General features: G+C 40.0%; 1 protein-coding gene across 3 annotated transcripts; it reads left to right on the forward strand.

Moving 5' to 3' along the window:
- The first annotated feature begins 77,995 nt into the window (after positions 1–77,995).
- On the forward strand, positions 77,996–227,162 carry EML4 (EMAP like 4). Of its 3 annotated transcripts, XR_014227270.1 has the most exons (25): positions 139,904–140,018; positions 156,983–157,165; positions 167,819–167,948; positions 172,937–173,110; positions 175,246–175,374; positions 178,437–178,462; positions 178,902–178,934; positions 190,887–191,010; positions 195,839–195,988; positions 197,443–197,512; positions 198,810–198,920; positions 201,371–201,466; positions 203,669–203,803; positions 204,028–204,163; positions 205,970–206,121; positions 207,654–207,779; positions 207,899–208,030; positions 208,615–208,682; positions 212,572–212,660; positions 213,838–213,935; positions 217,964–218,051; positions 219,312–219,410; positions 220,943–221,081; positions 223,728–223,858; positions 224,335–224,344. XR_014227270.1 is itself a non-coding variant. In XM_082301222.1 (24 exons), the coding sequence occupies exons 1-24, from the start codon at positions 78,278–78,280 to the stop codon at positions 224,797–224,799; spliced, it is 2,970 nt and encodes a 989-aa protein (XP_082157348.1). In that variant the 5' UTR covers positions 77,996–78,277; the 3' UTR covers positions 224,800–227,162. The 3 variants fall into 3 exon arrangements, 2 of the variants coding, with proteins under 2 accessions (XP_082157348.1, XP_082157347.1); XM_082301222.1 differs by lacking the exons at positions 139,904–140,018; positions 220,943–221,081 and adding an exon at positions 77,996–78,302 and having other exon boundaries at positions 224,335–227,162; XM_082301221.1 differs by lacking the exon at positions 220,943–221,081 and having other exon boundaries at positions 224,335–227,162.
- Positions 227,163–288,358: the final 61,196 nt, after the last annotated feature.

The following is a 288,358-nucleotide window of genomic DNA, read 5'->3' on the forward strand; positions in this document are numbered from 1 at the left end:
TTGCTCATGGCACTGTGATTACTGTGGAGGGGGCACCGCACTACTCAATTCACACACACTTATCTCAGAGCATTCACTGACTGCTCCTCAGATCACACAGACCAAACTCCCTCAATGATATTGCTGCCTCCATAAAAGACATCTGCTAGGAGGGCAATGGAAGGTATGAACCAGGCCAGGGTTCTTCTGTGCCAAGAACACCTGCAGATGCCAAAAGCATCTTGGGTTGTTCTAATAAACCAGGACCTAAATGATTGCACAAGATAATTTTCTAATTATACCGAATTTTTATTGCAGATAGAAATTACTTCCACTGAACAGAAAGAACAATGTACACATGGATATTGAACTGCAATTGAGCCCAATCTTGCTTCTCTAAATAAATCATGATTTTCCTATTAATTAGTCAGTGTAGGCTTTTGAGTAACAAGTCCCTACATGCATTTGCCATTCTAAATTTGCTGCACTTCATTAAAAATATTGAAGAAGAATAGTTCTCTTTTTCCCTCCCAATTTTCCCTCCAATTGCTGTCAATCCTTACAGATCCTTGGCAGTTGGCTCCTATCCATACAAGTACCAAGTACAGTTAAGCTAACTGAAACATTGCTTTCAAATGAGAGAACAGAGGAAATCATAGAAAAACCTATTTTGACTTTTCTGTGTTTCAAAGAGCTTTGGCTTAGTTTGAAAGAGACATAAATTCTTGGTTTATATCAAAAGTAACAATGTTTTAATCTGTTTTTCTCCCAAGCATGTAGCCAAACAAATACTACTAGTGCCACCAGGATCCCCATGACTGTTCCTTGAACTGAGGCATATTTGGTACAATCCTACAGGAGCGGGATCTCATGACTTTTTTACCCCAAGATCTTCCTATGGCTTTATTGCTATAGATAGCAATGAGAAAAGTTAACCTGATCCAAGGATGGGTTTTGTGCATGTCCTTCTGAAAGCTGCCATTGCTGAAGTAAGCCAAGGCCAGTCCTGGTGAAGAGAAGATCACTTTGGGCTGCACCAGCATGTCCAGACCTCCAACTGCCCACCATTCCCTCATTTCCTCTCTGCCTCCAAGTACCCAGGGGCGCTGCTGCTTCCCATCCTTGCGCTCAGCCTGGTGTGCTGCTTCTTGCTGTGTCTCTGCAACTCCTGCATTTTGGGGCTGCTGCAAAAGTCCAAGGGGACTTAAAGCCTGATATCAGTAAAATTTTGCTGCCTGTCTGATGGGCACTTTGCCACATATCATCAAAACATTTCCATCTGTCAGATATCCAGATGTCATTGGTTCTAGGAGAGCATTGGTGTGACTGTCCTCAGGCAGGCAGGTGAAAAGTGTCTAATCAACATTACCCTGCTTCCTTGCTGGCCTAGCAGCAGCCAGAGAAGACTGCAGAAATTACTTGCTGTGTGGTCCTGTGCACTTTGACGAAAATTTGGGTATTGCCTTTTGCTATGTGGAAAAACTGGAACATTCAACCTTATTAATCATTCTGTAAAATAAACTTCTAGTGCCAGAAGGTCTTATGGTGGACAGCAAAGAATTCATATTGAATAAAATTGAGATATTTCTAAGAATGGAAACACAGTTTCAAACAGGACAAAAAGTGTTTGGACAGGATGAGAGCTAGCATGATATTTTTTTACTCACTCTAGCAAATAATTCAGTGCAAACCACTGAGAGAACACTTTAAATGCATCTGCAACTTTTATTCCACTGTAACTAATTGCCACATCAGGAGACAGAATTTCTTGGTGCAGGATATCATTGTGATAGGAAAATGAACTCTGTTTTTCACTACTAATCAGTGTAGGATATTTTGGGCCGTATTTCAATTATTCATTCTCCCTGGACGGTACCATTATGGTTAATCTTTTCACCCAATTTCTCTTTTTTCCTTGAATTCTCCTGTACTGTAAAACAAGAGTTATCCACCAGATTTTGATACTGGTTGTTTATAAGATTGGATTAATTGTGGAAGAACAAATTTTTTATTTAAAATGCCAACATTTGAAGAAGGCCCTGGAGATAAATGAGCTGCTGCTATTCCTCTGGAGCAATATGGACCTTTCCTTTCTCAGTCATTTTCTTCCTGTTTTCAGTAAGGGTGCAACTTGGGCATTGCTTAGCACCACCTTATTGCAGCAGACCCCTGAGGAAGAGGACTGTTATGGCATGTAGCTGAAAGGATGTGCTTGCTGGATCCTGGTGGATGGACGCTCGGACATCTGCAGGCTGGAAAATGCCTTGGTCTTCAGCAAGCTGCTCTGATGTTACCTGAACTGCAAAAGGAGAGATCCTGCCTTGCTCTCATCTGTCAGAACAAGTTTGTACACAATCAGAGATGGGAATTTGACTGTAACATTTCAGAAATCCCTTACAGTGGTTGATCTTTCATTTTCTCACCTAGCGCAATAATTATTCCAGTCCTACTGCAAATGTTAACTCTTAAAAAATGACCATTTTACTTCAGCAAATTCTTTGTATAGACAGCTTATTGTAATAATACTTGTACTATTCTTCTAAATTGACTATGGCCACACACCCTGAACAAAACATTGTGGTACTGTTTTCATAAGCTCTCCTTTTCACAGCCAAAAACATTGGCCTTGGTTTGCACTCATAGTTACGTAGGGCAGAGTGAAGAAAAACCCTGCCAGGGATCTGCCTGTATTAGCTCCAAATTTATTTTTATGCCTTGTAAAGCTAAGGATCATTTGAAGACTATCTCTAAACTCTCAGGAGAGAGGAAAGTGCCTGGCAGCCTGCAAATACAGCCTTAGTAAAATGATGGGAGGTTTTTTTTTAATTCTTTGTAAACACATGCACATTGTGCTCAGTTTGCAAACATGCAGCTGCATACTCTCTGTTTTTTTTTTGAACAGTGGTATTGGAATAAATCTAAGCAAAATTTTCTGTGTGGGCTAAAGGTTCTCACAGAATCTGCTTTAAACCACACAATACAATTCTAGTGTGTCTGGAAGAATGATAGAGCCTTGATGGCTGCAACTGTGAGAATAGGAAAAAATTAATTCAAGACCATCCTGATGATAGCAAGGATAAAACTTTGTAACAATAACAATAAGCCCCACTGGATAAAGTGTAACTGGCTGTAACCTCAGCCCATGTCACATTACTATGGCCAGAAAATAAAGATAATTTTGTTCCCAGTTCTTCTGTGTGTCATAACATTATGAAAGACACATAGCCTTACTTTGAAAGCACAGCACCCCTAAAAACTGAGCAAAAGTCAAGTCTTTTACAGCAGGGTATTTACCACTCACATCAGAATTGTTTCTGCCTTCCAGTAGAAAGCTCTGGGGCAGAGATGTCCTCACCAGGCAATCACAAAACAATTGCTTCAGGGACTAAATACTTGTATTAAATAAAATTTCTTGTCCTACAGCAATCTCGTTGTTCATAAACCACATGTTCTGCCAACATAATTGGAGCTAACACAAAAGCCACCTCTGTGCCTCAGGAGACACTTTGGACAAAGTGCCGCATGTGTCCTGTGCCCAGTTTTGTCAATTGAAGAATGGACGAGACTCATGCCTTGAAAATCTCAATGCTGAAGAAGACACTTTCTCTGGACAAACTGTTTTTCTGAACAAACAAGCTTTTTCTATTAGATTTTCACCACCCTGCCCTTTTACTGCCACAGTAGGTCCTAGGTCAGAGGCAGTAATGCCACCAGAAACAAGCTCTCCTGGAGAACATCTGGAGAGATTTATTTCCTTCCCACTCTCTGCAGGGTTACATCACATTAACTGCATCAGAAAACTAAGCTTCTTTAAAAACCTGCACCAACTGCATGCACAATGGCCTTCCTAAGCTGCGTTATGTCTCTCCTGTAGGAATATTACTATATTGCTATAGAAGGAAGTCTCCAAACCCTGCATCTGTCATTTTGCTATAAGTAGGACACATGGATACCCCCAGTTAAGACAACTTCCTCTAATCCTAATCGGACAGATATCTCGGATTTGTGAGTGCCAACATTCCTACTTCATTCATGTCCTCTTATCAGTTCATGTCATTGTCGGTACTTGAGAAGCTCTAAAGAGCAGATTCAGAGTTGACTCTTATTAACCTACTCTTGTACACCTTCTTCCTCTCTCTGAACTGCCAAAATGGAGATCTGGAAAGTGAATTGTTATTTCTGTGCCTTTAAAAACAAAGCACACACAGGAAACAATTTCTGGGGAATTGGTAATAGGCAAAAAGTATCTGAAAGAATGCACTGGAGCCCCTCCTGTTTTAAATTTTTCCAGATACTCGCCAGGTGTCCTTACCCATACATCACTGAGAGGAATAAAGCTGAACCCTGCATACTAGATAGCAAATCACTTGCAGATATCTTTTATTTCATGCAGTGCTTCAACATCCACCTGGACATTCCTCCCCGGAATATATCTGAGTGCTGTTCACTTAAAGTCCACACCAGGTCCTCACCCTTTTGTCTTTCATCACTTTGTCTTTTCTTTAAGAAAACTTAATGAAAATTTTGAAGGATTTTCCAGATGTGCATTTTCATTTCTCTCTCTCCCCCCTCCTCCAGAAGTTATTTCTTCTGTCTTCAGAGAAGATTCAAATTGGAAGAAATGGGCCGAAAAAAATTCTGTCAACATCTTCAGAAGGGGGATTTACCTCACTAGCATTGGAAATGGCATGAGGATAAAGCAGAACAGAACAATGCTGTACAGAAGCCAAGGCTTCCTTGCTCTTCTGCCTTTTGTCAGCACCTACACTGGGAGCACAGCAGTTCCAGGAAGAGAAATGGGGCATTTGCAGGGAGTGTTTCAACACCTCGTAGTGGTCTCTGCTTTTAAAGTTTGTTTCTTTACTTGTTCCAATCTCTCCAATAGCAGATGATTGTACATAGGCATCAAACCAACTTCACCAGAGTTCACCCATCACCACCAGGTCACTGCTTATCTTTGTCCCTTGCCTTGAATTTGGCTGCTTGCTGCAAATACTGTTCCACATGGCTGTGTTGGAGCGTTGCTGAAACCTCCTTAATGTCTGTTTGATTTCATATCTCTCACACTCACAAAAACTGTTGCCTTGCCTATTTTATCTCCAGGTTTGAAATAGCTGATCCACCACTTGCTGTTCAGTAACTTCTGCAAGTGTCCTAGAGCAGAATGCATGCAGCCAAAACAAAAGTGGAGGCTGCAATTCTTTCACGGCTTTCATGAAAATCTTTCACGGCTGCAGTTTCACCTTTTGCCAAAACTTGGGTGGCAAGCTGTGAAAAGGGGCTTTTCTTCCTAAGAAGAGAATACAGATTCAGACAGCCTAGAAAGCAACTGCCTTCAATGAATTCAGGTTAATTGGGGAAAAGTGGAACATAATTGCTGATGAACAGCTAAGGACGAAACCAGAGAAGAACTGAGTTAAAGAGCACTTTTTAATGACTTGAGCATAAAGACAAAATACCATGAAAAATCAGGAATTTGCTGTGTTTTTCACAGATAGGCCACACACCTATGAAACACATGAATTTCTGTTTTGGCCATCATTATGATGCAACTCTCAGGCTTTTCAGACGGGTTCTTTCACCTGTATAATCATTTCCAGGTAATTACAGGGTAAAGTGTGGGTGCTCTACGATGTATTCTAAGAAATACATGACAATTGCTTTGGCTTCATTTGCAAAACAAAAAAGAGTGCAAAAATCTCTGTTCACTGAAGTTAAAATCCAGAAAACTATTGATTTCTTCATGCACAAAGAACCATTGTGTGCTTTTACTCCAAATGACTTATTTTAGGTAAAATGGGAGCATATGAGAAAGAAAAATATCAGAGGCCCCAAGAGAGAGTTTGTTTTGCACATTTCTTTTGGAACAGGCTATCTCAGCTCTTTCCACAGCACACCAAACAAGCAGACTCCATATTTCATTAAAAGGCTCAGTGTAGACAAAGCAAAAGATGAGCAATGATGAACAAAGCCCCACTGTGTAAGGTATATCATACACACTGAAAGAGATAAAGAGACATTGCCCCAGAGAGGTCACAGTCACCAAAGATGTATAGCTACAGAAGTCTTCTTGCAGCATAAGGCATCAGATGCTTTTCCAGCAAAAATAAGCATTTTTTCTCTAAAAACATCCTGTCCACCCAGATATGGTGTTAAAAAAAAAAAAGTAAAAAGGAATGTAATCCGGATCTTGTGGAAAAAAATTGTGTATGGTGTTCATCAGGCAAAAGAAAAATTCCATTACAGCAGAGTTCTGGTATCTGTACATCATCTCTGGCATGTTATCCTCTTCCTTCTTCATGTTGATTCCGTAGTAATGCCCTTATTCTGTCATTCTGTGAGATACGTTATTTTTTTTAAAGCTTTGAACAATATGTTGTATGAAATTTTCTTATGGCTGTACTGAATAGACCATGAAATATCTAAGTATTCTCTTTTCAAATCAAGTGTTTGCATACTTGATTTACCAATCATGATAGATAGAGAGATAGATAGAGAGATGATAGATAGATAGATAGATAGATAGATAGATAGATAGATGTAGAAACATGATCTTTATAGATGTAGAAACATGATCTTTATAGATATCACTAAAAAAGCAATGTTAAAACACTAACTTCAAAGTGGAGAAATGAAAAGCTAAGGCTTGGAGAGATCATTTAATCTGTGTTTTTCATTATTATTTTATTCTCTAATGCTCTGGGACTGTAGGGACATTTTTCAAGGGACTCCTCAGTACAGAAGCAGTAATTCAAAATGTCACCATAGAAGAACCCTGCAAAAGTCACATTTTATTCTCTGGATTAGAATTCAAAGGAAATACCTAATATCTGTAGATTTCAGAGGCATTGGCTAAGGCCTGAGCTCTCTCAAGCAAGGTAAAACAGCTTGCTTAAAAAAAAGTATTTGGCATGACTTTGGACTTTATAAAAATATACATCCAATATTTAATGCAAGAATTCCGCATTAATTCACCTTCAGATAATGGAAAATTTTCTAAGAAGTCCAAGGTATCTGAAAATGAGTTCTATGTACAACATGGCCTTAACAGTTCCAAAATGGCCTATATTTCCATAGAGCTTTACATCCTGGAAGAGTCCAAAATAATTTTAGAAATTATGAGACATTCTTGACTCTGTGTCCTGACGACCACTCTGCCAGTGTTATTGAGCATTTAATTTAGCCTCTCTAAAGGAACCCCAGGTGAAACCTGCCCATTTGTGGGGTGACACACATAGGAGAACTCCTCAAGACAACACAAAAATATCTCATCTTGTTGACAACTAGGAGGAATACAATACTCAGAATACAATAGCCCATATGGAAATTTGGATGCTGCAATGGAATTTCTTCTTTAAATTAAATTAAATTAAATTGATCTAAATGGATAAAACCTGGAGGTGTCGGTACTGCTTTTGCTGAGTGTGCAGGCTGGAAGTCTAATTTGATACTGCTGAGGTAGCTTTTAGGTCCCTCTCCAACATTTCAAAGCCTTGGTAGAGTAGTTTATTCAAGTCAGCTAAAAAACAACACCCAAAGAAGCTGTCAATCAGAACAAATAGTTCAAACTGCGGTACAGCCAGCTGCAAATGCTGGGTGTAGAGCTTCCATGTGGGACCATTAACTAAGAAGTTTACAGTATTTTCCTAAAGTCAGAAAAAAAGATATTTACTTTGATTTTCTGAAAACATTTCTTGGAGAAGTTGCTGTTTTGAGCATAGTTTTGAGATGACTAGACCATGGAAATTACTTTGAATGACAGCAGTACTGCATCCACCAGTATCATGGTGAAAAAGCAGTCAACAATTGCACTGGTCACGAGACAGTTCACTCTGGAAACCAACCAAAGCACAACCTGAATCTGATTAAATTTTAAAATGTAGAACATCAATTTGAAATTTTGCACAACAGCAGATGTGATTACCCTTAGATGACTTTTGACAGCAGAACCTGATGGAAAGCCTGTTCTCCCATATTCTCAAACAGGAATACTTGGGGGGGGGGGGGGGGGAAAGGTCAAAACATGTTCTCAGCTGGGGGTTTGGTGTTCCAATTTAAGAATTTTCCAAAGTAGTATTACCAATGCTAGCGCCAGCCATTCTGAATCACAGCCTCAAGCCTAAGGCTGTGTTAGGTTCCGGCAAAAAAAAGTCCTGGAAACTGCTTCTCTTTAACATCGAGTAGACACAGTACCATGAAGGCCAGACCTCCCTCCCCCTCATAACCCTCTTTTCCATGTCTTTCTGACCCTATTCATTCGAGAATTTATGTGTTTAACCATCTGATGAATCATAGCTTTTGTCCACTATCAGATCCAGAGGTTACTTGGATCCTGCCTACAACTAATGACTAAAAGGGTATTTTCTAAAACTGAAGAGGGCCTCATGTGGCAGAGTCACAGTCTGGAGCATTAGCAGGTACTGGAGTACAAGGGCTATCTTTTGCTCTGTAAAAGGTTCTGGCTCATGCATATGCACACCAGTACTATAGATATTATTTTGTTGCTTTCCCTTTCTTTGGGAAACTCCTTTCACTTTACAGCCATGCAAGCTGCAACAAAGCTCTGCTCACATAATTATCCAGCTGCATCCCACTATGACAGTAATCCAAAAATCTAAGACCTCAAAACTTCAAGAGCCCTCGCCAGATTTTCCCTCGCCCTTCCTGGGTTAGCACGGCAGCCAGTTAAAACCACATTGAAATTACCTTTTAAACATGCCCTTAGGCAAAGAGCTACAGCAAAGGTTTGGCAAAGCTCACCCTGTTCTTAATGCTCTAATGCCATATTATTACTACTCACTGAAAAGCTTAATGCATTTAAACTCAGCCCTCGTGCCAAAACACACTGACGCTATTTAAGTGTTTGCCATATAATTTGAACTGATTGCATATTTATTGTTGCAGCAGTCTCAGACCGTAAAGCCTCCTGGTTTCCTCAGAAGCACTTATCCCTCTCATGCTTTGATAGTCTCTCCCTACACAACTGTTATTCACAGCAGACTTCAGGGAATTCTTTATTTAATAGAGAATATTTATATTTCTTCTGCCTTCCATCACTGAAGTTTTAAATTTAGGGTTCAAAGATTTTCTGCTAAAAAAAGTATCAACGATACACTGCAGCAAAAGATCTCAGATTCTCCTGTCTCAACACACTTCACCCCTGGCATGCCCTGAGAAGCAAAAGTGCCTGTACAACTGCATTTTGGATGTGTCTATACATGCACTGTGAAAAGATGATCACCTTTCCTTGTGGAAGCTGTTAAAACCAGTGTGAGCTGCACAAATACGTTGTAGGGATACTTCTTTAATTGCTGATGCCATTTTAAATTTGAAAGATAGATACTGAGAAATTGGGTAACTGACAGTGGCCAGCCATTCTTTAAAAAAAGAAATCCACAACCCAGACATCTGAAATAGAAGGGTGCATACTCAAGATAAGAGCATACAACAGAAGTCTTTGTATCTGTGTGAATAATTTTTTTTTTACCGTATCACTTAAATTCCTCCTTGCCCTCATTTTGATACATGCTTTTTACTTCTGAGGCAAATTCACAGTTGGTAGCAGGGTGCATTCACAGAAAGATACACTTCTTGCAGCCATTATAATACATTAAATGCTGAAAAATACCAGCTACACCCTCAAATTACACTTGGGTAATTTGTCCAGGGACAATAGGTCCCACCAAACCACTCAGTAGCATCTTGCCAGTTGACCCAGTCTCACAAAAGTGCTCCTCTCTTCTCCCTTAGTTTTTCCTTTTACTTTCTGATAACCCTGCATATACTCCACAGCATCCAAGAATTGCTAACTACTGGATGTCTTTTCCCCATCTACTTTTAGCAAATGCTTCCTTTCACTAAACTACTCTATGAGCTCATCTACTTGAAATACCCCAAAGTAACCTGACTTGAAATAACATCGAAACACACGAGTGCCTCTTATCATGGAGATGAAAATAACTCTACTACGGCACAGACAGACCTGTTCAATACTAGCTCTTCTCTGCCTGCTCAGAAAAGCCCCCTTTGGCAGCATGTTGAGGGAGAGAGACACAGGCTGCAGTCAGCGAGAACAGAGCAGGTCTCAAGTGCCCCCAGTGAGTTCCTGCAGAGGTAACTGGCAGCAGGGAGAAGTGTGCTTTGCTACACTACAGCTCTCCAGCTGGCCTCTGTGCAGGGAGACCAAAAGAAGCATTTGACCCTCTGTGTATTTAACAGGATCTGTGCCAGGAAAAGACAAAAAGAACCCACACACAGTCCGCAAATTTATCAAGTAAGTATCTTTCAAGAAGTTAGAAACAGTGAGTTTTTCTTGGGTGACAACTGCGCCTATGTTGCAAATCATCTGTTCCACAACTAAAGATGGTACAGAATTTGCATTTCCTTTTATTTTTCCTTTCAGGCTTGTAGTTCTGTACCCTGCAAATGGCCAGTTCACAAGCAGCTGCAAAGTCACCAAATCAGGCTTTGCTAACCGAGATTATTTTCCTATAATATTATCCATCAATTAGCCCATGATGTCCCCTGTGCAAAAGTGAGATTATGAAAGAGTTAAGCACCAAGGCCTTTAATTTCTCTGAATATCCCACTGACAGCAAAGCAAAATACATCTGCAGGCTAAATGGGAGGTACTTTTATACTTAAGAGGATAGTGCTACTGAGGAGGCACGAAAAGAAACAAGACAGAAACCAAAACATACTGAATCATACTGGTCAATTAAAGATGACAGCACTGTCACCTAAATGGACGGCAGCAGGAATCCACGAAACTCTCAGCTTTCACCACATCCAAACAGGCGTAGTTCACAATGAAGGCTTCTGTAGGGATCTGCAGTGAATCTGGAGCCACCCACGTATCAAGTATTTTGTTTGTTTTAAACTGACACACTCTTTTACTGGACTGATAAATGAACGGGAGACGGAAGTGAAAGGGAATAAATAAATCTCACATGTAGAAATAAATACATTTTTCGTCTTCATAACATCAGTAAAAGACTTCTTGCCAGCTCCAAAAAGTAGGATGGCAACTGTGAGTCAATTATCATCTGAGGCTCATGGAGATGACTTTCATTGGAAAAACAAATCAACTTTGTCACAAAGTCTTTTTCAGCTTGATTTCTTAGCACTATACTGGCCAATAGAAATTCACTTGTGGCATCAATGCTCAAAAGTCAGAGGCCAAGAGCTACAAGAACAGCCAAGAGATAGTACTTCTTTAACATTTGGAAGTAAGGAAGTACACATTTTCTTAAATGGCTTTTATCAAACAGAACTGTGAAGAGGGACTTGTGCCCCTCTTTCCACCCAAACACCCCACTCTGCTGAATGCCTCTAGCATTGTATATAGCTTTGTAATCTGCTTCTTCAGATGCTGGGAATCTCAGCATCTCCACTGCCTGGAAGAGATTTTTACTAACTCCTTAGTAAGCCAGCTTTGAGCATAGTGGAAAGATGTCATCCAAACAACAGCACTTTGTGGATGAATCCTTACACATGGGAACAGAGCCCATCTCCCTGGATCTTACAGCAGGAGCTGCTGCTGTCTGGCCTGGCTAACTCAGCCTGGGTAAATGTTTTGCTGTGAGCTCAAGAAATTCAGTATTTTCCTTAAAAGAGAGAAAAATTACATTGAACAAGTATGTTAATACATTTGATTTTAAATGGTTCTGGGCAAGGTCTGAAGAAAAGACTCTGGAATTGGTCCATTTTCAAGATATTGTGATGATGACCTTATGATCACACTGTTTACTAGTCCATTTTCTGCACTCAGTGTGATTTATAAATTCCTCCCTTAGTGATTACCAATTCAGATCCTATTTTTTAAGTTTCTTTTTCCTTTGACAGATTTTTCATGAAAAGCAAGTCATACCAACCTTTCCCTGTTTAAATTTTCATTCCTATTTCTTTACCTCAAGACCACTCCATACAGTGTTTTGAGTTTCAGTGAATCATAAGAAAAGGAAGGATGGGGTCTGCCATCTGGAAATGATTGTGAAAACCTATTGTACTGAATAAATATGCTTCTTTTTTCCCTGCTAATTCTAACACAAAGCAGTGATATTGAAACAGATGCCAGACTAAACAGTGGAGAAAACAATGCAAACATGAACTTTGCCACCAGAAACTTAAGAATTCAGCTTGGTCATAAAGGAAAGCACAGGCTGGAGTGCATGAATATTCTGAAGTGCGTGAAATGGTCTGCTAGGGAAAGTAAAGAGAAGTTTAGGTAGGGGTTGGGGGGGGCGGGTTGGAGGGAGGTTTGCTAACATCAGCAAAATTTGATATCATTGAGAACTAGCCGGACTGAAGCTGCTGAATTGTGAAATCACTGCAGAAAGGTTTAGTTTGTCAAAAAGCTCTAGGAAAACATGCATCTGTAGCACAGAGGAAGTCAGAAGGAAATCAGCTACAAAGAATGTCTGCTCTATTTCCTCTGACACAAAGGTATTTCTATCTCCAGAAAAGGCGTAACAATCACAGCTTTCCTTGGGCCCCAGCTCCCGCAGCCAGCTCTTTTTTGGGTTTTGTAATGTATTTGTTGTTGTTGTTGGGATTTGAGTGATCTGGCGCTACTATCAGTCTCCTTTTACAAGTATTTATTTTTTGTTCAAAATATCACTGATTCTACATTTAGCTGGGAATATGGCATGGATTGCTTGACCTTACTGAAGAATTCTTTTGTGTCCTGCAAATTCAAATAACATTTTGCATATATTTATCTGGCTCATTTATTCTTGATTCAATCAAAACCAAGTTACCAAAACTATCAACAGCCTTTTAAAGCTGATGACACAGCAGCCCAAAGCACAGAGCAGGGGTCACAGGGTTCAGTACAAGGAGGTGCCCACCTTGAAGACTTTATAGTCATTGTATGCAGGTGGGAGTGCATGGAGAGGGTGGGGAGAGAAAAGCTAAAGATCTGCTCTGGGTACAATCAGTTCACCAGGTAAGCAGTTAAAAGCACAAGACTTTAAAATACTCCTTCCATTTGACATCTGATTTTTGTTCACACTAAGTAAACCTTCACCTTGCTGTTTCTCTTACAGGTACAGAGGTGATCTTACTGGTACAGAGGTGTAGGCACAGCTGGCAGGCAGAAGGCTGGATCTGCACTTCTGATTTTCCCTTCAGCCTCCTTCTCCATCCCCAGACTCCTGCCACTGCCCTTACCCACCTCAGCCCGGTTATGCCATGGGACTTGATGCTGCCCTAATGGTGTGGTGAGCCCTAGTAAAATAAGTTTACCATTATTTGTTAATTGGGTCTGTGCTTCTAGCTGTGGCACAGCTCATTTGTAATGCTGGCATACTTCCATCACACCACCTTTGTCACCTTAGTGACAAAGCAGGGCAAAAAGAGCAAGACCAAGCAACAGGCTCCTGTCCTGTTCCATATCTGATCCTCAGTGTCACGATGCAATCACTGTAAGCAGCAAACACAAGATCCTTTCCTACCCATCTCTACGTGGCTGCTACACAGCAGCCCTCTATAATCTCTTCTGCCTGCGCCCACATATACAAGATCTTTAGATTTTTTTCCATGATTTTCACATAATGAGAAGCTGGACTTGCAAATCTATTTATTATACTTATTTTTATGGAGAGACTGAGGAGATAGTGATGGGTAGGCATAGAGTACTATCACTCAGCTGACATAAGAGCAATCTACAAATCATATGTATTAGGGTATAGGCTATCTGGATATTCAAATATTGATGTTAATCACATGCACATTACCTACATCAGGTGGTTGCTGACCTTATAAATTACAAAAGTTATGCCTCAGCTTATTTATCGTCTGAAATCCCCAGGATGTGATGTTATTCAATTTGGTCTTCTGTGTTTCACTGAAATGTCAGAATGAGAGAATTGTCTGAAATGGTATAAAAATTATCAATTATGAAAGCATACAAAGGCTATGAAAGTACAACTTTTCTGTTGTGCTTCACTGATTTTTTCAGTGCAGAAGGGAGCATTTAAAGTTTGGAAATACTTATGGAAAGAGATAACTCTGTTAAGTAGACAATAAACAGCTCAGGAAATTGGTTGGCTGGGAGTGGCCACACACTGAAGTTGCACAAGCTGTATCCCAGAGTGTCTTTGTTAGCCATGGCCAAATGTGGCCTCAAGTCACCGGTCCAAACTGCCTGGAGGTCCGAGTGCTTGGCAGGGCACGGTTCAGAGTCAAGCTCATCCCCATGTGGGGTTTGATTTTTCCTGCCTGAGAAAACACAGTTGATTTGCCTGCGGCCAAGCCGAAACATGAGCCAATAACAGGAAGTGAGGATGGTGGGAGAGCCTGGACTCAAGCCATGAACCAATATGCAATTAGGCACAAATAGCATCACATCAGAAAGCACTGCTGAAACCAACAAGTCAGCTCTGGCTGGAACCACCAGCCAGTGAGGTGTTATCAGGCAGTTATCTAGGCAGGTATTTAACTGGAATCACATTATCATCTGATTTTTATGCTGCACAAGGGAGGGGGTTGATTCCTCTTCTTTTGCAAATCTGTGGGTATGACTAAGACTCAGAAATGAGCAGATTTTCAAACGTTTTGCCCTTAACATATAGACCCAAACCAGCAGGAACAGCTTGGAGACAAATCACTCAATCTAGTCAGTCAAATATCCCAAGTGCTGCTTTCATTGATCTGATCATAGAGAGTTCAATGGGAATTTTCAATAGCAGAGTGGTTGAAAAAAACGTTTTGAAATTGCTAATCAGCCTCTTAAGATTTTCAGCAAAGTCCTGCAACAAGTCAACTGCCCAAAATTTTGCATACATGCCTTTCTATTCCTGATGGCTTGTGGATGTCAGTTCTGCTATTGGCATCCAGGTGCCTGAATGGCCCCCTGTCTGGTTAATGTCTTGGAGCTATGGAATATCTGGAGCTTCTGCCTCAAAGGAATAAGCAAACTTTCAAACAAGACCAAGCTAAGCACATGACCTTGAATAAGAAGGATGAATAGGCTTGAACAGACATCTAAGGCTCAGCCAAGTAAGTGCCACAGCTGAATGGGAAACAGGTTGGTGAGGAGAAAGAGAAAGAACAACATACACTGAACAATGTGTGAAACAAGAGGAATGCACATGGGTCAGCAAGGAGGGCAAAAGCACCAGATACAGAAGGAAATCAAATCAGCACAAGAGATGGCTAACATGTTCCCAGAGCACCACTGACAAGACAAGACCTAACCCCAGAAAGGGCAGGGCAAATCTGGAGGAAAAGGTTGTTCAGCAGGAGTGGGATAAAACAAGCAAATTAAAACTTTAAAGCTTATACAGCAAACTGTAGGCTTGTACTCCTATGAACTTTAAGACAAACCTTATACCTGAATGCTGCTGGCACTTGAATATCATCCCACAAAGCCAAACAGAGCAGCTCCGCTAGATCAGACAGCAATGGAAATCTCCTGACTCCGAGACCACAGTTTGCTGGTTCTGTTTAGTCCTAAAAAATGCTTGATGACCATATCAAACATCTGCATTGAGCTATTTCAGGCACTGAATTGTAGTCCAAAGTCTATGGTCCCTTAGGAACAACTCTTTGTCTGCAAGCCTCTCGATCAGACACCTGCAGGGCTCTCTGACACAGCAGTCCAATCCTAGGCAGGAAGCTTTTATCCTACATATTTGCTTTTAAACATGCAAGATTTATAATTCAAGGCCAAAAAACTACTACCAGCTTAGTCGTAGACAATGCTACTACAAAGTGCAACATCTGGTAAACAAATTCCAGCTTCTTAATTGTAGTTGATAACTCTAGTGGCACCACACATTCCTCTCTGTGTACTCACTGCTCAGCAGGGTAATTTCAAAAGCATGTTGATAAATTGGAGAGGCTGCAAATGTGATTTGAGTGCTGGAGAAAGCACAATACAGTGAGAGTTGGCAAGTTCAATCTGTGCATGTTATCAAAAAAGTGAAAGATGAGCTGATTGTCACATAAAAACTTTCAGAAAAGACAAAAACAGGGATTCAAGGTCTCTTCACTTTAAAGACAGAATGACTGAGACCTGTATGCAGCCACAGGAGCCAGACAAAAAATCAAATTATATTGCAGGAGTGCATTTTAATTGTGAGTGATAAACTACTGTGGCAAAACTTCAAAGGATGTGGTAAGTGCCCTAACTCTTGCTGCTTGTCACATCAAGGGTAGCTGCTTTTCTAGGGAAGATGATTTCAGTAAGCAAATTAGAAGCTCAGTGCAGATCTGAGCCAAACTCTGTAGCCTTTGCTATGTAAAAAATGAGGCAAGATTGTCTGATGGTCGCTTTTGGCCTCAAAAATCCGTCTGCGGATTCATGAACCCCTTTGCTCAGTTCTGTGCACAGACAGGCGGAGAACTCCAGCACCGCAGCCGCTCCGCCCCGCGGCTCTCCCCCTGCGCGCAGGGCGGTGTCCGCGCCCCAGCTCTGCCCGCGGCCCTTCCCGCGCACGGCTCTGTGAGGACACACGGCACCAGGCCCTTGCTCTCGAGGGGGCTCACTGGGGGAAATATGTGGTAAATACACACGTAAACACCCCCAAACTGACATCGAATACACGGCCACGGGGCCCAGGGCGAAAACCGTGGGCAGGTGGCTGTGAGCTCGGGTCCCCGGCCCTTCCCTGCGCACTCAGAGCTCACTTTGCCCCTGAGCTCCCTCACGGCAGCGGCGTGCGCAGAGCGCGGCCGCCAGGGGGCAGCGCCGCGCCGCGCGCGCCGGGCCCGCACCCCTTCAGGCACCGGCGCAGCGGAGGCGCCGAAAGCCGGGACTTTTCACCCAAAGCAGAAGCGGCGCGGGGCACCGGGGCATAAGAACGCAAGGAGGTCGCTCCGGTCAAGCCCCTCCCGTGGCATTTGGAAGGGATGCCATGAAGCTGATGGAGCTGATGGAGCAATTTGTCGTTGCCCTGTCTTTGTGCGCAGAGGAGAGGAAAGTCTCCCACGAGGGGAGCAGCTTTGACGCACGCCCGGATTTATGTTCGCAGGGAATATCCGTGGGGAAACAGAAGTTGTAAATGTCTAATTCTTCGGCTTAGTAACTGGTATGTTTTAGGAATTTACTATCCTTGTAAACTTGGAGGATTTGGAGCTTTCATAAAACAACTGTGAGGTGAGGCAGACCTGCTGTCTGTGTCACGCCGAATTTATGTGCTAAGCGTCATTTCTGATCCCATAAATGCCAGCTGCAAAGTGCTTGCAGAACGTGCTACACAACAGCGGTTTTTCTCTGTTCACTCTGAACCCAGAAAATATGCTGTTTTATTATAAAATGAAATTTGGCCTTTATGTTTAGCACATGCTGATAATTACGGCAGAAATACTATGGCAATGGAAGTTTGCAGCAGAAATAGCCATCATCTTCCAAAGCACTCAGCGGATTTCCAGAATTTGTACTTGATATATGGCAACACTTCAAGACACAGTGGCATGACACAGTAGGGGTGGAAATATCCTAATTGCTCAGAAGATGAATTTTGGTGTATGTCTTTTGCTTTCCCCCCATGCTGTGATTTTTGTATTTATTAAGAACAAACTACCAGGAAATTAATTTTAAATTTAAAATTACTGTGCACTCAATTCCTATTACAGCAAAGCCCAAACATTAGGACTTCTCACTGTTCCCAGTTAGCTAGAATGAGGTCTCTTTGCCATTGACACTTTTCTTGAGCAGTCATAGCCACACCTTCCTCTCTAAATCCCGCCTGGCTCTTTTTCCTTCACTGATAAAAAGCAGCAGGAGAATTGACTCAATTCTTTTATCTTAAGGTCCCTTACTTTCTTCAAATGCATCTTTTTCACAAAATATGGACCCGGATCTTGAGGGGCTAAGGATCAAGAAGAGGTTTTGCTTCTTACTTCATTTTGTTGTATTATATCACTAAAGTTTAGTATCTTTTCTTGTAAGTTTATAATCATCAAAATAGTTCCTTTTAATGAAAAGTTATGTTCCCTGTGCTTGAAAGGGAAATAACAACAAATAATTACTTTTAGAAGGTGAATCAATTCAACAGGAAAGAGCTATACTTTAACATCATGTGTAATTTGTTTTTAAGATTTGTTGGTTATTATTTCCTGTGACTGCAGTTTATCTGGAATGAAGGGCTACATGCAATCGTTCCTAAATGAGAATCTTCATTAGTTTTTCTGGTATTGTTTGTAGGTCTAATGTCACAAATGAGCAAATCAAAAAACCCACTCATTTCAAACGATCTGAAGGGTCCTTCAGACTCCATCTATTGCTGCTACCTACTCACTGCCCCTTTGATACTGAAACAGTTAAAAATATCTGCAATTTCTTGACTGGGCCAAATTGCTCCTTGGTGCAATTCCATGGAGTATATAAGAGATGAATTTAGCACCATTTCGTCAGCATTATAAAAGCTGTATTCAGTCATTAGCCAGCTGATAAATTATTCAGGAGATTTTCTTCCATGTGGCTCATTAAGGATAAAGAAAATCCTTTTCCAATCAGTCATTGTCTCATTTTTATTTTTGGTACTAGTTTAAGCAAACGCGGCACATTAGCAAGTGATTGATGACATTGGCAGGCAGTGGCCAATAGACCACGGCTCCTCTGTGTCCGTAAGTAGGTGCAGCTGGAGCCCATCCCACATCCCACTCTGAACACAAGCAGCTTGGGGCTGGCAGCAGCCTGGTGTGTGCTCCTGCTCCCAGAAAAGTTTCATCCCGCATCAGCCACGGGGTAGCCCCATGGTGCCCAGCTGCAAGTGCCTCTGGCTGCTCGCTCCGCACTGGCATCCTCTGTGGAGCTGCCAAAGTGCTGATTAATGCTGCTCCTGATGGGGAGCTCTGGTGAGCACACAGGTCTGCAGCAGCAAATCCTCACGTGCCGAAAGAGAGAACTTTCTGTCACTACTGACAGAGGCCAAGGCTAAAGCTGTGCAATGAAAACAAAAATGAAGCTTTTTTTTCTGTTACGCACTTTGGGAAGTGGACACGGAGCGCAGCACACCTGGTTTTGTTAATGGTGAGGAGCGTGTGTCATTGCCACAAACAGGTGGCTTTGAGTTCAGGTGCCAAAGCCCCACAGTGCTGATTCTCCTGCTTCTCAAACCCTTCAAATACCCATATTCTCTCAGCATCATCTTCTGGCTGCAGTGTCCAACACAAGGCCACGAGGCCTGCTCATTGAAACATCCAAATGCTTTGCAGCTTTCACAGCTGGATGATTAGGCCCATTTCCTTGCTATTCACGTTCTAATAATAGTCAGTGAACACAGAGAGAGAAGTAGTGTGTTTTCCCCATTCCTCCCTCTCCATCCAGCCATCAGCTCTTGAATGACTGCAACAACCAGCTGAATAGTGGGACATCTCAGCTAAAATCGCTCACCCAGCAGCTCTTTAAGAGCAGGACATCGAACTTCAGTCTCACCTCTCATTCTTGTCATCAAGTCTGTGGTGAACCGGTGTTAGATTATTTGCTGAAATTTTTGTTTGTTTGAGGTTTTTGTTTGTTTGGTTTGTTTGTAGGTAGAAGTTTTAAGATACAAACCAGAGAATGGGGAGGGATTGAGGTCTCCCAGCTGAATGTCCTGGATATGGGGCTATGGGCTCATTGCCCTTCAATATAAATAGTTAATTGTGCTGAGGATCTACCATCAGACACTACCATGAACATCTGAGATATGTAAGCAGCCAAGAGGGACTGAATTTTTCATCATAGCCCTAGAACAATGGAATTAAGGTGATTAAAGGTATTTTTCAATTTAATGTTTAAAAAATCCCCAGACAAACAGAACCATACTTAACTGTAGACACAGAGTTTTATTTGAATCATTTAAAAGCAGGTCTGCCATTAATTTTAATGGTGAATTTGTAAAATAAAATAATACAATTTATCTTTTTCTTAGTTCTATTGCTTCATGGTGTCTAAAAAGGAATGGAAAGTTTTCCATCTGCCTAGCAGGAATGTTGAGAAACTGATCCGCAGAAAATGGAAAAAAATTAAAACTATTTCCCAGTTCAGAAGTGCAGCAACTTGTAGGTGAAACATTCACATCCACCTGATATTTCAGAATTGTTATAAAATGCGGGGAGGAATTACAGAAGTTTCTAGCAGGCATAGAGGGAATTATGAACTATACTAAAATTGTCTCTATAAAATGGCACTAGTTTTATCCCTACTTGAATTGTGTAATTCTTTTCATATGGTCACACCACGACATAAATGGCTGGCCCATTCTCTCTTCTAGGGAAAGAACAAGCAAACCCATCAGTCAGGATATGTCTGTCATACCAGTTTGGGCTCATTGAACAAGGGCCCAAAAGATAATGCCCAGCTCTGCAGCACAACACTCACTGCTCTGTCATGAGGGTGAAATTAATTCACATTAGGAGATAGAGTTGCACACTCATAAAGCCAATAACCATGCCAAATTTTGATGCCTTATACAAAAAGTCAGTATCAGTTTTCACTCCCCTTCACTTCTGCCTCACTTAAAAAATTTCCCACTCAGATCTGTTATTTCCAATCCAATCCAACACAAATTCTTTGCAATATAAGCACAGAGCTCAGTCCTCTTGAAAACCAGATGATATTTAAATTAGCTTCATCTATTTGCTTATTTAAAGCAGCATGACAGCAGGGATAGCTGAGCTCCACCTTGATGGTATAATAAACTTGAACTCAGTGTTATTTGCAGGGGATTGATTTATGCTGTTGACAGATTCTAGGCTTCAACAATGAATGTATTAGATGGGATGTAAATGCAAATGGCCACATGGTTTCCTGAAGACATGAGTGCTCCTCATGGTCTTATACTAATCACTTCCACATTTAGCTCTTATTTTTCTCTCTATAAGCTCCCTGTTTTTCCCAGGATAGTTATGACCATCCACGCTGAACTCATTTATTCACCAAATCAAAGGTTTTTGAGTAATAGCCATTGATTCTAAAATGACCAAACACACAAACCAAAAACCCCCAAAAAACAACAACAAAAAAAGAATTTCACTTTCAGAAGTATTCCTTGAAGGTACCTTTTAATATGTGTTAGACCACAACCCTGGCTAAATGAAAACTGACATAGGGTAAAAACCAGTATAAGAAATGTCAACCCACATTTCCTATGTTGATACAGATGAATTTATACTTTTTCACCATCTCCAAAAACTTCAATCAGAAACACACATCTGTGATGACAGCCTCAATTTTTGCCAAAAGGTAGTGTTGGTTTTTACTGGTTTTAGCAGCCTTTGTCTTGCTCCCGTTCTTGAGAACAATGGGGCAGCCTCTAGTGTGAGCTCTCAGACTGACTTTCAGCATGCAGGTATTTTGCTGGTGGCTTGCAATGAGACAAAAAGTCCCCGAGATGCTGTTACCTTTCCCTAGAATTTTTGCCTTGCTCAAATCAAAACATAAATTTTGAGCTATAGAAAACCTGCTAAAAGAAGTGGGGAAAGGAGAAACCCTGAGGGCTTAGCACTATAACTGCCCATTGAAAAATGACTCAGTTCTTATCAGGATAATGCAGCTATGGCTGTGCTGCCAGCATGGTAGGAAACACTCTGCACCTTGAGCTCCTGAGCAGAGCCTACACAGCCCTGTCCCAGTGCAGTGCCACCACAGCTCCTTCCCCAAGCCCATCTGCTGCGTTCAGGCGTTGGCATGCTTGGCCTTTTGAGGAAGGAAATGACCTTGCCTCAAAGGGAGCATGGTCACAGCCAAAACCGCAGCTGCAGTCTTGCAGAGGAACTACCAAAACCTCCACTGATGTTACCTTTTCTCTTCCTGATTCTTGCACTAAAGGAAAGAGAAGCCACACAAATTTAGAGGGATATCTTGACTGGCAATGAAGTAATTCTTTGAGTTCAAGCCTCTGACACAGATCACAATGACCTAAATAATATTATAAACACAAAGGACTTGACTTTGTATGAAACCGGTGTATTGCTTTGTGAGGGAAAAGAAGTAATGGAAGGACAGACAGCTGACAGGCAGAGCTGTCCATCCAACTCTAGCCTGGCAGGCAAGAAGTAGACACACCTGGCAGCTGATACCAGCCAGCAAGAGGGGTCCACAGTTTCCAGCATAAACTTATTTCCTTGGTTGTTTGTATAGTGGCAGCCTAACAGTTTGACCCATCCTCTTCGCTGGTACTCTGAAGGAAGCAAATGCAAGTGAAAGACTTCTCCCAGTTTCTCTGTGGAATCAATAGTCAAATCAGTATTACAAACTCATGGTTTTCAGGCTCTGCTGAGTAGCATTTTGTCAAAGTATAAACATCCTGGGCTCTGTTTGCCCTTGATCTTGAAACTGGTGGCCTTATTTTCATTTTTAAAGAAATTTACTGCCAGAATTCCAAAAAATGGAGCCTTAAGCTAAAACCAAAAAGGTCACAATGTTCACAGTACCCTTGATAACACTGAGAGCGCTGCATATCTTGTAATAGCCTTGCAGTCTCTGCTGAGTTATTGTGTAAAGACTCACTGAAGATTTGGTTTAGCAACACCCAGATTACAAAAAGCCAACCTTTCAAAGCAAAACAGGAAGCCAGATCTCTGTGCCAGCTACCTGACTCATGGCAATGGAACCATTGGTAAAGTGCTGTTCAACACCCAGTCAGTAAAGACCTTCTCACAAAAAAAAAAAAGAATCAATGATCCAAAAGGTCACTGCTACTTTTTTTATTCTTTTTGCATTGTATCTTGTTTTTATTATTTGGGACAGATTTACTTTCTAAGACTTTTATATGCTATGGGGAAGTCTATTAAATCATTACACTGCACTTCCTTGTTCTTATGTTTAACCTTTTATAAACTTGAAATCTCATGATGTTCTTAAAGCAGGCTTTACCTCTCCATTTTAGAGAAAGGGAAAGAAATCAGGTCACTACATTCAAGGCCAGGAGTTGATGTCTGAGTCATGATTAGGACCGTGGACTTCAGCCTGTCATTCAGCCCTAGTCAGGGATGGTCTGTGGTGGATGGGTCCATCGTGGCAGAGCAGCATTTTGAGCTTCAGCTTGAGGTTGCAGGGAAAGTGCAAAGTTCTCTACACAATTTGCAGAAGGGTTTTAGAAAACCAACAGTTAAAGTAAAGTCAAAGTTATAGCCAAAACAGAAAATAAAATTGCAGTTTCATTATTCTCAGCTGTTTCCAAAAAACATTAACCTGGTGCTGGTGTATAGCACAAGTTTAATCACCTTAATAATGCCCAAAGAATTCGCAGCTTGGCCAGCTTTAGAATTTAAGGGACTGTTGTTTGTGCAAACTCTGCTCAGAATTGTTTTGCTGTCAAAAGTTGGAAAACATCCCACAGAACAAAAGCTCAGACACTGTGTTCATTTGCCCAGAGCACAGTCTTGGATACTCTTTGGGTGACCCATCTTTTTGAAGCAGCATATGCATCATTCTGCCTGGAAAGCAAAGCAGAGTTGCAGAGGGCTCAGAGCTGGACGGTATCAGAAGGGCAAGAAGTCAGTATCTGAACAATTGAATCACACTCACTGTACTGGGGTGATTAGGTTGAAATAGCCAGTGGTGCTGCTCAGACAAGAGAGATGAATAAAATACTTAGCTCTAGATTTCTTTTAGCTCTAGCATTGCCTACTGCAACAACCTGATCAACACTCAAAACTGTGCCTTCAGCTATTGTCACTGCTCCAAAGTATCTCAAAGTAGTGAATGCTTTGTATTGAGACATTTTGCATAGTCTAATAACTGTTTGGCTAGAAAAGAGATAAACCTCCATTTCTAGCATACTGCATTCAGCTTAAATCGCATTCCTCTGCACTCTCTTTCTCTGCATTGTAGCATAATAGTGGAAAAGGCTGTAAAGCACCTCTCTCTATTTCAACTTCTCACCATCCTTGCTGCAAATTTCCATGTAGACAGCCTGGATGCCAGAACACTTAACTACTGTGCTTTAAAAAATATCATATAAGCTCATGGAAGAAGCTGCATATGCTCTTGAAGAAAGAAATGAGTTGAATGCCCATGCCTACAGGACAATAACTTTCTAAAGTTTTTAGGTTTGTATTTAGCAATATCACCCAGCTTCAGCAGTTAATTACTTTGCTTGGTATTGCTGTGACTTAGTAAATGTTCTTTAGTGTTTTGACCACAGGGTAGAAATCTGAAAACAGGTACCCTGGGAGAGACCAAGATTCCTGTCCTTAACTGTAGGTGGCATTCTTCATCTGTTCATCTGAGTTATTGCTGAAGGAATTTCAATATTGCTGAGACAAATTAATTATTTTCATGTTCCCTTGATTAATGTTATCAGTCTTCTCCTATGTTTAATTAAATAGTACTTTTAATTGGAAGGAATGCAAGTTCATAAAATCTAAAGTTGCATAACTGTGTTACTTGGAAAGATTAAAACAACTTTCGGCTGTTCTTGCCCTAGAAGCTGAGGAAATGACATGTCTTTGAGTGATCTGGAGTGTTTCCAGATAAATTCTTCCACCGTGTGCTATGAAGAAGAAAAAGCTGCAAGGCCTGAAGGTCTGGAGACCATTCGCAATTACCTTGCAGCAATAGTGAGTAAATCAACCACATTTTGAATTTTCAGTGTTATCTCTAGAGAAATCTCAAATAATTTCCTCTTGTAGGTGGATTTTGGCTTGCCCAAAATTTCTCATGTGTACTTGGTTATCTGAGACAACTCAGCACTCTTCTAGCAGCTTTAGAAAGGTTACAAGGGAAAAAAAAGAAATTTTTTTTTCTCAAATTTAGCAAAAAATGTAGCAAGATTAAAAAAGAGAACTAATCATGTTTGGCTAGAACCAGACTGAACTACAAGGAAGCAAGTTATCTATCAGTATCCCATGCAGCTCTGAGTACATTTTACTCTCTAAGCTTTTCTAGCCCTGATCCTTCTTCTGATGTAATTCCATCAGTGGTGTCAGATTATGTACATCATTCATGATGCAGGCAAACATCCACAGAGGAGTAGACTTAAGGACACAGGGTTCATATGCTCTTGTGACCTGGGAGAGTAGACAGCTTCTAATCCTGGGAATAAATCTTCCAAATAGAAATGCAATTCAATTAAATTATTCATTTCCCTTCTCAGCTTAATCAAAGATTAAGCTACGAAAAATACGTACTTGTGCCAGATAACTGAAAACAGATGGCTGAAATTTGTTTAGTTCACCAGAGAAATTGGTAGGTCAAAGACATCAAGTCCCTTATATAGTAGGACTTATTTTATAAAAAAGAACTTAGTTTGGGGGTAACTCTCTTGATATTTACATTTTTATTTCTATTATGACAGTGAGGTGCAGTCAAAATTGTTAAATGATTTGTTATCCATATGGATGAGAGGATTACAGGAAACATTTCACAGGGCTGTATTAATTTTCTCACTTTTTTTTTTCTGTGTGAATAGTGTTACCAAAATATTGATTTCAGCCTTCTTTATGACCGAGTCAAAACCAAGTATTTTAGTCTTATCAAAGGGGAAGTATTCAGATAAAGCCTAAATAAAATATTCTGGAAAGTTTTTTTTTTTTTTTTTAATAGCAGTTTGGGGCCCAATGCAAACAAAACTAAACACTGAATTCAGCTACAGAACTAATATTAGTTTTGATCAGTTCTAAATATTGTCACTTTCTATTTCTACAGCACTTTCCAGCAACAAACTTGAAAGAATATTAATTCTTTGTATCTTACAGAAGTTCCTCTGGATGGTAGTGCTGTTGAATTTCTTTCGTAGAAGAATTAGTGACTGAAAGATAAAAATGATTTAGCAAAGCCCTTTTTAGGAGTTGTGCCTAGATTTCACTTTGCCTTGTATGGTTTTTCTGAAGACAGTGAAGGGAGACAGAGTAAGCTGTACTTATCTCTTTCCTCTGTCTCCATTTTCACAGTTTGGGTCAATGTGCCTTCACTGATAAGGGACAGTGAAGAAGCTGTGATGAGTCTTGTTTCTCCCATTCACAATGTTGCTGGGTCCAGCCTTTAGCTGATAGGAGCAGAAATACTGATCAGTCACCATGAGAAAACTGGGAAAATCCTGTATTATTCCTGAATAAAACACTTAGATACACATTTTTCTTCATAACTGAAAAGGTACTAGTGTTCTTGTTTATGGTTTATTGTTATTAGACATGCACAGAATGGTGTACTAGAATTTAGGAAAAGGGCATTAATTAATTGGTTTTTGTGTTGGTTCATTTGCTAAGTAACTGTATAAAATCTTAAGATATCGGGGTCCAGCCTCGAGGGATGTCACAAAAAGAACCGCATCCACTGGCACCAGGTGAAGGGCTGGACTGCAGCCTGTGGGAACTTCTGTGCGAGTGCAGTGTGAGTGTAATGATTAATGAAGGCAGGCTTAGATTTGCTGCTGATTATCACAAAATGGCAAAATATTTCACAGAGTTCACTCATATCACCAGGATTTTAGAACATTTAGCTCTGATTGGTGGATAGAAATTACATTACTAAAGTTGGTTCTGTACACTGGAGAATCCATTACAGTGCAAAATCCTGACAATGTTCAAAGCTCCAAACTGAAACATGGTCCCTAAAGAAGTCAAACGTAAAATAGAATTGTGTAGCCCAATCTGTCTAAGCTCATGGATGATTTAAATCTCAGTCTTTCTTACCTGGGTCTTGTAAAGGTTCATCAAAAGAAGTTCTTGAGTTAGGGGCTTTTCTTTGTCAAATTATACCAATGTAAATGAGGTCTTTGGCAACCTGGCTGATAAAACTGAACAGCCATATTCTGTGAGGAAACAGACCAAGGTTATATAAAGTCATCCTCTTGTATGTTTTACAGTTCCCTGTATGTTCTCAGATCTGGAAAATATGCTTCACAGTGACAGTTTAAGTAGAATACTGTAAGCTGAAGCATGCAACAGGTTTCTAAGTTTCATTTCAGGCAGAGAAAAAAAACAAACAGTTTTGGTTTTTGTAAACATGAGCCATTTTGGTATTAGCTCAATCCTACAACTCAGTCTGTTTCAGACAGCTGTGGCTTTGCACAGATCTCTAGAGTCAAGCAGCGTGTCAGTGACTCCCTCAGCAGCACACCACCATGCAGAGACAGCACATTTAAAATATGCATTCATAAAGTCACATTCTATAGTGCACTATTTTTATCACTTCAGTGAGGATACACCTGATGTGGTGCTCGAAATGATGTTATATACATTACAATTCTACAGCAAAGCTGAGGTTAGCATCATTGCAACCATGTTGGCTGCCTGGGATCATAAGCATAAGTATCTTTAATTAATAGACAGCTTTGCAGCTATCTGGAGTCTTCTTTGATGTATTTAAAACTGCACCAGTGTCTTTCCTGTGAACTGCTACAAGGGCAAACATGAACAAGACCAAGGCAAAATCCATCCTTACTGGGTACAGTTAAATCCCACCTCAGTTATATCCCTTGGCTGTGGTGATAGATTCCCCAGTCTACGCAAATGGTTGTAAAACCTCTCCATTTTGCACTCAGTAAAATGAAGAAGAGATGGTCATGGATCCTCTATAACAGCCCAGGAACTGAGCCAACACATCAGGGCAGCACAGAACCTCATGCTCTGCGCCATCACATGTGATCCTTACAGGTAACTGTGGGAATTAGTTCACAAATCCCTTTTCTCAGGTTTAGTAAAGGGATTTGGCTAAAGTAAAGATCACCATATAATCTGGAGACAAACATTCTGAGGAGTAATGGTCATCACATTGTGGATTCAATAATGCAAAGTTTCAGGTGACCCCCTTTGACCACATCTTTGCAAATCCATTCAGTGATTTTTCCACATCAGATCCATTCAGTGTTTTTAAAGAGTGCCTTGGAAAAGGAAGTTCATGATTCTTTTTGTATCATGTGAACTCTCTGTAGGCATATTTTCTAATACTGTAAGAACAGATAGTGCATTTTCCCACTCGCCTAGAAACTGAGTTAATGCAGAATGACTAATGTATCTGTTTGGACTGTCAAAATACTCATTGTAAACTTGATGCATAATTTAGCCTAAGTACATCACAGCAAAGGATACAGTCCAAGGAACAGTTTCTTTGCCCTTGATTAATAAAGGCTTGGAAATCAGGCTTAAGAGCATTCTGTGCTCCTTCAAGGTCAAGAAAAAGATGCAATACTTAGAAGTATTTCATTCTGAGGCATTAATCAGTACTTTAGTTCACCCCACATTGCTCAATAATTTACTTAAAAAATTTCCATGTGGCTTCATCTACCCTTCCGCTTTCTGTACAATGTTTTTTTTCCGTATCAGGGTGGACAGTGCAGACCCCAAGGCTGCCCAGGAAGACTTTGTGCCACAGTCAGTAGTAGTTTGACAGAGTGCTTGGAACAAAGTGTGCACTTCAGTCTTCTATAAAGTTTCTGCTTCATGGGAAATACTGTGCAGACCCCTGACTAGAGCAACCCCCCAAATTTATTTGCCTTTTATGTATGATTTCTTGAGTATGGAATTTGCCACCAGATAATGTGAGCTGACTTTATAAGTGTATATAAAACGTAGGGGAAGGTCAGGTTTTTCAGGAACTACAGGGTCAGGTTTTTAGGAGCTGTGCAGCATCAGCAAACATTTTCCTTACAGCCTTCTTCCCAGCAATTTATTTCCAAAATGAACTGCAGTGATTGTGCCAGTACTAAAACAATCATTCCCCTGACTCAGCAGTGTTAATAAACTTTCTGACACACAAAGAACAGGGGATGTTCAGACAACACCAGGTCTTTTTCTGTCGTAACACTGATGAATAACAGTAAAGAGAAAGAAAATATTTGTGAAGAAAGATTACCAAACCAATGAGCATCACATGGGACCAACCCAACCGATGTGGGAGAAAAAAGCTGGATCAAGAACAGTATGTATGGCTCATGGGGGCCCAGTGCTGTACCCAACAGCCCTGGCTGGAAGGTGAACGCCCACTTGGCACCCTTGAAAACTTATCCCTATGACACAGCTCAGTGCTGAACAGGACACTTGCAAAATTCAGACTTTTATACCTTCCTAATGCTGTTTAAGGTTTTTAGCCATTTTACAGAAAAACAGTGATAACATGGTTCAACAAGGTCTCCTGTATGTTTTTTTGTATAGCATCTTATATAAACTTTATTAGTAAGTCTGAAGAACTTGGCTATAAATAATTTAAAATTGTTTCTTCAAACAACAACACAGTGAAAGTGTATTTTCTCTCCTGTTGAAAAAAAAATAAGTCTTTAAATGGCTTCTATAATATGCAGCACTGAATGTCTTGATTAATGAAACCCCAAGGGTTATAGAATAGAGCACGTATCAGAGGAAAAATTCGAATGCTCAGAAGCCTATTATTTTGTAATAATTACTATGGAATTACAAGCGTTCATTGCAGCCTGTTCATCAGGAGCATTTCTATTTTATCATCACTGAAATACTCTAATATCTGCTAGTCAGCTGAGAGTTGTGAGATTGCTACAGGAAGGAAACTGTACTTTTAAAGGGTGGAAGGTGCTCATTGATCTATCTCAGAAGCCAGTCGGAACATATCAGGATAATATTGCTGTTTGGAAAGGAAGAAGCTTGGACCCCAATGAAAAACATGAATGTCAGCTTCAGGTTTGTCAACATGGCATCATAAAATCAAGTATTTCAAGTACTCTCAATGACCTGTGTATTTCAGGTGCCTTCTGTTCATCAATAAAAGGATAAAAAAGCTAAAAATAGAGGAATTGTTTTCACTGCATTTATGAATTTGAAATACCAACTGACAACAGCTCCAGCATCTTTTTACTGCTCCTTCAGGATTTATCAATCAGCTTAAAAAGAAATGATAGCCCCAGTTTTGTGGTTAGAAAAACAAAGAGCTCTAACTAAGAAATAGTAAGAGAAAAGAAATGTCAATAAATACATTAATTTCACATTGTAATGCTTCACTCTTATTTTCAAAATTCCTCTATACAATTCCATAGTTATCTAATTATATACAATTAAACAAAAAATAAACTAGAGGCAGATAATCATTATGTGAACAAAAAATAGAGCCTATTTTGTGAAAAAAATTACAAGGATTGACAACAGCAAAATACTATGACCAAGGTAAGAAGAGCAAAGTAAAATGCTCAAAAGTAAATAAAGCTTTAGTGGAAGTATGCAGTGGAAAAGAATATGGGAAAGAAAAGTTCAGGAAAAATGCAGTAAAGGGATATGGATAAAACAAATGGGAAAGAAAAAATAAACAAGGAGAATGCTGTTTTAAAATAACAGAGCTTGAAATATCATATTCCCCCTTCATTGAAAACAAATCTAATGTCTACTTCTTTTATGTGCAGAAGGGTAAACACTGGCTGAAGCACGCTGGCTTCCAAAAGCATTGCCAACATAAATACTGCCAGGAAACACAAGCTGTCCCTTGCATTTGCCCTGCAGTTAATTCTGTTGTTCTGACTTCCACAGGCACAAAACTTTGTGCAGGTTGTTGGTTAATGCTACACCTGAACAACGGGCATTAACCCAAACGCTGCTGGGGCAGGCTCGGGGTGTGTGCAGGGCTGCTCAGCAAAGAGAGGAGTACATGAGCTGTGGGGTGCTCCGTGGCTGTTTGTGGGACCCACAGGCTCCCTCTTGTCTGCTTGTTAAGCTGTTCTAATAGGGTATCTTTCAAACTTGGCATTTCACCTCAGAAAGGCAGAAATCCTACAACTGCATCATATTTTACACCAGTGTCTCCACAGCTAAGGAGAATCTTATAGCTGCACACTCAAGAGCTGGAAACTGCTCTCAAATCTTCATTAGCTGCCTGCCTTGTTTCCCCAGAATTCATCTATCCACACATGGCTAAAAAAGAATTGTCTGTAACCAAGCTTCCCTACTCATAAGTATGTGATAAAATATTAGAGTATGAGAACCACTGGAAAATTTGAGGACTTTAAGCAGATCTTTCTCAGGTCAGTTAGAAGTGACAGGGTTGCCAGATGTGGTAGACTACATGGAAAACCTGCCAGCATCTGCTGGCATAGGATCACAGAATTGTTAAGGTTGGAAAAGACCTTTAAGACCATTGGGTCCAGCCCTTAACCCAGCACTGCCAAGTCCATCACTAAACCATGTCCCTAAGTGCCACATCTACATGTCATTTCAATACCTCCAGGGATGGTTACTCATCGTCTCCCTTGGGCACCCTGTTCCAATGCCTCACTGGCCTTTTGGTGAAGAATTTTTTCCTACTATCCAATATAAACTTCCCTTAGTGCAACTTGAGTCTGTTTCCTCTTGTCTTGTTGCTTGTCACTCGGGAGAAGAGACCATGTCAACCTTTCTGAAGGCTTTTCTGGCTGTATCAATACTCTTTTGTTTGGTGACTTCAGTTCCTTGCTAAGGGAGGAGGCAGGGTGCTGAACAAACAGTTCTTATGGTTCAGAGATTCTGCATAGGGTCCACAATATATGCCTGGCATTTCATATTCCTGTTCTTCTGAGGCTGGAATTATTTGTTACTGACATCAGTTTATTCGCCCTCACCTTGATGTATGAGTGGGATCATGGCTCTGTAGGCAAAGAAGGTCCAGACTGAGATGGTCCTCCAGCAAACCTTCCTGAGGCTGGGATGTGCTCAGTGCCAACAATCTGTCCAGCAGCACCCATGAGCCAGTCTATGGTTATGAATACTATTGGGACAAAATTAAGCAAATACAAGGTTGTTTTAAGTTTAGAATATTGCTGAGCCTGGATAAAAGCCACATTAATTTTCCTTATCCGAAGAATTGCTATGGGTCCTTTATACCCCTAAACCACTCAGAATTATAGTTATTTGGGGAGAAAAATATAAAATGCTTTTATGTCATATCTCCATTCATTTAAAGAAAACTTTACATGTCATGGCTTTGCCTTGAATATTCTTTCTTTGATGTAGGAACGAAAGGTACATCATACTTGAAATCTTTTCATGGATGAATGTAACACAATACTGAGTCTGTCACGAACAAATATTTCTCCCCTTCTTTCTTGCCTCACCAATTAATTTTGCATGAAATGACAACATTTGCCTTATTAAATTTTCTGTGCTTGTGGCACAACTAAAAGTGTGAGTGACTTTTACAACTGAAAGTGTGAGCTAAAAATAAACAAATCTTGATTTGGTTGCTGTCTCCTATATATTTGAAAAGGTAATGCATGAAGGTAGTCACTGAACCAAAAATATGCAATGATCCATGGATCACTCAAAACTATTTTTCCCATAGTTTAGAATCTGGAAATTAGTCCAAACTAGGAAACACTTAGATACAGCACGTACACAGGTAGCAAGCAGAACTCTGTAATGACCTGTTAAGGTTCACATACTGCTCAGTATTTTCCTACTCAAGAAGCAATGTTCAGCCATCTCAGCTCTTGAAATAAGGCAGCAAATTTCTGTTGACAACTATGAATGCACTTCCAACTCAGATTTCCCCGACGTCCAAGTCTTGACTCCACAAAACTGATTTCCTTTGTCACCAGTAAGTCAAGTCATTATTTGATATGCATGCATTATTTGGTATGTTAAATGTATAAAAGCAAAATGCAAAACGTGCAATAAAGTAGCATAAATGTATCGATAAAAACCCAGAAAACCTATTTCAGGAGAGGAGTGGCCAGCCTTTTACTAAGCAAAAATATTGACAGTGTTTCCCAGAGTGGTAGAATCACTTTATTGCTTTTCCCATATCCTAGCTTGAGAATGAACAACAGGCAAAAAGGATGACATTTTTAAAACTATCCAATGCTAATGTTTTGAACATACCAAGCTTTCTGAATGTTCAAATTAAAATACATGCATGCATTACATACATATATGTTTTAAGTGTAAAAATAGAGTACACAATTAATGTATGACACACTCTGCAACCTCTGGGCAATTTTAGAAGGGAAATCAAGATCTCTGATGTTTTTCCCTTTATTCTAAAATATACGGACAAGATTTCATGAGATTTTGTTCTGTTTACTTGTTTATTATTGTTTTCTTTTATTACTTTTGTTTTTGTCAAATTTGTCATTTCATTTGTTAATAGGTAAGCATTCTACGTTTCTTTCCTTTTTTTTTAAAGCTAGGCAAGATCATCATAAAAATAGGACTTAGTGGAAAAGAAATACAGGCTGGTTTAAGTCAGAAACTCAAGAAAGTTAAGAGTAATGGTCTCCAGGTAGCAAATTCAAAATCTTTCTACCTGCCCTCTGTGAAAAGTTACTTGCTGCTTCTTTCTGCTTTCCAAACAGCCTGAAAATAGGAACTTACAACAGTGAAAATGCAGAGTAAATACTCCTGAGAGTGCTTGACAAAAAAAACCCCAAGCTGTGTCTCAAATGGAAAGCTTAAAAAGATACTATCTAATGGCAGAGATTTTGCAAAAAAAAAGTTTGCTCTTATAAGCCAATGATTCAGTAGCATTTTTGAGATCAGGAAATCCTTTCTCTACAATGGATACTTTGTCATGCCAAAAGACGGATCTAAAATTGCATTGTGACTCATTCATAAGGCATTCAAACATTTTTATTTTCTTCAAATGTCTGCTGTTTGAATCATCCAAATCTCCATTAAAAAAAAAAAAAAAGGCAGCAAGCAAGCACTCTCTGCTTTCAGATGGGATGTTTTGAGGAGAGGCTACGCCTTTCTCCAGCCAGTGTGGCCACGTGTGGCACCCAAAGTTTGGTAACAGCACTCAGTGGTGTTTGCAGTATCCCAGGGGCTAAGGGGCTGCTCACCAACTTGTCTCTACAGATTTTTACCTCTAATAGAGCTTTTCAAAGAACAAAAGTGCTTTGGCTGTGGTAAGGTATGTGTACATCATTATGTCTTTGTACGAGCTATGTACCGTTGAAATTAATCTGTTTAGACAAGTTCCTCATCTGATTCACAGCTTAAGTAACATACCCTGAAAAAATTTTCATGGGGTTTTATTAATTTCCTGTTTTGCTTTTATTCAAGTATTGTTGATGTAAAATTTTTGAGATTATCACAGGAACAGCAAAGATCTTAATCACTGACATTCATGAAACTCCACAAATTGCTCTCAAAAGAGATTTTATTCTCTGGTGTGCTATGTATTCATGAAAACACCAATAATGATGTCACAGGGGGTTGGAAGAATAAGTGCACAGATATTTTAAGTCAATGTTCACTTGTGAAATGTGAGTGGTAATCTGTGAGAATTTTTGTTTTAATTCCTGAGAAAACCTATCATGGTTGTTTTGTTCCTCCTTTTGGTTGTCTGCTGCACTGTTCACTGCTGAGCAGTTTTCACTTGCAAGAAGTAGAAAATGGAGCCATACATGGAGAAAGTTCATTTTGTTATCTTCTACGTTTTTTTTTTTCTATGTGGGAGTGATAGGTTTTGATCATAAATTTAAGAATTACTGGATAAAATTAATTTTAAATTTATATGAGAAGTACTACACAGTGTAGACGATCAAAAATCTTGTTTTTTTCAATCAAGTGCAAACCATGCTATGCCATTTGTTGATCAAGAGCAAGAGCATCACATCACCTGGAACAACTACTCAGCTCATGCATTTTAAACCAAATCAGTATTGAAATGGTTGGTAGAGTTACTAATGGCCCATAGTTAACCAGTGATCACTAATTCAGAATCAATATCCTGTTAATACAACAGATATACCCCCAGTATCAGGAATTTATGAGAAGTTAATAAACACCTGACTGTTTCTAAACACATTTATAGCACAGTTGTGGTTATTGCTGTTTCCATCCCAAGGTCTCACCACCAGATATAAATCTTCATGCTTCTTAGACCATCTACCTCCCCCAAAATTTATCGTAACTATTAAAAACAAAGAACTGAGAAATATCAAGGTTCTTGCTTACCAGCCAAGCAAACTAAGTTCTTACAATTTATCCACTTAGGTGTCATTGAAATGAAACAAAACACCTCACATTTAAGACACTGATCTTACAGACTCCTACAAGCCCCTATAGGACTGCCTAACTTTACCACAAGGAGCAGTTCTATTTTTGGCACAGACACACAGAGAAGAATGAGAATAAAGCAAACTTATGCATGTTTGCTAGATTGGTACTCCATGTCTTAAAAGCTGGTATACTGAAAGCAAGGTGTTCAGTAGTTTATTTAAACATATTGATTACCTTGACTACATTTTAATGACGGTTCAATTTTTAGTCTTTTCATTGCAACAGTGATTCAGCAGCTGCTTGCTCTAAGGCTTGCAAACTATTTAAAAGTATCTAGAATTACACCATGAGGTTTTATTTTTATTTTTCAAAAAATAGCATGAATATTTGATTAGTCAGTTTACAAATTTTAAGTAATATACACACAAAGTTTAATTTGTAATGAGGGAATCTAAGAAAAACCCAGCTGCTTGCACAGCTTGGGAGCCAGTATATTCAAACTCTTCAGAGGCACAAAAAGGCATACTTGAGATTCCAAGGCTCGGCTTTACAAGATTTCCAAGCACTCAACCTTAAAAAGCCTTAGGAATAGAAAGTACAGGCTCTCCACATCCTCAATACCTGCTTCTGGCTCTTGCAAAGCAGACACTCAAATGCTGTGAAGATTGGCATGCACAATTGTTGGTTAACTGAAGAGATATGCCATGGCCCCTATACCATGCACCTGTCTGCATTTTCACAAATATATCTGTCTGCAGCACAGTTTTGGAGGTGTTAAATATGTAATTTAATATTTTCCAATCTAAAATTAGAAATAATTTTTTTTCAAATTTCTGTCAACTATAATGGGCCTTAAAAATTTTAATTTCTACACAGCAGTTCTACTGAATTCACCATCACCTAGAATTTTACAGAAAAACACCATATCTTCTTCTACATCAGGCTATTAATCCAGCAGAATTACCTTTTCAGATTTAGAGATATATGTGCAATATACTATTTCCAATCTTAGTTCACCTCTGTTTGGAGCTGGAACAAATCCATGTAAGAATTGCCAACTGGAAAAATACTGGTAGGGCAACAGATTTGCTGAGGGCTGGATTACACCATGCAACCATAAAAACCCCAGGAGCATGTTTCAGCCACTCTTTCTGGAATAATTTGTCCTTGTCTACTGTGGCAAGTCATATTAAATATAGAGATAGTTCAGTGGCAGCCTTTACTGGCACTAACCAGCAGCAGCAAGTGACATTTTAAGGTAGATCATGATTGTGGGCAAAATCCTGATCTCAGTCTCTCTCTGGAATGCCATTGACTCCAGTAGACAGGGGTTGAAAGATGATTAGAACTGAACAGCCTTTTTTGGGAAAATAATTACATTTCAGGATATTAAATGGCAACATAGATTGACACTTTTGACAGGCAGCATTTTAACTTTCAAGAAAGTTACAGCCAGTGAAAATCACTACTACCTGCCACTAATTTGCAGAGAGAACTGGCCATTACACAGTATTATGTATTCAGCTACCATTAGATTAAGTGGCTCTTTTCCTTGTGGGGCTTTTGCAGTCCATACTGTTATGAAAACTCATGCAATAGTGGATTGAAGCTTGACTCATTGAATTGAACCGTAAAACACAAACTTCCCTGGAACAGAATATTCATGAATGCACCAATCCATCTTAGACAGCTTATGAATAGTTGTCATGGCACAATAAAATTGCTTTGAATTAAAACCAATTAACTTCCAAACACCACTCCAGCCGAAACTAACCATGAAGTCCACACAATAGTAGAGCCAACAAGCAGAACCTACTGGGAAGGAGCTTAGGCTATCACAGTGAGCCATGCCACATATTTTCCTCTCTATAAGCCTTGTGGATCCACGAAAAAGAAACAAAATATGATTAATTCCCCTTTGCAGTCCACCAGTCTTTAGGTACTGGATTGTCTGTCTGTGCCTGTTGGCTGCTAGCACAAGCTGGAACAGAAGTCCCGATTATCTCAGCTGTAACAAAAGAAAAAGAACAATCCCACTTGAGGAAGGAAAGCTACAGTCTGTGCTATCTCTGCTCATCCTCCCCTCGCCCTCCCAGCGTAGTCAAGAAAAGTTCAGTACGAACAGATTATGCAATGCAGAGGAATAATTTTGCATTTGAAGTAATATGTATTATGAATATTCCCACAAATAGATTAAGACTAACAAAGAGCCCATGAGTATTACTGCTAAAATGCTCCTCCAAAGGGGGGCACATGGCATTCTGCTGTTCTGAAATGAGTTATACAGAGTAGAAAGACCCCATGGTATTGACCAAGAGGCTAAGTAAGAACCTCACCCTTTCAGCTCTTTGTGCTGTAGGAAATATTTAGTGCAACATATTTACATTTATTCTGCTGCTAACAAGAGTGATCTCTCTCCTGGAAGAGGGTGCTGTCAGTTTCCTTGGCCAAAAGACACACAGCAGGAATTTCCTTCAAGTACTGCAGATGGCACACTGACCTCCACGGACCTACCAATCCTCCCAGTTATAGTGTTACCCCAAACAGGCTTCTCTGGGAATGACAGGGGGTGAGTGTCTTCCCAGACGCAGCACAAAGCATGCCTTCTGAGCTCTGATACCAGCACAGTCAACTGGCAAGAGGAGTCTTGGTCTAGAGGGAGTAAGAAGACAACCAGAGAACAATGAAAAATTGCATGCAATTACTCATAAATCTGTATTTAGTCATTTATGGAATGAGATGATAACAGAAAAGTTACCTTTTACTGTACTCTGATCATGCATTTTGACCAGACTTTTATTTAAGAAGTCCTGTTAGGCCACTGCAGAAGTAGACACGGCATGAAGAGCAGCTCTGGCTCCTACCATCCCCCATGCACTCTGCCTGTGTAATTCAGCGGTGTTAGGAAGATCCGAAGGCTGCTGACACCTTTGTACCTGCACACACACAATAACCCGGAGTGTTTTCCTTTAAGGAAAGCAAAAAATACTCAGGTGAACACACTCAAGCCAGGAGAGCGAAAGTGAAATATTTCAAGCCTCAGTTACTTTCCTGGTGACCACTGCTTCTTCTTGGGGACTTTGGGTCATCCCAAACCAACACGGTTTCAAATGGAGTCATCTCATTCTCAGATGAAAGGCAACAGGTTAATAAGGCACATATGAAGAGCAGTGAATTCTTCAGAAACAGCCCTACTTAGAACAAAACCATGTTTTTTTACTCATTCTTTCTTTGCACCTTACTGTGAGTGCTAAAACCCTCTGTACTCTGGACATCAATAATAGCAAAGCAAACATGCCATGCAATCTTACTCTACAGCTCTGTTTCCTTCATGAATCTCAAAGCACTGTAGAAAGGAAGGGAAATACTGCTACTCCTATTTAAAGTGGATGGTTCCTATTTCACAGATGTAGTTACCACACCACAGTTTCCCCTCAGACAGCAGAAATGCTTCCTCGGTGCAGCTCTAACTATAAAGAGAATCAGCCCAGTGATGCATTTGGACCAAGACATGCAAGGGAGATGAATACATGGCTTGAGGCATTTTGTTCCAAAGTCTGTATCTCTAGAGGACATGTGAAGATTAGAGAAGATCTTTCTCACAGACACACAAGTGCAAACACCTGTATGTTCTTTGGGCTTTATTGTATATAATGACTTTTTTCCATTCTGTTTAACCAGCACATCTTCCCTACAACTGGAAATGGTTAGAAAACAGCAGGAAAGTGGGGTTGGGAGGGAAGCAGGGGAAAAAGAGAATATTTACCTGCTGCTTGAAATATTTTCCAGATTTGAGGTTTCAAGGTGGGGGGAGAAAGAGGAGGGGCCTGTTCCTCTAAAAACCATGTGAATTCAAAAGTCAAAATCTTTACATTTCTAAATGCCAAAATTCAGTGGCATTAAGTCAAAACAGATGTTTTATTTCAGTTTTGCATTTTTTAAATTGACATAAGTTTGAATATTGTCATGCCATAACAAGAATTTCTGTTTAAAAAGTGCTATAAAGAACTTAGTTTTCCTTTTTCTGGAGTTTTTTTGAAGGAGGTGTCCCCAGGGAGGTCCTAGTAGGAAAAAAGAAGGGGCTTTCTGATCTCCTCTACTTCCAAGCCTGACTTTAATCTGTAACAAAACCAGCTCATCTCATAATCTTTATTATTCTGTACTCAGACCTAAGAAGGTGTTAGAATATTCCCCATTGGAAACTATATGATGATAAAATGTGTTATGGGCACTGCAGACAGAATCTTTTATCACTTATAATTTATGGAGAAACTATAGGATATACTAGGATAAAGTAGTATATAAAAGTGAAGAAGAGGAGAGTACATTTTTCATTTTGCAATATAGAAATATGCATTTCTTACAAATTTATAGGTCTGGGTTGACTTTATTTTTATTAATTTTCCTGATACAGTTGTCATAATGTTTAATAAACTTTTTATGATCAATACTTGACATTTGGCATCTTAGCTGCAATTTTTTTGAAGATGGTATTATACTCACTTGAAAGAATATTAGAGCAGACCATGCAAACATACATATGCAAAGGTACATGCCTCTGTGTTTTCATTTTCAATCAATTTTAATACAGCATGCTGTAATACAAAGGGTGGAAAAGAATTCTAAAAGCAGATTTTCTTAACTGTTTGCTATATTGAAAAAGCTGCTTTGTGAATGATATAATTGCCATATTTGCACGAAAATGCAAAATCTTTTTTAAATTTTGAAACTAAGCATCTGGCTTCTGCAATCCAATTCCTTTGAAAGGACTCCTGCACCACCACAGTGATCACAGTGATATTTATGCAAATATGCCCTATGAGATGAGCCTGAAAGACTGGGGAGCAGTTAAAGGGATTTTTTTGTACAATGGATAAGAATAATCTGAGAGGAAGAAAAATGCAGTTTCAAACCACAGAGTTAATGGTGTGGATCCTGTGAAGAGAGAGGGAGCAGGGAGGGAGAGAAGGGAAAATGTGTCTCAAGATTCAAGCTAAGAAATACTAGAATTGCTTTGTGAAAGGCAGAAATAGCTCTTGTGTCTATTTTTGTCTTTTGCAAAGTCTAAATAGCTCAGAAGAGCTCAGGGTCAGATTTTTTAAAACACAAAGGATGTAGGTAAGACAATTTGGGTGCAGAGAGGAGAAGTGTGTTATCTGTCATCCAACTCCCTTTGTGAATCATGAGGTGAGCAACCCATTTTAACTTTAAAAATCAACCCTCACCTCCATGTGCAGAATAATATGAGTGAGTAGCATTTCCTCATTAGCATGCTTTTCCATAACCCTTCAAGCAGTGATCATGTTCAAGAGCCATTTGTCAGAGAGCAGAGTGCAGTAGGGGCACCACAGTACAGCAGGATGTCACTTCTTTTGACTATTAAATCTGCACCCTCAGCTGTTCCTTTATAGTACAGTGCAAGAAAATACCTCCATTATGTTGGGTTCCTGCATAGCTGGGCTGAGCCTGTGATTTCATGGTAAGAGGAAAGCCTGCAGTTCTCTGAAAGAGTAATTTTTGCTCCCTGTGTCTGGACCTCAGCCCCATGCTGTCTGCAGTGCTGGGGAAACATCATTTTCACCCACGAATTACCAAGAATCAGACCAGCTTCTGGTGGGGTTCATTTACCCATGACAGCATTTCCTGGGGGTGACAAGGTGGCTCTGGGAGTGGCTGATCTGTAACACCCCTCTCCTCTAAGGAGCCAGCGCTTGCTCTTTGGTCCCGGATAAGCAGGGATGTGTCACCCATGGCGGGGAGGGGGACATAGGGTGTGTGTTCCAGGTCAGCTCCAGCCCAGGCTGTCAGTGTGGAGACTCACCACAGAACAACAATGTGTTTACAATTAAACGTTTTAGCATCACTGTCCCTGTGGTGACTCTTGATTCAGCTTGCCGTCTGTGGGGCAAATAGATCCTATTTTATGTTGGGAGCATACGTTGATGTGGGCAAGGTGGCTTTTGGTCTGAGACAAAGCAAAGCACTTCTGTGCTTGGAAAAAGGTCAAAGCACAACAGCAGCTCTGGCCCAAAAAGCTCTCTTCTCCTGTTTCTATTGGGATATTTTCTGTTCTCATGCAATTTTCAGAGTAATCAAAACCAAATGATTCCAAGCAGCAGCTAAATGAAGTTAAGGAAGAGGTTAATATAAACTATGTGAAAAGACACACACTTGAAAGAATTTTCAGTGTAAGCAGACGAGAAGGTTGAGACTGTGAGACAAAGGAGAGCACATACCTCATTCAACAGGGAGCTGGTAGGAGTGGTACAGCTTTGTGAAGTGAAACTGGAATGTCACTCATTTCCCTAGTTATAAACCCATGTGTCACAGTCCCCTATGCCACTCTTGAGTGGCTCAGGAGTGAGTCTTCAGTTCACAGTTCAGTTTGCAATTTTTCAACTTGGTTTTTACTGTTTGGGTCAAACTTCCCCCTCCTTAAGTGTGTGTCAAGATAGGTATTTCTGATTCATTAAACACAGCATGTTCATATGTGCACTGTGTGCTTCAGGGCTGAAGCCTTATTTCAGTGTTTACTAATATTTACAGAACACTATTTACCCGTCTCTTGACAATCACAAAATTGTTGTTACCCAGAATGTTCCTTTTTCCCTCAGAGTCATCATTCTGAGTTCTTTTGTTTCTTTCTTCCTGGCTTGTTTTCATTCCCTATACTTTCCAAACCCATCCTATTTCCTCTCAGGTGATTTACAAAAAAAGTCAGTGACCTTCCACTGTTCAACTCTTATATAAACTGTCTTGACAGAATTGTGGGCTTTAAGGAAGGGGGTAGGTGGAGGAGTCTGGCTTCTTGGCTGAGGGTGCAGCTTCCCCAGAGCTTCAGTTTGGGCTGTACATTGTTTGCAGAGCTAAATGACATCCTTACACACCATTAGCTGCCCAAATATTAAGCTGGCTGTATCACTAAATTCTTGTCAATCCCTTTGTTTTGACTAATGTAAAATTTAGCCTGTATTTTACTGTAACTGGGTGATTGAAATATTTCTTGCATCATTTCATCATTTCTCAGAGCCAAACAAGTGTGAGCAATGACTAATGGCACATTCGTTGTGGGTCATGGATACCTGGTGATCTGCATGGGTGCACGTATTTCCCAACATCCACTATATTCAGAAAACATTGTGCAGAATGGGGACTTTGTAATACAAATTTTAAAAAACTCTTCTCTGAGGTTTTTAATCATGTTTGCTTGCAGTGTGTTTTCAATAATCATGTCTATTATTCCTGTGCTAGTCCGGAGCTGTGTCTTGGCATCTGCTCACAGACATTGTGTAAATATATATATATAAAAATCAGATTTTAAAGCTGCTCAGGACTGGACTAACTGTTGTTTCCTGGCATTATCTTAGCAAGCAAATTTATTGGCACAGATAGTCATTAATTAAAACAAGTCAGAAGTGGCTCTAATAGAAGTCCATTTTAAATTGGTGCAATGCAAAATCTCAGTAGAAGCCCAGTTCCCTGAGGTACAGACATCTGATCAAGGAATGTGCTGGAACACTTGCATCCAGTAAACACAAGCTCAGCTTCACATGTTTGTATGACATTGAATAATTGCAGAGAATTGACATTTTGTAGTGCCACTCCCCATGCTAAAATTCCCTGTGCTCCTGCTACAACACTCTCCCTAGTGGGCTTTCCATCAGCCAACAGAAGAAAACCTCTCCCCCAAAACATCCCACAAGGAGAAGGGATGCTTCTGACTCTGTTGCTGGGGTTGTCCAGAGAGGAACTGATGGATTGTAGCCCCAACAAAGCAGCTTCTTCACATCCCTGCAGGGCGAGCAGTCTCAGCCACAGTCTGCTCCACATCTGGTTGTCTGCTCCATCTTTTGGCACTGAATCTGCATGGATATTTGCAGCCTGTTGAGGGTGTGATGAACATGTCAAAATGATGGTCAAGCATGTCAGTTTTAATTTCATGTAGCATTGCCAAAGTATGTTTTTATTTAAAGTAAGGCTATTTTGAAACCCTCTTTCATTCTTCGGTGATGTCTCACAGATTATTGAAACTCATTTTGGTAAGGCTGAAGTGGCCTTGAGAGCTTAACCTCCATTTTTCATGGGCTGCTCAGGGAATTTGCCACTCTTCCCCAAGCTGAACTCTACAACAGGCAGATAGAATGGCTTTCAATGTTAAGCTTTGCACATGCAAAAAAAAAAATTCCAGCAATGTTCACATTTTGCAATGTTTATATGTAACTGCAGAACAGGCTTTCTCCCTCTTGGAAGGGGCTGGATCTGAACAGCATAAGAGCTGTGCCACAAAAGGGGAGTGTGCTTCAAGTGAAGACAGTAAACACCAAGGAAGGAAATATGTACAAATGAGGACACCCAGGAAAGTTAATTCTTATTTTTCTTTAAAGTGGATTGGTTAAATTAAATTAAAATCTCACATAGATGCTTTTTCTTTTTCAAACGGATTAAGTACTGGCAGCCACAGAGGTGTGTTTAACAGTATTCACAGGGCAGTTTATTTCAATTAAATTAATTAATTTCAGAATTCACTCTTTAATTAAATTCAAGCTCACTTTTAAAATATATGATTTGTTGACAAGCCCTAAATGAATAGCCCTCCTAACAAGGTTGTGTTTTTGCTAACTTGAAAATGGGAAAAATAATTCTAGAACACTGGTGTTGCTTAAGGGGAAGGAGCATTATAAGGAGCTGGTACAAGAGAGTGCCTGGCTTTGTTTTAAATTGCAAACCTTTCTATGACTTTTCCTTTAATTTTTCAATTCCTGCCCCAGGTTTCTCCAGAAGGGTTCAAGATGCAATTTAATGATAAGAATGTCTCATGGTTTGGTGAACAATCATTCCATTTTGGTAGATCTGTAATGACTTGAAACTTATCAAAAACAAGATCAAGCACATTCTCTTAGAGAAATGTGTTTCAAATGGAGCCTGGTCTTCCAAGGTTCCATTTCAGGTACCAAGAGTGGGCAGAAAGCATAACATCCATTTTTACACAAAGAAATGCCTGTACTTTTGGTTCAGTGAACTGAAAATTCAGTGAGATCCAAGGTCTGTTGGACAACTGGATGACTACAGCTTCTAGGAAAAAGAAAAATAAACTGATAAGCCAGAGTGATTAATTACTAGTTCATTTATGGTGCAGTTGCTTATGGTTTGAACCCACAACCTGTGCAATTTCCACAATGCATGAATACATTGGTGCGTAGCAACCTTCTAAACTTGCTAAAAGGCAGATGTTGAACAGAAATCTTCACTTTCTTGAATTGCTGTTTATTATCTGAGAAACTTTGGGCAGCTACAATATGATTCCCCAAGGGGTTATTAGACATTATCTTGATGCCATGCAGCACTTTAGCACCAAGCTTAAGAGCTCTACTGCACCTTTAAGCCAGAGGGCTCTCCAGCACCTTGGTTATGACATCCCATGCGAAACCTGCTGGGTAAGGAACAGGAAAGTAAAGTAATTCCAGTACTCTAAGAGTTAAAAGCACAGCTGCAGCATTCCAGTAACAACATCCCGGAAACACCAGCTCCCATAAGAACACATTGACCACAGAAGTCTGTCAAGCTTAAACACAGCAAATTGATTACTGCTACTTTTTTAAAAAGCCCTGTCTAGTGACAACACATTTATGAAGCTGATTTGTAGCTGCAGTTATGATGAATATCGACTGGATTTCCCTCTGCAAGGAGAGGAGGATAGCAGCAGACACTGTCCTCCAAAGGTCTTGTTCAGCCCTTTCTTTGGAGCCCTCAGCAAGAGGGAAGGTAGGCATCAGCAGCCATCACCTTCCACAGTGATCCCAGCTTTGTTTCACGATCACCCCCACACCATTCAGCCAGTTTTCCAGCTGGTTTACCAACCTAGCAGCACTGTAACTGTGTCACATTCAACACCCAAGCATGAGCTAAGACACTGAATCAGGTGGAATGGCCCTGACAGCCAAAGTTTACATGACACCTGATCCAGGCTAATAACGAAACATAAATGGGTAGATCAGAGTCCAACTTACTTCTAAGGAACAGACCACCAAACCCCACCATCTCAGACAATGCTGTAGCACTTGCAGCCTAATGAGAAATTCCTTTTTATCCTCCAGGACTATTACTTGGGTTGGTTGTCCTCAGCAGGAGATGACTTGTGTGCCAGTGCAGGGATGTGCAGGAGAGAACTTGACCTGCCTCAGTAGGTATCTGTGAGATGGGAAACTGCCTCTTTCTGGGTGGTATTGATTTCAGTATCTCAACTTACTGATTCTTCCATGGCACCTTGACGAAAATCAGATATATCCAGATTCTGTCTGGCATTAAGTACTTCAAAAACACATACATATGCCAAGATCAGCCTGAGAAAAACTGTGTGTGATCCGAAGAATACATGTATTTTTCCTACTTTTGAGATAGCTTATCTCTATGCTTATCTCTTATTTTCAATAATTACAGCATCCAAGGCCATGATGTTAACAGAGCACAGAACGTGGTATTTAGAGAGCAGCAATTATGCAGCAGTTGAGACAAGGTCTATAAGCAGAAGAAATACATTTTATTAGTCTTGCTGCTGCTACAGGAAGAAACAAATTCTGACCTCGTGTGCACTGAACATCTTCTAAACATCTTCTGTTTACCTTTGCTTCTCTACAAACCATGCCGTTCTTACATCTTACGTAATAGGGGAAGATTAAACAAACAACAGGTAAAAATGAGAGGACAAAGTTGGTTCCATCAAAAATAAAACATATATATATATATGTTATATATATACACCATTTTTTCAAATGTTAAGATGTTAAGTAAGAACCTGGATTCAAGCATGGTCTGTTTACTCCACCTTAGGCCTTAACATCTGAAATATGGCCCAGTCCATATTTCTGACTTATCACTTTGATTTTTGTCAAAACCAAGTAGCCCAGAAGCTGCTTGCCAGCCCTACTATTTGTGCCAGAAATGGAGAAAGCACATCCTTTTCTGCTAGTTCTAATTGTTGCCCAACACATCCTATGCTACTGTTTAAATCTTGGTAAAGATCTATTTTCCAAAGCATTATAACTGTAGAAATTCAGAATTGCCATCACAAATGTGAAATATTTAGATTCTTGATTTTGAGTAATCTGTAAGCCTACATGATTTCTCAAATTATTTTTCTGAAGTACATGCAAGCAGAGATGTAAAAGGAAAGAAACTATTTCAAGATACCAATACTCACTGGTGACGGACTCTGACATTGTTTCTTTCAACTTTGGCCAAAACCTTTGCTTCTGCTAATACTAAGGAAACTTAAAGGATGCAGCAAAATAATAGAAGGAAATTCTTGCCTGGCAATTGTTTAAAACCCAGTTCAGCCATAACCTGTGGTAGGTGAAGAAGGCACAGCCTTACTCTTGAAAGGGCAGCTGAAGGCACTAAATACAAATACAATGATCACTGAACTGTAATTTACAGCTTGATCTGAAACTTTCCACAAGCAAAACCACAGTGGGTGAATCAGAGTTTCCACTGGGCTACCAGCATTGCCACTCCTGTTCAGGCAGGGGAACGTTTAAACCTGGCAGGGGGCCAGGGCCTCGCCCCTCGCTGGCACTGGGGACACTGACATGGAAAAGGTGCCCACCAGCATGGCTGGTGACCCAATTCCTGGTCCCTCTGCCCAGAGGTGGGCAGGCTTTGGGCCACCACTGAATGAAAGATGGAGTCATCAGCAATGCCTGCAGACTTTCTGGAGATAAGATTGAGGGCTGACTCAGGGGGAAACGTGCCACCTACTTGTTCTTGCAGCACCTGGGATTTTCCCTGAAAACTCCCATTCAAAAATTCACACAGAGCTTCACCAATTTACGGGTAAGGAATCAAGCACGACAAGCATCACCACACAGAATGAGAAATGGGATCTGCTTACTGGACTTTCGGTCTTTGATTTAGACTTCAGTTTTTACTCAGCTAAGCTACTGTAATGTCAAAGAAAATTTTGCCTGGTGCTTCTCTGAAGTATTTTGCAAACCAAACTGTGATTTTTCACTGAAATAATCTTAGTCTGAGGTTTATGGGGTCATCCTGCTAATGGCCATTGCCACAAATAGAGCCTCTGTGATATGTATCCATTGGCCTCAGTACACTTCCGAGATTTGTAGTTGTCTAGATTCAGCTTCCTTCCATACATACTGTAGAAGCTCTACATCACTAAATAGCCATTAGTGATGAATAGTGAAAGTGTTCTAAAAACTTTTTTATTAATGATGCCATTCTTTTACATCTTTGTCTGCAGAGGCAAATTACTGTTTCTTTTTTTGTGCCTGATTCTGCTTTTGTTTATACTAGTGTTAATTTTTAACAGCTGTATTTACTTTATCTATTTTTTAATCTATTTACTTTGTTTATCTATTTTTGTTTATCTACTTACTTTGTTTATGTATTAGTATTTTATTGCTTACAGCGGAAACTGGAAGCCTTTTTTTGACAGCTGGTGAGCCAAATTTTACTTTGTTACATGACTATGCACCAAAAATGAACCCTTGCATTAGTTCATTGCATTTTCCAGATTCTCTTTTACAATTCTCTTTCACTTTTTTCATTAGTAATTCCAAAGTCTTATTTCCTTTTGCATGAGATAACAAATCTTATTTTGATCAACTTGAAAGAGCCTTTCCTTGAGAAGAGAAAGTGTCAGAGCCCTTGTGCACACTTGCAAGCTAGCAAAACATAGCTGCACTGTGGCACTATGCTTTCTGAAGCTGAGTGAAAGAGCTGAGTGTGGCTCCAAATATTTTCTGGATGCTTTTGGGGCTGTTTCATTACAAATTCAAATTTTATATTGCAGAAGATTGAAACAAATAGATATCTGGGTAAAAGGTTTTGCATGTGTTGCCTGGCCTGGCTTTCTGACAAGATACCAACAGTTTTTTCCACAAACAGACACAAACAATCAGAGTAGAACTCTGTGCAAGCCTCTGCTGTGAAGAAGGTGAGTGCTCTGGATTTAGATTTAATCATATTCTGGTGCATGCTCACCCATGTAGCAATTTGTCTTTTTGCATTAGGAATGAAATACACAGGTTGTCAGTTTAAAACATGCATTTTCCCTTCTGCTTCTGTTACTCTTTCACTGGCAGGCTGAGAAGTCCATATTCTGAAATGAATTCTAAGAGTTAGGGTATGTTTTCTTTTGGCAGATCAGATTTTAAGGCTTTTCTCCTAAACATGTGAGATCTGAGGTTAGCTAAGCCTCATTCCCTTAAAAATGGGGCTGCAAAGGGGGCATAAGAAAGACAGAAGTGGTTTTCTAGAAGAAAGGGGTCAAGTACCCAGAAAGGGCATGGTATCTATTGAAAAGAGTTTTCATGCTATCACATATTCAGAGCCTATTTTTAGTTGCAAAAATGATCAGCAGTGACACGGCTTTTGTTGTCAGAGGCAAAATGTCTTTCACCTTCCTTTTACTTGCAGGTATTTCTGACTGTCTTCTGCCAAACCCAAGAGAAGTCAAGTGGTCAGAAAGATCACTTGCTGCTGACGTAGGGTTTGGCAGTGCCAAGATCTTTGGTATTCTCAGCAAGTTTCATGGCTACCACTCTTCTGGAAGGGATGAGAGCTCTGAAGGACAGGACAGCTTGGGGAACTGGCGTCATTTATCTTTCCACCAGCTTCTGAGGGGATGTGCTCCATCCTCAGCCTACTCACTGACCCTTCACTGGACATGAAAAGGCTGAAGTTTTGTGAAGCTGAATTTGGAGAAACATCACAGACACAGAGGAGATGAGGTGGAGGACAAGGCCACCCTCTGAGTAATTCATTGACTCAGTCTCCTGATAACACCCAGCATCTCCATTATGCAATGCAGTCTCTCACCCTGTAATTCTTCACTCCTGTTCTTTTGTGCTGTGTCGCATCAGTGCTACATGCTCCTGCAGTTTGGAGTTGCCTCCCCCCACAGCCTATTGAATGGCTCCAGCCTGTTGAACAACTTAGAAAAACTAACACCATTTCTAGCTGCACAGAAAGCTGCTAAATTAATTCTTCGAACATCTGCCAGAGCATGGGGTTACTTCCCATTTTTGTCAGCATTCAGCCTTCTGGTCATATTCTCAGCTGCTCAGTCTCCAGCCTTCTCCCTCAAGCCTGCTTTTCATTTCCTGTCACTCAAATCCAGTCTCTCCAGCCCCCTTTCTGAGAAGGAAAAAGAGAAAAAAAACCTATGAGAATATCCTTTCACAAATTTACAAAGAATAAACTTATCTACCAAGTGTCAGGCACCAAAACTACTCACATCTAAGACATGCTTTTACTTGCACACTGAGCAGCAATGTATAATATCTCAGAAAAATTCTGAAAGAAGGGAACTTTTTGCAACATCTGCATTTCCAGCTGTATACTCATTCTTTCTTTTGTTCCCTGCATAGAAATTTGTATACAAAAATAATTTTTATATATTTTTATTAAAATAATTTATAAATATATAAATTTATCTATATAAAATAGTGTGATTCTTCTTTGATCTACAACCATATCCATACTTAAGCAGACAAAAAAAATATTCCTAATAGCCACAGGGAAATGAAAAAAAGGATTGCCAATTAAACAGCACCAGTGTTGATGAAAATAGATTCCAGTGACCTGATGTTCACATTGTCTGCACCACTTGACCAAAAATATTTTCTTGGGGCTGAAATGCAACCTGGCAACTGAAGCAAAAAAAAGCAAATGGCAACTGAAAAGGTAGCAAGGCATTAGTCAGTGTTGAGTTTCCCTCACAAACCCATGAGCCTATGCAACCTACTACTAAAAGCAAGAGAGAAGTCTCCTGTGGCAACAAGGTGCTCTTAGTAACAGACACCCAAATAATGCCACAATACTCATTGCAAAAGTGTCTCTCAATAGCAGGTGGTTATCACTGTGGTTTTGAGGAAGGCAAGGCTTCTAGGGGAAGACAAATCATTTTATTAGACTAGTTGGTGTACTTGGAAGAAGTGAACAAGCTTTGAAGAACACAAAGGCACAATCTGAAACCATTTTCATCCTGTTCTTACCCAAGCCACTCCTCACTCCTCAGGACAGGCTCCCAGCTGGGCTATTGCCGCACAAGTGTCCCCAGCCATGGGCTGCTGGGACTGTGGCCTTGCTGTAGCAGTGAGCAACCTGGAGGCTGCAGCAGGAGTGGAGAACCCATGGAGACAGGAGATGGGCGATGCTGGCATGAAAAGGGGGTTCCCTGGCTCAGGAGCCCACAGGCAAGCCACATCCTGTGGCTTTCCCCTGCTGTTACCTTCAGGACTTTCTCTAGGGCTCCTGAGGGACAGTTGTGCATAGTGGTCCAGCACAGTGGGGAGTTTCCTGTGTGCCTCCCACTCGCAGCCCTTCAAAGCAGAGGCAGAGAGAGCATCACCCTCCTCCTAACTCCCAGGGAAACCCACCCCTGAGCCTCTCCTAGCCCTAAGAGGCTGTCCCCTCCTCAGCAGGCCATAATTCTCACCAGGTTCAATTCCTTCAGGGCCCTGTAGGCAGAACTTCAAGTCCCCATCACATATCTGAAGTGGGGAATTTTTCTGTTCAGCTGCAGGAGAATCCAACATCGCAGGAAAAAAACCCAGGTGGGCTGTGCTGGCTCGAGCCGTGTCAGAGCTGTGGTGAGGAAAAGTGCTTCCTTAAGGATAAAACCCCCACTGCTTCTAGCAGTGGAAGAGCTCCTGTCACTGCAGCATTGCACACGCCTTGTTTTTCAGGAGAGGAGAGGAGTGGAGGATGTGTGTGCGGATGGCTGTGGGTGACAGACAGCCTGGGGCAGGTGCCACAGTGCCAGTGCCTCATTCCCAGCCTGGCTCCCAGGGAGGGACGCAGCTCCCAGGGAACAAAGCTGCTGCTTTCCCAGTGTGCTGGGGAAGAGGCCACTCTGGTGAGCTTTCACACCACTGTCTGTGGGAGATTTTCTCATAGGGGAGCTGGCAGCTGCTTCCAGCAGCCCATGCACCACTCTGCCTATGCCTTTGACAATCCTTACCTTCTCTTAAACACCTCCTTGGCTGAAATGCCAGGCTCGTGTTGCAACTACTTCCCAAAGCCTTTCAGGTGCTCTTTTCCTGCGTGCTGAATCTGCCCAAGTGAAGCCTGTCCCAGCTTGCACACATCCTTCTCACTGTGCTTCCCAATCCTGTAAGGTCTGACCTTACAGATAAGTTACATAATGCATAATGTTATCAGAAACTCATGCAGTTTGTAATTTTCCCAACATCACAGATCTTGGCACACAGCAAGGTTTTGGCTTTCTGTATTATTAAGTATAGTTGTAGCCCTTATGGAAGTAGGATGATTGAAGAAGAAATGCTGTCAGTCTGGAAAATAAAGGGGAACCTAAACCATAATACATAGTTATTATTATTAAAAAATACACAGTGTCAGATGGTCTCAAGATTTCTAAAGGCTTGGGGTTGGCAATAAAAAAAAAAAACAACTTGCCTCTCATTCCTTGAGTCTGGAGAGACATGTATCTGCACTGCCAAAGCACAGCAATAGAGACTTCATTCTCATCCTGTTATCATCCATCATCACTCTGCCAGGCACAGACACACACAATTTCAAGCAGTCTGGGCCACATCCTTATTTAGAAAATAGTCTCAGCTTCCTTGTACTTTTGCTCAGTGCCTGCCTATGCCATGCAGCACATTAACATAACAGCTGACAGAATTAATCAGCAGTAATAAAAGCACTTGCATGACTTGACCCGTATAATCATTTTGAGGACATCTCTCTCTTGCCTGTTCTTTCACTCACCCTCTGTGTTTATGTCTAGTTCACTTATTCTTACCAGTCATTTGCAGATCAATTTTAACTTGGGTGATTACTGAGCTGCACAGCAGAAGTTACTTTTGGCAGTGACTATGCAAAACAGGTCAAAGATATCTGCAAAGCTGGTTTTAGGCAGCCTTTTTTTTTGTTTTTCTTTCTCTTAATGAAGACCTGTATTGCAAAAATGACACCAAAAAATGTCCTCTCCCCCAAAAAATCCAATTAAGTTTAAAAAGAAATACTAAGAGGCAAAGCAAAAAACAACCCCACCCAAACTTCAAAACAAAACAAACAATAAAAAAACCAAAGAAGGGAAGGAAAAACTACTTGGAAATGAGCACAAGATTTATTATGCATGATGGGAGATATCTCTCTTGTGTCCTGGTGTGTTATGTTGTTAATGAAGTATATTTAATACAATCAAAGGATACAAAAGGGAAATGTTCAGACTAGGGCAATGAAATTTTTTACAGATCTGTGGGCCTTCCTTATGAAAAGAAATGAAAATGCCTGATTTTATTTCATGTGCAATGAAGTAAAGCATGAGGACATGAGTAATTCTGTACAGGACCATTCAGCAAGAAGGAAGGCAACAATTACCATTTCAATAACGCAGGTAGAAAGATGGCTTTCTGCCTGGACTGGTGGTAGAGACAAGGCAAGTCAAGCCCCAGGAAATTCCTTCTCCTGAAGCTACACATATGCATGTTTTACCCTGGGAATACTGGTTTGTGTTACTTCCTGAGGGCTTACCGCAGGAGACTTGTATTAGTGGGAGCATCTGAGGAGAGGTACTGCATGGCATCTCAGCTGACAAGCTGTGAGAGCAGACCTCCAGCACTGGTCTGGCCCTTCCTGCTCCCCCGGGTGCAGGTGACATCCAGGATGTGCTGGGAGAATCTGATATTGTAACTGACATGGAAAAGGATTCCTTTCTGCCCCTACCTTCTCATGCACATGGTGTGACTATCTAACCTATCTCAAGAAAGTTAAAGTACAGGCAGATGCAATTCCCTGTGCTACTTTTAAATTTGGAAGCATGCAAACACACATGCAAGCAAGGCATGGTCCAGGAGACCTGGGCTGCTGCCAGGGTAACGCTGCCTCTTTGAGGGGTTCCTCGATTAGGCAATTACATAACTGCTCCCCTGAAATAGCCTAATGATTATAAGATACATTCTACACCTGAGTCAGAAATGTATTTCCCTTCCTTCTCTCCACATTGTTGTGTTGATAGATGCCACTTGCACAATTTGTGCCTATAAAAGTATTGCAGGTGAAGATGAAGAGCCCTAGCTTATTGAATTCACTTCCTATTTTTTTGCCTGTATACTATCCATTTCCAGATGCCAGTTTTTCCAACAGTGTTTTATTGATCAATTTGCTCAGTACATCTCCTATTTGATACTTGGTGCCATGCCTGTGGAGTTGCCCAGATAGAGTTGTGTGGGGCAGTGCAGAGTTTCTGTCTGCTGGCTCTAGCATATGATCAAGCTTCAAAAGAAGATGAACATTGTTAGGTCAGGTTCTAGAAACAAGCTCAGTCCTTCAAAAAGTGTGCATCTAAACACTGGTAAATCTTCACTGCTAGAATGTTGCAAAGAGGAAATCTAAAACCAGAATTTCTTGTGTTTTTTCTTTTTTGAGTGCAAATAATGGGAAAGGATTTTTGGTACAGATAAACAAATTTGGAATGGATGGGGAACAGTTCGGTTTACTTTTGATTTTTCCTGTGTACCATCTCCTGGCAGACAACACTCATCTGAGACTAAAGCTATTGATCCTAATTAGATTTGTTAGAAATATCAGCTTTTTGGATAGGCACTCTGGTGTCTCATTTAATGGTTGAACCAAACAATTAACCAATTGAACAATTTCTGCAGGTATTTTAATTTGCTTTAAATTTCCCTAATGGCTTCTACAGGCAGTTGCACAGTGGACAGCAACAGCGCTTTTGGCCTGTCATATTTTCTTTCCCGCAGCCAGTTCTGTTGGTTCTGCTGAGTCTGCTGAGCCTGGATCCACTGGAAAGCTCCAGCTATCTAACAGAGAAACTGATGGGGTCTTGAACAAACATATTCGGAGAGCATCACTTGCTTCAGTTCAATGTGAAAAGAGCTGGGAGGCTCAATCATTTACATCTAGTACATGGAAGAGGATAAGCCAACTTTTCATAGGGTGGAAGGCAGAAAATAGCCAGCAAGCCATGATCATGAAAGGGAAAAGAATTGACTAAAATTCCACATAGCTGGAAGCCTCCAGTAGCATCAGTAGCACAGAGTATGTAGAAAGAAGCCTTGACATTTTAAAAACAACAAGTGCAAGAAAAAAGAAAGTTTCTTATAAAAATATGCATTAAAAATTCATCATTGTAAAAGCTTGAAAAGAGGAGCAAAAAACATTAGGGCCAGCAGAGATAAGAACAGTGAGAAGAGATCTTTAATAGACTAGGACTAAAACAACTAAGTCAGTGCATATGTTGGAACAAATTGTCAACTTTGAGAGAATGGCCAAGTTTTTGACACTAATGAACAGGGAGAATGTCTGATATTGGTGGGAAAGTTGGACAATTTCTGTTAAAGAATTTTACAAGAACTGTCTGAGAACTTTTCTGAACTCCCTCCTTGAGTCACTTTTGGTTCTGGGTTTTTGTTTTTCTTCAACAGCTGTTGGAATATAGGGGAAAACCTGGGAGGAAAGATGAAAATCTTTTAGGATTGTGCCAATATTTAAAACAGGTAGATAAGGTGAAAGTTATTACATGGGGGCTTGTCTCTTAATCTTAAAGAACATTTCCATATATCTCTCATCAGTCTTAAGAGAGTGTATCTGTATTGCACAGGGCAGCTCTTGGCTGAGATAGTATCTTAGTTTCAGGAACAATATAGCTGTATCAGTGCAGCCTCTGCCCTATTTTAATTAGCCTAGGCATACCACTGTGCTGATGCAGCTGAACTGTTCCCAGTTCTGGAGCTGGTTCAGTTGGAGTTGTGTCAGGTATTGTAGCATATTTTGGTATTGCACCATAAAGACAGAAAGGATAGAATCCATATGTCTGGCCATGCAGTATAGTGCTCACGGAAGGGGTCATACTTGCACCAGTGAAGAAAACTTCCAGTTAGAACAACAGGCAACAACACAATAGAAGTCTCACTATCCTTCCAGCAGGGTAATTTGTAATTGTCTTCAGCAATCGTGCACTTGCAATGTTACAAACAATGATATATGAACATTCATGTGAAATATGGTTCAGATGCTGCCACTATATAATATATTACTTTGCACAAGATTTCTTAGTGCAGATGAAGTCAGCAAGACAGTGCCAGCCTCAATGATTTATGCACACAGAACAAAAAGGGAAAAAAAAAAGTTGAGAGAAAACTCTTGATTAGAAAGGGAAAGAAAAATAAGGAAGACATAAAAAATCACCACATAATCTGGAGCATGGTCTGTTGAAGAATAGAGATCTCTCATCTGTGTATCATTTTGTTTTTCTTTTCTGTAGCTGAGTCTCTGCTGGGTCTCTTGGAGTCTTATGTTATTTCTTCCACAGTAACTGCCATGGAAGCTATTATCCTAATTGAACAGATAACTCGTGCAACCCACAGACTAATACTTGGACTTGGCTTTCCCCACTGCCAACTTTTCTTTTTCCCCCAGGAAATTTTCTTCCTTGTTTAGTGCCACACTCATCTTTCTCTTTTCCTCCCTGCTGTGAAAGTACGTTTCTTTTCTGCTCTCTCTAAAGCTCCTCTTGCCTGAGAAGATCTGGGGTCCTGCAGAAACATCCACAGGCTGCTCATAAAGGGGAAAACAGCATCTGCAGGTTCTGCTGGCTGCCTGGGGCAGTACCCTCCCAATTTATCCCAGCAAAGCCCTGCTAGCTGAGAAGCATTGCTGGTTATTCCTGTAGGAGTGGATATATGGCTGTCTACTCCTCAAAGGCCCCACTCCCTGCTCCAGTGTACCCTTGTGATGCCCGGTAGATCAGCTCACTGTGTTGTGGCTCAGGCTCTGGCATCACTGGTGCAGCTATGTCTGTGTTGTGCTCAGGTGTCTGCTGGCACAGGGGAACCCCCTGGCTCTGCATGTGCATGGTCCCTTCATTTCAAAGAGCATCAGTGCCCTGACTGAATTTATTAAATTACTTTTGTCACTAAAATGACAAGCAGATAAAATTCATGGGAGCACAGACTAGAGGTAAACCCACCTGGGCACAACAACTGATCCTCCCTCCAAAATAGAACAGAGATTACATACTCCCATCATCTCCTCAACATTCAAGAACTTTCACCGCTAGTTACAAAATGTACCTTCAACATCCCTGAATGTGCACATAAAATGTTAAGAACAAAGCAGTGGGAAGAAAGAACAAGAAAGAAAAAACACTGTCTGTATCTATGGCTCCTGCAACGAAAGGGGAAGAGGGAGGTAAAGGAGTAAAGGAAGCCCAAGACTATTTCAGGGTGGCAGTAAGGCTTTCTTTCCCAAGCTAACACCCAATCTGCTTTACCACAAGATTAAGGAAGAAAGAAATACAATCTGCATGATTAGTTCCAGAATTTGCAGAGAGATGCTTAGCTCTGCTCTCATAGAAATGCTTTTGTGTGTTTGCCTACGCTTTTTTAAGTCTTTGGCAACCTCCCATCACTACAATATATTCACTGCACACATACGTGTCATATTAGTAACTTATATTGTCCTTTACCTTCCCTCATCATGTCAGCAGTATCAGCTTCTGGAACTAATTTGATGTCCTCTTTCTCCATTCTTATTGTAATAAACCAATCCTTTTCAGATATTTTTGTTGTATTTTGGGTGTAATATTTCTAACTCTGACCATTTGAAAGTTCGGTGTTTTGTTGGTTTGGGTTTGGTTGTTTTTTTTTTTCTTAAATTCTGGTTTCTAGAGTTCTGTAAGTTTCATTTGAAAATTAATTTGCCCCGGGCTTACAGAGAAAAGTGGAAGCAAAAGTGAAAACTTCCAACAATCCAAAGCAAATGGAAAGAATTGCACAGCTGGTATTTTTCTATCTTGTGATTTTTAGACCTGCCTAATGATTTTTGGGCTTTTGAATACATAGGGCTGCTGCCTGAGCTTCAGTCCCTGTTGTGCTGAGGGGACATGCTCTTCACATGCTGAAATTCTGGCACTTCCTAGGGAAGAAATCTTCTCCAAACATAACTCTGCCTGTAGTTCAGGATGCTGCCCATGTAAAGAAAGGAACAAATGCTGGGCAACAGAAGATCCTGCTGAAGGAAGAGAAGTGTTCTCTTTCCCCCCAATAATTGCAGATGGATTTTTGTTTATCAATTTTCTGCCTGGTTTTTTGCTCCCTCAACCATTACCTCCCTGCCTTTGCACTGCAAAAAGCTTACACAGAGCAGACATGAGTTTTCACTTATTAGACAGGGATAGGCCATTTCTGCAATTTAGATTTTAACCTCACTGGGTCAAAATAGAACTTACTCCTGATTTAAATCTTTACAAAGTAGGAACGAATTGAGTTTATCACAGCCTATGTTTCTCCTGAGTTTTTTTTTGACGTGTAAGGTCTTGTTACAGCTCTGTAGGCAGAGCCCAGGGTCTGTCAGCACAAACTGCTGGTTTATCTGTGCTGTGGACACCCCTGCACTGCCAAGTCTCAGCTCTAAGCCAGTTCCCAATACACGCACTGCACTATGCAGCCCAGGACAAATGCACAGTTGAAGTAATATAACTTTTCCTGCATTCTCTGCACGTATTGTGTATCTCTGTTTCATACAGCTCTGGTAGAAGTTATTCCAAAAACAAAGGTGCTAAAAATATCAAGACTTCAGGACTGAAATAGCATCCACACACAACAGCTTTTTTTTCCCACAAGGTATATGTCCTTCTTATCAAGAAATGTTAATAAGACTTTGTACACACCCACATTACAAACAAAATGGTATCACGATTCTTTTCTATAACATATTTTTTAACAGCATGTACACAGATATTTGGCTAATAACCATTGGAAGACATGGCACAACACTACCCCAGTTCTCATATTTAGAATCAAAAAGAGTCTTTCTTCCTTTCTTCTTTACTTTCATAAATTAGATATACAATGTGCCCCTTTTGGAAAGTGCACACCACATTTCCAACATTTAGTCATAATGAAAACCAGAAGGCCATAGTCTGGCTGCTCTGGAGCATGTGTGCACTGCAGAGAGGAGGAATAAGGTCCATTTCCTCTGTTTGTGTGTCTCTTGTGAATGAAATGATGTCTCTGAAAAATGGTGGGGTCAAAAGGCTGCAGGGTCCATGTCCTGAGACTCAGCCCTGCGAGTCTGGGACTGTGCAGGGTCTCTGCTCATGCTTCAGTTCTGATGGACATCAGGGCTGGGGGGAAGAAAAAACAGGGAAAACCCCCCACTTTTGTATGAGCAAAATCAGATTCTAAAAGCTCTGGGTTGGAGAAGTAGGATGTGTCTCTCTCATCTCACATGTATGTTGGTGTCAGGATCATCAGGAGCACATTTTGGCACCAGAGCCAAGTGCTCCAGACACAATGGGCATGATGGAGACAGTGTTGGCAGAGATCTGGGACAGCCTCACCACAGCTGAGCAGTGAGTGGGCTGCCAGGGAAGTTCAGGGGAGCCCCTGGCACTGTAGGATCTCAGGCAGAGGGAAGTGGCAGCACCATGGGCTCCCCACCAACCTCCCATCTTCCCAGGTGCCTGGGGACCCCTGATGCCAGCACACTTCTATGGGCAGCTATGGGAATGCAGATCTCCTGCCTGCAGCACAACTCACCCATGAAACAGCAAGGGAGTTGCTGTTATGGTCCACAGAAAATTGGAAAGGAATATAGCACACTCTTAGCTAATATACTTAAAAGTCTGCTGAAGGCATTGGAGACAGCCAAATACTTTTCTCCTTCTGTAAATACATATGATTTCCCTCTGTCTGTGCATGACACTGCTGGACAAGAACAGCCATACACTGTACCAAGATGTACTTTCCAAACAGTAATCAAATTTGCCTCCTTTATATTCACATGCTTTTTGGATCTTCTTTCTGAAAAAAATCCATCTGAAAAGTTCCTTTTCGAGACTGCTCGTCTTGAAAGAAAAATGTTGTAGAAATTCATAAAAGGACGATGTGGGGGTTTGTAACTGAAGATTTGCAGAGAATACGGGGTAGGCTGAGACAAAAGTGTCCCAGGCAGGGATTGCTGGGCCAGGAGCCAGGTGCCAGGCTGGCATTACTAAAGAGAGACCAGGAACTGGTGCTCGGGTGTCCCTCTTTCACTCGGGGTCTGCCTGTGCAGAAATCCACCTCCTGCACCTGCAGTGAACAGACAGCATGACTGTGTGGAAAAGGGAGAGTGGGAGAGTGGCTGAGCCATAAATAAACTCTGCTGCCTCTCAGGGAGACCAACAGCCCTTTTAGACTACAAGTAACACCACTAAAGAACATGACTGACAAGGGAAGAATCTCATGGTGAGGGAAGGATTTGTTGCCTCCTCTGTGTAACAAATGGAAAACTCTAAGGAGCAGAGCACTAAACTACATATGCATCTGCTTGGAGACATGGAAAGGTAATGTGTAGTTGACAAGCAGAGCACAGGAAAAAGAAAACCCTCTGTTGTGCTAAACACATTACACAGCTCTCCAAGGGCTCGCAGGAGGGAACACTGAAAACTCCAAAGGATGCCAGCATGAAGTGAGCAGGACTGGAGTTTATTTTTTAGGAAGTTCCTCAAATTCAAACATTAGACTTTACAAAATAATAAAGGTACCATTAAAAGACCACTAAAAGAAAGAAATAATTCCAATAATTTTATCCATTTAATCAGAAAACACAAATTGATGGTGTGACTGCTTCATCCAGATCTAAACTCCAAATTGCATTGTTTAAATAATAACTGTGGTTACTCTGCTAGCATAGAAATAGTTCTTGCAAAATATTTTCTTCACAGATAAATAGAACAATCCATACATTCACAGTCTATGAGGGAAATGAGAATTACATTGGGAGTACAAATAAACACATAGCTTTGGTTTGGCACTATGCACTGCTGAAATACACTCGGGTTTGTGTGCACCAGAGGTGGATCCAGATTCCGGTAATTTTTAATGCTACTTGAAGCTAACTGGCAAGGCAGATCTGATGGTGTTGTTCCCATCTATTTGCCCATTTGGAGCAGGCACAAGGGATCTATTGTTCAGCCACACTTCCTGCAGTGGATTAGGAATAAAGCTCAGGTTGCTGTCTGGGTGGTGGTTGCAGGGAATCCATGGACATGATTAAGGCATTACAATGCAAAAGAGGAAAAGAGATTTTAATCTACCCATTATCTCCCCAGCTTTTTCTGCCAGGTAACATTTTTTTCTGCCAGGTAACATTTTTTGTATGCCAGGTAGCATTATCTGTTTCTCTCTTTATAACTCTATAGCACCATTTTAATAACAGATAGACCTGCCTTAATGTGAAACTAAGGATATATTTAGGAGGCCTTGGAAGTCATTATACTTAAAAAGAAAACTTTGGGAATAGGAGCTTTAGGAAAATATTAAATAGTTAAGATATGGCCAAGCAAATAGTTGTTATTATATTTAGGCAGAAGACTTTGTAATGAAAAATGTTTATGGAGATTTCATACTTGTAGCTTGGCTACAAAGGGAAGATATGGACTGTAATGAATTTATAGAGCACCAATTATCCAGCACTAGGTCTCTGCCCAGACACCCCTAATGCATAATGGATGTGACATACCTTATTTCACTTTTTAAAGTAAAAGTGGTAGCTTTCCTGTGAATACATAAATCCAGGACTTTGCCCTCCATGACAGAGTGATGGGCGGGGGGGAGGGAAGAGACAGTTTGGAGTTATGGCACCCTTGTCCTAGATGAAAGCAAGTGGTCACAGCAGGTCCTGAGAAGGGTTCAGTATGATGCAGTGAAGAGAAAGGACTGGGTAATGTGAACTGGTGGGAACACAGAGCTTTAAGATATGAAAGGGGGTAATTTTTCCAGAGAGTAGTAAAACTTCAAAACTCCTTAATTCAGTGCAGAATTAACCCAGCAATAGTTTTCAGCAATCATACGTGTCTTCTTCATGCAAATCCTATTGTAATTCAACCCTATTCCAAATAAAAGTTGTCCCACTAAAACCAAACTCTATGTCATTTAAAAATACATCTTATAGTTCTTGGTGAGGAATAAATTCCTCTTTTTAAAGAAGATAGGAAAATCTGACTTGACAGCCATCACAGAAAGAAGAGTGTTCTTCCTCCCAAAATATTAACACTCAAAGGACTGCAGGGATTACTGTGAATATTAATATAAACAAACAGGCACTGGAAATTTATAACCTGGAAGGAAGGAAGGAAGGAAAGAAGAAAGGATAAGAATTTTTAAAGTTCCATGTTATCATTTTAAACCTATACTACTTATCCTACCAACTACAGGTAGAACTGTAATGATAAATAGAAGTTTGGAAGTTTGAAGAGAATGAAGGAATGTACTCTACCAAGTAGTAATTTATTCAAACAATGAAAGGACATAGGCTGAGTCACAATGGTTTTTCAGTAGAGGTAAACACCTAGAGAAATAAATTAAACTAACACAGATTAGGAGGTGGATGTTAAAATCTTTCTTTGATATTTTTTCTCATGTTCAAAACAATCAGTGCCTGAAATGTGAAACTTCGTCTTTACTAAGACTCAGATTCAGATCATCTTGACAATTGATGGCCATCTCAGCATTGTCTTGGCAGACTGAATAAAAGAAAAAAGAATCTCTTTTAGACAATAAAAGGGAAATATTAGTCATTTCGTACAAAAGGATATAATTATTTAAATTTAATTAAATTCCATTTCTTTGCAATCATCGGCATTAACACTTACATAAAATTGAAGTTTTGTTATTAACGTCAAAGAAATAAGGATTTCATCCTTAATTATATTTTTCAAGTGCAATTTTAGGGCCTAATGCAGAACCTTCTGAAGATAAGAACAAAAGACTCTAGTTGATGTCAGCAGATTTAGTGGGAGTAGGTGGTAATTTAACAATGCATAAAGGAGCTACTGAAAATACGCAAGAATATTTTCCAAATCTTCTAGAATGTCTACTTCAAATTCTGTATAGTATATTGGTTATTGAGACTTATATCAGTAAGCGTGAGTGAAATGGAAGGAGTTTTTTAAAGTTCAAGACTTCTGCTTCTGGAGTAAGTGAAGTTTTGCCTCCCATTTTTATTGGAAGCAGTCCTAGGTCTTTTATAAAGCAGCAAAGCAGAGAAAATCATGAAGTATTTCATGTAGTATTTCATATTCCATATCATGTATTCCATATTTGGAATTCCATGTCAGTATTTAATATTTCATATCATGAAGTATTTCATATTCCAAGCCATATGGAACTGTATTGCTAAGGCAAGTTTTTTTCATGAAAACTATTCATGTGTGCTAGACAAAGTCCTTGCTTCTTTTTTATGTAGTTTATTGCAGAATATGCTTATTTCAAACAATTACTGATAAACAATATTAAGCCACATTCCATTAAATGCTCACCTGACAGTTTTAATTGGTTCAAGAGAGGCTGGAAAAGCACACTCATGGGTGGAGGGTGTGGTACCAGACATTGGTGTCCTTGTTTTTCTTCCTCTTACCATGCAAATTTGTCCTTCTTTTCAAAGAGGTGATGAAGAGCCACATGTGTTTATTCCAAATAAGATCCAAACTCAAGGGCTACACTCCTGCAGCCAGCCAGATTACTCCTGGAGTCCTTTCTCACACCAGATGTCCCCGACTTCCCTGGGAGTCCCTGAGGCAAGGCCATGGATGGTGTCCATATCAATCATGGCCAATTCTTCCTCATAAGGCAATGTTGGTATGGTGCAACTGATAAATAACAGGTGGTCAGTGCAAAGGAATGTAGGCACATAACAAAGGCTGTATAGGGTTAAAACATTGGGATTTTGCCTGCAGCTGTCCACAATAAATATGCATAAGTTCATTTTTTGCTTAGTTATGGATTCATCCACCTGTTTTCCTAAGAGTGCCAGACATTTTGAACTCTAATTATTACCAGGTCCTATCCAAAGTCCATTTCAGTTAACACAAAGGAAGTTGTCAGTGATCTCAGGGAGCGGGGAGCAGGGATCAAGCCATATGGAAGAGTTTCACTACCATATTTATATTACAGATTCTCATTTGTGATCTTACCTTTGGTCTTTCTGCAAAGGACTTAAAAATTCTGTGCTGTTCTTATTTCCAGTTAGTTTTTTAAAATACACCTGTGCTCCTGTTAAATTATTCCAACAGATATTGTTGCAGGACCACAAAGTCAGTGGAGGGTTCAGAGCTGTGGCACCAGTGAGCAGAGACGGATGGATGTTGCTTTGCTGATTGCTCCCATCTCAATTCAGCCTCCAAACTTTCCCAGGTCAGCTTTCACACTCTCTCCAGATCTGATTCAGCTGCAGAACCACATTGCCCATTAAGCAGATGAAGTGTTACTGCCACAGAAATGAGCACACTTCCTTCTCCAGACCACCTCTCTGCTCCCCAGTAACACTCCTGATGCTTCTTGCTTCCTACCTGTTCTCTTTGACTATGATCTTACCAGTTTATTCCTGATATTTATCTCTGTTGCCTTGGTTCCCAGGTGAGGCCATAGGGTATCCTGCAGGCATAGTTCATCAGTAAATCCACAGGTGGAATCACAGCCTTCAGAATGATAACCTTATCAGGAAAATACCTGTAATCTGTGAATGCTCCAGAAAACTTCACATTGTGATTTAACAAACTGAAAAAAACCCCCAAAAAACCAGTGACAGCAAAGGAGTACCTAAATTCTCATGGGCATAACTGAACAGCTCTGTAAATAATCAGATATACAAGCTATCAAGCTATCAAGCATTACCAGTTTCCAGTGAGTTTTGGGATCCATTTTATAAATATAGAATTGCATCAAATAATATACTACTATTTAATAATATATTAATTACGTAAGCCATTATATTGTGCAACCTGGCCTTCTCTGTGCTCCGTTTTCTCTCTTAGTGAAACAATCAGTGAAGGAATTTCTTGAACATGGCTACTCTGAATCATTATGCCTTATTTTATAACAAAACCTCTAGTTAATTAACATCAGACTTATCTCTTTATTACTGTTTATTACATTGAAGATGTTGGCTAGTCCTGAAGCTGAGGCAGTAGAAATGTGGTTTGCATGTTCACTGACACCTCTCTGCACAATTATTTTCTGGTGTGGGTCACTTGGGAGGTAGATGTATGTCAGCCAGGTTTTGGGAGGTTCATGGACATGATTAGCTGACCCTGTCCCAGGAGGCTAGTGCACACAAAACAAAAAGAAATCAGTCTTCCAGTCTTGGCAAGTAAATAGAGGAAGAGCTGGCCTAGACTTCTCTCTTTAATACATCTTTAGTTGTTAATTAAATTTCTTCATTACTACTTTATACTCACATTAGCAGACTAAGCTAAAATATCATGAGTAGTTTTCTTCAATTTTTTAATTTACATTAGTTGTTTGTTAGACCTATAGGTGACCTGTCAGTAACAGTCAATGGCTTGGAAATGGAAAAAAAAAACCCCAAACCAATCAGGAAGATTATTTCCACAAATCAGTTTGCTTTTTAAAGGCTGGAACACAAAATTTGAAATATCTGCTCTTAAAAACACACTGGTGAGCCAAGATGTATTTCCTTGCTGCTGATCACTTTTCATACAGCACTGTCATGGTTATTTGAAGAAGAGATGGAAGACCCCCATTGGATCTGGATGGGGGAAGTCAGGCTGCTTGCTCAGGGTGCCCCAGGAGAGGCTGAGGAGGGCTGAGCTCTTGGTGGTCCAGGTTGGTGTTCACTTAACTGATCCCTGCTCTCTCTTTCTAAGCAGTCTGCAACCAAATCTTAGATCAGATCTATTGTCTTGATAGATGTATTTTTTTTTAAATAGAAAGTACACTAATTTCAGCATAAAAACACCAGGTGGCAATTTCAGCTTCTGAAAGTTGCTGCACTTCTGTGGATGTCTAATTATTTACTCACTTTTTTTTGAGACATCAGCATTTTAGAAAAGACTATATACCCTAGTTAGAGATTTTTATTGGAATATGTTGTATTAAAAGGCCGTGTATGTAATAGAGTATTAAATATTAAAACACAAGGCTCAATGCATTTTATATACAATAATATAATTATTCTTGCTATAAACTATTAATACAGTAAAATTGTTTACTAAATTATAAGTATTTTCCAAAGTCCTGAAAATAAGACATCTGATTACAAAAGAGTTCCATGTTCCATATTACAAAAGCAATATCCATATCCCCAGGTGTAAAGAAAGCTCAAAAACCTAAGCTGAATGCAAACTGAACAGACCAAAAGAGAATAAAAATACACACTGTTAAAGGCTGCTGCAAGCTGATTTCATTCTGTGAGTAGAAGCCTGGTAATAGTCGATGAGCACCTGATTAAAAATAAGAATTGCTAGCAAGCAAAAACTGAAATAAATCTTTGCACAAGTATGGATGCTGTTACTGAACCCTGGGCCCAAATGCCTCTCAGCTTTTTCTGGTATGGCTGAGAAATTTTAAGAGCCACATTTTCCTTTTAAACCAATACTCAAAAATAAAAATACAATAGGACGTCAGAAAAGAATCTCCTGGGAGTTGAATAATACTTTTCATTGGAGTTTGCTGCAACAAGTCAGACTGTACTTGCTACTGCTGAGAATTAAAAAGGTAATTAACAAAAACCAGGCAGAGATGCTTAACTGGATGAACTGGATTGCATCTGTACAGCTCATATGCAATCCAAAAAGACTGCCAAGACAAGATGAAGACAGACTTAAGACTTTGCTTTGTATTTTCCTTGGATATACAAATACAGGCACACAAGATTAAAGCTACATTTTTAATAAAGTCCTATAGCTATAATAACTGAGGCAAAATTGCACTCGACTTTAGGAGCCTGGCCCCCATCATAAACTTTATGGATGAGAAGTTAGTAATTGACTTGGCTCTGTATTGAAGACAAAGCCTTATTTCTCAGAAGCATCAGCATAAGCTGTAAAGGGACTTGTAGTTTATGGGAAAAACATGCATTGTAGAAGCATACTGATTTTACCGTAAGTGATCTGCTTCAGGAAGAAAGTTCTGCAAAGAAATATCCCCTGAACTCAATAAAAATATGAAGCATTTTTTCCTAGTAAGCCTGAAATTTTTTTTGTTGGGATTATCCCATGCAATAAATTTGGAAATAATCACCCTTAAAAATTAACTTGTCTTACTAAGCATCACTAATAATTGATTTTAAAATCTAACACATATATATGCAAATAGAGGTTAACTTAGCAAGCAAATTCTGAATTTTGTGGCAAATGATTTTCCTTACAGATGAGCATCCGGAATAATTTCAGTGTGAGTGGGTATCAATGAAAAAGCCTTCAAGGGTACTAAGCAAGAATTTATCCTTGTTTTTCATATTTCAGAAGTAATAATCTTAAGAACCTGGAACAGAATAAACTATATAGTACTAATGCTAGCAAAACTCGTTCTGTTTTATCTAGTTAATGGTAGCAACATTGCTGCGAATGTGGGTGCCAGTATTTTAATGATACATATCTTAGACATGTATCAATAAATTATATTTACATTATAAAGTTTACAGTTTGAGAATTATTTTAATAGTATCTTCAAAGAGCTTTAAATAATTTGAATAAAATGGAGTAAATCTAGTTTATCTGAAAATCTTGACTGTTTTAATACTGTTGTGTGTTTCTGTGTGTCCTGAAATATTATGAAAATATTTTAATATTCAGAATATAAATCATTAAGTATAATTTTTCTAGCAGATGAATTCATTGTTAAGTGGTGTTGATACTTCGTTGTTTTGCATCTGGTGTTGTCATTTAGAGATGTGCAGAGTCAGTGCAAAACATTACAAAATTAGAATCAGGTTTTTCCAAATCCCTTTATGAAGATGCTCAAAATGTAAGGCAGGAAACTGGAAAGTCACTCCCAGTGTCTTGTGGATCTCCCCTGGATACTGGGCTGGATTCTAATTTTATTCAAGTAAATTCTTCAGATCTGATCCTTTTTATTGTTAATTCACAGTCAAGTCACAGTCAAGAAGGAGATATAAGGACCTGAACTCAAGAGTTCAGCCATGTACAATGTGGTTTCTTTGAAGAAAAGTTAACCAGTGGTAAACAGGGGCAGACTCTCAATTATTCACCGTGAGGTTTTTTTTAGGCATTTGCTGGAATTCTTTCACGAAGAGTCTGCTCTGTGTGCTTTGCTGGACAGAATATGCAAAAAAAATACTAAATGCAGCTGGTTCTAATCCTCTGATAATTCAATCTACATGCATCCCTAGCTTTAACATGAACCAAGCCATCTGTAAAATGTTAGTTACATTAAAAGACGCAAATCTAGTTTTTGACCAGATCCAAGCCAATCAATATGTCTTTCTTTCTTTGATCTTTCTATTTTCTGGAATAATGGCAAGAAACCAAACCAAAGTCACCACAAAATCAATCCAAGCCTTAATACACTCTTAAAACTACTAGAAACAGTGTTTGATGAGGGGCTTCACTGCTGGTAGAGTTTCTCTCTTTGAGACATGCATTCCAGTGGTGATTCAAATTTTTCTGCTGAAATGAGAGGATAAACTGTACTTGCAATCATATAGCAAGCAGTAGGAATCCTAAAAAGGTATAAAAGGCATATATGGCTCTCCTTGGCTTATTTCAGATGAAATCCAGACCAAATTTATTTAAATAACCAGTAAAGACAATACAGGAACTAAATGCAGGAAGAATGCTGAGAAAAACTAAACCACAGCCAATTCCAAGTACACCGAAAGAATTTTATTCGTATTGTATATTCACATTACATTCAATAAGCACATTCATGTGCTTATTCCATACTCTCGCACTCCAGCTATAATGTGGTTCCAGTAACATTTACAGACAGCAGTTTGTGTTTTAAAAGCCCAAGGTTGTTTTATTAAAAGGTAATGAATTTGCATGAGAAATGCCATTCTTTTTGTCAAAGTCCCTTTATGCATCACGTAGTTTTCCTCTGTTTGTGAAACACATATTATCGAGCAGGGTTTTCACTACCCCACATTTATATAAGTGAGAGATAGCTGAGTAGGAATGAGCATAAAGAACTGCTGCTGGAGTAGGGCAGTGTTTTGATTTTTCTTGGTGCAATTGTCCATGCAAGGGAGGGATGAGCAGAGTATGAAACTGGTGTCTGCCCACCAACTCCTCTCTGGACCTTGAGGAAAGAGAGTAACACTCAAAATGCCCTCAAGTTATTTTTTGGCTACATACAAAGATTATTCAAATGCAGCTCTTCACTTTCTGCTGAAAGCAGCATATTTTCAGCAGAATTCCTCCTATGTACATAAACCCATAAGACACAGAAATCAAGAAAAAGATTACTAACTTGGTTCCATGTCTGTTAAAGAGAGGCTGCTCTATTCCTCTAGTTGTCAGGCATAATTAATAAGTTTTCCTCCATGGTTGTAGGGTTTTTTTTTCCTCCCTGTTCCTACAGTCCTGTATTTTTCTTGCCATCTTATTAATGCTTATTAGCTTTACAATACAGTTTCTGCAGTCCTCAAAGTCAATCACTTTTTTACTGACATGGAACCAGCTAGAATAATTTAAAAGCTCTTCCAAACACCTGCTATTACAATCAAACCTCTACTGCTTCACTTACCTGAAACCCTTATAGTCTGTGTAGTGGTATTTTCATGTGAACTATTAACTAAGGTCTACTAGTGCCAGATGCTTTTTGCCTTTTCCACTTATCTGGTACCTTCACAGTCTCCTCTTAAACCAGAGGACTGGATGCTCCTCCCCTTCTTCCATGCTGGTAGAAGATTTGGGCAGACTCTGTTGTTTAATCCACTCTACTGGTGTGGTGTGCCATGGAAATGCTTTTTTTCTTTTTTCCAGTTTTATGGTCAGTGCAGGTAACTGGTACTCCCTGCTCTGAAGGATACTGGGAGGCTGACATAGGTAGGGAGGGACATGACAAAAAGGACATTCAGTTCTGATTTCCTGGGCTTCAGAACATTACCTGAAGTACAAAATACACTAGCAATCATACTGAAATTAGAAAAATATGAGAGATGAGTCAATTCCACCTTTCCTATGCTGCCACCTGTCCTCTCCCAGCAAGATTCTGGTTTGACAGACTTTGTAGAAAGAACACTTAAAGGAGATTTTGATCTTCATAAATTGTAACAGCTGGAACAGCTCACAATGGTTTTCCACACGAAAAAAATGCTGGCGAGATGTATAATCCTTAGATTTGGCAGAGGAAAATGGTATGTATAGCCAATATAATTTGTCTGGTGCATCTTTTATTCAAAACCAAAATGTCATTTGGTGTCATGCCTACTTCAACCAAAGCAGGCAGAGATACAGAATGAGAGAGGAAACCTTTAAAAGCCTTACACAGAAACGGAGAGCAGTGGAACTTTGAAGTCACTATGAAGCCATTAGAAATTTTTCTGTTTTAATTTGAAACAAAGAACCTCCAGAATATCACTGTCAGTTGTGAAGTGGGACTGGAACAGACAGTCAACATGGCAGAGCCATCTGAGCCAAATAACCTCTTATATCTCACTGTAAAAATGAAGATTTTGAAAGGATTAGCAGAGTACAGAGGAAAATAAACCATTTAGAAACATTTAGAAATGTCCCCTGAAGAGGACTGAGTGTTCTGTTCTGAAATATGGTGAAGGAGTGTACAGCACATGAAACACCATTCATAATCTTACAGAAATGGTTAACTTGAGACATTTCTGTCAAATTTGACTCTGTGCTGTTCCTGTTTTCCTCAGCTATGAAGTCCTAAAGGAAACTTGCCCTTCATAGTTCAAGCTTTATTTCCTTAAAACATATTATACCTCTGAAAATGTGGAGCTGCAGAACCCAATGCCAATGCCCTGAACTACCTGTGGAAATCTTACCTGCCCTGGTTGCTGTTCAAAGGATGAATTTATGAGCACCTGGATATTAAATGAAACTTTTGTCTTCAATGCCTGTCTCACAACACTAGTTTTTGAATGGCATTTTTCTTCCTCTCTTGAGAAGTATTGCCGTTGCCTGTGACACCATTTATGCATCACATGATGCTCAGGAAGCTATTTTCTCATACCTTGTCTTCAGTCTGCACATTCCCTGTATGCAGAGTACAACCTGGGAGTTGTGGCTCTGACACATTAAGGATTTTGTCAGAGCAGCATGTTTTTGAAGGACAAATGTCCTTATTCACCAATATTATATGTAAAACAAAATAAAAATACCAAGTTGCTCTGGGCACTCACCTTTGCCTCCAGCACAATTTCCCAAGCATTACAAACCACGTAAAAGGACAAAGGATACTTCAGTGCCACTCCAGAGAGACCTGAACCAAGAAACACCTTTCCAGGATGAAGATCACAGATTTGAAGATCATATGCCTGAAAGAAGGTAGAATTTTTGACTTTCTTATGTTTTCAGGACCAACTTGAAGAGATGTTAGCCAGTAAATGATTCAAAGCCTACCCACCCAAGTGAGGAAGGCAAACCCCGGATTTGGATGCACAGTCAGTGTTGCTGCCATCTGCTGTTTTCACGTGGAAACATGAAAAATTTCAAATCAGTTTTTCCCCCTACCACATTTTTTCAATTTTTAAATGCAGTCATATAAGCAAGATTAGAGGGAAAGCTTTCTTTTTTTGCAATTATTTATTTAAGAATGCTAATTTACTAATTGACCTGAGAAATTTTCCTTTAATTTACTTCTGCTGCCTATTTCAGGTCTCGGTTTGGGGTTTTTTGGATGGGGTTTTTTTTACATTAATTCCCATTTGAGCTAAAGGAAAAGGTTGTCCACTTCTGCAGAAAAGCAAAGAAAGCAGATTAATAGGGGAAATAATGTATTCATTTGGGTGTATTATATACTTTCTATGAGTAAATTTTAATTGGATGACTTGCATAAATGGAATGTAAATTTGTCTAGAGCACAGCATGGGTTTGGTGCTTTAAAAGCCAAAGTTCAACTCCTGATGTCATTAATTAGGAACTATAATTAGTAAATGTAGGGTAGGTAAAGGAAATTGAAACAAATGGGCTTCATTAACTATTCTTCAGGCACAGGTAAATATGAGTTCATTCACTGCAACTGTGCACTGCATGCCTGAGACAGCCTAATTGGGAATAAAGTAATAATCTACTGCCTTTGACTACAGAATATCTAACTCCCCTGGTTACATTTGTTAGGGATCCATGGCTAGGAATCACGGTGCAAGGCAGGTTTGAAGTTTCCCCTTTGAGCTTTTACAATTTTGGCCCACAGAAAGATCAAATATCACTGCCCCTGTTTCACTATGAGCCTGACGTTGGAGGTCTTCTCAAAGCAGGAGATAGTAAGCTGTATCATTTTGATGACCATTAAGAAACCATTAAATTAGAATTGCATTTTCTTGATTAATTGTGATGATAATCTTATTAATTCACAAAGACACAATCAGTTGCCTCATCAGACTTTGCAAGTGATACATCATTTCTGTATGACCCATCTGAATGGTGTGTGTCCCTGAGCTGGGCAGAAGCTCCTTCCTAGAGTTACATCTTCTCCTGGGGCAGTAAAGTAAATGTCTGATACTGCAGATATGGAAGATATCAATGTCTGAAAGCTCAGTTGTACATTGTTGGTATCCAGAGAGCAGCCTTGCCCTTAATCAAAGTTATCTACAGATAGATATTATTGCAAAACTATTATATTTTAATGGCAATAGGTTTTTTCCACTTTATTTCAGTTTAGCCCATGCTGACCTGTTTTTGGTCTTCATTCTCCAGCCCATATCTTACACTAACACTTATCTTGTTGGTGCTCTCAGCCTGGAGAACAGAAGATGATCACTGTGCTGCTCACTGAATTAGGGTGCTAACATTATCCTTTCTAAAGGAAAACGTCCCACACCTGCTCTGGTGGCTAATAACCAGGCAATAGGATGGTTGTCACAGCTTAAAAAGGTAGAAATGGAAATAGGAAAGAATCCCGAACTCCCAGAGGTGACAAGGCCAAACATAAGAGATAAATCTGTTGCTGAGTACAGCAGAGCTGAAAGACAATAAAAGATTCCTTAAACTGGGCAGAACAACAGGACAAAAGAAAAACAAAATCTCCTAAACCACATCTGTTCATTTTTTATTATGGGGTGGGCTGCAGTCTGCCAGCCTGTTTTAAAATCAACACTTCACAGCAAGAAACTACACAGTAATGTATCACTTCTCTGCAGGCACTTCCTTCCCCTGACAAATGGTTCAGGCACAGTAATCGCTTAACCAGAACTGCACCGAGGGGCGACCAGCACTGAGAGAGAAGGATCTATAGGAAATAAATCTGTATTTATTTACAGACACATACACAGGCACACAGCTTATTGTGCAGAGCAGCTTCTTATTGTGGAAAATGAGCTGTATAAAATGCAAAGCTACGGGAGATGTTTTAACACTCAGGGGAAAAAAAAATAAATTCCACATTTATTCTGTCCCCAAGGGGGATGTCCATAAACTTCTCTGCCGAAAATCAGCTCCTCTTCCAGCAGTTTTAAGACTTACTAGTTAGCACTCCTTGTTAACATCACTAACCTGCTAGCCTTACATTTTCCTAATTTTTCTAAGAAAGGAGAACAGAAAAGGGATTGTTCCAGAGATCATCATAGTGCTCCTGAGTACAAGCTGAAGCACATTTTTTCCTGAGGCAGAGAATAAACTGCACCCTAATGTAAATGGCTGATACAAAGCCAATACACCAATTTATGCCTCAGCTAAATCCTTAACTTAGCACTTATGTAAGACATTAGACTTTTATAGCACTTGGACCAAGGTAGGAATTCATGAGGAGCTCACTAATTTGAGAAAACAGCTTGTGTGCTTTTCAGTATGACAAACCAGACCACTTATCCAATTAGAGAGAGATGAAGGAAGATAAATTCTATTTTTCCAGCTTTCTGAAATGTTTTTCAGATTTCCTCATTTAATACAAGCTTGATACGAAGCTGCAGAATAAAATTTTTAAGCTGCTCTCTAGTAAAATGCTAAGCCTTTCCCCTCATGAGAAAAAAGGTATTGTGCATGCAGGGTTTTAACTATCTCTGCTCAAATTCTGCCAATTTTTAAATGCTTAGGAATCACACTGAATCTGCTCATTCCCCACCAGGGCTGGTGAATGAATTAGCACTAGAGCTCTGCTATTTTTCTCTTACTCAGTAGTCACATTTGTAGGAGATTACTATTTTTTTAACACATTACTGTAATGATGGGAAATTTAGCATAAGCTAAGAGAGATTTGTAGGTTCTACACCTGAACCAAAATGTGCATTTAATGAGGACCCCAGGAAATGATACGGTCCTTGCCAAAGTGTCATTAATGGCTTGGAACTGAAATTTTGGGATAATCAGCACAAAGAAGCAACCTGTAAGCTGGATTTTTCAGGATATGGATGCTTAGCATATCCTCGAAATGAAGCCATCTCTATTAAGTTTCCATGATGGAGACCCTCACAAATCATAAGTATCTTTAAAAAATTTTTGGCTTTTTGGACTGACAGTAAATTGTATTTGTGCTATTAAATGAAGACATCTCTGAACATTTGGGAACAACTTTGCAAACTGTGATGAAAATCTATTTGCAATAAACTGAGAAACTAGATAGGCAGAAGTGAAACAAAGATCAGCTCTACATAGCTGCAAAAGTCAACCTCTACGAGTTTTTATGTTAATCAGCAATGAAGTAGTAGCACTATAGAGATAAGACTATGATCCATCCTCCTACTACTACAAAAAGTCTACCTAAATAGAACTTAGCCACTGGAAAGCTTTTGGCAAACTGATATTTTTGTTTTGGAAGACAATTTCTGTTCTTACTTTTTAAGACAATGGGAGAAGACCAGGGGATGCTTAGGCATGCTTTAACATTAGACCTCTAGGAACAGTTTATAAAAACTGAGTGAAGCACGTACACAGCAATATCAAGACTGGCTTCTAAAATGCATTCTATAGGAGCAGCTTGGTGTCTTTAACAAATGAATGAGGATAGACACAGCAGATGAATTAACTAACATTTAAAAAATCCTAGGTCGTATTTTTGTTAAACACATAATTAGAAGCTTTAATGGAAGTTCTCGGTTCTCAAGTCCCTGACAAGTCTCTTAGTGCCTTCCAGCCCATTCAGTGTTACAGGTGCTGATTCATGCCCCTGGGTGATTTAGAGGGACTGAATCTTTGGCTGCTTATTGGGGGAGGCAAAATCCCAGCCCAGAAAGAAAAACAGCAGAGATTCTGTGTTGGAGGTAAGAGAAGTAACCTCTATAAATCATGAAGGAGTAATTTAATTTTCCTCTAGGTCAGGCATCAAATCTTTTCCCTTACGTCAGTGACTCTTGGGTACCTGAGACTCACTTGAGAGAATTAAAAATATCCAATACCTTATGGCAAGCCAAAAAAATTGTTCTCAACGTTGATATTCAAAACAAGGCATCATAAAGAACCCCACCTATCTGCAAAGGACAACATCTCAAATGAGCATGGGGAGAAATCCTACACCGATTACACCATCAGCTGTGGGGCACAGCTGGTTACAAATAGCATCACCTCTTCTCCTTTTCCCAGGTCTGCAGGTACAACAGGAGAGAGGCAGGATCAGACTTCTGGGGCTGGATCAGACTTCAGGCTTTCTGACTGCTCATTACCATCTGGGCTCTTGCTACTCACCCTGAAGAGGTGCACCAGAAAAGCTGCAGGAAGAAGAAGATGAGTCCTGTGGGAAGTACATTTCTCTTTCTAACCAGTAAGATGAAGTGGCTCAGGTTCAGACTCCCAACTTCATGTACAAGAATCTCAGCAATTTCATTTTCAGTTGTTCATAATTTTTATGTTTGCTCAGTGGAAAAATGCTTAAATGTAATTTACATTCAAGCCACCAAAAGGTTATAAACAATTCCCAGGCTGAAGGCTGCCAAACCATGTCAATTCAAAAAACCACCAAGACAAACACAGGTATTCTTTCAAGAAGTACTTTTCAAAAACCAGCAATCCAAGGAAAATGTGCCAGAGAAATGAAACAATGGGGAAAAAACAGCCTATTTCCTTCAAGGGCTGTGTAAATATATCTGGAATGTGTGTAGCCTCCACTGTGTACTTCAGGGTGACCTTCTCCTGGGGTTTGCATTTTCCATAACTTCCCTCTGGTAAGAGGGAGACTCTGTGTGTACATCCAGGTGCCCAGCTAGGGTCTGTCAGCCGTGCCTGCTGCAGTCAGCACCACCAAACTGATTTAGTGCAGCTGAGGCACTGGCTCCTTGCTCACCAGCTATTCTGAGAAGCAGAGCTCAGGCTCTGCCTGCCCCAGCACTGGTGCAGCTGCCTCCTGAGCCAGTGGGAGTCACAATGGATCAGGCTGCCAATGCAGGGAAAGGGAAAGCTGCAGGAAAGAATTTAGATCTCCCAAACTGTGAATCTGTCAAACTGATGTAAAATTCCTGCCTTGTGGTATCACATTTATCTTCCTCTATTTGCTATCTATATGTGCAATAAAGGACTGGATTTTTAGCTGATTTGAAAGTTGAGATGGGATATTCCAAGTTTACTCCAATCTTGAATAGCGTTATCTTTCCTTAGCATCAAAACATAAATTAGACAGAGACAATCACTGAGCTTGTTTAACTTCGTAACAACTCTGGGTCATGTTTTTGAATCACTGTCAACAAAGAAACATTATTTAAACCCCTTAAAGCACTATACAATTCGTCCCTCCTCCAAGTCAAACATTAGTACCATACTGGAGGTAAGAAATCACCCTTTCTGAGGGTTTGCACCTGGAACAGTCATACTGTTAATCAATTTACAGCTATGTTAAATAATTTGCCAGTACCTGTCTGAAACCTACATAAATAAGAGTATTTTTTCTGTAATTATAAGTTCTTCTGCTCATCAGCTAAGTAAAATTGTTTAAGATTATATACACGTGGCCATATATGTATTTACTAGAGATTTTTCTTCTGCTGAAGTTCTGATTGTGTCTTATCTATACTGCTATTACATCTATTGTGTACACCACAAAGCCAACCAATAAATAAATTAATGCTTCAGTCAAAACCCTACCTAAATTTACATAGCATGCAGAACTTGGCTTAGACTGAAGACTTAAACATAAGAATTTAAAAGCTGGACCTTGTCCAAGTTTTTAAGTTCTGCATAATGTTTGCTCTTCAGACGTTCCTATAACAAGTCACATTGAGATAAACTTCCTTTTCAAATTCCTCAGTTTTGTTCAGTTCCTTAACTCTGCAGTGATATAGCTTTACTTTTAAAATACTGGAACCAAATCTTGGGCGTTCAACAGTACTCCATATTCATGTTCAACATAAGATTATGGCGAACTGGTTTTCTTTGCAGCTCTTTAACCTTTTTGTATACTTCTGTGCAAGCTCTGCACAACACAGCTAATCAAAGGTATTAATTCAGGCTCCTAACCAATTTCAGTAGGGATTAAACATCTAGATAAGGATCTATGATGCCATCTTCAGTTCTGAACCTCCATTTCCAGTCTATAAAATAGAGGCAACACTTAAAAACTGAAGGATGTTTGCAATACCTCAGTTACAGGTGTATCTCAAGGGTGGTTTTGAAGAGCTGAAGGCAGCAGCTGGGCTTGCTTTGTTCGGCTGGGGATTTTTGTTTAACAAAACAGCATACCTGATGCACACAAGTCCCACGTGAAGAATTTACATAAGGCTCTGCCTCCAGGGAAGGGACTTTTTTTTCTGAAGAAAATTGTGCACAGGTTCTGAATTCTCAGGGCACTTTTCCTTTCCTAGCTTGAGAGATTTCTCCGTGTACTCCCAATGCTCTGAGCATCTTGGAAACCTGCCCTGAGGCAGGCAATAAATAGGGGGTGGGGAGAGAGGACTGGAGCTGTAGTGCCTGGTTCTTCTTGCTTTTGTTTGTAAAATGAAGCATTTTAAAGGGAATTTTGACTGGACTATACTGACTGCAGGAGCCATTTCTCATAGCTAAAAGACCACGAAAGTAGCCTACATACAGCTGTTCTACAATATACTCTGTGTGCAGGTAGGTACTCTAACACCTGTTAGGAATTATGTCCAGAACTTAGAAGCTAATGGTGGCTCATTTATAGCAGATCGATTGCAGGGCATCTTTTTTGACAAGACTACAGGATGCATGATGCTGGATTATTAATGCAGTTTTGCAGGCAGCTGCACTCAAATTCATTGCTGTGGCAGCTGTTCAGTAAAATTTGCTGGAAAATCCAGTGGAGATTAGGTTTTGATGAAAAATTTCAAGGCGCTTTTCTCTAATGTGGGCGAGCATAAACCTCCTGGGTTTATTTAATATTGTAGATCAGCAAGATAACGATGCTTTTGCCTAAGCGGATGGAAGGTGCTGGGAAATGTGGGCTGCTCCCAGCAGGTCTGTGCTGCTCTCCAGCTCCGCCGTCTCCCCAGTCCTGTTCAACAACATCCACAGCCTGTCATTAGAGGGCCCAGCTGCAAATGCCAGGGACGTGCTCGTGAGGCAATTACCCACGTCTGTGTGTAACTGCAGCACTAGCCTTGAGTGCATTACAGGGAAATACTTACAGCAAAACAGGATGTTGCGATTGGTACGGAGCTTTTCCTGACCAAGGAGAAAGTGCGTCATGCAACTTGATGATGTTTAACACACGAAATCGCCTTGGCTGGGCGATTAGATAGTATGCAGCATGGCTGACTTGAATTTCTGGTCCTGCTTTTCTCCCCTCAGCATCAAGCACATGGCGGGAAGTTAGAGGAGACGGTCAGGAACCCGGCTGGCTGGAAGCGCCGGGAGTGGCTTATGCCCGGCTGCAAGAAATGCGAGGGTACAGAAGTGACAGTTCCTCTGGCTTAACTTCAGTGAGGAAAAACTTCCCCGAACTAGTATGAGCGAGCATTTTGAGATTCAGCTAAGAAAATCTGTTTTGGTTGCTGGGGTGAATACTTTTAAGTCGCCCAATTAACTCTCCCACAGCCCGCCCGATAGCACAAGCTTTCGAAGGTGATCCGAGGTGCTGCTCCTGGCCAGCCCACGCCGGAGAAGGCACGCTGGCCCCGGCACTGCCGCTGCCCCGGCCGCGCCCCGCAGCGCGTTCCGTCCCCTCCGCGCTCCCCGCAGCCCCGCGCCCGCCGCGCCCGGGGGCAGCGGCCGCAGCTCTCGCGGGAGCCACGGCCCGAGGCGCTGGGCGCTGCCCGCCCGCCGGCGGGAGCTGCGCGGCCGGCCCGCCCGCAGGGGAAGCGGCGGCTGCCAGGGCGGGCGGAGTCGGAAGCACGACAGCACGGGGCGCTGGGGCGGCGCTGGCGGCGGGGGCGGGAGCAGCTCGGCACTCGCTGCCGTGCTGGGGTCGCGGCGCAGGGACGGAGCCGGGCAGCGCCGGCCCCGCAGCAGCACCAGAAGCAGCAGCAGCGGCAGGAGGAGGAGGAGGAGCAGTCGCCGGAGCCGCCTCCCGCTGCCGAGCGCGGGGAGCCGCTGGAGCCGCTGCCCCGGGCGGCTTGCGAGCGCCGGGCTGCGGCGCCGCCGCTGCCTGCCGCCGCTGCGCGGGTGAATGAACCTGTCCCGGCCGACCACGACGGCGGCTTCGCCTCGGGCTCCGGCACCAGCCTCCCCCCGTACAAGATGGACGGTTTCGCCGGGAGTTTGGGTGAGTGGCGGCGGGACGGGACGGGGCGAGGTGCGGGCAGCCCGTGGTGCGGCGGGGCCCGGGGCGCGCACCTGCGGCCGGCGGGGATGCCGGACCCGCGGGCTGCGACTGCCCGGGGCCGGCCGGGCCGGTGCGTGCGAATACCGCCCGCGGCGGGAGGGGAAGGGATGCCAGCGCGAAATCTGGTCAGCTTCAAACCATCTGTTGCGAGAGCTCCGGCTGCACTTGCCTTCTTTGTTCTTCTCTCTCCGTGGGTTTGCGCTTCCCCCAGCTAGTTGCTTGGCTTTGGGCTGATGGCTCGGCTTAGGTTGTTACGGTTTTTTTTAAATGTTATTTTGTTTTATGTCTCTCCCTTTTGCTCCGGGGCGGGAGGGACGCCGTCGGTCCGGGCGCAGCGGGCCCGGTGTCGCAGCGAGAGCCCCGGAGCGCCCCGGGAGCCGCGGGCAGCTCTACCCTGTCCCGGCTCGGGGCGGCTCCAAGGGGATCGCAGCACCCCTGGAAACTTGGGGGCGCTGGCGGCATCCGTGGGAATGTTAACGGGGCAGTCGGCGCCTTCCCGGTGTCCGAGCATCCGTCCGTGCGCCCGAGGAGCCCTCCTGCCTGCCTGGGCGGCAGGTTCCTCTGCCGGGAGCCGTGGCGTGATCGAAAATATTTACTGCTTGCTCATGTAATGTTGCCAGAAAACTGATAGGCTGCGCTCCCTTCAGTTTTGTGAAGGCTGCGGCAAATTCTCATCAGTTTCTTGAAGCAAAAATACTTCACCAGCCCAGTTTTTTACTTGTTTGGGGGACAGATTGCATGTAATACTAAGTTGTCCTGATTACAAGTGTGAACTGAAAATGTATCCAAATGTAAGAGTTGTAAACCATGTAAGTTTCTAGTTCTGCACATTATAAGACCATTGGCTTTGCAGTGCTGCCTACCTGCTGCTCTCATCGTATTTGGTGCCGCTGCATCTGTTGCAGGCATTTCGTGATCAAACTCACTCCATCTTTTGTAGAATAATAAATCTGTGCCTTTTAAAAATAAGATTAATAATTTTTACATCGCTCCCATAAAATCTGTAGTAACAGTGTATAGTTCTCAATTTTCTGGAAAAATTGACTCATTTAAATACTTCTGAGTGTGATCCTAACCTTTCAAGTTTTTGAAATGTCAACTCCAGCATTTTGGGCATCTGTCCAAACCAAACTGGTACACCATAATTAACAGTATGCTTTGGTAGTTTGGCTTTTTGCCAGATATACTGTCCTTGCTCAAGTAACTGCCATGGCCATTTTAGATCTGGCGATCAGAAAGCGACACATGGAGGAATTGCACGGGTTCTGTTCCCTGTTTTCCGAGGGAAGATTGTGCCTGTGGGTGACATATGCAAATGTGGCATGGTTAATATTTATGAACCTCTTAACTCAGCAGAGGAACGAATCACCATATCAAAGCACACAGATACTGCTTTTAACTCATGCAGTATTGGCCCTGTGAGGTCGATATTTAGAAATAACTGTTTTCTGTTGGAAGTAGGAAAAACTCAATTATGAAATAATAAAGCTTTTCTTTCTCGCGTAGAGTTTGCTCGCTGCGCAGTGGCACGGGACCATCAGGTGGCCCAGCACCTTGTGCTGGAGCCGTGATGGGCTCACTGGGGCATCCTATGTGTCTTATTAAGGGGGGCTCCATCTGGACCTTTAATTTGTTTCACTGTTTGTTCAGGAAGGCACTGTGATTTTATTAGAATTTAATGAGGATTAAGCTCAGCTCAACCTTTTAAAGTGCGTATTATGATAGTCACTGCTATTTGGTCTTTGATTTTGCTTTTGTGGCAAGCCCTGGTGCTCAGAGGTTTTCTGGACTTGGGCTGAGGAGAGGGCATTCCCAGAATCTCTAGCTTTGAAGTGTGGAACTTTACGTGACTTTTTTGTTTCCAGGTTTGAATCATGCTGCTTAGTCCTCTTCTGTATTTATAATCACTTGTTGGCTGTTCTAGCTGCTAATGAGCACATAGTGTTCACAAAGATGTGTGAATTGTTCTGAGACTTTTTTTTTTTTAAACATCTCTAATTAAAATCTAATGGCTTGAATTTAATTAGCTGTCTGCTAAATGTCTTTTAGGAAGGCCATAAATTAATGTAATTTAGAATGAAATGTAAAAATTAATTAAAATTATTGTTGGCAAAACTGTGCTATCTATGTATGTGCATGCTCAACCAGTCAAGCAAGCTTATTAGAGAGCGAGTTGTCCTTTTAATGCCTCTTGTCATTATCTGGAAGGCGAAATGTTATTACAGATTGTGCCCTCTAGCACGGGCAGAAATACCTTCTTGCATGTCTCTTGCGGTTGAAAATACTTTACGCAGCTGTTTTCTTTTGGCTTCCACATTGAAATTTTTATGAGAATAAACAGATGAAAGAAAGCATTTTATATGTAATTTAGAATATTGTTTTGGTTGTTGGCTTAGTAAGTGCTTATGTAGCACTCTACTTAAGAGTATACAATTACTGTATACAGTAAAAAAAATCTATATGTTATGAGTTAACTTGCACAGTTAAAATAGGTATTGATTATTTTGATAAAGCACTGAGTTACTTCCCGTTTGCTGTGACTTCAATACCTTTAGAATATCCCAGTGGTAATTGAATCCCATTTATTGTCTCAAGTAGGACAGTCGTATCTTACATTTGGCATTTCCAACATGACGGTTGTCAGAGGGCTCAATGGATTCTGGCCATCTGCTTTTCCCGATGCATCCCTCGAAGTCAAAGAATGTGCTTCTGAATGGGAACAAGAAGTCTGTGAACTTGGACTGGGTGCCTGGGCTCTTGCCTTGTGCCCTGGCTGAGACAGGAGCACAGCATGGGCGTCTGGCTCTGACGCTGCCAAGTTCCCTTGCCTCTCAGGGTCCTCATCAAAACAGCCTGAAGATATGCATCAGGGCAGAGAAAGCACTGCTGATTCTGCCAAAAGAGTCAAGCAGAGAGTTCTAGCAAAAGGAAAAAAAAAGGCAAAGAAACAAAAAAGCCCATGTGGGAAATAGTGCAGCTAAGTCTGTCAGGAAACATTATCCTGCCTCGTCCCTCGCTCCTGTCTGTTCTGCACTGCTGCCCTGTGTCTCTTCCACTCTCACACCGGTGCCTGCGGGCCCGGGGTGAGCTGGTTCAGACATGCTCATCAGAGAGCCGGCTGCAGGACTGCAGAAGACTGACAGTTTTGCCAACAGTAATTTTGATTTTTAGGTATCATCACGGATTATATTACTTTACTGCCTTGCTGCTTGCCCCTGCTGTTTTGGTGGGTTTCTGCCTAAATTTGTTAGCGAGTAGGAGAGGCATGACAGGTGGTGGGAGGGAAGCAGTGGGAGCAGGGGGTAGGTGGAACCAGGTGGCGCTGTGCGTAGCTGTCAGCTCTTCGGGTGACTCTGCTGTGTCGTGTCTAAGCTGGGGGATCTGCTAGGTTTAGACTTAGGAAGAGCCAGCCCTGACAGGCTGCCTGGGGCTGGTCAGGTGTGCTCTTGGTGGATAGTTTTCCATTGCTTTTAGCATCTGCATCGTTCTCCCTTCTGAGAAAGCTTCTGCTAGTTGAGCTCTGTAACAATAACTCATGGTAAACAAAGATATGGAAACATTAGTCAGATTATATTTTAAAAATTGCTACAGCCTTTTCCAAGTTTGTCACCAGTGTATGATAACAACATGGAGGAAAGCATTTCAAAAGGACTCTCTGTTATTGAGGTCTGTGGCAGAATAGTAACTCATAAAAAAATGGAGAAGTCTCAACTTCTCATTTCAAACTGTGGTTTCTGTGCAGCTGTGCAGGATGCCCTGAAGGTTAGAAGGAGTCTTTACTGAAGGATTCTCTATGGTTGAAGATATTTTCACAGAGGAGTTAAAATCACTCTTGTCTTGAAGTCTCAGGCAAGCAGAATAATTTAGGATTTTTTTTAAAAGATTGTTTGAGCCGTTGCATTTTGTTTTCAGAGAAATAGAAAGTAAAGGAGAGCTGGGATTACGAAGTGGAGACCAATGCTTTGCTCTGCTGATGTTGTTACTGGATGAAGAACTGGAGACATAATAAAAGAAGTTATTTTTTTATCATTTTGTGTAGTATCTACATTTTGTTCTGTCACTGTGTATGTATTGCTATTAACTGTGGTTTATATGCTAACTGCTTACCGGAGGGGTGACGTGGAGGTAAGTTCTTACCATTTTCCCCCACTTCTTGCCTTTATTGTGCAGAAGCTGTCTGTGTCAGGTAGGTTCTGAGGCAGCGTTATGAATGTGTGCTGCTTCTCAGCCCTTGAAGAGCCAGCAGTGTTTGTTGAACCTGTGGCTGTGCTAAAACCTAGTAAGGCTTCTCCAAAGCTCCTGGTGCGTGGGGGCAGAGCTGCTACAGGGCTCAGGCAGAGAGGATCTTGTGGTCACTGGTGCTGTGAGCCTGGAAAGCGTGTGTGCATCATGATTCATCTCTGGCTGGGCTTACTACCGAGAAAAATGAGTGTGTGGGGTATTTGTCATTTATTTGGGCTAGAATATTAGGTTTTATCGTTGCCCGTCTAGACTGCAGAAGTGGCCGTGGTGCTGCAATGCAATTGCTCATAGCAACAGCGAGCTCAGCCTAATTCACAGGGCTCTGCTCGTGGGATTGCTCTGTGCTATTGTCACTGTGCTGGTCTTCTTAAAAATAAAAACTTTGGCAGGACATCATTCTCCCCTGCCTGAAAAGGATGGCCTTGGCTGGTGCCAGGGGAGAGTAAACTCCAGCAGCAAGGAGGGAACAGGCTGTTTGCTTTAGAAACTTGGTGGTGGCGGCTCACCTTTTGCTGAAGAGATCTTTAGTTCATGTGCAGTGAGAAGGAACCCTTTGCTCTCTAGCCAGCTGAAAAGCAAAGGATTTTGTATTTAAAAAAACAGTCCTATTTTTTGCACAGAGCAATTGGCGATATTTGCCTTCCTTGTTAGTAACACTCACTTTTACAAACAGCAACAAAAAAGAAACAGTATCTCAAACACAGTAGTCTATTAGAACTCCTCTCCTAGAACTTCTCTTTCATTTTGAAAGGCTTTTCGTGCTTGGGATCCTAACAATAATTTCTGGCCTTACAATGTGTTTTTCTTACTCTCCAACTGAATACTTCTGATATGGCAGTAGAGTTATCTGACAGGATTGTCTCTTGCCTGAAGAACCTACTCTGAAAGGATTTTTCCTTCTATGCTTTATATCATAAAGTATGTAAGAGGGAAAAATTGGTCAAGAACAGTGTTCCTAGAAATTCTCTGAAGCAGCATTTTGTTTTGTAAGCAGCGTTGTTATTAATCATATTGTTAGTAAGTACAGGGTGATCTGCATGTCACTCCTTGCTCTTCAGAGTTGCTTCCCTTCCTGGTGTGGTTTGTATAAATTACTGAGGTTTATTTTTCCCTTCCCTCTTTAGGTTCTTGCTAAACCTAATCCTTAATGAATGTGATTGTAAGGCCAAGAATGTTGTTGCTGTTTTACCCACACATAATGTAATGGGAAGGGTGTTAGAGGATAATTAATTTTATAGCACATGGCATGTATGATGACAGTGCAATACTCAACACCAGCAGAGTGACTGCTCTTGCTGGTGTTGAATGTTTCTAGTAGGGACGTTCTTCTGTTTAGGGGATTAAAATCACATCATAAACAACTTTTCATAAGCTTCACTGACTTCCTTTTCAAGGAATCTTCCTGCAGATACTTAGGAGCTCAGGTGGAAGGACTGCTCACCTCGCTTTTCCTCTCTGTAAACAAGTGAGCATCAGCAGTTTAAAGAGGAATTACTTGCCTCTTTTTCTACATCTGTTTGTTTAAATTGATGCAGAATTCTAGTTTTCTGGACTTTTCTTTCATTGAATGCTGAAGGATGGATAACTGGACACCACATGGTGATGTGCAGTTTTTTCTGAGAGTTTGAGTGCTCTTTAGGCAGTACACATGTGAGCATTCAGATTGCAAAAGCTTGTGTCCATGGAGCAGCTTGGAGTCTGAGCTGATTGTTCAAAGAAAGTAGATGGGTGGTGCTCATGGAAGGGTGGGATGTGGAAAGCAGCACCATAATCATTTAAAGACTGAGTTTATTGCTAAATCTTGGAACATACAAAAATTTTTTTCTCTTCTCATTTTGCCTTTTGCTTTTCTTCCTCCTTCCTGCTCCCCTTCTTATTTTTATTTAACTTTTTTTTTTTTTGCTCTATGATATAAGCATTCACACTACAAACCATCAGTGAGTGCTACAATATTCTTAAGCTTTCTGCCCTAAGACTTTTTACTGGGTTGAATAAACTAGGGTTTTCTTAATTAGTTTTTTGATTGTTTTGCCTCTCAGTGGGTTGCCTCTTTTGCTCATCCTTAGCAGTTTCAGCCTAACTTGTTTACTAAATATAGCTTTGTCTTGTTGTTTAACTGCTGGTTTCTCAACCTCGTTCCTGACTCTAATGGCTGCACTGCTCTACTCTGCATGACAGTGCTGTTCATTGGGAAGGACAACTGTCTTTTAGCAATTGCATGGAGAATCCAGTTTCTTTCTTTGGTTGGTGGTGTACACTGGCTTTCTGCCCCATCTGGTGATGTGGATTGCATGCTTTTGTAGCTTTTTAAGGAAGATATTTTTGAGTGCAAATCTCTCTGATTGTAGAAGTAGGCTTACTTTTTGTATTTAAATACCTCTTCTTAACTTTCTGGAACTTCTTGTTCTTGTGAGTGACTCTTATGCATAATAGAAATGCAGAGTGAGGGGCCAAGAGAGGGAGCAACAGCTAGGCACTGTAAATGGGTATGATATCTGTTGGATATGATATATTTTGTACAATTACATGGAATTTCCAATGTTGCATTAAATTGAAGAAAAATACTCACTGCTGTCTGTCACCTGGTTCTCTCGTTTCACTGAAGCTCTACTTGTAGCTGTAAATGCAGTGCTTCAGCCTGGAGTTGGTTCCCATTTCTCTGGCCAGTTTCTCTGGACTTAGAAAATACAGCAGGGGAAGGCTGAAACCAAGACTGGTTTATGTTTGATTGTATTTTGGATTTGTGTAAACAGTTTTAATGCATCAAGCTAAATTGGCAGGCTTTCATAATCCTCTGGGAAAACTGGGAGTTTGAAACCCAGCGGATAAATGAAAAAAAAATGGTTCTAAGCCCCAGATTTGGCTCCCTAAAGGGATGCTGTAAATTAGTTAGATCTAGAAATATGATTTAGTTAAAGTAAATGAAAATAGGTTTTCGTGGGAGCCTTATAATTTTAAAGACAAAGACTTGGATTTCTTTATTCTGAGTTGAGACACAAAAGCGAGAAAATGGCTGTTGACAAGAAATTTATGTTTGCTGTCCAAACAAAGAGGTAATGATTTCACCACTTTTTATAGTTTTTAATGAAATGATGACATAAGGGTACTAGAAATTGTTTTAAAATGCTTAAATTCAGTCAGTGCCTGAGGTAAGCAAGCCTGCACATGCATAACTAGTTTAACAGTCCCAAACATACATAAGATGAATGGTAGAACTTTTTGTTTCCTTACAGTTTACTATATTTTTTTTTTCTCTTTTGAGAACAAAAGAAAAATGTTGCTTTTACATCAGAGTTCTGATGAGCTTTGTGCTCATCACTGTAGAAAAGAACAGCAGTAGGGTGGGCTTGAGTTTGCTTCCTTCCCCCTTATTCTTGGTCACAAGCAGACCATGCCATTTTCTTAAGGCGTTTCCTGCTGTGTGCATTGTATGGATCTTTCCTTCATTAGAACTCAAGATTTGCATTGGCAAGCTCTGTTAAAACATGGCAGAGTAGAGCTCAGTTTTACAAGTTCAGTTTTTGAGGAAGGATGCCACCTCCCCAGAGTAACTTTTTTTGTGTGTTTATTACATATTTTACCGCAGCTCTGGCTTCTATAACCAATAGGCAGACTTTGGAGTGGCTTTGAAGTGTAGATGTAATCTGTCAGGTAGGGCACAACTGACCGAATTCCTTCCCAGGAGCAGTAGGTGTTGGAGACCTGGTCACGTGGAATGGAAGGAGAAGGGTCGCTGTGAAAGGTTGTCTCGCACATCTCTGGTTTGGTGGAGCTGTGGTGAACTCACTCTTGGAGCGGGAGCAGTTCTGAGGTGATTGCTGCACACATCCATCTGGGCTTCTCTGGGAGCAGAGTCCACTTCAGATGTGTGAAAGTGCATTGCAGCTGGTACAGTTTGGGAGTTGTTTGGATGCAATTTGATTGAATGGAATTTCAGAAGAGCATTTCTAAAAATGTGCTTTTCGCTATTTCCAAAGAGAGGTGTGGAAAAGAGGAACCTCCAGCAGTAGGAACCATAAATTAAACTCTTTCAGCTGAAAGATTCAGAGACATGGCAATACTTGTGCCTGCATAGTATCACTTAGCTTCTTTAAACACGAGCTCTAACAAGGAGGTAATTACAACTTTGTTTAACTATGAAATTCTGCATTGAGCTGCTCTCTCCTCCTCTCCCAGCATGTGCTGTGCAAATGCCATCAGAGAGACCTGGCAGGAAATCAGTGGTTTCTGTGGCTGTGATGCTTGCTTTCTGAATTCTACATGTATCCATTAAAGCCATGAGGCAAGAGGGACAATAACAGGCAGTACAAACTCTGTTTTTTTTAAAAATAATTTTATTTTCTTTTTTATATTCTTTCATAGGATGAGCATGAAGCAGCACTGAGTCCATTTGCATGTCTATTTTCTAAGTGTTTAATGATGGCATTTTTCCGTGAAAATTATATGACATGTTTAAGAAAAACATGTTGGCAGTGCTGATCTCCAGATCTGGGTTTTTTTGTGTATTTTCTATAATATGTGACTGTAGTATTTTCTGAAAGATGCTTGGAGGGATGAAGTGTTGGTTATAAACAAAGAGTTGGGTGATTTGAAATATTTTCAAAGGAGCTTTAAAAATATAAATTGCTTCTCTTCCTCTTATACATAGAGAAAAATGGGTATCAGATTCTTGGAAAACACTTCTTTTTTTTTTTTTTTTTTTTCCCCCTGAACACTTTATTGGGCTTGCTAGTTGTTAATTAGAAGTGATATTCCAGTATGGCACTACTCCTGTGTTGTTTGCTAGAGTAACTAATCTGAATTAGGAAGAAACAATTGGCTGGCCCCCAAGTGCTGTAGAACTTTGGGTGGTGCATTTCCAAAGTCCACCCAGCATATTAGTCAGTAATGGTATTACGAACTGATATACATTTTTGATTCAACTGGAAAATTGTCAAAGTGTGGAGATAATTCCTGTGTGAAATTAACATCACGCCGCAAGCTTTTCCATGCTAGCTGGTTTAGGTGCAAAGAAAACAGATAGAAGCTGGCAATCTTCAAATTTGTAAACTCTGAAGTTTAGAACCACCCCAGCCAAGAACTGAAAAACAATCCTACTTTATTCATGATGTGGACAAATATAGAGTAGAAGTTATTGTTTAATCACAGAATGGTTTGGCTTGGAAGGGACCTTAAAGATCATCTAGTTCTAACCCCCTGCCCTGAGCAGGGACACCTTCCATTTGACCAGGTGGCTCAAAGGCTCACCAGATGACAAATTTAATTCTGAAATAGGCTTCCATTTTTCATTTTTAGATGCCAAACCTTTCGATGTTAATAGTTGTTATTTATTTAAATTTTGGAGGAATTCAAGCTGTGGGCATCAGAATGGTGGTTGTTACCAATCTCTGATCTTAGTGTACTGCAGAATGGGTTTTTATGGGTAAAATATTTTGGTGTGCATTAGCAAATACAGAAAACATTTGTTTGGAGGAAACTGATTTTGCTTTTTCATTGGCATTATTTGTCAGTGAGCTGGTGTGGTATTGTGTGGGACTCTAACCTGGCATCCTGCTTACTGAACTGGAGATGGGAGACCAGTTTTTCGTTATATCAAGTTGTCTGAGTTTTGAAGAGATTTTTGATCATTCATTTTGTGTGTGTGTGCCAAGCTTGTGGCTCTGCTACAGGAATATTTGTATGTGCGTATAGTGTTCTGATGGTAGAGGAATATGAGGTTGGGAGAGCATTTAATTTGACTTTTAGTAGTCAAATGTTGGTGTGGTCATCCACCTCAGGAATGAAGAGTGTAAGCTGTTTACTACTGGGTTAAGGTATTTGAAGCATTGTCAGAGTGGAGATTTTACCTTGTTTCCTTCTCTGCCTATCAGGTCAGTTATTGCCTAGCTAAATAATACAGGTTTGCTTGTAGAGGTTCTTGCTAATATGCTTTTAATTATTTGCATTTACTTAATTATTATTTGCAGTAGACATTTCAATTTCCTGCTCCTATAGCTACAGCAGCTTGACCAGCCAAAGGGCTCTAACTTGGCTGCCGCTTTTTTGGCAACATTTGCTGTTTGTTTTCTACAGACCACAAAGGGATTTTTTTTCAAAGCTATAGATAAAGTGACAGGGAATTGCAGGAAAGTGAAAGAGAATTGACAAGAAAACTTGCATAGAGTATCTGCAGCTTGAGTTGTATTTGTCAGTTTGTGCAGATTTGTGTTTTGATAAGATCACTTACATCTGCCTTTCAGCCTTTAATTGAAGTTAATTTAAAACAGATAAAATTTTGAATAGTCCTTATTTGAGTTTCCAGAACTAATTGGGAAATTTCCAGACTCTGGTGTCCGTGTCTATGTGTATGTGTGTGTGTGTATATATATATATATATATATATACATATATATATATATATATATGTATATATATAGTCGTACACCCACTGACATTCCCCCACCCGCTTCCCCAGTTTTATTTAAAGGAATCAAAGTCTGGCCTTTTTCAGTCCATAACTGAACATGTCAGAGAATGCCATTACAGCTTGTACTAGAACTGGTGGTATATTACATTTTCAGCAGCATCTGCAACAGGTCTTTTTGACTTCTTCAAACACTGCACAAAATCATTACATGGTGCTCCTGTAATCTTAAAGTGTAGATGCATTCTTCAGTTGAAACGTTGTTATTATAGAATCACAGAATTGTTAAGGTTGGAAAAGAAAGCCCTCTAGGATCATTGAGTCCAGCTGTTAACTCACCACTAAACGGTGTCCCCAGGTGCCATTTGTAGGTGGTTTTTTGAATACTTCCAGGGATGTTGACTCCACCACTTCCCTGGGCAGTTGAGTCCAATGCCTGACAGCTTTTGCAGTGAAGAAACGTTTCCCAATATCAAATCCAAACCTGTCCTGATGCAATTTCCTCTGTTGTATCGCTTGTTTCCCTGGAGACTGACCCCCACCTTACATACAACATATCTGTTATGTAATACAGCCCTATCTGGACTTACTTTTGGATGTGTGATTAATGCACATTTTAGTTTCCTGTCAGTATTGCTGGATCTTGACTATCTTAGGCATTGCAGTATGTATTTTGGCTTTAAAAAACTTTAAGCTACCTTTGAAGTAGCTTTTTTTTGGTCTATTGCCATATTGCTATTTACAGAGTCTTTTGCATACAGCGTGTGAGTTAAAACTCAAAATACCTTCAAAGTCAAACTAATTAGCAGGCAGAAGAAGATAGAAATCTTTACTAGAAAGAAGTGACTTGCCTAAGATGAACAAGAAGCTGCATTTTGGCAAACAGCTCTTCTACTGTCATGTGATCTTTGGGTATGTATTTTTGGAAGAGGAATGGGTAGGGTTGATGTCATCTAAGAGTTGCCTATTGACTCTTAACTCAAGTTTTCTTCATCAGCATAATTACTCTGGGATGTTACAAACCCTTGAGTCGCAGTACTGGCTTAACAGCCTCAGGTACTGGCTCCTGCCTTTGATCTGCGTCTTTCTTTGCTGCCAAATAGGGGTGCAGGAACAACCATTTCATAATGATTCTCATCTGCCTCATCAGCCTTAATGTGTGTGTGTTAACATCCCCCCTTCTGTGTTGTGCACAGTTCATGTTGTATCCTACGTTCTCCTCCAAGATCCATGAAGAACAGCTGCTTGGTGGCCTTGAGCCTCGTGCTGCCCGTGGGCACTGTCACGCTGGGGAGCAGAGCTGGATCCCCACTGGGATTTGGGGTAACCCCTCTGGATCAAGACCCTGGAGATGGGAACCACCTCTGCTTCTCTTTGCTAATTCCGCTGGAGATATGATCCTAAGTGATGTGTAGGGAAGCTGGGTGGTGTGACAGCAGAGACTTCCATGTGGTTGCACAGAATAGGGCTAATGTTAATAATTACGTATCACGTATAGTTATGACTTTCTGTGAACAAGCAGCTTTGTAGCAGGGAAGGGAAAGGAAAATGTCTGCTCCTGGAAGAAAGGCCTCTAATTGGAGACTGCAGGAGCCACCCTGGGGAACTCCCTGTGAGATTTCACAGGGATGCTGACGAGCTGCAGCTGCTGGAGGGGTGCTCTGCAGAGCAAATGGTGTTTCTTTCTGTTGTGGTAGACTACTGTGACATGTGCTCCTCACTATGAATACCTAGATTGTCCAACATGATGTAATTTTGTAGTATTTACCATTGCCTCTCCAGTTTCTCTGTGGGTGACTTCTTGTGATTATTTGGGTTTTTTAAAAACTTCTACTCTATGTGTGATATTATTTTCTGTTTTTCACTTTAAGTTTTTTCTGGAAAACTCTTGAGGTGGTGTACAACATACCTGCCATGTTCACCGTGCTTGTCATGGGCTACTTTATGTCATGTCACCCTTTTTCTAATCTGTGCTCTCCTCAGATGCTGACTTCTAGTGCTTTCAGCATTATAGAAACAATTTTCTCTCTTGGAAACAGGTGTTAGAATAGGTTTTAGTAATTTACCTTTAGTGCTACGTGAACCATTCACATTCTCAAAATGGAAAACTCAATCACACTGATGTTCTGCTAACTTGCTGTGTTGCTGGGCCGCTTCCAGGGGTCTTGGAGCAGGAGGGTGCTGCTGTTGTTGCACTATACTGGCTGTTCAGTCCAACCAGGATCTGCTCAGTTCTAACAAGAATTATCCTTCTTATTTAATAAGATAATGGCTGCCATATGGTCTTCTTCATTACCATCTTCTCTTTGTCTAGTTTTTCCTGTGTGCTTATGTACTAAAAGCATCAGGGGGACCATCTTCTATGCTAGTAAAACACTGAAAGTAGGTAAGTTTCTACTTCTTTTTAGGGATAGTTTATTTACTCCTAGTTTTATGAATTAAGAAAATGTTTTGTTGATATTTGTAAGATAGACTCCTAGAGTTCCTGAAGACTCATACATGTATGGGGTTGTTTTGGTATTTGTATTTTTGTGGTTATTTTTCTTTTGTTTGCAGAATGGTTAATGCATTTTAAGATAACCTACCGTGGGAATAGGAAGCAACTTGTTTTTGCAAAATAGAGCTACACTTTTTTAACATATAGCAAATAATCATAAAGGCATTTATATTAGAGTTTTTTATACTCTGAGATACATTCTACTTATTTGTTAATCGTTATGGTTTGATTGTTTTGTTTGACGTAACTCATTTTTCCAAGGACTTTTATTGCAGCAATTACACACGTACAACATGGAACTTAGAAGGAAGTGCAGCATCAGATCACTGGAGATTCTCTGCTGTTTTTACAGCTAATTTTTATGTTTTGTGGTGTTAAAGTTAATGATTTCTTGCTGTGCACACTGTTTCACATGCATAGTGTATATTGTATCTGCTTTATTACTGGGAGTATTATTTTGAACTCACATGCGTCAATGTAATAAGTAGGAAACTTTGGTTTTGTAATTGAACACACAGTTGTATTTAGGTGCTTTCTAGTGCTGCCTCTTATTGATCTAGCAAGTGACTTGTAGCAGTCATATAGAGCAGTTATAATTACCGAGAGGTATTGCAGCTCTTCTGTTACACACTGTGATCTTTTTATTGCTGTGTGTGGTGTTCTGCTCTCATTTTTCATTTCACTTTTCTACTCCCTTTTCTGCATGTTGAGCAGTTCAGCTACTTTCTGCCTACCATAAAAACCCCTCAGTTTTAGTTTTGAGGCATTAATTTGTAGTCCTTTAGTAGGTCAGTGTTCCTGTTTGTATAAAAACATTTCTGAAAGGGTCAGTAAGAGCAAACCAGATGGATTCAAGCTTGGGTGGTGTTTTCACTGCATTCCCTGCTTGGAGGAAGGACAATGCACTGCTGCCTTGGGGAGAGTGCTTTGCTCTGTGCATGTAAGCTTATCTGCATGGTACCTTGCTGTGCTGGGGGAAGAGCTGGACCCGTCTCATGGCTCGAACCATGTGGTGCATGATGCTGTGTTGGAGGACTGGAGAGGGCTGCTGAGAGACAGCTCTGGCAGTAGAGGACAGCAGGCTCCTGAGTGTGACTCTTCTGTCTTGGGAAGCAAAGAATTTTTTATTTAATTTTTTTTTTTTTAGTCTGTTTTTATAACCCTTCTTCAGGTGAATACTGAGTACTGACTATATTTGAGGGCAGGAGGGTGAGAAAAACAAAAGGTGAGCACTTGAAGCCCAAACGATTTCTTGTTTAGGATTAGCTGGGTGCCCATTAGCATTATAATGGGTATGTTTCTGCAGGAAATCAGCTGATTCCTGATCTGAGGTGCCAGGCTAGATGGTTTATCTCATGGTAACCACTTTCTCCAATGTCCAGGGGTGACAGCAGAAACTCTATTCTTTCAGTCATGGTGGAGAAGCCCTTTGAGGAGTTTTGAGTTGCTGAGCGCTGTAGGCTCAGCTTTGCCCTCCCCGAGGAGCCCAGGGGCAGGAGGCTGCGCCAGTGTCACGGCTGCCTTTGATTTTGATGGGTCACTGTTAGTGGCTCTGTGGGAGGTTACTGGGGGAATCCGTTTGTCACCGTGTCTCTGGAGGATGGAAGAGGTGGGGAAGTGAGTGGGCAGATCGTGGTCTGAAAACTTGGTTTGGAAACTAAAGATAGCACTGTGCCTCTGCCCCTTTGAAGAGCTCTTGAATTGAGGGCAATGAAATTAAAGAAGGTGCCTGGCTGGTGTGTGCAGCCCAGTATGGCCAGCCTGTGGTCCAGTTCCCCTTTGCAAAGACCTGTCTGTCTCTGTTGTGGAGCTCCTGTCTGCCAGCATTGTGGGTGGAGGTGGTTCACTGCCCACCCCAGAGGTGGAAATATCTCCTTGATGCGTGGCTGCAGGACAGATGCTATGAGGGGGGAAAAACAACTTGGTGTGGTGGTAGAGCAGTTGGGGAGACAGTTGGATGCCGTTGAACATCCCAGTACTTTACAAATCCCAGCAGCTTTCTTCTCCCTCTGCTGATTTTCCTCCAATTCTTCCTGTCCTTCTCCTGCCATCCTCAGAAAGGGTGTATGAAAAGACAGAATGGATTTTCCTTTTCAAAGCCTTCTGAGAAACCCTAATGTTACACATCCACCTATGTCATTGTGTCTTCTCAAAAATCAAACATAAACAAACATAGTACTGTTTATTAACCAAACTAACCCCAAACTTGAAACTGGCTAATGATATAATTATCCCATTTAATTATCATTATTTGTCTTGCTGTCCTTAAGGCAGTTATGCATATGTTCCAGATGAGAAAATGTGATTTAATTTCATTTTACTGTTGCTATACGCTAAATGAAAAAATAAGCCAACCTAATTCCCTTAGAATATATATTTTATGGAAATATCTGAAATTAAGAAGTCAATAATTTTAACTTAATACTTCTTTTATAAGACCTGATTTTGAGCTTCATATTCTAAAGCTAGTGTGTTGTGGAGCAGCTAATCATAGGAAAGGCAAATAAGTATCAGATTACAACACTTTTCTACATTAAAAATATGACCATATGTGCCTCTGAATAATTCCAGATGGAAGGCTGCTGGTTTGTAATTTGTTGGTTTATATTACATTTCTTCAGAATTCTTTGCTTCTTTTTTTTCTTTTGTTGTTGTTGAGAACGTAGGTTGTGAATCCAGAGATATATTACAAGCAGAAAAAAATAAAGAGTGCAAAATAGTAGTTTATGTCAGCAGAGTTTTAGGTTGGACATTATGAAAAATTTCGTCACAGAAAGGATTGTAAAGCATTGGAGTAGTCTGGCCAGGGAAGTGCTGGAGTCACCATCCCTGGAAGTGTTTGACAAAACAATATGGCACTTGTGGACATGGTTTAGTGGTGAACGTGGCGGAGGGTTGATGGTCATACTTGGTGATCTTAAAGGTCATTTCCAACCCTAATGACTCTATTCCACTTGCTAGGTGTGTAAATCCCGTTCCCCAACATTTTGATTGCGTACCTGAGCTAACAGGGATATCAGGTTTGGATTGGTCATACAGGCTTTTTCAGACACTCTTATGTAGTCCCTAAGTGATCACATTTTAGAGTACAATTCTTGTTTAATATGTATTTTAAGAAGCATATTCAGATGCTTATTGAGAGAGTTCCCAGAATGAATGTGAAGCCTTTCAAATAAAAAGGGAAAAGCTTGAGAAAGTTACAGACCTCCAAAAACATGCAAACAATATTATAATGGAAGTGGTTTTGCAACCTTGCCTCTGTTTGCCAGCAATAGTGCAGCATGCAACTCCTTTTGAAAGAAACATACTCTTGAGAGCTTGTCAGCTTACTCTCTTTCATGAGTCCCCTTTTAAAACAGCCTTGTTTTACGAAAAGAACCTTAGAAATAAACATTACCTTGGTTCATGTTGTCAAAGGCAGTGGTCAAATATTTTGTCTCAGTAATCGCAACTGCACTTTCATGGTAAAATGAGAAAAATGTAACTCTAGGTTATAGTTAATGAAGTTGTAATTGTTCCTGTATGGGAGGTCACCTGGGACTCCCTTGCTTCAGGAGTGGGTTGTAGTAATCCTCTTACCCTCTTGCCCTGGGCAACTTGAGCATTCTTGATCCCCACGTAGAATGCCCGAATCGTGTTTCTGGTCCTTATTTGTCCTTGCTTGCTTACTCTTTATGATAGAGCACTAGGATGTCCCAAGTTCATTCAGGATGATCATTTCAGTTCTTACTATTTGTGTCTATTTATAGTGTTTTCCTTGGATCTTTTTATATACTAATTTCTCACACAGTTTTATAACTTTTTATAAAGGTATTTTATAAGTCTCTGTTGTAGGAAATAATAACTGTGTACTATGTGTACCCATGTCAATAGATTAATTATGATTAATTTAACTCAAAACATTATGTGGGGTCCATGTGCAATGTGTTAATAACACAGATGATGAGCTTGGCATAAAAAGTGCCTGTTCCAAGTTGTTTTCTCATCTACATCCTCCCTTGTTTTATTTCTGCTGCCACAATCAAATTCCAGGGCTTTGAGAAAGGCTATGTACTGTATTTGCTTCATGTCAGAGGAAGGTGTGGGATTTAGTTTTGGCCATGACAATTACAAAGAATATATGTGAAACTTACTTCTGTGTCTGGAAACTTTATCCTTCTTTTGCTATTAGTTGGGGCTAAATATTGATGAAATTACTGATTAGTCAGGAGTCACGTGAAATACAAAATGCTTCAGGGCCTCGTGGTTTTAAGCCTTTAGAAGCTTGCCCCAATGCCTTTCAATGGGCCATATAATTAAAGAGGTTCTTCATGTGCTTTGCTGAGGTATTAACTGTTTGTGTCAGCAAAATGGGGGTTTTCTTTTTGTAATGAGGGAAAAGTGATATGTCCTTTTTACAATGAGTGTAAATGTAATTTTTAAAAAAATCAGATCAGTTTCAACGATGTTACAAGTATGTGCAACTCAAGAGAAATCATCTTGGTTTCTCAAGAAGCATCATCTTTGCTGAAAAGTGCAACCCAAGTAAAATAGTTTCTGGAGTACAGGACCTACTGTACAGTGCTATTTCTGAAATACTGCTAGGAAAGAGGCCAGGATTAGAAGGGGAGCAAAATTTAGCAGGATGGAGGACTGGGATTGCTAATGGTAAGCTTTTTCTCATGCTTGTGACTATACCATTTTTATGCAGGAGTCTTTTAAAGAGGGATATTGTGATATTTCTCCTAGGCTCAAGTACTTCTGTGGTCATCTTTATCTGTGGTTTAGGCTTTTTTTGGTTCAAATTTTATATTTTAAAGGGTTTTACCACTTTTCTATGAAACCTTTACCCTGGTCCTTTAGCATTTTAGATGAAAACAGTCCTTTGCAGCTAGAAATTCCCATTAACTGGCTTGTTTCTCACACAGAGTAAGTTTAAACATATTCACAAGCCTTTGTGTATAAGGAGGAGGGTATTTCCTTGCAATTGGTTTGAGCAAACAGGGGAATGAATGAGCTTGTGCAATATCAGGCTTGTTTGCTCAGTTGCTGTTATAACAATCCCCTCAGAAATGCTGCTTTATAAATGGCACCCTACCTGCTGTTAATTATTTTTAACTCTGGAATGAATTTTATTTGGTGAGCGTTTAACCTGGAAAACTTGCCTAGACATGTGAGGCTCATTAGTGGGCATGGTGTGGTGTTCTTTGCTTGCTTTTTTTTAGTTTTACATAGCTGATGTAGCAGCAGTGAGGCACCATCTGGCATTTTTTAAGGTTTGTGATCATTCCTCTGCATCAGGGTTGCAGGAGGACACTGTCACCACACCCACCAACAGTTCCCTCCTCTCTGGGGACTCCTTTTCCTGGTATTTCCTACGGTGCCTGTGAGATTCAGCCATTCAGAAGCATTTGTTTCACTTGTTCTACGAGGTGATCAGTTTTTGCTTGGGAGTCAGAGGCCCATGAGGAAAAACCACTGCAAGCTGGCAAAGCCTGCCCACCTGTGCCCTTGCAAGGGATGGAAGGCTTGGGGGTGTGTGTGTGAGATCTTGGAGTTAATTACTACAGAAACCGTGTTTTGGAGCAGAAATGTGTAGATCACTCAGTTATGTCAGCAGCAATTTTCTGTGTAGAGCACGAGGAACATGGTGTGGGGTGGGAGCATAATTGTCTTAAAACATGGCTGAATTGGTTGTGTTCAGTCTTTCAGCAGGAATTGCCTTTGAGTAGAAATCAGTCATGAATAGCACAGGTCCATATGGAAGTCGTTTGCTGCAAGTATGAAGATTTAAGATTTGAAAAAATAGGGTTATCCCCCAGCATATCCTTTCACACAGGCTAATGTTGTTTTCTCAGGTGAAATGTGGGCTAGCAGACGACAGGAGACAGCATTATGTCTCGAAGTAAACACATAAACCTTTAATTAAAACAGAAGATGTGGGGAGGACAGGATGCCTTAGGAGCAGAGGTGATTGCAATAACCAAAATGTGTTGAAAGATAAGGTGATGCATTGCACACAAATCTAGAGTATTGTTGAATGTTAAAACTCTGTGATACAGTTAATTTCTTCATAGAGAAGTTCCTCCGCATTACTCAAAAAACATGCTATGGCTTTTGGCGTGGATATGTTTATAAATGGATACTTTTTGGTCTGAAAGGCACCTTTTGATCACTTTGCTGTTTCTGTGTGGGTATGTTTGAAGTTTTTAGTGTGAGATGAGTGAAGAAGAAAATGGTAGGCACGTTCTTGGTTCTGCAAATGTTGCTGGTCCCTAGTAAAACTGCTAACGAGGAGTTGTAACTGTTTAAGAATTACCTGTACAGGTGTTCTCTGGCTAAAATGTGTAAATATAAATGTTTCAGGCTTATGTTTCTGTGACTGGATAGATAATGGCTTCTCCAGCTCTTTTTGGTGGTCTAATCTGCTTGCCTTAGTTGTCCAAATAAGCACATCTAAAGCGACATGGAGACAACTGGGGGTCAAAAAAGTGCAATTGTACAATTAAGTTTTCTTGATATTTTTAGTAGACGTGTTTAAACCTCTTACTTGTGTAACCTTCCTAGTTTAATGAAAAATGGTACCAATATTAGATGCAACTGCATACTTTCTTCAAATGTCTGAGTGGTTATTCAGTTTTTCTCTATTTTATAAATGAATTAACCAGATGTACCAGTTTGAATCCTGTATTTCTGATGCTACACTATCTTGAGTCATGAAGTCTCATTTGGTCAGGCTGCATTTTTGTAAATGACACTTGACAAGCCAGCAGACAGGAATTTAGAAACTTAGTGTTGTCATCTTTAGTAACTGATCACATTCTGCCACACATGCCCTCACAAAGGGTTTTTTGGTATGGGGTTTTTGTTTCCTCCCCTTACATCTGTTCATACAGGGCTCACTCTTTGCTTGTTGGCTGATTGGCAGACCCACGTTAGTTGAGTTATTTTTGTGTTGTATTTCTTTGCCATCAGGGAGCTAACAAAAGCTGTTGGAGTGGATGTGTATTTGCACCTAGTGTAGCTATTGGTGTAGGTGGCTTTGCTTTGCAGCAGTGTGATGCATACTCTGAGTGGTAATTTGCAGCTTGGCAGGTGAGGAGTTCAGCATTTAGCATCTTTGCCATGTTTTTGCCAGCATTCCTGCAGTACCTATTCAACACTTTTGAATGTACTCTGTTCATCAGAATTCTTCTGGAGACTTAATGTTTGGGCCAGCAGAGCAGGGAATCTTCTACTGAAATAATTTTCCCCTTCTGTTCCATTATCTTTATGATTTTTTTTTTCTTCTTTTCACAAGTTTGCTTGTAGAAATTGCACTCAGTTCAAGAACTATTTGTACAGCTCATGCAGAAACTCTTTCAATACAGGCTATGTTTTCCAAATGTTCAGAATGCTCTTAGTAATGGTTGAGTGTCTGCAAGGCGTCTCAGCCTCTCCTCTTTAATTACATATTAATGCATAAATTCTCCAGTATTTTAACTTCCAAAGTTATTTTCACCCAAGTCCATTCACCTCAGTCTCCTTGATTTGCTTGGGGGCTGGTTTGTAAATGCCCACAACTTTAAGCAATATGGAGTGAGGTGTAGTGCTGGATGAGCCTGTTTTCTTTTGTCTCCCTTTGTTCTTCCCCACAGGCCATCAGTGAAAACTAAATTCTTCAAAATAGTAGTTTTCAAATGAAAATAGACTTCTCAGTGAGTAGATGAGAGATGTTTTTGTGACTACAGGAAGAAGGAAGATCAATGTGTGTGTAAGAGACAGCTTTTTAATGGCTTTTATCTTGCTGTTGGATTCTACTTTTCACCAGTGTAGGGTCTTCTTGTTCCGCCTAAATTATGGCCAGGTTCCAGCCTTCATAATAAATTTCAGTTAGATTTCTAAAGCGATCTTAAACTTTAGACACACAGTATCTTAATTATTTTTATTAGCAAAAAGTAATTTTTACTTCTGTATTCTATGTGTGTAGAGTGGACTGGTTTCATATTCTTCAGAGAGATGGTAAATTCTGTCAGCTTCTGGCTTAAACTCTCAGATATTGAAACAAGTAATCCCTTACCCTGTTCTTAACAGACTCTGTCGGGAGGACTGTCCATCCGCGTAAATCAAAGTTATCACATCAGATTCTACTTGAGTTTTTTCAAGATATGCAACCAAAGCACAGCAGGCCAGATCCCCTCTTCTCGATGGGGTTCTTATCAGCTGGGATTAATATCAGCTGAATTTCTGGCCCAGCATGTCCAGTGGTGTCAATTCCCAAACACAGCCATACTGGCTCTGCGAGGCGCCAGTGCCACATTTATATTGAAGGGGAGCTTGTTGTATCAGCTGTGTTACAGAAAATCTGTTTTCCCTGGGCTGTTTGTTACAGACTGTTCATTGTGCCTTTGGCTGGCTATCAGATGCTTCTGTTTAAACAAACAAATTTCTTCTCCTAGTTTTCCTCAAGATGTCCTGCAGAGAAGTACCTCTGACTGAGACAAAATGAGTGATACATATGTATTTAATAAGTGACATCAGAATTTGTTCAAACACATCAATAAAGCAGTCATTGAATTGTGACTTCAGAGTAGGTTCTAGTGGCAGTAAAACAGCAACTGGAATCTCTAAAAATTTCCATTTGCAATACACTTACCTTTTGTCCCAGATGCTTTTTCCCCTTCAAGCCAGATCAGTGCTACCAGCATTTGTGTTACCTGTGGTGTTGCTCAAAGGTGAGCCACAGGAAGGGATGATCTGCCATATTTAAGGTAGAAGTCCTTATGTACAGATATGTCAAAGCAACTGTGTTTGCTTTTCTGGATTTTTTTTTTCCTCTTTTTCCCCCCTTTCCCATGAGTTTTGACACAGCGTTTTGGAGCATCTGCTGACAAGGGTATGTCAAAAGAGTGTAGAGTAGTATCTTCTATTCTTGCGTTTTGGCTGGCAGTGTGTTTCGGCTTGCTGGTTTATTACATTTGTAATCCTATACCATGCATACTGTCCTAGAATAGATCATAGAATTACTGAAAAATGTAGGTTGGAACCACTGGAGGTCATCTGGTCCAACACCCTCCAGCTCCAGCAGTGATGGCTTCAAAGACACTGTTACTCTGGGTCTTGCTCCAGTTGAGTATTGAATATCTAGAAGAAACTAAAGGTTACAGCTTTACCTAGCTACAAAGAAAAGAAACCGGATTGAGGGTGTTTAAAAGCTGAAACAGGTGGCTGAGTTGGAGTTTCCTTTGTTGCCCCTTCCTTTTACACCTCTGAAGAGAGTTTGATGCACTTTTTTCCTGTAGTCCCTGCTCCCCAGTGTAGTGAAGAATTATATGGGATCCTGCTTTGACTTTTCTCACAGCCTCTGGTCTTGCATGATGTGCTGCAGCTTCCTTACCATTGACTCTCCAGCTGGGCAATCTGTACTGGGAGATACCAAACTGGACATGTGCCTAGCTGCCACCCAGATGGGAATAATCATTTCTGCCGGCGTGTTGGCTACAATCCTGCTCAGACAGCCCAGTGTGTGGGTGGCCCTGGCTGCTGCAAGGGTCCCCTGCTGACCCCTCCCAGTTCATTTACATGGATCTTCAGCTTCTTTGTGCTGGTGCCAGCCTGCACTCCTGTGGGCTTGCGTCTGCATTGGGATTTTCCTGCTCTGTTGCATCTGTGTTTGTTTTTGCTGAATATTGTGAGACTTCTGTCAAACCAGTGTTTTAGTTTGTCCTGATGCTGAGGAGCAGCAGCCGTACGCCCCAACATTTCAGTCCTCCCCAAGGTTGATGTCATGGATTCATAGAATTGTTTAGGTAGGATAAGACCTCTAAGGTTGAGTCCAACCGTAGATCCAGCACTGCTGGGTCCACTCCTAGACCATGTCCCTTAGTGACACGTCTACATGGCATTTAAATACCTCCAGGGGTGGTGACTCAACCCAGAAGTTATTTATGCAGTGTGTGACCTGAATTTTTCCCTTAAACTGCCTTGGGAGTGGGGTATTGATTTCTCCTAAATAGGATGAGGGTGTGTCCATCCCCTTGACCAGATGAAGCAGTATTGACCTGGGTACTGACCCATGAGGGGCACCACTGGGGATCAGCTGCCAGTAGGACCATTACACCACAACCACTCCATTTGGAGCCTGATGACCCAGCCAGTGTTTCATCCTATGTCTAAAAATAATCACACATCTTCTCTCACCCAATCCTTACATTTGAGCAATGCAGATTTAATAAACAGATTAGTGGAAAGCTTTACAGTGGAATGGAAATTGTTAATATTGTAGACTTCTAAAAATGCATTACTGCATTTAAGAAGGAATTGGGAGTTTGTGGAAAGCCAACAGTCCAGCAGAGGAATCTTTTTGTGTTCAATCAGTATAGATTTGTGAAAGTGGTACATTCAAAGTGATTTGAACTGAAAAGAAACTAAAGGGAGAATTGCAATTGGTTTTCTCAGTACTAATTTACATTGTTTAAGCTTTATTGCACTGGCTTTTTGTGGAGGCCCTGTATAGGAAAAGCAGTTGAGGAAGAGAGGTTTAAGGAGAATGCATGACAGTAAAACCACAAAGTGTCAGGAGAGTTCAGGATATTGGAACTGTTTTTAGATAATTTTTGCTTTTAAAGTCACTGAAGTTTTAAAATTGTTAAATGTACGACTTTTTTCTTTTTCTCTTTTTTGTTTTCTTTACACTTTGTGAGACTCTCTTCTCGACGTGATGGCAGATTATTGTTTGTTATTCAGAATTTGTTTTGTAAACTGTTCTTCCTCTGAAAACGAGCTTGTGTTTGGCTTGGATAAGCCCAAGGTCTATAAGCACAACTGTCCTGAAACACTTGGGCTCATCCGAGCTGTGAGATCCGGCTCTGGGCAGGGTTTGCTGGAGACAGGGGCAGTGGTCCTGTTTTACAGGGCAGTGAGACAATTTGAGTGAGTGTTGGGGAGTCACAGCTGAACACCATGGAGCTGTGAACTTGCTAGGGGGAAAACGGGCATGGGAGAGCGTGTTTCCAGCTCGGGAACAAGGGATGGCTGAGCTTCGGGGAGGATTTCCCGCTGTGTAAGTGTGAGGAATGGAATTGCAAATAGGGGAGAATGCTGTGTGGGCAGAAGCAGGGCTTCCAGTTTTGCACAGCAGCTTAAGGCAGAAATACTTCAGTCCAACACTCCCGTCTTAAGGGAGGATTAGTATCATAGTCCTGTGTTGTGGTGATTGCACAGATTTTTTTACCTCTTTTCCTGCTCTTCCTCCCCAACACCTCCCTCTCCACCCCCTTCCCCTCCTTGTCAAGCTCACCCAGTGCCCACCACAATCTGCTGCATTGACAGATGGGTGTTCAAACAGGTATACTGTATTTAAAATATATACCCATAGCTCTGCATTAACCAGGTGAACCTTACATTGTGCCTTAGTGCATTAATTTTGCTAATCTCACTCCATTATTACTTATGTGTTCTTTCCTTTTCTTGTTTGTTTTGAACTTGAGAAGGTTTGCACAACCAAAGGTGCGTTTGCTTGCCCTTTAATTAAGCCAAACAGCTTTGATTTTCAAAAAATACATGAGTATGTTGACTTTGCTAGTGGACAAGTGTTTGGTAGATGACTTAAATTCCACACAATCAATGGAAAGAAAAGTATCTTCTGTGAGGCACCTTGATGAATGAACATACATTTTCAGTATGCCATAAATGTAATGGTCAGAACATCACCTGCAAAGGAAAATTTGATGGCAGAGATCAGAACTAGTGTGCTGGAAATGAGCAAAAAATTGTTCTTGAAAATCTGCATGTGATTGTTTTTTTCCTGAGTGTTGCTACAATGTTTTTGAAGGTTATAAAGAGCTGTGGAACACTTTTTTCCAAATAGACTCTTTTTTTTTGTTTGTTTTTTTTTTGTTTGTTTGTTTTTTTTTTTTTTTTTTGTTTGTTTGTTTTTTTTTTTTTTTTTTTTTTTTTTTTTTTTTTTTTTTGTTTTGTGTAAGGAAAATAAAAACCTAAGAATTATTGGAATGAATGTGGAAAAAATTCCAGATATGAATTTATACAGCTGTGCATGGTACTAGAGACATTGACTTGTCAAATGTAAAAAAATATAAATGCAAGTGGAGGTGCATTGACCTTTTATTCTTAAACACTCAAGTTTGCTGGAAGCACAGAAAATAATGATCAGTTGCTTAAGGTGCTGGATGTATAGGTGCTGGATCAATTGTTTAAGGTGCTGGATTGATGCCAGCAGGAGCACTTACCATAAAAAGAACACCTTCAGTTCTGAGTAGAAGCCTGTTCACCATACCTTGAGGAGCAGTGATGCTTCTGAAAATAATCTGCTGTCAAATACAGGGAAAAAGTGACAGCTGTCAACTTGCAATCTAGTTTAACCTAAAGGAAGATGTTTATCTTTTTAAAACTTTTTCCATCGTTGACAGTGGAAAGTGGGTGGGTTTTGCGCTTTTTTGTTGTTTGGTTTTATTCTTTGTTTTGTTTCTTTTTGGGTTTTGGTGCTTTTGGGAGGGGCTTTTTTTTCCCCCCCACTTTCTGTACATATTGCCTGAAACTCACCTTGCAACAGTTGAATATGGAATTGAGCAGCAAGGTGTATCTGCTGGAAGGAGCTGCAAGTTCACCTTAAACTGTTGTTTCAGTGAGAGAGGACTTTGGTGTTGGGGAAAATTGGGGCAGGGTTTTGAGAGGGAAAAGCTTGCATGGAGTTGGGAATTTCCCTTATGATGCCCCAGGGACAAATCATGTGTTCTGTTTTCACTGTACATAATCATTGGAAATCTTGGTATTTGTGGTGACCTAGTAAAGATCAAGTGCAATCTTCTGAGTTTCTGACACAAGTCAGTAACTTCAGGTTGGAGGAAACCACTAACCTTTAGGTAGTTCTGAAGTTCATCTGTGCCCCTGGGTACAACCTTAGATTTGCAGTTACAAAAGTGTTTCAAACATGTTAGTCTGTCAGTCTGAGTGAAATTTAAAAATCAAATAATCTTTGAGAATATAATTGCTATTATAATAATTGTTAGTCATCTGGTCATTACTGTGCAGCTGCATCAGTTTGAGGAACACTCATATTGAGCTTTTGGTTAATTTGTCTTTTGTGCTGTTAGAAATAAGCACAAAAAGCTTGTGATAAAAATTTGATCCTGGTCTATGGGTTTGTTAGATGGAGTTGGTGGGGTTGGGTAGAGACAAAGCAATTCAGCTTCAGTCCCTGAGATTCATCCAACTGGCATTGCAGTCACTGTGCATTTACCACAGAGCAAAAGAGAAACACAGAAATTCCCACTACTTTCCTCAGTGTTTTTAAGTGCTAACTGAAGTTTGAACGTTTGTGTGACTACATATAAATAAAGTTCAGACTGCAAGTAATACTTTGTAGCATCAGAACTGAAGAGCTGGAAATCTTCCCGTGCTATGCTGGCATTTTTTCCACCATTGTCTCTTGCTCTACTCCATCCCTCTGCTCCTCTGGCTTGGCTGCTGAATCTTTTTGTTTCCCCAGGTGCAGGCAGGTACTTAAAACAAGCTCCTGGCAGGGACTAGCAGCTTCTTCCTCTTTGTTGGCGAGATTTGGTGAGATCATGTGGGCACTTGCTCCACGAGCTGGGAAATTGCGTTGCAGTCTGTTCCAGTTAGGTTTTTGTGAGTAATTGCAAGCTTCCCTTACCTGTATTGTCTTAAGGGTTTCTATTGTTAATTGATTTGGTTGCATGAAGCTGTGATAAGCCTTACCATTTTTACTTCCAGTTAAATATTTATAAAATGTGAATTTCACTGTATGTGGCTTGAAAGTCGGATGGAGAGCCTCTGAGTGTATTTGTTTAATTGTCTGTAGCCAAGTACAATTAGCATGTACTGTACGGGCAGTGTAATTACCCTGTCTAGTGAGCATGCAGAATTCTTCCTTACTAGAAGATTATTTTAATGTTCCCTTGGTGTAGCGTGGGGCAGCAGTTGGATCCCCATGCTAAAAATAAGAAAGGAAGATGTTCATTTTGTGTGTTGCATCAGCTTTCAGCAAGCTTAAAATAATGCATTGTGCAAGAACATGTCCTTCAGCTGATTCCCTAAAGACTATTGACGAGTTTAACTTCTTTGAGCCACACACACCCCCCCCTCTGCCATGTATGGACACACAAATAATATCATTCAGTTTATAAAATAACACATCTACTTTTATGCACTGGTCTAAATTCAGGGGGAATTTGGATTGTTTGTGTGGAGGAGAAGAGGTAGCGTTAGCTTTAACTAAAATATAGTACTTTGAGTTTGATTGATTCAGCACAAGTGCTGGTCTAATTAAATATGTGCTTTCTGGAAAGGTTATTTATGTGTTCATCTACTTTCTTGGGTTTCTTTGTTTCACAGGGAGGGGAATTGGAGAATGAATGTGTCATGTGAATTTTTTTTTTTAATGGGTGTGCATTGATTCCTTTTTTTTTTTGTGTATTTGGATTTTTTTACAAGTGAAGTTGTATATAGATGTTTTGGAGTTTTGGAAAGTCAAAGCTTATTTTATTGCTTACTTTGGACATGATGCAGTCTTATTACCTGTTTACTGGGCAGGACAAAAAAAAAAAGTTAAGAAATTTGGTACAGAGTAAGGGAAAGATCACTGTGTGACTTAAGTTTGCTGTTGAGGGAGGAGAGACCTTGTAAAAAAGGTGTTACTGTAACTTGTCCAAGTTGAATGGGTTGTTGCACTTGTTGATGTTTGAATCAATGCTGAGATACAGCTTCTAATATTTTTTATATTGGCAGTGGAGCAAAATGAGCCCATTTTGTGAAAGGACTCACTGAGATACTTTTTGTTTTAACTTACTCTAACAGGACTAATCTGAAATCATAAGTCTCTTTAATTCTGTATACTAGAGACAATCTCTTGGAAAATCAGCAATAAATGCATCCCAAATACCAATTATACATTATTGCTTGTACTTGCTCATAAGTTGACTAAGGGACTGTAGTATGTAGTATCTTTCACAACTTCCACAGAGGTGCTTAAAAATAACTGTGCATTCCTTTTTTCTCTTCTGCTTTAGTTGTAGAATAATATTTTTTGTTCTCTGCTTTGGTGAATTTTGTGTGTTGCCTTAATATAATTAATACTTAAAAAGGAGCATGAATGGGGTTTCCAGTAGGCTAAGTAGCTATTGACCTAAGTGTTTAACGCTTAGCTTGGAGATGTGAGATGAAAGTATAACGTCCATAAATGAACTGTCAGCTTCAGTGTTTGAGACTTGTATTTATTTTCTGTTCTGTTTCTCACTGCGGGTTTTTTTTAGGTGTAAATTAAAAGAAGAGAAAGCAATCAAAATGCCGTTCATGTCTGTTAAGATAGTCATATGCACACACAAGTTTGCTTGTGCTGTTTCATGCACGTATTTCCTTTGAGGCATTCATCCCCTTGGTTGGATCTTGCTTAGGGTGGAACATCCCTGCTCGTTCCTGTGCTTCTCTCATTTCTTCTAAAACAGGTGGCAACTGGCCAAAACTCTAAACCTTATCTGTCAAGTCCCTGTGTCCTTTTGTCTGTCCAGTACTTACTGCTGTGATCTTCATCTGGCATTTCTTGGGATGACAGAAGTGGATTTAGAAATGTGTACAAATATCTGAACTCTGACTTGAGTGACCCAGCTGTTGGAAATACACTGCAAACACAACTTGCAGAGTAGGATTGCTTTAAAAAGCATCAGTAGACAGCAGTGGTAGGCTGTATTGTATGTTACTTTGTTGGGAAGGTACTGAACTGTGGAATATGTGTGCTTGAATAAACAGGACTACATTTAACTCGGATAAAAAAAAGAAACAGCTGAATGAAATGTTTTAGAGTATGATTCTAATACTACAGAAGAAGCACAGTTGCAGTTTTACTCAGGTGGTTTATTCCTGTCTTGGAATCAGGGAGTAGGTAGCCATGAAACAGGTGGTCTTCACCCTCTGAAATGTTAAACAGAAACTAACTCTGAATAAGATTTTTTTTTGGTGTTTTTTTGTTTGTTTGGTATCGGGGTTTTTGTTTGTTTGTTTTAAGGAAGATGTGTGTATGCTTTCAAAACTTGAATAGAGAGCTGACATTTCTGTCTGAGCATTTGTAAAAGTCTGGCACATCTACCAAAGTGAATTGAGACAAAGAATTGAGGGTATTTCATGATAATTATTTTCATTACTTGAATCAAAATTTCAATATAAGTGTAGTCCACAGAACAGATTCAAAAGTGCATAATAGATTTTTGTCTCTAAATAATTAAAGGTGTCTGGATACTGCCATGTACAGGAGCCTGAAATTACCATTCGTACTCTGTTAAACTGTATTAAAACCAAATTCATTTATAAATGTGCAGAGTATAAATGATGCATCTAATTGGCTTTTGATGTTCTCATGAACTTTACTGGTCTACAGTTAATCAAATGTTGATTCATATTTATTTAATTTTTTTTGTTGTGGTTTGAATTTTACATCAAATTATATTACAAGGGGTTTAATCATGAGCCCATTGCTCTTTACCTCAATTTTTTAATGTATAGTGCAGGGTCTTTGAAAAGTAAATAACCTTAATCTACAAAATGAATGTTCCCAGCCTTAACTAGTTACTGAAACATAGAGTATCAGAGGTATAATTAGAGTTGTGTATCTTAGAGTTTGGAGTGAGTTTTTTTGTTTTTGTTGGGTTTTATTTGGGTTTTTTGTTTGTTTCTGTTTATGGTTAATGGAACATTTTCTCATACTTAATTCTGATTAGCCATAGAATTTTAGAACTCTTAATTTGGTATGACACTTTTCCTTTTTTCTGTTCTGCTACTCTGTGTTCCTTACCACACTGAGTATGAAGGAGCAGTATTTTTTTGCCTGTATAAGAACTGTTTTATATAATCCTGTGTTAAAAGTTATTTAGGGAATTTCAGCAGTATGTACTCATCTAGAAAGATGAGCTGAACTGCACAACCTGCTTTAACAGGTTCCTGCAGTTTTGAATGCCTGCCTTTCGTATGCAGTAAGTACAGAGGCAGCTGATTGGGGTTGGCCAGGTTCTGCAACATCAGTTGTAATTATCTAAACTTAGACATGCCAGCTGTGATGAGAAAAAAATTAGGAAGGTCTTCCTCTTCTATCTTCTGTCCATTATTTAAAATCAGATTATCTCTGAGTCAAAAATATTTCTAAAATCTTTGTGTTAGAGGAAATTAAGACATGTTGTTTGTTTTTAATATGTGAGAAGTTTTTCTAGATATTTTCCTAAATATGAGATAAAAGAGTACTGCTAAAGTGATCACCCTGAGCTGACAACTCAGCCCTGCACTGCCCAAACAAGCCCAGTGGATGTGTGGAGGAAGGAGCTTAATTCCTGTCTGCCTACCCCTTCAGATAGAAGTGTGCCATCAACAGTTTGACTTGGGAAGCAAAGAACCTTGAATAATTAAATTTAGGTCATAAAAGTTTAAGTAACATCCGGTCTCAGAAAGGATACATATGTCTGGAGGGGGTAAAAAAAAAAAGACAAAAGGGAAGCAGGAAGAGAGAGCAGTACATCAAGGCTGAGTCAACAGATGCCCTTCGGAAAAGGGGAATTCAACCCTAACGAAACCAATACAGAAAGCCATAAAGTACATCAGGCAAATGTATGGGAAGGAAATCAGAAGGGTGAGAAGTCTATGAAGCAGATGGTCTGCTTTGCAATGTGTTACTGTACCAAAATAGGAAGTGAAATAGTTCCTTCTCCAATAGATAGTTAAAGGAAAAAGTTATGTGGGGCTGTCTAATTCTGTGGAGATGTTTTGTTCTGTTTGTTTGATGGTGTGGTGGTTTTTTTGTCAATGAGAGGGAATCACTGTCATACTTTAGGCTGTTGAATGAAACGATACTCAAGCTTGTACATTGAAACACAGCCAAATGTTGTGACCAATTTGGATATGCCAAAGAATTCTGGTAGAAGTCAGGGATGATGAGATTGTTTTGTTCCAAACGTCCATTTTGCTGTCAGTGTGAGCAACATGGTGAAAGAACAAAAAGAATAAGAAAAGTTAGTTATTTGGTTAAAGCTAGGCAAGTTTATGAGAAAATATAGAGTAACCTGATGAAGCAGTGTGAGTGACCAATGAGGAGACAAGGACAGCATGTTGGACTAATAGGATTTACAGAGGCTTAATTACTGTCTTAACTTGTGGAGCAAGGGGGCAGGACAAACATGAGTTTACAGATAAAAGAGGACCTTGATGTAGATTCTAAATCCTGAATTGGGCAGCCAAATTTTAAGTACATGGAAGAAAACTGAATGCTTTATCTTAGTGCTTGTCTCCAAGGTATCAAAAAAAAAAAAAAAAAAAAAAGGGGTGGGGAAAATGTATGAGACAATGGAAAGGTAGAGCATCTCCTGTGAACAATGAACACTCAGAGAAACTAAATCCAAGGAAGAGGAAATCCTCCCACCCACTTTTTTTTCCTTATCCTTGTTCTCACAGAATCAGTGTTTACATTGAACAAGGCCACTTTCAGAGGCCACTGAAGCTGAGAACTCTTCTGAGAATTCAGACGATTTAGACATTTGTATGAGTGGCAAGTAGGAGGTGTTACAGTAAACAACATTTTGCTTTTAGAAAAGTGTGGAATTATCATGGGTTTGGGCGTTGGCCAATTTCAGAGGTGTGGTTTTTAGTTTTTGTTGTTCTTGCCTCTCAGCCCCCTCCAGAATAAAGTATGTCTGAATGTGTTACCAACAAAAATGAGGAAGAAAATTCATTCCCCTTTTCTGATACATGGTGTAGGATAGATTCACCAGTAGTCTCACCAGTTTAATGGTTTTCTGAGGTACAGCCCTACCACATGGACAACTTGTGACCTCAGTGTGGGTCAGGGGTGATGGGACGAACATTCGTTTACTTCCTTTTAAAGAAGCAGACAATAAAAACAACCAACCTTGCCCCTGCAACACACAGACAAACAACGCCCAAATCAAATGCTTTGACTCGTATCTTGTTTGACTTGTGCTTGGGAAAATCATTAGGGACTGTTTGTCTTTTGAATGTATGAGTATATCTCTCTAACGTATAAGAAGCTGCTCTGAGGCTGTAGCATCAATGGAGATGATGTGGGCTGTTATCTCTGTGAAAATAAACAGAATTAAAAAGGGACTGCTCTGGCTGGAAACTGAACTGCCTTAGCTGTTCAAGTGCTTCCAAGAACTGGTATCTGTTGGAGCCACTATGCCTTCATCTGCCCAATTCTGCCTGCTTTGCAGCCACTGCTGTCACCAGGGAAAAAACTTGCCAGGAGTTGAGATGTGCCCCATAGCACATGAATTTCCATCTCAAATATGCAAATAAAAATCTGGGGGCTGAGCACAGTGTGGTGTACGAGAGTCAGTCCTGAAGTTGTCAAATACAACTGTTGGCTTTTTTCTTCTCTTACTAAAGAGAAATGTAAGTTAGTTAAAATCAGGTTGAGCATGTTGTATTTCCTTGTCGCTCCTTGAGATTTCCATCTAATCTAGGGCAGATGGTGGCTGGTGGTTGTGTCTCCCTCCTGTGGCACAGGGAGTTCTGTAATTCATACCTATGAAATAAACCTTTTTTTTAATATTTGATGGCCAGGTTAAATCCTATTAGTAAACATCAAATGCTCTGAGATACTTTTTCAGATGGGCTTTAAACTTTATAATGCACTTAACAAGTATTCTTCTCTCGTTCACTGTGTGTTACTGAGCACATCTGCAAAGCAGTTTACATGCCTATTGCATTTATAGTGGATTAGTGATGTTTTTTTTTACCTAGAGGGGTATGTGTAAATCCTTGATGTGTGAATTGCTTCTGCAGATGTGTTCAAGTAGAAACCCCACACTTCAAAGTCTGTATGTAAAGTACTTGGGGCAAGATGAGGCCCTGTGCCAAAGTGTTATCTCAATACATGTTTCTGAGGCTTGCGAAAGGAAGGGGCTTTAACTTGGACTTTTCTGCCTGGGGGAAGAAACCTGTCTTTTATTACTGTTTGCACTGAATTACGGGAGTTAATCATTGTTCACGTGTGTGCGTGCATTGAGAGACAGTGTGTTCACTGAAGGCAGTAAATCTAACAGGTCAAGTTGTTTTCTTCTGCTTGGTACTCTGTGAGATATTCAGTAATGATTTGCCCGTGTTAGGTGCTTTGAAAGCATTTTTAAATATAGCAATCACGGGTGAACAGTGTCTTAAGAAAATGCTCCTGTAATGTTTGGGTAGTGGTGCATTGTCTGAAACACAGTAAAGCTGATGTATGGGTGTACATTCTGAAATATAGTTACATCTATCAAAGCATTAGACGTGACAGCTCATGCATTGGTCCAAGGCAAAAAGCCCCCAGGAATCACATAATTTTCTTCATTTTCACTAGGTATTCAGTTGACAATATTCAGTTTGTTGTAACTGAAGGATGCCAAGGCAGGTGAGTTAAAAGAAACTGCTGTTTTTAACCATTATGTTGTTAATACGTTAATAACCATTTTGTTAATATTATGCCCATAGTAGGAGTTTCCACACACCTAGTGACCTTCAGTGTGAGAACATGCTGTTTTCTGTCTCGTCCAGTGTCTTTTATCTAACCTCAGGCATCAGCAGCCTACTTCAAGAAGGGTGTAAGACCTCCCTGCCAAACCAAAGTGGGATGATCTTCCTCCTCATTCTTAATGAAGTTGTTTTAACATCCTTAAGAAGGGTGCTTTTTATCTCTTCTAAAGCTCTTGTGTTTCCTTTCTTTATGCTCTCTGTGCCATGTCTGTTTTTAAAACTGGCTTTTCTTTGTGGTTTTTTTCTTTAGGCCTATTTTTGTCAATGGTAATCTGAATGCATTTATTGCCCTTCTGAAAAGAATTAAGTGACATTTTTAGGAACGGTTGAAACCTTTGAAATTACATTTTTTAGAAGTAAATGTTTTTATTAACATAAATACAGCAGTACTTGTAATTAAAGTGCTCTCGTGCTTTTAATTGTACTGATGTAGCTTACATAGCCTTACACTAACAAATACAAAAATGCTTCTTTTGCAGTAGAGTTCTGAAGAAAAATAAGTCCCTGTTTAATATTTTTCTCTTAAAATGGTTTTGAAGGCAACATTTTCTTCTACCAAAGTCATTAAAACAAGATACATTTAATTTTGTTTTATTTTGCCAGAGTAATAAAAAGTAATTTTGGTTGTAATGAATGTTAAAAATTAGGTGTAATAGAGAAAAATATGAGCCTATGAAATATTAATTGCCTTTTTTAAGGGTATTTTTGTTCATGTTTATGCATGGTCAGTTGGAAGGAAGTAAGCACTTTGTCTCCTGCTAAGTGTGGAAGGCTTTAAATATGTATTGCTTGGTGTTAACTTTTTTAAAGCATTACTTATGACTGACACATCCTGGTGTAGTTTACTCTTCCCGCTAGTGACCTTGAAAGCACGTCTCTGCAATAATTGCTTATTGCTGGAACAAAAGATAGTTCTGTCTATGATTTGTTTGAATTCAGGAAGCTGTGTTTGCCAAAGTAAAATCTTGGTGACGCAACTATGTCAGGTTTCAGCAGCCACACCTCTGCTGAGCAGTTTCAAGTTCTCAGTTTTAACCTTTGTTCATAGCCATATTCCTTTTCCAGCAAAACGTCTGAGGTGGTTTGCTTTCTTCTTTTGCACTGAAGCTGTGCTAAGGAAATGCCAAGTTAGAAGGAAAAGCAGCAGCAAGTACTGTTGAGGTTTCCAGTCCTTTTGTGCTCAGGCGACTGGATAGTAGAAGAATAAATGGATTCTCTTCCTGATCACTGTGGTAAGGTTGATGCACAATATTCTCAGGTGTTGCATGGTATAGATGGTGTGGGTTTTGGAGAATAGGATTTCATAATGAGCTGTGCTTGATACCTGAAGAAGAATGCAGAGCGCCATCACTGGGCTCCAGTTGCCTTCCGCTGTGTGGGGATAGAAGATCCAATTAAATAGCTACATCTTCCCTGCTGTAATGCAGTTTTCAGCCTGGCTCTGAGGTATTGCATTAATATCTGTCTTTGATATTCGTGTTTAATGCAAGAATACATTTCTAATGAGCCAAGCTGCTGAAAGTGCTCCCTCTAGGACTGTGTGAATATAGTTTTCACTGCTTTATGATGAGGATTTGCCTTTCTGTAATTATGGATTTGTAAGAATCCCTTCAAAATTAATAGGTTTTGGATAGCAATTACAGTTCTGAAGTGTATATTGCTGTTAATATGCTGAGTTGCTGAGTTGGTCCCTGTGCTGTACTGGCTGCGTACACTGACCTCTTCTCAGGACCGAGTCTCTGGCGAGTGTAACTTCTCACCATTAGCAAACTGCAAGCGAGCATTTAATTACAAATTAGCTGTTTTAACTGCTTTGGGGAAAAAAAAACCCAACAGAGTTTTGAAATTAAATCCTGAAGGATCAGCATTTCAAAAGCAGATCTGTCCATTTCTTCCTGGAGCCATCCATATTCATGTGCATGCATACACATGTGGCTTTTAATTATCTAGTACCAAAGTTTTGTACTGAGATTTCTGAAATTTGACTCTTGGATGCAAATTGCAATTCTTGTCAAGCTCCAAAGTGCTTTAGGCATCATGTTTGAATGTTTGCTGAGTGTAGAGGGCTGAAATCAAGAGTCATGGTCTTGGAGAGCATTCAGAGCTTTGTTAATACTTCTCTTCAGCCAGATACGATGCCAGGGTCAAATCTTTGTTTACAGCAGAAGTAAATGAAGCAGTCATTTTACAAATGACTTGTGAAGAAATGATAGTAGTAGCGTGTGGAGCCTCTCTAGTCTGTTTGTTGCTGCGTTCAGCCGTGCCTCATCTTCGTCCTGCCTGATTTACTGCCAAATTATGGGACAACTCCCAAAGACCCTCACTAAAGCAGTTTGTAATCTCCTACCATGCTGAGTACAATGCCACATTCATCATCACAGCCCACTGTTTATGAGTTAAAATGGGCATGCAAAACTCATCAATTACAAAAACAGACTTTCTTTTCCCCCTCAACTTGCTAATACTCTGTTGTGTTTCTTGCTCTTCTGTGCCTGCTTTCTGACAGGACTTCCAGAGCTAATCAGCACCACTCCTTTCCTAAGTCTTGGAGGTGCTGGTGAAGGATTTAGGCATATTCTGTACCTTGAGAGACTAAACTGTACTTTCCACTAGGCACAAACAAGGAAAATGAACTTGCAAGCCCAGGTTTTTTTCATGGGCAGTGCTGTCCAACCAATTTGGTGGTCACCAAATACCAAAACTTTTTTTTTTAAATTAAAAATTTTAATATGGTTACTAAAGTATTTAGTGTGGTTTTTCATTAGGGAAAAAAAAATTCATTTCCTCATTGAATGGATTTTCAGCCATTGATATATGCAGACTTGCCTGCAGCTATACAAATAGTCATCTGCTGTGTTCAGTGTGGTCAGAGCTTGCATCTGGCTAGGAGACTGAGTATGTGCAGATAGAATAGCTTCAGCTTTACTTGAAGTAAAGTTGTGATAGATACAAGATGCCTGAGAGATCCAGATGCTCAAGAGTAGTTTCTCCTAAATGATAAACAAAAGAAGACTGTGCGTGCCTCAGAAGAAGTTGGGGAATGTAATTCCATCAAGAATCAGGATAGTTGTTCAAGTGCTTGACACTTATTGAAAGTTTCCTAGAAAAAAGTTTTTTTCTTGTCTCTGTAATATGCAGGCCTCAAATTGAAATGAATTTTAAAAAGCTTGCTGGAACAGGCAGTAAGAAGAGGAGGTATACAGCAGCTGTTATAGATGAAAAAGCTCTTTTAGCTTCCAGGATTGACTAACTGTTGCCTTCCCCTTGGGCCACAAAGTAAGTGGTGAATGCTAAAGTAATGTGAAAATGGGATGGTAAAAGACTTGGAGAAAACATGAAATAATCTAATTTAAGAATGTTTTAATTGAGCTTTGGTTTTCTGGCTGCATTTAGATATAAGTGATACCCATTCACTTGGTATGTGATAACCTCTGTGAAAGGGCTGGGGTATGCAGTGGGTTTTTTTGCTTTGTTAGGAAATATGTAAAATTAAGAGTGTTGATAATTGAGTACTTGAAGTTATTCTGTGCAGAGATGAACCTTTTACTTGACGACAGATTTACGTGATATTCACAGCTCATAAATCATTCTTGCATTGCCTCCCTGCTAGACTATTGGCAGTAGAATGCATTTCTCAAAATATGCCTGTTTTCAATTAGCTCAAGGAAAATTCTCTAGTTACCGAAAGAACATCCATCTCTATTACCTGTCCCAGGAATTAACACCCAAATACATTTGCATGAAGATTACCAAAGCTTACTGTGTGTAAGCAGTGATTAAGGCTGATTTTTAAATAGGAGAGGATAGGAAGATTTAACCCAACTGCCTTTGAAATGTTTCTAATCCTGAAATTCAGAGTTGTGATTGGTTGTGGAACAGCTCCTCAGAAATGGAGAAGTGCAGCACACAGCATATTGGGCTTGGAAGGGAGGAGGATTTGAGAGAGCCAGTGTGGTGTGAGCTAGAGCTGGTCGGGCTCTGTTTCAGGGAGTAATGGGAAGGCAGATGCTGCTTCACTCACCCAACTTGCTCTGCTTCACAGAACCCTGCAAAACACAGTTTGTTCTGTGCTCTCACGGTATTTCTTGCAGGGTGAGTTCCACCTCTCCTGCATCGATTTTGTTCTCTTAACTGAAGAAAAGGCAAGGGACACTGCCAACTTTCACAAAAAGCTTATTTTCTTCCCAGGAGGATTGAAATAGTTTTAGTCTGTGACTTTCTGTATTGAAAACCAGATTTGTGTGAACTGGCATACTTGGAATGAACAATGTCTCATTATTGTGGTTGATCCAAAATCCCTTTTTGAAGGCAGAATGGGTGATCTTGATTTGTGTGAGGTTGCCAAAGTAAATGTCACTTGAAGTCATTGGCTTGCACTTCGCTGGAACAATATACCTGGCTTTTAAATAAAGCTTTTCTTCACTGCCTGATCGTGGGTGAAGAGCTAATTTATTCTGTTTTGCTGCTAGTGAACGGGATTTCTAAGGTATGAGTTAATTAGAACAACTATTTTCTGTTTTTCCTGGGAAAGAAGCGTTTACTTCAGCACGTACATTTCAATGTGTGAAATGGCAAAGAGACAATGTTTCTAGGAGCATCTTGTCAGCTCCTCTGGTGGGGAGGGCAGGTTGCTTGAGAGCACACGTGTGTATACATTTGGAGGAGTCTGTGTGAGCGTGTCTGCTGCTTCTACAGGGTGAACATTTCCCTGAATCAGTATTGTTCCACGTGTCTAGATCAAAATGATGCTGGTGTGTGTTTGGGCTGCTAGGGCAATGTTAAGCATCTAATAATTTAAGTAGTCACCTTTTCATCGTGGTCAAGAGGATTGGGTCGTTTTACAAAGTGTGTACAAGGAGAAAAAGGTACTCTGTGGCATTGGGACTGTGACACATTGTTCTGCTACTTGTGATGCATTGGGGCTTGGTGCTTGGGCACACAAAAGACAATGCTAAGGAAGTGCTTTATGCATGCTCTATACTGGGAATTCTTGACATTTTTGTTAATAGCATGTAAGTCTGTGTTTATGAAACCTGAAAAAACACTTTAGAGATCTTCACAGTTTGTGGCTGCGTCAGTACAAAACTGGGCTTTTGTTAAAGACCTAGTGCACAGTTCTGAAGTGGCTGTAGTGTGTCATGTCTGGAAGTGCTCAACAGGAGGATCTATTCTGATCAATATACCTGCTCAAGGGATCTTTGTCTGCTGGTATTACATGTGTCAAGATGCAAAATATTCTTTCGTAAAATTTAAAAAAAAACTTGACTGTGGGTTGAATTTAGTATTTGGAGGAACAGCATCTTTTTATCATATTTTTTTACCTGCAAGGTGAGGATGGGAGAGAGGGAGGAAAGCCTTGGCTGTGGTAAGCTGACCTGTGTAGGTTGTGAGTCAAGGGGTAGCAAGTACAATTTTGTCCCCTGTTTTTAAATTTTTTTGTTTAATTTATCTGTGGTCTCAGGCTTTTGAAGAATCAAGCAGACCAATGCCCAGTTTTTATGAATTCATGTGCTAGATTCCTTTCTCTTTCCTGTAGGGCTTCTGGAAAATGTCATTTCTCCTTTACTTGCATAATAAATAAAAAAAAAAGGATAATTTATTACTTTACTATAGGTTCTGTGCTTTAATAAGAATAGTATGCTTCCCTTTTACAAATGTTTTTACCCTCTTGACTGTTGCATCCCATGACGTAACTTTTCATTTGAAAATCTTGAACTTCCAAAAACCCACAAGTTGAGGCAGGAATAGGAAGAGAGTATTTTAAAGTGAGACATTGTTTGGTTCTTTATAATAATACATATGAAATATGTATAATACACATATAAAATGTGTATATATTATATATATGTAGATGTATATAAGTGTATATATTTATTTTAAAAGATAAATATTTATTTACACGATTGTTTTGCCAGCTTACTTCAGTAACAATTAAGAATGCTTTTTACTGGTGTTAAACCATTTTTGTAAAATTTGAAGAGAAGGAGCGTGAGGTTTGCCTCTAGCTTTGAGGAAGCCATGGTAGGGAGCAGAGGTGCTGTGTCTGAGCAGTGCACAAGGAAGAAGGGAACACCACCATCAAACACAAACACATGGTGCCATTTGGTTCACCAGGTTGTTGTAGTGCCAGTGGTCAAATCTGCTTCAATTTCAGTAATAGTGTTAGAGTTGAGGCTAAAAACTGAGATCCTGCTCTTTCTGGAGTTTTACCCTTGATTTCTCGGGAGGAGAATCGGGGAACTCCTGAAATAGTTGTTATGTCTCAATGTTTTGTTGCTGTCAGAAGTATTTTCGAGAAGAATTTCTTTTGAGGGTTTGCTGTGTTATCACCACAGCCCTAAATGAAAGTTGCTTAGGATGAGTGTTATTCTGAAATTCTACACAGGGTCATGAGAGATAGGCAAAGCTAGCATAATGCTTTGGGTTGCTTTTCAGGCACAGGTGATGCTCTTGAAAAAGCTCCTTTTTCTATGCCTTCCAGGGAATGATTTTTGAATTTAAACATCCTGTCTCTTCAGGTTGTTTGGATAGAGCTTGCACAAGCACGAGGAGGAGTGAATTGATGCTTTATGCATGAGGAAGCATTCTGTTTAGCATAGTCAGACTAGTATGTGCCAAATACAGAAAAGCAGGAAACTGCTCTCAATTCTTGAGGGCTTATGTATTTAAGAACAGGGGGAGGTGAGTAAAAGGAAAGAAAAAAATCTTGATTTTTTTTTTTCCTCCCCCCAGTCCTGAGTGATAGAATCTCTGTTGTGTACATAATTTGTGAAAAGGAAATAATCCTAGTGGACTATTGGGTCATTGATTTATGGGCCTGGCTCCAAGAAACCTTGAAGAGAATAATTTAGTTAAAACGATGACACTAATCATACTGAGAGGGAGGTGCTCAGCAGCTTCACTAATAGGATGTTGACTCTTTTGTCAATACTGTCTCCCAAGTCCACTGACTGGGGGCTTCCTGGTGTTACTTGACTTTCCCAGGTGGCCCATGAGAGCTCTGACTGACCTTTCTTTTTGTCTGGTTGGGCTGTATTTGCCGGGAGCCAAGGACCTGTGCATCTCCCAGGGCTCAGGCTGGAAGGCAGAGGATCCTCTGTGAGGTTTCTGGACTTGAGGTGGTGCTTTCTGCAACTTAATTTCCTTAACTCTGCCAAATCCATCAGTTGAAGGATGCTTTGTTACGTTTGTGGAAGAAATGGTGGGAACCCTGGCTTAGAGTGAGTTTGTATGTCACTGATACTTTAACAGTGGTGGTAATAAACCCCATGTTTAGCCCCTTGATTTCAAACAAAATTTATATATCAGTTTTCTGTGAAAATTTTCAGAGTATCAACTGATTTTTTCTTCCTTTCCTACAGCTATGTGAAACCAACAGCTTTGTTCAGGATAAGTTTTTTTGGGGGACAGGGGGGCTGGGGCTTGTGTAATTGCCTACATGTAATCCTCAAACAAAATTACCTTATCGTAGGATATTTTCAAAGCTGGTTTATAGCAGACAGAACATGTTAACATGCTCTCCAAAACAGCCACATGCTCCTTTGAAGAAAGAAAAGAAAGTAAAGGACAAAGTTGGTGTTAGCAGGACCAACTGCTTTCTTATAAGGCAGAGAAAGCTGGTTAGAGAAAAATATTAAATACTCTAAAGAGTTTTGATTAGGTTGTATGTTGTCCTTATTTATGCTTTTCCTAATAAAAAATCAGCAAAGTAGCACCACTGCTGTGCAAGTAAAGTTCTGTGAAACATTTATAGTGCTTCTACTAAAAGGCAAGAAAAAAAAAAAACTAATTCCTGCAGACAGAATATCTTGATGTATTTTTTAAGCTGTGTGTCCTACACAACTACTTTTCTTTGTGTCTTTGCTTAGAAACGTGACAGAGGTAGATGACCTCCAAACAGCAACACTTGAAATAAACTGAAATGTAAGAAGATGTGAACTCTAGGACTGTAGTTTCAGGTTCTTATATGCACACCGTATCTTTTCTTATATACCAGTCTTGCCAGAGCTGTTCAGAGAAGTTTAGACCTCATCATTCATACATAGTAAAGAATAAGAAATTTTTTTTTTACAGTTAAAATAGGCTTTATATAACTTTTGCCCTTTCACTTAGCTTTTTTTTTTTTAATTGACTGTGAACTCACTGTTTAGCGGGGATAAAAATCATAATCAGTTGTTCAAATCGAGAGCGCTTTCCTCCTTTCATAGCTCATCTTGCTGCTTTACATTTGGGAGTAGGCTGCTGCTTCTTAAATGGGGTGTGTTAGCCAGCTGGAGAAGGTAACTTTTTTCAAAGGTAGTTGCTCCAAAACATTATAGGTTATGGCAAGCTGATCTTGTGTTTAAAAAAAAAAGAAAGGCAAAGAGAGGCTGCAGAAGGGGGGTTGGGGGAAAGATGGATGGTTTGCCAGAATAATGTCGTGCTTTCAAGTAACGGGAGAGACTTGAGGTATGATACATGCACAGGAATATGTAAATTTGCTGAAAACAAATTATTTTGGGCATGCATATGATTTCTGTTGAAGTATCATGAAGATACCCTATTTAGATTTTAATGCCTTCCTTACCCAGAATATTAAAGCAAGTAACAGCATATGTGCATATCCTAACAATTTAATGATTAAAAATGAATTTTAAATGGTACTGTATTTTGTATTACAGCCAATGCAGGCAGTCCTGTTTGCTGGATGCCTTGCAAACTTGGGAAGAGAACAAAAGGCATCATGAGGCATTTCTAATCAAAGGAATCCAAAAGATGTGTACATTTTGTTGGTATTCCAGGAGACAGTTAAACAAGCTGAAGGATGTTGCCAGTAAAATGGGATTGAAGTTCACTTTCCAACATTAGAGTGTGTATCTGTGAGCTCTTAGATTGTGTGAGCCTGTTCTGCAGTGGGATAAGCTGGAGGGAATTTCAGTTTAATTTTGGAAATTTATTTGAGTTTGAAAGCAAAACCTAAATAAACATTTCCGTTTTCTTTTAACACTGAGATTTTTAGCAGTGGGGAACTTCTTGTCAAAATGCTTAGTGCATACCTTGTAATGGAAATTGTGGGAGAATGTGAATAGAACAGAAATAGACTCAGCGTTTATCTGATAGTTCAACAAAAAGTAAATATTGAGATTTGTTTCTTCTCTTGTAATGGACTATTATAGTACAGCTGACTTGGGAATGGAGGGCTGAAGAGGACTATTTCCCCAAACAATCGTGTAAAAAAGAAAAATTTAAATCTAGATGGGCCTGTTGCTCCCATTCCCCGAGTGTTCTAACACATTTAAAGCCTTTATGAAATGACAAAGCGTGAATAAAGCATAGCTTGCCCTAGGGAGGCAGCAGAGAAGGTCAGAGACATTTTTCCTACATCTCTATTACAGGAGGGAATGTACTAAATGTAAATGCCAGGCTGAGTGGGGGAACACACCATACCTAAGCTACAGAAGTCCCACCCAGGAAAAATTCACTCAAACTGTAGTGAATATATAAATGAGGTGCTGTGCAGACCCTGCTGAAGTTTGTCTTCAAGTCTGTTGAAGTACAGCTTCCCAGTCCAGATGGAGTAATACCTCAAGCTTTGGGGCAGTGGGAGCCCTTCCAGCAGCCGGTGCTTCCCCCCACGCCCAGAACAAGCCTTCCTTTTCCTACGAGGTCCATCCTGCCTTACATAAACATACCTACAGAGCTCTGTTGCTTTCAGCACTTAATTGCTAAGCTGGAGAATCCCAAGTGCTTTAGCTTCCCTTATAAAACCGGGGTTTTTTTCTGTGCTCTGTCTTCTGAGTTGTCTTCTCTGCATCAGTTGCAGTTAAATTGGTTTTAGGAAAGGCAGGTGGTTTGGTTTTGCTTTGCTTTTGACTTGGTAGCCACAACTATGTCTATAAAACTACAACTAGTGGTTTGCCAACACCTTGTATAACTGGTCATTCTGGTTTTCTGGTGAAAACACCCATTTATTATGAGTGTGTAGAACTACTGCAAAGCATCAGTCTCAAACAGCAGTTGATGCTCTGATGGCTCCCTTCTCCCCTTCACTTCCTCTTACTGGGTCATAGCAGAAGTTACTATTCAGAGTTGCCTTTCACTTTGTATGTTTAAATTTCATTGCACTACTGTTGCCCCAGGTAGCCCAAAAGACTGTCCAGCTTCTGAGAGATCCCTTTGGGAACAGCTAATTCTCCAAACTTTGGTCTCACAGAATTTGTTATTATGTACCTGCTTTTTTCATATGGTCACTATGTGTGTAACTTATGTATAACCCTGATGTCACAAAACCTAAGGAACACACATCTTCTCTTCATTTGGGTTTCTTATCTGTCTGTTGCCTGTCTTTAAGCCAGTGCTTTGTTCATCTTTAAGATGTTTTATGTCTATATCATAAATACTACTGTTTATCACATCAGTTCTTTTTTAATTCTGGATTAAGCTCACTGGTGTAAGTTCTTTGGTTCCTTTTTTGAGGAACAAATTAGTCAGGTAGAATCAAATCTGCCTTGTCTTCATTTCACTGCTCAATTACATTACTCTGATTTCTTTTGTTCAGATCTTGTATTATCAAGGTCATGGTTTTGCACTTGTAGCACCAAGTTTGCTCTTCCTTCTCTCCCAGACTACTTCCTTTCCCCCTCGCTCTTGTAGTGATTTTTGGCATATCTGTCACTGTTGCAAGTGCTAGTTATTTCAGTGGAATGGAGATTATCCAGATCCCCTTATTTCTTTATTCATAAATGGTCTAATTTTGTTTCCACACTGTATGTGGCAATAACCATTACCCTATCCTCATTTTCAGTGTGTCATTTGGTCATCTTTATTGAAACAGAAGGCAAAATATTTTTTTTGGTGTCTGTTCCTGCTTGTTTTTTTCCTAAATAATCTCTTACACCTCGGTGTGTAGTAGCTGTGTTTCTCCCCCTTCTTTGAAGCTGCAGTGTGCGATGCCCCAGTATTTCTTCTGCATGTTTCAGCTCAAGCAGGCTCCCAGTTGGTTTTACTCTTCTGTTGGTGCCTTGTAACCTCCAAAGCATGCTTTTCGTTCTTGAATGTTTTTTCACTTATTGAAAAAAATTGTTCCGTGTTTATTTTTAGCGTCACAGGTCAGGTTTTTATTCATCCAGGTAGTCTGGGTTTCTCAACAGATTTGTTCCTTAGCTTGGAAAAGAAACTGAATATCCTCTGCCAGACTGTTTGATGATGTCTCTTGGAAGTGTTCAGGAATGGTCAGGATTGGGTTGTGATTGCATGAGCTGCTGGTCATCTCTGCTGTCCAACAGCATGAACTGGCTGCGACAGCATCCCTATTGACCTGTGACTGACCATGACCATTGACCAAAGGAATCCTTCAGCTCTTATGTCCGTGTCATTGCCATCATTCGTGTTTGTTTGGGTTTTTTAAAAAATGAAATATGTTAGTTTCTCAGTTCACCCTTCCCTTTGACATTTTATGAGAGAGAATCTGTGGACCACAGTTGTGAATCTCTATAGGATCCCAGTTGCTCTCCAAAGTGATAATTGACAGAAGTCTGTTATGTTTCAGTATTTCTCTTCCTTTCTTTCTTTCTCCTCCCTCATCCACTACCCTACCTGGCAATTTTGGCCTCTGTGTGTAAGTATTGGCTGCCTCTCAAAGGTTATGTTTCTCTTAACCTACTTCTTGTGTTTCATAATGTGGCAAAGACTTGTTTTCTTGTGAGACTAATGCTTTTTATTTCAAGTCTCTTAATTGTCAGCTGTGGCAGGACAGTCTGGTGCTAGCATGTGGAAAACAATGCATCATGCAAGAGAAATGTGTGGCCAGATTATTTGTGTGTGTGTGTGTTTATGAAAAACAACCTTTTCTGCAGGAGACTGTTACTTCAGGACTGAAGACTGCGTGGGAGAGCTGAAATTGCTGGAAACATGTTTATAGGGGAAATTCTGGCAGGTTTTTAACTGCCATATGAGAAATGTGACCGTCTAAAAGCAAGAAGTTGTACGAGTCTTTTTCCAGATGTGATCCCTTTACCTTTAATTGCAGTTTTAGGATTTGAGAAGGTTTAGGAATGGAAAGACTGATATAAAATGTCTGATGACACCAGTTATTGACTCTGGTTGTTTTCTAATTCTGTGTGCACAGTAATGCATCTGCTTGAAGGTGCTTGTGCTGTATAGGCAAGTGTTCATGGTTCCTCACTGTAAGAGTGGGATGACAGACATTAATGGTGATGTGAAACTGTGTAAGCTTTGCATGGTTCCTCCCTCCAAAAGAGGGATGATAAATGTTAACGGTGATGGGAAACCGTGTAAGCTTTGAATAGTTAAATTTTAATTGTATGTCTGGATCTGCTATAGATACTGTACTGTTGAGAGTGCTCCCTTCAATTAATTGCCCAGACCATCTTCCATGCTTGGTGGGTTTTTGTGGCTTTGTTCTGTGTGTTTGTTTTCTTTTTCCCCTTTTCTCATGCTTTTTCCCCCATTTTCCCCCCTTTTTGTTTTTTTTCCTCTCTAATTTTTGTTTGGGTTTTTTTTGTTTAGCTTTTCTTAAGCTCCAGAAGGGGAAGACATCACCAGGTCTGCTGGTTATGGGTCTGTAGATGGGGGTGTGCAAAGGGTTGGGGGATTTTTCTGCTTGATTTTTTTTTTTTTTTTTTTTTTTAATTCTTCCGAGTTAATGGTGAGGAGAGATGGGCAGAGGGAAAGCATTAGCAAGTAGTGATGCCTGGCAAGGGTTGATTACATTTGAAATAACTAGTTGGGATTTATGTTGTTTAGTTTTCAATGAGAAGGAAGAGGAAGTGGGACGCATCCTGTCTAGCAAATTCTTTTAATGCTCCACGATTTATGTTTGCAGCCCATGCAATGAGACTCTTCATATTATTTTGTATGTGAAAAATGTTCAGAAAAATGTTCAGTCAGCTGTTGAGACTTCTTCCTCATACTGTCAGTAGACTTAAGTATTCAAGTAGCCCCAGACATGTTGTTGCTGCTGCTCCCTTAAGAGGTGGGCATGTATTTAATGTCAATGTAATATCCCTATGCCAGAGAAAGGATCTCAAAAGTTTTGAACCCAAAACCAACTCGTTAATAAATATCATTTTGTTGTCTCACCTGACACAGTAATTCCTTTCCTTTATGGTCACTGAATAGTGAGGCACCCTCTGCCTTGGTGCTGCTTTGTCCTCTATGACCCTCAGTGAGCTGCTCTGAGGGGCCAGGTCAGTGCTTGGCTCTGTGGGTCACAGGTGCAGCTTTGCACACAGACAATCAATCTTCAAAGCCACTTTTTGGTCCTGTGTGCAGTTGGGATCTTGTTTGCTCCTATCACCAAGGAAGCTGCTTAACCCCACCAGCAGGCTGGTTGTAAGACGAGTTCATGTTGAGATCCTGGGAGTATTGTGATCAGCTCTTGTTTTGTCAAGAAAGGGAGCCTTTAGCCCTTCTTTGGAGAAATGCAAATCTTGTTGGGTTCTAATATTTACCACTTGACAAAATAAGGGTTCGTTTCCTGATCTTTCAACTCTGTTTTTGGACTAAGGAAGAGAGAGAAAAGCAAGAAATAATGATTTGAAATAAATTTCTAATCTTTGCTGTTCCAGGGGTAGGTTTCATTTTTGTCAAGGTGCTTTTGGAGAGTGAAATGAAGAATACATTTTAAATCTATTTCTTTCTGTCCTTTTGATGTGCAGATGGGACTGGAACTCTGTGTGTTGCAAAAAATCCTGGACTAAGGTTATTTGTTTCTAGGCAGAAATACTAAGAGAAAATTACTAGATTAAAAAATTAGGAAATATCATTTCATAATACATCTAAGCACCTCTTTTAGCATAGTAAGTGCCTCAAAACAGTCCCTGACATCAACAATTCATGCTTTAAATAGGCAAGAGAAGCAAAAACAGGATAAAAGGAAATATTTAAAGGAAATAAAGGTATTTTGTTGGCCATCTGTTCCCCCTTTTTGCTAACATCAGTTTTATTTCCTGCTTGGTCCTTAGTGTCAAACATCTAATATTACACCTTCTGTATTCCCAAACCTGTGGAATTAGCACCTTTGTGCATGATGTCAAAGAGGAGCAAACCATTTTAGTGTCATTATTTAAAGGCAATCCCTGGAGGAATTTGGAAACAAACCCTTTGTGCAAACGCCGCTGGGAATTTGTGGCTGCTTCTTCCATGGTTCCCCCAGGAGATTGTCCTTGCTTTGGAGGCACCATGGGGCTGGTGTGTCATGTCTGGCACAGAGCTGGAAGCAGCTCTTGTCTTGTTCTGGCTGGAAAATCAATGCAGCCAAAGGTTCCTTAGGAAGGGCCTTGTTCAGTGCGAGCTTTGGGAAATAAAATACTGACTGAAGTAAGGAAATCCATCCCATCACTGGGAGGGTTTGCAGGGTGGTCTGTGTTCATGTGGCTTGTGTTTTGGTTTTTGCTTTGTGTGTCTGAATCCTGTTGTGTACCTCTGATTTGTTCAGCGTGGCTAATAAATTACTACTTTGCTGGATTTTCCAGTGGATTGGAAATATGACTCTTACTATGGAAAAAACGTGAGTTTGTTTTCATTGATATGCTTTACTGCTTTGTTTTCATAATCTACAATGGAATTATAAAACTGTAATGGGCACAGAATTTCAGCTTACATCTAGAAGAATGAATAGAAGCAAAAAATACACAGTCTTGTCTGGCTTAAACTGGAACTTTAGGAATTTCACGTTGCTAATTCCGACGTGTGGATTTGCCGTCATTGTGCAGCCCCTCCTAGATGTGCTGGGAATAATCCAGCAATGTCAGCAATGCCTAGAGCAAGGTATGTGGTTACTTTTTTATGAACCTAAAATTGTGTATATCTGTGGGGAGGTTGGAAAGGCAAGCTCATAATTCTTTTTTATCACTTACGTGTTTTGAAGTGACTTTGGTACCGCACCTGCCCATATCTGTCACTGTGGGTTATTCTTCAGAGTGGCACGTGCTTCAGTCCTTTCTGATACAGCCACTTGCAGTTCAGATAGGTTAAGCAGAAGAGAGTTTTAAAGGCTTTCTGCTTAATGCTCCAGTGCAATTAAATCCTGGCTTTGTTTGTAGAAGATAGGATCAGCCTGCACTGGAGCAATCGATATGGCCCATAAAAATAAGAGGCTCATGTTAATTTTTGTCATGAATGCTCAAGTAAGCCAAAGTGAAGTGAACATTAGCAAGAGATGCATATCCAGGAAGTGAACTCTGCAATCCTCCTGGTAGAGGAGGCTTTGTACAGCTCCAGATGTGTTGGTGGGATTTTTTTGGTTTGTTTTCTTTTTTTTTTTTTAACATCATCAGCTATACTGCTAATGGATGTGATTTCATTGGGAGTAGTTTGAGTTTGGTTTTCTTCAAGGCTATACCTTATGAAGCTGGGAAGTATAAGGAAGAGAATTTCTGTGTTTAACAAAACTGGAAATTTAGCAGCCCTCAAAGTTACAAAAGGAAAAAGCATGAAAATCAGCCGTATGTGAGCTACAGTGGGTGGGGAGGAAGTAATCCTGAATTAACTGACACAAGGTCAAAAAAATTGCCCTTCTCCCAGTAAGTCGAGTTCTGAGGCTGGCCTCAGAATATAGTTTAAACAAAGATAGTTAATTTAACCTGATGCTGTGTCGGTCCTGTCCTGTTCGAACTGCATCTCTGTGAACAGATCCTGCTGCCTAGTGGCTCTGCCCAGCAGACAACCTCACTCACCTATGGGAGGCTTCACTCTCCTCCAGCTACCTCAAATATTGAAAAATACTTTTGCAGTTGTAGAATAAACTCCCATCACCACCTCTCAATAGGAGGCTGATATTCCTCCCCTACCCCTTCTCTTTTACCATCAGACCATTTCAAAAGCAAATCCAGAGTACTGGATGTATCAGTGATTTATGTGGCTGTGTTCAGTTCAGGTGAACCTCAAGCACTGATTCTCCTGCACCACTCCCATGCTTTGGGAAGGCAGCAGAAGGCTTTGAGTCAGTTAATGCTCTTTGTAGGATGCTGCCTGTCTTGGCTGTGCTGCTCGAGGCTAAATCGCAAAGGAACAGTAAGCAATGGAACATTTGAAAAAAAATAAAATTTAAAAATGGAATGCCTTGCTTAGGGAGTGAGTTTATATTATTCCATAGCATGAGGGGTGGTATCTACAACAGTACTAGGGCAGCAACCTATGGGGGAAGAGATGACTTTGTTATTACCTACAAAGATACTTATTTCTAAAGCTACAATTACACTGTCTTTTTCTGTTTAAGCTAAAACACAAATGGCAAATCAGTGTCGTTGTCTTCCTAAGGAAAATGTCTGTTAGTAAGTAGTGTTTCAAATTTTAATAATGGACCACTTCTCAGGTTTGCAATCTCCTGTACTGTACTCTAGAGCAGATTTTTTTGTCTGTATTTCCATTAAGTCAGCATACTACTGCTTGTGTCATCCTTATTAAACGTTTTTTCCCTAGCAAAACTGTATGGGAAATCAAAGTACTTGAATAATTTGCAAAAGCAAATTTTTTAACTGACAGAGTAACAGTATTAATAGCCATTCTTTTTACAGAAGTAACTCTGATACTCAGTCACTGGGAACATGATGTCTTATATGAAGCACTAACAGTATATTTAATATTTAATATAGCCTAAGTTGTCCAAATGCCATTAGGGTGTATTTTTGATAAAATGTTGTTTTTCAAAAGACTTTTGTATCTATGAGGATACCTTGCTGTAATAACTTGTTGCAATTTGCCATGTTACGTTAAATGGTATCAGAGCATAGGGTACGATAGTCTGGAGGTGAGTCCTGGTCCCCATTTCAGTCAGCTGGAGCTTCTCCCAGGTTTTTAGCCTGTCCATTACCTCACTTGTGAGGTGGTCTGTGTTCCCCTTCCTCCCCATGTGCAGCTGTCAGCCACCCTGCTAAATTGTGCAGCAGGATCTAAAGCTTTCTTACCAAATCAAATCTTCCAGCAGTGAATCCAGTTTAAACTGCTAATTTGCTAATGATCGAAACCAAACTCCTGACTTTTTGTTTGTGCCAAGTACGTGCTCTTTCCACTCTTAATCCTTTCAGTGGAGAGTAGTACCTTGCGAGCAGTTATCTGCAAGTGCTTGCTGGCCTGGTTTCAGGAATGGCCGGCTCCATTCCCGCAGCCGCTGCCTGACTCCATCCTGTCTGCAGGGGAGTGGACCTGTGCTGGAAAGCCACTCTGCTGTCCACACCTGCATCAAGGTGCTCCACACCACATATGTGTGCATGGGGTACAGACAGCCCAAGGTGTGGCTCTGAGTCGTGTTCTTGCAGGCTGGAGGGCTTCACGGAAATTAACAGCTATTTGTCATTTAAAAATTATTGTGACTATAGATGAACACAATTTTTATGTAAAAAAAAAAAAAAGATGTTTTTTTAAAAGTCGACCAAATGCTCATTGTATGTTGTTTACATGTGATGCCCTTGCTCGTGGTCTCAGATGTAGCATAATTCCAGACCATTTTGTATGGCTCTTGAGATAAGTGATTAAGATTAGATTACAACCTCACTTAACTGTTTGCTAGTATGTTCCTTCCAATGTATATCCTGCCTAAGAATAGCAATTGGTTTATAAATAAGAAAAGGAAGGAGACAATGCAAATAAGCCTTATTCTCTCATGTCCTTTTTTAATGCCATAGATCTGATTTCATCAGTGAAAACAGTAAGATGCTTCCTCCAAATGGTTGTTTAATTTAATTATCCTCTTTCCACTTCTCCCCGCGTTCCTCCAATGCACATATCCTCTATGGGCTTTGAGGATGCTGCAATAACAAACTTGATTTCATCTGATTGCAAGTATGCTTGAAAACCTGTAATTTGCCTTAATGTAAGATAGTGCTGACCTCTTGGGTAGCAATGAAGCAGATAAAATCAGTTGCCTGATTACCCATCAAATGAATTGCTCATTAAATCCACCAATTCTCCTGTGGTGAGACAACACGAGTGATTTGAATTCTGTCAAGAGCATAGCAAAGGAAAATACTGAGGTATAAATCTTCTGTTAATAAAATCATGAAAGATAAGAAGTATAAACATTTGCAGTCCTCAACTGCTCTCTCTTAACTTTGTTTTAAAGGACCTGGGAGGAGCTGCCTCCTTGTGAGCCACCTTGCAGGGTGACAGATTTTCAACAAGGTGGTCTTGAGAGTTAGTTTTGCAATACAAGTGTGTCTATGTAAATTTGTTCATATCTGAGCTGTGTAAGTGTAGGAAAGCTGCACAAGTGACTTGCAACAATTCATTCATTCCTGATTGCTGTAGTAAAATTTTGCACTTTATTTTCATATGGGGTGGCAGAATATTGAGCAGTTTGACAGAATAGTGAAAAACTGTATTTCTGCTGGGGATGAACATGCTTGATGTTGCTTCAAATCTGTTACATTGCCAGTGGGATGCATCCTCAAATGGTGCTTGAAGAAACATGCAACATTTAGTGAAAACTTCAGAAACAGGGACTGGAATTGTCTTGGTATTTAAGCCAGTTTTGTCATTGCTATCTAATACCATTGCTTTTGTTCAATATAATTTGGTAGTGCATGCTTTCCTGTAGAAGCATTCATTAATGTTGGAAAAAAATCCTCAAAAACAACCCAACAAACCAACACATATTCATGCTGTAAGTACAACCCATGGAGAAATAAAATAAAATGTCCAGCATTGTGGATTTGTTACTTTCAAGTAGATTTTCCTGTGGGCTGTGTTAATATAGTAAGTTACTAGCAGTTGAGGGAAATAGCTGAGTCTTCCTGTTTATATAGATAACAAGCAAAACATTGCTACTAAATAAAACTTACATTGAAATTGTAACATTGTCTGGTGCTCAGTGTCCTATTGGCTTCTGTGGTGATTACAGATTACAGATAAATAAATCACTGTTACTGTTTGTCATCTTGTCTTGTTTTGACTAAAACTTCTTGAACATGCTATAACTTCTTTTGGCCTGAGGACAGAAAAAGGAAGAGTGTGGGTTTTGTGGAGAGCTTTTATATTGGACTGAGTATTTCAATGGTCAAATGTAACCTCTGGTGTGTATGACTTAAATATTTCTGTTAACTAATTTAGATCACTTCACTAAGGTTTGGACATCTTTTCTATCTCAAGACTGTCTTGAGATCGAATGTCACTTACTTAAAAAATTTTGAATCCTAGACAACATCATAGACTGTAAATGTATTGGTGCTTTATTATTATCCATAATTTAAAATCTGTGTAACCATGTGCATTTAAGAGTTCTGTAATTCTCTGTTTGGCTTTGTGGAGTGCTTTAAACATGGTACAAGCTGATGTGAGAGAAAGTGTTTGCAGTCCATGTCATAACTAATATGTATTTCAGATGGAAGTTGTGTGTTCAGAACCTAATGTTTAGAAAGAAACACACACACAATCCCCAAAACTTGGATTACAAGGAGCTTTGTGTAAAGGTGTTCGTCAGGTTTCTGTCTAAAAATCTTGTGGTGGAATTGTGCTCATTACTCCCCTATGAGAAAAGGCTAAGTGGTTTGGGATTGTTCAGCATAGAAATGAGAAATTTTTTGGGCGCCCTAATTGTGGCCTTCCAGTACCTGAAGGGGAGCCTAGAAGAACGATGGAGAGGGACTTTTTACAAGAACATGCAGTGACAGGACAAGGGGGGAATGGATTCAGATTGAGAGTAGATTTAGATTCCATATTAGGAAGAAATTTTTCACTCTGAGGGTGGTGAGGCACTGGCACAGGTTTCCCAGAAAAGTTATGGATGCCCCATCCCTGGAAGTGTTCAAGGCCAGGTTGGATGGAGCTCTGAGCAGCCTGGTCTAGTGGAAGGTGTCCCTGCCCATGGCAGGGGGTTGGAACTAAATGAACTTTAAAATCCCTTCCAACCCAGGCCATTCTGTGATTCATTGTGTAAACCTGCATGTTAGTAGTGAGTTTGACAAAACCTGCTAGCTTCATACCCTTGTGTATTAAAAAAAAAAAAAACAAAAACAAATGCTTCTGTAGTCTGTATTAAAAAAAAAAAGAAAAAAAAAGCGGGGCATGAAAATAGTTTTTATTATTTTACTTTGTATGCAAATATGTACAGTTCATTCTTTATCCTAAGACGCTGGGAGGTTAGAGCAGTCTAAGTCTGTTGTGTCTTTTGCTAGCAAAGAAGTTGCTTTTAGTTGTAGCCCTATCACCCCAGGTGTTATATTCACTTAGCTCATGGACTTTATCCTTCTCAAGGAACAAATGGGTAAACAGTTCATTTGAGGCTTGATTAAATTCCTTTAAAACTTGTGATTTCAGTGTGTTCTAGATTGTTCCCTTATTATTCAGCTCTTATTACTTGAAGATAACTAGGCAGATCTGGAGTACAGGAGTTTCTTGTGGTGAAGTAAGGACATAGTGAGCTTGATCACATGTTGCCATAACCATCCCTACCTCTAGGGCTGGTGGTTCCACAGTGTATGGACATGCCTCTTAGGTAATGTGATACCATCAAATTCCTGCTGCTTCTGACCTTTAGTCAGACTCTGAGTCTTTGGTAAATTGTATTCTTGAAAAATACAACTGCATTTCTTAAAGCCACCAAGAACCTTCTCTATTTTTCATGTGTGATGTTTTTCCCCTGTGGAATGGTGTGTCCTTGTCTTCACACAGCTGTTTAGTCTGTCAGTTTAGTCAGTCAGAACTGCACATCACAGTTCCCTGCCTCTCTTTCTCCCTCTGTCACATTAGCCTGTTTGTTCCTTGCTTTGACCTTTAGCTGTCATAACAGGATTGGTGATCCAGAGGAAGAATTTATTTTTTCTGACCTATAGAATGTTTATTTTCTGGCAACACCAACACAGCTCTCTAGTCAAAAGTTGACTTTGGTCTCAACTCTTGTGAAAGAGCTACCAGTCAAAATGGTGCTTGTTTCTTACTGTCCTTTGGTTATTCTTCAGAGAGGCAGGCTGGCAAAGGTATCAGTTGTGCCAGATTTTTCGTAATACTCCTATTCCTGCAGGAAGAAATAATGTTAATGTCTAAATGTTAATGTCCATAATGTTACTCAGACTTTCAAATAAGCATGACTTCTAGTCTGGCAGATTTTTTTTACCTTAGGTGAAAGGTCTCTTTTGACTTCTGTGTGTGAATCAAAGTGATTGCTTCTAAAGACAGTTTTTTATCAAGCAATTTGTGGAAATAGCATTTTCTTCCTGTTTTATATTCACCAAGTTTTAGGGTATTGAGAACACTATCGTAAATCAAGGGAAGTAAACAAGAATTTCCATATTTGTCTTTTTAAAAAACACAAATGTATATCTTGGGTGTTTTTTCCAATAGCATAGGTCCTAAACCCTGCCTGAGGATTTCACAATAGTTCAATCTTATATTTGTAAATAAACCATGATGTTAATTATTGTGACCCATTTTCCTTAAGAGTACAAAAATCTGCTGTCAACTAAATTTAAAGGAATGACATGGATATAAAACTGTTTCTACAGATTCCCTTTAAACCACTTTGTTTAGTAGTCTGTGCCATCAGAAGGGTAATTAATTTATGGACTGTACAGCTGCTATATATAATATGTCAAAGCTGTGTGGCTGTATATGATCTTTTTATAAGGCCAGACTCTGAAGTGGAGTAATAGCATAAGGTCTGACACCTACATGGCATTTGCGTGTGCTAGGTAATATTTAAATGAGAGATGCTGTGTTTCTGCTGTGTGGTCACAAATGCAGATAATCACCCCACCCCTTGGGTGGAAGGTTTGGGTTATGCTGGCACATGCAGAAGTCTGGAAGCCAAAAGGTGTTCCTGTCAGCCTAGATGAAGCCAGACCGGCATCGGTGAAGTTTGTTCTTCATCTACGTGCCTTGCCATATGTCTGAGCCACCCTTTGGGATGGGGCAGGGTGATGGCAGTGCAGTCATGCATCCCTCCAGTGCACAGCTGGGCTGGTCACCCACTGTGCCAGCCCTCTGTGCATCCACAAGTCTTGTGCTGGATGTCCTCAACAAGAGCTGGTTTTGCGGGAGGGATTGTGCTTTTTGGTGGGGTTTTTTTTGGTAAAAAAACCTCCTCAGCATCTCCAAGTGCATAGTAAAAGAGGAAGTTGTCTCTGTCATAAATAGTGTGCTCTTTCAAATTCTCTTGGGTTTTTTACTCTTAGTTTATTTTTTACTACTTTTAAAAGTATAAAAGCGCTCACCATTGCAGCAATACATTAATGGAAACAGCCAACATCTGGAGATGTTTTGACATGCAAGAATGACATTTAATAATTTTCTGAAAGAATACATAACTCTTAAGCAGTGTCATGTTTCTAGAAGTAGGTATTTTATTTTGAAAGTGCTTTATTAGAAAACAGTTGGTAGATGGTCTCTGCACTGCTGTTTCCCCACTGCTGCATGGCAAAAGCAATATTTTTCTTTCTGTTGGCATGAGCTAAATAATTAGACAGCACCTTAGCCAGTCTATAACCATAGATTTGTTATGACTAAGACCACCAGTTAATTGTTACTATTAATAATCAAACTTTTGTTGATCACTTTCAGAGAACGGAAATGTGTCGTATTGAACAACTTTGTACAATTTACCTGTACTTTTAAAAATACCACTTATGCAAATCTTGTGTGTTTGGAGCTCAGTTCTTGACCAGAGATGAAACTGTGATTATCTCCATAAAGATACAGACTGTATCTAACAAGGATGCTACTGTTCAGACTCTTCCTTTCCTCACGGACGGGACGCAGTTTCATGGGCTGCCACCTAGGTTATGTGGTCTGGACTGTGGTTTTGAACATATGCCCAACATGAAACTTTCAGGAGAAAAACCTTTTTGTGTCTGTGTTTTAGATTTAGTGCTTTTTCATCTTGTCTACTGGATAGGCAGGAAGGCAGCTGCAAGTAGTCTGCTGTGCAAGTGCTCCAGGCAGGCAGCGGAAGGCATGCTACAGCTGTGGTTTGATGTTATGCTCAGTGAAATACCAGCCTTACCCACTGCCACCCTGCCTACACTCCACATTAGCCTGCTGGCACCTCTGTTGTGTTGGTGCAGCTGCTGCAGCAGAAAACCCACCTGACAAAAATAGGCATTCCTGTGGTTATTCTTAAAATATGCATTTGCGTTTGGAGGGCTTTGTATTGTTTGCAGGCTTTCTTTTTCAAATTAGGCAGTGTGTTTTTGGAAAACAAATAAAATAAATTTTCCCATTCAGATGACTTTCCTAGGCTGGTTGACCTAGGTTTAGTATAGCTGAGTTCAAACCTGGGTATGGTTTAGTTGTGGGGGACAGCCTCGGGACAGTTTTTAGGATCCAGTGTATGTCTCTTGTTTCTCATGTTTTCTGCATGGTGTCTCCATTTGAGGAGAATGCCATAGGATGAAGGAGCTCAGTTTAGGGTCTAGGAGGAGGGTGATAAGGGAAGGGCCTCAGGCACTGCCGTGTGCTCTCTGCTGCATCCTGCCCTGGCACTGCTTGGCTGGGGACTTCACTCTCTTCTGTATCAGTTCTTATTTTTCTCAGTTTTCTGGCAATGAAATGTGACTTACAAGTGTAGCTGTTTCACAATCTCCCTAAGTCACCCACAAGCTGAGCTGCTGTTGACAGATGCGATTCCCACCACTCTTTCCAGAGGGTGCTGCCACCTCCCTGCTGCTGCAGCATGGCTCATTGTGCCATACACCATATGACTGGCCTGGTGAGTTGCCCTGTTTTGATGTTGGTGAGTTAAGTTTCATGCTGTTCAGTCTCCTGGTGTGCTTCCTTGTGCAGCCCCATGAGCTGTGTTGGCAGGAGCAGAGTGAGAATGGGAAGGATGCAGGAGAAGGGCAGGGATGCTTATTTTAGCAGTAGTGCTGCCGTATGTCAACTCTGAGTGACCTTAATCCTAGTCAAAGGTCCTGCCTTTCATCACTCTTGGAAATAATACTTCAGAGAATGGGACTTTATTAGGGTTTATTATGGTGCCCAGCAGCTGGAGTGAAGAGGAGCAAGCAGAGGCTGCCACATCCCGCAGGTGTTAGTGGGAGCCCTGGATCCTGCTGGACTTGTCCTTCACAGCTCACTAACCTCTGTACACCTCTCAAGTCCTGCTGGAAACAGGCTTGATGCAATGAGCATCCTTAACCAAAATGTGTCTTTTAAAACTCTTGTTTCATTGCTTTGTCTCTGCTGATGAGATGGTTTTGGTCTGTTGTGCTTGCTAGGTCATGGCAGATATAAAATGGGTTTAAAAACAAACTGAAAGAAATTTTTCTCCCCTAAAGAAAAAGTAATAAAAGGCTTTAGGTCTTTAGGAATTGGGTAGTTATTAAAGAAATTACTTGTATTCTCTCTTTTCTATGGGGTAAAGCTAATGAGTGCAGCTGCTGAAGGGTGATACTGTTTGGCAGTGAGGTTAATAGCCAAGTGAAACACTGCTCCAGTTTCTTTTCAGAAAGAAGAAGGCAAAGTAATTGAAGGATCATTTGCTGGTGGAAACATGATTGATTTCATATATATGAGGAAACAAAATTAACTAGTGCTGCCCTCTTGCAGTTCAACAGCACGACAGGCGTTATACTGGTGTCAGTACAGTTACCTCTTTGTGATGTTTAGGTACAGTTACAGATTTCATGAAGAAAAGGTAGATAGGGAGAGCTTCCAGTAATCTTCTGGATGGGATATAACACTGTGATTGCCTCATGCAGCAGCTCTTGCATCTGAAATCTCCTAAATCTGAAAGAAATTAAGAAACCCTAGTTCTGTGAAAACCAGTTTCCAAATTTCAGGTATTTTCTTAGGAGCAGTGTCACTTGCCAAGGAAGCTCAATAAATAATCTTCCTTTTTTTTTTTTTTTTTTTTTTTTTTTTTTTTTTTTTTTTTTAAAGTATTAAAGATGTCCTGGGGACAAGTATCTGTTCTGCAGCTGGGGACATGGTGGCTTTGGTTAAACTGAATTTCCAAACTGAATTTCCTCAGTTAGCTGTGGGTGACTGGAAGGCAATTTTTCCTGTATGGGACATGGGGACCTGCTTCATCCTCCTCTTCACATGGAAGTGGTGACTCCAAAGAGTTCATGCCCTTCCTATGGCTCTCTTGAACCATTTGTTCCCACCTCTGAAGAAAAGGCACATTGGAGTGGTTTTTGACTCAGGAAAATCTGAAGTATTTCTAAAATCATTCTTTTTGTACAGTCATAATCTGATGCTGCTGCAGTCTTTGAGACATTCACTGTTCTGAACACCAGATGTGTGGTGTCCCTAAATATCTGTGTTGGGGATAAACAAGCAGTGAATGCATCTGTAATTGTACAGTGTGCAGAGCTCCATTCCTGATCTTTAACAGGCTTTATTTCGTTAGATTGAAGAGTGTTTGTTAGGTTTTTTTATGGTGTAGCAATGTACTTTGCACTGCAAATAACCTGAGAGTTTTTTCCTAAGCAAAGACTTGCATTGTGTATGCTTTTTATTTTGGTCTGTACCATACTTTAAGTATTTTTTCATTATTTGTGCCTATATAAAATACTTAAAAAGCGCACCTCCCCATCACCCACCATTCATGTTAAGTAACAGCAGGGAAAGAGGGAGCTGAGATGGTGTTTAAGCTTGAAAAGTGTAGAGGTAGGCAGCTATTGAAGATAGGTTGCTTAGAAGGACAGGTATGATAGAAGGGCCAGAGATAGAAGAGTGAAAAATCCTAACAAGGAGGTAAGGTTTTCATGAGAGATTTAAAGGCAACTCGAGGAATTTTGATCAAGTCTTCAGCTGATCAGGGAACAGGAGATGGGTGGGTTGAGAGGGCCTCTGCTGTTTTCAGGGTGCGCCGTATACACTGGGCCTTCTGAAATCTTGTTTCAAAAGTTAAGAGTTCAGAGAATCATTCTGATGGTGCTCTAACATTTTCTTTGGTTCCTTCTGCCTCATCCTGTATGCTTTTGATTGAGCAGGCACTAAGCTCTGTTTAAGATGCCCAGAAATAGCAGAGTTTCACACTCATTTTACAGTAGGAGATACTTTTTTAATAGGATGTGCTTTACTTACTTTAAAATTGATATATTCGAAAAGAAATGTATTGGTGTGAACTACATTGTGTGCTTCTTGCCAGTTGTATGTAATCTGTCATTGTTCAGAGCACTAATGGTCGCTTAAGATTGTAAATTAAGCCTCTTTCTGCTCTTGGCACTGATTTAACCAGCACATACAATGTCTGTTTGGCCTCATGGGGCATTTTTGCCCATCATTTCTTCCAAGGCTTCACAGTTGTATTGGGAAGAACGTCCAGTTTGAAAGGATACCAAAGTGTGTGTGTTAAATTATTCTGTCTGCCCAACCCACCCAAGATAAGACTCAGTGTTTCATCTTGCAATTAAGATTGTTTAATGACGTGATGCAACATAGGGGTTGGGATAAGTTGGGAACATGGGTTCTTGGTCAATCCCAGTGCCACAGCTGTGTGTTGAGGCACATGGCTTCATTAGGGCCCTTAACTGTGTTGCCCTTGCCTTTTACACTTTATCATCTTCCACCAGTCAGTTTCCTAGTCCTTTCCCCTTTTATTAATCACAGTAGTTGTCTGGCTGACTTCATACTGCAGAGCTGTGTTCAGCTGACTGCCATCTCTTTTTTTAGATCACTGCAGAGGTCGATTCCTCCAGTCAATCAGGAGCTGCTGGAAAAGAAATATCCTACTGTAGTTATGTAGATTGTTAATCCTGGGGGAAATACACAAAACTAGTTGTGTGCTGTCTTAATTATATGTATTCTTATGGACCTCTTAACCTTCTCATCAACCATTTCTAATGGTGGAAAAAAAGTGCTGCCCTCCTTGTTTTTTGAATGGAGATACAGACTTCCCCTCCTCCCCCCACCCCCTTTTTATTTTTTTACTATCCTGCTGGAAATCTAAACTTTAATCCAGAGTTATTTAATATGCTTGCAAATCTTGAAAATAATAAACTATTTCAAGTATGATAGAAGAGTCAAAATACATGCAGTACATACTCACAAATAGTTTTGTTTTGACATTTATCTTGCTGCAGTCATTCTGCCAATTGGCTTCAGGCACAGCTACCAAAAGAATGAACACATGTTGCATTCATTAGTTCTCATCTGGCTGTGCTTCGTCTTGCAAGACAGACAAAATCATGATCACATTAAATAGATTGTAATGCATTTGTAATACGAGTTCCCTTCTGCTGAGCAGAATGATAGCTTTGCAAAGCTGCTGCTTTTAAGCCATGATATTTTGCTTAGTTTTCATATAATGGATATGAGTATATTGCCAGTGATGTCATTGCTTTTTCGTCTCGAAACGATGTCATGTGAAAAATATTCCAATATAATACTGAGCAAACTGCTGCCCCCTTCTTCCCCCCCCCCGTGTGAACTCCCCGTGTCACTGCTCCTGTCACTCCTCATGTCGCGCTGTGACTGACGATAGATCTGTGCCGTTCCTGACAGACAGACAGACATGCTTTGAAACGATAATGGTTTATGTGCATCACCGAAGGTATTGCCGTAGGTCATTTGTGGCGGTTCTTTACGCCCAAAGCGCGGTCAGATGGATCGCTGTGGGCCGTGTACAGCCCATGCACCCTTGTGTCCCGGCCGTGAGCACCGTGCGGCGCGGTGGCACCGGGGCGGGGGTGTCGCTTCCCGCTTGCTGCCGTTCCCTATGGGGAGGATGCAGCACCGTGCCCGTGTGCGAGCAGCTGCCGCTTTCCCGTTCGGGAGCAGCCCCGCTTCCCTCCCGAGCAGGCCTCGGGGGACCGCGGCCCTGGCCGGTGCCGCAGCGAGCGCGTGGCCGCCGCCTGCGGGCGGCCCCTCCCCGGCCCCTGGCCCGCCCCCGGCCTCCCGCGCTCGCTCCGGGGCACGGGCACGGGCGGCGGGGCCGACCGCAGCCAGCAGGGCTCGGTGGCCCGGGACCGTGTGCTGGGCGCCCGCCGGCCGGGCCGGGGCGCAGGAGCTCTCGCTGGGGAGCGGCGGGAGGGCGGCGGGGCCGGCTCGGAGCCGCCGGCGGCCGCGGGGATGGAGGAAGGCTTGTCCTGCCTGGCCGCAGCCTGCGACCCCTCGGCGCTCGCCACTTTCTGCACGGGTAAAGTACCGCGCTGCCCCGCGCCGGGAGGGCTCGCTCGGAGTGACCCCGGCGCTCTCCGCTCCGCGTTTCCCATGCCCGCAGGGGAGAAGGGCAAGCCTGTCAGTGCCGGGGTAGACTCTGCCCTGCGAGGTGTGAGGGTGGCTCCGCGCCCCCGTCAGCAGCCCGCAAGGTGTTCCTGCCCACGGGCTGAGGGGCTCGCTGCCGTGCGGCATCCGTACCGCGACAAAATTAACAAAAAAGGGATAACTAAATAATATCGGCACGTGTGTGGATAGCGGCGATAATGATGAAGTTAATGCTCGCTGGACAGAAGGCGCGGAGCAGCGTGGGTCCCGGCGGCCCGGGGCTGGGACAGGGAAGAGTTGCGTGCAAGGGACCTTTCGCAGCCCGCGTGGAGGGGCGGCTCTTGCGTGTCCAGCCTTTCCTTTGGACCTCTCGGTTTGACGCTCTCCAAAGGAAAAGTCGGAGGAAGCCCCGGTGGGACTCGTGGGGCCTCAGGCAGGCGGCAGTAAAGGCTCGTTCAGCGTGGGGAGGTCAGAACTGCGCCTGCTGCAGCTTTCTCTGTCTGGGGAACCTGTATTTGCCCTTCAGAACTAAGGATTTTTTTTCCCTTCTCCCTTTATTTTTACCAGTTTCATAGTAAAAATGAAACATTTCAATGAATATTTCCTTTCTTTAAACAGCTGCTGTCAAAACAGTCTCTCTTGAGTGCAAATCAGGTAATAAATTGCAGCATTCTGACTGTGGCTATCAAAAGTATATGGTCTTAAAAAGACCGACCAGCCAAATAACCCTAACCAAGAAATCTTATCAGCGATAAAGCGTGTTCCCCTTGTACACGGTGTGGAAGTGTTTTACTGCGAATGAAACAGACGTCACCGAGCACCCGTTCTTTGTTAGCTGATTCATGCCGTGCAGTTCGGATACAAATGTAGCATCTCGCATGTCAAACCTTCCAATTGTGGCCGAAAATACGATGGTCCACAGGAAAGGTTGCTAAAGAAAAAAAGAGCCAAGTGCTTAACGCTTAGATTTCTAAGGCATTTAGTGGAAGAAAGGAATGACCTTGCTATAGTGTACTTTGTTAAAGTGAGCGATGTGCACTGTACTTTATCTGCTTCAGAATTCTAAGCATTTGGTTTAGAATTCAAGATGTTGCAACCCTCAAGAAAGAGGGGAGGGTAAATTGAAAATGTTAACACTGTAAGTGCTGTGTATGATTTTTTTGCAGGCTTGCAAGGATTTTTACTGTAGGAAAAGAAAAGCTAATGTTTAGCTGTTTGTCATCAGAACAAAATTCAAAAGAACAGCATTTTTTATGGCTATAGCTTGGAGCTTTGTTACCAGTATGAAGAGGTGTATGTGACCAACATTTCCACTGACTTTAATGACTTTTTACAAGAGTTTCTGTGATTGTTTGTAAAAAATGTAGCAGTGTCTCAAACTTCAGCTTGAGGCATATCTTGAAGTTCTGAAGTGAGTGTGACTTAATGGACTTACCTTTGTATAGAAGTCCAACAAAATAAGATGCAAGAAATGCATTCTTTTCTCGGTGCATATGTTCTATTTTAATTTTTTTCAGCATCTTAGGAAATTATTTTGACTAAAATCTTGATAAAAGACTGAACATTTTGCTGGATAAGAGTTAGCATTTTTAATTAAAAGAAAATGTGGCTTTGGATATTCTTAGCAGTGTGGTGTGTTTTGTTGATTTAAAACTTGATTCCTACTTGTACAGCTAAACCTAATATGCCTTTATATCAAGTTTTCCAATGACTGTGTGTTCACTTGTGTGTAAAGTTAGAGTGATAAGAAGCTGGTATGATGGAGAATCAACAAGTGCTTTGTTCCTGTGAAATTTCTAACTTCAGCCTTGAGGGCTTTTAGCAACTTTGCACTGGTAACAAGTATGGAAAAGCCTGAGATTTAATTGTAGAAAGTTTTTTTTTTCTTCTTCTTTTTGTTGGGTCATGCATGCTCATTCTTGCTTTATTTAAAAGAGCTTAAGGCTTTGTACTAAAGTATTTCAGGTGAGGGTTTTGGGTATAGCTTAATTTAAAAAAAAAAATTATCCTATAGTGATATACTTTTCTATAGGAACTTTTCTACCTTTAATTGTGATTTGTCTTGTGCACAGGTGTCATTGTACATACCTCTAATTGCCCATTTCTTGCCAAAGCTAAAAATTAGTTTCTAATTCAGCAGTAAAGAACTAGCATTTCCTTTTAACTTATGGGGTACAAGTGCTGATAGGCAGCTTAATCAAATTTTTAAAAAAGCTTGTCTGCTGTCAATAGGAAAGAATTATTTTTTTTCTACTTTTTCTAATTAGCCTTTTATAATTAAGCTAAGGTAAAGGCATGTCCCTTAGGAAGAGCATAGCTATCATACTGGATATGGGCTAGAATTTATCTCAAACAATACAGATCAGGATAGAAATTTTGAGTTTGACCAAGGGAAATATTTACCTGCAAACAAATCTTCAGTTGGCATGCTTCTAGACTAAATATTTGCCTCCAGTGATACTTGACACTGAAATTGGTATTTATAAAAGGGGAGAAAAACAAACAGAAATACCAAAACCCGGTATTTTTAGGCTTGATTGCTTTCAGACGCTTGATTTGTATGCACTTGTCTTTAGTGTTACGACTAATAGAGAGTTTCCGTAGGGTTTTTTCACAGTGGGGGTTTGCCAGTTGCTGGGACATTGATGGTGAAGGTGGGGCTGTGGCCGTGGCTCTGCATAGTTTCTCTGGGGGTGACACTGAGACTGCCTTGGGCTTGGTGCCTCTGGCAAGGGGCTGTCACTGTGCTTGGAGGTCACCTCGACTGGCAGTGGCTTTGCCACCTGCCTCGCTGGCAGGCAGTGACAGTGACTGGCACAGACTGCTGCCTTGCTTCCCTGCACAGGTGCTGGTGCAAAAGTACTTAATTTGAACTGGTATCTGTCAAAAGGGACTGTGCTGTAAGTATTTGGGCGTTACAAGAGCCTTTTTCTTTCTAGTGCATTCAGTGCTATGTGTATACCACATAAAATTGCAAATACTGTGAAGGTCAGCAGGGATTTTCATCTCACACTATTTAGAAGGTTCCTACCTTGACTCAGTGGAAGTCTCCTTTCTTTAACTTCATAGTTACCTTTTAAAGCTGTGGTATCATTTTTGGGTAACGTTTTTTCTGTTTTGCCAGTTCAGGTCTCTGACTGGCTCCTAACAGTTCTAGGAGCATGTATTAGTCATCAGAAGGGGGCTGAGGAGGTAACAGTGACTTGTGCAGGGTAATGGTTAGTGTTTTTTAGCAGCTGCAGAAAGTAATTGCAAGTTGAAGCAACTGCAAGCCACACTTGAAGTTGCTGAAGTATCAAAATTGGTGAAATGTCAGAGGTGGAGTTGACGCAGCAAACTTGTCATTAAAGGTCAGACAGAAAGGTTCAGACTGCACACACTTTCTCAGCACCGAGTCTTTGCTCTCAAATTTTGAGTAATGCCCCAATTCAGAAAGTATCTTTATGAACCCGACATCACACCCCTGCTTCACAGAGAGAAGTAAATTCAGCAGGAAATAGGTAGCATTGGAAACTTCCCTCTTGCAGCTTGCACAGCTAAAAGGCTTCTTCAACCTGCTCTTTCTGCAGAGGGTCAGAGCAGCTTTGAGAGCAGAACTTGCAAAGAAATACAGAAAAAGTGCTGGACATGCAGATGCTGCCCTGTGAGCAGGGAAGAATGAATAACCAGACATGACTGACATTAGTCACAGTTCTTTATTGTGTGATGAGAAGATGCCCTTATACATCATAAAAACAGGATTTAGATGACACGTCTTCTTGCATTGCTCTTCTCTTCTAGCACCTTTTCTGTTCTTTGTATGTTCTAAAAATGCATGAATTTGTTGGGGTTTGCCCTTATTTGCCTGTGAAACTCTTCAGAAGTATTTAAAACAATGGTAATACCCACAGTCTAATTTCTGATACCTACGAAATGCATCAAAGGGAGCGTTCACTTCCACAATGACCTGGTTTGAGTTGACCCTTCAGGTTTTTGGATGATTTTACTTATTTGGTAAATAAATGGCACAATGTCTTGAACATTAAGGTAGTTTTTGAGGTTGCTTTTCTTAGATGATAGAGGCGAAAAAATCAGAGCTGCAAATGTCACCCTGAGTGGCTTGCACTGATGGTGTGCAGTGCCTGTACTGGGGTTACACTGTGTGGCTGGTGGCAGAGTGGCCCTGAGGGCTGTTGGGCAGGGGGTTAGCAGGAGCTGGTAAGGGCAGAGCTGTGCTCCTGGCCCTGCTGTGGCAGGGTCCCTTGTCCTCTCCACTTTTCTGGAAGGTTTTCCCCAGCTCTCCCAGGTGTACAGGTTGCGTGCCATGGAGCGCTCTGGCATGAGAACTTTATCCCATGCAACTTGCAGGCTGCAAGAATGGTCACACCTAGTTAGAGCGTGGGCTTGCACAGGAGTTGCAGAGAGCTAAGTGAAGGCGGAAACTTGGAGCATGTTGACACAGTGGGTTAGTAAATGTGGATTAGTAGGTTAAACAAGCTGGCATTCAGTCTTGAGTAAGAGCAGTGTGCTTGAGTAGTTACTGCATGGAAGCTGTGATGCTGTTAACTCTCTCTTGGGCTTGCTCCCTGCTGGTTTATATGACCATACCCTAGGTTGCAGCCCAAAAAATACATTTTGATAAAAATAAAAGTCTTCAAATAAGATTATTGGAAAGGTTAGAAGATGCTGAAAAGTTACAAAATAATTTTTTTCCTGTTGATGTATTGTGTTGTGGTGGTAGGAATATTTTTCATGCATGAAGGATCCTGTTATTTTGGCTGGCAGTATTATGTGGAAATAGTATACTCCTGGATGGTTCTTTTATATGTATAAATAGCTGAATTAGCATAGCCAATGCTTAGTAAGTGTATGTGGAATTAATCGGTTCTAAAACATAAGCATTAGTGGTATAAACTAGATAATCCAGTGGTTTAAGATAATAGCTGCTTTCAGAGTAACTATTATCTTTTTGGCTTTAGATTGTTCCCCCCACAGTTATCAAACAAATAGAAATCTCCAGGATTTAAAAAAGAGAATAAAACTGAATTGCAAACACTAAAGACCTACAATATGTAGCTTTTTCCAGTATACTTTTCACTTTTGGAATGGGAGTGTATTAGGAAAAAAATCTGTAAACTTTATTTCTGTGGGTTCGGGCAGGCCTAACCTTGCATTGCTATTCCTGATCTGTTATGAGAAGCTGAAAGTGTTACCCAGTGATAGCCAGAGAAGAGCTTGGAGGTCTGCAGGGGACTGACACCTGATGTAGCAGTGGTGGGTTGAATGGCAATTCAGAGGCTTTCTGGCTGCATTGGTGCTCGTGTACTTTTGCAGCAAAATGGTCCTGCTTTTTTTTGAAATTGTGTACTTTAGCAAATAAAAATTTCTCTTTCTGAGGAAGCTTTGATTGTTATCAGTTCTTGATTCATTAATGCCTTAATTTTGAGGAAGAAGGAAGTAAATTGGAAAAAATGCAACTTATTTGTAGTTTGTGATACTGCTGTTACTTAGTCCCAACCATATTCAAGTCTTGTTTTCCTATCAAGTATTTGTAGCACTCGTAGTATCTGTAACACTGGACATATCCGTTATCAGTCACGTCTCCCTTGCTATGTTTTTACCTAAAAACTGTTGCTTTGTAGGAAATAGTGGGAAAAGAAAGCTGAATATTTTTTATGCTTCAGAGACCCCATCTATAGAAAGATCAGATAAATAATCAGGTTATCATACAAAATGTGATTATATTTAAGCAACTTTGATGGGCATATCGCTTTTGAGTGGATGAAATTTGGCAAACATTCCACACAGAAGTGTGTTTTCCTATGGGATCCTTTGAGAAAAAAGGAAAAAGTATCCCTACGAAAAGGCATTTTCCCCATGTAAGCAAATTCCGTGCACACATTCATGTGATTTATCAATAGCGATTGTGATAGTTCAATTTTGTGTAGGACTTCTACATAAAATACAGTCAAGGTGAAATACTAGAGGATCTTAGCCTGCCTGTGTCAACCAAAGTGTTTTGTTCAGTGACTGATTTTTCTCTGGGAAGTTGTAGCATCATGTAACGCTGTTTCCGAGTGTTTGTGTTTGCTTTGCTTCAATTCTGAAACCTGCTTTGTTGTTTGGCCTAAATAAAGGTGAGACCTAATTCCTCCCTTTTCTGGGGAGTTTTCCATTTCAGGTGTAATAGTGCCAGGATTAGCAACTGAAATTATGGTTGAAACTGGTTCCATTTTTATGTATTCATTTCTGTGGAAGCAGCCTAACTGCAGCTTTATGAAATACGTGTGCAGTCACACATACAGATGTCTGCCATGCTGTTCAAGAGTTCTTCTTTTTCATGAATTAAATCCATTTCATTTCACAATTACATTTGTTTTTAGAGCATTTGTGGAAACTTGTTGATAGTGTCCTTGCTAAGGAGAGTGCAACAACACTTGATCGATCTGCAGTCTGAATTGTTTAAAATATTATAACAAACGTTAATATTAAATATTTCTACAGCTCTTGAGAAGCAGTGTGTTGCAGGACAGTCAGTCTCTCCTGTCAGGCAGCAGCAGCCACAGCAGCAGGAAAGGTGTGAGTGGTGCTTTCCACCCACACCTTGTTTACAGCTGTTACTTTACTGAGGCTGTTTAACTGCTAACATAACAAAACGAAAAGAGCTTAACTAAAGAACCAGTCAGTTTAGTTGTATTTATACTCAGTCTCTGTTCTTGAGAGTGGCTGTTGACTTTCAGCAACAGAGATACTTCTTATTGCTCTCTGGCCCGTGTTTTCTATGACACACAGTGTGCCCATATTCCATTTATTTCTCAACAGTTCCTCCTGTGTAGTAACCAAATTGGAGATTGTGACTAATGTGTGATGAGTAGTTGCAGATACCACCTTCCAGGTTGGCTGTGTGGGAGCCATATGCTTTATCCTTGAAATCAAGCAGATAGCTTAACTGTGTCTATAGTATGATTGGTATGGAGAGAGGTTAGTTTTTTTTCAATATGCAAAAATACCCCAATCAACCAAAACTGCTGTGGCTTTGGTTCCACCCGGAGTAAACATGAGCTGTTGTAGAGGTGTTCTTATAATACCAAAACTGCAAGCAGTTGGAGAAGCTGTGGAAGCATCTTGGTGGAAGTAAACAAAAGCAGGAATTTAACTGCTGCTGTTGTAAGTGTTGAGTTGGAGTGAGCTTGTGATTAGAGAGCTTTAAGTCTCGCATTCCCGAGAAGCAGCGGACTTTTAAAAATACCAAACCTTTTGTCTGTTCTTGCTTATGAGACAGAGGGCAGATTGAAGGACTGCGAGATGGTGTCCCCTGCAGCAGCAAGGGTAACATTTGTAGGGCAGAGCTGGGATAAGGGGTGCCTTCTGCAGGAGATGCTGCCCAGTGGGGCGGATGGAGCCTGATGGGCTTGCAAGCACAACTGGCTGCTCCAGCCCCACTGCGGCAGAGCTGTGGGTGGATTGTCATGAGAGAAAAACTAACACTGGAATGAAGGCTTGTCTGTTAGAGGTTATTTTTTACGAGGGAGAGAGTGTATTGTTATCCTTAGGTTTTGGATAAGAAGATGTGAAGAAGGACAAGAACTCTTCAAGGTCACTTTAGCTTGTCAGAGAGGAAGTTGAAAGTTGGCATTTACTGAATGAGCTCGGTATGGAGAGGTAATAAAGCAGCGGCCACATAGGGCTGTGAGTAAGTGGAAGGAATTCCTATACCTGAAATACGAGAAAACTAAGATAAGGCAGTGAGTTGGTAAGTCTATTTCAAAACATGTTTCCCTTTATCTGAAATCACTGTGTCCTGTGACTTGGTGTGATAAGAGCCGTGAAATACATGCTGTGTACGCCAGCGCTGGTGCCTCCCCCTGCTCTGGTGTAAGTATGTTTCTGCTGAGCACAAAAATGCTCAGATCCTGCTTTTTCCAGCTGAGCTGAAGGGAAGGCTTTCCCTGCAGGGTAGATGGGTGTTCCGGGAGAAGGAGGTCTGTATTTCTTTGGGAAAGGAAAATACTATAGGCCAGGATTCTGTTTTTCTTGTTGGAGTTTGGCATAGTGGCATTTGCGATAGATCGGCTTAGAATAGTACAGAATGAGATCAAAGAAACTTGGTTTGTTCAGTGGTATTTTTGATGTTACTAATTAGATATTTATGAGTCCTGGGGGGAAGAAATGTGCAGCACAATGAAGCAGCCAGTACAAAAAATTTCAGAAATGTTCCAACACTTATTTACAGAGATAATGTCTAACTTGATTGTTAGATAACAGAAACTAGAGATTATTCATTTGTGTGCCAGGATTTGAGGTGAGTAGAATTTTGTGAGTAAACATTGCATGGTATAAAATAAAATGTATCCATAAAAGAAGAGGGTATTTTGCTTTGCCTGATGTTATCTCACTTAATGATTTCAGTGCTTTTCTGTTTTGCTGCTGAAGTGATGCTCTAGAATTGATGAGAATATAGCAATCTTAAGAGTAGAAACTTCCTTCCTCTGGGGCAAAAACGTACTTGTTAAAAGCACACCACAAACAAAAACCCAGTTAAGTTAGTTGTCCAAATAAGCAATAAATATTTAAGGTATTGGAAGCTTTCCATAAGTTGAAAGTATGTTGGTACTACTGAATTGAAATGCTTTGCAGCAGAGAAGATGCACTGCTCGTGATGGGGAATGTTGGATTTTCCCTGTATTGTTGTAATATAAAGATTGAATGTTTTGCAAACGTGGATTTTATTCACGTGCTACTAGGAAAGTATGTATTTTGGAAATAGAGCTTGGATAATCAGAGCTAACCTATATGAATTGGGGCTTAAATTCTGAAAAAAAAATTCTCTAAATTTATGGACACTACTTTGAACGTGAGTTAGCACCATCACTCTGGCAAGAGCAGTTAAAAAATAAGTGGTCCTGGGTGAAGGGAGGGGAGAATGCAGAGAGAGGTGGAGAATCTGAGATGACTGTGAGTGCTCTTTCCCCACCCGCCTCCCCCTTCTCCCCTCCTTCCTCTCCTCCCCTTTCCATTTACAAGCCTCCACACCAACTTCCTTGCCTCCCACATAACTGCTGGTACCTGTCTGTGCAAATGAGTTTGCAGAATACTCCAGGAAAACCAGTGTTTCAGATAGTCCCATGTTTCTCCATGAACTCTGTGCATTCACTGGACTTTGGGATGTTTTGGATAGCAGTACTTTTGTGTGAGCCTGACTGTGGTTATCATCATTCGTTGTGTTGAGCAGATCAGTGACAATTAATGCTGCTGTCTTTTTGTAGATTTGTGCATTGAAGACTGAAGGTTAAAAAAAAGTGTTTTAAGTGGGAAGTCAGACTGAACTTAAAAGTCAGAATTGGGGTTGTCCTTCAAGACTGTATTGAATTTTGTGGATCATATAAGTGTTAAGATGCAGCTCTTAATTACTTGGTGGTAGTCTCCTCCAAGTTAGAACTCTGAAAAGGTGATTCTTCCTATAAAGCAGTTGGTTGGTATTTTGAGTTACCTTTATTTTCTTTGTATACCTTTCTGTTATTTTTATGAGAAGGCTGTTAATCTTACTTCTCAAGAAAATGCATGCATTTAAACACTGACCTTGCTGCAGCGCTTAGAGTAGTTCATTGGAAGCCCACAAGTGTTAATTAACCTTTATGCAGTGTGGGATGATGAATTTCATTTCATTTAACAGATGAGGAGTGAAGTTAAAAAGAGATTAAGGTCAAAAGCATCTGCTAATTACCTAATTTTCTAATTAAGTAGTTGCCTAATTTGAAACTAGGAAGGCTTGATTGTCAAAGTGCATAGGAAGGGCTGCCCTGTACACGTCAAAAGCCCGATTTTTTCTGGTGGTACCTGTGAGAGCTGAGCTCTTTTCCGCACTGATGTCTGGTGTTTTGGGTTAGGCACAGCATGCAGGCTCCTTCTCCGTGAGGCTTTGGGAGTGCGGGAGAGGTGCTTTCCTGCTCTGGGTGTCCTCCTGTGGCCACCCTGGAGCCCCAGGCAGTGCCTTCGTCCTGAAGAGCTAAAGCCTGTTGAGTTTCTCCATAGTGTGGCTTGGGTGCCCTCTGCTTTTGGTGCAGGGAGGTGAGTGGTGGCTGAGCCCTCGGTGAAGAGGAAAACCTCAGGGATGCAGTGCCTCTTCAGCATAGGAAAAGTTGTTTCCTTAAAAAATTTTAGCTAGATCAATTTGGGCATTAGGGAGAACAGGGGATTAATCTACATCATTTCATGCTTGCTTAATTTGTTACTTTTAAATTAGCATTTTAGCATGGAAAGGTTGTAACGCTTCTAGCACAACATGAAATATTTCCAGCAGAGGAATACTAATCTATGTGTGCTGAAGTGTTAATGCATGTGTAACTTACAGTAGAGCAGTTTATTGCAGCTGTCTCTGGTTGCTGTGTGAATTTCCAAGCCTCTGTGTTAGAAAAGGTGCTCCCTGCCCCTCTCCTTACTGTGACATGAAAATGGAGTGGCACCAGGTATTGGTAAGAGCTTTGGATGGCTGGGATTGCTGCTGAGCCAGGTGAGGATCACTTAGCCCTTAGCCACTGTGAATTCTGTCTGTGGAGTGTAGAGGTTGCTAATTTGTATCAGAAACAATATTTTGGAAGGGGAAGGGCTTGTGTTGCTGGTTGAAGGCCAAGCGTTGAAGAGCAGCATCAGGAACAATATCAGGAGCATCAAGAGCCAAGCAACGTTAGGAGGCGAAAAGTGCTTAAAAACCACAAGGCTTTTTAACCAGTGAGTGGGGAAAAACCCGTGAATGGTCTTACTCTTGAGATGCATCTCAGTGGAGGTGGAGCTGATAGGAAGTATGCAGTTGGGGAAGGATATGAGAGACAGTGCCTGCATAATTATCTGCTTCCTCGAGTAATCATATGGATACCAGTGTCAAATATGACAAGTGTCTGTAAGTGTTTGTTCTGTTTTTGCAGTCTGCCTATCAAAGCTGGTATCAGCAAGTATGAAATACAAAATCTTTGTGCCCAATGAGTTACACAGTTACTGGAAACTTAGGCAAGCAGAACACTCATGCTGGTCAAATACAGCATGGGCAGAGCTGTGCCCTGTGAATCTCATGATGATGTATTTCTAGATTATCTGCATTAAAACTGAGTGTTGACAGCAGCAGATACACAAGCTTATTATAAAAATATTTTTATTTTCTGTAATTTGTGGTTATTATTTGGTTTTTTTTGTCACGATGTTTTTGTGTCGTCTTTTAATCTTTCCTTTGCTTTTTCATGTCGGGAAAAAATTATATGAAAGCCTATGTGCACAAATCTGTTTAGCATATACAAATAGAGCTACTAATTATTAGGCATGAAGTGGTAAATCATCTTACATGTCAGAACAATCCTTTTGTTTGATTAGGGAAAAGAAAGAAAAACTAGCAAAAGAAGCCAAAGGGTAATTGAGAGAGTTAAAGGCTGAAGTCTTGCAGGAAGGGAGAACTTGGGGAGAACTTCCCACTCCACTTCCATGCCATTAGCTCTAGATTCTAGGGGCAAATTAGAACTTGATACTTAAATATCATTTGTGCTGGGGGGAGCTCTTTGAATCCTCTCTGTTGATGTTGCGTGCTTTAATTCCCATTCTTGTGTTCTTTCCATGACTCACATACTTTACAAAACTGGGGTAATTTGTGCCTGTGCTGTCATTCAGAGGACATACTGTGAGCAAAAGTACAGAATCTTAATTCTACTTTTTTTGTTGTTGTTGAAAATTACAAATTACAGATATGGAACACAGTTCTTGATCTTTGCACCTTTTATAAGCTACTCCTAAGACAGGTGATCTGCAGAAAAGTGCAGTGAGTTTTCTTTCTCATAACGTGGTAGGAAAAATAAATTTGTCAGGTATGTCTCTCTGGAAATACAAGCCTCATCCAGAGTCAATTTTTTCAGTGGTCTTTAGAACAAAAATTGGAAGTTGTACAGATACATACTTTCCTTCACACATGAGCAGATCATGGTCCTGATGAGAACAAGTTCTTTGGGGACAGTTATCTCCTGAACTTGTCAGCCAGGTCTTTATACCAGTCCCAGTAATTTCTGTTGCTTTTCTCTAATAAAAGACTCTTACCACTCTGGGGAAAATACAGAAAATGCAGTGGGTGCCTTAACAGCCAGGGGTTTAAAATTACCTGTGGGTTATGTGGCTTTATTGGATAAAACATAGGATTTTCTACCCTGTGGTTTAAATTTCCATGTGCTGGAGTTTGTAAAATTTGTTTTTCTGAAATGCTGCTTATGTCTAAAATTAATTCCTTACTTAGGTTTAGTCAAAGCCGGGAGGAGTTGACTCAGAGGAGTAGTAATGGATGCTCTGGATTTGTTGAGGGGACCCAGAATAGACGGTTCAGTAGTAAGATATATTTTTTTTCAAATGTAGCCCGTTCAAATTTCTCCTACGCAGCAAATGATGAAGGGTGATGCTTTTCAAATACTGTTACCCTCACATGGCTGCTAAAGGACATGTGAGGAGAGGAGTGATACGTGGCTTGGGAGGTTTGTTAAGTACCATCACTATGTCTTGTATAACCCTGTTGGAGTTCCTGGCCCAAGTCTAAGGGGCAGTTTGAATTGCTGCCTTGTTTGATCTGCTAGGAATGGGTTTGATGTCTGTGGCTCTGAGGAGTCCCACACAGAGTAACGTGTCTGTTCAATGCTGTACATTGACTATGAGAAATGAACCCTCATTATTAGGGTCATCCTTGTGTCACATGAGTACTGAATACAAGCATCCCATGTATATCTCTTCTTACTCCAAATGCAAGGGAAGAGTTATTGTTTTCCTGGCTAAAATTAAAAATCAAACTAATGAACTATGATAAATAACAGAACATCTTATTTTGAAAGTTATAGTGCTGTATGGTTAGACCTAGCATGTTTTTGCTGTCATTTGAGTACCAGTACTCTTACCTTAAACAGTTTTTAAGACTGAAATACCTTAGATGCACATCTGGGTGGATGTCTCCTCACTACTACCAGCAAGCACTGTAGATGGTGCTTTTTTCCCCCAATGGATCTTGTTCCCAGTGGCTCTCTTAAAGGTGTAGGCCATCAACAGCTTGGGAAACACGACCAGCGCATCAGAAATTGTGTGTGTTAGTTATAATAAGAATAACCAGATAACTAAAAAGGTATTTTTAAAATGAATCAAATTAATTAATCAATAGTCAACTGCACTTAAAAATTTCTTGCTCTACTTGCTTAACTGGTTTCTGTCTTTAAATAAATTTCCCTCTGGCTTAATAAAATAAGAGTGGGTTATGGAAGGCCTGGATAGATGTATGTCTGTGTCAGCATGAGGGAAAGGACAGATGTTTAGGAGTGGGAGAATGGGAAAGGAGGAGATGGAATTTTGCTTCACATCAGCTGATTTTGTTCTTGCAAAAGAGCTGTTTCCTCTCTGAAGGGAGAGGGCATGTCCTTGAAGGAAGGGGTTTTTTTTTGTTGTTTGAACTTCTTTTGAAGTAGTTCTTTAGATTATAAAATGTGTTTTAAATGAAAGAAGAAATCTGGAAGAGATTTTGAAAATTTCTGTGAAGAAAAGGTGTAATTGTGCAGATTTGTTAGAATGATCTCACGAGTTCCAGCTTTATTTACTTTTAGGGCTTCTTCTTTTAAGATAATCCCTCTTGAGTTACTTTTCAAGACACTGCCAAGAAAGGCATGTTGGAATTCAGTTGAATATTTGCTGTAATGGGCAAGGTATTTGGGTTGGGAATAATTCGTTTTAATTCTCTAATAGCTGCCAGGGTAATATATGATTGTCATTGCTTGAAACAGACACCTCTTCTGTAGAATGATAAAGAGCAATGAAATGTCTTCCCAGTGTGCTGCTGTATTCTTTGATCAACCAAAGCATTCTTGCTTTCCTAGTGATATCCTTCTCTCCAGCTTCTTTCAGTGTCTGTGTCTCCTGTGCCCTCTCTCTGCAAGGCAAAGCAGCCACTGGTGGTTTGAAATCTCAGGCTGTAAAACAGGGCACGTTGCTTTTCCTGGCTTTGAATCAGCTGAATGGCTTAACCTTCTTGGCCTTCTCCTCATGCCCCATTTCTATAGCTGTGCCCTCTGACGAGCTGTTGGGTTGAAGTCGAGTTTGAGGGTCCTTCTGCCTCTGCTGGCTCAAGGCTTGAGCCTCCATGGCCCAGCTCATAGAGAACACCAATCAACTCCTCTGCCATCTCATCAGATATGCTGAGGGGGTCAAAGCCTTGCAGCTCACCCTTACAGGGCTGCAGGATTTGCTCTGCTGTTGTTCTTCGAAGTTTCTAACTAGTGACATAATTGTGGATTTGGGATAATGTGCCCCAATTTTGCAGTGCTGGGGTTCAACAGCAGCAGTCTGGTCAATGTAAGTAGTTCATGGGAAATAAAGATGTCCAGAAATGTGCAGAGCACTTGCTTCTGTGATCATCAGAGAGACTGATTAACAGTGGAGCCTTTCCTGGTTTGGTAATTCCTCTTATTTGGGCTCTACACAGGGAACACAGTAATATTTGGCTTCTAAAATGATGATTTGACATAGCTACTTATTCCTTCTACAAATGTTTCATAGTGATCTGCTGTATATTTATGCAGCGTGGGAATGTATCAATAATTTTATCCATTTTAATGGATAATATCTATTAATTGAAGCATTTAGCAAACAAAAAAGCAAAAAAGTTAAGTTTGGGGGGGTTCCCCCCACTTTTTTTCCTCCTCTTTTTTTAAGGAGAGGTGAAACTGCTTTTTTCTGTTTGGACTGGTACCCAGTGTAAGAGAAGTTATGAAGTTAAATAATATTTTGAAATAATTGTTTTCTGGAGTGTTCATTCTGACTCGTCCATTGCATCTATTTAAAGGCTAATAATTCAAGGATAGTAGAAATATGAATTAGATGGTACTTTAAGTCCATTTACTTAACTGAAGTAAAAGCTTTTCTTTATGGATTAATGCACATTTACCTTGGTTCCTTTTTATGTGCCGCATGGGTATGTGCGCGTGTAGGAGCTTTTACCAGCCCCTTAAAACAGATGGGGATTTATGTTTTGAACATGAGGGTTTTAATAAAATAATCTTACACAGTCCTTCCCAGCCCGGGGTAGCTGTCACAGGTCTGGGTTTGTAAAGTCCTGCTGAGAGAGCATTGGATTTGCTGGGCTGTGGAGTCATTAGAATAAATTTTCTGCAGATAGAGAGGTACAGTTATGGATGGTGGTATTAAAGGAATTTGTGTTGAGTTCTAATCTGTTGCCTCTGGATCTCGTTTTGATTATGTGCCTTATTAATTAATTAATTAATTTCCCTGCAGTTCTTTTTATCAGCCTGAATGAATACAGTACTAACCATGAAGTGTACACTTCTGCTTTTGCTTTAACCAAATAGCAAATTAATATGCAAAACTGTCATCTAGGGTCTGTTTTGTTATTGTAACCTTAAGTGTTCCTTTCAGTTCAATAATAATTGTGGATACATTTCATTACTAAAGGGTTTTTAGGGGTTTTTTAACTAACTCATTGTAGGAATTTTGTTTGTGTTGTGAAAGTATTAACTATGCTGCTTTATTTTGGTTGGTTCAATTCTTGGTCCTTCAGTAGTGAGTATCATATTTTAACTGAACGAAGTTGGCATTAAACTCCTTAATCTCTTTATTAATCTCTTAATAGTGAATTCATTGTAGGAATTTGGCTCAGTATTTCTTGTTTACATGTATTTTGAAAGTGCCCCTATGCAAGTATTTCAAAGACTTTTTTTAGGGAAAATCAGAGTTTTAGGACTGTGGCTTATGTTAACTTTTTTCTCCTTGATATGTCTTCCTAAGATTAGTGAAAACTAAAGTTTAGATTGAGTAGAATCACAGTAATAATACCAGCTATTTACTCTTACATTTAAATTTGCTGTATTTATTTTGTAGAATATGAACTTAAATGAACTGTGTAATACAGGTGAATTTTTGTAAACCTGTATTAGAAGTTCCTTACTGAGTGTTTAGGAAGTCTTAAACAGGATGGATAAGGAATTCAGTGCCTTGTGATTGAGCAACATATTCTTTTACAGATTTTTTTTTTTTTTTAAGTGTTTGGCCTATGATTTATTAGAACAGCCAAATACAAAATTCTGTTACGTGTTATTTTGGCTTGGCAGAAATAATGCAAAGAACTGTCAAAGGCAAAGAGTAAGCAGAAGCTGTAATTTCCTTTTTACCACTGAAGAACAGATTTGGCTGGGTTAGGCCTTCAATGCTAATCTATCTCTGTGTGGCCAAACAGATTTTTGGAACCTTTTTGTAGTGCATTTATTTTCCCTACGCTCCAGGCCAAATGTTATAAGGTTGTATGTTTTTTGGCACATACAGGGCGGTGATGTGAAAAAAGTTAAAGAGAAGGAATTGAAATTAAGAACTCTGATCTAGACCATTTAAATTGAGATTGTCATTTGATGCAATTAGGTCATTGTTAACAGTACTTGTTTGCTCAACTGTGGACTTGGTTTTTTTTAACTTTGAAACTTGCTTTAATATTAAGGGTCATAGTTCAAATTCTTCAACAATTCCACAAGAATGTTTTGCAGAATTTTACCATGGTTTTATACCTTTTTGGTTAATTCAGTTGGGTGTTTAAATAAGATTAATTTCGGTCTTCCTTCTACTTGTAAGCATGTTTTTCACAGGAAGTACATTGCCTCTTGTGATTTTAATCGGGCCATGCTCCTTAAGCTTTGTCTTAGCTAATGATTAGTAATGATTTCTGTCTTGAAGCATTAATTTGATGTTTGCTGTAATATCCATTCCCTATTTGCCTGAACACGTTTGTTAGAATGTCTTCAGTATTTCAAAATGATGCTACAGACATACTTGTGCTGTACATGCCTCTTTCTGTGGCTTTTAATTCAGAACAAAGCATTTAAGTGCCTCTTTCTGCTCTGCTTTGCCTCTGTACAGATGACAGCATCTCGGCTGCGAGCACCTCCGATGTCCAGGACCGTCTTTCAGCCCTGGAGCTGAGAGTGCAGCAACAAGAGGATGAAATCACCGTGCTAAAAGCAGCGTTGGCTGATGTGCTAAGGCGTCTTGCCATCTCCGAAGACCATGTAGCTTCTGTGAGAAAATCAGCACCAAGTAAAGGTAAGCCCAAATTTGGTCAACTCTTTCTAGCATCACACTGTGTTATCATGTTAGAATGTTCTCCCTTGGTCACTTGTTTTTTCCCTTTTCTGTCTCATTTGGAAGGGCCGATCTATTTTGAGCTGGAGGAGTTAGGTTTATAATAGTGGCCAACAGATACCCAAAATATGCTTATTAGTTCTGCTGTTTGCTAACATTTTTATGTTCTTGACATCCCTGAAAATTGTCCTTACTTCTTGCTAAAAGAAGTTCCTGTTTTAATTTCAGTGGCAGAATGTTAACCTGCCGCTGGGGGTTCTGGGGCTTATGGACAGTTTTGAGTCTCAGCTTTCACTTTGCCTAGACATTATTCAACTGAAAGGGCATATTAAAGGTTACATTTCCTCTTGCTCCCAAATTATAACCAAAACAAAAACCAAAATACATTACCACCAAATAAGAAGGCTTTCTGAATATAGTTAATTTTTGTTCCAGTACAGAGAGAACTCACCACTGGTAGATCTGATGTAAGAAATGGCCATGTATCAGCAATCTCTCTTTTGATTAGTCACTAGTAACTTTTATATTGCAGCACTGAAATATGTAGGATTGTTTGAAAGTAAAGAAACTAGATGCTTTTTGCACTAATTTTTATATGCTTTCCCAACCCCCCCCACTGAGGACATTTCATTTTCTGTTCTGGAGAAGTATATGAATCGAGTTTTGAACTTACTCCAACTTAAAGTTGTATATTTGAAAAGAATTGTGGCTTTGTATGTTTCTGGCATATATGAGGTCTCTGATTATATAAAAGGTTAGGTCATATTTCAAATAATTCACGGTTTTAATTCACCATAATTGCATGTAACCCCATCAAACCATGCACCACAGAGATCTCTGGGAACACAATCCCTGTGTTTCAACCTTGCAGTGCATGGATTACACCAGTGCCAGTATAACCCTGAACTGATACAATGTAGCCTGTTTGTTTGGGTGACTGCCTTGTATAGGCTGAAAATGCTGAAAGTTTGAATTATTTTAGATGTGACAGAGAGATCAAATTCTTTAATTAGGTGTTTTTGCAGTCTCTCTGCCAGATGGAAGGAAGTCATGATGCTTAATTGGCTTGGGCTCTGAATCCTGCTATTCTCCTTGCTTGCTAAATGGTAGACTGTTGTCATCTCTGCTTATAAATGCAGTTTTTATCTACCCAGTTTACATGTCTGGTCTCATCAAGACTGAAGCTTCCTTTTCAAACTCTTTTTAACTATAGCTTTAGCAGCTATTTTGACTAAATCACTCTGCTGTCTGCTGTCCAGTATGAGAAAATGTCCAAGTGAAAAACTGTGGGCAAAACATGTGCACCATAGTTCCTTATTCTTCCTATTTAAATGCAGAGCAGCTGGGATGTGCACAAACACGGCTGAAACCTTTGGCTTGGAGCTGTCTAACACGCAGCAAATTTTGTGTACAGGCAGGGAAAATTTCCTGTGTTCTGAAAAATGCCTTGGGCTATCTCCTTTCTGGGGGTCTTGGGACCATACTGAATTCTCTAGGTCAATTTCTTCAGTGAAAAATAAACTAATGATTTAGGGGAGGCAGAGCAGAGGGAGGGTGGAATATATAAATATCTTCAGCTCAGTCATATTATATCTCTACAAATGAATGGCAACAGCATGGGACTGTGAAGAAAGAGCTGGGAACTGAGAAAAAAGAGCTGGGAACAGGAACATGTATATGTATGATCTAATTCATTGAACTAAAATGAATTATGACTAATTGGCACTGTATTTAATTTGTGGTGAATGTGTTCCCGTTGTGTTCAGTTACCCAATACCGCCAGACAACACATTAACTTCACTGTTAATCATGACATCAGCTGTATATAGAATTCACAGAAGAAAATGTTTACATACAGAGACTGGAATTTTATAAGAGTCTAAAATTAGACTTGAAGGGTAAACGTGGAATTAAAACAAGTTCATACATTGCTTTCTGCAATATCCTAGGTTCTGCTTTTGATTTCTGTATTTTAAGTTTTTTCAATGGCTAAAAAACTCTTCCAATGTTTTAACAGAGATAAATGCATTATTTTTTGAATAAGTAGGATTAGAAGATGATCTGAATACAAAAATAATACTCCAAAAAGTAATTGTTTTCTTTGAAGTATTACGTATGTATATAGCAGACTCTTACTAGTCAAGTCACGATTGCTGCAAAGGTAACTGTATTCCCCCAAAACTCATTTTGGTGTTTGTGATCCTGTGAAAAATCTGGATTTCTGCATTGCAATAATTGCAGTTTCATGAAAAATATTATAGGTAAATTATCTTAAAAAAAAAAAAAAGCTGAAGCTTTCAATCATTGAAGTATTTTCCTCTGCAGCAGCTTTTAAATACATTCTGACATAAATAATAAGTAAAGAGGATAGATGTGTATATATACTTCTGAATACATGGAGTCATGTGCTTAATCTGAAGTATGGCAACACAGTGAGATAAATACTTTTAAAACAAACTGAACTTAGCAAGGATAATAGAACCAGAAAAAGCCCTCCTGAATCTTTCCATCAAACAAAGGAGTTTTAATACAAGGCAATAACTAACCTAGTTTGAAGGGTGGCTTTTCTACTTTTTGCTGAAATGAGTTTTCTAAAACCTCTCCATTTTTTTTCTTGTTGCCACCTCAGCAGTGTCTTTTGAAGAGAGATTTTTCATAGGCTAAAAATAAGTGTTGTGAGCAGACTGTGAATTACACTGAAAGGGATAAATCCATCCCGATTGCTTTTGCACTGCTTTTTCTTATTCTAAGGTTGATGGCTCGACTTAGTGAAAAAAGTGATCTCTTCATCGTTTGTCTGCATTGCACATCTGGTGATCTCATTCTGTTCTTAATTTATTTTAGATTGACAGATTGAAACAGTAGCTGAAGATAAAGTTTTTGCATTAACCTTTAAGTCTTTGCTTTTCTTTTTTTCCCTACATTTCTGTCACATGCTTATTTTGAACTTAGTCCAGTCTCCAGTGAAAAAATTCACATGGTCAGGAGTAGATTTTTTTTTCTAACTCGTGGGCTCTCAGTCAAGAGGCTGCTATATATGATTTTGTGTGTGAAGCTCTGTCTCAGAAGAAAACAGCTCTTCATACATGGATTTTGAACTGTAGAAGATAAGATAAAGGGCAAGATTTTTTAGGCACCTTAGTGTCTCCTAGTAAAGCGTGAAGTGGAGATACTGTATAAGGAAAATACCTCTAGCAGGGATTGCAACAGGATTAGCACTTGTCTGTATTTCACAGTGAAAAGCAGGCTGGGAGGGTTCACGTGTAACTTCTCAATGCAAAGTTATTCTAAACAGAGCAAATCTTTTCAAAATAAAAAGACTATGATAGTGCTTCTCCATCTACACACAGCTAAGAATAACTACACAAAGGAGAAATTACCAGGTCCAAAGATAGTGTTGAGGATTAGAAATGTGAAAGGGCTTGGTAAGGGATCAGATCCCCAGCAGCTACAGGGCTTGTAGGGATCATAGTGTGGGGGTGAGTTTATGGATTTTCTTTCTTTTCTTTTTCTCTTTTCTTTCTTAATAGATGGCTTGGTAAGAAGAATTTCTTTGGTGGGAAATGATTTGCATTTGGCAGCTCTGCACTCTTGTTGCCACATGCCTCTGCTGTTGATGCATGATTGATGCTGTTAACATTCACAAAAAAGTTCCAAAAACAAAGATTACCTGGACATTGAAGAAAAGGAAAGCATAAAGCAGTCTGGTTACTTGTGGCTGCCAGCAAGATAGATTGGCTCGCAGCTGGTGCCTGGTAAACCTATTAAAACCTTCCAGGGTGTCAAAATGTGTGTAACAGGAGAATTCATCCCTCAGGCTCTGGGTGTGCAGACAAGTTTGTGGCACACTGTGGCACCAGTAAAATCTCTCAGACTAATCATTTTACTGGAGTATGAGCTTGTGCCTGAAAAAGTACATCTGATGTCTGCCTGTAGAGAAACAAAGAGTTCATGTCCTTTTTCTGGACTCAGAAATAATAAGGAGACTTGACAAAAGTCAAACCTTTGGAGGAACATTTCCTATTGCTTTGACAGGAATTGATATCAAATAACTCATATGCAAATTCAACTCACAAAGTGAAATTGGAATAGTGGATGGCAGTCTGCAGAGAGGGTTTCCCATGACAATGAAGAGTGGCAGACTGAGAGGCATTTTATTTTACTTAAAGCAGTGATCTTGTGGACCTGCAAAAGCAGGTATATACTGGAAATGCAGTTGGTAGGGGTTTTTTTACTTTTTTTTTTCCTTTCCTTTGTGCAGTGGGCTTTTGTAAGAGGAGCCCATTGAGTTTTCCTTCTTTTCCTGCTCCCTTGTATGAAACAGTGTGTCTCGTCAAATTCCATCTCATTGCACTCATGTAAGCAAGGTACTTCAGATGTAATTTGTACCTTATCTCAACAATGGTTTCGTTTCAATAACATTAAGTCATTTTGTTTTATGTTAACAAAAATTGACTTCAGGGTGTTCAACAAGCTTCATTAATGAAAGCATAAGATAGATTTGAGTTTTGTTTTTTTAGTCTTTACATTATTCAATAAGCAAAGTTATTCTAATAACTGAGTACATGTTTATGTTGTCTAATCAGTAAATGTTAAAGAAACAGAAAATAGAAGTGTAAATAGGAAAATGCTTATGGTAGTGGTAGAACACAATTTTTGTGTTTTATCCACAATATTAAAACTAACCTAGCAAGCTTGTATGTGGGTCATTTTACTCATGGGAAAAGTCCTATTGAAGTTTGCAGGCTGCATGCTCACATAACAAATAATGATACTCTTGAGGTCTTAATGCATTTCCCAGGTATTGGTTTAAGTGCCATCTGTTCTTTCTGCATTTTTTCCTATTTTTCCTATCTTCTGCTCTGACTTAGCAGATATTTTCTTTTTCTTCTGTTACACTTACTCTTCTTGATGTTCTTTGTATATTTTCCTTTATTCAAAGAATTTGGATCTAGAGGGCATTATTGAACTAAGGGTCACTAACAAGCTGAACCAAGTTTAGGAAGGAGAAGTGAAGAACAAAGTTCAGAGGTTTTTTTGTAGTTCTGTAACCTAATAATCTTGTTCATTGTAGAGGAATATTTTCAGTTGTGGTGATAAGTATCCTTATTCTTTTTCCTTATGCTTCTCAAAGTTTTTGGGTATGTTTTGTGCATCTGTGTACTTTTTTTAGAACAGTGTGGGCAATTTTTCTCGAGTGGTACTCTGCTGTTCTCCATAGTGCTTCTCAAACTAAGAATTGCAATGTTGGAAGAGTTCAGTGTTGCCACTAACTTATTCAAATGAAAACTCCTTATTGTTTGTAATGCTTGAGTAGCTTTTTCATCACTTGGTTTCCAGAGTATATCAAATTGTTTCAAATTACCATAGTTAAAATTTTATTTCCTCTGCTTGGAATTAGCCCATTTGGCAGTTGTTTGAACATGTAGATGGTGCCTCTGGGAAAGTATAGCAAAATAAGATAGAAGGGAGCAGAGAAGGAAAAGGGCTGTGTGGCTTGAATAAGCAATTGGCCAAAGAAGTCTTCAGTTTCCTGTAGCATGTTTTAAAATGCCTGCCCAAAGAACAGAGACATGGCTCCCCTAACACCTGAAAAATTAGTTTTATATCCCTATGAGGATTGTTTAAAGTTAGAAATATATGGGTTAAGTCGCTATTTATAAAAATCTTGTAGGAAGTCTCAAAATAAATATTTAATTACTCTTAACATCTAAGTTAGTTTATCTACCTACTAGGAGAGATTCACTTGGAACTCAGGTTGTTTATGCATTAGCTATACACTCTCAAACTGTTGCCTATTAACATGCCTCTATTTAGATAGTTCTTTTCCTTTTAATAGGAAATTACAAGTAATGTATGTTTAATAGCTGTCTGTTGAAATTTGTGAAATTTGGCTTCCATTAAAAAAAGTATAGAAAGAATGTTTATTTTTTCAGCTAGTTGTAATTACTATAAGAATAATAAAGTTTGTTGAAACTTAGTTCTGTCTTATAATTTGATTGTTAAACAAGAAGCAGCATAACCCATAGGAAGTGAACTGAACTATTTATCCTGATATTTTTTGTTCATTATTTGAGATATAGTGTCTCACCCTGACCTGTCTTCGTGTGATAGAAGAAGAGAACTTTTTCTACTTCAGAAGTTTTAATCAAAATTTGATTCTTAGTATGTAAGGGAAGTAGTTGAATAAAACAGAATACTGAAGAAATATTTCCCTACCCTTCAGAATACAGTAGTCTTTGAAAAGAGTTTTGGTGCTCCCAGGCTATTTCTTTGCCAGCATCTTCCATAGGCTGAGGGACTTGACGTCCTTTGAAAAGTTTGGAAGCAGAGCAGTGACTACAGTTAGCTGCTTTTATACAATTCATTGTGACGCCTTGAACTAAGCCTAGGATTTGTCATAATTTCTATTGGTTTTGATGTTGTTCTATTAGGAAGGAAGTGCAGATAAAATCTTATGTTCTGCTACACTTATAACTATTTCTGTCTGGTTTTCTGCAGCTCACTCTGTGGGCTTTCTGGTGAGCTACCCACACCGTACACTTGTTTAGTAAGAGTACTAAATTGGTTTCCTGTCCTTCCAAGCATCAATTTTATTTGAAGAAAACCCCATGGCATGTAAAATACTTGAAATATAGAAGTCTTCTTCATGTTTTGCTGAAAGTGAAGTATTTAAAGGTTGTTGAAGGATTTAGAGATTTATGCCTTAATGGGGAAAAAAAAAAAAGAAAAAAATCTACCTTTAAAAAAACAACTTTTAAATTTTTGTAAGGTATAATTTGTTGAACTTTTTCTTTTAAATCCACTTGAATTAAGTGCCCAGAGAAGTAACTTTAATGTAGCTGCAGCTACTTATTTTAAATTGAAATTACCCGAAGAAGAGAAACAAGTGTTTGGTTTTTCTTTGTAAGAAAAGCAGTTTACCTGTCACAATATCAGCAAATACAAAGATATTGAGGAAATTGTTTCAGAAAATATATTTGATAACACAATAAGCTACATTTCAGCATAAAATATTCTAAGTTTTGGGTTCGAGAAGAAAAGTTAATTACTAATTGATTCTCAGCTCTAGCACCTTGTATGTTTGGAGGAAAAAGCTATCATGTTATCACAGGACACACATTTTCAAACTTACCACTCTCTTTAACAGCTTGGCTTCATTTTTTCCCCAGTTAGCTAATTAAGGCTGATAAAGAATTGGAAATAGATTTTTGGTTTATTGTGGTCTGTTTTTTCTAATCCTACTTATCTTTCATTCACACATTTGTATACTTGACAGATGTTAATAAAATGTTTCATTTGAACTCTGCAGATACTATTCTATGAAAATTATCAGAACAGAGATGAATCTGTTACCCATAAAAGACATTTTTACCACTTTGATCTCTGACAATTTGGCTTTAATCCTGGTCACCATACCTGGCTTTCATTCTACATTCAGTTTATGTCTGGCTTTTGTTCCAAACTAGCAGATAAAGCTAAGTGCTATTCAGTCTGAAAAATTTCAGACTGTTTATGCTAGCAGGTGGCGTATGACATGATATTGGCAGAGATGTGCAGCCCAGTGCTGGGAGAACTCCATTGTTTTAGTGTATTGATCTGGAATTTGTGTTCTCCTGTGCCACTTCATTATTTCCAGGTCTCTGAAGCAAAAGCACTTGATTACTATGAAGGACTATCTCTGCAGTGAAGAAGGTTATAGTGTTTTTAATTTTTGACATCTTTTGATTGCAGAGATGCTCTGGTTAGAAGTCATTAAGAGAGATGTGTGGTTTGGACTGGTGGGTCAGCTTCCTTGGACTTCTGACCCAGCTCGGGAGGTCCCCCTTGTTTGTCTCTGTGGGTAGCCAGGCTTCACTGCCTGGGATGTGCACAGGACTTAAACTTGCCTTTCCTTTTCATGGTTTAAAATATAAATGCATTTACTTTACATATAATTGCAGATGATCAATTGAATTTTTTTCTTCCCTTTAAAAGTAGGTATTCTAAAAGTCACTTTAAAATATATAGTTAACATGCAATATATAGAGAATTTGGAAGCGTTCTTGTTTCTTAGGGGTGTTAAGTATGGGATTTGGTGATTTTTGTTTGTTGGGGGGGTTTTTTGCTGCTTTTGTTGCTTTTTTGCATTTTATTGCACATTGAGGGTGGCACACTCAACTGAGATTTTGTTCTGGAGTGTAAGAAACCCTGATATATTTTTGACACTTGAAAAAAAAATTGTCACTGCAGTTTTTAATCTGGGTTATGTTTAATTGTTAGTCATTTTGCAAAAACAGTTTTTAGTTCAATTCAAAAGTCTTAATCTCAGATGTAATTTTGTATGCCACTTGTTGACACTGGGAAGTACTTTGCCGATCTACCATCAGTGTCCACTTTATTGGAAAACAAATAACCCAGAGCTGCTGTCTGGATCCCTTTTTTTTGCTTTTATTGTATTCATCATTGCATGGAGCAGTGCATATTCCTGTCATGAGTACAGACTGATGTAGAGTTTTATTTGTAATCAGTTTTGTCCCTGGACATAAGCAGTAACTAACACTTTGCATACCTAGTAGGGGGAATTATTCTAGATGTCGTCAGTAAACAAAATAGCAGTGTGCTCCTTGCACATGAGAGTGTGTTGCCCATCTAATTAAGTTCCTGTGCCTGTAGCACTGTTGTCCTTTACACATCCCACTGAATGCCTTACCCACCATGCTGGGAATTACTGCAGTTATGTCTCCTGATTCACATTTCTGGAAAGCCATGCTAGAGCTGCTTGGAGAGGCATTAATCTGTTACGAGGGGCTGACGGAGATGTTAAGGTCATATACAGTTCAAGAGTGAATCACAGGCCTTGATATTATGCTTCTCCACAAAGAAGATGACTTACTTTGTCCCTGAAAATAAAAGAAGGTGATTTTTTAGGCTTCTATAGTAAATGTGCTTTCTAAGCTCGTGCGCTTTTGTTCTTGCATCTGAGTTACATAGGGTAAAAAAATCTCTTGAGCTTTAGAGGTTTTGTACAGTATATTAACTTCTAAAATAAATTCTGTATTCCAAATGTTTGTGTTGCAAATAAAACAGTCTCTAAAAAGTACCAGCGGGGAGGAACCACACCAAATTGATATATACAGAATTTAGGAAAAACAATGATCTTTGAAGTGTTTCTGGATTTTAAGTGTGTCTTTACTTTCTTCAGATTTCCTTTATTCTCATTTCTGCCTGGGATATTCCGCATGCCCCTTTTGGCTTTCCTGATCTGAATTTCAGATATGACCACATGGTGCTTGGTGCATTTGAAGCAGTGTTTGGTTTGTGTAGGCCAGCCCATTTCTGCCTTCATCCAAATAGTTCTGAAATCTAATATTCCCTTGATGGGTATCTCTTGTATGTAATGTGGTACTTTAAAATAAGAATGAATTAATTAGCCTCTAAACCTGGTTGGAAGAGCTGTGCTGTGACACATGGCTGGTATTGTTCAAATGAGTCATCTGTGTGAGTTTGTCCTCTGTGCACAGAGCTGTCGATTCTCCCTAACTGCTGTTTTACTCCTCACTTTTATCTTCAGTGTGTGGCCTCATGCCTTATCTATCTCACACTGTTCAAAGCCTGCTGTGAACACAGAGCTGTTATTCTTTGGTCAGTCCTGTCCTCCGTGTTTGTTGCTGAAGTCAGAGTGACTGGCCATCACAACCCTATGAGATGCAGTAGCAATTTGCTGTCTGTGAAATGGGGATGTGACGCAGAGGGGCTCAAAAGTGACCGCTGATTTTTGGATGCTTAATGTGAGATTAGCCCAGGGATCTTTCTCAGGGCATGTCACGGTTCAGAGGGGAAAAGGACAAGTCTAGTACTTCAAAGGGGGAAGGGACAAAACTCTCCTCTGAGCAAGACCTTGGAAATAAAACAGGCACACAAAAAGACACAGTTAGTGGGAAAGGGCGAAACGTTGGGTTCGAGTAAAATGCCTTGTATTTCACTGGCATTCTGTGGAAGAGGCAGGTCTGGGAGCTAATGGCCAGGCTAGTGTTCAGCTCTGAAAATAGAAGAGCCTTTGCTCCCCCTTGTCTTCTTTGCAATCCCCTCCCACATTCACTGCATAGTTTTAAACTTCTGCAGTGAGTGAAGTGGGCATCTGACAGACAACAGCCTTCTTCACATATACACTCTTGATTCATCCCTGGAGAGAGTCTGTAATGTCCACTGGATGTGGCAAATGTTCTACAGAGTGAGCAGTATCAGAAACTTAATAGCTGTACCATAGAGCATATACTGGAAGGTATTCTAAGATAGAAGGGGCAGCTGAAATGAAACTGAAAATTTTGATTTTTTTTTTTTAATCCTTAGAATCACAACCCTTAAATAACTTAATAATTCTTTTATGACATCATGGCAGTAGAGAAACTGACCTCTATCAGACCATATTCTTGCCTGCCTTAGTGTCCCAGGTCTCCCGGGTCCAGCTGCCTAGGTTAAGGTTTCATGAATATATATCACTGGATGTTTGTCCTGAATACTCAGGCTGCTGCTGTGTGATACCAGGTCCACAACTGAGAGCTTTTTGTTGTTCATGTGGACCTTTGGATACATCTATAAAACCTTACATTCTTCAATATTGCTTTTTTCTAGGTCAGCCAAGCCTTCGAGAAGCTATCTCGATGTCATGTATAACTAATGGGAGTACAGGAAGCAGGAAAACTAGCCACAGCTCATCTGTTTCTGTTGCCAGAAAAGAAACACTTTCATCTGCTGCAAAAAGGTACCGAATTGTTACTAAAACTCAAACTTTGAGATATTCAAAAAACCCAAAACCGAACAGAGCAGGAGTTTGATTTTTGTCTCTGTGCAGCACTTAGCAGAGCTGCCTGAACTCCAGTAAGGCACAGATAAACTTTGGAGATTTACCATGTTGTTGGGATGTGTACAAAAGAGTTCTAAAAAGAATTCAAAAATGGAGAGTATTTCTCTAGTGTGTAGTGTCCAAAATTAATTCTCACTGAGGGAATAGGAAAATGTATTTCCAGTACAAATGGAAAATTTTTCCTTCTGGTATTCATATGCTTATTTTTTTGTTGTTGTTTTTTTTGTCCTTCCTTCCCTCAAGGAAATTAAAGGGCAAAAGTGACTTCATTGTCTGGAGTGTAAATAGTAGGCAATAGCAAAATAGCTGTGAGACAATAGTGAATTGTGCAAGATAAAGGTTTACATTTTTGGGTAGAAAATCTAACCCAAAATATGGCTACTTAGTCCTTATGAAGAATGTCTGTATCAGATCTCAAATGTGAAGAAATAACATTGCTTGAGTAATTTGTAAGTTGAATGAGCTAAGAACCTAACAATAGTGGTTTTCCTCCATGTAGTACTTTCAGCTTCTTACAGTAAACAAAGCATTTGCTTAACTGCTTGTTTCTGTGGGTCTGTTAGACAGACATGACTTCTTGAGCAGTAGGTTTTGTACCTATTCTTGTTTGTTGTGAAGAACAGGCTGCCAGATATAGCCACGGGGCAGAGAATACTCTAATGTGTAACTCTGGTAAGTTATGTGAACAAATTCTTGGCCTCCCTAGAGTACTCTGGTAGCTCCAGTGGCTGGTTTATCTTCTAGAGTGGATGTAAATACTGTGCTGTACAACAAGACAGGGAAATTATATACTTCAGAGAATAAAAATGCTGCATGCAAATATAAACTGTATGAGAACAAACCAGAAGAAGCTTTAGTGCCCCTTGGAAAGCGAGTGTAGTGCCGCACCCTTTGCTCTTCTACATTGTGTAACATTGCATACCTTTCTTTTTATTGGATTCTTATATTTACTGTTCAACAATAAATCAGGCAGTGATCAGTGCATATCTCTATCTGCTAGTGCGACAGGCACAGGGACAAAAGACATTCCTGCAGGAAGGTATTTCTTAGTTAGCACTTTTCCATTAATCTTAGCCCTGTGGCTTTTGGCACTTTGATGAGAGCCAGTCCGGTTCCTGTGGTGTTCAGCTCGCATTTGTGCTGAATCACCTTCTTGATTCATTGGCTGCTCAACACTTGACTACATAAGAAGAGCAGAGTGGAGTGGCTGGCATCCCTTTCATCTGAGTTAAGGTCTTTAAAAGGAGACCTGGATAGGCCAAGAGAGAAAATCTTCATATGCAGAGGGCAGCTCTCCCTGGACCCCCGAATAACTGTCCAGGGGAGGTGTTGGTGCTTCCAGTGCAGCTGAAGACACGCGACTCCCTTGGTCAAGAAATGTTTTAGAAAGGTCTAGGAAGGTTCTGTTTCCAGCAGTTCTTTCACTGTCATGTCTTTATTCCTTAAATTTATTTGGTATTTGGAAGAAATAAAACTTGCCCTTTTGTAAAATTACCAGCTCAAGAAAGGTGAAAGGAAACGTAAGTAAATGTCAACAGTAGTCCCATCTCCTTACAAAGGTAGGGTAACCATGTTTTTTTTTAACACTTGTCGTGGTGAAAAGGAGGGAGGCCAAAGGAGACTGGAATGTTTCACCCCAGCTTCTCCAGGCCCTTCTTCAGGCCGAAGCTTGAACTGGTGCAGCAGGTGGGCATGGTCATCTGTTGATAGAGAATTAACCTTTAGGTTCTGAATGGACTCCAAAGCCTGCCTATGGCTTTTCACGTTCTGACTCTATGCAGCCATACACCTAGCCAAAATAACTAGAAGGCCTACTTGTGTACAAACCGTTGCTGGTGTTGAAGTTTAGTGTGTGAATTTCTTCTATGAATGAGCAGTTTCATTTCCTGGACTGTTTCATCTTGTTCTATGAACCTGAACACTGAGATCATGGAAATGATCGGCTGCTTCAGTAGTTCCACAGCAGCAGGATGTCTCATGTCAACAATGGCATGCTAAAATACCAGCAATCACTGCAATCAGAGCCCAGGAATGTTCCCTGAACAGCAGGTAGATGATGTCCCATTAACAGAGATGAAGTCATGGATGTGTTGAGAAAATTTCAACCCTATAGTCTGGACTAGAAACAGGTTTATACTTTGTCCAAACAAACAAAAACCAACCAACCAATGACTGTCAGAGACCTGTTTGATCATTTTCCTTAAGACTAAGCATTCTTTTGAAGACAGCATCTGATAACAATAGCCTTGATATTTCAGAGTGACCACCATCCACAGTAGATGCCAGTGTGTTGTGGTCCAAAGGATGAAACATTGTATTAAGTGAAATTAGAGAAGCTGCAAAATTAGGACAGATAGTAATAGCTCTCAACTACTCAGTTGTAGACTGAAGAAATGCCTCATCAAATTGGGTTTTGGAAAGAATTTTTGGATGCATTAAATGACTGCTTCCCAGAACAACTAGTCTTTAGAAACCCACAGGAAAAAATGCTGGTTTTGATTTGTTTTCAACAGTTACACAAGACCTACTAGAAGAGGTATTAGTGGGAGAGCCACTCTGTGCTAGCCAGTCATAATACAATTAAACTGAAGATTTTAGCAGAAATCAGCAAACCAAATAAATTCAGAATAAAGATATTCAGTACTCAGACTGCCACATATCTACATGATTTCCTACCAAATTGAAATGGCAGTCAAAAAAAGAAGCCTACTTGCAACCTGGTGGTAGATAAAAGCACTTTGTAGAATCCAAGGTATATCTTGTGCTACAACCCAGAGTGAAACCAGAGTGGTCCAGAGATTCTCATGGCCCAATGAAAAAGGAGTGAACCTAATGGCAAAGAAGTGAAATGGATAATCCACAGTAACAAGCTCAGTGAAAAAATTCCCACACTGAAACTGTGGTTTCTAGGAGACGGATGAGATGAGCTAAATGAGTTTGGGTAGGAACACAGGAAATATGAGACTGTATAAAGAAATATAAGACTGCTCTCAGCAGGTGGCATTCACCTGAGCCTGCCACGAGAGCGCAGAGGTGAATTGCAGAATTGCTGATGTGTCATTGTAAATAGGACATTACAAAAAATGGGGGGGTGTACCTGTTGTAGTAGGGATAGAGAGGACTTCTGTTTTCTTCGCTGAAAAGAGATTCCAACAATTTATTTCACTATACTGCATTTCTTGCAACAGACTGCAAAAAATGTAGTGTGCTTTGCATCCAGCAATGCAAGCTAAGTCTTCTGATTAAAAAATAATAATAAATTTCCATGCTACCAGTTAATTAAGGACTTTTGGCTATAAATTATTAATCAAAACCCCAATCAGTTCTCCAAGCTTTGTTCTCTATGATCACATATATGCCCTCAAGAAATGTGAAAGCTGCTTGTTTTGTTTTCATCTGATTTTTTTGAAAAGAAAATGTCACTCTGATGGATTATATTGACATTTTAAACTAGTTAGTATGTTTCACAGTTGAAATCCTGAGTGATCCTTACAAATGTGTCTGGGTTTCATATTCATGTTTTGACCTGTTTTTCAATGCTTTTCTTCTCTGAAAGCAGTTGGAAAAGTTGAACTCATGTAAATCTCAGTGGTAGATGATACACTTCAACTGAAATAACAAAAGATACAAAAAGAGGTTTTTAAGAATATGTTAAAATTGGATGCCCATTTTTATTTATTTTGAATGTTGCTTTACTGTTTGCTTCGTGTTTGGGGAAAAGGTGAATGGAAATACAAATAATTAAGGTCATACAAGGATTCGAGGCGGGGGGAAATTGTTGTGAGGGAACAGAAATCAGGATTCTCGTGTTCAGAAAGATACTTTCTTTTTTACTTTGCAGGTTACTTTTACCCTAAGAGAAATATCTTTCTATTACATTTTTAGCTGATGTTTGTATCTTGCTTTATTTCTTCACTGAGAAATCTTATCTTTGAAGATTTAGTTTTTTTACCTTAAAAAAGAAACAGGCCATGCACTTGAGAGTACTCTTCTGTTTCAGGTCCTGGTATTGTTTGTGTGATTCAGTATATTACAAAGTATGTGATTTCATAGAAGAGCCTTCTAATTAATCTTTCTGTTTACATAGTGAACCTTTGGTTTGGTTCTTAATAGATTTAAGGTTGCTGATGACATGTATTTAAATCTATTTCACATATTAACCTTATAAATACAGCACTATGAAAATAAAGATGTGTTCTTAGCTGACATGGCTGAAGGCATTAAAGAAGTGGTGAGACAATCTGATATTAGTCAACTACAGATCAAAATAGCCATTTCCTTTGACCTCTTGTGCAGCCAGGGAGAGTCCAGGGACCAGCACCAGCATTCCAGGGTTTTGGTGGCAGCTCAAAGACAGTAGCATGTACGTCCACAAATACAGTTTCATGGTGGACTTACCCTAATGGTAGACAACACAAGTCACAGTCCTGCCTTTCACTTGTACTGAGCCTTGGCTGGCAGCGCAACAAGGTGGTCAGTGAGCTCTGAACCAGAGGGTGTTTTTTTCCTGAGGGACTGCAGACTTGTGGAGCATCAATTTGTGTCAGCTTTGAATGCTGTAGGAGCACCCATGAATGAAGGACACACTCAAATCAAAGTTGTATTCATTTTAAAATCATAGTAAATGTAGTACAACTGAAATATGCAAATAATCTTTCATGCCTCTCTCACTGTTTTTTATTGTTGGAGCTAGTGGATAAACCTTATTTCAGTAAAATGCTAACGTGAAGAGACTGAGTAAATAATCAAAGTGTTCTTTTGGTGATTGTTTACAGTAAGTTGTTAAATGCCTCTTCCATCTTTTCACAGAGGACATTTTCTCCCACCTTGCTAATTTATTTGCTTGTTCTCTTTTTTCCCTCCTTATGTTACACTTTATTTTACAGCGGTACAGAAAAAAAGAAGGAAAAACCTCCAGGACAAAAAGAAAAAAAAGAGGACTCTCATTCTAATGATCAAAGTGCACAAACTCAAGCATCACCTTCTCCCCAGCCCTCCTCACAGACTCTCCAAACACACAGGCAAACTCCAGAAAGCAAGAGTTCTGCTCCAGCTAAAAGGTTTTCACAGTACCACAGTACAGAACTAGAAAATGATTGTAATGATACTGAGTTCATATTTGACAACAAGTCATGTGAAATAGTTCTAATCTCATGATCAACTTAAGGTTTGATTCTTTTTCTGCTAGAGAAGATGCATTCAATATGCATTGCAGCAGAACAAATACATAAAAATGCATGTTTTTCTTTGAATACATTTTTAAGATTACAGAGGTTTTTTGTTCTCGGATTAAAATCCTAATACAGTAGATTACCTCTAATCAGCCATGGTTCTAAAATATTAAATGATCACCCTGACTTGATCCTTCTCAAATACACTTCATAGATTTTGTGTAGATGAATTATGGAGTGTATTTTCCACTTGACCATTTATTACATCTCATAACAGTATTTTTTAAGTACACTAGTATTTATCACTGCAACCCTTGGTTCAGAAATTTTTGCTCTCAAATTATTCTATAAAGTGACTGCAGTTTTGTTTTTGTTGGCTTTTTTTTTATTTCATGGCCCTTCCCTTTTAAATTCCTGCTAGGTTGCAGGATGGCTCACTTTGATTCTTTACATGAGTGAAGTTCTGGTTTTATGCCCAGATCATAGAACTGCTTGACTTGAGTAAATGCAGAAGTTTATTTTAGAGATACTAGATTGCTTTTTGAAGTCAAAAAAATGGATTTTAAGATTTGGGTGATATCTTCTGAGTTTCTAAACTATGCAGATCGCTTGGCGTGGTTTCTTTTTGGTTTGGTTTTTTTTTTTTTTTTTGGTTGTTGTTGTTGTTGTTTTGGTTTTTTGGTGGTTTTTTTTTTTTGGTGGGTTTTTTATTGCTGTTGGTTTGGTTTTTTTAATTAATTATTTATTGTCACCTTACTGTTTTGGAAGGTGTAAAATTTTTTTTTACTCTCTGGCATTTAGAGACTGAAACAAAATGAAAATGAAATTTGTTATTCCAAAATTAACTGTAGTTCACAAGATTGTTGTCTTGCATTGCTTGAATTCACAGCTCTAATAAGTATTTAAACTTCCACTTGACTGGTGCATGTTATAACACTGCATAAAGGCTCTGTCTCCATGTCTTGCACAAACCTGTAAGTTGTCTGAAGCTGAACTTGCGGCCTGTTGTTCTCTTGCCCGGTATCTCGCTGTAAAGATGTCTGAAGTCTTGCTTACTAATCTTTTGCAGTGTGGGGAAAAAATAAATGCCTTTTTTAGTCTCCTAAGGGTTTAACTGGATTTGATTAACTTGTTTGTCGCAGGACCTTTGAGCCTCTTGAGGTGCTGTGGAAGGAGCTTGCCTTTTCTAAGGTTGCATTTCAGGACTTAACTCCTGCAAAAAGCATTTCTGACAGGATGAAGTGTGATACTATTAGCAGGACATGTGCAAACTCTAAATCAGCTGGTTGAAGGATAATTTGGGCTAGATGACTTTTTGAACATGTATTCCATAGTTAAGGCGTACATGAAATTATTGAACATGAAATTTGCAAGTTCTCATTAGTGTAAATTGGCTGCAATAAGATTGCTGAAAAATTACATCAGAATTCGTGGATTTAATTGTCTGTAGTATCAGGCCAAACCTAGCTTGTCTTACTCATGCAAGAGGTTTGCAGACATTTGTTTCAAAAAGATTAAAGCCATTAATGTGATTTAGTAGGTGCTAACTGCAAAGCTTCCATATGAAACTATAGCCTGATAGAACTGTTCTGCCTCAGAAATCAATGTGCTAAAGCTGGTGAACAGTTAATCAGGGAAAAAAATTACATTGTTATCTACTTAATTGATTTTTAAATATATTTTATTCTTTAAGGCGTATATGCTTAGCCTCATTTTTTCCACTATTGTAATTTGTTAGTGATGTAGTAATGAAGTACAGAGTTATTTTGTTCAAGTCTCTATGTAATAGCATTTGGAAATGGAAAAGAATAGATAAAACACGTGGCAATTGTCTTGCTCAATTGCTTTCATTCATCCAGTTAGAACTTTTTGACTAATCTTTTTTCTCTGTTTCATGCTGCAGTTTGAAGGAAGATTTAGCTCTGCTTTTGTCTCCTGCTGCTTGATCTGTCCGTTGCATAAAAGTTCCAGTTATTGTTACATTATTATCTTGTAATTGTAAAATATTTTTTTGTTTCTTCTAGCATAAAGAAATCCTTGACTGTTGAAAAACCTCACAGTGCTTGGGAGAGTTCAGATGACAGTCGTAACAAGCTGATGAGAGTAGCATCAACATCTAAATTAATATCAAAGGTGGCAAAGAATGCAGACAAGTATGTATTGGTTTGGTACATAAAAGTAAGCAAACTTTAGAATGGAAGTATTACGAAATCACACAGTTCTAGTGATCTTACTGGTGTATATGCTAGGACCTTTTGCATCTTTGTTTTTACAAAATTTTGGGTACTTATACAACCTGCCAGTTTGGTGCTCCAGGTGCCTGTGGAATTTTAAGATTATTATAAAGTAATTCTTGTGTAAATGTTTTAATATTGCCTGATTGGATTAGCAGAATTATGACATTTTATGGCTTAATGCCAGTGATGTCAAACCTCCAACTGTTTTTTTTCCTAATTAAAGCTGATTTGAAAATGCAAGTGTATTTCCTTGGAGTCAGTTTCTGGATTTCATGTAGTGTATGTTGCCAAAGTAGACTGTAACAGTGGGAATATACTTCTTTGATTTCAGATGGGTCTCTCAGTTTAACTGTTTAGCAGGTTCCTGATTGCAGGTTCTAGACAATAGGTAGGGATCTTGTTTTCAGTGTCACCTTCAGCAGGTGATGTGCTGTAGTCAACCATTCCTCTCATCCCCTTCCTCAGCAGCAGGTTTTCTTGGTTTGTGGTCTCCAGTGAAGGCCTTTGGGGGTGAATAGCTCAGTAGTTACTCCTGCTCCTGTCAGCACAGGGGCAAGAGTTTGCTTTTTTTACCTCATGTTGTTGACCCCCCTTGTGACCCACTCTTGTCCTCAGTACTCTCTGCCAGTTGGGCTTCCCGCTTTGTATTCACACACTTCGTTTCTCTTTTGTGATTTGGTTGAAATTTTGCTGAAATTGTTGTGTTGATTTTTTTGACTGACCCCTCTCCTATTTGCCAATATCCCCCCATTATGCTGGCAGCTTCTTCCAGCTTGGTGTTGTCTGCAGATTCCTAGATCTGCTTGTTAATTGTCATTCAAATAGCCCTTAACTGGTCCAAGGCAGAACTACCTGAAAATCCCTCCCATTCTGACAAACAAAGCACTTCAGACCTTTCAGAGTAATTGCCAGTCTTTTTATGATTATGTCTGTAGTTTTCTCCCTCACTTGCATATAAGACTGTCAAATACATAGTCAAGAGTGGTGCAAGTGCGTTCCTTCTTCCCTAGGAATGGGAGGAACAAAAACAAATGTTGGGTGTGGATATCGGCACATTTACTAAAAGCTTTGTGCTTAGCCTGAAGAGTTCTGCAGAGCAGTGGAGTGCTCTGTGTGAGGGAACTATGCATTACATATTTTGCAAGTATTTCCTTTCCTTTTATAATTGGTTTTCACTGTTGGCATTTAAAAGCCATTTGGCAATTTAGATTGTAGCAGGGTGCTGCGGGATAATATTTGGGAATGACAGAACCCTCTGCCTTGATTTTTTTGCTGGGGTTTTTGCTATGCTGCAAAAGTACCTTTCATGGTGTGATACGTATTTCAAATTTGCTAAAAGTAAAAAATAAGTTTTACTTTTACTGACATTTTATATATTTGTTCAGACATGGTCAAAATAGACCAGTATTTTATTCCATTTTTCTGTGAGTATGCTTATTTCTGAGAGACCTTAAATGTTGCCCTTCTACAGTCTCTAATGCAGAAAACAGGTATATACCAAAAGTGTGGACAAGAAATGATTAGTTTTAATTATTGTTAGAGAAAGTTGTTCATAACTTGAAGCTGTTGTATCTTAACTATATTTGGCAAAAACAGAGCTTCAAATGTGAATTGTAGACCATCACCTGGTTGAAGACTGGGTGTTTTATTGTTGTGCACCTTGTTCTTATGCTCGGATTTGTAGCAGAGGCACTGTTTGCATACAAGGACACATGTTAATACTCATTTCTTACTTGCATTCTGCGTGCCACATTTCCATAAGAACTGGTTGGTATTGTGCAAAGGCATATTGTTATACTGCATTTATTGTTCCCAATTAAGAAACATTGGCCTCATCTGCTTGAAGCTATGGATTCTTGTGCAAGGGAATAGAATTCAGCCCCTAATGTGGGCCCCAGGGTAGAAATGTTTTACATACGCTTTACACTATCAGCTCAGGATATGAACTTTGTTTATGCAGCTCAGTCTTCAAGTCAGCGCCGAGCTGTAAATCAGTCTGATAAAGCAGTAAGAAGTAAGAGGGTTCCCACGGCAGCTCGTCATTCAGTGGTTTTCAGGCAAGACTGGGAATCCACTTTTTGTTTTTCATTTGGCAGTGTGGTAAAGGGTGATTCCACCAGCAGCCAGAGATGACTTTCCTCATGCATATGCTTGACCCTTTGTCACTGTTACAAAAATTTGACCTCCATCCAGCTAAAAATACTGGATGCCACTCATATCTTTCTGCTGAATTTCAAATTAATTCAAGAGGGTGTTTCATGCAATACATTCTCCTATCAAGGAGTGTTATTCCATTAAGAAGTAGATCTGATGCTGGAAATTAGTATTTCTTCCCTCTTCACCAAAAAATAAAAAAAGACTGAGGGTTTTTTATGAGTAACTAATTTCTTGTTCTGGTAAGAAGAGATGTCTCAACTTCAGTCTGTTGAAGACTTTGTGTTGCACATCCAGTAATGCTGTAGGGATCTGGTTTAAATGAAACTGCAACTTGCTTACATTTAATCCATGTGTCCAATAGAGTTAATTCCTAGAAAAATTTGTGCTGTTGTATGCTGACAGCTTATTTTGACAGGTGCTAAATGCTTTGCATGCAGGCCTGAGGATGTTTGGCAGCTTAAAACATTTGGCTATTACAAGTTCTTACTCTCAAAATGGAATTTTCCGTGCACAAGGAACATGCCCTCCGTAATTTATTTTTCAAAGCTTTTTGTATTTTGTAATTATCAGAGTAATTCTTAGAAGCCCTTGCCATAGGGCCAAAGACTTCAAGTTACTTGAAAGATACAGTGAACTGCATAGAATGAGTAAAAAATGCACTACAATGATCAAGATTAGCTGTTGAGCATCCTATACTACAGTTACACTGTACACAGAATCTGATGAGATTGCCAAATGCAATAATGAGTAAAAACTAGATGGTATTGCCTTGATAAGCATTTTGCATATTATTAATGATAATATTTTGAATTTTTCCCCAGGCACAAAGATGTCATTGTCAGCCAAGGTAAGTAAAACCATTTATTTTTAAATATTGGATGAAGTTGAAAATATTTGCTTTTGATTGAATAGTACATCCTGTAAATGAATATGTTGGGACATAGGCATATGAAACAGGGGTTTAGAGGTAAAATGGCGTTATCAGCTCTAAGAGTTCATTTGGCAAAAAGTTACTTCAGACATGTATATGAATCTTTGAAATTACGGAGAAGTACCTCATCAGATTGGATCTTTAGTAAGAACAGAAATTTTCAGTAGGTGGGTGGTGGGAGGATTTGCTTTACAAACCCTTTTTAAAAATTATTTTCTCAGTATGTATGCGCATAGAGAGCGGTTATGAAAACAAAAATCTCAAGTTTTGACCTATGTGCCAGTCTTCATCCAAGCAGGTGTGAGTGAGACTTTAGAAATAGTTTTAAGATATTTTATTTCTGTCCCATAACCAGCAAAAATGTCAACTCGTGAAAAAAACAGCCAAGGTAAGAATTAAGCTATGCCCTTTGGTTGCTTTCTTCTAATTTAGCACTCTCACAAATCTTTTATTTGGCTTTTCACCATCAAAGAGTATCAGTGCATATTCTCTTAATATTTCAGCTCTTTATATGCATGTGCACATTGCAATCTATATGGGGATTATTTGGGGATAGTTAAAATAAATTACAGCACACATAATTTCCTTGGAGAGGAATATGTGTTCAAATGGAAGTCTTGCATTGTTGCCTAAGATATCAGAGTACTAAGAACTGCCAACTAAAAGATTTGTTTTATCTCAGCTTTCTGTCTTGCCAATATTACAACATATAAATGCTGATTAGACAAGAACAGGGACTGGAGGTTTTAATACAGTCTCCTGAAATGAAAAATGAGTCTCTTCTGAAGTCTGTGTCTTTGCACCAATGAATCTTGCGTTCTGTGGCTACCTGCTGCTGCTGGCTTGTTCTGTAAGGAAAAGGAGCCATCTATCTGATCTGGTGGGATGTGACAACAAAAGAAGTCCACTTCTGGTGTTGCAAAACTACTCTGCTTTGATGTCCTGCAAACTGTACTGAAGCATGCAGTTTCAAAACTAAAGCATGTAACCCAAGTGCATGCTGTACACAACAGATCTATGTACAGGGGTTTTGTCTCGTGCTTTTTTTCTGCTAATTAACATATCTGTAGTCTTCAGATTCTGTGCTCCCAGCAAGTTTACATTATTTACAGTTTGATTGCTTTTGGTTCCTTAAAACAAGAAAAAAAAAACCCTCAGATTTTTTTGAAAGTTAATGTACGAATTGTTGGAATGAAAGCAAAAATCAACTTGAATACAATTGCTTTATCTTTTTCTAGTTCACAGAGAAATTACAGGTATAAAAATATTCTGAATTGATGCTTACCAAGAAACGTCTTCAGAGACAAGATGTGTGAAAGAGAATGAATAAGTATCAAGAACAAAGAAGAAATGTTTCTTTAGGCCACAGTGCTTAACACCAGCTGTGGAACAGTACATGTGTGCAGCAGTAGTTACTGTAAAAGGAAAGCTAATCAGTAGTGGCCAGACCAGCTGCAATTTAGCTTTGCAAGTTTTTGAATAAAACTGTTCTGTTAAAAATATCTTTTCTAGTAAAAATAGCTTTTCTCAAAACAAAGTTGTGTATAGCTAAAATACCTTCAGTACTAATTATTTCCTTACAGCGTGCTTCTACAACTCTGCGTGGTCTGCCAAAAATGGACCATCCTGAAGTTCTCTCATTCTGGGAACTGTAACTTCAGTAGCCTCGATGTGTTCCCTGCTATCTACTGTGTTATTATGCTGAGGATGTGATGAATGGGCACCTTCCAAGTGTGTCATGCCACAGTCTGTCCTGAGCCTAATTGGAATGAAAGAGAAACGTGATGCAGATAGCAGGGCCCCACATATATGGGAGGTGGAGGGAAAGTCTTGTCATAGAAAATGCATTTGCTCCATTTTAAACACGTGGAGTTGCAAAACTGCCTCTAACATGGATGCATTTGCAGTCAGAGAATTCAAAGTTGTTTTTTTTTTAAATGTGGACCATTGAATATATATTTTTGACAGGTTTTAGAGTATGTCTGTGTGTCTCTGTGTGTGTGACTGTGGTAGCTTTTGTGTTGTGTTTACGGCCACAGAAAAAAACATGTAAGTTACTGGTGTTGCAGCAGGTTCACCCATCCTTTCCAGTATAAGCTTAGCAATACTTTGTCACTCCTCTGTCAGGGCAGGTGACTTCAGCCTGTTTTGTACTTGATGGTTGCCACATAAGTACACCAATTTCCAGTTGGCACCTTGACCCAGCTGGTCAGGAAGCTGAAGAGTTGCACAGACAGCATAAGGTTTCTGAGGTAAATCCGTTGGACTTGGACAGTGTTGTCTTGGACAGGTTGGGATGAAGAGTTGCCCTTGCTCATGGTGTTTGTACAGAACCTTCCTCTTCTGGAACGCAAAGGCACAGGAAGTTACAGCTGCTTTAATACTCCTTTGTGGCTTGTCAGTCTTTGCCTCTAGGGGCGAGCAGTCTCTAGCACGGTGTTAATTAAGTTTCAGCAGCTCCCCTGAGCTGCTCATTTCACTGAGCTGTGTGTAAAACACTGTGTATGCCCCCAGCATTCACCTCCCATAAGGGTTGTGTCCACGTGCTTCCTAGACCTAGGAATTCTGTGAAGGAGGCTCTTGGGAAGACTGCTGGTGTGCAAACTGTCAAGCTTCAAAGCAAATCTATGGTAAAAATACGTCAGTGTCTTTATACACATTTAAAATAAGTTTGGAATCACTGTGAAATTGCAGACTTTCATAGCAGAAGGTGTTTGCATGGGATAATGGGACAGAAGATGACAATTTTGTGTTGCTTTGAACATCCTGGAATCACTTTGTTTCCATTTTTTGATTCACCCAATAAAGAAACAGCTTTGAAAATGTTAGTATAGTATAGTACCACAAAATACAGATGAATACATTTTTGCATGCGTAGTTCTTGGAATCTAATTTTTCTAGCAGCAGAAGTTACTGCAATAATATCTGTCTTGTGATAGTCTGTGTAGATCCATTGTGGTTTCTGTTGGTGTTGGCATTAGCTATTAAAGTGAAAGACTTGAGGAGCAAGTGAGAGTCTTAGATGAGCTTCAGCAGTGAACGGCATTAGCTGTGGTGTCGGAATTGGCTTTGGTTTGGTGTGGAGTCCCCCTGAGAGTGTTGCATGTAAATGTCAGCAAGACATAGGCAATTCTCTTCTGCCAGGAGCAGCAGCAGCATGGGGAGCCACAGCCTGCAGCTGCCTTGTGTGCAGCCACTTGATTTTCTTCTGTTTATGTCCATGCCTAAGCCACAGGTGTTGCAGTGCTCATCTCATACCTTCTCAATACCCAGTTTTGTTCCCTCGGTGCCTTTATCTCTCCCACTTGGGTTGAATTGCTTGTACTTCACGTTAGGTTAGGCCTGAGCTTTATGCTTCTGGGTATGTGCTGAAGCAGAGGTAATAGGGTCAGTTTGTTTGTTTGTCCTTGTAAACCACACCAGCCCTTTTACAATAAAATCCAGTACTAAAATTCTGTGAAAATCCAATAAAGCTATGGGTGAAATGAACAGGTGCTTACTACAGCCTTAAAAGGACCCTAACTAAAATTATTCTTTTAAATTCTTTACCAGCAGGTGTTTATAATTGCCTATAAAAACCATCTTGCTTCTGACTTCAGCAGAAACATTTTTAAAATATTAATCATAAGGCATTCATATTTTTATACCCAAAAGTTAAAGACCTGGCTTATTTTAAGATAAAAGGTAATTTATTTCACTGAGATTGTGTGTTTGAGTTTGGTTTTCAATGATAGCAGCTCCATATATGAATCACTTGTTCACTTATTATAAAGTAATAAGAGACACTTAAACTTCTTGAGTGGCAATAAAAACCATATGTGAAAGAATTAATGAAAAACATTCACTGCATTCCTAAGTTTTTTGGGTTTTGTTTTTAGGGTTTTTTAAAATTGTGCTTTATTAGTTTCCAGTACTTTTTCTTCTGTTAGTTTAACTGTACTGTAGTTTTAGCTTCACGGACGGAACAGCCATGGAGCACTCAATGGAAAAAATTTACCCTGCTGACAATGTGTCCTGTCTGCTGAGAGTGGTGCAGAATTCAGTGGCTACCTCAGATCACTTTTTCATCAGACAGAGATTTTGTATCAGATGGTTGTTTAAGGTGCTCATGTACCTGAGGGCAAATGGAGACCCAGTCTATCGTTATTGGGCTTCTTGCTCTTGTTCAGGCACAGTGCATATTATTAAAAAACATCAGTACTGTCACAAAACCAAATTGTGTATTTGGGAGTTTTTGTCATTGATTCTTGGTGAAGTCTGGATTTTAGTATTTAAGCAGGAAGCATTTAGATAGAGTCTTACTGAGCTTCTTTGTGTCCAGTATTCTTTTTTGAGTCCTTGGTTTTCTTTTTTTTTTTTTTAATGAAAAGCTGGAGTTCAATATTTAACTTCAGTTTTTTCAGTGCTAATGGTAACTGTTAATACCTAGATTCTTAATGTCACCTAAGAGATGAAAAAGCAAAGTTTACTTATCAGAGTATGCAAAATTATTAACCAAAGATCTGTTAAGAAATTTCAAGGCAAAGCTGTAAAATCATTCCAAATCAAGGCAAGTCTCTTGTCTCATCTGTTGTACTTGAGTGTTTAGTTGGCGTTGCACCAGGGCTCAATAACAGCAATGCATGTCTGTTTGTCAGGTTCAGCAGGCATTGGCACCTCATAGCTTGGGCTGAGAGATGGCAGACCTGCAGCCACGTTTTAATTCCACTATAACATGTAGAATGTACCGGTCTGGGCTTGGTGGCTGAATTTGGTTTTGTCTCTGTGCTGTTAGCACTGGTTTGAGTTAGAAATAGGGTTATAAGCTCTTGTCCCTCAGGTTAGTGGTCCTGCTGAATTCTTGGACACAGGCCTGAAAGCAGAAGGCTTGTGGGAAAGATGCTATTTGTAATATTAAAAAGCATAACTTCACTGGTCAAACAACTAGAAGGTGAAGACAGATTAATGAATGTACCCTGGATGTGGTAGTTTATTGTATGTTACTAGACTGTTCTGCTTGGCCAAGCTAGTTGGGAGTCTTTCGGGGTTTTTCATTTGCTGGTAAATCACTTTAGGGTGCTGCTACACACAAATAGAGCTGAGCTGGGGTTTTAATGCATTGGCACATGTTGATCTTTCAAACTAGATGGGGTGGGACCTAATGAAAAATAGTCATAATTTGCAAAATTACTGTAATAATTCCTTTAGCACTAAACTTGTGTGTATATATATATATGTAATCTACTGTATGCTCGTTAGACACTTGTTAGCTGAAGAGCAATTAATTACAGCACAGACTTGCAGGGCAACCTCAAAGTGTCTTGTCTAATGAGGAATAGTGTAATAAAAAATACATTCTTCTAATATTTTGTCCAGTTTTGTTGAAGAAATCATTAATTGAGGGTGAAGGTTTTTCATGTGCTTCTACAAAAGCACTTGATGATTTCTTTTTGTGGCATGTTTTTTAGAAAACAGGAAGATTTTGGTTTTGTAGTGTCACTGTCTTCAAATTTCTGGAGTATCTGGGTAGCAGCTTTCATATCTTCTGAATTGCTTTTTGCTCCAGATACTTCTGAGTTAATCTACAAAGACTTCTTTGATCTTTTTTTCTCCTCCTTTCCCATTATTTTTATTATTTTCTTTTGCAAGCCTTTCATATTCCCTCAAAAATATGATTCACAGAAAGTAATAAATTGCTTAAGTGCCACTGCATGAGTCTTTCTGTGCTGGCTTCTCTGTAGCACAAATTTCAGCCTTTCAGATGGTTTGTATTGCAATATCTTTGCTCTCTGTTATCACCTGCAGGGTTTTTCATTGGCCTTACCTTCCAGCTTGCTTTCCCTGAATTGCTGGGTTTTAAGGTTTCTTCCAAAGGTGATTTAATAGAAATTGTTGGGAGTTGAATTTAAATGTTACTGAGCTGCTTCTTCTTACTTCTTCTTTTCTTATAAGGCCCGATTAAAAGCTGATTTCATGTTAACAGGAATCTGCTCTTGGTACAAGGAGGCTTTGCAATAAACTTTCAGCCAGTCCACTATTTGCCTACAAGTTTTTATTTGCCCCTAGTTTTAGTCCTGGACTGCCATGCCTTATCAACAGGTTCCTTGTGTGCAAGGTAGCTATGCTGGCTTACAGTGTCTGTCAGAGAAGATGCACTCGTATCCTTGCAGGTCAGCCAGGCTTCTGGAGCTCCCTCTCACTCACTAGCAGCACCTTGTTTCACCAACATATTTATTCCTTTCTTCTCTGTCAGGCTGTAAACTTCCAAAGAACATGCTGTAAATACTTTGGTTGCTAGCATCTGCCTTCAGCCTGCTGGGACCTATTTGGCTTAGTGTTTATACTAATGAACTTAACACAGGGAAGTAGAAGCACTGAAATTTCACTGATGACACGAAACTGGGAGTCCAAACTGGTAGAGTTGGAAGCTGAGATTTTAATACAGTGAGACCAAGAACCAAGACGTTCCTGAGGCTGGAGTAGTATAAAACGTAATTAAATTATTCATGGTGAGAGATCACACATACAGGAGTTGCTAGCAATGTTCTAGCTATAAATAGGTGCTTGCCAGAATTAAATGGTAGGGAAAAGGGCTATAACATGCCACTTAATTGTAGGAAGATTGAACCACTCACTTATTGAGAAAACACAAAAGCAGTCCCAGGATGTATCAGAAGTAATTCTAATGGAGATAGAGGCCTTGTGGAAAGTGTTAATGCATCAAAACCCTGGTAGGTTCTCCTCTGTAATACTGCATGCACCCATAATCATGAAAGGTAAGTTTTGTAGTGCTGTAGGGACAGCCTAAACCCTTATTATGCAAAAAGAGAGTTAAATAGCTGGATGATTTTATGTTTTCAGAATATGCAGGCTGGGAGGGTTGCTATTTTCATGCTCACCCAATGCACTTTCTGACAGCAGATTCTGTCTGAGGGCAGACCTGTGCTGAAGAGAGCAGCTGTGCTGTCACACACACGGAAAGAAAACAACCTGGCCTTGGATTACTGTCACCTGGAAGTTGAGAGGTTTCCAACTGGTAGTAGGAGGAGGTTTTTGGATGCTATTCTGAAACACATCAGCAGAGTGTGTTTGTGTTTCTCCAGTGACAGCCAAGGCTCTGCTCTCCAAAGTGGATGCTGCAGCATCCTGTGGAGTAAAAAACATTGACGCAAGCAGAGAGAGGGCGCTGGGGGAGCATGCTGGGTATCTGTCAGGCTGGACTAGGCTGAGCTGAGACAAGTCATGAAGTTTCTCCAGCTCATTGGATTAATTTTCAAAGCCACATGCCTGAACAATGCTCAAGACCACCTTTACATGCGCCCTCACCATGTCCTGGCTTCTCTCTTTGTGTCTCTCCTTCTGAGCAGTGTTTTGTGTCACTTCAGCTGACTACGGCCACATTTTAGTCAAATTAAGTGTTTCTGCATCTTTGACACCGAGTTAATAATTTCCCCAAACTCTGGGGAACCCACGGAGAGCCAAGACTTGCATGGAGTCTGCTTAGGTCCAGCACGCCCAGAGGGCTGCTATGTGAGGCTAATAAGCCTGAGCCAATCCTGGGACCATAAATTGGGAGTGCTGATCCCGTGTTCCCTGGCACTTGTGTAAAGAGATTGTTGAGGCTCCAGAGGTGAAATACTGTGGAGCCAAGCAGAGTTTGGCAAGGGCTGTGAATCTGAGCTCGAAGCTGCACAAAAAGCAGCTACAGCTGTTCCTGGTGAAGAGCTGGCCCCTGGAGCCAGGGCGCTGCAGCCACTTGATGCTCCTTTTTGTAGCAGCTCTAGGGCTGAGCTGTTATATTTTGTATGGCATGGATAATCCATAGCACCTGGGTGTGCTACTGCAGAGCTTCAACTGTACTTTTTGGTTGGTGTGATCCATATTTGAAAGGATTTATAGGATGTCTGCGGCTGCAGATTAATTAACTTAGTAAGTGCCAATGGTTCGTCACAGTATGCCCACCTGGCCCTTTCCACACACATTCCCCAGCCCCACTTTCCCCAGATGCTTCTGCACAGTGGATAGTGGGGTCTGAATGTCTCTTTATACAGAATAAAGAATTTTTAGTTTCATACCTAGTGTTTTCAGGCTGGTAGATACCAGAATTGTCAAGGATTTTTTGTTGGTTGGGGTTTGGTGAATTTTTTACCCAGTCTCTTTAAAATTTTTGACTTCTTCTTCCTTGTCGTCCCTTAGATACATACCTGTCATAACATGACCAAGGCTCTTTTCTCCCAGAAGAAGGGAAAAAAAGTCTAGACATGCTACTTTCTACTGGAAAATATTGAGGCTGCAGCAAAGGAACATAGTCTAATGCTCTTGATCTTTCAGTTGAGCAAGTATAGTATGAAAGAGTTAAATCACTGATTTTCTTAAGTTGCAAATACAAGAATTTGGCCTCAGGCAATTAATTGCTATTTGAGAATAGTGTTGATATGCTGCCATCCTCTCTAGTATTTCAAAAGATATTTACATTAATATTATATCTGCTCTACAGGTTATTCTAACAAAAGAAAATTTACAGTATTAGACAAAAAAAAAAAAAATTTCTTCCAGTGGGCTGTTTCTTTTCTCCTAATCCTTCCTCTTCTTTCAGGAGAGGGTTAATCAAGTTTTACCTAGCCTGTGTCTTTCTAGCAAGTGTTTTAAATATGTATCTTCAAAGGTAATCTGGAGTAAATTGATCTAGCCAATAAAGGTAAAAATATGTTCTTTCTTCAATGGGAAACTTCAGAGAGCTAATTTGTATCTGAATGCCTTGTAGATACTCTTTTCCCTGAGTTCCAGGAGAGTCTCTGCTGCCAGAGACTTGACTGAATTCCTCTTGGACTCTTCATCTCTCTCATCTGCAGAGTACAGCAGGTGCAACTGCCTCCATCCATAAGAATTTCAGTTGCAGGTTGTCTCCACTGTTCTAAGCAACAATGAGAAATTTGATCCTAGATTTTTGGTGTCATTTTGCACTGATCTTGTGGAACCAGAAGTGTCAAGCTCAGTGTTAAATTAAGAATTTATGGTTTAACAATGAGCAGCCTTTTGTAAATACCCTCAGGTATTAATTTATAAGACTGTGAGTGCCAGATTTTAATAGAAAGGTCCTTGTTAATACATTACTCTTGGGTTTGGCCAGTGTTATTTTATCTCTGAATATACATACTATAAAAAATAATATTGGTGGATATATGAGACATGGTACTAGTTTGGAGTAATTATCTAAACATTCATGTCAAACTAGTGACAGCTCTAATCTTTAGCTTTTCTTAGCAATGCAATTAAGCAGTGCACATTTGGTACAATAACTGTTTTGTCTAATTTAGCTACCAGGGAGTGATTTTCTTTGTTCTTTTTTATTTTATCTGAGACAAGTTTTCTAGTGTTCTAAGTGGAGGGACTCACCAGGTACTTGTTTAGAGGACCCATGTTTGTTCTTGGAAACAAGCAAGACAACAGATTTTCATCTCTTCAATATTTGTTCCTTTCATACCGGACTTATATGGCTCAACTTTCCTTGTATTAACATGCTAAATAAGAAAAACTTTTATATATATGTTAGTTTTAAATTGTTCAATTATTATGATTCCTGTTCAGGAATAATTTCTGGAACCTGTGGGGTTTGTTTTGCAGTAGCTTTCAGTTGTATTTGAGCTGTTGCTTCCAGCACAGGGTAAATGTTCTATCAGGATCGAAAGCGACACAAAATTCAAGTAAAATGCATTCTTATTTTCAGAAGGTTGACTTCAAAACACTAATAATATTTTTTCAGGTCTGGGAACTTGGTAAATTTGATAATGGTCTGCTTCATCAAACAAACAAAAATATTTAAAACTCTTAAGCCTGTAGAACTGCAGTGTGTTAAGAGGAAAACCAAAAGTTTTTGACAAATTGAGCCATGTGTGTTGGGAAATCTTCACAGTGAGTGTCACACATGTAGAAGAACACTCCTAACTAGCTTATGTTCAGGTATACAGTTTCATTGATCTAGTTAAGTCTGAGCAATGCAGCGTTGTTAAAATCACGCCCAGGTTCATGGGTAGATCTTTCTAAGTTAGGAGTTACTGAACACAATATATGATTTGGTCACCACAGTATGTGCCAGTGCTGTCCAAATAATCGCTGTGTGCTAGGATCATCAGTGCTGTATTCCAAGTTAGTGCTTTGTGGTGTTTTTAGACCTGAGGAGGTATTCCACAGACTTTCACACAACACTGTAAATGAAATTATAAAATCCTTTATGATAGCAATACTTTCTTTAAATAACCTAGAATATTCACCACATTTTTCCTGTAGTCTGGTTTTTGCTCTTTTTCTATCTTGTCTAGGTTGAGTGTCAAGAATTAATTTCCAAACGTTGTACAAAATTGCTTTATCTCTTTAGTGGATGAAAATAGTTACAAGTTTTTCTTCTTTCATTCTCTGACTGCAGTAGGACAGAATATGTTTCTGTGGTCTGTACAGTAGGGGTATTTCAAATTCAGGAAAGAGTAGAAATCCTAGTTTAAGGTTAGTCTAGCTCACAACTTTGATTATTTCTCATTTTTTGTGTCTTCTAAAAATGTTTCTGTTAGCAGAAGAGACTATTTTTGAGACTACATTGTTTCTGCTGTCACCAAAATTAGCTGGTTCTGTTGCCTTTTTAGATCTCCAAGTTTGACTTGAGCTATTAAGTTATGGTTCTGTGGAAATAAGTCTGAGTTTCTCATAATTTCAATTTCAGATGTTTTAGGGAATGCCAAACTTAGATTGCACAATCATTGCAGTCTGAGTATTAATCTTATGCTTAATTGGGGAAATATTTCCAAGCATTCCTTGGGCATTATGGGGAAGTCTGTTTCATGGGGTTTTTTTTTAAAGAAGTACAAAAGTAATTGTTTAGAAATCTTAATTTTAGATCTTAGTATTAGTTGTGTCAAATGTGATTAGAGATTTCTTAATACTCTATTGCTAATTTACAGCTATTCTTCTACTCCAGTTCTACTCAACTATTTAAATTTTGGTTTGAACTCTGAGTTCTCTGTGTCTGCTATGATTTTCAAATCCCCACTCATAAAAAAGTGTCAGCGTTCCAAATTCACAGCAGAATATTATGTTACTTCGGTTAATATTTATACTAAAAATGGATATTAATTACTGAAGAAGTTGAAGAGCTATAAAAAGTTACTACTTCATTGATGCAAAGTTAGTGAAATATTTGGCTCTTTGTCATCAGTGCTTTTTGAAAGGAAGCTGTAATTTTCCCTGGTGGTAGGTAAGCTCACTTGGCTTGAAAAGGAACTCCTAAAGGCTTGTGAAGTGCTTAGATGACCCCAGAGAGAGATAGACGTGTTTTGTCACGGCTATAGGCAATATTAGCTGGAGTCATTAGGAGCTGTTGCTTCTTCCCATTCTTCAGGATACAATGCTTAATAACTCAGGTTGCTGTATTAGTTTGTGATGATATATAATCCCTGATTATATTGGTCAGCAAAGCTCCTGACACTTTTTCCTGCAGTGGCCTTGTGTCTTAGCTTGGCCATTAGGATTTGGGAAGGTGGGCAGCTGGGTAGGAGAAGGAACCAGTTGGATAGTTGGCCTTGGAGGGTCGTGGTTAGTGGGTCATACTGTACCTGGTGGCCAGTAGGTGACACCTGGGGTCTGCAGGATTCTGGCCTGGCCCTGCCCTGCTCAGTGTCTAACAATGACCAGAGGTGGGTGGCACAGTAGGCTCTTGGGGTCACAGTGGCAGCAGACCGGGGGCCAGGGGCTGTGCTGGAGCGATGGGCCTGCAGGAACCTCACAGAGTTCAGCAGGGACAGATACCGAGTCCTGCACCTGTGGGAAAGAGTCCCTGGCAGGAATTCAGTCTGGGGACAGAGGGGCTGCAGGGAGCCAGCTCTGCAGAAAAGGCCCCTGAGGTGCTGTCAGGTGCTGGGAGAGGCTGTGCCATCTCCATCCTATGAGTTTTTCAAATCTGGATTAGGCAAAAGCCTGAGGAACCTAGTCTGGCTTCATGGCCAGGCAGAGGTTGGACTTAGAGACCTCCTCAGGTCTTTTTCAACCTGAAATACCTTATAGTGTAATTCTGTGACTAATTATTTATTCCATTTCAGATATGAATTTCAATTTTGCCTTTATAACTTAACTTGCATGTCTAAAATGTTACATGTTCAGTCTGCTCTATCACAAATTCAACTAATGCTTACTCTGTGTGTGTTTAATGTTCCATTTAAAAAAATAAAATCTGGGCCTTTACCAAGCTCACATTTCAAAAATAAATGTTATACAACCAGTGTGATTTGCATCTCTCTGCTTATTACTGGTTTCTTTTGTTCTTATTTCTTGTGTAAACTTGCCACTTGATTAATGTGCCTTTTTGTTTCAACAGAGGGAGAATATATCAAGATGTTCATGCGAGGCCGACCAATCACAATGTTCATTCCTTCTGATGTAGAAAACTATGATGATATTAGGACAGAGCTGCCTCCTGAAAAGTTAAAACTGGAGTGGGTGTATCCTTAAAAACTGCTTGCTGTTCCCTTTTTGTCTTGTCTTGCATTTTTCCCTTTTAGTGTCCAGTCTTGTCTCTTCTCTGTTAAGAGGTAAAAATTAACAGTGAGGAAAAATGTTCAAATTAGTATAACAATGGACATGGTTTGTAAGTCCTGAATAGTACAACTTTAAATGGCAGACTACATGGATACAGAAATACTATACTTTTTCTTTGTTTGTTTTGCTGTTGACACTAATTCTAATTTATCAACTGATTTATATTTAGTGTGAAAGAACACGTCTTTGGAGAGTTACAGAGTTTCACAAATGTCCCCCTCCGCCTCCCACTATATTAATGTAGTCTTGGCTTCTGGAACATTGCTAGTTTTCAATCTCTGATCCTTTTTTAGGAGGCTTAAGAATTCTGGAAGATGTTGAGTTTGTTGTCCTTTCCTATGGAGTGAGGATTGCCATCCTTGGCACTGCTTCTGTTTCAGCTCCAAAGTGAAGCAGTTAATTTCTTTGGAAACTAGTCTGTATTAAATGCACTAAATTTATCATTTGAAGAGCTGAGTAGGTGTGTGGCTGATGACAATTCTCCAAGTTTACTAGATCAGACGTTAAGTTCATTTTAAGAGATGTGCTTTTGCACATGTTTGGGTCTTCCTGTCACTCCCCCATCTCTGCAGATTTTTCCAGTAAGCTGTGACTGTGTAAGTTTCTTAGTGCTTCAGTAAAATAACATGTCTAGGCAGCACTTGAGTTGTAATAATCTGAAGTTTGATGCTGTGATGTTGCTGAAAGCAGGAAGATTTTTTAGGAATGTTGATGATACACTATCAATGTCAGGAGGAGAGTTTCGAATTACAGTCTGACTGGAGGGAAAACAGAGCTCTTTCTCATGCTTTGTAAAGCTGTGGTACCCAATTTTCCAACCATCACAGCTCTTGGTTGCTGATGCTGGCACTCATGACTGTGGAGTAATTGGGTCAGTCGGTGATCTGGCTGAAATGTAATTGTTTTTTGTGAAGTTAATTTTTGAGCAGGACCGATACGTTCGTTTGATTCGCCTCACAAACACGCAAGAGGTGGAACTGGCATACTGGAGGAGCATCAGCTCTGCTTTTCCAACATCAGTGAGCAGTTTGGACTGATGAAAACTGATCGTGAAATCACACCCTCAGTTAAGTAGGTGCAAATCCTGGTGTGGACACATTCAATGTCCAAGAACCTTAAGTTCAGGTTAAACCAGTTGGCTGCTCAGGTCTAATTAAAGCGAAATACATCTAATTTAAACGGATTGTTCATGTGTTTTGGAATCTGTTTAAGGAAATGTCATTCCAAATCAGATCAGTGTATTTAAGAGTGCAGGGTATCTTTTGGGTGCAAAGGTGAAGAAAATGAGGAAAAGGCAGTAAAGTGTATGAGGACTAAATGTTGGTCTCTATGAATTTGAACAAAATTCCTCTTCAGTTTGGAAAATAACAGCAGCAGCGATCTTCTGCTTTATGCCTAAGTTTAGCAAGGGGAACAAATCTGCAAGACATCTGTAACTTGCAAATATGATGACAAACTGAACCCTGTACACCTTATTAAAAGGGCATGGGGACAGTGATGATTCACTGAGTATTTTACTAATGTCAGTGTTTTGCACCTGAAAGCTCAACTGAGTGTTGAATAGTTCCATTTATAGATTTTATTTTGAATTCAATTCTGCCTTCTTGGTGATTTTTTATAATTGGGTTTTCCTTTGTTATTCCTCTTTTGGAAAATGGTGGTCAGCTATGAGCAACTTCAAGGAAACAGCAGACAGATTATTTGGCTGGTTTTTTTTGTTCATTGGTTGGTTGGTTTCGGGGGGGTGTCTCCTTTTTAGATGTTTCCTGTAGATTTATTCAGCTACTGATACCCTGTACTGTAGATTCAACTCGGGAAACTTAGCTTTTGTCTGCCTTGCAGATTATTGTCATTTGAAGAAATGTCTAAGCTGCTTGGCAAGATAAAGCAGCTCATGGGGATGTCTGAGCTCTCAACTGTGTCTGGTTCCTGAGTGATGTCATCTAAATTAAATAATTTAGTTTGAATATCCCTACTTTGTAGTGCAATCTTTGCTACTGCACTTCAGAACTGGTTAAAGCATATCTGACATTCCTAGTAACAGCGAAATTGGCTTATTTAGTAGTTTCAGAGGTCACAGTCAGTGCAGCTTTTGACAGTGACTATAGATTCTTTCACCCAGTGTATAGTAGCTCAGTTTCAGGAGGGTATTTCAGACTCTGTTTTATGAGATTATTTTTAGCAGTAGTGCTCTTCTTTCTAAGAATAATTGAAGACAGTGGTAAATATACTGCTGAATTCTGGTGTACAGTGGATCACTTTTCATGAGGGCAGTAGCTATTTTCAGCCAGTTCAAACAAACAAACAAAAACCCCCCAAAACTTAAAGTTTTTAAACATATCAACTGTTGTGACAATACAGTCCTTGTAACTGGTGAGAAATAATCACAATATCAAGGCAACTATCTCTCAATTTCCCTGATTTAATCATCAGTTTCAGTGAAAGATTAACATTGAAATTCAGTGGAAATCAAGCATCAAAGTTGTGTCACCCCTTTTTATGTAGGGACACAGTCAATTATTGCATTAATTTTATTGCATTAATTGTATTGCATTATATCTGTTGCTTTGTTCTGGGTGTGTGGAGAAGGAAAGAACTGCTGTGGAGCAACAGCCCCTCTTTTTTTCCACTCAGGATAGTCTGGGATAGAGAACGAAGAAAGCAAAAAAATTTGTCACACAAAACAGGTGGTTCCTTTACATGTTTGTAAAAATGTGCTTCTAGAAAATGCAGCCATTCTTTGGTACTTTATTTTGTAGGAGGGGTAAAGGAAAGGAAGGTATTGAGAAAATGTAATTTTTTTTCTTTTTTTCTTGCAGCTTCATGAATGTCAGAGCTCAGTGGTGGGTGCCAAAGTATTTAGCTCTAGCTTGGCTAAGCATGAAAGACTTCTGCTGTGGAAAGACATGTTTGTCTAAATCATTAATACTTTTCTAGGATGAATGTTCAAAGATGTCAATCTTACTAAATCCTTATCAATACATTCCCTATTGTATACAGGAGATGAGTGAAATCTGCCTCTCTCCTCTGAGAAGGTATTTAAAATAGCATTCTTAATGCTTCAGGATAGAAAAAATATTTTCATTGGATTTTAGCTCATTGCTTTTGAAAGTTCAGTTGTTTGGTTTGTTGCTTGGTTTTTTTTATAAAAGGCCATTCTGGGGTTTTAGTTCCATCAGTGTTTAAAAGATGAAGAAAGTGGAAAATCTAGTGGGGAAGTAAATAGTAATGGAGGAGAAACAGAGGCATCCTTTTTTCCTGCCCTCAGCATTGTGTTGTATCAGCATTTCTCTCGATATCATTTGCTCAGCAAGCCAGTGAATAATCTCTGCTTCAGGGGAGCCATTGTGTTCTTCTGTACTAAACGGAAGACAACAAGATACAAATCTGTTTTGTTTTCCACACTCCAAAGGGGTAATTGACGACTGAATGCAGTGTCCCTCTTTGAACTATTGTTTAGTTATAGCTTGTGTTTAATTTTACAAGTGTTCCTCTGGTATGGGCAGCCCTGTGGTCTGGTGGGACTGCAAAAGAGGAAGGCTAGTGTAGAAGGGCATTTTTGGAGGTGCGGTGCTCTTTTTGATAGAACGATAGCCCTTTCCCGTGAAGAATGGAGGTCAGGCTATCACATTAGGAGATACCAGTTTAGATACTCCCAAACTTGAGCTGCTTCACCTGCCTTCATTTATGAGAAAGGGCCAGCTTCATCCATCCAGCTTTCTCCATGTGGGCCTTTGACTTCCTTTTATTTACCTGATTAGCCAGGACCTGAACCTGGAATCCTTTAGCTAAAGTTACTTAATATATTTCCCGTATTTTTCTTGCTGTTGCAGGTGTATTAGTTGGCAGTGAAGTGGAAAGCTCTCTGAAATGCAGGACATAACAGGAAAATAATATTTTTGGGGCTACAGAGTTAGATGTTAAAGTCTGAGTTGCAATGTTAATTGTACCTGGTGACCCAGGGAGCTGAAATACAGGCAGGCAGCCACATTCATAGTCTAGAGGAAGAAAAAACTGCACCTGTTCCAAAGAAATAATGAGTTGTAATAACGTTTGATCAGTGCCAACCAAGGCTCGTTCGCAGTGTGTAAAACTTCTGAATGTCATTAGGAGCTGTGCATATTCCTACAGAAAAAATTCCTTTTATGTATTTTGGGTAGATTTGGATAGAATATTTTTCACCGTGTAAATTCCTTTTGAGTTTGGTTTGTTTAAAAAAGTCTCTTAAAACAGTCTAAAGAAATCTTTCCTGAACTTGGCAGCTGCTGTGCAGAAGCTTGCCTCTTTCTGTAGGGCATTAGGAATTGTTTTAAAAGGCCAAATGAAAGCAATACTCTGCTGCCCAGTCTGCTGATACACAGCTTTGTTGCTGTAAAAAATGTTAAATTAGAATAGCGAGTCCTGCTGTTACCTAATGAAATTTCACATGGAAATTTTTACAAAACTTCAATACTGCATTTGCTTTACTTCTACCACATCTTATTTTTAACATCAGTGATCACCATTTTTTAAGGGATTTGGTTTCCTAAAGTCCAGTTGTATGGGGTTTGTTTTGTTTTCTTTTTAAACTAGTGAAATTGTGCTGTAGTTCCAGAGGCAAAAACTTAAAGAGCGTTTGCTGACATGAGAGCTCCCGAGGAATCCTTTAATGAAAAAAAAAAAAAAGCCGGTTGGTTTTTTTTCTGGTATTCAGTGATTATGGAAACCTTGACTGAAAAAAAAAACCCATAGATATGGGTATCGTGGAAGAGACTGTCGAGCCAATGTTTACCTCCTTCCTACCGGAGAAATAGTGTATTTCATAGCCTCAGTGGTGGTACTGTTTAACTACGAGGAGCGAACCCAGCGGCACTACTTGGGTCACACAGACTGCGTTAAATGGTTAGTATACAACATTTGTCTGTAAGTATATGGGTAATAATGCAGAAATATTTCTTTTCCTCTCCTACTATATGTACAAACTAATTAATGTTGTCATAGTTGTAGTTATTTCCTGTTTAGTCAGTCCCAGTAGATTTCACTGTAGTAAACACAGCACAAAAAAATGGTGGTAGAGTCGTCCACACTAGCTTAGGATTTCTGGTTTAAATGTAAAACAAGGGGATATGTATACAATCTAAGAGTGGCAGGTTGAAGAAAGGCTCTTTGCATAAATAATTCCAAATAGTTACCCCAGAAATAAAAAATTGTTGTTAGCCTTACTCTTAACTTAGTTGTTTACAGGCAGCATGGCAAAAATGCAATCTTAAAGGAGAACTAGAAAGCTGGAAAACTGAGCATTTTCTCACTTTTTAAAAGATGCCCTGTCCACGTACAGAGTGAGTCAGGGAAATCAGAAAGATGTCTGCAAAAACACCCAAAACCTAGAGAAGCAGGAAAATTGAAGTCAATGTCGTTGTGGGTGCAAAGGCAATTACAGAATTTGCTATGTTATTCTAAAGAGTAGGACAAAATATAATGATGATCATAAACTCTCTACTGTGCTGTACCTGACTGGAGAAAATTTGTCATCTAAAGCTCTTTTCTCCTGTCTGTATAATTGCTTCCTGGGGGAGGAATGCTGCCAGTTTTGCGTTCTTCACTTTCATTCAGAAAATTGAACTGAGCTGTAAATTTTTTTGGTGTCCGTCATTATGACTTCTTCAGGTTTGCCCTTGAGCCCCTTTATTCTTTCAATGGCTTTCTTCACCTTTGTAATTTCCCAGAGAAAGTAAGTAAGAATATAGATCAAAAAATCCCAAGGACTGAGAGGGTGTATTCTCTGAAGTCTGTTTTTTCACATCAGCTTCAAAGCAAAATGTGACAAGCAAGGGCAGATTTTTACTTCCACTGGTAGTGCACCATACTTCATTAGTACAATTGCATCAGTAACTCATTTCAAGTGGCAGTAATCCCTGACTCCTGGGTGCACAGGCGAGCCCTCACCCAACTTTTCTGCCTTTTTTTCCCCAGGTTCATGACATCTCTAGGTTTAGGCATAAAATACACTGTAGTGTTCATAAATATGGCACATAACTATGTGTAGGAGGCTCATTACAAGACAATGTGGATTTTGTTACAGTGGACTTCCAGTGTAGTGCAAACCTTAAGATGTGTCAGAGCACATGTGGAGGTGGCTCTTTGGCACTCTTGGTTGTGTGTCAGCAAACAGTCAATACAGTGTGGAATGAAATACCTGATGAGAAACATTCAAGCTGTCTCCTTAGAAGTGGGATTTAGGATCATAAGTGTCTTCATGGGCTTTTGTTGAGAAACAAATAAAAAAATTTACGAAACACCTCTCCGTTTTGAAGACCTATGACAGCAAAAGCAAGTCATATTTCTGTCTGTCTTAGTCTTGCAGTTCATCCAGACAAAATTAGAATTGCAACAGGACAGTTAGCTGGAGTGGATAAAGATGGAAGGGTAAGTAATAGAGCTGTTGAGCAGTAGTATCTTGTTTTGAAAATCAGGAAAAAGTGGTTTGGGGTTTTTTAATCATCACCTTTTGTCTGCAGTTTATATTATGCACTGCATTTACTGAGATATTTTGAGTTTCCCAGGTAACAGCCTGTATCTCTAGCAAAAGACAGTAACGATGAAACACTCAATCCTAGATTAAAAAGAGCAGAAGCTCATAAAGTCCTTTATCTGCAAGCAAACATGAAGCTTGTAATTGATTTATAAGGCCATGTCATTTCTGTCATATTACTTTCAATATGTCTTCTCCCAAGGGAGAGCAAATCCCCAGTTCTGTGGGTCAGTATAGTCTTAAGGTTTCATGGAAGAGGAAACCAATTTTGAGAATCCATGGAAGGTGTTCCAAGCTTTCCTATAAACTTGCTCATTTGAGAGCAAGTGTGTTTTAGTGCTCCTCTCTGGCTCTTGCCAGAATCCTGTCAGGATTTGAAAAATTGGATTATTTTCATGAAGTTATAAACAGAGGGGGGGAAAAAAAGACAGATGCTATAAAATGTAGAAACATGTTAAATATAACTCTTTTTCAGATGTTCAGCTTAATTTTTTTGTATTTTGTAAGACATTTATGGGGGGGGTTTTGTATACGTGATTTCCACTGAGCATTTTCTGACTCTTGTTAGAGCTGGTTGGTTTGTTTTTCCACCAGTGCAAAGATTTATTGTCAATGGTGAATATATTTTCAATGGTGAATGCTGTCCTTAAGCCAAGTTAATTCCCACTTTATTTGTGATTGTTTCTAAGCTAGTTTGGGATAGTAATTGTATGAAATATAACTGTGGACATTTTCTTTGAGTGGTTGGTGATGGTTAAGAGGCTCAGTGCACCAGGGTTTGTTTCTTTTCTTTTTTTCCTAATTTTTAAATAGTGAGCCCAGGTTTGATCATTATTTTCAGTTGTTGCATAATATCACTAGTCTGGGGTCTGAAATGCAAGATGACTCTTCCATCATTTGTCAATTACTTCAATTGGTCAGAGTATTTTCACAACTACCAAATGCCACTTTCCTGCCTCAACGGCACCGCTGCCGCGTTGGTAGCCCAGACGTAAGGAACAACATTGCCTTGCTCTCCCCTTTTGACTTTGAGGACAGTACCCAGCAGCATCACAGCATCACCAGCACAGGTCATCCTGCATTTTGCTCTGCAGTTTGTGATTCAGGCAGCATCTGCTTAACAAAGCGCAGCGCCGGCCCGCGGTGCTTTCCCTGCTGGTGACCTGTTTGTCCCGTTGCTTTTCCACGCAGCCCCTGCAGCCCCATGTTAGAGTGTGGGACTCGGTGAGCCTGGCGACGCTGCAGGTTATCGGCCTCGGCACCTTTGAGCGTGGAGTGGGCTGCTTGGATTTTTCCAAAGCGGTAAGATGGGCGCAGTGCCTTGGTGTGTAAAATAAACTGTGGCCAGTCCTACGGAAATGGGAAGGAAATCCCTGGAGGTTTTGCATGTGGCTGTCTAGCTGGTGATCTCTTTTGGTATTAAAAGTGTGTTGGTAAAGTTTCTGTATACTTTATAAAACCGGCTGACAGCAAACTAGCTGGAAAAACAGGAAATGGTACATGTAAAATTGCGGTAACAAACTAGCACGGTAAATAGATAGCAGGCAAGAAAAACCTTAACTAGAAATTGAACTCCATGCTGGGTTTGGTGGTTTGGTTTTGTTTGTGAGGAGCTTGGTTCTTTTTATTTTGATGTTAAAAACAAATTTGTTTGTGAGGTTTGTGAAGACAAACTTCAGTGAGTTCTCATAGGAGGGTTAACTTCTTTGCTTTCACAGCTGGAGTAGGTTTTTATCCACCAACAGGAAATTAAAAAAAAAAAAAAAAAAAAAAAAAAACAAACCTCACATTATCTTGTACTATTTTTTTCCTGAGGAATAGCTTGCTCACTTTTTGCCTCTAATTTTACAAAGAAAAAAAAATAGAGGTCGTGGTTACTGGGCCCGTAGAATTTATCAGAAAAATTGGTAGCAGATGGAGATGCACTACTTGGCATTCGGAAAGTTCTCATTCCAAATTTGGAAATGAATTGGGATTTTTTTGTAAAATATGGGCATATTTTAATCTTTAAGCTGCCACTGTATTTTTGCCAAAAGACTGAGACATATCAGACCTCCTGAAAACCCAGGCTGGATTCTTGCATTCTGTCAAGAAGAATTAATACATGTAAAAAGTAAAAAATGCAGAGAAACAATGTCTGCAGTATTTTGCTAATAGAAGAAGAGATTTACAGGATAGCTGAGGTGGGAAGGGATGTCTGGAGAGCACCTCATCCACAGTCCTGCTTACAGCAGGTTCTGTCAGAGCCGGCTGGTCAGGCTGTGGTCCAGCTGGCTTCTGGGAATCTCCAAGAATGGAAACTCAACAATGTCTCTGGTGACCTGTTGAAAAGAAATTCTTGCACTCTTTTGCTGCAGTTTCACTTAGCATTGAAAGAAAGAAAGCAATTGAAAGAAATTTCATAGCGTTGAAATGTTGCTATGTTAGATATAGTACATTTTGTGTTTCAGTAAATAATGTGAAAGGAATAGTGGTATTCCTGTCACTCTGACAAACCAATGAAATTTACATACTTGAGTACAGATCTTTTTAAGAATGCATTCCATCATTTTAAAAACAAAACCAAAAAACCCAGGGAATTTTTGAGGACTAGATTTTAGTTTTTATTGGTTCTGTTTTGCAGCTGAAACCGAATTTGATACCTTATTGCAGTCTCACATGATTGCTCACTAGACTGACACAGTTTGTGTGCAGTATCTAGAACAGTGTTTTTACCACAGGATTTATTAACCCTCACAAGAGCTGCGTGTATCACCAATGCTGTCTTCAGGGTTTCTTCTCAGCTAATAATTCACATGTATATTTGCATATTACTGCTCAGAGTAGTGCTTGGGAATAATAACTTTAGCCAACTCTATTTTCATAATTTGTTAGAGAATGAAGGGCAAGAATCAACTTTAAGATAATTAAAGGCTCCTCCAAATCTTTCTACAAATGTCCTTGAGACAACTGGTTTGTGCAAATATGTGTTGTTGGGAATAAGTATGTTTTTGTTTTAACATTTTTTTCTCTGTTCCTTTAATTACATGTAGCCATATATTTACCATTTTGTTGTAAAATTGTTCAAAATAAATGCTTTCAGTTATTTAATACTGTAGGTGCTGCTCTGCCTGCTTTGTAAGCATTGTTTTATTCAGAAAGTGTTACCTTTGCTGCAGTTTTACCAACTGCATGATGATACTGCTGGTACTTTATGATCCATAAGGAAAAAAATGAGACATGCTTACAGAATTTGATAATGTAGTTGTGTGTATGTGATGGTGGCATTTAGGAAAAAAACACAAGTGGAGCTGTGTGTGTGTGTGTCCTCTGAGACCTGAGGAAAACAAAATATTTATAGAATAGAAAAAGAAATCTTTTTCCTGCTAGCATGAAATTGAAAACAAGAACACAAAAAAAAAAAAAAACCAAACCACTAAACACTTAAAAACAAACAACAAACAAAAAACCCAGCAATAAAAACAAACAATACCAGAGTAAAGACTTGGTAAGATAGTTTTAAAGCTTTTCTAAAATGTTATTTGAAGCATGATCATTTTTTATGAGATTATACAAAATCTATGTCTGTCTTTAAGAAGGAAAAAAAGGAAAATTCCATATATTTTGAAGTTGTAATTACTTTAAAAAGACTTCATTAATTTATATTTGCACCTTTGGGCATTTTTTTTTAAAATACCTCTCCCCTGCCCTGTTTCTAAAATGGTTATGATAGTGCTTTGTCAGTACTTTTTTTTTTTTTCTTTTTCCTTTAGGATTCTGGTACTCATTTGTGTGTAATTGATGACTCTAACGAGCATATGCTTACTGTGTGGGATTGGCAGAGGAAATCAAAAATAGCAGAGATAAAGGTAATTTTTGCACATGAATATTCTGAAATACAAGTGGTTTTTATTCCCATAAATATAAGTTTGTGAGACACACTTTTGATCTTACTTGGAAACTGCAACTGTGTAATACTGCTGGCTTGTTCAAGGGTTCCACAGAAATGTGTTCTTCACTTCTTTTCCAGAAGGGTTTTGCATATTGAAGGGTTTGTAATGACATTTTACTCATCCTTAAGATCCAATGCAAATAAAGCAATTGTCTAATGTTTTCTTTATTTAAAAAAAATAAATCCTGGAAACATTAAGAAACTAAACTGATGATTAAGTCAGTCGGAGTTTAAAGAAATAAAATACTTTTAGGCATTCCTTATTTCGAATTTGTCTGAATCAAATTCTGATTATCGATTATCAGTATGTACTTTTGTAAATTGCAGTCTTGTCTGCTTTTCTGTTTCTTTTTGAACCTTTCCTAATTTCAGACCAATGAGATGTGTTCAGAGGTGTTGCATTCAGTGCTCATGTAAAGCTGATTTCACTGGGAACACCCAATCCTTCATGTTATCCGATATCAAGCAAGCAAATATTACATGCATGTGGAACTAAGTATTTGTATATTTTTATAAAGCATGCTCTACAAGCATATATATGTCTATATCATTTCAAACTTGCCATTTCAGATAACAAAATCAGGTTGGTTTGACCCGTTTTCTTTAGATTATGTTGACCAATAGTAACTTTATTCTATAAGTTGTAATTTAATTCTATGACAGTATTTTCATTTCCTTTTTGATATTTTATGTGAAACTATTTGGCACACGCCTTGTATTTCCCCTTCACTGACATTATGTTTTGACTGGTTTTGCTCTCAGGGGAGTTCCTTGGTGTTTCAGAATTGGCTAAAAACTATTTGGCAGGGACAGCTCGCCCTTCAGTACTTACTCACATCTGGGACTTGGTCTCACAGTATCTCAAGCACCTTCCATGGAAGATGGTGTGAGCAGAGTTGCATCCCTTGAGCTGGAGTGCAAAACAGAAGGCTTTTCTCAGCTGAACTCCATTAATGTTTTCAGTCCTAAAGTTCCAAATGATTTTTTTTGACATAGCAGATTTGCTCATGTGAAAACTGTGTGAGAAACATAATCCAATAAATATGGCCATGAAAAAAAAAAAGGAAATTTAGGAATATTTTTTCCTAACGTAAGCCAAAAGTGGTGAAGTAGGAAAAGTTTCTCCCAAAGATGTGATTTAACAGCACTCTTCTGTATAGTGCTTTAAAGGATGGGCTTAAATCACAGGGCTGGGGTTGGAAGGCACTTGTGGAGATCATCTATCCAACCTCTGAGCCAAAGCAGGTTCACCTAGAACAGGTTGCACAGGATTGTGCCCAGGCAGGTTTTCAGTATCTCCAGAGAAGGAGACTCCACAAGTCCTCTGGGCAGCCTGTTTTGAAATCCCCTAGAAATAAATGCATTTACTTTCTTGTTTTGTGGTCATTTTCTGCAGGAGATCTGTCTTCAGGGACAGTTTGGTTCAATATGCATTAGAAGTTAAGTAAATGACCAGTCAGTTTGTTATGTTTGTAAAATCTGTTGGTAAAGGATGGAATATTTTAAGATGTTGGTAATTCAGTAACAGTATATGCAACCAGTAAAAATCCAAAGGTGGAACCCTATGTTTCAAAGTTTTGAGTTATGCAGGCTTCTCTTTTTTTTGTCTCTTTGTGAGGAGGAAAGGAAAGCAAAGAACTCAAAGGAATTTTTATAGAATTTCAGAAAGAGAATGATGGATGTAATCCTACAATATTATCATTGTCTTACTTGTCTCTGTCACAGCTTTGTTATCCAGAATAGCAAACCAGTCTTTGTAAAAACTAAGCAGGGTTTTCAGTCCAAAAAAGTGTCTTTTATACATTATTCATTTTCCTTGGCAGAAGTCTTAGCTATTCGAGAGCAGAAGCTTTTGTGATTTAAAAGGGAATGTAAAACCCTAACTTGTGTACTGAAGTTTAATGAAGATCTCTTACGAATTTGAAAAATCAGTATATATATAAAATTATATGTACAGTCATTCAGATAGCTGACTTAGCACAGAACACTTAGGAATACTTCCAAGCATACAATGAGCTGTCTAGTTTCTCATATCTCTGTTCTAAAACTTGGGGGTTTGCATGTATTTCTAGTAGTTAATGTCCTCTCTGAATAAATATTATTTCTGTTATTATTTCAGACTACAAACGAAGTTGTTCTTGCTGTAGAATTCCATCCCACTGATGCAAATACCATAATAACATGTGGCAAATCTCATATATTTTTCTGGACCTGGAGCGGCAATTCATTATCAAGGAAGCAAGGGATATTTGGGGTAATAATGTCTTGATACCAGGACAGTTTTAAATCAATGGAAATCACGTTTTCTATACATTTGCTTCATTGTTACCATGTACTGTCTGATCAGAGAGGTAAACATACAAAAAAAAGGGCTAAATTCTGCTTGTGTGTATGCAGGGTGTAAGAGTGTGGATGCAGTGTTCTAATTACGTAACAAGTGCAAGCAATTATTCCTTTCTCTTGCTTATTTTGTTTCAGAAATATGAGAAACCCAAATTTGTTCAGTGCTTGGCTTTCTTGGGAAATGGTGATGTGCTCACTGGAGACTCAGGTGGGATAATACTTATATGGGGCAAAACTACTGTAGAAGCTACTCCAGGAAAAGGAGCTAAAGGTAGGATATGTTTGGAGTTAATGACAGATTTTACATAGTCTGTAGAAGACGAACATAAAGGATGGCGTTAGGGAAGGAATAGAGAAACAGGTCTGACTCAGAGCATGCACTTCCTATCAGTAACAGGTGGTACTAAAGTCCTGCAAGTCCTATGAATTTGCTGACTTAAGAGCAGTCTGGAGTTTCTTAATAATTAATGAGACTGTGCATGAAATAAATGAAAACTACTTTAAATGTTTTGCATTTTAAAAAAATGTGGTTAATCAGCTTTCCCTTGATCTGGTGATTTGAAAAAGGCTGTAGGATCAGTTTGGGGATTCTGCAGGATGCCTTTCCCTCTTAAGGTTTACATTGCACCATGCTTAGTCTCAGAGGAATACCATTAAGTGGTGGAACTGACATTAGTAGGACCTGTATATGAAACACAATTACAGTGCTTAGTTGTATCAGTTGAATAACATGAATGAATAACAGTTTCTGGTTTAGCAGACACTCAAATCTTGATATACTTAAAAAAAAAATTGAAATTTGAAATTAAAATAACTCTTTAGAGCAAAGCTTTTTTTAAAAAGAAAGGAAAATTATTTGTTACCCAACATATGCAGACCTGGCACAGTTGAGCCCTAAGGTAACTCATAAATTCAATGATAATTCATTTTACTTGGCAGCTATTTCAAATGCTCTGGTTTAAATTGGTATGCCAGGAAAACATTCATGTAAAAAGTACATTTTTAACAGTAAGTCTGATTTTGTAGGTAAATCTTTTTTTCGTCTTTCAAGCTAACTGCAATGGAAAAGTAATTTAACGAATTATCTGATGTTTAATTTTTTAAATTTCTTGTGTAAAAATAACCTTTTTCCAGTATAATCCTAAACGTTATCGAATAGAATATTTATTTATGTTGGCTTAACTAAATGTGGGGTTTTTAGTTGATTTATCACATTAGACTGGTCACAGGATTTGATCTCGTATCTCTCACAGTGTCAGAGCACGCTGATTTGAAGCGACTTGAGCCATAGGCAGAGTCAGCAAAGTTAAGCTCATATTTAGCTGGGTGGTGTTTTAGGCTTTTTCTGTGATTGCTGTTTGAAAATGTGCAGCACCAGAATCTTGTTTTGTTTGGGGTTTTTTTAATTACTTTCCAACAGCAGTTCGTGTGAAGACCCGATTAGGATGCAAAAGGCTTCTTTTGCTACCCTTGTTGTTTAATTTTTTTATCTCCTTCATTCTTCCAAGTATTTTCCTTTGGGTAGACTGCTGTCTTTATAGATGCCAAATGCTGGTTGTGCTATTTTTATGTGTGGCAACATCCAGCATTAGATATTAGGTTCATGCATCCTGGAAACCTTGCTATAAATAATTGGCTTTTTATTCCCGAAAGACTACAGACAACAAGTCTTTTAGTTTCTTTTAATAAAGTAGCATTGCTTCTTTTTTAATAATGACTTGCTAAATATTTTTGACTCTAAAAGACAGTTTCTCTTGCATGTGGAAAAACTGCGTTCCTTTGGAAAGCAGAGAAATGAAAGCATTTTCCCAATTGTTGGTTTTGCCTTCACATTTTGTAGGACAGTCAATCTCAAAAAGGTTTTTCTTCAGAAAGGCAGGCAGGCCCTTTGTTTTATCTTTTTATCTTGTAAGAAAACACTACCACCTTGTGTTTGCAATAATAAGAGCCTGACAGCCCAAATGTAAGTATTTATTATACACTTATTTTGTTCTTCTGCCTAAAGGCAAAGCTTCTCATAAACCGTAGGTGAAAAAAATGAGTAGTGTTCTTTTTTATCTTCTGTTTGTGCATATAGGAGTATACCAGATAAGCAGACAAATCAAAGCTCATGATGGCAGTGTGTTCACACTCTGTCAAATGAGGAATGGAATGCTGCTAACTGGAGGTGGGAAAGACCGAAAGATCATCCTGTGGGATCATGATTTGAATCCTGAAAGGGAAATTGAGGTAAGAAAGCAAGAGTGACAAGGAAATTGCCTTGAACAAGGTATTGGCTAGCAAGACAGAGCCTTCCCTGCCCTTAGTAGTTAGGATGAAAGAATTCCCTCTGGTTTCTGTTTTTTAAGTGGATCACAATGTTTTATTAGAAAAGCGTTTAAATTTTAGCCTATAAATAAGCCCATATGAGGCTTCAGTTCTCCTGTGTTTAAATTGAACAGAAATTTTAAGGGTTTTCCTTCTTCAGAACCCTTCCTTAGTTGTTTTTTTGGTTTTTTTTTAATTCGTCCTGTTTGAGGGGATGTTTGAGGATATATGTCAGTATCCCCTGTGTTTTTTTAAAGTTTACATGTCTGGTGAAAGACAATATCACCAGCATTTGAGGCTTTTAGTAGAATATTTGACATAAGGTAAACAAGTGGTAGGATACATATTGGAATTCTGTAATTAATTATTAATAAGCTATGATGAGGAACTTCTTTTAAATTTATCCTAAACCAGGTGTTCAGTGTGTGTGTCTGTTCTTTGTGATTTGACTATATGCTAGTGCTAGGTCAGTGGGGATGAACTGGAAAAAGTTGTGTAGTTTGGATTTTAAAAAACTTTTTTCTTTTCCCTTAGCTTGAAATAATGTGTTCTCCTTAAACAGTTCCTTAAACACTGGTTTACTCCACTTACCTATTGTCCATTTATAGCAGCATTTTTTTCTTGACACTTACGTAAGTTCAGTCTAGAATTTGCTACTGACTTGAATCCAATGCTGACATTTAGAAAACATGGCTGAGAAAGTGAGCATTGACTATCATATATAATTCTTAGGCTTAAGTAACACACTCTGTTCATATCAGTGTCTCTGTTTCCCTTTTGTTAATAATGTTACTTTAAAGCTAATTTTTATGTTACCAGAACCCTGAGAGATTGATTTTTCTACCTTATGTGGCTAATATTAGTGTATTTTCTCAGATAAATCATTTAGAAAACAAACAATTGCCCACTGTAAAATAAAGCAGTGTATTAGAAATCAAGCCTGCAATAAACAAAGTCATTAAAATTCAGAGTCATTGCTGACATAAGGCATATGAACATTTACTTCAGGCTAATCAGGAAACATTAAGAAAATCAGGAAGCATTTACTGTGTGCTACAAGTTTCTTCTTGTTTTTCAAAGTATCTTTTGGAAAGTAAATAGTAACTATTATTCCTTTCCTTTTAAGATGAGTTGTAAGGCTGTGGAGTGCATTTGTTTAGTGAATTTGACACTTAAAAGCTATGTAATAGAAGTTGTAATTTTTTTTACTGAGGTTATTAAAATGACATTAACTGTGATTGTCTTGGAGTAAGATCTTCTTGTATGCCTGTACTGAACAAATAGATGAGGGAGGTTTCAGGTCATACCCTGATTGATGTTATACATGGTTGGCTTGTTCCTTTTTGCTGCGACAACTCCAGTTCTGGTACTGTTGCTGTGCACTCTTTGTGGCCACCAAAATTAGGCACCTATCAAGATGGCTGATGTGGTTTGACAGATGTTTCTTTTTCCAGGTTCCTGACCAGTATGGAACGATCAGAGCAGTAGCAGAAGGAAAAGCTGATCAATTTTTAGTGGGTACTTCACGAAACTTTGTTTTGAGGGGAACATTTAATGATGGTTTCGTAGTAGAGGTACAGGTGAGCATAACTTGTTTTTTTAAACTATAACCCAAAAATGTAAAGGTTTTCTCTGCTGCTGTGTTATTTGGAGACTCTTCATTTTATTCATTGTTAAATCACATGTGGTTTCTTCCTAGGGACATACAGATGAACTCTGGGGACTGGCATCTCATCCTTTCAAAGACTTATTCTTAACATGTGCCCAAGATAGGCAAGTTTGTATGTGGAACTCTGTGGACCACACACTGGAATGGACCAGGCTGCTAGATGTATGTCAACCCTTTAATTTAAATATGAATCTAGAAAGTAGGAAAAAGCATTCAGTTTCTGAAACACTCTTGTCCTGCCTGATTGCAAACAAAAATCCTATAGTTATGCTTTTAAAAACAGCTATCTGGAAGCTTTGATAAACTTAACAAGGCTCATCAGACATTGTGTTAGACGTAATCTGTTTACCATTGCTTGATGTTATTTTGACAAGCCAACTCAAATAAATCTTAGTCCTTTATTCTTATTACAGGTTTTTTTTTTCCCCCTGTTATTCAAACAATCTGAAGAGGGTATCATAGATTTGGCTTTAGATGTTCTTTCCTTACTGTCATTCATTTCATAGTTTGGCTAGTCCTCTGCTAATATCCAAGCAAAATTATTTTTACACAGAAATTTAGGCCTTTCACTCACAAGGTGGTCTTGCAGTGCATGTCACTGATGCACTGAGAGATGAGCTGTCTGAGGATTAGTGTGCTGCTAAGTGATTGGTTTTCCTGTGTCAGCTCAGACTTTAGGATAGCTTTGGTGTAAGGAGCATTTGGCCCTCAGTGGAGGAATAATGTGTGTGTGCCTCTCTGTTCAGGAACCGGGGCACTGTGCAGATTTCCATCCCAGCGGAGCAGTGGTCGCCATAGGAACACACTCAGGCAGGTAAGCCACTTCCAGCTGAGCTGTGATGACAGGAAGTGTAAAGGAGACAGTTTAATACAGTGCACCTTAAAATTGGAATTCATTTGCTTTTTATTCTTTCTGCTTGAGGTTGTGGAACCTAAAAAGCATGGCAGAAGGGGGAGAGCATCTTGTATGCGTTAGACGAGGACAGAAGAATTGTTTGATTATTGTTAAACTGGTTTGGTTTTTTAAGAACTCTTTAAATGAAAGCCCAGATCTTGATTTTTGTTTTTTTAAACCATTTTTTTTGCAGTGATTTCCATGAGAACTCCTTGTTGTCTTTTCCAAGTATCCTATATTTCAATGTTATGTGCACGTTACATTTCTTTGTAAGACAGGTACAGTACAGTTCTTGTCTTTCCCAGGTCAAACACACTTGCAACCTTTTACACTGAGGTGGAGAGGCAAGTGAACAGACTGGTATTTTCATTTTTGTGTAAGACAGAGTTCAGCATGGCACATTGCTGCACTGAAGCGATACTGAACTGTCCCTATTCTTCCTGAAGTCATTGTGCCTTTGCAAGCTCTCAAAGCACAAACTGAATCATTTTAACTTGGGCTTCTTACAGTGGGGGAAAAAAGTTATTTCATAGTCAAACTCTGGCTTGGTAAAATCTCCCCGGAAGGGAGTACCAATGTACCAATTAAAAGAAAAAACAGTATGTTCTTAGCATTAGAAAGGTGAGAGGAGCCCATATTAAATCTACTAGCATTTTTGTTCTGTTTTTCAGTTATACCTCATGGTTGACATCTTGATGATAAAATAATGCCTAATGCATGTAAGAAAATTGGGATTTTTTTGTGTGTGTTTAATTCGCCAACTAGAAGTTTTTTTATACCTAACCACATGCCTGAAAACCATTTGAAGTTTGGTTTTTAGAAACTGCTGAGCATATGCAACACTCTTAAAATTTCCTGGAAAAAAAGAAATGCTAAATGTTTTTAGGGTTTTTTTTTCTCCAAGACAAAGATGCAATCTGCACTAAATTCATTAGGTATAATATCAGGCTATAAAACCAAGTTTACCTTCTAGTAAAAACCTTGCTGAGCTCTTGTATGTTTGATTACCACATTGAACCTTTCCATTTTACAACTATAAATGTTAAATTGAACATGTGTTTCTATCTTCATTAAACAGAGCAGAAGATACAGACCTAAGAGTACTTGAAATAGGGAAAAGAAGGTCAGGCTATGTTACTTCAGAGTTTTCAGCCACTTTTGAACTTATATTAAAGCACAGTCAAGGCCACATGGCCAGAGCATTCAGTCTGTTGCTTTTGGTTGACTTTTTTTTCCCCTCTCCTGGAGCATTTAGTGTTATATTTTAAGTTTGGTACATTCAGTTTAAATTCTTATTTTTAATTTACTTGAGGCAACCAGTTTATACTGTATTCAAGAAGTTTATGATGATGGGCTAGGGTTTTTTTTGGGTTTTCTTTACCCTCAGTAAAAAGGGTTTTTAAGCAGTTATATTTTCACCATTATATTTTAGTGTGTTCTAAAATTGTATGATTCAATGATGGGTTTGAGATACACAAATGAAACTGAATTGAAGTGAGACCTGGTAAGTTTATAAGTGGATGAGAAATAAATGGAGTTGAGTCAAGATAAACAAAACAGTTTTAAAATTACTGCCTACCCAGCAGCATCATGCAGTGCTTTCTGTGCCAGAAAATCTGGTCCAAGGGAGTTATTTCCCAAGGAATGAGGGCTGCATGATATATCTCGGTTAACATAGGAAAAAATAATCTCAAACCCATAACACATCTTTTAATAATTTTATTAATAGCCTAAAAATCTTAAAGCAAGTATTAAATGAGTCTAATCTATTTAGAATTCAGTAAACCCAAACCTTGCATGTGTCTGTTACCATTCTAGAGCTGCTCAGCTTTCTGTACAGAGGTCAGTAAGACAGGGGCAAGGAATGGAGCACTAAGAAAGTTGGGTTTGATGGTTAAAATTGTGACATCAAAAGAAAACTGAATTTTCTACCTTTTTTCCCATTCTTGTCTGTTGCTTCACAGTAGTGTGTTTTTTATCAGCCAAGCATCAGGCTTTTGGTGGGTTTTTCATATATCTCTTCCCATGATAAATGTTTTAGTATCATTTCCCCTTTTGGGCTGTCTGCAAAGGGTCTGTTGAAGGTTTTGTTACCACTTCTTTAAATACCCACTTGTGGACCTGATCATCAGTTGTTTGGGAGTACTAATTATTTTTTGTGGATCCTGCTGCTTGCTAAAAAGGCACAGCTGGAAAGCTAAAAATATTTTTTTCAAGACAGTATTCAGATCCTTTTGCCATGCTTCCAGTGGCACTATTTGCAGGGAAGTAGACCTTTCATGTAGTCATGAAAGGTCTATTCATGTAGAATATCTAGAGTACTAAACATATTAGTATTCAAAGGCACTGTGGAAAAAAAGACTAACAGGATTCTAACAGAACTGCTAACATTTGGTAAGAAAACTGAATGCTGAAGGGCCAGATTAGTGTAAGCCAGAGCCACAAGGAGGTAAGCCAGGCCTATAGAGCTACACATTACCTGCTTTCAGCAGTCTGTGGCATGTGGGGTTGGGGTGTTTTTATGGTTGTTCAGTTTGATTTCTTTCATGTGGTTCTCTAACCACAAGCTGGTTTTAAGCCATTGGGACCAGGCAGCTTTCCAGATGCCTAGCTGTCAGATGCTGGAGGAGCACAAGCTGGAATCTCATCCCCACCCACAGAAAGCAATGAGTGATGTTGTTCCTGGAGTTCATTTTACAGCTTTGTTATGGGATAAATGGTCCTAGGTTTAGCAATGTTCCACTGAGTTCACGAGGAGACAGAGGGTGGAATCCCCTTGCTCATTTCCACAGTGTGTGAGCTTGCCGTTTGCCATTAGGGATAGAAACCTGCCTGTGGCATATGTACATGGCTGTGAGACCAGAAGTTTGGAGCAAAGAAATTAAATTCTGAGTACAGCTTCAATGTATTCAGCCACATTGACACCTGGTTTTGTGATCTGCGTGTATGAATGCATATTTTTATTAAATTGTCATTGTCTCTGTGTTGCTAATGTTCATTGTATTCAGGAGTTAGGTGGGCATCAGACCCATGGTAAAATGCTCAGGTTCTGTTATCTCGCACATCTTGCTGTCCATTTTGGTCTATGTGCCAGTAAGTTTTTGTAAGCATCTGTGGGCGTTTCATGTATGCCTCATAAGTAATAAACTGCAGGTTAAAAGTTATTGTTAAATAATAAAAAATGCAATTAATCACCTTAGTAATCATCCAAGCAAGAAATAGAAAATAAAATGCTAGTTTATGAACCATCAAATTCTAGTGAATGGTTGGTTATTCCTTCTTATGTTAATAAAATTATTCATAGAAATGAAAAGGATTGAGAGAAAAATACCAGACTAGAATATAATTTGTGTTTACAGTGAGTATGGAAATGTTTTACACTTCCATCTACTACTTCTATTTTTTTTTTTAACTTTCCTTTATGAAAATTGAAAGATCAGTTTTGATATAAAAACTTATCTTCAAGGTAGGGAAGAAGTAGAATGAAATTCAGCTGTAGGCTGAATGATGATAAGATGCAGTCATATTATTTGTTTAGTGGCATGTTTATCATCCAGTGGACATTTTGGTGATTATTACAGTGTTCAGGGAAGGGATAAAAATTGAATGGTATTTAGAATCTTTTATGTATTGTTCACTGAAACTTGTATTGCTTTGTGAACCAGAAAAGTGTTCCATTAAGAACAGATGTTCTCTCTGCTGCCCTTGAGGGGCTACCATAAGAAGATGAAGGCAGGCTCTTTTGTTTGTTTATTTTTTTTGGTTTGTTTAGTGGAAGTGGTACTTACTGGAATTCTCCTCTCTCTAGGTGGTTTGTTTTGGATGCAGAAACGAGGGATCTGGTTTCAATACACACTGATGGCAACGAACAGCTTTCAGTGATGCGCTACTCAGTAGGTAGGCAGACTTGTACAGTCAGAGTAATTCTGATAAACCAGATGGATGTTCTGTTAAATGGTTTTAAACTAGTCCCCAGGCATTAGAAAAGACACAGCTTTGAAAAAATGATTTCAGATGCTTAATATGTAACTGAGGATTTGCTTGCAGATTTGTTTGTGTGGGCTAAATCCTGGAATTTTGTAACTGCAAGCATCACCATCACCTTTCTCAGCCTTTTCTTCATGTTAAACTCTGCTGTTATTATAAATGTTAGCTTTGCTGCCCCCCAAAAAAAGTTCTCAACTAAATGGTTGACAGGTTAGCAGAAAGGTCTGTAAAAAGCTTAATATTTCAGTGAAATTTTAATATCCTTCTCAGTTAATTTTCAAATTTAATAATGCAAACCTATAAAACTAAGTTCGTGTCTGTCTGAAAATCAGAGCTGTTTGTCAAGTGTTTGCTCTGGGATTACATGGAGTCCAAACCACTGTTGAGTCTCCTCTTTAGATGTGACATGACAAATCAGCAGAGGCTGACTCCTCTCTGTTAAAACAGGATGGAAGAACACCCTTGTAAGTCTTTTTCTTGTTTGCTTTTGGCTCACATGCCATGTCAGTGAGCAAAATGTTCCTCTGCTGCTGCCACATGTGCCAAGCACAGCAATTTATTTTAAATTACTGATGTTCATTGACACTAGAGGTGTTTGATTGTAATTTATGGCAGCTCTTGTCCACATACATTTTTTAAAAGGAGACAAAGTAGAATAGAAAAATGCTTATAATGTTTGAATGTTCCACATCTTTAGACATCTAGTGCTGATTTATATGCAGTCCACACCTCCAAAGTTAAGCTATCCATTGAGTAAATACTCTTCTGCATTTTTATGATACATAAAACTCAAGTCTGCCTGTTGTCAACAGCTTTCAGAAATCCCGTGCAGTCTGAGGGTTTATATCCTGTCCACTGAACACTTATTCTAAAAAACAGCAGAAGTGAAAGAACTTGTCCAAAACACATACCCACAAAGTAAACAGATACAGCTGAAAAGCAACGTAGTGTAAACAGCTATGAATCCTTCAGTACAATTCATAAGGAGTAGTTTAACTGAGACTGTTGTCTTAGCAATAAACCTTAAATAATTAAACTTCACAAGGCAAACATTCTATTTATTTATATCAAATATTCTGTGTTGTAGATGGCACCTTACTTGCAGTTGGATCCCACGACAACTTTATTTACCTCTACGTAGTAACAGAAAATGGAAGAAAGTATAGCAGATATGGAAAATGCACTGTAAGTTTTGGAGCATGTATAATCATTTACATGATCATTGCATCATGTACATGCATTTTGCTGTTACACATACATTTAGATGTTAAGCAGTGAAAAGTCTCCCCAGATTGATGTTTTTCCCTTTTGGTTATATGTTTTATAGGGGTTTTTTCAGCATTTGATTGATTTTAAACTTCAGTCTCTGATGGGTGCTGCAGCTCTTAGTGTGCAGTGATTGCTTTTGCATCAGATATGACTAATTTATCAGACTATTGCCTTTTTTCTCTGAAATGGGAAATTAGCAGTAAGTTGGAGAAATGCCTTGTACCTATATGCTGCAACTTGTTCAAGGAAAATACTACATTTGTTTGGGGATATTTTCCTCCTATTGGTAAAGTACTTTTTTAACCAACATAATATTAGGGTGGTGTAATTCCATTAGAATGTGTAGTCTTGGAGGCTGCAAATATACACTGATTTCAGTTGTAATTCTTACTACAAAATTTGAACTTGAGGGATATGGCCCAGGGTAAATAGATCTAAGTGTAGCACAGGTAATGGAGTTTGTTGTTATTGTTACACTTGGATGAGGTTGTCTGAGTGCTAAAAAGACATACTGTTTTTTTCCATAGGTGTTTAGTTATCTAACATTCTGGCCTTAAGTTCAGCCATCTCTTTAGGTTAGTAGAAATATGTACATAACGAAAAAGTGAAACTTAATGGGATTTGCAAATTATATCGTAAGAATAGATTCACCTTTGAAGTGTGACACACGTTGCTAGAACACTGGGGTCGCAGCAGCCTGTGTGCAGCTGTTGTGGGGGGCACAGGACTGCCAGGGCAGGCAGCAGCACTGGATTTGCCCTATCCCTTCCTGAGCTCATGCAGTGGGGAAAGGGAAGAGCCCACAGGGAGCTCAGACCAGGGTCCCAGTAGGGCTGGTGGGGATGGCAGTGGATGTCTGCACCTCAGTACAGCATTTCACCTCATCACTTATTTTTTTAACCACAGAATATAAAATCACTTGGAGATAGCTAATCCTAACATACATAATATTTAGCTTGCTATGTATTTCAAGGTCTCTGTGAGTTTTTTGAAGACGTATAAGATCATTATTATGCATGTGGACAGAGCATATTGCAATTTAAACCAACATCTGTATGTCCCTCTATCCCATTGCCTTGGCAGGAAAGGGGTTTGTAAAAACTGGTGTGGGAGAACTGAGCATTTTTATACCCAGGCAGAAGTGTCCAGGCTTCAGAGCAGATTTCTGTTATCGTTCTCCTTTCAGTGTGAGTGACTGCATGTAGAATACAGAAGCAGCAGCATGATTAGTGTCAGAGCTGAGCTCCCTGCCCCTCCCAGCCAGTTCAGAAGGCAGCCACGTGGAGCTGCCTGGAGCTCACTGCGAGGCTGGTGATCCCATTTCGCTTGCCCTGAGCCTCCCCTGTGCTCCGTGCCAGCATCCTGGCGGGTCCATACCAGCTTGATGCTAAGCAGGGAGACAACCAGGCATGCTCGGGACCCGGAGCACTCTCCTGGCACTGCATCCTTCTGGCATTCTGTCATTCAGTAGCCTCACGGGTGACCTCCAGATAGTATGACTCAGTCCTCCTGGTAGTCAACTTCTGGTTGCTTCTTCCAGCTTGAATACATTATTTGAATTCTTTCAGAAGGATTTTATCTACTGAACCAGCATTAGCTGGTGCATAAGGGCTGTATGCCCACTGTTAGGTTTAAATCCCCTCTCAGTCACAACCAGGCATTCTGCTGCTGCTAGAGAGGCAAATCTGTGACCTGTGGGCCTGCTTCCACAGTGGGGGATAGTGTTGGCTATGATCAGAACTTCAGATGAGCCAAAACAACCATTTTGACTAGTGCAGCTGTTTTTTGAGGGCTCCAGCTATGCAGTCAGCAGTGTGAGGGTATGGGCTGGGGCTGAACTTGCAGCACGTCAGCAGTTCCCGGTAGCTGGTGCTCTCTCCGTTTGCCTTGCATCAGAGATGTCTTAGCAAAGGAGGAGTAAGTGCTGTGCATTTACTCAGAGGGCTGTGGGGTGAAAGCCACACAGACAGCCACTCTGAAGTACTTGGTATGCTGGATTTAACCTGAAATGATCAGTGTGCCTGTTCTAGAGGCTGTAGGCATTTTGAACTTCGCAGCACTGAAGTCTGAAGCAGATAAACACTGCCAATGGAGGAAAGAGTTTCCATTTAGTCAGATAGTTTTCTTAGGTGGTGATAATATGAATAATTGCATTCATTGTATATAAAGGTACAGAAAAGGAGAGACTAAAATGTTGCCTTATTGGTGGGCAGCTGCCAAAGAAAGATTTTAATAGAAAACTGGATCCTCCTACTGAAAATATGATAACAATGTTGTGTTCCAGTTCATCATATGGTGATCACTTGCCTGAAGGGATTTTGCAGCCTGGAGCCCCCTGGGCAATTGCTTTGTTCCTTCCCCCCACTGCCGCCCCCAGGAATTTTAACAGCTGCCAAATGTCTGGCAGGATTTAGTAAATGACTGACCAATTCTTTTCCATGTTGGAGTTCGACTGCAAATTGGAAGGCTTGGAAAATAAGGGGGGGAGAGGAAAATCCTAGCCAATTGTGCACTTCTTTTTTTTAATACCAGGTTTGCATGTCAGTATCACGTGTGTCACCCTTGACTGCAAACCAGTTATGTCAATACACAATTCCTCTGCTTGAGGCAGAGGCTACCTCATAAGTAAACAAATCATAAAGGGCAGTTTTTCTCCTAAATGTTTTTGCAGTCTCTCACAGAGTATCTGGGCCTGGGGAGATGGGACAGGGGTGTATTTCTCCATGTAATTCTGGAAGCAATCAGGATCTCTTAGAGTTCTCTGAGGAAGAAGTTGGCATGGTGGGTGGCACAGCAGCCAGGGCAGAGCTTCTGCATGGCCCTGGCGTGGCTACTGCAGGCTGGGCCAAGAGACCCTGTGGGGGTTGAGGGACACCTTGTTCATAATGCCCACTGAGAGAAGGCCGTGGATTGACACCTGTCAGTCAAGAAAGTGGCAGTTGGTTGCCTGGCAGAATGACTGAAGGGGAGAAAATGGATGGTCTTGCAAGGGGAAAAGGAGCAGTGAGAAGAAACAGAAGGGTGGAAGAGTGACATGGACATTACTTTTATTAATTCCCTACACATGATGTCTACCTTTTATCAATTTGTGGCTTCTCTGGAGCCTTTCATAGCTTGATTATTACTATTATTATTACTCTTACTTCCTTCAAAAAACTTCTGGGCACAGAAAAAATACTCTGTCCAGCTGCATTTATCATCTTCCTCAAAACCAAAGCGGGGTGTTTAACCCTCAGTGTGCTCTTGATGGTGATAACTAAACAACTAGACCAAAGGGTTTTAATTCTTAGTATAGATGACCCAGTGCCTATAGGACAGACACCTTTCAAAGCCGGTGTTAACATGGTGCAGTGTAAAAAGCACAGCAGAAACTTTCACCAAGCTTTGAAGTGTATTCTTGTAACACCAGTCCCTGATCTTGTACTTCTGCATGATGGTTGTTAACCAAGGTATCCTAAGGTTTTAGGATGAGCAAGGGTTATTTGCCTGAGAGTGTGCATTTAATGGAAGTTGTTTTAAATGGATAGAGAAAAAAAAAGTCCTATCTGTCACTTCTTTGTTAGGATCTAAAACTGATCCTGTGCAAGTTACTTGCTTTTCTCAATTAGCAGCAATGTCTTTGTTCCTAATTCCAGTATAAACTGGAGTCCATCCGTAGTTTAGCATCATGCCTTCTAGGAGTAAATCATTCTGGAGTCCAGGAGGGCCGGAATTTACAAGGGAGGGTGGCAGAGGCACAATGCCCAGCCTGCCTTTGTTTAGCTGTTAGCCAGTGTGGCACTGTGAGTAAGGAGCCTTTAAAGGAGCACAAGTGAACTGCAGCAGACCTGGAGTGGGTGGGAAGGTGATTTTTTTTTGCTGTTAGCTGTCCCATCTGTGGGGGCAACTTCTGCTTCACTTTAAAATCAAGTGTTTCACACTGGTGTTACTGCATTCTTCTTCAGGGACATTCCAGCTATATTACACACCTTGACTGGTCCCCGGACAACAAGTATATAATGTCAAACTCAGGAGACTATGAAATACTATACTGTAAGTATGAAATTAAGTACACTGGAAACAGAAATATGTATTAGCTGTCAGAGTATTTAGAAAAGTGTGTTTGATCACGACTGTACAAAATGCTTACTGACAAAGGGACTGATTTGAACTTTTGTAACCTGATATCTTGATGTTATTCAGAGCTGTGTATTACCTAATGGCAATGCCAAATATAGCTTACTTCTTTACAAGGTCATAAATCAGTTTAACAGCATAGAATTTACAGAACAAGTGGCTCTACGGGTTGATGTTGGCCAAAAGTTCTGTAGATTGAAAATAATATATACAGTTGTCTAATTAGTGTCAACAATACCGGTTATTTTGGGGGAATAAAATCAGTGGGCCTGTGCCATAGTTCTCTTCTGGGGTTTCTTGTTTGAAACTTTGTCTTGGCTGGTGGTGGTGGAAACTAAGAAAAGCAGTAATGAGTTTAATGAGTTAGTGATAATAATGTTTTTGTGTTTGTCTTTTTTTAATATGTGAAAATATGAATATAACACATAGTGGTTATGCCAGAAGTTCAACCTGAGTAGTGCATGTCAGTCTGCTTTTAAATTGTTTTTTTACTCTTGTCTTCCTATGGCTTTAACTAGATCCAAGAGGATTGTAGTATTTTCCCTGTACAGGCAAGAATAGCCAGCAGTTTAAATGTCTGTCACCTTAACATGGTTTTTCTGCCTGTAAAAACTTAGGTTTCAAATCTAGATAGTGCAGTCTATCAAAAGGAAGTGTTGGTGCTTATAATTTCATGTATAGGGAAGAAAAGAACCGTGACCCATTATTACTGGCTTGGTGTATTGCAAGACAACCTTTCCTTTTCTAGTTAAAAGTTGAAAAGTACTCTAAGGCTTCTCCGGCAGTAGTTGCTCACTGTTTTAAAAGCACAGCTTCCTGAATGATTTATTGAATTTTAGCACATCAGTGGAGCTGGTAGGAAGAAGAAATTATTATATTAAAGACTCTATTAAAGCATTTTGTAGAGTTAGTAGCAGAGTACTTAAATTGCAGGGAAGTGTTTTTGAGGTTATGCTATCAGAAGAAGGAAATGAGAAGTAAATATGACTCATAAAAACCAAGTAAAGCTTCAAGTATCTGGAGTTTGATAAAAGTGCTGGTCTGTCTTTGCTCCTACAATGTAATTCCAGGTTGGATTTAAGATGCATTTCTTTTCTCCATTAGCATCTCTTCAAAGAGCACATACGTAAATAAAATTTTGCATTGCATAACTCATCATTCACTTTTTTTTTATAGGGGACATTCCAAGTGGCTGTAAGCTAATCAGGAATCGTTCTGACTGTAAGGATATAGATTGGACAACGTACACTTGTGTGCTAGGCTTCCAGGTGTTTGGTAAGCACTGTTTAACTTACTTTTAAGCTACTAACGCTATGCTGTTGTGTTTGTTTGTTTCAGTTTGTCATTAGAAGTACACTGTTAATGATTGTTAAGGGATGGTGCTGAGATCACAGACCAAAGTGACTGACCACAATATTTGTCTGTGATAAAGTGCACCAAGTGTTCTATAGACAATGTACAATTGATTTCTGTTTAGTTCTTGAAGTTTGGGGATTGACTCTCCCACAGTCATTTTTGGCTACCAGTGTTGGAGGAGCTGAAGCAAAAAGCTTTTATGGCACAGGTGCATTCTCCTTTGCTTACCTTGTTTGGGGACAGGAGCAAGAGTGCATGAGTGTAGGTTATAGTTCATAACTTAAAATCATGACAGCACTTTGATACCTGTAGTCAAAGGTGAGTAATATACTCTGTTCGTAAAGAGTAAAAATGCTTTAAACAGATTTTTACCTAGTAGTTTATTTTTAAAATGTACAAACACAATTTAAAAAGCTGACAGATCTGTTTTAATAGTGCTGTTTTAGACTGTGGCAAAACAGTTCAAATTGCTTTTGCTGAAGGCAGCTCTGTTGGCCATAAATGAGGACCCCCTCTGTGAGGGGTTTAAAAGTAAGGTTCAGCCTCCCAGTGAAGTTGTGTGAGCAGGGTGCTGAACATCTCTTCCACCACTGAGATTAGGCACCTGCCTCTGTTCTTCATGTTGGTGGAAATACCAAAAGCAAGTGAATTAGCAAATCCTTTAGAGGTGAGGATTAGGTCTACAAATCTTCTCTTCTCAGCTACTAGGAGTTCAACTTTGTATACATGTAGGGTAGAAGAAAATTAGTGAAGTGTGAATCCTTTCTGTAGCTTCTGACCCCTCTCGTGCATGTTCAAGGGCAAGGATTGAAGTTGGTGTGAGGGCTAACACTGGCACACTTGTGTGGCGTACTGGTTGGGTGGAGGGCATTTGTTGCTTAATAACTAGACATGATTTCCTTTTTGGATACCAAAGATCTGAGACAGAGTAGGAAAAATAAAGGGATCAGAGAAGGAAGCTGACTAGTTGATAGACTGCATAAATATTTCTGAGTTCTTTGGGGCTTGGTAGGTAGCAGAAATAAACATGAGCATGCTCTTTCTGGAGCTGAGTACTGTTGCTTATTGCTAGTTTGATGAAAATATTGGCTTCCATTAGCCTGAGAACTGTGAACCAGACTGTGTATTTGTAGGTGTTTTTATTCAGTGTGTCTGGGTGAAGTAGAAGGTGGGTGGGTGTATCCTTCTGATGCTCTGTTCATGTTAGCCTAGGCTAACAAGGAATTGGACCACAGCAGTCATTTCTTCACTGGCTTTGCTACTGTGACTGAAATAATAGTGCAGCACAAAAGCTTTTTTTAAAATGGAGTATCAGGAGATTCAGGAGATGCCACAGAAAGTGAAAAGCAAAACTGATGCTAATATGATGTACTTCTACGGGGGCAAGGAAAACACTTTGTAAGGACTGCATATTCCTTCTGGAATAGGCTTGGAGCTGAAACATTTTACAGTCTTTTGCAGAGTACTTAAATCTACCAGAAACATGGAGGTAGCACACTCTGTTACAGCTGAACTTTTACCACTACATTTGGTGGTAGAGCAGAATCCCTGGGCTTTCCCAGAAGTGTCCTTTACTCCTGACATGAGAAGGTGAGGTGTGGGAGTGCAGAAAGAGTTTGGTTTCACATCTAGACACTGGCTTTGTCTTTTTAACAGCTGTTAGATAGAAGCTGCTAGTACTGACTGGGGCCAGGCTGAGCATGAACAGCTCCCATAACCACTGTTTTGAAAACCCATTTTACTTTTTTCTTTTAGAAAGTGGGTAAGTCTCCTGATCCTGTCTGCATTGTCTTTTGGATTAATACAAACTTTAACCACTCTGAATTAAGTTTTTAATTAGTCTCAACTGGTCTCAAAATCTTCAGTGTGCTGGAGGACCTGGGAATAAAGTAGATAAAGTTGATAGTGTGATGGTATTCTGGGCAGAACAGAATATATTTAAACTTCCTAGCCAAGATTCATCACGCCCTAATTTTGTACTGTCTGTTAGTCTGACACCCTTTGCAGAATCTTAAAATTACGGTTTTGCCTCAGACAAAGGGAAGTATTTTCCCATTAAATCAGACAGTGCAGCTAAGCCAACCTATCAGGTATTTGCTAGTCTGGCTTTGACCCAAGGGTCAGCTGGCTCAGGGATCCAGGCAAGCCAAGGGCTGCTCACTGATATTCAAGAGAGAGGGTTAAGTTTATGGGATCTGAGCTTTGATGGGAGGTATGTGTTCCACAATTCAGCTCTGTGGGTAGCGTGCCATAGGACCAGGCATCGTGCTGTTGTCAGCAGATGGAAGAGTGTGGTTTGGATGAGCATAGCATCCCTCCTTTTGGCAGCTGCTATTACTATTGGCTCAGCAGTGTCAGCACTCTGCACCCCAAACACTTGAAGTCACTCTCTGGTTTGCTGCACATTTCCCACAGTTTTGTCTGAACAGATTCTTTTGAGAGGCTTGCTGCTGTCTAGCAGAATTTATTAAAATTGAAGTGCTGCTTTCGTGCCTTATAATAACGTCCTATTATTTTTGGGGTTTTGTTATTTTTACAGTTATTAAGAATTTTTGCAGTTATATTAAGAACTCAAGACTCAGCTATATTAATGTCTTGGATTTTTTTCTTGTTTGCCTGATGCGTTGAAAGCAAATCCTGCTGTCATGACAAAAGGTTGCCTTACCTTTGGAGCTGCTAAAGGACTTTGTGAACATAAAAGATGCTTAATAAAAGCTTCAATCTTGAATATTAGTCTTTTTAATCTTAAATTAAAAAGAAGAGGAAATTAAAAATAAGAGGAAATTGCATAGTTCTTTGTCAGAGTCTGCCTAAGGTGGTAGCTGAAACTTCAGGCATTTATTACTCCCACATGATGACAGTACTTCATATATAGAATGAATGAGGAAAGGTAAAATTCATTCATGTTGAACTACTTGAAAATTCTTAAATAGTATATCTTTTTCACTTTAATTTCATTGATGTGAGAACACTAAAATGTTTCTGAATACTTTCCTTAGCACTTCAAGTCTTTATGTAGTAAATTACTGACAGTGCATCTTACTGGCGTTGTAACAAGTTTAACAACAATTTTGCCTTTGTTATTCTTCAGAGAAAATAAAGTTCTTACTCCACCCACTGAAGAATGGGAAAAAACAGCTTTAAAGTTAAACGCTATTTGCCATTTTGCTTAAAAACAAGAAGATAAGGCAATTCTGAGCTGGCTTTTTGTGCTGTATAAAACAGTAGACAGCATATGGTTTTTATTTTACTGAAGTCAGTGGCTGTAAGGGAGGAAAAAGATATTTTCATATCTGATACTCGACATCCCTCTTGGTCGATTGGACACACAGTTTTTAAGGGTGGGGGTGAAAAATGAGAGGGGAAAACTCCTCTTAACTCCTAGACCTAATCAGAAACCCAAGTCTGAGCTTAAAAACATGGTACCTTTGGCATAAATTAATATCTTAAAATCCCTTGCTTACCTTTTGTTCAGCTTTCCTTCCAGATGTGAATTTTCTGTTTCATTATGGGAATCTCTAAGGTCTTTATGTTTTATTGAAAAAATTTTGTTAAGAGTCTCCCCTATCCCAAATTTGATCAGTGTTTTTCATCTAGCAAACATTGTTATTCTTTTGTCTAGATGTATCTGTGTCACTCTTTTGATTTAAAACCAGACTGAATTGTACTTAAGCACTTGACAGCACTTACATCTATGAAACTTGCATGGGCTGGGTTTCTTTGCAGAGTATCATCAATCAGTTGTCTTCTCTGAGTTACACAAATACTAAGATTTAAAATATAAGAAGTGAAATGAATTAAACCAGAGAAGAAACCAGTAGAACCATAATGTGCAGTACCTGGGTTTGTCCCATGCTTCCGCATCACTGCTGCTTTTAAAATGTCTCTGCATGAATGACAGTATCAAGAGTTACCAGTTTAAGCAGCAAATTTAATCTAAAGATAAGGTTTTAAACAAGACTGAGGTTTTGAACAGGAAACATATCTTAAGCTCAAGATATTATCCTGGCTGAAACTCGGGATTTGGGAGAACAAGGTGGGCGAAGCAGCATTAGACTAACAAAATATTAATGACATTTAATGCATTTAATTCCATTTTCTAGCAGAATTTCTGTCTTACCTTTTGTTCATCTTGCCTTTTCTCACAGCTTTATAGGTTTTATTTTTGTTCATGAATTACCCGTTGATTTGTTTCCAAAACCACCATTACTGAATATCTGCTGTACTCTTTTCTAGGAGTTTGGCCTGAAGGATCAGATGGGACAGACATAAACGCCCTTGTCAGATCCCATAACCGAAAAGTGATAGCAGTTGCTGATGATTTTTGTAAGGTCCATCTCTTTCAGTATCCCTGTTCCAAGCCAAAGGTAAGTCTAGATCAGTCTAGTCCAGGTGCTTGTTTACACTGCCTGAAGCTTTCCATGCTTCCAGCACAATTGTTTTTGGAACCTGGCAGGCAAATACTCCTTTTATATCCAAGAACCCCCATTAATTTTACATATGAAATAGAAAGTGTAAAACAATATAAATATAAAACAATATACCTAACAGTGAAGTGTCGATAGTTATCCTTAAATTCTGGAGAGGAGGCCTGATGCTTTGTCTCTGCTGGCCTTAGTGTTAGGTCCATTACTTTCTCTATAAAGATCTAAATCTGTTCCAAGTTGCAAAGAGGAGAGGAAGTATTGTGGTGAAAAATCTATATATAAATATAATTCTTTACTCTTTTGTGAGCTAAGATCTCTCTTGAAGGGCTAAGCAATAGTATTAGTAGTTTTAAATTTCCGTATCGTGGATCTCTTCTAGTCAACATGTGATTTATCTTTCTGCTTGTTTTCAATAGGCCCCGAGTCACAAATACAGTGCTCACAGTAGTCATGTGACAAATGTCAGCTTCACTCACAGCGACGGTCACTTGATTTCAACTGGAGGGAAAGACATGAGTATAATTCAGTGGAAACTTGTGGAGAAGGTAACTCTGCCACCAAATGACATTGTCCTGGATATTGGTGCCACCAAAGTGCCCATCCCTGCCAGTGAAAACGCTGTGCAGTCTCCTGCACACCTCCCACAGCCTTTTAACGAAATGAACCAAAATGAAAGCGTAACTGGCAGCTCTCCGGCTTCCTTGGAAAGCAACTTGGAGCAGTCTGCGGAGGCCAGCGAGGAGCACAGCGAGGAGCACAGCGAGGGGAGCAGTCTGGATCCCGCCGAGCCGAGCTACGAGGAGCCCTCCAACGAGCTGAGCGAGGAGCACAGCGAGTCCACGCTCACGGAAGAGCAGCAGGATAACTCACCGGTGTCTTAATGCTCCCAGCTCAGGCGGTTGTTCTTTTCCCTTGGTGTGCGTGCTTTCATTACAAGGGCGAGGGTTCAAATAGGGAAGAGTAGCTGAGATTCATGACCACTCCAGATTTTGAGTTTCAGTGAGATTTTTAGTCTGAGCTTCAGTTCAATGTGTGGAACCATCCCAAGGGCCTGGCTTGATGGTCTGTAGCAAGATCTGGTCGCAGTTAGTAGTGGACATTACCATAGATCCATTTCAATTTCAGTTCTGAAATTGCTGTCAGGAAGTGGCATGAAATACATACTGGAAAAAAGGTTAGCTCTGAGAATTAGCTGAAGTAGACCACCTTAACTATGTGAAAGTGCTTTCTAGAAGAACTGAGCTGATGGGGAGCGCTGAGCTGTTCCAGCTGGGAAGCACTGTGCTGCTTTTTCCAGGTGCAAAGACAAACAGAATGAAAAAACCAACCAAAAAGCTCTTTGTAGGGCTGTTTTCCTTTGTTTTTTCTTGAGAAAAATAGAGGAAAAGTAATGTAACAATGCCACATGTATGGCGATGCCTTCTTGATCTAACACATATGCAATTTTCTAACACTACTAATTCCTCCTGGAGTCTGGATGTGTTCAAAGTTGGTCTGCCCTGGGTGCTGCTAGTTCTAAGGCAAATCCTGTCGAGGAACGGTGTCGGCTATTCCATTTTCACAGACTCTTTAGTAGCAGACTAACCAAATACTGGTGTTTCACTTTTCATGACCTGAAAGTTGACTTAAACTGTAGGACATAATTGTCTCTTCAAAGAATTGCTTGCCTAGAGAGTTGGAAACTTGAGAGAATCTGTACAGTGACTTTGATGTGAACAGCAGAGGAAGCATGACAAGAACACAGAAGTCAGATGGGCTCCAGAGTTAAACTTTAAGCCTTCAAGCAGAACTTGCTCCATCCCTAGTATGAAAAATATAAATACAGTTAACTTAAATTATTAAATTGGTGCTTAGAATTAGTAAGTTGGTAATTTTTTTTCTTCTGAATTTTTAGAGGTAATTCTTAAGAATCATTAAACTGCAATCTTTACTTTCTGTTTTTTCCCGTCTCCTTTAGCAGTTGTGATATAAGCATACAGTAATTTAGATGATGATGATGTGATTTTTTTGTTTTCCCTAGACTTGCTGATCTATTGTTTTTGTGATTTGGTTTCCACCCCACCCCACCCCACCCCTGCCCGGGTTGCTCTAAGCCATGCAGCTCTCATGTGGCTATACCTGGCCAGTTACGGGATATCTTGGCATTTGTTATGCATTTGGAAAGTACTTTTTTTACGAAGTTTGTCAGATAGCTACATTTTTTTCTTAAGTGCATACATTTCCTACTTTAAAAAAGATATAGATTTACTGGCAGATATCCATTTCCTATGTACTTGTTTATATTTTGATTACATAGAATTTTCTTTTTTAACTTGCTGCATTGTGCTGGTATTTTAGTTCTTAGTTAGAATATCATGTTTAGAAACTTTGGATGAGTTCATAAGTCTTAATTGTGCAAGCGTTTACGTGATTGTGCCATTCCAAAGTGCATCAAAACTGTCATTCCCTTACTAGTATCTTCTCAGGAGAAATGCTACAGATCAGGTATTTAGTCATCATTTGGAAAGACAAAAACAAATGGACTCCCAAAGGACATTTAGAACATTTATATATAAAATATATAAATATATATATACACACACATATATATATAGAAAAAAAATATCCTCTTGTTTACAACAGTTCCAGAGAACCTCAAAGTAGTTCCCTTCAGATGGAGGGAGATACGGATTCCAAGCAACCCATCTGTTTAAACTGTGCTCTGTACAAAGAGTTTTACTGGAGAGCTCTAGTATGCCTGACTTGCAAATTTGCCAAATAGCAGCAGTGGAAGATAAAGTTCATCAGCTCATCAAAGTTCTTGGTTACAAATGAGGAATATGCTGTAGGTTTAGAAAATAATCTTAGTAAAAGAGAGAGGATAGTAGAGCTAACGAGGCACAGAGAGCTCTCTGTCATTTTTATGAACTCCACATAAGCGACACATTTCTCTTTGGAACATCTGTCACCTAGGGTTGCCATGTAAGTGAGAGTTAGAGTTGTGATATTCTTGTGTAGTTCAGAAGACTCTACTAATATGCAAAAAGCCTTACAGCTTTCAATTGCTGGCAACTACTGTTTAACAAATAATTAAATCTGTGATAATGGATGGAAATGGGTGGGATTATGTAACTGTAGATGTTTTAGAAAAATAATTGTGAATGAATTATGATTAAGAGTGTTTCATGTGAAGATGTTTGAGCCATTTCTATCTATCATGCATTCCTGTCTCAAGGCAGAAAACTTTGAAGATTAAAAAAAATAAAATAATCAAAATAAAATATTGCAGTGTCTTTCTCCATATCTGTTCTGGTTTCTTCTGCACATAAAATGGATTCTGTCATCACAGTTGCTGTCTGGGTCTGTGATTTTGAAAGAACTTTCTCAACGTGTGCTTTTTGATAACCTCCCAAGCTGTCTAAAATTAAGTTAACTCAGCATCATGAATGTGTTGGCAGACCTGAATTTTACTCTTGTTTATGTCTCAAAAATTCTATGACATTTCCCCTTTCCATTTTCAATGAACAGCTTACTGGCATTATCCTTCTGTAGCTAATTGATGATGGCAGAGTGTTGCAAATAGGTTTTTGTCCTGCTGCAAAGTGCAGTCTGCCTTCCAGGGTTCTGCCCAGAAGCTTTCTTCTGGAAGTCATGAGGGAAGTACAAGCTTATTTTCGCCATAATGTATTAAATGCCACAATGTTTCCCCGTTCCTCATAGTCTCTGTTGAGCTGCAGATGCAGAAGGCCACAATATGCTGCATGTATTCCTTGTGAGAGATTGTCTTTTCAAAAGCATTGCATCATTTGCATTTCTTGCATCTGGTTTCTGTCCTTCACAAAAGGGAGAGGTGAGGTACAGAAGGAAGAAACCTGCAAGATAGACAAATACCTCCTGTTTATCCTCACTTAAAGGAAAGGTGAACAAAAACCATCCTTGCTACCCTGAGTTTGTCTGGAAGCCTTGGCTCTTCTTTTCCACCAAATTGTCAGGAGAATGCTGATGCCAGGAGAATGTTCTACCATGAGCAACAAGCAGATGTCCTAAGGTCTTGCTGTGCTGTTCTCAGCACGCCTGTAGCTGTGCAGTGCTGTGCTTTTGCACGCTCCGCTCCCTTTCTCTCCAGCTCAATGCTTTTTCTCCCTCTTCTGGAATTCTCAGTAAGGCAGGAGTCTTCCTGAAGAGTAGTAGGTAAGCTGGTCTTTGAGTCCTCTCATGTGATGTGGGCAGGACAGGGCTTCCAAGCGCTCACTCTCATCACCTGGGACAGCAGCAGCTGCTGTCAGTTCAGGAAGCTGCAGTGATGGTATTTGTTCTGTGGAGATGAAGTTCAGGGTGGAAGCAGCACTGAGGGTGTAAAACTATAACAACATCCCATTTTACATGATGGAAAGCTTTAATTCAAAGTCTGCATTAAAATGTTTGTATAGTGTAGTAGTAAAATACTGGAAAGTTGTGGAGTGCCCTGCTTATGGAGTCTTGCAGTCTGCGTCCCTATGGGGTGAATCATGTCATGTGGTACTGGGTTTTGTGGATATGACCACATATCCATATGGGGTTTTTTTCCAATGGAAGTTTCAGGATGGGTGAGGAACAGACTGGGGATGTGGATGGGTAGTGATGAACAATGAGTTTCTTAGGTTTGATCTTGCTGGAATTCTCATTATAAATAACAAGAACTAGTTTTTATGTATGATGCATGTCAAGTTCTAGCCTCTTTCTTTTTTAAATCATCCCTAGAAAACATAGATTCTGATTTTGTCCATGAAAATGAGGAAGCAAAAATTATATTTTGATTGCTATATTGATTACAGTCTATGCTGAACAGTATGTTGTATTTTCTGCTTTGTGCTTCACCACATAAGATGTGTTACGTCCCTTTATGTTTCCTTCAGTTGAGTGCAGAATTTCAGTTGAATCAGGATGAAGTAAGTAGAATGTCCTTGTGAAATTTAGGCTTGGCCAAATCAACCAAACAAAAAATTGTTGTTTCCACAGCCTCATGCCAATAAAATGTGGGCTTTTGGCAGTGGAAGGGTTAATATTACATGAGGTGGATTTTCCTTGAGTGACATTTGTGCTGCATGTTTGCTTTCCTCCTGAACAAGTCTGAGCCCATTGCCTAATCTTTATTTCTGACAGATGTTTTATGTACTAATACTTTAATCAACTGAGACTGAAAAACTGCTTACAGTAGGATTATACCATTTAGAACCCTGGCCAGTGTACACATTTTAATGTCTTTAACGTGCATGGTGTGGCTTTGTGTGCACATACACATATGCAAGCATCAAATGGATATGGCTGCTCTAGGCCTTTTTCTTTTTCTGTGGTTTGAAAGAGAGGTGTGGATGACTTCACAGTTAATTAAGACCATTTAGGAGCACGGAATAAAAAGCGTTCCCAACAGAATGGTAAGGCAAGAGGATTGGGAGAGGAGGGGCACTGGTGGAACTGGTTTTACCAGAGCTGTTTCCTACACTGGTTCCCCACCACACATGCCAAATTTCCTTCACTAGGTTTTGTCTGTGTGCTAAAGCCTGCAAAAGCTTTCACTTCTGTTTGATGTACTGGATGGTTAAAAGGTGGTTTTGAGGAAGCAAGTTTATGGAGATTTTGGCTGGGTTTTAGTTTTACCAAACGATTCTAGAAAACAGCTTCCTTCCAAAAAGTTCTTCTAAGGAACCAAAATCTACAAATGGTCTACATCTCCAAGGGGTATGTGTGTCCTTGTGATTTTTACAGCCCAGTATCCTTTTCAGAAGGGCACCTCTGGACATTTCCCAGCTCTCACCAACCAAGTGATCTCTGGCAGGGCCAGCAAGGTCCATGCCTTGTTAGCAGCCTCTCTTGTGTAGCTCTGTGTGGGTCACATTATCTTTGTTCTCAGATAACCACCACACTTGTTGGTTCCTTGTAAAAGAAACCAACTTCCTCTAAGTTCTTGGAGGCTGCCTGAATCATAGTCAGTTACCTTGTCCCAGCCTAATTTTTTGGTAAGTGCCTTTAGGTTGGTTACTATTTCTAGAACATGCTTTTGTCTGGTGAGCCCAACAAGTGCTCCAGAGAGCTCTCGATCTGCTCTGTTCCCCTCTGCAGGTGTTTCAGCAGTGCCGTGTTACTGTCGTGCATTGCTTGTGTTGCCAGTTGACCTTGCCCTGAATCCTCTCTCACACAGCACAAGGCTCCTCACCCTCATCACTGCCCTCCCAGGCTGCAAGCAAGAAGTGACATCTGCTTTTCATGTTGCTTTAGAATTATCTCAGCTTCCTTTAAATGCACTCTTGTCAATACACTTAGCATCTGTGTGTGTGTGTGTCCCCCTTTCCCTCTCCCCCCCCCCAGCTCTATCAGAGATCAGTCCTTGCACTGGCAATAATTTTTTCCTTTTTAAGTCTCACACCCTCCTATGCACCTATAGCTGCATACAGGAAAATCCTGGAAGAGGAAAGTCCTAAACTGTGTACGTCAAACAATGGATACAGCTTCAAACGCTATCCAGGATGTAAGTATGAAAATCCCTGGCATTTCATACTCTCTCGGTGAGTATCTCTGGTGTTGGGGGGACACTGATGATAGAACTGGGAATTTACAAAACTATGTATGTCTTAAGTAAAAGGAACTTGGAACAAACCTGGTGGTGTTGCTACATCAGGGAGGCCTGGGGGCTCACCTCATAGCTCAGGGAAACAAGCCAAAAAACCCCACAAACAAACAAAATCATAGCCAAAGCTTTTGGCTTTAGCAAAGCAGGCAAAAAGTTTTCCATCTGACAGCAAAAGCGGAGGGAGCAGAGCTATGGAGCATGTGCATAGAGCAGCCCACTGTATGCCAAAGATGCTTGTGCTACATTTCCTCTGGTCCAGAGGTGGGGATGAGCAGCACCCATCTCTGGGTGGGCATTCTCTTTCCTAGTGATGCTACAGACTCTACCCTGGGCAGAACTTCCGTGGAAAACCTTGTTTTCAGCACTGTGTTGGTTAGAATTTTTACTTGAAGAACCAGACAACACAGAATTGAGAGCAGAGGGAGGGAGAGTCAACATCTTGTCCAGACACAGGTGTCCTCCATTGCTAATGCTAAACAGAGATTTTCATGACTGTCTAATGTGAAATGGCTGTTGTATAAACAGGGCTCCTGAAAGGATCCCATTTGCCCCAAGTCTGGCAAAGGGAAAATGAAATGTCAATTGAGCATGTAAAGCTGGGTTTCTTATGTCAAAAGCTGTAATGCATTTTTAGATTGATTCACAAATCAGGAGGTCTGCAGTTCCATGGGTTTTCTGCCAGCTGGGAAGGAAACAGATGTGAAGCATTTTAAACTTTCAGAAAAGCATACCTATGACGGATTTTTCAGGACAGATGTCCATTCCACCCTTTGCCAGGACCATATGGATCTGCTTACACTGTGTTTTGTGGGGGTGTTCATAGAAGTTCTGCTTATGTTGGAGTATTTTGTATTAGACTAAATAATTCTTTTGGGAAAAAGACAAAAACACACAAACTGCTTGAGTAATTATCTTCCAAATTGCTCTCTCAGTGGCTTTCCTGGGGTTGTACCTCTGAAACGTCTTTCCCTGAGTAGACCTCTTGCTTTGATAGATTTTTCATTCAATTTCACATAATGTTTCAGAATGTTTTTTCTCCCTTAAGAACAAGACAACCTTCCAGGTTATTTCCAGCAATTATATGAGATTCGTTCTCCCTAACAGGAGAGAGGGGAACAGCTTCAGCTTGCCTAGGACTCATGTCTCTGGAACTTTTGACCAAGGTTTCAGCTGTCCAGGTGATGTTTCTCTGCAGTTGGAGGCTCCATGGGCTGGCTGTGTCCACAGGCTGGTGTGTACCCCTTTGGGAGTGGCAGGAGGTGGCTGTGCAGACTCTCCCACCCACCGCTCCACCGAGCACTGTCCAGGTCACGGTGTTTTGGTGAGCTTTGCCAAATGATACCTCATCACTGCCAATGTAAGTGGTGTTCCTGCAGCAGTTTCACTTCCTTGGATTACTTTCTCCTGGAGTATTTGCAGTTTAGCAGCAGCACACAGGCTATTGCAATCCATCAATTTCTCAGAAAGGGAAGAAGAGGGTTTGGTATGCAGCCTTCTCATTTACTGCTTTGATATTACTTTTTTCTTTCATTCTTCCATGGATTTAAATCTGTTTGACTGGAAATGAGTGAAGGAACACATTGACACAAAGACTGATGCAGGTTTGACTGGAAAGTTTATTCTTAAGTTCCCCCCATCTCTTTGGAGCCTGACCAACGTCACAGATTTTAATGTCGCACATAGCGTGATAGAAATTCTGGCTTAGCTGTGCTGTAAGAAAAGACCAAGGGGAACTATGGCCTGTGTCCCATTTTCAGGTCCTGAATTATTGCCAATTATAATATCTCCTGCTGCAAGCACTGTCTCCCCAGAATCACCCTGTGGGAACTGATCATAGCTGTGCAGCAAAGAGCAGAAGGAGGGTTTGTGCAGGGGGGAAGGGCTGCAGATGGGGAGAGCTGCCATAAATGGCTTAGCTGACAGTCCACCTTTTTGCTGAATTGAAAACTTGTCTCGCTGGAAATCATGGGAATCGGCTTATGAGTTTCAGGCTGGATGCATCTGCATGGAGCTGTGTTTGCAGAGAGCTTGGCCTGGGGCTGCTGTGCTCTGTGCACGTGGTCTTGCTGCACATCTGATGTGCCGTGTCGCTTTGAAATGTGTGTTCAGTTGAATGTGTGTGGAAGAGAAGGAATGAGTATCATGTGTGCAAAGGAATAAGCAAGGTTTTGATCAGCCCAACATGCAACCCTTTTGTTACCCTTATCCTGATTTGTTTGTTTTGCTTTGCTTCTCACATTTTCAAAGGCCCTTCATGAGGTTTGTTCCCAGTAGTTCTCAAGGAGTTTCAGTTCAGAGTGGTTTTCAGGGCAGAGCCCCATTTAAACAGCAGTAAAACATAGCATTGTTTTGTCCTGTGATCCAGGATCACTCCAGCTACAGGTGATGGTTTGATGAAACACTGCAGGAGTGAGGCTCCACAGTTACTGGATATGGTTGTGAGAAAAAGCCCATCAAAATGGTGGTGCCAGCTAAAAGCCCAGTGCAGTACAGGCACACCGTTTCTGCTGCAAGTATTTAGCTGTGATGATTACACTCATTTGGCTTTAGCACCTGTTTGGCTGAGTAATGTAGATTGTTGTATCTCTTTGGTTCACATGCACCAACCACTGCCCATGTATATATATATACAATGTAAATTAATATAATTACAGATCTTGCCCCCTGACTTTTAGTGCTGCATAGGAACTTGCAGCTCTTTGTTGACGTTCATTTGGAAAAAGATCCTCCCTTTCTTATCATGAATATGGAAATTTCACACCAGGCAAATTCTAATCCAGCATTAAAAAAGAGTCTTGGGTACAAACTTAAGTTTGAAGTGGAAAGGTTGATTACGGGAAGGAAATATGCGATCTCATAGGACTGAAACGAAAAAGAGGGGTTTATACCCCTGGATTTTATTAATGATAGCAGACAAGTGGTTTCCAAACACTGGCATAGGCAGTTGGGTTGGTTCAACAGTGATTATGTTCTAGGAAATAAAATTAATGAGTAGTTTGAAATTCTTGAGTAATTTGAAAACTGAAAGGAGGGAGAAAGCTGTAAAAGAGGGTTTGCATGGATGGGTTACCCTACTTCTCTTGGCAAAGGAGTGTGCTCGCCAGTACAGTGCATTGCAGGCTAGATGGTGGGTTTGTGATTCTCATTCTCTAAACTACAAGAATCTGACCTTTCAAAAGGGTCTTTTCTTTTCTAGTAGTGAAGAGGTAGTAGGAAGAATGTTGGGCAGTGTTTTGTCACAACCTGTTACAAGGCAGACTTTCCTAAAGGATTTCCCTTATATCCATCCAGGAATATATTCTATTAAAAAAAGAGCTCGTGGGGTCAGTCTGTGGATACAAGCCCTCTGCTCCTCAGAAATCCTACCCTCTCCCTTCCTTGCACCCTGTGGGACACTTGGATTTCATTATTTTCCTTTTCTATTCAAGCAGGTTTCAAATATCTTCCCTCCCTCAGGTATTCTGTGGCTCTGCTATAGCACTTTCCTTAACATACAGAAACTAATAATGGTTAATTTGACCATTGCCCTTAAAGGAAACACATAGTCAAGCCTTTGGACTTGTTCATCCAGTGCTCTCCTGAACATCCCATCTGTGATACAGGCTGTGCAGGTTACCTTCACCTATGAGATCCTGGACATTCTGTAGCAGTGACCACTCCTGTTTTTCCAGCTGTGTTATAGTGTCCCTAATTCACCTCTGACCACCAGCTCAGTACAAATTGGAGCTGGGCTGATGGCTGGCTGTGTTGCTGTCTGTCTTACCAGAAGGTGAAAATCTGCCTGGGTGGAAAGATGCTCACACCTCCCAACATAGACCTGGGAAGTGCCTGTACCCTCTGACGACAGGAGGATATGCAGGAAGACTATTTTCTTCCTCATGTTGGAGCTTTGGAAACCCTACATCTACAAACACATTTCAGAAATTTTTTAAATTAGATTTTCCCCATTCTTGGTGAAATACTTGGATTAATTTACAGTACCTTTGTTACAGCTGGGATTACCTAAATTGCCTCTGTAGGCTTGTACTAACACTGAAACTAAGCAGTGCTGTGCAGTTACATTTTAACTTGGGAAGTATTTTCAAAAAAATATATATATCATGTTCTGCATATATTTTTCATATTTTTTATTTCTCATTCACTTGCAGAACATCTGGTATTTTAATTTGCTTCAGGTAGAAATTGATTTTATAATCTTTCCACTAAAACTTTGACCCCATGGTGAATGGTATCAGTTATCAGGATCTCTACTTCAGGCAGTTGCCAAAAAGGTGTTTCTTTCTCTTTTTCACCGGAGTAAACCGTGAATGTGTGGAAACAGGATTTTGCCACTCAAGAATATTTAGAGACAGGGTTTTGGCAGTGCTGTTTGTGGTGGTGACGGTGGTGGCTTGGGTTTTTGTTGTTGTTGTTGGATTTTTTAATTAGCAAGTTGTATTTTGACGTAGCTGGTCTCTCAGGCTTCAGCTGCTCATTATCTGGGAGGGAATGCCATGGGTATCCTGCTAGCACTGACCATGTTCTGTCGCCACATTGGCTTGTGAGCAAACACTTCTCTCCAGCCCAATCTCTGCATTGCAACCAGCTTTGCCAAGAAACTGCGAAGGGCAAGAGAAATCTCAAAAAATACCTTCAGCAACATATCAAATCCTAAAACTATGGAACTATTTATGTTGGAGAAGACCTCTAAGACCATTGAGTCCCACCATTAATCCAGCACTGCAAGTCCACCACTAAACCATGTCCCCGAGTGTCTCATCTACACATCTTTTAAATGCTTCTAGGGATGGTGACTCCACCACTTCCCTGACAGTTCTTTTAGTGATGGAATTTTTCCTACTATCCAATCTAAACCTTCCCTGGCACAACTCAAGGCCTTCTCCTCTTGTCTTGTCACTTGTTCCCTGGGAAAAGAGTCCAAACCCCACCTCACTACAAAACCTCCTTTTGAGCAGTTGTAGAGAGTGATAAGGTCACCCCTGAGCTTTCTTTGCTCCAGGCTAAACACCACCAGTTGCCTCTTCCTTGCAGACAATGAAAAACCATTACCCTGGTGAGGTGCAGGTGTGGGATCCTCAGGTCGTACTTCACTGCCAAAGCTGGCTTGTGTGTGTGCAGTGTGAGCCCTTCCACAGTGAGCAGCTGCTCCCAGTCACCCCCAGGGAGGCTGAACTCTGCCGTGGAAGTTAAATTCAGACTGATCATCCGCTGCGTGGGGCCAAACGTTTGTGCTGGTTTGGAATTTTCTTTATGCAATATACTTCTAATGAACAAGTTGCTTCCATTCAGCTTTTTCACTGAAGGAGGAAGGCTAGGCCTTCTAAATTAAGTGAGATGTGCTCATGTCCATGTTGTCATGGTTTGCACCAGCTTCAGCCAGGCTGGTGCTGCTGGCTGTGCAGGGGTGTCCCAGGAGAGAGGCTGCAGGGCACAGGAGCGGGTGTGTGTGGGCTCTGTTTGCCAACATCCCATTTCCTATCAAATGCAAAATCCAGACACAGACCTTCCACAGGCATGCTTGCCAGGGCAGGCTGTAGGTACCTGCTGAACATAGTTTGTTTTCTTCTTAATATACTGCACCTATAAAATTTTTAGCCAAGGCCCTTGGAGGGAGGCTTATATGAATTCCTTTGATGAACTCTTCTGATGGGCAGAAAAGCCATTTTAACAGACAACTCTCACTCTGCTTCTCCTTGGCTGGGAAAGACAGACTTGTTACTGAATTAAGTGGTTTATTCTTCTGTAGGGACTATGATTATGTGAGGTTGTAATGGCTGAGTACTAATAAGGTTCTTGTCAGAGAGAGCAGCCCTGAAAAACTGTAGTTTCATGGAAAAAAGGTTTATGGAGGGGTCTGTCTGTATGAACGTGTGAAATCAGAGCTGCCATCCTAAAAACTGCTGTGAGGTGGCTGAGGAGTCCTGCACACAGCAGGGCCAGGACCATCCTAGCCCTGCTCTGACAGCTGCCATCTGGGCTGGCAGGGATTTTCCTTGTCCTACCCTCAGTAGTGATCCTCCTGCGGCAATGGGTTTTAGTGAGAACCACACGGACTCACCCTCAGCTCTGCCACACTGGAGTCAATGTTGAAACATTTAGACACCAGGGATATGACTCAGATGCCTGGGCTAGATAAGTGAAAATAAAATAAGAACCAAAAGGAAACCGTCCGGAAGGAGGGGAGGGCCTGCATGCGTGTTTAATTGGACAAAAATCAGGCATTTTAGTCTTTCTGAGAAAAACAAGCCTAAGCCTTAAGATAAAAGACTCTACAGCCATTCCCTCAGCCATTTTGACAGCCATTACCTCCCCTCCAGCTGATATAACAAATGGAACCAGTTTCCACTCCCACCCCTCTTTTATCTGTTTCCTTTCAGTAAAGTCTGAAGAAAGTATTTCCGCTCCCTCGCCCTCCTTAAACCAGGAGGCTGCCTGATGTCCCCTTGATCCATGGGAAATGGGGTGAAAACTGCAAGGGGATGGTTTGTTCCATTACAGATGTGCACAGCTCCTTCACCCCCGAGGCACGGGCTGCCAGAAGGTGACAGTTCTGTATGTGTCTGCAGCTGCCCCAAAACAAGGTCTGAAATACATACATGTTGGGGGAGAGAAGCACGAGGGCTTTAAGCACACATTTATGAAAATATGAGAGCTTAAGAAGAATTGGGTTACATCTGACTGCTACCATCTGGCCCACTTCACTCCAAGATTACCCAGGAATGTATTTCACATGTGCCTTTGGAACAAGATTGTGAGCTGCCAAAAAGAAAATATTTTACAGCTGAGCGTTGCGTTTCGCACGGAGCAGTTCAAATGCAGTATCCCGAGGAGGAGGATTCCACTGGTGGGTATCAGGCAGGGAGTTTGGGCTCAGTCCCTTTGTTTTGTCTGTGCAGTTTTGTAATATGGGACTCTTTGTTGGTTGCTGGATTGGTTTTAAAGGTCCTTGGTTAGAACAGAAGCTTCCCTACGGAGAGTGGTTTCTTAAACCAGAGCCCTGGGTAGGCAGCTGAGCTTGTGTTAAACTGGAGTCACAGCTCAATGTGACTGAGCTTGTGCAAAGAGAGCTTCAGGAGCCCCCATTGGGAGCACTGTGGCTGGGGGGAGACACTTTGGATGGAGGCTGGAGACCTCAGTGCTGCTCCCAGCTCAATGGGGAAGCTTCCCCGCAAGGGCTTCACCCATGTGGGTTTCCCTGTGGGTAGCCTGAGGGCATCTCACCTCTGTAAAACTGAGGTGTGCTGCCTTGCCAGATACACATAGATATAAAGGTAAATGTTACTTCATATGTTCTAAAACATGTAAGAATAGGTTTAGTGGTGACGATGATACGTACTTGCAAAGATGCACGTTTCTCCGTGGCACACCAGCATGTGGGACAGAATCTCACATGGTGAAAGAGCAGGTGGCACCTGTTGCACTTGGGCTGATGTGGGTTCCTTCTCAGTAAAATGGGGATGTGGGAGCAGCAGCACCTCACTTTGCCTCCTTCTCAGCATCCTGTAGGAGGAGATGGAGCTTTTTGCGTTTTACTCTAACCGGGATGGAGTTAATCCTCTCTCTGCCTCAAGCAGGGTTTGCAGGACCAGAGAGCTGAACCAGCTGTGGAGGTTTCATTTCTTGCAGCGTGCTGGAGATGGTGGGCTGCTGAGGTTAGGGAAGCATACAGGCTCTCTGGGGGATGCTGGTGTAATCCTGAAATGGTGGGGGGAGTGTATCCTTGCCTTTTTCTTTTCTTTTTTTTTTTTTTTTTAATAATTAGAATCAGCCACAGTTCATTTTTCATCTTAATTATTGTTTTAGGTTTTGAGTGAGGGGACTTTTTAAGACTTAAAAGACAGGGCACTTTCATACCCTACATCCGTGGGGTAGGAGCTCTGTCACACAGAGTGCAGTATGAACAGTGTGCAAGTGCACAAAAATTTTGCTGGCTGGAGCCACCTGTCCCAAGCTTTGTGTGGTGGAAAAGTGTGCAGTGGGATCAGCTCATTGCTTCAAAATTGTGCTTCTGAGCAAGTCTGCCCAAGGCCACTGGCCTCAAGGCATCCCCACACCCTGCTAAAGCACTGCTGGTCTTGCACCAAGTTCTTCCACAGCTTAAAAATGGGCACTGTCTCAGCACAGTGGCACCTCTCACATCTTTTGAGGCTTTTGGGTGAGAGCAGGTGGCTGTTGGTTGCCACACAAGGAAAGTAGTTCAGTTTGTTCCTACAACAGTTGCACAGCAGACAAAGGGTTCAAATGCCTACACTGCTGTGTTTCATCCCTCTCAAAATCAACTGGTTTTAACAAAAAAAAAAGGCAGCAACTCCTCAAATCATGTTCTGCAAGGGTGTATTTTTTTGTATTTAGAAATGTTTACTACGCAGCCATGAAGTCTTGTTGGTCCTGTGAAACAGACGGATTTGATAAGTTTTATGCCACGGTCCATAAGTATAAATTATGACAGGCTCCCAAGGCCGACAGTGACAGGGGCGTTTTGTGACTTTGCTGGAGTCGGAAAGCACTGAACAGGATGAGACAAGAGCTGGAATAGCGATTCAGAATAATTCATTGAATTATTTCTTGCTCCATTCTGCCCATTTCTTTTAGCTTAAATATAGGCCGTGGTTTTGGTAATAAATGTCAGTTAATCTCAATTTTTTCTCAAACACACCCAAGGAGGAAGACAGAACTGAGCAGCAAACAGACTTTACCTCAGACTGTGTTTTCCTGGAAATATCTGTGCTCCACCCCAACCGTCTGTCTGAGCTGGTTGTTCATTACTACATGTAGCCCTCACCAGAGAAGGGTGTGAAGTTTCTGTACTCTGGGTATCATTTTCTGGGAAATCTCATTTTACAAAACACCTGTTGTTGGGTGTGTTGAAGGTTTAGGGAAAAAAAAAAGGACACTTAATTTTTCCTTTGTTGGTCTCAGCATGGGAACATCATCCTAGCCAGGGAAATATTTTCTCTAGCTTAACAGTAGGAAATGCTTAATCTCTGCTGGACTTATCAGGGAACTTCTTCCTTCTCCTGCACTCTGCCAGCCTAATATCTCCCTTTGGAACACCAGTAAATGCATTTAGGGAGTGGAAACATTTGTGCCCCTCATCTCTGTTTTGTCCTTGCCCATTTTCAGAGCCCACAAGCAGAGTTCTCACCTCATATCTCTTCAGGGAATTGTGGGACATATAAATGTTTTGGCTGATGTTTACTGGGGTCAGTAAATGCCTTTCATCTGTAATACAGAAGATGTTCCTGGCATGTGTGATGTCCTCACTTAAGCCATGGGGTTTAGATTTTCTCTTGGTGGGACAAAAAGTAAATCAATCCAGAGCACATGTAACTGGGAAAATGCACTCGCCTAGAACTGCAGAGTGTCGCTAGTGGCAGAGCCTTGTCAGCTTTACAAGGAACATAATTAGCACAGACTAATTTTATAATTCATTGTAATCTAAGAGAGGGTGTCTTACACTGCCAGTACAACTGAAGAATGAGTTTCCAGTCAATATTGTCTTAGAGATAAGAGCACGCCTTTTGAAGTCAAACCTGCTTAGCACTAGGTGGCACTCTGCTATAACCTAAATTAGTTTGCTTTAGTTTTGAAGCTTGGTAAACATTTTAGCAATGGAAACACCAAAAAGAGATTAAATACATCAGCAAGTTGCCAGGATAGGCACCCATGTTGGGAAACGAGGGGATTTTAACAGATTGTAAAGCTGTCAGAGCCTCTCTAATGTCCACTGGGTGAGAGGGCAGGGAGGAAATGAGATCCATGTACCTTTTCTAACAGTGCCAGTCATTGCACTTGCTGTTGGGAAACCAATATGGTGTTTTGTGGGGTTAATAATGTGGTGTCCTCTGGGGAAGTGGTATGGAGGTACATAATTCAAGGCCTTGTCAGTAGAGACTAGAGTGGGGATTGTGGAACACCTCCTAAAAGAACAGCTGTTCTGCCCCATTTGTTCTTGGTACATTTTGCATCATGGAGGCCAGGAGAGAGAAAGCTTCACTCTTCATAATTTTCATGGGTTTGAATTGCTAAGGTTTTTTTATTTATTTTAATGTACTGAATTTATGGGGTGTGTGCAGATTTTATAGAGGGGTGGGTTTCTGCATCAAATATTGCCCGAGTGGGTGTAGGACCAGCTCTTGGTCCAAGGGGAAGATAGGTCCTGGTGCTGGGTAATGATGCAGGCACGTTTGCAGAGCGAATCCTTAGGGGAGGAAATGGAATCGAGGGATGTAGGGCTGGAGTGTTAGGACCCGGTTTCTAGCAGTAAACAATAACCTGGAAACCTTGGAGCTGCATTGCACTTCATCCAAGCTGCATATTGGATGAACATATATATTTGTATATGGGATGAATTTGGACACGCATGTGTATTTATGTGATGGCTTTTCCTCATCCAGAAGAAATGGATAGTCTTAGAAAAACTCAGGTTGCCAATGTTGGTAAGAAAAATACATGACTTGGAAAATGGTGTCAACCACTGATCTTATGTCAGTGCTATTTCTGGGCAGCATCAGAGGAAGGAAGACCTTCCTCTGAAGGGCTCAGGACACAAACCCAGCCCTGGGATTACTGCTCTGGGGACTGAAGTCTGACAATCCAGTCTTCCTATGCGACTGTGAATGTAAAGGCTGGATTCAGTCAAAGGCTCACCTGCTACATTCATCCTCCTGCTACAGCCTCATTCATCCTCCAACCCACAGAGCTGGGGACCTGAGACTCTGCAGCTGGTGCACGATGAGAATTAAGCACCTCTGCTGCTGACCAGAGAAGAGAGAGTTGTTGGTAAAGCTGACGCATGTGGGGAAATTTTGTGTGCTCAGCAGAGCTTAAAAGTATGTCTGAGGCTGCTGCAGGCACCTGTCCCTGTGGGAGCCAGAGACTGAGGACATCCCAGCAGGGATGCAACTGAAGGCATTTTCTGGGAAAGCTGACCTGAACTCGCTGTTGTCCTAGAAAATGAGGCTGGCAGAGGAGGAGAAGGGCACTGGTTTTTCTGAGCTAATTTAAGTATTCGATACCTTTACCTGGTATCTTGGGGACCCCGGGCTGTCTTTCTTCCTTGGCATCTGTTACGATCCAGTTTAAACTCAGAAAAGCAAAGAAAGCCAAGTCTCTGAGCATAAACCAGAAAGAACTTAGAAGGTTCTAAATATCCCCAGAAATGAGATTAAAACCAAACAAGATTAAATATTGTTGCCAAAAAATGGATGTATTTTATTTAATAGTAGAGAGGCAAAGAGAAGGAAAGAGAAAAGAAAGAAAGAAAGAAATAGAAAAAGAAGTGTGTGGGGGGGGTGGGGGAACAGGGAGAGGTGACAGGGGTTAGGTGGAAGCATGTCACCCATCCGAGGGTCCCAATGACGTCTTCTTGCTCCCCTCCATCTGCTCTGCTGGTGGTGAGGGTCCCTTGTAGCCACTGTGGCCACACCGCCACACGCTGCCACACGCCCAAGAGTGCAGAATCCCGTGGATTAATATACACTGTGGGCCAGGTGGGAATGCCCCCTCCTGCAGGGGCCAGCTTGACACACTGTCCCTTGCAACACTGAGGGTCTTGTTGCATCATCTCTGGGGCTCTGGTGCAGGGTCTGGGGACCCCTTTGAGGGAGGCTCCTGTGATGGGCCATGTCACCCCTTCTGCTGTGGATAAGCTTCTCCCCGCAGTGAGGACCCCTCAGCTGGGCTCCTCTGCACAGTGGAGGACGGGCAGTCACGGCACCTCTGACCAGAGGCTTTTCCCAGATACCCAACGCCTCTCCTCCCTCCACCCCTTGGTGCGAGGGTCTGTGGGAGCCTGGCAGCTGATAGCCCTGGGGCTGTGGTCCTCATCTTGGAGGTGTTAGGCCTGTGCTCAGTGAATGTCCCCAGCCCTGAGTTGTTACTTCATCTTGTCTCCCTTGTGTAAGGCCTCAGTCAGGGCCCCATTCAGGGTGTGGTAGTCCTCTCTGCAACTTTTGGAATACAGTTTTAAAAGTCCTACAAGAAAATGTTTAAGTCATAAATTACAATATTTCAGTCTCTGACAGCATGTGGGGGCGCATGTGAGGATTCACTGTTTGCCAGGGGAGAGCTGCAGGGCACCTGCAGAACCCAGCTGGAGGAGCTGCAGGGCTTCCACCTCCTGCAGGAGTTCGGGATAGCAGGAAGGTCGAGTGAAAAGGGAGAGAACTGGTCCCAGCTCTGTGCTTTGGGCACTTGCTTGAGAGGGAAGACTGGGCTTCAGGTGCCTCTAAATGCCAGGCTTTGCCAAAGCAGCAGATGCGTTTCCTAGGAAGTGTGTGTGCCTCTGCATGTGTCTGTGTTTCTTGCAGGCGAACGCTGACTTTTTAACGCTAGTCTGCGACCTTTGTGATTTGGGTTCTGTCCCTAACATTAAAGGCTTCCTCCCCAAATACCTTTTCTTGTGCTCTGTGTAGACCAATTCTTATCACCCCAAGTGACTGGTGCCATTTTCCTTGGCTGTCTGGGCACGTCACCTGTTTAACAGTTTTCTTCCAACAGTCGCTTTACTGGATTGGTTTCTTTTTCCCTGACTTTTAGCCCAGCCCTTCTTTTGTGCCGTAAGGCAGCTCTGATATTTTGGAATGCCTTTATTATTTGCTCCCCTTTAAATGTTTACAAATAATTAACTTACGTTTTTGTTCCACAGCACATCTTTGGTTGTTGTCATGGCAAAAAGGGACGTATTTTGTAGATTTCTTCTTTTCTAAGGGATAAGAAAGCTCAAGACTTCTGTGTTTCTATCTGGAGGCATGTGTGCAAAGAAAGATAAAGCCAAATGAGAGCAAATGGCTGTCCAGACACACTTGTGTACAGGCTGGGGGTTTTTCTCTAGTCTTTTTGGGAGCTATTGCTTCCCCCCTCTATAAAGATTACATGACAAAATTTTCCACATAAATTAAAATCCTTCTGAGGTGGCTCCTGGTGAAATGTGCCACATTTAACTGGTTTTTTGGGGGGAATACAACTGCAGTTGGTGGTTTCAAATCAGTCCAGCATGTGGTGGGGCACTGGTAAAACACACTAGGCAGCCTGTCTTGCAGTGTATATTTCTGCTGGCAGAGACCCTAGATCTCCTTGGCCAAGCATTCAGTGCTGGGATAAAATCTAGATTCCCAGCAAATTCTCAATTAAGTGCAAGATGTTTCTTGAGCATGGAGCCAGAGATCAAACTGAAATAAGGCTCACTCTGAGAAATATTTTGAAAACTGTTTGAATAACCTAGTGTATACAAATATTTTAGGTCAACTATCATATTCTCTCAAGACTTGTAGGCGTTTCTGTCTGGGTGCCAGCAGCACTGCATCTCTAAAGAATGGAACCAATGCTGAATTCTTACTTCCACTACTGTGTCAGTGAATCCACCCACGGCCTGATAATGTCAGTGCAATGTGATGGAAAGTTTTAATTATTGTTTGGCCCTTGTGTTGTTTTAGTGATATTTTTGCGTCAGCATTGCCAGGAAAAGGAGAGGGCAGTATCCAGGGGTAGAAAAGTAAATCAGCCAACTCTTTGAAGAAAAACTCACCTCATCTCAGTTTGCAAAGTTGTGCTTGGAGGCAGCTCTTCATTTCTTCACCTTTAAAACCCTGGCCTTAAATTAGAGGATAAACAACCCCAGACAATTTCTTCTCTTTTGCTCCTGAAGCTGAATAGTGCACACCCACTCAATGCCTCCCTAGAGCCACAGACATGTTTGGATACTCTATTGATGGCAGCAAATATGACTGAGTTTGTCTTGCACCAAGAGATGATCCCAGATCCACAGACTACCTCTAACCAGCTACCAGCTTGGTTACATTCGTGGTGCAGACAGAGAAACCAATGTACAGGCTGCTGACCAGCTATATTTAAGTTTTTTGGCAGAATCCTGCTTAACATTGGAAGGAATGCTTTTAATAGTCTGCATTTCTCCTGAAGGCCTGCACTGGGGATATAGTTGCCTCCCACGCATGCACAAGTCTGATTGGAAAGCGTGATATGGCATGGATGTGCGTTGTGGCTATGGGATGTCAGCAAGACAGATTTAAAGTACTGCTGAAGGAATGACAGAAGAAGTCTGCAGACCTTTCAAGATTAGAGGCCAGATTCAGATTTTTCATATATGAAAGCAGCAGCAGCTTTGCCGAAGGCAGTGGTGTTACTGTTCTCTAGTGCATGTGAAGAGATTGTGCATTATTCGTTATTTGAACCAAAGCACATCCGTGCTTTTATGCCACTTTGATATTTGATGCATGGAGCTGTGAACTTCCCAAGGAGGCACTTGCCAGCTGCTCTTAATTTTCATGCAGGAGAATTCAGCTTATCCAGAACTCCTGCAGCAGTTGAGCAGAAATGCACTGTTACTCTGCTGTCTGCGGTGTTGGAAAAGGGAGGAGGCTTCCGTACACCTCCAGTCAGGTTTTTGGGGTTGTTGAAAAGATACCTGGGTGCCTTCAGAGTTATGTGCAGTTAGAGAGAGCTCTGTGGTTTGCATGTACAAAGTACAGGTCTCACATTGCATCAGATGTTTGCAAATAATGTAACGGGGCTGTGCTGGCATGTGGGATGGATGAAAGGGTTGGCAGCCACAAGTATTCACAGCTTAAACATTAGTCTCTTCTCTCCCTACCTCCCTTCCCCAGTTAAAATACAGTAAGAGGAATTTATTTGCATATTAAATATTTTGGCTTTTTCTTATTTTTTTAATAATTGGCTCACAAAATGAAATTACAATCTTGGATTGCACAATAATGGCTACTAGGACTCCAAACTTATTTTAAAAGACAAGTGAAAATGTAACCAAGAGATAAAAGAGAGAATCTTTCCAAAAGCTGCTGATTACTGAAGAGGCTTCAGGAAAACACCAACAAACACCAGTGTCCAGAGGCTATTGATAAGACTTCAAGAAGAGATAAAAAATAAAGGATTGCCTTATTTTTATTATTTTTTTTAAATTGTCATGTAGAAGCTAAAGCAGGAGCAAAAATGAGCAGAGAGTCAATTGTACCTTGAGCAGAAATAACAATTTCATGGAAAACACTGATAAAGCAAAAACGCCTGGGAAAGGGAATGTGTAAACTGTGATCCTGTGCATCAGGATTTTGCTGAGCAGAGGAAGGCATATTCTACCTGCTGTGTAAGTAGTGCATCACTTCACGGTACGTCCTTTTTCTCTGGAGGATCAGAGAATGTTCTTTAGCGTGAGTCTGCTTGAGTTAGGTGATGTGGATCCCAGCACACTCTTCAAATGGGAGCTTTGATAGCAATTTAATATTTTGTGGCACTTAAACATTTTTCTGACACCTCCCTGAAGCATTAAGGAATCATACACTGGTCGGTGCTATGGATGTGACTTCTCTTTTTGATGTACAGTTTCTCTATTAGCTGCTGTGAGGAATGTGATTGTGGTTGTCTCAATAAACCTGCGTGTTTTCAGACTGCTGACAAGCCTTTGAGATGTCTCTATTGGATATATGCTGATTGTTTTTTGGCAAAGCAGTTGCTGAGCATAAGAAGGTGTGTGAACCTGTAGGTAGGTGATTTCATCCTTAGGAGCCTTGGTAGGGAATTCTGCAGCACATCCATGCCTTTGACAGCATCGTTATGAGGACATGTGTTAGAAAGGTTTTCCTGAGATGAAGTTTGCACACCTGCAGAGACAGACAGACCCACCTCTTCTAACAGCAGCCATGGGACTCACTGTGACAACAGCCGACACTGACAGGTACAAAAGAGGTTTATTGTGGGAGAGGCTTGTTTGTAGGTGGGATGTTGCACATGGAAAAACAGTCAAAAGAAAGTGAAATAGGAATGAATAGGTGTCTGTAAAGAGACAACACAAGGTAGAATACATCTTTTCAGGTCTTACTTGATTCCTTTTCAGATTGATTTGGATGAGCTAATTATTCTTCTAATGCTGATGTTAACAAAAAATGCTCTGCATAGGGAGATCTGTAAGGCAAAACAGTGCTGGGGAGTCTGATGTCTGCAGCATATGCCAAGAGGAAATTTATTTTTGAATGGCTCTAATCTGATCCTGTTGACTTGCTGCCCACTAGCACAATGTGTACACTCCTGGAGCACATAATCCTGCGGAACTTAACACATAAGGAATTAATTGCGCCCTTTGGGTCAGGAGCACAATCCTGAAGAAAATCTCCTGGTTGGTCCCACTCACTGCATTTTGGTTTGCATCCCAGAAACATATCAAATGAGCACAGGGTCACTCCAGATCACACAATTTATCTTCTCTCCCCCTGCTGGGAGAACTGAGCCTCCTCATGTCTGCTCATGTGTCAGTCTGTCCTGCTGGAGGCTTTGGGAAGCATAGCCAAGCACCTCTGCTCTCTGCAGCTTGATTGTACGGAAGTGAGGGATTTCTCCAAGTAGATTCCTTCCCAGGAAAACCAAAGCAGGACCTTCTGGGTCTTGGCTGCTCGGTTTTAAGTATCAAATCAACACAAAGGGAGTCAGAAAGGGAGATCAGAACAAATCCGCCTCATGTTTGCTATTTACTGCACAAGCATTCCTCTGAAAGCCTGGAAGCTGGAGAGGGAAGGCTCACCTGCTGGCAGCATGTTAGTCCCTATATTTTAATGCTGAAAACTCCCATGCAGGATCTTAAAAATCTGCCTTTTTAATACCATTAAAAAAACCCTGTGTGTTCACTTCATCACAGCACAGTTCCTTGTATTAGAAGTCCTAAAGCTGCCTTCCCTATTGTCTGAATTTCCATTTTCAGCTTACATTTTTCTATTCCTGTGGGAGGTTTCCCACTTTCATTTCCATGCAGTGTTGAAACTGGGAATCCCATTAGCGTTGTTCACATGACCTAGGGAATGTGAGTAAACGTTTCATAGCAGTGTATCTTCTTGGCTGCTCTCCAGGGCCTGTAATTAACTCTGCATATATTCCTCTCTATCATGGGCCTTTAGATCTGACCTAATAGAAACAGTGAAATCTGGAATAGACAGCAAAGCTTTATGGAAAAAATCAAAGAAGTGCTTTGCTTGCTGATAAGTCTTTAACTGTTTACTGTGCACACTCTCCTTTTAACAAGATTTCACTCCCAGGAAAGTGCTGAAAGTATAAAGCAGCCCTTTGGAAGGATCATGTGACTTTAAATGTGCAAGGGATGCCTGGGCATCCTTTAATTTTTTAAGCATGATGGTGAACACGTCACTTGAGAGTAGGTTGAATGAATCTTTACGTGGGTAACAAGTTTTTTTTAATTTAATAAGTCATTTAACTATCTTGTCATCCTGGCTAACTAGAATAGTTTTCCAAAGTAGCTGCTTTTTAAGTAATATGCTTGTCTTTCTTCCTTTTGCTTTCTATGATACATACTTCTGAAAAATATTCATTGACTCTGAATTTAGTTATCTTATAATTTGTGTCAAGTTTTTGACAGGACTATAATAATTCAAGACCTGGTGTAAAACACCCCAGGGTAGGATTCATTAAAGTAAGATACAGATACAACATGCATGTTTTGCTGGGATATCATTCAATTCTCAGCCTATACTGAGGTTCAGGTCTTTGCTATGTAAATCTGGAGTAATTCCACTGAAACAAGTGCACCAGCAGAGCTGGAAGTTGAACTTGGCCTTTGTTTTTTTTAAGGACAATATTAGAAATTCAGATCTTTAATCCGTTTGGTTTTCTGTTAGCTCAGTCTATCTTCCATATCTAATTATATATATTTAACCCTGATTAACATTGCTGCTCAGAAACAAAGGCTCTCTTATGATTTTTAGGCTCAGACTATTGAGATGCGGAAGACACCATTTGTAGAGAAATGTTAGTGGCTCCTCCACCCTTGGTACCATATTCCAGTTGATGGAATGTCATTCACCTGAAACAGATGTTTTCCCTCCTGCTTTAACCATTCCCCAAAAATATCTGAAAGGAAAATGAAAATACAATTAATATGCATGTCTATCCAATTAATTTAAATACATTAGCATTAAAATTGATTCTGGATTTATTTAGACACTTTCTGTGGCAGCCAAAAATAATCTTGATGCAGGACTGAATTTTTTCAGAAGCCTCAGTACAGCAGAGACCTTTTATTCAAAAGAGGAATGAGATGGTAATTCAGTCCTAAAACTCTGCTTTTTGTGGCCAGTGTGAACTCTTGGAGTTTGGTCTGCTGGAAAAATGATAGGGGAGAGCAATACCTTGAAACAGGATGACAGCTGAATCTACTGAGGTTTTGGGAGAGGAGCAATGCAGATCAACTGTGGTTTTACACTACAGACTACTTTAAAATTCTGCACTGGGCATTAGTTAGTTCAGCAATTCCTAGGCTGGAGGTATTTCTAATATGCTGGAAGTATGTACTGCAGGGTGTTGGAGGCTCAGGTGAGGAGAATTGTCTGTCCACACTTAAAGGATTTCATATCCAGGATGGCAGATTGCTGAGTGGAATGAGGGCAGGGGATGGTCTTAAGGCATTTGAGGAGGACATGTTTTCTTTAAGGGACACTTTCTCCTGTTAGGAAGTTTAGGTAGGTACAGACATTATTTCCTTGTTTCCCAGCTTTTGCTTTCCTTTGTTGCAAGTAGTGAAGCAATTAATAGATAAAATCTATTTTCTATAAGGTGCCTTTCAGCAGCTGCTGCTTCTGTCCCCAGCAAGGCTGTCAGCTCTTTTAGAGACAGTGGACCAAAGGAGATGACAGTGCAGTGGCAGGTTTGGAGAGCATCTCTTGTGAGCTGTGTCAGATGCCAGCTCCAATCCTTTCCAGCCCAAGCTACACAAATATATTTCAAGGATTGGCCATGATCCCATAATTAAATATCTGGCTGTGTTGGGCTTTCCTGACTATAGTCGCAGTTGAGATACAATGTAAGTTTTCCCTGGCTTTTAGGATTGGCAAAGTTGGAAATTTCATGTCAGCATGGAAACAAAGTAAAATACAGATACAAGGGCTTTGGTCAGGGACATTTCTAACTCAGTCACAAGACAACAATGGAGTGTGACCACTAATATATTGTCTACTCATAATGTGAAAAAAATTAGGAAAGGCTGAGAGGGTTGAGATTAGAATTAGCTGTACCTGCTTGCATGGTGTTTTCATCTTCTCCAGATTGCTTTCTCTGTCTGAACACTCACCCTCCAGACCATGAATTCCAGTCTGAGAAAAAGGCTGGCAAGGCCAGGGTTATGGTGTGCCTTTGGCTCCTGGAGGTACCAGCATCCCAAAGAATCAGCTGCTCCCAGCCATGCAGCAGGTCAGTTGGGAGTTTTGCCACCAAGGAAGGGGTGACTCCAAGTTCTCTGCTGGCACACCTGTCTTTCTCCCTGTATTAGGTTTGCTCTTGTGCATAAAACACTAAACCGTCAAGCAAGTTGGATTGGAAGTTCCTTCACTGTATGTTCTAATGAAGCCTATAAAAATAGCAAATAATAACAGGACATTTTTAAAGAAGGTACAAAATTATCATCATTTTCCCTTTCCTCCCCCGGAACATCAGATGTTAATCTTGTTCCTCCCACAGGCTAATGATATGAGGTGCTTCAAACAACAGGTGAAAGCTAGAGATGAACCAGAATATTAAAGAAAATGTACTCTGAGATAGTCATAAAGTTTTACTAAGTAAGATTGAGTCAGCTGTATTCTCTCTTTGGATCTATAGCCTGGGCTTAGTTAAAATGGATAACACAGCACTCGTACCTCACTGCAACAAAGTCAACATAAACATACCAAATACTTGTAATTTTTTAATGAAATGATGAAGTGAAAAGTCCATTTTGCTGCTTTGTAAGCATACCAGTGAAAAATACTGTTTATATTTTGGTTTGAATGTACCTTTTGATGATAGCTTATTATATTCCTATAAGCAGCAAACTGTTGGTAGGCTTTTGGGTGTCTGCAAAAACGAACATATAAATGAGCATGAGTCATGATGTACTTACTGGTTTTCTTTCTTTTCTGAATGATTTAATGCTAAATTTTCAATGTGATTTGGCAGTTTATTGCTTTAAGTTATTAGACCTTTTGAGCTAAGGAGTTGTGAGAGCAGGTGTGGGGTAAGGACATGGGATGTCAGTACTGCAGCTTCCCCCACCCAGGGACATGCCCTGGTCAGGGTATGATATGGCAGTGTGTCCTCATTCTGGAAAGGAATCAATATTAATATTGTTGATTATGAACTTACTGCAGTGATCTTGCAAAAACAGAGACTGCATGATGGAGGTAGCCATCAAAATTACCTCCTTTCAATCTGGCAGAATCTTTCTCTTCTGAGGCTAAAATGTTGCTTGGGAAAGGCAGCCTTTTTTGTTGTTTCATAAATATCGATGAGATGCTTCTGTTCTGTTTGTAAATGTAAAAATATAAAAAGAAAATTTTTTTTCCTTTCATGAAAACATTTGAAAATTAATATTTGAATAGTTGATTTGAGAACTGACATTTGGACAGGATTATAGCTTTCATTGGGAAGGACTTTGGAGAGTTTCAGTGGAAATTCGGTTTGATTTGGCCAACTTTCGGAGCCTTTGAAAAATATAAAATGGATAATGCCCAGTATGTTTTTTCCACTAGGCTTGTATAGATGTATTCATCATGCATTCCAGCGTGGATAACTAGCAGTACTATGAAATAGGAAATGAAAATCCACAGAAACCCACGGCTCTGGCTTTCTGGTAAATCATCTGTTCCATGAGATGTCTACTACAGATTGCTGTGGTGAGGCACATGGGAGCTGTGGTGGTGGGCAGACCTTCCTGGGCTCTGGAGATGTGCAGGATCACAGGGAAGAGAAGGTTTTGTGGTGCAGCTTTAAGGGGGCAGCACGATGCTGTTTAGAGACTCCACTCTGCAGTAAATATTGGGCATGCAGTACTTACACCTGCCAAATTGGGTGCAGTGACCTCAACTTTCAATGTTTTTAATACATATGTTGCATTCAGCTGCTTGACTGTACCTTCTTATGAAAAAGCAAGTTTGGAAACATGTGATTGTTACAGCCACCCTCTCTTTTTCTGCTCTGTGCTCAGCCATACTTGCAGGGCAGATGCCATTTTGGTAACCTGTGCCTGTGTTTCTCCACCTGTGTTACTAGAATTATTTCCTAATGTTCAGTTTGCTACTCTCTGACAAGTTTTTGTTTTTACAGAGAACAAAGCACTTGCATGTCTTTTCATAACAGCCTTCTAAATGTGACAACTGTCATTATTGCCTCTCCTTTGACTTTTATCAGCTGGTCACACTGCTCTTCTTTTTTCTTGTAATTTACCACAATTCCCCTTTGCTGTCTGCAATCAGCTCAGATGTTCAGGTCAGTAGGAAAAACAAGTCCAAAGAAGTCTGGCAAGTAATGGCCATGTGGGCAGTGTTCTCCAACACCAGGCACCAAGGCTCGAATGAATCCACACACCTATTTTTTTCCATTTTTTTCTTCAGACTGTAGAAAATCCTACTGGTCAGAGTAAGGTAGGTGGAAGACACATCTTCTGTGTCTCCTTCTCAAGCATGGCAGTGGCTGGTGAAGAATTCAAGATTGTAACAGTAAGTTTGAACCTGACTCAGCAGCACAGCAGCTTTCTCTTAGGAGCAGTAAACCATGGATTCCCATCCATGTATGCTGGGTCCATGCCTCCTTATGGAAAACACAGGTAAGTTTCAGGAGTGGAAATCAAAGCTGGACACCCTGCCATGAGTAACCTCAGCAGCTGGAAAGTGGGTGCTTTTCTGCAAGCAGGGCTTTGGCCTCCAGAAGTTTATTGAAATAATCTGCTGGCACACCCAGCTGACACACATCCTGGGGCTGCAGGGGAGGAACTGGAGAGTGAGTAAAGGAGAGGGTAAATTGCTTACCAGTTTTACATCTAGTGTGATGTTTCTTGAGTGGCTGCAAGGCCAAAAGTTGACAGGAAGCAGGAGGAAACCTCCTTCCCCCTCCTCAGATGGGAGGAGATTTTGTAGAAGAGCCCGTGCTAAAGACACGCTCCAGTGGGTTGTGGTCTTTATTGGGAACAGCATTAATATCCCCTGGGAGTCAACATGCTTTTCCAATAAATGCCTCTCCCCTCTTTATGAGGAGATAGAACTCCACAAAATTTATTTTTATTTAAGACCTTCCAGTAAATTATGGATATAAAAGTTTTTATTCATATTTTTAAATGTATCAAGAGAAGAATGTTCTCTAAAATATTTGGCAGACTTTCCACACTTCTTTCCACGAAGAAATTCTATTGTTCTCCATTAAACATACCCAAAGACTTCAGTTGCTCTCACATAACAGTATAGAGCTTTTCACATGTCAGGGGATAATTTATTTTTTGAATTAATGAATGTAATTTCATTGAGTTTAATATTTTAGCCAGGATTTATAATAGTGCAGTCTCTAATTTATGTTCAGCTCAGGTGAATAGTGCCTTACATTTGTCATCATACTAATGATTGATTGGAGGTCTCATTACAAAGCAGTGGTGTGATGGCTCCCACTTTATTCTGAATAGGAGCAATGACAAAAACACTGCTGTGTGTGACAGTTTCTTGTCATTCTTTCTTCACTCTCAGCTGAGGCAAACTGAATTGCAAGGAGTCATTTTCTTTATTTCTGAGGTTGTCTTTCAGGCCCAGTTTGAGGGAAGTGCATCAAATCTGGGACACCCCCCAACCAAACCTTGCATTTCTGGTGTCTGCTAGGTACCTGTGGTCTTTGGCTTTTAAACTTTTGATTTTCTTGAGCCTAAACCTCACTGCTAGGTAGAGCACTAGCCTTAGCAAATTTTGTTATTTTTGTGAATTTGACTAAGTTATTGCTCCTCTCTGCCATAACAATTATCAAGGAAATAAAATATATCTTAATTGTATAATTGTCTTTATATCTGTAACATGACAGCAATTATCCTTATCTAACTAACTTTTCAAAAGAAGCACTGAGTATATTCTGCAGCTATATTTTCTGTCTTTCTCTAGAGGTATGGATTTTGGGGTTTTTAAGTATTTGTTCAGTATTATTTATGTCAGCTGTAGGAGTCAGAGTAACTACAGATGGGATATTTGGTATTTGCAGTATGGATAAATAACAATTGACTGACAAAAGCTGCTTTCTTTGGCTGTGTAAATAGAGTAGAAGGACTCTATTTGAAAGAGACAGCAGACACCACAGTCACAGAAGAGAATTAGAAATTGTCCCACTGATGAACAAAAAGACATTGAACTGTGCTCAAGTGCTTACAGCACTCATGCATGCACACCAAAGGCTGATTAAATTTTATAACTGTGCAGAGCATAAAGGTTAAAACCCAGTGTCTTTTCTGGACCTGAAACAATCCCAAAACAACCATGACTTCCGCTGGGATCTAAAGCTTTCTGCTGGGGTATCCTAAGAGCATAAGGTGCTTTTAGGCCAAACTGAATCTGAAAATCAAAACTCCTGAGGCCCTTGTTGCTCTTTTGCAATTTATCTTAGATTAAAGCACTGTTATATAATCAAGGATTAAAGGCATTAAACCATCCTAAAGAAACATAAGGATGTAATTTTATCCGAGTTATCAGATGATCGATCTGAAAGCATTTTTTGATTGCTTAGTTAGGACATATTCTTTCTTTGATTTGGACTGACTACCCAAGCAATTTAAAAGTAAATTATTAAAATCTGAGGGCTTCTCCTCCTCCTGTGGAGATTTGGCATTTGAGAATATGTCACAGGCTGACCATCCTTCTGGTCTGCTTAAGCTTCTGTCAGGTTTAAGTGTAGGCAGCTCACTAAACTGCCATGGCATGCATGCCTCACTTGATCACATGAGAATTGTAGCTAGGGCTTAGTCTAGCCAGTTATAATCCTAGTGACTACATTTAAACAGCAAACTTAGGTAGCTACTTGTAGTGTATCAGTAAACTGCCAGTAATTTGCATCATTCTAAACTCCCTTAGAGTGAAAAGTAATACTTTGAAATATTTAAATTTAATATTTAGTGTGTAACTTTAAAATTAAACTCTACATTAAAGTTGTATTTAACAATTATTAGCATTGGTATCAAAAGAAAACAAAAAATAGTATTCCATAAATTCACAAAACAGACCTAATTGTTTTTTTTTCAATGGCCTACATAGTATACCTTAAGTGTTAGACTAAAATACAGAATTCATTTGGCTGGAGAGATTTTGTGGCATGAACTAAGGTTATCTAAAGTGCAGACTTGGCAGAAGGTGTCTCAGTAAGAGCTGAAACAGCTAATCATGGTTTGAAAGACACGCACACAGAGCACGCTGAGCCAGAGGAAGACCTTCTCTTGCTTTCCACAGTGGGAATGAAATCATTCCAGATCATAAACCAAGCTGTCAGAAACAGTGTGTGCTGTAAGGAGGTGCATGGCACTGACAGGGAACACAAATCTCTGGTGGCACTCACGGAAATGTGAAAAAGGGCATTCAGATATTAAATCCAGGGTCAAATGCTGCACTCAGCCTCCCGCAGGTATATATTGAAAAAACACAACCCATGTGTTTTATATCCTAATTTCTAGTTGTATTCAAAGCTGGAAGAGATCCTAGGCCAATTTACACAGTTCATGGAGTTCTAAATTTTAGAACCTCCCCAGGTTTGTCATTGGCCTTCATTTTCACTGTTGGAACCCTGGATTCTGAGAGTCTCAGCCTTTCAGTGCTGAGAGGCAGTGATCCTCAGAAACACACTGCATTTGATCCAAAACCTTGGGAAAAGCTTCCTAAATTGTGTGATAACACTGAGGTTGTTGCTGTGTAATTAAAAGTTATGTCACAGGGTGAAATATGTAGAAATGTAGAAAAGTAGGTTTAGAAGATATAGGTAATAATAGGTTACAATATGGAGGATTTGGGGAGTGGATTTGTGTCTTCTTCCTTCTCCTTCTTCTTCCTTCTCCTTCTTCACAAACCTGAATGTTCTGTCACTGGGTCAAAAGTTCCGCACTGCAGAACTTGGAAAGTTAGTAATTGGATTGTAAGTAAAAACATATCTCATTATTGGTTAGTTTAGACTTTAAAAAGCTTGGAAAGGTAAAACTCATGGCCATTTTCCACCCCTCCAACAAAGAGGCACACTCTGTGCAGCTGTGTTACTGATAAGATATAATAAACAACTAAGTCCGAACAAGAATACTCGCTCCCCTGGGTCTCAATTCAAACTTTGAGTAAAAAGAACTCAAGATGTAAAAGAAGAAAAAGTAATATTTCACCATTGGGCTCACCTGTGTTTTTGCCTCTGTATTTTGTAAGGATAGGGTGCATCCAGCCCCCCTGGGGTCACCAGCTTTGGACAAGGACCACCAGGGCATGCTGAAGCTTTTGTCTGAGCTGACATACTGTTGTTTTCAAATGGCATTCAAAAAAGGAATAAAAATTAGAGCATTTCTGAAGTGGAATATAAGTGATTGCAGGCAGGCAATTTCTCCCTTGTTCTCCCAGTAATTGCATTTTATTATTTTGTGGCTATATTTTCCAGGCTTCTCAATAATAGGGAATATTTACTTACATTAGTGCTCTCAACACCAATTTGGATGGCAACTACCTTACTGGTTGATTGCTACACCCACAGAGGGAGGAGGTGCTGTCCCTGATGCATGAAGCTAAGGATCCAAAGTGTCAACATAAAATTTGCTGTTCTCAGTAAACTCTGTGATGTTCTCTTGTGCAAACAGAATTGCTAAGTCTTTATTTCCACGTGTTTTCCAGTCTTTGCTCCAGGAGAGCACTTAAAATAAGACTTGTCTCCCAGAGGCATGGGACTTGTTTCACCAGGAGCTCTGAAGGAATGTAATTATTTTTCTGCGGGTGCTCTGCAAACACTGGTGAAGTCACAGGTGGAAAAGATACAATTTCTAAAGAATTAACTGTTTATACTTGCCTTCTCAGCATATGGCTCAAAGTACTTTGACTGGGCAAATAAAATTTTCCAGGGAACTGCAGATAAAGCAGGTGAGTATCGAACTGGTGGCAAATAGAAATTAATTTTTCTGGCCACCAAATCACGAGACTTGCAAGGACAGCTGCTGGCAAAGGATGAGAAAGATGTTTAAATTTTTATTATTGTGGATTTTCTGAAAGACATTTTATGGGGCGAAGAGGGGTAACCCACCAACAAACCACCCCCACTGTGCTGCTCCTTTTGGGTGCACTGCACTGATAACTGGAGTCTAACTGGGTTCTGCTGGTAAAACCAATTTCCAATCCTGCAGCTTGACCATACCAGTACTTTCCCGTTCACTTCTCCTGCTTTCACAAAGATCCAAGCTTTCCTGACTTCCTTCCTGCTCCTCACCAGTTTTTCTCTCAGCTGTCATACACTGGTGCTTTTGATCTACTCTTCTCTTGGACAACCTCCTCTTTTCTCTTGTCTTCTCTGATGCATGGCTTTGGCTCAGCTTGCTCTTCATTCACAACTGTTCTTACTGAACCACCCTCTCTTTTTACTTGCCAGCTGTAGAATAAATGTTTTTTCAAAAGACATGTATTATATAAATGCTTGTGCATAATTTTTGATGTTGAATAATCCTGGTATTCCATATTTTTCTCTAGTTTGCCATGTGGTCCTTGAAGTCATGGTGCTGTAGTTCTTTGCTGATTATGCCCTACAAAGTTGACCCTGGAAGCTGAATTCATCTTGTCTGATCTTAGCACAAAGCATTATCTTCAGGAGTAAGTATTCTGATTTAGAATCCTGGGGTAAATATTCAGCATGGGAGTGTTTTCTAAATTGACTTTTGTCAGCAGCCCTGACAATAATCCCACAGGATAAGAGGTTACTCAGCCATCAGCAGAGGATGACATCTGCCAGCTGTCATCCTTTGGTCTCAAGCATCGTGGTAAAATGCTGTTTTCACCAGGAAACATACTAAACAAATATTTAAATTAACTTACCTTGCATAGTCAAATGATTTCAAATTCATTGTGATCTACTGAGAGATACTTATGGTTATTAAAAAACCAGAAAACACCTTGTATTTGTTAAGTGTTCATTTCTGTGAATATCAAGTGCAAGAGAGTGGGCTGCATTAGCCTTGTGCTTCACCAAAGAAAGAGAGAGGAAAACACAGTGACTGATATTGTTCAGCCTACATTTTAAGTAATGTCACATTTGTGGTAAAGAGATAAGAAGTGACTTGTCTGAGGTGCTCTCAGGGAGCTGATAAGTAAACTACTGGAACAAATGGAAGGAGGATCATGAGACTGGGAGGGAATAAAATTAAGACTGATAACATATGGAGTCTTGCAGCTATTTCTCCTGTTTCCTAAAGATTAATTTTCGCTGGTAATATTTTTTTGAGTGATTTAATAATGAACAGAAGGATGTGGCTTAAAATGCTGGCAAAGGGCAGATTTTAGCAAATGACTGCAACATGGAGATCACAAGAGCTGAAGATTGTAATGGAAAATTGCTACTAAAGAAATTTTCTTCCAAACTGAGGACTGGTAAATATATTTCTGAATCAAAATGTAAACCATCAGCGAACAAGAGGAGATACACACCATGATATGTTTGATTATGGTCAAACACTTCCATTTATTGTAAAATTGTGGATTCAGGTCCTTGTACTTCTCTCCATGAGGTGCTTACAAGACAATTTGTGAAGTGTGTGATTTCTGTGCAGCAGGAGATGCTGAACAAAGGAGTCCCTGAAAGACGAGGATGTTGCTCAGAAGAGCAGATGATGACAGAAACTTTATAATGCAGGCATATGATACTGAACTGAACTGAGCTCAAACAGGCTTCAGACACTCATATAAACCACTTGGGTCAACTTCACTTGTCTACTTATTATTCACATGGCTTTTGTTATTCTTAAGGGACAAAATATATTGTGTTTATTATGTTTTGTCTTCTTTGTGCACGTGAGAACAATGGAGGGTAGGTGTTTTTTGCTTCCAGTGACAGACACTCCTGGTAGTTTTTGGCAGCCCTTGCATTGATGGGAGTGACCAAATCAGTCAGAGGACTGAAGAGTTTAAAGTGTCAGGGGATGGAAAGAGGTGTTGGAAGATCTTGTTAAGGGCTTGCCTGAACATCTTCATGTACAGTATGGACTGAACCCCCTCCTCCCATAATTTAAACTCTCACTGTCTGCAGAGTGGCGCTTCTGTGCCAATATCAGTTGAATGAAAGGGCAGAACAATTAAAGGCTGATATACTCAATTTCATGCTTTTTCTGGGCTGACAATGCCAGAGTCTGACACTTTAGGAAATTTATTGTGTTTCCTCTGTTTTGTAAAGCATGTTTATTTAAACCCCCACTCACAGCAGTTAATCAAATGCCTTTGTGGACAGATAAATAAAGAAGAAGCAACAGGAATACGTTAAAAGCAGTCATTAGCATGTACCTCACATCAAATAAAAAGGTACTGCAATTAATCATAAGGACATAATTTTTCTTAACCCCATTTCAGATTGCTGTTTTAAGTGCAATTTATGCCACACACCCACCCGTGTCTATTTTAATCAAACATTTTGTACTGATGGGTGAATTAAAGTAATACAAGAACAGAGAGCTGAGATATGTGATAGAACAAATAAAAGGCTGTTATGCTCCTTGTTCCAGAACCACAATGTACCAGATAAAAGAGAAAAATCAAAAAAAGAAGGTAACTTTTTAATCAAATAAAAAGACTTATGGATGTTCCAAATCAGTCTGACAAAAGGTAGGAGTAACATAATGTCTTTTCCATTAACCATTTGGTGTCACCAGAACATCTACACATCTACAAAACAGTGGAGAGTTTTCACTATTCCCACACAGACAGAAAGTCTTCTGATCACTGCTCATCTCTTGTAAACATTGTAGATAAGGAAGAAGTAATTTCATTTAAATATAAATAGGGTTTTTTTGACTGACAGACTCTTCTTGTATAAACAAGACAGGGTCAATTGTGTCACTTATAAATGGCATGAATCTATTGATGCTCTTGGTGCAGATCTACTGTACGTTACCTGGATTTGGCTGCCTCTTTTTGCTTTGAACTGATTTTGATTTCAAAGAGGAAATAATCCATGAGCCATAGTGAAGTTGCAGAGTGTCTTGGCATCGAAAATTCAGACAGCATTGCTGCAATCTGTCTCACTATGTCACTATCCCTCCGACTGTTGCTTGTGCTTGAAATCCCTCTCAGTGAAATAACACCTGTGTGTACTTGCTGAAACTCCAAACTGTGCATCACTTGAACTTCTGCAAATATTACTGGAAATTATTCTTGCTTTTGCCAAGAGTCTAACAAACCTCTCTGTCTAAATCAACAGGAATCATTTGTAAATTAGTTCAGCCTATGACATTTCCCCTCACAATGGAACATACAGGGAAATTGTTACCAATATCAGGATTGTTGACACCACAATACGCTGCTGTAGCTCAGTCCCCCCACTCCCCTTTTTTTTCTTTTGGACAATATTTGTTGCACTCCTCTATGATATTCTTTTTCTGGCCCATTTCATTCCATCTCAGATCTATGACTATTAAGATTACTGCTTTTAATATATTGACAAACATAGTTGAACTTAGTCTAAAGTAAGTTGTTTGGTAGTCTCCAGCCAAAGTTTAACAAGAATCAGTGCTGGGATGTTCAAAATACTTGTTCTAGTGAAAGCATCAAGGTAAGTAATCTTATGAATGAAAGACAAGGGGAAAAAAGTGAGCTTTCCACCTGAACAGAAATTATGTTTAAAACACTCTGCTTTTGAATGAATAATGAATCCATTTCAGGTTTCCCTCAATTACTCAAACCCTAGAGTAATGTGTCATGCCAAGGTCCATCTAACCCTACAGTGTGTCTTTGATGCAAACTACAACTAATACTTAAGGAAAGGCATAAGAACAAGGGAGGCAGAGTGATAACCATACCAAGCCTTCAGCCTTGAAAATCTGGCTGATAACTTCCTGCAATTATAGCAAACAAGGATTTCATGCTCATGTTAGTGCCTAGGAGATGTACCAAAACTGGCAGTTTGCAGAATTTGGCTCAATTTGTTTGATGAGAAATGGCATTTTCAGCATTACCAAAAGAAAACAGCAAAGGGTTGGCCGATATTTTCCAAACAGCTCTGATGTTCCGATGCAATCAGGATTTGCCTTTATAATGGTAGAAAAAAAGGCACTGCAGCCCCTATAAGATTAATGTCAATTATTATTAATATGGACTGAATCTACTTTGAAACCAAATTCTATGTAAATCAGAAACCTGAGACTGTGATCCAAATTTACTACATGTAGAGCATCTTCTATCTGTATGTCTGATTTGGAATGTGAAAAATGTTGTTTGATTAGTCTCTTGCTACTTCTGCATCCATTTTCCCCCTTGTGTCATTTTAATAATTAGATGCATTCTGAAGAGGCAGGAATTACAACAGTGCAGCTGTTATTTGCTCAGTCTGGAGAGAAATGGTTACAGAGAAAGATTCTGCTTTTTAAGCCCTAGGGTGAAGCGTGGATAGTTGAGCTATCATGTCCATTCATAAAATTTCCAGTTTAACTGGACTCAAAGCTTCCAGCGGCATTTGGGCAGCTGCCTTCCTTGAGCTGTCTGTGATGGCATGTTACCCTTATCAGTCAGTGGCTGGGTGTGGAGAGAGATCTGATGAGGTGATTTGGTTTGAGCTTCCTGCCCTGTGTAGTTTGCTGCAGGCCCTGAGTTTGAGTTTCATTGGGCCCTAGTGATTCAAGTAATGCAATTTTGCCTGGAGGCTGACTACACCCAGGCTTGGTTAGGGAGCAGGTGGCTGCCACTTAATCCCAGCAGGTTATATCATGCTACTGGGTTGCAGAAAATGCTATGTAATTGCCAGAGAAAAGATTGATCCCTTAACTGGGTTTAGAGAAATCCACGCTTCCTTGATACCTGTGTACACAGACACATGTACATCTGTGTTGGGTTGTTACAATCCCTCTGGCAAAGTTTCTGCCTGTAAGCCCTGCTAATCAAGTCTTGCCTACTTCAAAAGATATATTCTAGTTCCTAAATCTTCTCCATTGGTGAACTATTTCCATGATGCATCTCTATATCCCAGGACACCCTCAGGTCTTTTTTTCCCCTTGCAGCTTGTGTGTTGCCAAGGTGCCTTGCAGGGCTGGGGACTAAGGGTGACCCTCACCCAGGCAATGCAGTTCCACAGTGTCCAGTCACCACAGGTAGAGTGTGGTGTTGCTCTAGCAGGGTCCATCAGCAGCCCCTGGCACTGTGAGGGAGGGGATGAACTGGATCTGATGTCCCCACAGGGAACCCAGGCAGCAGCAAGAGGAGACAGGGCAGGAGGCAGAGCTATGGGGTACATCCAAGGGGTTCATCCTGGAGGCAGGAGGGCTGACGGTTGTGTAGGGTTGTGTAGGGCTGAGGCAGGGTCAGAGGTAGGGCTGGAGACTGGCACTGCTGCAGTGCCACCAGAGCAGGGACTGATGGCCCCAAGCGGAACTGAAATGGGTCAGATGTTGCAGTGTCTCAAGATGTAATTCTGAACTGCTGACCACAACTCCTGAGCAGGAGTCAGTGGCCTGGGAAAGTGACTCTGAAACACAACCAGGGTGATGCCATGACCCTGTCATGAGGTGTGAGAGCACAGCTCATCAGGAAGAGCTGGTGAGCGGGGGCTGCAGAGCGGAGGGCTCATCTCCTTGCTGAGCTACAGGAAGCCACAGACTGCATCTGCAAAGAGGTTTGGGACAGTGAAATGAGTGATGGAATAGGCGAAATGAGACTGTAATCAATAGCCATTGGCCAACAACTAGGAGCCTCAAAGGACAAGGAAAACCCGGAAAAATAAAATTGGTGAGAGAGACTAGATAGCCACCAGAAAATTTTACTTGGAAACTCTGACTTGTAAGGAAAACAAAATAAATGGAGAGATCTAAAAAGAGTGCTGCTGGAAGCTGTGCTATCTCCTCTTTTCCAAACTTTGTTTTAAAATGTCAGAACTCTTTTCAGGGCTGCAGGAGATGTGTGCTCACTCCTCAAACCTGTCCTAGAAGACCTGACCCCAGATGTGCGCACACACACACAGAAGCATATTCCCACTGCCTAAAATGAGATTTCAAACAAAACTCTCATTTTCCTTGCATCCCTGACAGCCACCCTATCTTTACACGTTTCTTATAGAATTTTCTCTTCTTTGATGTTTTGGTTTAAGCTGTAGCAAGTTGGAGTTGCAGAGATTTTTGTTATGTATTCATGACTCCTTTATATTACAGATGTTAGAAAGAATAGAAATGAAATCTTGTACCAAATAAACCAAGACATCTTGATTAGCAGAACATTTTTCCATAAACAGGCTTATATTTTACAACATTTGAAACCCATTCAATTACCCCAAAACAGCAGAATGAATTCAGGATGTTGGGAGGACCGGGAAGGCTGTTATTTTACTGCAAATGGCTTTAATCATCCTGCTAACAGAGCTGTGCTTTATGCATAAAAAGCCTTGTTTCCCTTTTTCCCCCTTCACCAGCATGTTCCAAATCAGCTTTTTCTCTGAGCTCAAGCCACAGAGAATGTGGAGCGTCATGTTATATCCCATTTTCTCTGTCTGCTGATTAATCAGGAAAGATTAGGTTAATGTCATGCTACCCTTTAAAAAATCATTGTTCTTACATGTTTTGTATTTTAAAGACATTTACCCTTTGAAAGAGAGAGGTTACAAGAGCATAAAATCAATGTAAAGAGCTGTTAGAATTGTGCATAGCCCACATTTTTGCTTTAAATCAAAAAATGCCTTCATATTGTATTGTATCTTGCATTTTCACACAGCCATTGCTGGATGCTTTGGGACAGATCATCTGTCATTGTCTCAGATGTGGATTTGGCAAGGAGCTTCCATGCTGAGGTTGAATTCTGGGAAGTCTGAACTCTGCATGGTTTACTTCTGTCAGAAGGGAGTTCACAGATAACCTTAATGGTGCTAAACAATTTTCAATAGCTATTGAAAGTCAGTTGGACACACACTGACTGAATACTTTCTGCTTACTTGATAGCAATGACTCACAAAAGTTACTCACAGAAACGATGTGAATTTCATAACCTCTCATTTCACTGGAATGTTGTCACCAGCCTGCATTTATGCAAAACCAGCAAATACTGTCTCAAAAAAGTTATACCTTACTGTGGAAAAGCACATCTGCCCTGGGCTTTAAACCCCTTCCTGCTGTCTCATGCACCCCAGTGCGTGAGGAGCTGGGGACCCCGGGGTCTCTGCAGGGAGCCGAGCCTCTGCTTTGGCTCAGGTCCTGCTGCTCAGCATGTGCTGAGTTGAAGTGAGGCTGAAAGTAACGCATGAGGAAGAACTCTTGCACAAAAGGCTCACGTGCCAGGTGCTGGATAAACTATAACTTCATCCATGTGCTTCCTTCATAAAGAATGTTCCATTTTCTCTCCTTGCTTGCTATTTTCATTATTGCAGCTGCGACGTTTTGAAACACGCACAGGTAAGTCTGAAGGCAAATCCCAACAGACAGAAAGCACAGCCTGACAGATTGCTTTGCCTTCATAATCTACTACTGTAAATAAATGTGCATTCTGGAATTGATTAATTGCTTCCTTTTCAGTGCAAGCACAATTAGCCATTGATTTGTTTTCACCATGCAAGTTCCAGGTCATTTGACATCTCACAGCTTTTCCTAATGGAGAAGGGAGGTTTATCACTCATATGAATCACTTCACTAGGTATTTAAGAGCAAACAGGCTGTGGGAGACTGAGGGGTTCAGGAGGATCCAGGAGCAACCACACTGCACCTGGGGACATCTTTCTGGTGCAGAACCCCAAGGACTCGCTGCTGGGCAGGCAGAAAGAGAGAGAAAGGGCTGCTTCCTCTGCCTTTGCTTGAACTTTCCAGTGCTATTTAACAAAAAAGTAGAGAAAAGGTCCTAACAGTGAATGTCTGGTTAACATTTTAATGTTCAGGTGCTCTTTTTCTCTGTAGATCAAGGTTGAAGTGTATAAGCAGAGCTGTCTGGAGCTATTTCCCAGGACCTCAGTATGTTTTTTCCCAGTTGCCTCCATGGAAGCAAAACAGGCAAGAAATTTGATGTGGTAGAAATCCATCTGGTTGGCCAGCTGTAACTTACATCAAATAGCCTCCATATTTTGTTTTCTAATAATGTGTATATGATAAAAAGCTGCTCTTTGCAGGTATGTAATTTGCTGGGGTTTTTTCAACCTTTGTTACAAGTGGTGAGATAGTTACATCTCTGGATGTTACAGAGGGAATTTCCCATTTAGCCATCAAGTGTGTACCTATGGCCTAAGATCTCTCTTGAGGAAGGATGATTTTAGTGTGCTTGTAAAAGGTGTCCAAAAAATGCAGCTGTTTGTTTCCAGCAACCAAGTTACAACTATCAGGAAACTGGCCAGTGTGAACAAAGGCTGAATAATTGTTGTGGTAATTCACTATTGTGTGAACCTCAGTAGAACTGGATAGGACTTGATAAGGTGCCATGACTGATGTCTCGAAATTGTTCTCTTGAAGCTGATTCTAGCTTAGGCTATGAATTAATTGCTTTATAAAGAAGTACAGCATCCTACACAGATTTTGTTATAAGGGTCTCCCAGAGGGTGTATAGAACATCCTCCAAAGGTTTGGTACTGACCACATGAAGTCTTCAAAAATTAGCAACACAGAGGTCTAGTAGTAAACTAGTTTACTGTTAGACCTTTCACAGTTTGTTACTCTGGTTATTTTTATTTTTCCTGAGTATTTATGAGGATCTCTGGGGCCCCAAAGCCCAGGGACATGGGGATAATTAAACTGCTATTCCAGGTTGTGCTGCACAATACGGCCTGAGCATGGGAGCTGGGGCTGTGTTTCTGAGCCTGTCAGGTGGGAACAGGCTTGGTACTGCTGGGATTTTGAGCACTAAGGATGCTTTAACTACGGCACCTTTCATGCATCCTATATACATCTAGGGAAAAACAGTGAGGAGAAAAAAAGGGGGAGAATTTCCTCTTGTGATAAATGTCTCTGCTCAGTCTCCCACCCACATCGCAGCCACAGGCAGCTACAGCCAGCCCTGTCTATAGCAGTCTTAAAATGTGTGTCCAAACACAGCTGTGAATAATGTTTTAAGATATGCACAGGAAGACCAGCTCTTCTGTGTTGTGTGACTGGAAGACTATGAAAGGTTCTGGGATGCCTCAGTAAATCCAGAAGGAATGGTTTCAGCACTGTGGAACATTAAAAGTTCCCAATATTTTAATATTTTTACAATGCAGTAACAAAAAATATCACTCAGACTAGGCAATCTTAATGGAAATATTTAGTCTTCTATCATGTGGGAAACAGACTGCAGCTCTTAAATTCTCTTCTGCAAATTCAAGAGTCAAAGGGTAGTGATTCTCCACACGGGATAAAATTGATATATTATACACAGTTGCTGAGGGCAGTGATTAGGAATTAGAAGATCTTGCAAGGCTCCTGAACTCTAACTTTTTACTATGTCACTGATATTGCTTTAACAGAGATAATTTAATAAGTAAAACAATACTGTCCCTAAAATGGGCATTCCTCATTTTTTTCCAATGCTTTGGACTTTCTCTTGTGTTAGACATGTCAGCCTAAATTCATCCTTGCCGTAAATTCACTGGTGTGACTGGAGCAATGTGAAGGATGTACACATGTGCCAGTTTGCAGCCATAGCACACTATGAAACTCTTGGTAATAAGCAGAGCTGTCTGCACTGAGCAATCTCTGGTGATTTTCTGTAATCTCATCCTGTTTAAACTGAATGCAGACAGTGATGGGCAAGAAACTTCCTGTTTGAATGATCGTGCTTTTTGGATGTTCATTGCAAAAAATCCCACCCCACAACGGTTAGGTTGGATTAGATAGTCTTAAATCATGTGTTAAGTAATTTTTCAGATTAACAACAGGTATGTGATAACTTCCATGTTAAAGATAGCAAGAGATCCTGCAAGACCTTAATAAACTGGAAAAGGTGCTCCTACATGTAAATCTTATCTCTCTTCTACTGCCTAGAACCTGTCTCTGCTGCTCTGTAGCTTAGGTGGGTTGTTTTTTCCACTTGGGAGCACAGCAGCCCAATTTTTGTCATAAATCCTCCCTGTATCTAGCAGGAATACTTCTCTTCAAAACGTGTACCATTGGCCTTGGGGGAGAAGAAATGACTAAACGAGAGAAAATCCCCACTTCACCCGAGGTGGCAGGGAAACAGGTGTTCCATGGCTGCTAGAAGGGGCCATGGGAGAGGATTATGTGCAAATGAGTTTGGGGATGTCACATCTCCAGGTGGTGACTGTGACAGGTGAGAGGAGATAATTTGGCAGCCCTGCCTCACAGTGAGCCCTGTTTTTTCTCACCCTGCTGAGTCACACAGAATAATTCATTACCCAACACTGCTCAGTGACTGTCATAAACAAGCCATGGGCTGGAATTTTTTGCATCCTTGTCTCCACCTAGGAGACTGTATTTTGAGTATAATGAAAGTTTTGCATGACACCTTTTTTCTTTGGGCAACAGGTCAAGAAATAAGATTTTGATATGAATTTGTCTATTCATATAGCACCTAGTACATTGAAATATCATATCCACTTGAGGAAAAATCCATATGTAGCTACACAGAATAATTTTTCACCTAAGATGTGATTTGGTCACTGAAAATATTTTAAGTTAAGTTTTATTTTCTCTTGTTTCACTTATGTGTCTTCCCAGAACAAGGACATGTCAAGACAGTGCAGGAGATGATTTTCTCTCTCTTTAGAAATAAGATATGAAAAAAATTTTGTAAGGAACTCCCTAAAAGATGCCTTTTATTGATTATTAATACCATAGGTGAGCATGTGGATATGATGATTGTTACTCAAACAGAAAAAGGAGCGTGTACCCTTGCCCACTGACATTTCAAGACATTTAGTGCATTTTGCTGCAATGATAGAAACATCGGGGTCACGTAATTTTTAGTGACAGAACTGCAGTTCTAAGTCCCTTATACTCGGAGTAGCAGTTTTTCACAGGTAAAGCATGGAGAGACAATTCAGTGACAGCCTGTGTCAGTGATGAACAGCACTGAGAACTGTCCTGTTGCAAGGCCACTGTGGTGTCCATGTGGGATATTCCCTAATCTCTAAACTAGGAGCACCTGGGGAAATACTTCAACTATACGGTGGCATTTCATGCATCAGAGACTGTGGGTTTTTGCCTCTTTCACCCTCCCCTGAATTCCTGAGAGATGAATATTGGAAAGTACGGAAAACTAAGATGAAAATACTTGGATTTAACTGTGTGCTGAGTTCTCATTCTTACATACCATAATGATTACTGGGAGATAGACAGAAGCTATCCCACCCATTCTTGTGGAGAAGAGCAATATTCTTTGTACTGTGCCAAGGGCAAATGATGGTGTTTCCAAGGGGCTAAGCTACAGTCCTGAGTGGTGTTCACTAGAAAGGGGAAAATTTTCCCTCCCCACTAACTGCAGAATTCTCAGCCTCAAAATTTTCTTGAATCACACTGAAAATGAAAATCTAAAGCTTTTTCTCTTAAAATTTAATCTTAATTTTGAGGTGTGAGAAGAGTTAAGTTCTTGATTTTTGAAAGGGATCTCAGTTTGGCTCTCAGAATTTAGTCTTTCATCTGCACACAATTATGTCTAGAAATGCATATAATTTCTTTCACTGGTTGAAGGCTAAGTATGCATTTGTTGGCACAACCAGATAATTATCTATCCAAGTAATATAAAGCAATTGTAAAGATATTTGCAGCTCACTTCACTTTATTCACAATTACCATAAAACTAAGGGAATGTGAGGAATGAGGTCTGGATTCGTCCTTGAACAAAGCAGAGACTCCTAGAAAATAGACTTTAATTACATTCCTCCTCTTGTTGGAAAGGTTGTACATCAGGAAAAGTCTTCTGAGTCTTTTTTTGTGGCAGAAATGTAGCCACCATATGAAACCTCTAATAAGAATTGTCAAATATAACAATTTTATGATGTCTGTTCATCATCTGGGCAGTGAAGCTTTCCTTAATGAATGCATTGAACTGACAGACGAGGGCCAAGGCAGAAGCAGCACAAAAGCGGTACCACGGCTCCAAGGAAAAACACACAGGTGAATATTTGAGTCAGAGGCACAAAGTTTTCCAGTTGTTTTGCCATTGCTGGTGGTGAGAGGCTGAAGGTGGATGATAGGTGTGAATTCAGCCAGGAGAATGGGGCAGGGCTGAGAGCTCAGCTCATACTGCCCAGAGAGACCAAGGAGAGGGGTCTGAACCGCGGGTTATCCGATACCTTGGAGGGTGTGTAAATCATGACACATGCTCTTGAGGTTTGGGTCCTTGGATTTGTTCTAAAAACAAAGTGAGATTACAACAGACTCCTGTAGATTATCTATTTATAGCGTGATGAGTAAAAAGGCAAGGATTTTGGAAAAGCACGTAATTTTCGCTCTCTCTCTCCAAGCTGAAATATAGCTTTAGCCTCTGTGTGGGTGGCTAAGAGAATCTCACAGTGTCAATAAATGATAGACAGGCTGCCTTTTTGGTTTCTTGTTTAAAGCAAACTTTCCAGGGGCTTAGAGACTCTCTTATTAAAACAGGCAGGACCTGACTGCTGCATGCTCCCACTGACATCACTACAAACCTGCCAAAGTTATGCTCCAGTAGGACCAGATCCTTCGGGCTGTGTCTCCAGTTATTTACACAGGTGTAAATTAAGTGTGGATCTACTGTGGCCAGCACAGGTATTAATCATCATGTCAGCCTAAGAGAGTTGCCTTCAACCTTCCATTGAACTCACTGAGGTCCCTCCCTCCTTACCCTGTGATGAATGTGCCAGAACAAAAGTGGTGTGGTAGTGCCCATCTCACACCATAATGCCCCTTCCGGGCATTTTCTGGGAGCTGCTACCTCCAGCACCAGTAGTGCTTTAGGAAACAGCTCCATGGTTTGTGCTTTGTGACTGTGAGGTGCAGCATACTGGTTGTCACTTGTGAGGTTGGGCTCAAAACCTGTCTGCCAAAAGCTCTTTGCCAACACATGATACCTTTCTCTGTCTCCCACAGAATTCTTGTTTCAGATTTGGTAATAGCAGCACTCGAGGATCTGTGGTTCAGCTCAGAGCACGAAGCAGCGTCTCCAGAGGACAATTCAGCAACAGCTCTGAGGCAGTACTGGCCCTGGAAGGAAACAATGCATCAACTCCCTGGAAAGAAGCCTTAATGCCTGTTGTAAGTCAAGATTTGCATGGTAAAATGGACTACTAGCTACTGCAGTAAAGTATGTGTAGGAAAATGTTATGGATCCACAGGAAGATAGTACGGGTTATAAGAAGAATTTATTATGGCAGCAGTCTGTTTTTTTCTTTTTCTCTGAATTGTCAAACTGAGTTTCATGTTGATATAGATTCATTTAGTTGAGCTTGTTCTTAGCTATTTATTATTGATATTAGTAATACAGATTATAAAATATGGCTGGAAGGTTTTTTAATCTTGTAATTTACAACAGACAGAACTGGAAATTCTTGCTGAAAAGCTGGCTCTCAATGTGTGTAAACACACACACGCAAACACAAAGGAAATTTATTTGCACGTAACTGGGTCCTCAGAGAATAGCTGCACTCTCTGTGTGTTTTCTTTTTATGCTGGGTTCTGCAAGGCTGGCTGAAACAAAGTAAAAGAAATACCTTTATTTAAAAAAAAGAGATTTCACTCTTCATAACTGATGACCTCATGGGTTTGGAGTGTTGGGATACATGGTGTTTTATTATTACTTTTGGTGTTATTAGGAGAGTAAACAAGGGCAAGGACACAAGCCTTAGGCTTTACCTGGAGCAGCCACGACTTGTTCTCCGTTGAGTGAGCAGTTTGCAGCTGTGCAATGGAGAGGAGGAATGTCCATGCAACTTAAGCAGTGTGCAGGAACCCTCTCAGGATGCTGTGAGTGAGCCTGAGGCACTGACACGGTCATCATGCACTGGCCAGGTGTGGTCTGAAACCTCCCAGCAGGTCACATCACAGGAATGGGCCATATCCTTTACTGGTTCCCATTTTCATATAAATATTGAAGCAGTTACTGAATACAAAGGTGTGTATTTTGACCTGTGATCTCCATAAATATGATGTTTCATAGTTTTAGTCATGGAATACACAGTTCTGGAGAGATTTTTGTTTCATCCTAACAGAACTTTCTCAACTCAGAAGTTCTGGATTAAAGAAAGCATTTGGGAAGAGCAAATGAATCACACTAGTGGCACTATGAATAAGTTTTTTACATTCATAATTTAAGGTTCTTCATGCATTTTCTTTGGAAAGCTCAGGTTTCTATTTTGAGGGCTGAATTTGTATTTTAATGAATCAAAGTGTGAAAGCAATATGAAAATAAGTTGTTAAGTCTTGGGAGGAACTTTAATTCAGAACAGTCTAGCAGTGGAAAATTGTTTTCAACAGGTTACATCTTTGAAAAATTTGAAGGGGAAAAGGACAGCTAGATTATAATCTACATAAACATAGTTGTTTGAAGACTGTAGAGTATCTACCTTCCTCAGAAAAGTGACACGAATGAAATGTTAGTATTTTCTGTACCTATTTCACAATTAACATAAAAATATAGAATGCACACTTACACGTAAGTAATATAAAATTTGTAGCAAAAAATTAGAAAAAAAAGTAATCTGAGTGACCAAAAGCCTGCTAAAGGAAGTTGGAATGAAAATCTGGCCTTGATTTCTACCTGCCCAGGCCGTGGCCCTTTGGCTGCCCTTGAGATGCCTGCCGTGCATCCATTCTGAAGCTTGGGATGCTCCAGAGTGCACCAGCAATGCAATCCTGCAAACAACTTTGATTTAGGAAGTTGTGGTGGTTTTTTACCCTCTGAACTTGCATTACTGGAAAGATCTCTTCTTTGTTTTTCTTTTTCCATCATGGATGTGTTAAAGGAGCGTTGCCCAAATGGTTTTGCCCAAACTAGGATGAGACTGAGAGGCGAAGGTGGGCATTACTATCTCCAAGCATTCAGTTGGTCCAGAAGTTACAAAGACTTAAGTGCAGCTACAAGAGTAAAACCAATGTTTAAACAGCATAAGCAAGAATCTGTGGTGTGGTTTATCCAGGGAGCCACATAGAAGAAAACACAAATGCAATTTATAGATGCAACTGCTATGAGAAAGGGTGGCAGCATTGCCACATCAGTCTTTTCATTTTTAATGCAAATGAAATTACAGATATTTTTTGTCTGATTTTTACAATACCATCCTTTCAGGTCTCAGAATACAGTATTACATATGAGACTTGGTCATCTGGTTACTCAGTGACATCTGAACAATACTGGGTTTACATTTACAAGTCTGTGGTTTTAAATTAGGTTTGCCAAGTGTTACATAAAACAATCAGATATGCACAAGTCAAAACTGTTGAAACCCTGGATTACAGTGAGATAGAACTCAATGAACATTACTGCCAACAGATAATCTGACCTGTTTCTGCCATCAGTATGGAGTTCCTGAGATAACTGGTGGCACATGTTAGGTAACTGTGTCAAAATAAAAAATAACCCTGAATTTCCTGTGACTTGAAATCAGGAAAGACCACAGTATCACCTGCAGTTTTTCAAAGGTAGACAAAGGCTGTTTCATGCTAACAATCTTATATGGGTTCACAACTCTGAGGTATAATGGCACTTTGCCTGTTACCAGACTCTAAACAGAATAGAAGTGTCCATTTTTAAAAATCTTTGCTTACTTGAAAGTTCTACCAGTTACTAACCCCTCATGGTGGAAAAAGAATTGTTAATCTGTCTTGCTGAAAATCCTGGTGCATTTTTTAAATGTGTGCTTTGAATTGCCAATGTGTTTTTCTTTTGAGTCCTGCTTTTCTAGGTGGTAAAATGCAATGTTAGTTCAATCAGCTCACATTCAGAGTAGGCCAATATTTCTGGGCTTCCCAGCACAATTAATATTTGAGATCAAGCAGCACAGTTGTGTTTTTATATCTGAATTAAATTTGCAGAAATCAGAGGAAAGTTGGGGGCCTGATTTATGGTCAAATGTTATGCCTTGAGGTGGTAGCTCTCTGTTTTCCTCAGTACTGTGAGAGTTTAGACCAGCCTGTGTATTGGTTTAGACCAACTCAAAACAGATTAATTCCACTGGACAACTCAGGGGAGCTTGGCAAAATAATGCCAGTGAGATCTTGGCTCTCTCTGGAAGACAGCAGGAATTTTGCCATTAACATCATCTGGGACGGATTTCTTCCTTTTGCTTCTCATCCCTGGTGGAGTCTGCTTAATCCTCTCTTGGGCCAGTGTGATGGAGTAGCATTGCAGAAGGTGTGGTGATGTAAAGCATCAGGAATAAGGGATAAGAAGTTGTGCCCAAAAGGCTGAGTAAGTATTACTTTATCCTACGTCCAACCGCAGAAGGAAGAAGGACTGATACATGCAGCTCTTCTTCCCAGAACAGAGAGAAATACTCTTAGATCCCCTGTAATCCCCAAGAAAAATTTCTTAAAAATCCCCTTTTTGTTGTGTAAAGACTTAAAAGTAGAGTTTGTTTCTTTAAAAAAGGCCAAAAAAAGGCAAAAAAATGGCAAAATAAACCCCCAAACCACTACTGCTTAACATAAGGAATCACCTGTTTATCATATAAATCAAATGAAGAATACTCTATTTGTTCATGTACATGAGCCAAGATTTACATATGGCAGAATAAAGTAAATTCAGAATATAGAAAATATTCCAGAATTGAATGTACTACAAATTGCTGTGTCTGACCAAGTTGTCCTTTCTGGATTTATGTTGCAAAGGAGAGCTTCAGCAAACACAAATTTGTCATAATTAATCCTTAACAAAGGGGATATTTCAGTGAGGAGACCTAGCAAATGTGTTTCATTTGCCAATGTCATTTCCAGGTTCATTTTCAGTCTGTATTTCCTGCAACTCAGTCCTTATCTAGGACTGATTTTCAATTTCCCACTTTTTTCAACTGAACTGAGCCATATCTTCCAGGGAAGCAAATCTTAAAACTAAATCTAGAATTATTAGTAATAGGATATTTATAGAAGAGGTCAGTTCCTGCTCCTTACGGGTCTATAAATCATAGCTAAGATAAAGATGGATATTTTGCTCTAAGAAAAGAGCAGCAAGCCAGGGGGAAAAAATGGTGTGTGGTAGGATAATGCATTCTGTATTGACTGCAGAGGTCTGTCCTTGTCCCTAAAAACCCAACAGTTTTGCTAAGCTGCCAAAGTGAATGTTATACACCATCAAATTGTAAAGTCTTTTAGATATATTTTACAAGAACATCTAAGTATAGGCTGCATTTTCATTCCCTAGGTACACATAACTATTTGCAGGCTGTACTGGGCTTAGCCCACATGTCCTCTCCCACCATCCAGTGTGTCAGCTGACATCCAGACATTGGTTTCGATGGCCATAATTGTTGAGTCTCACCTCGTGTCAGGGATGTTGTTTTCCACACTGATGTTTTAGGTGTGAATACTGCTGGTAGTTTTTTCCTGATCATGGTGACATTTGGCCAGTGATCAGTGAAAATATATGGCCCCAAGAACATGATGAACAAAAAACCAGTGTTCCTATACCATCTAGAGTCCTTACACAAACGAAGATTTCTTTGCGTAAAACAGCATCTCTGTCTGACTCGCTCAGATTTATTGATTTCAAAGAGTCATAATGTAATTCAAGGGAAGCTGAATTAATTGCAAAGTGTTGCCCAACTGCATAGTACAGAAATTGGTCACTACTGACTTCCCAACTGGAATTGGGAGTTCCCAACTCTGCCTGAGTAGATTCATATCCCCAGCCTAGACTGAAATAACTACCATGTTGCTTGTGTTTTTGAGATGATGCTCGATAAGCTCCGCTTACATGGTTCCTGTTGCATGGACTGGCTTCCTGGTAGCTTAGGAGGAGTCATTACAGATTGATAACTGGAGGCCTGGGGAGGGAAGGACTGGAGTTCAGTTCCTTTTCCAATGAATGCTTAACAAAAGACCTAAACAGGTGCTGGAGTGGTTACAGGGAGACAGGTTCCTACTGAAGGAAAATTTTCTCACTTTTTAATCGTGCCCAAGATCATGCTCTGTCAAAAGGCATATTTAAATAATCTGTTGAACTTGAACTGTTTCCAAAGAGACTAATAAATGTAGTAAAGCAGTTACAGGTGTGGCTCAGTGAAGGCATGCTGGGGCTGATATTTGAAGTGATAAATCAGGAGGGAGAAAAAGGAGATGGCAAGGATGAAGGGACGGAAATGGAGAGGCAAGCAGATGTAGAAGTTGGCAGTGAAGCCAGCCTATAAAAACAGACTACTCTTCTCCTCTTCCTTGCTGGGCCCAACCTGGCAGATGTGCTTTGAGAATTCCCATCAGATCTGGCTTCACAGAGGAGTCAGAGCAGTAAGAATTTCATAGTTCCCAGCCGGGTTTAAGATCAAGCTGGAAGCTGTGCTGCTCTTGGCTTCTCAGCCTGTGGATGCCCAGAAGCAAATCCTTTCCTTTCCCTTTCTCTCCAGTTTTGCTCTTCAAGTGCCACAGGAAGAGGAACATGGGGCTTTACTCTGGAAAAACTCTTTTACTCTTTGATTCTTGGCTCAGCAGTTAGCCTAATTATTATTGTAAATGTGGCAGGCAAGTTTTCTTTCTAATATGTTCCCTGTCTTTTGAACTATCCATATAGATCGTGAAAAAATTTATATACTGCTCTAAGATGCCAAAGTTCAGTTTTAAAATTAAAAAGCCCACAATCCAGAAAGACCTTGCTCTGCTCTCAAGTATAACCTCACATCTTAAGCATTTGAAAGCCTGAAGGGCTTGGAGAGAAAATGAAGGATATCTAACTTTCATGGAAACATGTATTTTTTCCCTGATCTCTTTATTTATTTTGGTAAGAAGTATGCAGAAAAAAGGACAACCATGTTGAAATTAATAATGTGGAACTGATTTCTGCAGGAGGTGCCTTGAGATAGCTGCAGAAACTCAAGTAAAGCCCAGGTCCTGCTGCTGTGATGGGCTGACCTACAGGAACCTGCATGACAAGAAATGACATGTGCTGTGACACACACAGGATTGAACTGCTGTCAAGGCCACTGCCTGCTTACACTGGGCACATTAAACACCAACTGGAAGACAAAATCAAGGCCTCATGCAGTGAATAACACAAGCAGAGAGGTGAGGTTCCATTGTAAGGCAGTGTTCCAGCACCACCAAGAAATGTGAGTGGTACACACCACCTTCACCCCCTTGTAGGAAAGCACCTGGCAGCTTCTGGGTGAGGAGGTTGCTAATATTTAAACATTTATACTGTATTTCTGGGCTGTGGCCATGACAGAGGGAGAAATTCCTAGAGAATTAGTATTTGGTAGGTATAGGATATATAGGCATATATAGTGGGTACAGGAAAAATACGAGGACCATGCATCCAGCAAGCCAAGTGCTGAATCTTTGGGAAGATTTGCTCACAGACTTAAGATGCCATTGTGAAAAATACACAGCAATGTAATCCATGATGCATAAGACTGAACTTTGAGAGTGAGATCTTCCAAAATAAATTGTCTGTACAATCCTGGAACATTTAGCTCCAAAGTACTGTCTTTTATTTCTCCACAGTGGTATAATTTGAATTTTGATTGAAGTAGCCAAATATTTTGTCAAACAAAAGAGTTTCTTAGTAAACATAATTATGCTTTTAGTCTAGATGACCTTTTTCTTGATTAAAAAAATGCTAATTACCTTTTCTATTAATAAAAAGTTGATCAGTGGAGTTGGATGAATTATTAAAGAAGAGATAACTGAATTAATCATACTTAATGTAAAAGCAGATTAGTGGGAGTTTATAGATTAGTATCAGAATTTCCCTTCCTGTGATAGGCTAATATAAATAGATTTAATTCAAATGGACTATGTCCATTTTTATCTGGCCTTACTCAGGAATTAACACTGCTCTTGTTAAAACTCCTGGCATGTAACACGGGGTAACACTTTGAATCAAACAAAGTGTTTTTCAGCTGGTCCATGTTTTTCACTACTTGCTTTTAACAGAAGGTGAAAATCTCTTCTGTTTGAAAATATAGATTTTAATTGTCACATGTTAAAAAGAAGCCTGGAATTTACTCAAGATGGATTTGGAAATATTCAGACCTTGTGGTGATGGTGAATCAGTTTTGAGCTGCTCTTTAGCTACACAGTTACTTTGTTAATTGTTGTCCTGTTGGTGCGTTTCCTGAGAGCTGAGATAGATCACGCAGCAGTTTTGTGTTGCCCTTTGAGAGAAAAGAAAGTCAATTCTCTTCTTCCTTTTCTTTTCTAGACCTTGCTATCAATAGCTGGGACACATGCAGAGGATTAACAAAGTGAGCAGGAGCTAGGTGACAATGTTTTTCTGCTCTGGGAGTGCCTGATTCTTCTTGAAGAAGAGACTGTCTGAATCCATTGCACTCCTGCATAGCTCAGCCTATGATAGACACAAAGTATAATCACAGCCCTTGAAATGTAACAAGCCCCTCATGTACAATGAAACAATTCCAGACATATACATGTGACATGAGAAGAACCAGATGCCAAAAATTTCTCTTTTGCCATAAAGGACAAAAATATTCTCTATAAAAGGTAAATTCCAATGAGATTTATATAGATATATATATGTTTATATATGTTTTAATTCTGTCATACTTCTGCTCAGAATCTTTTAAGCACCTTTAGAAAAAGAGGTTTTTTTTAAAAAAAAGGACTTGAACCGTACTCTATTCAAAGGGCTGCTAAAAAAAATCAATGTATTTTTTTATGCATGTGGCTGTAAATCCAGAGTTGTAATGGACCTTTAATATGACCCATCTCAGCAGACGGTGACCAGCAGAAATGTTCTAGCCAGCTTGTCTGGGACACATGGGTAGCTCCCACATTCTTCATGAGCTTGTGGATGAGATGAGATGGAAGATAAGGCACTACCTACCAAGCAGAGACTGAGTGGTGATGATACTGCACAGAGAGGACAGGAGCATGAAAAAGTGAGTGATGTTCAAAAGAAGTTGTGCAATGAGCAGTCCAGGAGGTAAACACAGTTTTAACAGCTGGCTTGGTTGAACAGGGCTACATCCCATCCAAGAGGCTGTATGGGACCCTCTTTCTGTCTTCTTTTGCCTTCCTGTCCCCAGAGAACACCTAAGGTAATGAAATGTCTCTCACTTGGGTGATAAAATGGTTGAGCTGTTGGAGACAGCATGTAGGTTTGCAGGGAGAAGCCTGTAAGAGGGATGGCCAGACTGGCTCCAGCCAGGAATTTGTCTGGCTTAACATCTCACTTCTCATCAGAGCTAGCTTTGAGCATGTGAGGAATGTGAAATAAACGCAGCAGAAAACTGAAGGAGGGCAATCTATCCAGCAATCCTTATGGTTGTAATGGACCCCATCATACCAGACAGCCTCTATTTAGTCCCTCATTATCATTTATTATTCCTTCCATATTATATTAAATATACATGATATTTAATATCATTTATAATGTCATTTTATCATTATAACCCTTGATATTTTTCTTATCAGTTTAATGTTCAATTCTCTTTGAACTTACTTAGAAATTCTGAGACAATGAGGTCTATAATTTAATCATGTGCAAAGTGTGCATATTTTAATGGGGAAGGATGGGAGGCACCCCTTTTACTGTTTTCTAAATTTGTAAATTCTCATTTTCATGGAATTTAGATTTTCTGTTAGATCTGAAACTTGCCTGGTGCTCTCCCTGCTTTAATTTCCATCTAATGGTTACAAATGCAAATAGCAAATGCAGAATAAACAACTGAAACAACACTCTGCATTTGTGATATGACCATTTAAAACATTCCTGTGATAGATGTTTATTTATTAAAGACATTTTGTAAACCACATTCGAAAGGTTGAAAGAAAAAAATCACTATTTTTGTCTCCCAAGACCTTCTTTGTATTAAGCCCCAGAACAGTCTAATACTTTCTGTCTGTAGAAAATAACAGAGTTCACCTTTCCAAACCTGAATGGTTCTAAAAAGACCATTACACACTTTCATTTTTTTTTTAAATGTAGTTAAGCTTAAAATTGCCTACAATCTGTTGAACAGCTTTCAAGACTGATATATAAGCATAAGAAAGGATGGTCTCTAGGGAGCTAATCTTGCAGCAAGTAATGATTTGGGTTTTCAGCCAAAGAGGATTGGAGACCAGGTTTGCTATCAAGCATGATTAAACAGTCTATATAAAGCTCAGATTAGGAATTAAAAAAAAATGTGCGCATGAAAAGGCTTTGGCGGAAAACTAAAATCTCACAAATCTCCTGTTTCATTAAAAGCAGTACTACTCATTTCAGTGGAAGAATTTTTGGGTTTTATTTTCTTTTTTCTTTTCTTCTGTTTTTTTGTTTTGTTGTGGCAGCGAAGCCACAAAACTTCCCCTTCCTCCTCCCCTTCCCCCTCCCCTTCCCTTCTTTCCTCCTTTTTATCCTTTTCCTTTTGTTGTATGTCAATTTGCAGGAAACTGGGATCATACAGGACAGACTATCCATGTGATGGATTCGTTACACCCAGTCCAGGATACCAGCACAGCCACCTGGAGCATGCACTGGGCTGCATCTTCTCATTTCCACATTCAATCCCAATCATTGAAGTGAAACAAAAATGTCCATATGTTTTTTAACAATACTATGAAAGTGTAAAAACTGTTATCCAGGAGTGAAAGAGAATAAAAATGTACTTTTAAATCTTCAGCAAACCCAGATTAGGATGCTAATGACCCAGTGGAAAACTCTGAGAATATCTCACTTAAGTCAGCAGGAGTGGCTTGAAATCTAACCTCTTATGATACAGAGAATGGAAAAACTATCATGAGTACAGGGAAAAAAGGCCAAAGAAGTTGAGATAAAATCCTGTGGCAAGTCTAATTTTGGGAAAGTTCTGCATCAGAACTAAACCGGTAAAGTAATTAGGTGAATATTCATTATTATAGTCTTTATATATTTTGTGAATAACAATTGGTGTGAAATTGCACTGTATAAAACAGTCCTCCATTCAGGATTAAAGCAGTACTTTCCCTCCTCTCTCTGAATTATTAAACCCTTTACTGAAAATGGGGTTCTGGTTTTTACAATTTCACCCTAATGCTAATGGGAAGAGTGGCCAGTATTGAAAAAGATGAAGAAACTATCAGAAATGTGATCATAGCTCCAGGAATGGTTTAAAATCTCTTTAATAAACTCAACAAAACAAAGCCAGTTTATTCTCCTTATGTTATCACATATCAACCAAAACAACTTTGTAGACTCCACTTATAAAATAAATGTAATCAAAAAGGGTGGAAAGAAATACGTGAAGTAGACTATGTAATAGTGTATCTCATCCAGCTTCAATATAGAAGCTATCTTTGCTTTCTACCCTTCATTAATGTATTTCTAAAGCAATAAAATCAGTCAGTATTTTTGTTCAGTGTTCCTTCCCATGGTGAGTTTCTTATTGCTTTTGCATTAAGCAAGGAAATGTTTAACTGTGTAAATGTATTAGTGGGAGCTGGGGGACAGAAGTGGGATTGCAAGTTATGATGTCAGGATGGTGAGGCTGCCTTGGATTAATGGGAATCAGAAAGGGCCTCCCCAGTAAGCAAAAGCCATAGGTGGTGAACAGACACTTGCTCAGTTTAGGATGGAGGATGTTTGAGGCATGCATGGAGAGTGTCAGGATAGGGAATAGTCCAGAGTACTCCCCAGAAAGGTAAGCCCAGAGCAAGAAATACAGCTGAACTGAAAGCTGTTATGTATTTTAGAGTGTTGGGTAATGATACTGGAGGAATCTGTGTGTATGAAGCCAAAATATCTCCTTATTTTTAAGTCAAATGCTTACTTGTCCTGTTATTCCAAGATGTTTCCAGTACACAGACTGCTCACATTTCCTCTAATCCCATCACACAGCAATGCAAGGCTGCTTCCCCAAGCTTCACAAAATGGCAAATAACGGAACAAGTCTGGATGAGCTGAACAGATAGCAAGCCCAAAATTTTCAGGTGCTGCTGCCTTACACATAACACATTAATATTTTCTCTAACAGAGGCTTTTGATTGAAAGAGGTGTCTTTACAAGACTGAGTTTTGGCTTACTTTATATTTAATATATTTTTTAATCAGAGCCCTCCAGATGCTACTGTGTTCTCCTCATTCAAAAGCATCAACAACCATATGCTAGAGAACCAAAGGCTTAATTGCAAAGATGTATCTGGAATTCAACAGAGCCAGGGGAGAGGAAAGGGAATTTCATTAGTAAACAGGCAAACAAACACAGGCATGATGAATAAGTGACGACAAAATACGCTCAGCATTCTCTCTATTGATCAAGTTTTCAAATACTTCCAAGTCCTACAAATAGGGAAATGAAATTGGTGTCTCCTGTGCATGTATACATTCACCCCTTATTTCTTTAAATTCCAACCAGGAATTCTTACAGGGGAGGTGAATTTAGGGAAGAAAATAAAAATGAAGAAAACACATAATACTGCAGTTGGGTGATGCCTCAATACTGATTCTGGGAGAAACCAACATCTGTCCAAGAATGGAATTGAAATGGAGCCAGGTGGCATCTGTGGATGGAAAAAACTGATGTATAAACATGAAAATGTATGAGGTTGTTGTGAGAATTTGTAGTTGTTTTTAATGATCAAGTGGTTTTGATCAACGCAGAGAAAGTAGCAGAGTCTGTACCCTGTCACAGAACATTATTTGCCAGGGTCTGTGTTGTTGGTGTATTTCATACATTGCCATTGTAGAATTACCTAGTTTAAATAGGACCACAGACCTGGTTTCTGAATGTGCAGCAGCCTTCATCCTGCCATTCTAATAATGTTTTTGGGTATATACTGAGAGGAAAAGTTGGATGTGTCCAGATTTGTTTTGTATTTTATGCAGCCAAACATACAATGCAAATAAAATAAACTTTTAGCACCCCGAAATCCCATAATCATCATACTATCCAATGACAATTAAAGAATTATTTCAAAATTTGCCTTATTTCCACTAGAGGTCAGTCAATAGATGGTAAATTTTCATGTTGTAGAAATGTATATTCACAGCTTTACCTGCATAACTCCTGCAAACCTGCTGAACAGGAGAATTATTGTATATGAGAAAACTATGCAAGAATAATGTTTTTCAATACATGACAATTTTTTAGAAGCTTGTCCAGCAGGACTAGGGAAGTGATTGTCCTTCTGTACTGGGTGCTGGTGAGGCCACACCTCAAATCTGGGTATTGTGTACAGTTTTGGGCCTCTCACTGCAAAAGAGGCACTGAGGTGCTGGAGTATGTCCAGAGAAGGGGAAGGGTCTGGAGCACAGGTCTGATGAGGAGCAGCTGAGGGAGCTGGGGGTGGTTAACCTGGAGAAAAGGAGGCTCAGGGAGACCTCATTGCTCTCTACAGCTGCCTGAAAGGAGCCAGGTCGTGGTCGCTCTCTTTCCCCCGGTAACAAGCAATAGGTCAAGTTGCATCAGGGAAGGTTTAGATTGGGTGTTAGGAACATTTTGGCACTGAAAGGGTTAGTCAAGCACAGGAATAGGCTGCTCAGGAAGGTGAGGGGGGGTCACCATCATGAGGGTATTTAAAAGTCATGCAAATGTGGCTCTTAGGGACATGGTTTAGTGGTGGGCTTGGCAGTGCTGGGTTAACTCTTGGACTTGATGAAGTCAAATATCTTTTCTAACCTGAATGATCCTATGGCTCTACAAATGCTATCAAACAGAAAACGTGCACGAAGAATTGCTTTTCCACAGTTGAAGTGCAGTCTGGATAGAAGCACTGTGTTATTGTGGAGTGTTTTGTAAATTACAGGAACTGACTGGAAATCTACATAAAGCCTTTTACTAAGCTGAAAATGAAGTGAAACTACTGGAGTTTTTTAAAAGCAATCTGTCTTAACATAAGACTTGAAAGCCTCAAATGGCTTTAGCATGGCTCTGTGGTGTTAAAACTATTTGTCGTTTCAAAAAAGTTTTCCCCAGCTACATTTACTAGTGTCTTTATTTGCTACCTCCAAATGTGGGGTGTTCTCCATGTTGATTGTTCAAGAGACATGGCTGTTAAGTTGCTTTATTTATCATGATTTTATTTATTACCTTTTCTGCAAGCAGCATATTCACTCCTTGTGATTCTTTTCTGGATATTGAATTACCTTATTTTTAATATAATAGCACTGTTTATTGATTTCTCTTGTCTCAGGACCTCAATAATGAGGTCCTTGCCCTCAGATGCTCTTTTTTGGCTCCAGCATACAGGTAGTGGGTTTTCAATCTAGAAAGCAATTTTATTGCACAAGATGGCCTCTTAGAAACTATTAAGCTGGAAATATCTATGCTGATTGCTATGTTTTGTTCTCAGTGAATATTTACCTAATATTTCAATTTAAATGCTTCCAGTATACTTGCAAAGATCTCCCAGTTTCCACCAAATGTCACCAGTTTCGATGATTTTAATTACACTCAAATGCACCTTTTTGCCACATCTCTGCTGTAACTGCACCAAGGCTGAGAAAAAGAAGGGCTCACCACAACACTGCTCATGTGTAGACCAAGAACATCAAAAAGGGAGTAGCAGTACTCAATCTATTAAGGTGTTACATACGTATCTATATGCATTGATATCTTTGCTTGTCACTCAAATAGATATATAAGCCCTACCTGGTATTATTCAGCTATAACACTAAAATACTTAACCATCCACCTTCTGGAAAGCTGAAGTGCTAAGATCATAATTCAGGAATCATTATCTGCCCACTGCTTTAAATCATGTGATGCATGACTACAAAAATTTTTACATTCTTACAATACTTTAAAATCATTTTCTAAAATAAAATTTATATGCAGTTCCTGATAGTCCCAAATTGCAGGTCACTGACTTTTTAACCAAGATTCATGGAGTAGGAGTACCATTAGTACTGAAATTGGCCCATTGTAATTGGACCTGACAGCTAAGTACAGGCCAAAAAAAGCTCATTTCCATGAAGCCCCTGGAGGAACAGCTTCAAAACTTCTTATTTTTCCAAACACTACCTGTTGTATTGGAGCTCTCAGTATTAAGCTGAAGCAGCATACACAGTTCTGAGCACAGGTCAGAGGATTTTTGAATTCAGCAGCAGTGTTTTCAAAACGAGTTATGTCTTTTGCCCTGTTAACTACGCTTTTTCTGACACCTGACATTTGAAAATTTATTTCCAGCTATTTCAGCAAGAGAAGGGTGGTCTAGTACAGCCCTTGAGTCCCTTTAAAATACATTTCTTTTAATGTTTCAGTGCCAGGATGTTACAAAAGAAATGTGCTCTGAGAGAAACTAGTTAAGTTGGGATCTGATATCTCAAAATGATCGGGTTTATTTGTTCTTGGAGTTTCAGTCCTTAAAATTTTCTACTTCAATCTGAATCAAGATTCATCTAGTGACATCTCTGTGAAAATGAAAAAGTAAATACATCCATATGCTTGTTCATTTACAGTACCTAAAGATTTGGCAGTTTTATTACTTTGTTCCTTTTTATATGTCCTGCAGCAGAAGACCAGGTTCATGAACCTGGGAAACTGTGGCTTTGCCACATCCCTTTTGTGCTTTTACTCTGACAGATCGCTTTCCCCAAGAGTTAGCATGAGGGGTGGTGGGAGGACAGCAGAGCTGCAAAAAGTGATGAACCTGCACAGAGATCTGGTAAAAGAAACCCATTTTGCTTGCGTGTCAGAAGAGGTGGGATGTGCCCTAGGGAAGCAGATTTTTGGATGAAAGTTGCTGAACTTTTCCTCTGATGCTCAGAAGTGAGCACTTTGCATAATGGCTACTCTGGGAAATTTACCCTGCGGCTCTTTAGACAGCTGCTGACTATGACAAATGGAGAGGGATTTTTTTTCCCTTGCCATGTGAAGCAGGCTTTTCTGAAGATGCCCAACACACTTTGTTCCTCTCTTGGGTGGATTTACTGAGGAGAAACGGCTCATGGCCTCCCTCACATCCCTGCTTGTGCACTTGCAGTGGTAGGGAATAGCAGCCCTCCTTGGGACTGCTAAAGAGCACAGTGCCACAGCTGAGGTGTGTTGGCTCATTACCCAGCCCACATTAATATCTGGGATGTACCTTCCTCCTCAAGGAGAATGTCCTAGGCCCTTCCTACCAGGCTGCCAGGATAAAGTGAGCTCCTGCAAAGACCTCATATTCTGGGCTTTGCTCACTGTAAAAATTTCCTGGCAGCTAGTTAGGGTGCCTTTATACAGGCACCAGTAATCCTGTAGCAGGGATTCCAGACCCACTCTGGGGACACAGCTCCAGGGATCTCAGCAGGGCTCTGCCCATTTAACCAGCCTGTGAACACATTATCTCCATGCAAATCCTGCGAGCAGGTAAGCTCCAGAAAGGTTAAGTGTTTCTAGGAATAGTGCCTTACTGTGAATCTTGAATGAGCAAGCCCACTTTGGGTTTATAACTCCTGGGAAGTTATGACTCTCTCTCTCTCTCAGCATGGATAACCCCTGAAGGCTCTTCAGATACTGATGAAAAAAGTGTTATGGAGACTTCAGACTTAAACTCCTATGACATAATAGCAATTTTATCACTTTATACTACGCTTGCTTCGGTCTTTGCCATCTGGAGATCTGGTCCATCAAAAGCTAATAAAGAAAATGCTTTCAGTACTCTTGTTCATTTATAACAACTGGTGTTCAGACCCAAACTGGCCATTTAAATGCTTTCATTTGAGGACATATTAATATCACTTTGGGTACATAGAGGACCGATAGATGTATGTACATATATATGTGTCTATGCATGCAGACACTACAGCCTTATCTGCTTGGTTACATAGGTTTTGGATTTTATCAAATAGAAAGTTCAGTACAGAAGGGTAAAAAAATTTGAAAAGAGAACTGAGGATTCATAAGAAAAAACAATGAAATTATTTTGGAATGGATTTTAAGACTGGGAAGTGCATAATTTTTGCATAGGAGTTTTACTCTTAAGTTCAACATTCTCTAGTGAGCCCTGAAGCATGGTTGCAGACAACACTGAGTAAGTCCAGATGTTAGAATGCCAGGTACCATTTTCATTGTGTATCTCAGAACAAACTGATATCAAGAAAATACTTTGACAACAGTACATACAAGGGTGCAATACAAATAACAGAGTACTTTAAAAGCTGATACAAGGAGACAGCTACAAAATGCCATATGAAAAATCCACAGAGAGATGAAAACAGACAGGACATATGACACCTTGCTCTTGGCTGGGTATCCAAACCTTGTCTGCTCAGCCATAATCATCACTCTGCTACCTGATCTTGATTCCCCACACACCCACAAGAGAGAAATTAAGAAGTACTGAGACTTTGGATAGCTAGAGCTGCTCAGATGTGTTTGGGGGAATGAAAAAGAAGAGCTAATATGATGCTGTGAAATGTTGGTTATTTTATGACCAGTGTACCGTATTTCCTCCTGCCAAGTCTATGATAATGTCAGGATGCAAAAAAAACCCCACAAAACCCAAACCCAAGCCCCAAAGGGTTTTGTCTCCCTCAGGCCTCCTGTGTAACCAAGGGACTGGAGGATACTGCATGATTAACAGCTCACTCTCACAGTGAAGTTACCACAACTCAGCAAGTAAAATAATCAACGTGTGTCAGCTGAGCTTTGGCAATTGCTCATTCACGTGTTTGACATGTAAAATACCAAATAATGTTATTTAACTCTCTTCCATTATATCAAATTACTCCCAGTGTGACATGGGTTAGGAGTGCACACTGGGAGGGTTTCACTGCTCTAAATTTAGATCTCTCTGTCAGAGAGGTCTATGTCTGAGCTGGTTGTCTAAGTTCATACTGAAGTCACTGGAAAGAAACAGGTGCATCTGGAGTGCTCTTGGTCTTATCCTGGGATAGCTGTTCAAAACTGTGTGTGAGTCCTGCTGCACTGAGACTAAACAGCATCTACATGATTAGCTCAGGTATTACTGTCTGAGGTTAAGTGACACTAATGTTTGGAGAGCTACCATATCTCAGCTGATGGGTGATTATAAATTTGAGCAGGAGGATATACTGACTCATCTTGTATAATCTTTCACTGATCATAGCAAAGAAGAGAAATTCAGATTTTACTGAATATCATTAAGAAAAAATCCTCATCTAGATATTTTCAGATTTAAGATGGGGTTTTTCTAGTTCCTTAAAATCCCTAACTGTACACGCAGGTCACAGAGAAACTGGTCAAAGCTCACCTGCCATATTAACTAGAGCTCTTTGCTTTTAGGTACACAGCAAGTCCTCCCTTCTAATCTTGTTACTTCTAATCCTGCAGATACTGGATGTTTTTTCATTTTGCAGTACAAATGGACCTGCCACAGCAATCCAGTGAGCATGTGGACTCAAGCAGCACTAAAGGAAAAGTACAGCTCCTCATCCGGTATGATGACTCAATATTTTCAACAATTTACTGTCAGAGAAGCATTTACTGTGGTTTTACTTCAGTCTTCCTGAAAGCATGTAAGTCTTGATCTTCTCATGTGGTTTGGCAATTTTGTTCTTGCAGGAAGCTTGGAAAATGTCAGGAGATTTGGTTTTATTGTCCTATCCTAAGCACTTTGGCCCAAGAATGATTCCTATAGGACATGAAGAACCCTTTCTCCAACACCCATCTCCTCTGCTTTGAGGTGGGAGTTGGTGGGGAACTTTGGAAAAAAGAGCTTCACTGAGCTCTATTTCATGGGTATTTAAAAAGGTATCTGAGCATATTGACAATTAAATCTAGGGCAGCCTGCAGGTTGCTCTGGGTTATATGTGATGAGCTAAGTGCTCTTAGATGGACCAGCTAAAGCTGCCTCCAATAATGTCATTCCACTTACTTAATCTAGCTCAGTCTCTACCTCATTGCCTTTTGGTGATTCATGTCAGTATTACAAATAACTTTTACTGAGATGTGGGTTAAGCAGTTGCCACTCTGTTCCTGTCCCCTGTTAGGCTTTCCAGTCCAGTCAAGAAGCCTACCTTGTGCTGGCAAGAGATGGAGTAATAAAAAAATATAATATGCTCAAGGAATCCTTTTTCTCCACATGTATCTGTCTTGCAGTGTAGCTGCTGATGCACTTGCTCCAATTCAGCAGACAAACGGGGGAGGGGGAGACAGCTGCTGAACACTTGAGTGCAGCCTCAGGACAAAGATGACATAATTGTCTTGTTTTCCCCTCTAACAATCAACAAACACTGGTGGGGGAGAGAACAAGTCATTCTTATTCCTAATAAAAATGAAGGTTAAATTCAGGATTGTGATGCTGACAAATTACAAAAGGTTTAATGAAAAGAAACTGCATGAGGATACAATATTTGTCTTTCTTCCGGAAACTGTATTTTCTGTCAGTGCAACACTTTTAGGGCTTGTCTTTTACAACCTTTGTGCTGCTGCCTTCGTTTATGGTATCTATTAGCTAATTAGTCATAAGAAACCTAAACCTAAGCCCAGTCTCATGTGGACTCAGATTCAGTCAGAGAAACACTGGTGACTGGCTTGCAGCCCATTTTCCTCAGATACCTGTCATTCCTCTGGAGTGGTTGGTTGCACTCTGGCCTTTAAGCAGAACCATGAAAAATACCAGTTTAGTTTCCTCTTCTTGGGACATGGTGTGGCTTTTCTAGCAGCCTCCTGTTGTGTACAGCCAGATAAAAAGAAGCCTATACGGAAGGGAACAGGATTGCAGTCTTGGACTTCAGCAGTGTCAAAACCTGGTTCCAGATTAGTCCCAGCTACTGGCAGTTTTGTGAAATGATATGATACATCCTGCGTATCCTAACTGTGTTGTAAATTGTAAGTAAGTGTAGTTTAGGTCTTTGTGAAGGGTTCATTGAATTCCAAAGCATTAGCAGTACTCAATTTACTTGTTGAGTTCACAGTGAGTACATTGCGGTGTGTTCAGAAGCATTGACACTCAAGATT

The sequence above is a fragment of the Coloeus monedula genome, assembly GCF_965178545.1.
Source record: "Coloeus monedula genome assembly, chromosome: 2".
Taxonomy (NCBI): Eukaryota; Metazoa; Chordata; class Aves; order Passeriformes; family Corvidae; genus Coloeus; species Coloeus monedula.

What these genes read in the sequence shown, in the direction of transcription:
- EML4 (XM_082301221.1), top strand. Translation starts at nt 139,952, where the DNA reads ATGGAGGAAGGCTTGTCCTGCCTGGCCGCAGCCTGCGACCCCTCGGCG. An exon ending in AAAATCAGCACCAAGTAAAG is followed by an intron (nt 157,166 to 167,818) that starts GTAAGCCCAAAT and finishes GCTTTTTTCTAG; the next exon opens with GTCAGCCAAGCCTTCGAGAA. An exon ending in AGACTATGAAATACTATACT is followed by an intron (nt 218,052 to 219,311) that starts GTAAGTATGAAA and finishes TTTTTTTTATAG; the next exon opens with GGGACATTCCAAGTGGCTGT.